The 236,561-nt window shown below is 42.8% G+C and overlaps 7 protein-coding genes across 15 annotated transcripts; 3 read left to right on the top strand and 4 right to left on the bottom strand.

Moving 5' to 3' along the window:
- Nucleotides 1-18,991: 18,991 nt before the first annotated feature.
- On the bottom strand, nt 18,992-57,194 carry atp11a (ATPase phospholipid transporting 11A). Of its 6 annotated transcripts, XM_061032850.1 has the most exons (33): nt 56,735-57,194; nt 38,125-38,247; nt 37,429-37,518; nt 37,151-37,231; nt 36,938-37,045; nt 36,061-36,189; nt 35,761-35,864; nt 35,621-35,668; nt 34,896-34,960; nt 34,425-34,506; nt 33,441-33,591; nt 33,169-33,366; nt 32,968-33,081; nt 31,940-31,996; nt 31,674-31,840; nt 31,520-31,591; nt 31,307-31,380; nt 30,956-31,059; nt 30,524-30,705; nt 29,456-29,707; nt 29,194-29,371; nt 29,011-29,113; nt 28,774-28,919; nt 28,592-28,651; nt 28,368-28,495; nt 27,510-27,645; nt 26,894-26,917; nt 25,626-25,691; nt 25,399-25,502; nt 25,098-25,263; nt 22,460-22,578; nt 21,833-21,909; nt 18,992-20,507 (listed from the first exon to the last, which is right to left on the bottom strand). In XM_061032850.1, exons 1-32 carry the CDS (start codon nt 56,777-56,779, stop codon nt 21,858-21,860), a joined length of 3,528 nt encoding a protein of 1,175 aa, XP_060888833.1. In that variant the 5' UTR covers nt 56,780-57,194; the 3' UTR covers nt 18,992-20,507; nt 21,833-21,857. The 6 variants fall into 6 exon arrangements, with proteins under 6 accessions (XP_060888833.1, XP_060888830.1, XP_060888831.1 ...); XM_061032852.1 differs by lacking the exons at nt 18,992-20,507; nt 21,833-21,909 and adding an exon at nt 23,557-23,641 and having other exon boundaries at nt 22,440-22,578; XM_061032851.1 differs by lacking the exons at nt 18,992-20,507; nt 21,833-21,909 and adding an exon at nt 23,202-23,305 and having other exon boundaries at nt 22,441-22,578.
- Nucleotides 57,195-59,044: 1,850 nt separating this feature from the next.
- On the top strand, nt 59,045-74,559 carry tubgcp3 (tubulin gamma complex component 3). Its single transcript, XM_061032499.1, has 23 exons — nt 59,045-59,237; nt 60,517-60,624; nt 61,895-61,962; nt 62,087-62,164; nt 62,396-62,604; nt 63,088-63,254; nt 63,525-63,637; nt 64,859-64,984; nt 65,058-65,126; nt 65,239-65,371; nt 65,460-65,626; nt 67,308-67,418; nt 67,863-67,971; nt 68,613-68,802; nt 68,895-69,030; nt 69,380-69,448; nt 69,545-69,680; nt 69,789-69,877; nt 70,796-70,927; nt 71,043-71,183; nt 71,267-71,383; nt 71,971-72,065; nt 72,240-74,559. Exons 1-23 carry the CDS (start codon nt 59,162-59,164, stop codon nt 72,304-72,306), a joined length of 2,706 nt encoding a protein of 901 aa, XP_060888482.1. The 5' UTR covers nt 59,045-59,161; the 3' UTR covers nt 72,307-74,559.
- A 20,070-nt stretch (nt 74,560-94,629) lies between these two features.
- Nucleotides 94,630-145,044, bottom strand: LOC132959673 (fibroblast growth factor 14-like). 2 transcript variants are annotated; one of them, XM_061032864.1, is made up of 5 exons: nt 143,631-145,044; nt 110,037-110,147; nt 107,108-107,211; nt 95,404-95,602; nt 94,630-95,143 (listed from the first exon to the last, which is right to left on the bottom strand). In XM_061032864.1, the coding sequence occupies exons 1-5, from the start codon at nt 144,301-144,303 to the stop codon at nt 94,992-94,994; spliced, it is 1,239 nt and encodes a 412-aa protein (XP_060888847.1). In that variant the 5' UTR covers nt 144,304-145,044; the 3' UTR covers nt 94,630-94,991. The 2 variants fall into 2 exon arrangements, with proteins under 2 accessions (XP_060888847.1, XP_060888848.1); XM_061032865.1 differs by lacking the exon at nt 143,631-145,044 and adding an exon at nt 120,678-121,294 and having other exon boundaries at nt 94,631-95,143.
- Nucleotides 145,045-151,993: 6,949 nt separating this feature from the next.
- On the top strand, nt 151,994-159,361 carry rcbtb1 (regulator of chromosome condensation (RCC1) and BTB (POZ) domain containing protein 1). Its single transcript, XM_061032858.1, has 13 exons — nt 151,994-152,037; nt 152,684-152,972; nt 153,465-153,615; nt 153,880-154,046; nt 154,607-154,765; nt 154,864-154,971; nt 155,565-155,707; nt 155,956-156,019; nt 156,609-156,735; nt 156,825-156,951; nt 157,089-157,240; nt 157,349-157,479; nt 157,609-159,361. The coding sequence occupies exons 1-13, from the start codon at nt 152,021-152,023 to the stop codon at nt 157,747-157,749; spliced, it is 1,776 nt and encodes a 591-aa protein (XP_060888841.1). The 5' UTR covers nt 151,994-152,020; the 3' UTR covers nt 157,750-159,361.
- A 519-nt stretch (nt 159,362-159,880) lies between these two features.
- cdadc1 (cytidine and dCMP deaminase domain containing 1) lies at nt 159,881-165,228 on the top strand. 3 transcript variants are annotated; one of them, XM_061032860.1, is made up of 11 exons: nt 159,881-160,076; nt 161,061-161,164; nt 161,250-161,448; nt 161,559-161,838; nt 161,910-162,116; nt 162,195-162,313; nt 162,399-162,448; nt 162,984-163,153; nt 163,265-163,454; nt 163,625-163,673; nt 164,015-165,222. In XM_061032860.1, exons 1-11 carry the CDS (start codon nt 159,977-159,979, stop codon nt 164,110-164,112), a joined length of 1,566 nt encoding a protein of 521 aa, XP_060888843.1. In that variant the 5' UTR covers nt 159,881-159,976; the 3' UTR covers nt 164,113-165,222. The 3 variants fall into 3 exon arrangements, with proteins under 3 accessions (XP_060888843.1, XP_060888846.1, XP_060888844.1); XM_061032863.1 differs by having other exon boundaries at nt 161,271-161,448; nt 164,015-165,218; XM_061032861.1 differs by lacking the exon at nt 163,625-163,673 and having other exon boundaries at nt 164,015-165,228.
- Nucleotides 165,229-165,406: 178 nt separating this feature from the next.
- Nucleotides 165,407-182,715, bottom strand: cab39l (calcium binding protein 39-like). The gene is made up of 9 exons (XM_061032866.1): nt 182,490-182,715; nt 171,144-171,270; nt 170,721-170,885; nt 170,331-170,449; nt 169,995-170,163; nt 169,860-169,919; nt 169,085-169,150; nt 168,709-168,852; nt 165,407-168,268 (listed from the first exon to the last, which is right to left on the bottom strand). The coding sequence occupies exons 2-9, from the start codon at nt 171,243-171,245 to the stop codon at nt 168,089-168,091; spliced, it is 1,005 nt and encodes a 334-aa protein (XP_060888849.1). The 5' UTR covers nt 171,246-171,270; nt 182,490-182,715; the 3' UTR covers nt 165,407-168,088.
- An 894-nt stretch (nt 182,716-183,609) lies between these two features.
- mcf2la (mcf.2 cell line derived transforming sequence-like a) lies at nt 183,610-227,759 on the bottom strand. The gene is made up of 33 exons (XM_061032854.1): nt 227,320-227,759; nt 209,184-209,267; nt 208,241-208,355; nt 205,856-205,946; nt 198,030-198,143; nt 197,817-197,933; nt 197,579-197,728; nt 197,346-197,470; nt 197,158-197,272; nt 196,940-197,059; nt 196,054-196,245; nt 195,778-195,969; nt 195,051-195,204; nt 194,889-194,941; nt 194,680-194,759; nt 194,460-194,526; nt 194,213-194,328; nt 193,580-193,649; nt 193,364-193,456; nt 193,178-193,270; nt 192,960-193,085; nt 192,527-192,748; nt 191,854-191,946; nt 191,685-191,763; nt 191,518-191,590; nt 191,332-191,432; nt 191,041-191,133; nt 190,143-190,217; nt 188,018-188,127; nt 187,767-187,879; nt 187,549-187,652; nt 184,693-186,830; nt 183,610-184,623 (listed from the first exon to the last, which is right to left on the bottom strand). The coding sequence occupies exons 1-32, from the start codon at nt 227,429-227,431 to the stop codon at nt 186,751-186,753; spliced, it is 3,522 nt and encodes a 1,173-aa protein (XP_060888837.1). The 5' UTR covers nt 227,432-227,759; the 3' UTR covers nt 183,610-184,623; nt 184,693-186,750.
- Between the last annotated feature and the right edge of the window lie 8,802 nt (nt 227,760-236,561).

The following is a 236,561-nucleotide window of genomic DNA, read 5'->3' as shown; positions in this document are numbered from 1 at the left end:
ACTGCGAGTCAAACGCTGTAAAACTGCACAAAAAAAGAGCAGATTCTTCCCCTTATAGTCGATGCTCACGCAGGTCGCCATGTCTCGGACACTGAAGCTTCAGTGTTTATCCAGCTCTGCATCGGTCGAGATAACAACATTTTTCTATTTTTCATAAATTAATGACTTCCTAATTTTCAAAAAATCACGAGGTGTCTTTACATCAGGTTTATTTCCTCTGCGATGATTGACACTCTTAAAAAAAGAAAATGACATTCAAAACATCTTTTTTATCCAGGACAGAGTTTGTTTACTCACTAACTTTTTCTACATCCCTGAGTTCCCACCAGTGACAGAACCCCCTCTATCTTCAATTGGGACATGCAGTTTGAGTGTTGGTTTATTGCAGAGCATGTGTGTGTGTGTGTGTGTGTGTGTGTGTGTGTGTGTGTGTGTGTGTTTGGGTAAAACAATATGCTAATCTCCAGCATGGAGTGGAGGGATTTAGTGCATAAAGGAGAGAGAGGGGAGCATGCTTGTTAGTGATAGCCTGGCTCAAGATTCCTACAGACACCCACCTCCTTGATCCACTTCCATAGGCCTGTGCATGTGTGTGTGTGTGTGTGTGTGTGTGTGTGTGTTAACTGTGCGTGTGTGATCTGTCAGAATATATGGTTTCATCTATACATGCTGCTTTTCCTGTTTCTGTGTCATTTGCGGATGTTGCATATTGAATTATCCCCGTGTTGAGTGTGTGTAGGTGTACGTCTGTGTGTGTGCGCGCTGGGCTGTGTGTGTGTGTGTGTGTGTGTGTGTGTGTGTACAGGAGGATGATCTGTGTTGGCAGCTCGTAGTTGTGGACTCAGATTAAACGTGGAGAGGGATTCAGTCTGAGGGTATTTACAGATTCTCATTATAGCCTCAGAGTACGAGCACACACACACACACACACACACACACACACACACACACACACACACACACACACACACACTAATCTTATCACCTATACAGCTTAATCTGTTTACTGTGATTACACCCAATTTGAATGTAACAGTTTTTTATTTTTTATAACCTGGTTTGTCCCTGAAAGTTGATGTTTTTATAAAAGTGCATTCAGAGGGTTAAACAATAACGAGGTTTTTTTTTGCATTGCATGCTGGGATACATGGCCCATGGCACTGTGCAAAAAAAAAAAAGACAAAGAATAAATGAGTCAGTAAATCAAAGACGTCATGTGTGTGTGTGTGTAAACCTGATCTGACCTCAGCTCGTTCAACTTTCTCTAAATATGTCTGCCTTCAATCGCCTCCTTATTTCAATCTGAAGTTTGAACACTTCCTCAAACTTGTGCCGGCTGTTTGGATTCTTATTTGCATATTTTTACAACAACTAACAAGGTCCATGCTTAAACAGAGCTGTCTCTGGCCCTTTGAGTCGGAGTCAGTCGGAGACGTAGAAGCAGCAGGTGAAACCAGCTTTCACACTCCAAACTCGTGTCAGACATCGTCAGGAGGAAACTTTACAACAATGCTTCTTTTGTCTCCACACAAACTTTCTCTTGTTTTCTTTAAAGTCGACGGCTCGGTCGGAGGAGAGGAGGAAGCGAGGGATGTGGAAGGATGAGAAAAGACAGAGGGAGGACGAGCGGGAGCATCCATCCTTTAACCGGCGGGGAGTTATCGCCCGACAACAGAGCCGCTCCAAACGCTTTAAAAAGCACATTTGAAGATGTATTAGTGCATCCTGAACCCACAGAGGCTGCCAACAGGGGGCTGCTCGCTCGGTCTGTGCGTGTGTGTGTGTGTGTGTGTGTGTGTGTTTTTGTGTAGCTCCCTCCAAATTCCCTTAGCGAGCGTTGCTAAGGTGCTTTAGGGATGGGATTAGCTGCAGGCTCATCACACATTCCCTAAGAGAAAAAAAAAAGTACAGAGGAAAATAAAAGGAAGAGATGGAGTTTAGGAAAGATGGAGGGAGGAAAGAGTGATGGAACAGACAGGAAAAAGTTGTCAAGGAAGGAAGGAAGGAAGCGAGATTAGGAGGGAGACAGAGGAAAGGAACTAAGGAAGGACAGGATCAGGAAAGTAAACAAGAAAGGAGGAGAGATAAAAAAGAAGGGAAGGGAAAGAAATGAAGAACGACTGAAAAAAGGAGAATAATTTAAGAAGGAACAAAGCAGGGAAGAGGAAACGAGGATGAAAGGAGTAACAAAAGAGAAAAACTGGAGGGGGAGGGGGGTAGCCAACGAAGGAAGCAAGTAAGGAAATAAAAAAGCAGAAAGGAAGGAAATAAGGAAGAGGAAAGGAGGGACCAAACTGAAATAAAGAGAAGAAGTACAAAAGTACCCAAGGAAGAGAGAAACCGTAAAGAAGCAGCAAAATAACAAAAAAAGTAAAAGAGAGACTAAGAAAAGAAAAGAAAGAACTCAAGGAAGAGAGGAATTAAGACAAAGGAAAGAAGGGAAGGAAAGGAAAGGCTAAGGGGAAAGTTTTCAAGGTCCAGAGAAGAAAGAAGGAGCGATAAAAAAAGTAATAAAAGACAGAAGAGAGGAATAAAAGACGCAAGGAAGGAGGGAAGGAGTGATGACAAAAAGCAGGAGAGTATGGACTTTAGGAAAAGTATTCACGGGCAAGGAAGCATGAAAAAGAAAAGAAAGATAAGAAAGGCCTCATCCACACAAAAAAAAGAGCGAGGAATTGATTTAGTTTGGAGACAAAGGAAAGAGAAAGTAAAGAAAGAGGGTAAAGAAGTTGAGGAAACGGGGGAGAAAAGGGGGGAGGAACGGAGGAGAGAGGAAAGAGTAGGATGAAGAGGAGGAAGAGGAGGGGAGTGAAGGGGTGATCTTGCTGACTGTTGCATCAGCCGTTCACCGAGGGCAGTGTGATGAGAATAAGCTGCATAATGAAGCGTGGAGGAGCCGAGAACCTCGTCTCAAATCCATCACGGCAGCACTCTTTGGCAGGTTCGTCTTCCTGCAGATTAAAGATGAAACTGCTCCTTTTTTTCAACACGCTGCTCGTTTATTTTTAGCACGACGCACTTCCTAGACATCACCTGTCAATCAAAGCGTGTGGGCGGTGCTGTGACATCCTTTTTTTTTTGAGTCGGGAACGAGAGACTTTTTATTTTTTTTTGTTGAGTTAAGATCCTTTAAAGTCAAAACATCCCTAACATCGCTTTCTTCACACCAAACTCCTTTGACAAAAACAGTGATTTTGACTTCACAGAACAGGCGAGTTTCTGGTCCGCCCGTCTCGATCGGATGGTTTCTGTCACTTTTGTGATGATGCTAATCGGCTCTTATCGTACGTAGCACGACACCAAACACAGCGACCAATCAAGGTGGTGGTAGATCAGCGACTCCTGTTATGTGAGGAAGAATTACAGCGTTTGTCAAAGGAGTTCGGTGGCTTTGAAGAGAGCAACGTTCAGAGCTGTTCCTGGTTTTAAAAAAAGCGTTTTACCACAGTGAGGTCACAGAGACGCGTCGCCACAGAAACCATCGTTTTCCTTAAGGTACAGCACGCTTACTGGGCGCTCTCCTCTGCTGCTAAAGTCACAAGTCGCGAGAATAAAAGTTAAAACGTTTTCCAATTTTCAGCTACAGATGCTGGATTGCAGCGATCGTCAATGTGGCTTTTGGCCTCGGGCGCCGTTAGCCTAGTGGTGCACATTTGCTGCACGTCTTCTCTGCAGAGGTTGTGGGTTTGACTCTGACCTCGGCTCGTTCCTGCACGTCCCCGTCCCCCCCCCCCCGCTCTCTCCCATCTCTCTACAACTGTCCTGTCTAATAAAGGCAGCCAATCAAATCAAGAAGGAGGCCCGCAGACCCGCTCCACACGCACTCTCAACACTCTGGATCTCATATCGGTCATCGTTACTCAGCCATTATAAACTTTACAAACCTGAAACCCTCCAAATATTACCTGTTTATTAATAAAAACTGCTAAATCCACCTGCACGGTAACAGAAAATGATATGGTCCTGTGTGTGTGCATGTGAAGCAGAGGGATCAGGCTAATACCTGGGTCATAGGTGTGGTCTGTTAGAGCTCCTGTTTCCCTCCTGTGATACCTGAGCCTCTTCTGTTTGCACACAGTGACGAGAGGCGACAGCTGCCAGATTTACCTCTGCTTATCTGCATCTCTTTTTTCTGTCCACGTTTCACTCTCTCTCTCTCTCTTTTTATCAGATCTCAAAGATGACTACTCTTCAAAAGAATCAACTTTTCTCTTCAGATATTCTGTTTCTGTTGATTCAGGTCTAAACATTTTTAAACCCTTGTCATATTTATTCTGTTATTTCTCTCTCTCTCTCTCTCTCTCTCTCGCTAAGTGTCAGGTTTCCATGATCTCATTATGTGTCTATGAAGAGGGACAGGTAACGCAATCTGGTGTAGCGTGTCATGACTGAGTGTGTGTGTGTGTGTGTGTGTGTGTGTGTGTGTGTGTGTGTGTGTGTGTGTGTGTGTGTTTACCTGAACAACAAACATCTCTATTTCACCCACTTATCTCATCTAGAAACAATCATGTAATCAGGAGTGCACACACACACACACACACACACACACACATCCATATAATAGACGTAAACACACCTTCTCTGCACACTGTACACCTGTTTGAGCCGTTTCTCTTTCTGCATTGATTTCTTCGACTTCCAGGTAAAAACCACGGACTGTAAATATTAACGGACAATCCCAAACTTCCTGCACCTTTTGGTCATTTGGACCCGAAAGGATGTTTTAAAAAAAAAGGACTTTCTTAAATGACCCGAGAGTAGATTTGGTGTAGCACACTTATGAATAAAACTGTACCTCAGCTCTCCGTTGGCCTCGACAAACAGCCAGTGGCTCGTATGATTTAATTTTCCGAGGACTACAGAGGTGTGTGTTTGTGTCTGATGTGTATGATATTAAAAATCAAGTATTGAACGGCCTCACACGCGACGGTCAGAGAAGTGAAAAATAGATCAATCCCAGCGATGGAGGGAGAGAAAAATCCGATGAAAAGAAAGACAGAAAAGAAGGAGAAAGAAGGAGGGAGGGCGATCGACTGCTCCGACCTCTCCTCGCACACAAAGCCCCCCCCCCCCCCTCCCTAAGAGACCACAGCCAGGGCATTTTACTGTATCAATCGCCCTCCCTCCTCTTCTGGCTCCGGCGCCCTCTCAGCCGCTCACCCCTCGTGGTTGGACAGATGATAAGTTGGAGGCGAGGACTAAAAGCCCCCGCAGGGCGAGCGACAAAAGGACTCCTACAGCCGAGGAGAGGAAAGTGCTCTCTCACTTTCTCCCTCTCTGACTCTCCCGCTCGCTCCCCCGCTGCAGGGAGACATTATGGAAGTCATTATTCTGCCCCTCCAAGTCGCCACAGAAGCTTCGGGGGCTTTGACCTGGCTGTGTGTGTGTGAGAGAGTGTGTAAGAGTGTGTGTGTGTGTGAGTGAGTGTACATGAGCTCTGCAGGAAGTCGTCCAGCTCCACAGAGAGCGAGGTGACCAGAATTAAGAGTCATTTTTTCTTCCTACTTTCCACCGAGGAGCACTTTTTACATTTCTCCTGCTCACACTCTGACATGCAAACACAGTGAAGCTCGGCGAACACAAGAAGAAGAAGAAGAAGAAGAAGAAGAAGAAGCATCACGTGTGGGTTTAATCAAATGCCTTTAGTATCTGCACAGATTTCAAACTTCCTCCCGAGTAAATGATTCAAACTCCACCTGATTCAAACATCAAACTCCCTTTGGTTGTTTTTCTGTATCCTGCAACAAGCCGCAGTCTCTGAGGACATCTGAACATTGAAAAGATCCAAAACCAGGAGGTGAAGTTTAAAGACTCCTTAACCAGAACAAGCAGCTACATCCCACGCTATAAGAACGCTATAAAGACAGAGAAGAGATTCATTTGTTTCAGCCTCAGTGTTCATGCAGCACAAGACTCCAAAAATACTCTAAATCAGCCTTTTATAGAATGAAAGGCTGCAAAGGTGACTCATAAACATTGCAGCTCGCTCGCTCCTTGATGACAGCAGTTTAGATTCTTAGCTGTTACAGCGTCTGCAGACATTGTAAGAAATTCAAGGATGCAAAGAGCGAAAGCCCCCCCCCCCCCCTAATGTCGCAGATTGTCTCTAAAAAACATGAGCACGGGGAGACATGTTGTTAGAGAAGTAAAGAAGATAAAAGTCCTCTTCTTAAAGCATGCATGTCTCACCCACTGAGTGACCTCTTTGATAAAAAACACCTGAAATCCCTTCAAATGAAAGTTCAAATATAAACTACATTATTCCATCTTTATTTTAAGAGATGAACCTGTGCACGAGTTCACTGGAAAACTGCCTGTCACACTAATCTTCATCCTCCTCCTCCTCCTCGTCTCTAAGTCTCTGATTGGTCAGCACCTCTTGTTTCTTTCTATCTGAGTCTGAAGAGGACCTTTAGCTTTTAGCCTGAGCCGCTGATGTTCAGAGAGAAGAGGGGAGAGAGGGGGAATCAGGATGGAGGCTGTAATAGGAGACGCTCAGCAGGAGGCCTGTTTACTGTCACTGAAGGAGGAGAGGGGAGAGGCAGAGGAGACGAGGAGAGGGAAGGAGTGAAGATCAGAGAGGGATGAATAGAGAAAGAAAAAGACAGACTGCTCAGCTTCTATACAGATACAGAAAACGTTTTTTAAGCTCTTAGCATCACAGAAACCTTTGATACTGCAGCATCCACTTTACAGTAACAAAAAAGAAAAACCTCATGAAGTCTGTCGATGTCGGATCAGGCGTCGGCAAACACACCTTTTATTCACTCGTCTGCACGATTTTAAAAAAGAACACGACTGTAAAACTAAATGTTAATCAACACTTCCCCCTACACGGGCTGCATTTATCTGATACTGGTGTCAGTAAAGGTTTGTGTCGGCTGCTGTCTCTCTCCTATGCGTCCGCACTGTTCCTGAAACATAACCTGACTTTGGTCCACTTCTGTTCTGGCGATATCGCAAAATTGACGACATCATTACATCCCTACGATTGTGTCTTCCCATGATCGGGAAAACAAGAAATAATCTAGATGAAACAATTCGAGACAAAAAGGAAAATGAACTAAGGCACAAATATATTTAAAGCAGTTTTAACGGATTCAAATCCAAACATTCTGTTTTTTAATTCATCATAAACTTCCACATTAATTGATGCATCCTCTGGAGTTTATTTCACTTCATGCTTATTTCTTTTGGAGGTGACAACGCTTCACTGAGCGGGTGAACCTGCTGCCAGCGAGCGTCTCTCCACTCCTCGCCGTTTAACCGTGTGCTTCATGTAAAGCGGCACCTGGCTCGTTTCAAAAAAGGACAGCAGAGGATTCTTTGACAGATCTCAGATTCACCTAAATCAGCGGCGTTCACCCCCGACTGAAGCCTCGCTGGGAGAACACCTGCTCAGATTTTTACTGTCAAATGTCCATTTTATTGAGACACAAGCAGAGCGCGCCAGGAGCCACGGCGATGCATCAATGTGCTGGTGAGGATAGGAAGGATTTAAATCACTGCTGACTGTAATCATGTTTTCAGGTTTCACTGCAGCTACACCTGTCACCTGCACCTCTGCAACACGATCAATACATCCACCTTAAATCACCAGAGGAACACGGGGATAAGATGGAGACGTTAGAATAAACGGCTCAGTCGCATGGCTTTGATTCAGCGAGACCTGAAATCAGCCTGATAACACTCGGTGAACGAGTACAAACATGCACGTGTTACTTTCCTAACTGACTAAATGTTTGCCCTTAAAGTTTCAAATAATGAAAGATTCTCCTCTCAAGATCCCAACATAAACAAAGCAACACTCGGCACTGATTGGACGATGCACTTAACAATCATTTGTGTCCTGATTCTCACACATTTCATGTTTCTTCTGCACACAGTCACACTCACTTGAGGGAAACAGACGAGCAGAAAAGAGAAAGGAAGGAGGGTCGTGTTTAGCTTCTTATATAAAACATTTAAAACACCCGAACATGCCTCCTGTCTCTGTGAAACTTCATGTTCTTTACTCCTGTCTGCGTCTGATTCAGGTCAACGATCAGAACGGAAAATGAAGAAAAATACGACTAAATAAAAAACTCTTCCTTCAAGAGCTTGTTAACATTTGTATTTGTTAAATGTGGCACTGACCTCCAAACTGAGCAGAAAAGCGTCTCTATAAGATTTCTATAAAGTGAAAAAAGGAGCCGGTCAACACCGATGAACCTCAGGTGAACACTTCACATGGTTAACATTATTCCGCTGCGTTTGAATCGTCCTTGAAGTCTTTGCACGTTTGAGAAAAATAAAGTCAGAACATTTTTTTTTGAAAAGGAGAAGCAACCTTGAAAAGAAGTTGAATTCTTTTTTTCGACAAACATATAGATTCAAAGTCGTGAAAAAAGTTTGTGAACTTTCAAAAACCACTTCAAAATTGGGTATTAAGGACTATCAGGAAAACAAAGTTCCTTTCCCTTTTGCACTTTGAACATCTCGTCGCTCCGGCTGAGAGTGAGGACTGTTTCTTAACGAGGAAGTGCTCGTCAGAAAAACACTTTTAACCTCTACGATTGATTGTTTTCAAATACTACAGCCCTGCTCTGTACTGTACCATATCCAGCTTTACACACACACACACACACACACACACACACACACACACACACTCTCTCCAGCTCCCACCTGGCGAGCTATTTACCTGCCGCTGGGATCGACTCCAACAAGTGTCAATCATCCGTAAAACAATCCCACAACCGATTGACGAGTCAGGAGAGACGCGGATCGAGTTCAGTCTCCTGGGGATCTGTGTGTGACTGTGTGTGTGTGTGTGTGACTGTGTGTGTGTGTGTGTGACTCTGTGTGTGTGTGTGTGTGTGAGTGATTGGTGTGTGTGTTGTGACTAAATGTGTGTGTGCTTGTGTGTAATCTACCAGCTACACAGCTAAGCTCTGACTTCAAGCAGCTCAGGTTGACTCCAAGTCGATAGGCTGATAAAACCTGTGAGTGTGTGTGTGTGTGTGTGTGTGTGTGTGTGTGTGTGTGTGTGTGTGTGTGTGTGACTGTGTGTGTGTGTGTGTGTGTGTGTGTGTAGGGTGTGGGGTTGTATTAATGTCCAGAGTTAAACGCTGTAATTATTGGCCTTCATTGTTCCCATACTACAGCCTGAGCCTATCAATCAAAACCTGTGTGTGTGTGTGTGTGTGTGTGTGTGTGTGTGTGTGTAGCTTTGACAGTGGAAGAGACTTACATAAAGACTCTGAGGTTTCCATTGTTTACTACAGAGAATGTTTTCTTCATGAGATGCGGATGGACACAGGAGTTTATTTAATGTACTTTAGGATCGTAGATAACTCAGTTGTCATTTAATCGTCGACCAGAAGCTGATCTGGTTTTTTAGAGGTTAACATATTTAACTGCTGCGGATGGAGGAGAAGCTCAGTGATAAAGACGAGGATGACACCAATCGGCTCCGAGTGATAACCCGGCCTGTGTCGATACTGTATTCAACTCGACAATCCTTGAAAACTCCCCGAAGGTTAGAAAACTTCACCGAGCACTGCGGCTTCCCAGACTCGTCTTATTGTCGACGGCTCCACCTCGAGCACCGCGGCTCTCCGAGGCACCCAAGGTTGGAGAATAAAAAAATAGAGAAACAAAGCTGGAGAGGCAGAGAGCGAACCGACGCTAACAAAAAGAGAATACAGTTTCCCAAGGCTGCTCAGATTGGATCAATTCAGCGCTGAATGAGGGCTGTGAGGAGAGGTAAACATGTTGGGTGGTGTGTGTGTGTGTGTGTGTGTGTGTGTGTGTGTGTGTGTGTGTGTGTGTGTGGGGGAGTTTGAATGGAGTGAGTGAGCTCTTTGTCTTCAGTAAATGGAAGAACGAGGAGAAATATGAATCCTCGGTCTAAACCAATTGATTACGTACAAGGTTAGCGACTGTAACAGGAACATATTAAAACCGGACAGACAGACACAAACGATATGAAGACCCTCTTTTTCTCCCGCCCCTTGTCCTCGCTCCTGTCTCGTCTTGTGCACTGTAAGTTTGTATTTCTTAAACTTGGATATTGTGAGTAAAGAAATACCACGAGGATTCACATCTCCTGCAGCTTTGGAGGAGTCAAACCAAACAACTTTTTTAAAAATCTATTTGGTGAATTTTATTCTCAGAAATCCGTCGAATAATGTGTTTTTCTAGCCCTTTATTTGTTAGTTTGAAGCTTCTTAAGAGCAGGAAGCTGCAGCCAAACTAAAGTCAACGGCAGTACAGTTCATAAGCTCCGCCTCCTGATGTGAAGCACCGCCTCCTGATGTGAAACAGGTCATAGTATTTATCGTTCTGTCATGATTTATCAACAAGTGGCTCTAAGTCATTTTTTTCTGAGTAGTTCAGTTTCGATTAGTTAGATATCAAAAGGCGCCATGATTGACAGCTCTGTTGACCAATGAGGCTCGTGCAGCGGATTATCAGAGTAGAGGAGGAAACGTAACGATTACAAGTAGAGCCTGATGTTAGCATATCGGCTAATTTAATCACAGATTTGCGCCAATGTTTGTAGATTTATTCACCCAATCAAATAGCATTTAAGTGAAGCATCGTTGTATTAAGCGGGCAGTTAATCTGTCACCAGCAGAGGGCGCCAAATGGATTACATTGTGTTTGATAACTCCAGTTGAGGGATCAACACAATAAATGTTTATGCTCAAAGAGACATGAGAAAAGGTGTGTGTGTGTGTGTGTGTGTGTGTGTGTGTGTGTGTGTGTTTATAGAAAGCGTCTTCAAATCCTCTTTGATTCGACAGAATCTTGAATTCATTTCTGTCGCCTTTTACCTTCTTCTTTCTCTGGCTGACCCGCTCTAATTATCCATGTAATGATACAACCCAGGGGGGAAAGGGGATCTCCCTCTGTCTACACACACACACACACACACACATACACACACACACACACACACACACAGGGCCTCCTCATTCCCACAGTAGAGCAGAGAGCCTCCTGCTGAAAGGAGCGACAGCAGGGCATGAATTTCAGTCGTTAATATGTTCGGACCGCGCCTTGTATTCACAGCATGAAAACGACCTGACCACACCAGGAGACAGAATGTCTGAGCTGCCCAAAAAAGGACTTCCTGTTTGCATAACCGTTTTTATATGAGCAGAGACGTGTGTGACTTTGCAAAGTGCACAGGATGTGGTAACTCACTTAGTTCTGTGATGGACTAATCTGACACAGTGACTGAGAAACAATCTTGTTTCCTTTCACTTCCTCTGTTTTCCTACTGCACCTCCTTTAGTACACTTCCTGGTTTCTCACTCTCTCCTCTCTTGATTGGTTGTTGTTTGCACTCTGTCACTAATTAATTAGATTGACTTCAGCTGCCTACTCCTTATTTAAGACTGCACTCCCTTACACTCATGTTTTCATCCTCACATGGGGCGGCAGGTCAGCAATGGTAAGGTGGAGTTTACTCCTGTTTTAGTTTCTATCTAGTTCATTTTAATTTATCTTAAGTAATTTATTTATCTTTATTTCCTTTCAGAAAGTGATTTGACTTGTTTACTGTGCTAATATTATTTTATTTGTCTTTCAGCATGGATCGTCATTCTCTTACCCTTCTGATTCACCTAATTTGAAGAAATAAACTCAAGTCTTGTTGGAGTCCTGCATCCTGACCCGATTCCCCCCCCCCCCCATGGTGACAGCACCTCAACTTTGAACCCTTCTTAACAGTGAACATAACAGACAGAAAGATTGTGGAGTCTGACTTCTGCGTAGTTGTGTGTATCCCCAGTCGTCCATAAAGGGTTGAAAAGTACAATAATGCTAAACATTCTTTGGTAAAGTTGTAAGTGTAGGAAAGCAGCTTTTTGATTACCTTTGCAGAGTCTTGTTTGTTCGATCTGGACGGAGGCTTTTGTCTTCTAAACAAGTCTGACCCTTGGCTTTGTTCCCGCTCTTCCTGCTCGATCCCCTGTCATTAAAATAAAAACAGTCAAAAGAAGGCCCCAAAGTGAATTCAACAAAAGGTCTAAATGTTTCAGAAACACAAACATTCCTTCATCAGCTGACGTTGATAATCACTGTTTCTTTTTTTTTTTCCTTCAGGCTCAAAGACCAAATAACCGTCAGGCTCCATGTGTATTTTAAACGGTTGTTTTGACTGCACTATAAAGTGTTCAAATGCAAACAGACACTCGGATCACTCAGAGAGGAATTAAAAAATCATTAATAAAAAAATATACAACACGGTGTCATATTTCATGTAGTTCAGAAACTGAAGTTCAGCTTCTCTTTCTGCAGAACACACACATCCATCAGCAGGCCACTGACAGCTCAGACCTTTGAACAGAGAGGAGGGTCACAGCAATTATGTGAGATCGATAGCACACACACACACACACACAGGCTGAGACATCAGAGAGAGTGACAGAGCGCTCATGGATAGAGATAGTGTGTCTAACTCTTTTTATCCCCGGGTTTGTTTTACAGTCACTGCCGTAGCTTCAGTTTGCAGATTAAAGGGTGTTTTCAAAACCTGGGATCTTTCTTTTGTAACATATTTTAGGATCTAAACGGTTCATGTGTGTGACTGAAATGTTGTATAACTGGAGATGACCGTTTGAATGATCACCAAAGTCTCAAAAACACAAATCCTGTGTGTGTGTGGGTCCAGACAACGGGCCACATTTATTGACACGGCTGCTCCTCTCGATAAGAAGAGGCGTACAATCAATCAACCTGACTGGTTGACGAGACGGAGGGAGGAGGACGAAGAGGAGGAGGTTTAGGACGAGGAGACTGCGGTCAAGTGAGCCGTCTTTTGCAATATGATGTGCGTCTATACAAGGATTTACGGTATGGGTGCTTCGAGCGCCCAAAAAGGAGGAATGCGGCCGCGTATGTCGAAAACTTGTAATTGAATATGAAATGAAAATAAAATGAAATTGTAATTACAACAACTGTAATAGCCCTTTACATTTTAAGATTGTTTTACTGTTTAGTTTTTGGATAATTAAAGGTAACGTCTGCTCAAATTGCTTAGAGACACGTTGATATTTTAGTCTTAAAAATCTATGACAGGTGACAATAAACTTTCAATGGATTCTTGTTCCTCGTGTCCCTGACTGATGCCATGAGAATTATCAGGAGATTCTACAGGATAGTTTTTGAGAAAATTAAAGGTAAATGATAAAATATTGAATAGGACCAAAATATCAAAGTTCTCATTGCGATTTATGGAAAATTAAACTTGAATTACCTCAAAAACTTTTCAGTAAAACCATCTTAAAATGAAAAGTGGTATTACAATCATTCTAATTAAATTCTTATTTTATTTTCATTTCATATACAATAACTAGTTTTTGAAATACGCGGCCGCATTCCCACTTTTTGGGCGCTCCAAGCAGGAGGAGGAGGAAGAGGAAGAGGAGGAGGAGGAGGAGGAAGAAGAGGAGGAGGAGGAAGAAGAGGAGGAGGGAGAGGAGGAGGAGGAAGAGGAAGAGGAGGAGGAAGAAGAGGAGGAGGAGGAAGAAGAGGAGGAAAAAGAAGAAGAGGAAGAGGAGGAGGAAGAGGAAGAGGAGGAAGAGGAGGAGGAGGAAGAAGAGGAGGAGGAGGAAGAAGAGGAGGAGGAGGAAGAAGAGGAGGAGGAGGAGGAGGAGGAGGAAGAAGAGGAGGAGGGAGAGGAGGAGGAGGAAGAGGAAGAGGAGGAGGAGGAAGAGGAGGAGGAAGAGGAGGAGGAGGAAGAAGAGGAGGAGGAGGAAGAAGAGGAGGAGGAGGAGGAGGAGGAGGAAGAAGAAGAGGAGGAGGAAGAGGAGGAGGAGGAAGAAGAGGAGGAGGGAGAGGAGGAGGAGGAAGAGGAAGAGGAGGAGGAGGAAGAGGAGGAGGAAGAGGAGGAGGAGGAAGAAGAGGAGGAGGAGGAAGAAGAGGAGGAGGAGGAGGAGGAGGAGGAAGAAGAAGAGGAGGAGGAAGAGGAGGAAGAGGAGGAGGAGGAAGAAGAGGAGGAGGGAGGGGGAGGAAGAAGAGGAGGAGGGAGGGGGAGGAAGAGGAGGAAGAAGAAGAAGAGGAGGAAGAAGAATAAGAAGAGGAGGAAGAAGAATAAGAAGAGGAGGAGATAGTTACAGATGTTAAAAGACTAAAAGCTGCAGTCACAGTTCAGCCTTGTTGCAAAGCTACTTTTTATAAATCACACCAAACCTCAGCTGAACTTCTGAACATTTTAACAAACAAACAGGAAACAGTTGATGTAAACAACTAAACAATTCAGAACTGGAGAAATGTCGAATTACTGAGAAACTCGGCGGCCTCGGCAAACAAACCAAAACAAACAAAGCAAACAAACAAATAAACAGCAAATGTGAAATTAAGCTAAGAAGCATCAAATAGACTAATACATAATATTTACAAACGGACAGATATTACGACATGTTGTTTTTAAGACTCACTTTTGTCCAGTTTTTCTTTATGGAGCTGAAGAATCCGTCACTTTCCCGCTCCATGTTTTTCCACCATCTTGTCGCGTGAGGTCACGTGTGCTAACGAAGGCCACCACCTGTCGTCCGTCCGTCAGTATTGGGGGGGGTGCAGTACTCTCCTTTGACCACAAGGTGGGGTTTTTTTCTGTGAATTTAGATTTTGACAAAAATAAAAACAAGTACATGAATAATTATTATTTGAATGACAATAATAAATTATTATTGTTTCTTTTTTTTTCCGTTTCCATCACTTCCTGTCAGCACCTGCGGTCTGCCTGTGGTCACTTCCTGTCAGCACCTGTGGTCACTTCCTGTCTGCACCTGTGCTCTGCAAACAAACAAAAAGGTTCCTTAAGAGATCTAGAATAAAACCATCAGCGTCTGGTCCACATCATTCAGTCTGCACAGAAAGTAGAGTCTCTGCAGGCCCGTTGATCTGACTGTATGCAGACGATATTGATGTTGACTTTCATGAACGTTATCTGAACATATTTCTTTGTTTTTGTACGAAGATGTGGCACAAGAAGAAAAACATTTTAGATTCTAATGTGCTCCACCTGCACCAAAACATCCACCCTGTCGTCTTACTGCAGGTGAAATACAACCGCTGCATTTTCCTGATTGTGAATATGAACACGCTTTGAGGTGATCTGCAGCCTGAATGCAAAACAGCAGAATCCGGCGTTGGTCCTTGAGTGCTCTGAAAAAAACCTTGAGCTTACTGTATATTGTTCCTGTGTTCTCACGTCGACGCCTACAAGCTCTCAGCTAACCGCACGTCTTCACGGCTCACATCGTCTGCTTTGTGTCTGATTCCATTGTGTGTCAGGTTGTTGACGAGGATGACAAAGACCGAACCGGGGGACAGATGGAATAAAGTTTCTGCACAATTTCCCGTCGTTTAGAGGAGGAGATGATGAGAGTATAACGGAGGAGATGGAGAACGAAAGTTTAATTGTTCCACAGAAAATATGTTTAAAGTGATGAAATAAAGCTGGTGATCTTTATGTGTTCATCAAAAATCCCTTAATATTGTTAAAATTTTAATTTATACATCTTTACGAGAAAGAAAAAGGACAACTGGGGAGCTCACAAGCCCCGCCCCCAATCGATGACAACACAGTTTGATGAGTCACAAACACTTTGTGGAAAATAGCAGCAATTTCACAGCTAATTCATCGATTTCACGTGTGGACGCCTCCACCACCTCCCTCCCTTAAATGACTGACATTATAAGTGTGTGTGTGTGTGTGTGTGTGTGTGTGTGTGTGGAGGGCAGAGATCCTGTATCAACACTCTAAAAGTGAAAGATGATTGTTTATTAGTAGTCATATTAAATCTGATTGGTTCTCTTTAATTATTCACAAAGTCAAAGATGATGAGTTCCTTTTTAAAAAACATCCTCTTTCAAAATAAAAGCGACTGAGGAGGCTTTTGACCCCGACGAGAACTTGTTCATAAACCCCCCAAAAGACCAGTAGGAAGGAGTATAAAGGCCACAACCAGGCGGGGGAAAAAAATCAGAAATTTGGAGTTTAAAGTCATAAGAGAAGTCGTTAATTTAGTTTCTAGTTTTATCTGAAAGAGCAGCCGTCTGTATGAAAATGAGGGACGTGGGGCGTCTTGTGAGGTTAAACTTTATAATGAAAAGTTTTTGGGATATTGGCAAGAAAATATCTGTAGAAAAGATCTCTATTTGTTTCCTTTCACTTCCTCTCTTTTCCTACTGCACCTCCTTTAGTACACTTCCTGGTTTCTCACTCTCTCCTCTCTTGATTGGTTGTTGTTTGCACTCTGTCACTAATTAATTAGATTGAATTCAGCTGCCTACTCCTTATTTAAGACTGCACTCCCTTACACTGATGTTTTCATCCTCACATGGGGCGGCAGGTCAGCAATGGTAAGGTGGAGTTTACTCCTGTTTTAGTTTCTATCTAGTTCATTTTAATTTATCTTAAGTATTTTATTTATCTTTATTTCCTTTCAGAAAGTAATTTGACTTGTTTATTGTGCTAATATTATTTTATTTGTCTTTCAGCATGGATGTTCAATCCCATGTGTGTCTTCTCTTACCCTTATGATTCACCTAATTTGAAGAAATGAACTCAAGTCTTGTTGGATTCCTGCATCCTGACCCGATGCCCCCCCATGGTGACAGTACCTCAACTTTGAACCCTTCTTAACAAAAGTTGTTAATTTAGTTTCTAGTTTTATCTGAAGAGAAGCCGTGTGTATGAAAAAGTGAGGTTAAACTTTATATAATGAAAACTTTCTGGGATATTGACTAGAAAATATCACAAACACAGCCGAGGGGTCGAGTTTAGTGACTGCATTAGCTGAGGCCACGCCCCCTAATTATGTTTAACTTCACGCCTTAATGAACCTAAAACGGTCGAGTTGTGTACAAATACTTTCTTTTCTAATAAAGTGTATAAAACAGCTTTAGTATCAGACTAAACATGTTTATTTCTGCTGTGAAGTTTATTATAGGGCTTCATGGGGATGAACTCACTTTCTGATCCGGCCTCTAGTGGACACTTGAGGAACTGCAGTGTTGGCACTTTTTTGACATGTGAGTCTTTTCATGTAACTCTTTTTATAAGATAGCAGTTCAACATTTATCCTCATGTGATGAACCTTCAAAGTTCATGACACACTAGATGATTTTTCACTTTGCAACTTTACAGGATTAACTTTTAAATCACCTTATTTATTTTTAAAGTTACCTGTCCCTAAACGAACCAAACATCGACTCTGTGCCTTTTATTCTTCCTGATTGGTCACATCCACAAATGTTTCTGAATCTTTCATGAAGTGTACTTGACATGTTGAGTATTTTCAAACACCTGTGGGAGTGAATTCAGGTTTTTTTTAAAAGTGTGTTATCAGTGTTTGACTTTTGTGTTAAAGCTGCTGGTGATAACAGAAGCTGAAATGGGAGCTGAACATTTTCTAAAGACGCTGGTTACACCTTCAATTACATCTCCCACCTCTCTATATTTTTATGATCTGCACCTCAAACATTTAATCTCAGGTAGACACATTTCATATTTCGGGGTTTAAGCTGGTGGAGTTGATGAAACAGGAGGTAAAATGCTAAGACTTTGCTCGTTCTGCTCTCAGCTTTAAAATGATTGAATGAGTCATTGCGATTTAACCGCTGAGGAAAATATCTGAGACGGTGAAAGAGGGGTTTTTCTGCAGCCACAATGAGGGAAAAAAAGCACAGCCACTCTTCGACACGTAATTTGTCTTATATTTTCTCTCCCAGATTTCACCTCTGACAGTCGTGCCCTAGATATTTCTGCCTCGCTGTCACACACACTCGCAGGTCTCAGCGGCTGCCAGCTGTGGAGGAGAGGACGAGCAGATCAGCGCAGATGAGAAGTGAAAAGGATGAAGGGAATCCAATCGATCCTCAGCCTCCATCCTAATCTTGTTGACGTCCTCGGATGGTGCCGACTGCAGCCCTGGAGCAACTAAAAGCAACACATTTAACCTAAAACACACGTTGTTGTTTGTAACCATTTAAAAAGTGTGGTTTTGATTCAGATTAATTAGAGACACTATCTCTGTAATCTTTCATTTCATCAGATTCAGATCTGCAGGAACTCCTGAGATGTTTGATATGTCAACTCAGATCTTTGGAGGCCTCAGAAGCTGTGAAAACATCTGAAGTACTCGACTGCCTCCTTGTGGCTAAAGCAGGAAGTGCAGCTACACACCATGTGCTGAAGTTTAGTTTCACTACAGACACTTTTATACTTTAAAGTAAAGCAAAATATGTAATATGCCCAAATATTTTAAATGGTTAAAACCCAACCATGTCTGCCTTCTTCTAGTACCTTCTTGCATCGGCTGTGGCTCAGTGGGTAGAGTCGACGTCGCTCAACCGGAAGGTCAAGGGTTCGAGGTTCCTGGCTGAACAACCTGTCCGATGTGTCCTTGGGAAAGACACCTAACCCCTGCTGCTCCTGCTGCTTTGCTGGCGGTGTATGAATGAATTAGTGATGTACTTAAAAACGTCTGCTTAGTGAAATGTAGTAAAATCTGATATTTTCAAGGCTTTTTTTGACCCACAATCCTTTGCACATGAGGAGATACACCCCATTAAAATGCATTGCAAAGTGCAATTTTTGATTTGCATTTATTCCTGGCAAAGTCTGCACATTCGGTTTCTGCACCTGTGACTAAAAGAGGAGTCATGGTAAATGATAATCTGCACAAAGGAGGAATGTGATGTTCTTGACAAGAGAGGAATAAAATTATGTTTAAAGAGTCTTTAAAGTATTGTGAAGAAACACATTGAGACAGAATTAAAGACAAAAATGAACCTTTAAGGACTCTGCAGGGAACCTTGTGTCACAGCGAGGAGGTTCCTGATTTGAATCCTCGTCTGACAGGAGCCTCTCACCTCAGCCTTTATTCTCTTTCTGTGTGTGACCTCTCTCTCTCTCTCTGTCTCTCTCTCTGTCTCGAGCCCTGAGCCAGGCGGTAACCACTAACGAGGAAGAAATCAAACACATTACTTCATCTTTACATTTACATTTCTGGCTTTTATTTCCAAGCGAATGTACAGTCGTTTGCCATCGATGACTACAGGAAGGTTGGCAAAAATCCACAAGAGAAGTTTGATATGACTCTGTCAAAAACTGTATATAAAAAGACCCCAAAACTGTACATCAATTAACATAACTACATGTATATATATATCGTTTATTCATATATATATATGCTGCAGCTCGGTGCACACAGACGTTTACATACTGAGGGTTATTTTGAAATATTGAACACTATACAATCATAACACACGGTAACGTTCAGTTTGAAGGCTGTCAGTTCGGATGTCTGCTGAAAGACGAGGACAGTTTATCGACTTTAAATTCAGACGATCTGTCGCGTCAGCCGTGTCCCGTCTGCTTGTTCAGATACTCGTCTAAATAAATAAGACACACATTAAATACTGTCTCCGATAGAAAGTAAAACATAAGTACAAGTCGTGTGGATTCCTGTGATGGAACAGGGGAGACGTTTAGTCTTTATTGGACAGGACGGCTGAAGAGAGACGCTGTGGGTTTGAATCCGACCTTTGCCCTTTGCTGTCAGTCATCTCCCCGTCTCTCTCCTCCTGATGTCTCCTGACTCTCTGCACACGTCCTGTCCAATTAAAACAAAAATGGCCTCCAAACAAAGTCTTCATATTCGGGAGGAAAGTTGCTCCGTTCTGCACGGCGTCACACCGTAAGAGGTCGGGCATTTTTGGTGAAATTCCCCTTTAGCATGCAGCCGGAGAATACGATTCAATCTGTGGATCTATCAGACTCCCACAGTCCAAGATCTCCTCCGCTTCTCTGTTCGTTTAAAAAATAAATACTGAAGTAGAAAGCGAGACGTCAGAGATGTTTAAAAGAAAAAGAAACATGCACAGAATATCTGAAATCCATGGACAGAGCCGAGCGTTTCAAGTTTTTTTCCATTCAAATACAAAATAAATTCGACATCAGGGTGATTTATTTCCAGTGTGCTCAGTCGCGGGGGAAACGGAGGAGAAAAGAAAACAGTAAAAATAACATCTCAGAGACAGACGTCCTCGTGGACACGTATAAAACTTCTGGAATAGAAACAATAAAAAACAAATATTCAGCACACCTCATTAGTTTGTTCGTCGTTTGTGGATATTTTCAGAATTACTCAGTGCTGTTTTTTTCTGTGACAGTTGAACCTGACTCTTTCTCCGCCAAACATCCAGACATCCTTTGAAACGCTGTGATTAATGAAGCAGATCATCTAGCACAAGGCACCTAAAGTTAAAGCAGCTAAAAGGATCTCTAGCAGCAACAAGGCTTTGGTTCATACAAGTCCTATTCAGAGTAGGAAACAGAACGAGCGATGACGTTTCTTTGATGGATGGAGAGGATGATGATGATGGAGGTTAGACGGCTGGAGGCGGCTCTCTCTCTCTCTCTCTCTCTCTCTCTCTCTCTCTCGCTCTCTCACACAGAGGTAGGAAAACTTCCAGAAAGAGAAGAAATGAAGAAGACAAAGCTAGAAAGAAAAGCAGAGAAGAGGAGAAGTGTTGGAACAGAGCGCTCGTCTGTGAAGGCGGGTTTTTTCAAGGTGAAGAATCTCGGGCGGGCTCCTTGAACACAATCACACGAGCTGACAGGCACAATGTGGAGACACTCTGCGCTTCAGATTCTCTCCACCGCGAGGAGCGAAGAAACCAGGAAGTGAGTGAATTTAAGAAGCCGACAAACAGACGGTGTAGTCTGACCTCGGTGAGTAGTTTCAGAGGTGTTCAAGTTTCTTCGGTACCTGATCTGTGTGTGGGGGGGGGGGGGGGGGGGGCTGTCGGGGGGCTTCACATGGTGACATTAAGGCAAACAGGAGGAAGCAGCTACTTTTACTGGACTCTACCACTGAAACAGGAAGTCATAAAAAGCTAAACGAGTCTCTGCAGTAGGAAGAAATAAAACATGAAGGTCTACAGTTAAAGTGCTTTAAAGACTGAAGGACATGAAATATCAGCACACAGAGGAAAACAGATCTAACACTCCACATGGATGAGTAAAGCTCAAAGTGTTGGTTGTGGGGTTTGATGAGCGCTGGAAAATGTCTGATTTGTTTTTTTTTTTTGAAAAGCATCCCCCGCCTGTGAGTGACAAAACAACGACTTTTAGAAGAGCAAGGGGTCGATCACACAGAGACGCATCGCAGACAAAACCATTGAGGTGTTTTTGTAGCGTAAAAGTTCAGAACATTTGAAACTTTTCAGCTCAAGCCTCAGAGTCGCAGCGTTCATCAATGTCACTTTTAGAATCACTCATCTTTTTTAAGTCCCTTCTTAAGACACACTTTTTCCGGCGAGCCTTTCCTATTTTCACTTTTTAGAATTCCTTTAAAAGAATTATATTTTACAGTTCTTTTAAAAAATGGATTTTATATTTTAAAGTGATTTTTATTGTTTATTATTCTATGACCTGTCTGTTTTTATATTTGCTGTCCTTGTAAAGCACTTTGTAACTTTGTGCTCTATAAATAAAGATTATTATTATTTTGGCTGAAGCAGAAAGTCAAATCAAGAAGGATGCGTTCCCCCCGTCTCATCAGGGAGCAAAGTAACAGAGAGAGCTCTTTGTCTGCTCAAATCCATTTTTCCCCACTGATTTTATTTGGTCGCCCGCCTGCACTCGAGTCCTGAAGCTCTCAGGGCGTCTCTGTGTGATACGCCTGCAATTCCCCACTCAACCCGTTTGTATCTTTTAGTTCTTAAAACCCCAAAAATATGTGAAGAAGAATGTTAAAAAAGTCCCACCGCGCCCCACATGTCCAACACTTTGTCTCTCCTGCTCTACCACGCTCGTCCTTACAGTGTCGTGGGATCTGACGCAGACGTTAGGGCGTGTTTCGGGATAAAATGTTTGCACACAGGCAACACCAGTTATTCCTGAAGAGAGGAAAAAAAGACGGAGAGAGAGAGAGAGAGAGAGAGAGATGACGGGGATGAAGAAAAGAACACGATTGGTCATCATCACACTCATCAGCACGATCACAACACGGGACGAGTCGTTTAAATCCTAACACTTCAGGCGGATTTAAAGGGCCAGTGCATGGATCTGCGAGTGCAAGTGTTTGTTGTGACATCATTACACTGAGCCCTTTGGAGGCGGCGAGCGAGGTCCTTCCCATAATGCTTTGCGCCGCGCTTGGCTGCAGACTCGGGAACAGTTTGAAGGTCACTTTCGTTGCACAGAAACATAAATTAAAAACGAGTTCTGGTCCGCTCGGGACCCGTTTTCTGATATCAGAGTTTTAAGAATAAAAAAAATCAAGACGGAATAAATTAAACCAATGTGTCAGGCCCCGCCCCGCTGTAGGCGTGCCCCTGCTTCGAGTTCAGGGTGCCGTCAGCGAATCGGAGGAGGGGGCTGAAGGTGCAGTAGTTTGGCGTTTCCTGCCAGCGCGTGAACATGATTTTCTTGGTTAAGCGTTCAGACCTGCGAGGGTTCCTCTGAGCGGCCGAGCCTCGCCGCTGACCGCCCGCTTTGTTGGGAGCGTGGAGATGAGCCAGGGGGGAGAACTCGGACAGCTGGCCTTTGTAGAGTTTATCAGCGTTCTGCGGGAGAGACGGGGAGGAAGTGAAAATAGAGAAGAACTTAGTTAGTCGTGGAGTTTTGCAGAGAGGACGTCGACGAGACATTTTGATCACAGCTGGTCAGAAATGAAAACGTGAATTTGTGTTCTTCATTTGAACTTTATTTCTGCGTAACCAGACGACGTAATGTCTTAATCATGACAACGTACTGTGCAGCCTTTAATTCACTTCCTGCCAGCTGTGACGACAATGTCCCGTCTCCTCTGTTGGAGACACAAACGATGCAATCCCAAACACTCAAAGAAAATAAAAACAAACACCGTAAAAAAACGTGCAAATGGAATAAAACATGCATGAAAGTTCAATCCCCTTCAGAACGAAGTCTTCTAACGTTGCAGTAATGCGGAAATGAGCCACTAGAGGGCGCCACAGTTTCAAATAAACAGAATGAAGCTATTTTAAAACCCCACCTGGAGGATGTAAGGTCCAAAATGAACCTCAAAACATGAAACTACAACCCAGAGGTTAGTCTCCAAAAAGCCAAACCTGCAAACCACACACCACCGCAAAAATGTTAACACCATCAACCAGCACCCACACACACACACCTGCACACCCGCACACACACACAGGTGATGATTTACCGTGCTGCAGCCCTTTAGGTTTCTGTGACAGCTACGTCATCTAATAAGGAGTCAGAGCTGTGATAGGCCAGCGCTCTCTCAAACTCTCTCTCATCCCTCACTCTCTGTGGACACACGCACACACGTTCAGAGACAAGCACATTAACACAAATACACACACGGTTAAAACAAAACATCGCTCCACACGTGATGATGATGATGAACAGGCAGGGAAATGCACTTTTTGATGAAGACGCACGAGCATGCAATCAAACGGTTCTGTAAAAGTCATGCGAAACAGAGAAATGAAGAAATAAAAAAACAGAGAAAAGAGGGATGTAAAAGTTCAGATACAGGAGGAGAGGCAGGGGGTCACCTCAGGGTTAGAAACTCATTCTGCTGGAAGTCTGAGACAGCATAAAAATGGTGGAGGGCTCGGAGGCCAGACAGCGGCGCTGATTCTGCCACGGAGGAGAGGAAGGGACCAGAGGGAGGAAGAGAGGAGCCGGGAGAGCAGAGGGAGGAAGAGAGGAGCCGGGAGAGCAGAGGGAGGAAGAGAGGAGCCGGGAGAGCAGAGGGAGGAAGAGAGGAGCCGGGACAGCAGAGGGAGGAATTGACAAGGAGAGAAAAGCCACATGATTCAGTTAAGAGTTAAAGTGCTAAAGTCTTAGAAGATCAGGAGACAGGTGTAAAGACTCTCAGACGCCGCAGCTTTAAGGGCAGTGATCAGGACGGGAGAGGTTACAGACGTGAAGAAGAAGAAGCTCAGGTTCATCAAACCTCACTGCACACAAGTGGAAGAACAAACTCGTTAAAAAAAACAGTTTTACACAAATACTCTCTTGTGGATTTTCTGTTCTGCAGCAGCTGATCCAACCAAAAAAAATGCCCGCCTGCTGGAAACACTTTATATTTATTTATAAAAGGACACACGGCCCTGCAGCTTGACCCCAGAGCCTCGGACAGAACATGTGTTTGTGTTTCTGTGTGTCTCTCAGTACTGCAGGATTTTTAGGGGCTCATGATCGCCTTCTTCTCGCCATCAGAGGAATGCATCAAACTGTTTTCTGACCAGATTCAGCTGAAATTTACGAGCTGCTAAAAACACTATTTTCTACACGAGGTATTACTCAGTATTTCTTAGCATTTAATGAACCCAAGAAGAAGTCAAATGTGGTTAGAAAAACATGTTTTGTTAAAATCTGGCTGAATAGCTACGGTCCTAAAATCATATTTTTTATTAAGATATCTCGAACAGTCGGACGATATCACTACTTTTAATACAGTTACTTCAAATGAATATTTTCCTCTTTGACTCGATATCTTTCAGCCTAAATTGTCCCGTTTGTTGTCTTTAGTTTTCTCCGGTTCAGACTTGATCTTTAGGCGCGGCGTGTTTTCAAAAAGGTCGTAAAAGTTTAGTTTTCCTCCGACACTTTCTACCCCGTCGTCTTCTGTTTTTAATGCTGAGCAGAGGAGAAAAATACCTCCTAAAAAAAGGTTACATGTCTAAATAATGAATGAAATATTAAGAGTATTAGTTTCTAGTCATGAACAAAGGAGCACTGCACACAGAGAGGGAGTTCTCCTCCGACTTACATCCAGCAGAGCGGGGACGTAGCCGAGGCCAGCACACACCTGCCGACCCACAGTCACACATTGAACACGCTCATTATTATAGATATTAAACATGTTTAAGACGACTCTGGTTGCAGGAAATGCGACTTAAAAATGTGATAAATCTGCACAAAGTCGAGGCAGTGCTGCTAAATGAATTTGCCCAGCAGAGGGAGCTGTTCTTTCCTTTTCTGCATGACCTGAGCATGAAGGTAATTCTGTTGATAAATCATCTTAAAGGCTTCTTCTTCTTCTTTTATACAGCCACAGCTACGACAGAGCACATGTGTGTGAACCCACCTGGATGCGTTCAGTGGTGGTGGGCCACAGCGCCCTCCAGATGACCTTCTTCACCACGTCTGGCACCAGACTGGCTGTGATGAGGAGGATGATGCTGAGCCAGGCCGGGCCGCTCGACAACATCTGCATGAACACGTAGTACATCCTCTGGTAGTTGAGGAAGGGCCTGAGGAAGAGGAGGGGAAGAATCAGAATATCAGGAAATGAAGTCTTAGGACGCCTCTTTGGTTTGTGTTTTTAAGACTTCCTGTGCGTCCACATCTTTGTTTTAATTAGAAGAAGTGGCTCTCCAAAAACTCACCAGATGATCCCTCCCCACAGCAGAGAGAAGATGACAAAGAAGATGAGCGAGCCCCAGATGACGAAGTGGTTGATCCAGGTCCAGTAATGAGTATCCAGAGCCAACTACAGCAGAGAGGGGAGAGATCAGAGGGCGAGGTTTCCACCTGTCAGACTCCACAGCTCACTTTAACAACTCTCCCAGTGTGTGTGTGTGTGTGTGTGTGTGTGTGTGTGCGCGTGTTTTACCTTGAAGGTAACAGTGAAGACGAGCACGGTGAACACCAGCGTCCCGAACGTCCAGTTTCCAAACATCTGCAGAGGGAAGGTGACGACACACATTTCACATGATCAAAGTGCATTTTCCCTCAAATGAAAGTCACCTGAACGCCTCGTCTGTGTGTGCATGACGTGTTTGTGCAGCTCGTTTAAGCAGCTTTCTAAACGTCTAAAATAAGTGTATGGGTGATATTTAAACATTTTTTATAACAGGTGACGTGGATACGATCCTTCTAAAAGACCTGATTTTGATGAAGGTCATAAAAAAAGAAACTTAAAAGTTCACATATTAAATGAGGAATCAATCAATCCAACAGATGGAGGGAGCTCAGACAGCGAGGAAGAGATCATCAGAGGATACGATGAAGGGGGGAAACTGGTGACATGACGTGTTTAAACATTTTGTGTGACTTTTAGAAATGAACAATTATCTTCGCTGGTCTTGCAAATAAAAAAAAACAACAAAGAGAAAGACGGCTCACACACTTCATGAGACTGCAGGTGTGCTCCAAACGTCTCCCTGGTGAAATACAGTACATGACTGGAACAGCGTGCAGGCCGTCTTTCTCTTTGTTTAAGTGACTTTTTGCACAAATCTGCGCCTCCCCTCTTCAGTTTGGATGTGCGCGCTTTCTCGATTCTTGCCAATCTGAAACCTAGACTATGAAAGAAATGGCCGCCTCTAACAACGCATGTTGTGTCTTCCCGATTCAGGAGGAACATTTCTGGGTCTCTTGGCAGCCCGACAGAAGAGCACAGAGCCGATGTTTGAATGTAAACAGGCTGAGAGTTCATGTCTGTCCACGTTTAGACGATGGAGCAGTCCAGAGAAAACCTATTATTTGCCGCTTTTGAACACTTTAGATTTATTTTGTGTTGATGTAAAAATCATTACCGACCTCTCTGCATCCCATTTAGACCCCTCCTCTGGTATTTCTTTACAAATCATCCTATCAACAGACTGATGGCTCAGAGGAGAATTAGATTAGAAAGAGGCTCAAAGTCTCAGATGTCGTGTAACAGAAGCAGGAGTGCTCGTTTGAAACACACAAAAAGAAAAGGACGTCAAAGTGAGGATGGATCACTACACAGAAGCCTACAGGCGGTGTATCTACGGCAAGCGGTAAGGGGCTCGACATGAGATGAACGGGCGATGTGTTTAGGGACCAAACAGAGAGTTGGAAAGGAGGGAGAAATGACAAAGAGAGAGAGAGAAAGAGAGAGAGAGACAGGCTTACCATCTGTGTGTTGGTTGTCATTAGCTGGGAGGAGGAAAGAGAAGCAAAAAGAAAAAAGCAACACAAAGGTAAGAAGACGAAGAAGAAGAGGAGGAGGCGGAGGAGGCCAGGAGAAGAAGAAGAAGAAGAAGAAAATTATAATAAAACGATAAACAGTCATTCAGTGGCTGGAGAAGAATAAAAAGAAATAATCAGTGCATAATAAAATATCGAGCAAATCAAGTTTCTGGAAATAAAAATAAATCAAACTCAGAGGAAGATGGAGGAAAACCAGACGATGAACGCTTCACAGCTTTTAAAGGAGCGATATGTAACTCTGACACCTAGTGGTTCAAATGGGTACTGCAGTCCAATTTAAAAGCATCATACAGAGCTGTCTCCCCCCCCTCCTCTCTAGAGTCGATGCTCACACAGGTCACCATGTGGTGGACTCTGAAGCTTCAGTGTTTATCCAGCTCTGCGTTCTAACCTGCAAATTATTCATAAAATAAAACACAGAACTGAAAACTTCTCATCAGTTTGTTATCTTTCCTGTGGAAACGTCGATGATGAACACAAAAAAACAAACTCTCCTTGATTGAATTTAAAGGTGCCGTCTTGGAGGTGCGGGTGTTACCTGTCCGTTGCTGGTGAAGGTGGTGTTGTCAAACAGGAAGTAAGCGCCGAAGAACATCACGACGGCGTCATAAACGCCGAGGACGGTCCAGTAAATGAAGTTGCGCCACCGCAGCAGAGAGTTTTTAGCGATATCTCTGCGAACAGGAAGAAAACATCAGACATGAGGGTGTTTATAGATTCACTGATCAACGCTGCGTGAAGCTGCACTTCCAAACATCAGAAATGATTTTATCTTTATTTTGATTCATGTGCATCATAGAGAATAAAACATTTTGCTATCATGCCAGTGTTGCATCAACAGCTGATCTCATGCAAGCCCTGATCAGCTGACGGACAGCTGATGAGCTTCAAAGCCTCCTATTGGCTAATTGCACCCGCCGCCTTCTTTAAGCGGCTCTTGCTGCCGACGCTCTGCACAGCTCCTCCTCCTTTGATGATGTTTCTGACTGCTCATGCTGTTCTCATTGAGGCTCTGTTTGGGTTTTTGCTGCTTCTCTCCCTGCTTTAAGTTTTCCTTGTTTCCACGGTAACGGGCAGGAATGTGTCCTGTTCCTGTCTGATGCTTTCTAGCCGTACCGCCAAATATAAATAATGCAAATAAAGTATTCTTCCTGGACTGGGGTGTGTAATCGAAGGGACACAAGATGAGAAAAGAGGAACGTCAAGACTGCTGACTTCCATCATGTGAAACCTCGAGTTCTCAATTTGGAAATATTTGAGCTCTGAGCAAACTGAACCCAAACAAAGTCAATTAAAGACAGAAGGTTTCTGCACGTCAAACTCTTCTCTTCTTGTATTTCTGAGGGGTCGATTGAAGAATGTGCAATCACACATTCAGAGATCATCATGTGTGTACCTGTAGAGCGACGGGTCCTTCTTCAGGATGTCCATGTTGATGTGCTGCTCGATGAGGCTGTAGAGGAGGATGGGCAGCGACGTGAAGCTGATGTTGTACAGAGTCAAGTACGCCGTGTCGTACAGCGGCTGCAGAGAAACACGGCGAGAGATTTACAAAGTTTATTCAGCATTTCATGGTTCTCTTCTTCGGGTCACTTGGTGTGCCTGGCTGGGCGATCGTACCTGTTGTGAGAAGCCGCAGAAGAACTGGTAGAGGAACTGGGGGAAGATGAAACAGACGTTCTGCAGAAAGAAAAAAGGATATACAAATCAACGCACTACAGGAGCGAGACACAACTTTATTTATTCACTTCACAAACTACCAGACTTCAACTTATTCAACTGTATTTTTGACGACGTGTTACCTTGTAGAAGAAATATTGCACGAGCTCAGAGATGCGGATGTAGTAATAATGTCCGTGGACGAGCAGGATCTTCTTGAGGTGTTTGAACTTTGGGATGGCGTAGTCGCTGTTCCTCACCGCCTGACGCCCCTCCTTACCCATGATCCCTGCAGAGACACAGAAAGGTTGATCCTTCTGAATAACAAGCTGTGTTGAGCAGTCTGATGGTGAATCATGAAAAGGCGTTACAGCACTAACCGATGCCGACGTGCGCCTCGAGGATCATGCTGACATCGTTCGCTCCGTCTCCGATCGCCAGCGTGATCGGGTGCTCCTTGGAAGCCTTGATCAGCTTCACAATCTAGAAAGACAAAAACCATGTTCACGACTTCTCACAGCAGCTAAATGTCGACCGAGCGCCCGAGTTGTCGCTCTTTGTACCTGTGCTTTCTGCAGCGGAGCCATCCGACAGCAGAGCACGGCGCTGCAGTTTCTGCAGATTTCCAGGAAGATCTCTTTGTAGTTCCCTGAGTTCGAGTCCTCCTGGGCCGGCCTCATCACCGCAGAGAGGGTCGCTCCGTCGATGATCAGACCGTAGTCCGTGCAGTCTCCCGATAAACTGGGTAACAAAGTGATCACCGGTCAGATAATCAGCTGAAAGCGTTTTCTAAAAAGTTGGACAGCTTGTTATTCAAACACACACCTGGAGAAGGTGTCCCGGGTCATGCCTCCGTGCTGCCTCAGGACCGTCCTGCTCAGGTCAAACAGGACGTCGTGGAGGCTCTGCTCCTCGGTGCGTTTGGTCGTCAGCTCCAGGATCTGGGTGTTGCGGCGGAACAGCTTGCTGGCGTAGCAGGTCGCGGCCGCCGTCTCCATCTTGTCACCGGTCAGCACCCACACCTTCATGCCCGCTTTGTGCAGAGACTCGATGGTGTCTGCCGCTTTGTCCTGGAGCCTGTCGGGATGGAGAGGATGAAAACAGACGATAAACTTCCAGGTTTTAAAGGTCAAATTATTGAATTTTAAATGGAGTGTGGCTTTGTAAAGAAAAGAACGCTTCTTGTTCCTTTTTTTTTTTTTAGACCCTAAAATATATAAATAACAGGACACTGTGTTGATCATATTCAGGATATGATATGATCCCGGTTTCTGATTACTGCGTCTGATCTGTGCAGACGTCTGTGATGTTAATCTTTACAGGAGCAATTTAGAAATCTGAGAGAAATGAGACTGAGGCTTACTGCAGGCTTAGCACTATTAAAAGCAAACATGGCGTTGCAGATATGGCACATTGACCTTATTTTCAGCAACAGGAAACCGTTGAGAATGTGTCAGGAAACGGGCATCCTGTAGCCAGTTCACCACAGACTTAAATAGGTCAGCCCAACTTCTAAATATATCTAATATGTTCATCATCGAAAGACAAAACTCAAGTTCTTCATGGCTACAGGAGTAAGACGCTCTCTAGTTTTGCTGATATGTCACTCGGTTGAGGCAGCGCATGTGTGGGTAGTTGGCAGCTGTCAGAAACCACATTTTCCTGTTTTCTGAGTTCTCCAGGTCGCAAAAATCCGGTTTATCAAAATCAGGATATGCACAAACACAAAAACAGAAAACCAGATCAAAACGGGGATACTGAAGTCCATTTAAACGCTCAGAATCTGGTTGTCTTTCAGAGTTCTGCAGGGAGCAAAATCAGCTTTCTCCAAATCAGGATAAAGGCTGGTCCCAGTTTCTAAAGTCGGGAAATCAAATATCTGAGATACTCCACCTGTCCTCCACAGCCGTGGCTCCCAGAAGAATCAGGTCTTTCTCGATCAGGTCGTAAGCCTCGGCGAGTCGTCTGTCTCGATCCTGAAGAGCGAGTTTGGCCCCGTTCAGCAGGTCACAGACCTCCTGGTACTGTTCAGGACTGAGAGGACGATAGGCGACACAGAGCGTCCTGAGACCCTCCTGAAGAAGAGAGGGGACAAAGACCGGTTATTTATCTTCAAAAACTGCTCAATAAAAGAAATGTGTCTTTCTGTGGTAACCATGGAAACTGCCGTCATCATGTACGGTAACTGTGGAAACCACTAAAGTTACCCATCCAAACAAATTATGATAGACGGAGATTGTGTTATTTATGAATTACTCTGTTGTATGTATGAAGTGTGTGTGTGTGTGTGTGTTAGTGTGTGTGTGTGTGTGTGTGTGTACTCACCACTGCGTTGTGCTCCACCCGAGCTTTGACCTGCTCCACCTTTCCTGAAATCACCCGAGGGAAGATGGAGGAGTCTGCACCTTTACAGAAGAGATAGAGCTCACCTGCACACACACACACACACACACACACACACACACACACACACACACACACACACACACACACACACACACACACACACACACACACACACACACACACACACACACACACACACACACACACACACACACACACACACACACACACACACACACACACACACACACACACACACACACAGTGTCAGAGAGAGTAGAGGAGAAACCCTGCACATCACAACATTCAGAGACATGAACAGTGTGTTACCGGTGCTCGATCTGACAATGACGCTCATCCTCCGCCTGACCGAGTCGAACGTTAAAACCTCGAGCAGCTCAAACCTGGAAATACAAAAAAAAACTCTTGTCATTAATTTAAAATAAGAAACGTCCAGATGAAGTTTTACTTGATGCACACTGCAGCTGATCGAGAGAACGACTTAATAAAGATTAGAGAAACGTTTTAAAGAGACAAACTCGCCTCTCGATCTCGTCTTCTCGGTTTAAGATCTCCATGTGGCTGTCCTTCAGTCTCAGGAAAGTGAAGCCAAGTCTGCAGCACAAAGAAAATATATGAAAATACAGAGAAGGAACTAAATGACCCCTGGTGTGTGTGTGTGTGTGTGTGTGTGTACCTCTTCATGCCCTCCACCAGCGCCACCTCGTCCGGAGAGGAGGAGATGTAGAAGGAGGTGGACTTCCCCTGATGGATACCTTGTTTGATCCCGTCCACCGTCTCCTCCTCTTTCACCTGCACCGTGTGACACAAACACAACGCCCGGAAAAACAGCTCCTCGTGCTCCTGTGAGGGGGGGGGGGGGGGGGCACAGCGAGTGTTACCTTAGGATCTAAACACACACACACACACACACAGATGCACACAATCTGAGGCTGTGCTCACCCTGGCTCCAGGACCCGGTGACGTGTCGATCATGTCCATACCTGCACCCGTCATCACCTACAAACAAATAAAGTGAATTAAACAAACAGAGGACAACATTAAAACAGAAGAAGAAGAAGAAGATATCCCACAGGGGAAATGTATTTAGCTTGGGAAGCGTTTTTTTGTTTTTGTTTTCTTCTATGCAGACGCTCTGACATAATTTCTGTACTGTCTGCAAAAACTGAATCAAAAGATTTGGACACAAAAACAAAAGAAATCAAGGACAGAGAGAGAGAGAGAGAGAGAGAGAGAGAGAGAAAGAGTGGGGAAAGGAGCGACAGGTTTCAAACCCGGTCTGCCCGCTTGGAGGACTACAGCCGCCGTACATGATGCGCACAATAAACAATTCCCTACCGTGCCCCTATTTGTGGACAGGACAGAGGATAGAGTCAGAAATCAAGGAGAGAGAGAGAGAGAGAGAGATACGACATGACGGAAGGGAGCGACAGGTCAGATTCAAACCCGGGCTGCCCCGAGAACTACAGCCTCCGTACATGAGGCGCACAGGCTAACCACTAGGCTACCTGCGCCCCAAAGTGCTGCAACTCCTAAAAAAATATATTTTACAACAGGACCTGAGTTTGAGCACTTTCATCCCTTATGGACACTTTTAGAAATATTATTTTTAACCGCCCAATACCTGACTGTAACTGTTTTATTTGATTTTAATTACTGACTTATACCTGTAGTCATTTCAAGCTTTTAAATTATTTTAGTGTTTATATTTTATTGCTCTTTTATAGATTTTATTTTCTGTAGTAGCTTCATCTCTTTTCTCGTTGTTTATCTTTTATGTGTGTTTTCTCGGCATCATTGTAAATGACGGTCGCCCTCAATGATCTCTCAGAGAACTTAAATAAAGGTTGATGATGATGATGATGACATGTTCAAGCTTTTATGCATTTTTTAAAAATATAAATTGTCCAGAATTTAGAAACATTAAATGAAGGTTTGTATGGAACATATGTTGATAAATAAAATGTTACCTGTCCGTTACAGATGATGTTAGGTACGTAGACGTGTCCGTCCACACAGCACTCGATGAACTCCATGTTGTTCTCCGTCAGAGTTCCTGTTTTATCTGTAAACACGTACTCCACCTGGAGACAAAGCGTTCTGGATGTAACCACAGGAGGATGTTTGACCCCTCAGGGGCGTGACACTTTATGTTTTGCGTTCTGTGCTACCTGTCCGAGCTCCTCGTTCAGGTCGGACGTGTTGACGACGGCTCGTTCTCCCAGCTCCTCGTCGAACATCTCGTCGTCCCACATGATGAAGTAAGAGCCCAGGAACTTCTGCATCTCCACGGTGACGTACATGGACACGGGGATGATGTAGTTAAAAAGAACCATGAAGGCGAGGAAGTCTGTGAACGCCCTGATCAGCTGGAGGAGAGACAGAGGAGGAGTTTAGGATTTATTTCATTTATTAACAACAGAATGTAATAAAATAGACTCACTATGTGTCTCTCTCTCTCTGACACCGTCCTGTGGTTGTACCACGGCTCGTCTCTGTTGGCGTCGGCCTGCCAGACGTATTTCATGATGGTGTTGATGATGGATTTACCGATGAGAATGCACAGGTACACCACCAGGTAGGCGTTCATTGACCTGCAGGAGGAGACGACGAGAAAGGATTTATACAGATTCTTATTTATCAAAACGGAAAGCAACATACCCTCACTAAACTCTTCCACTGAGCGCCCCCTACAGGTCTGGAGCTCCTCTGTTTTCTGCCTTTGTGTAACTTTGACTTTCTAAATCACGCTCTTTTATTTGCAGCATGTTTCCGTCGCTGCAAAGGAGAATATGTGACCTTAAAAATGTCTCAACCGTTGTCCTGCTTTGTGACCAAAACTCTGCAGAACATCCTTAGATCAAGATAAAAAAACACATTTATTCACACCTTCAGGATGTGTTTTCATTGATACTGTATTTATTGTGCAGAATAAACTAATGCAGCATTCGAATTTAAATCCCCTGCATGAACTCTTGCCAGTCAGTCAGAGACAAAATTAACTTCATAATGGGATCATCCAGGCCAACATAGAGGCCTCAGAAAAGGTGTTCAGTACCTGCCAAGTTCATTTTGGCAAAAGAAGGACAAATACAATTGTAATGAGCCGACCAGGCAGCAGAAGTGTGAATGTAATCCACCTACAGTCAGTCAGTTATTAACAAGCCATCTGGATACAAGACGCACGTCAATGCCAGAACGAAAAGGACGAGATCCAGTTATCACAGCGAGCCAGAGAGACGGTCAGTGAATAAATAAAGAAGCGAAAAGACTGACAGACGGACGAGTTAAAAACATGAATTATTATTTAAGTGTGGGCAGATTCATGCTGCCAGTGGAGACAGTTTATGTGTTTGAAAACGAGAGAGAGAGAGAGAGAGGGAGAGAGAGAGAGAGCGAGAGAGAGAGAGAGAGAGAGTCAGCTTACTTTTCCACAGCTGAACGTTTCTGAGACTTGGACTGGTAGTTGAGAGCCATCTTGGTTTCCATTCCCGTGTAGATGGCCACGGCTGAAAGAAGAAGAAGAAGAAGAAGAAGAAGAAGAAGAAGAAGAAGAGGGAACAATTACAAAAGAATCATTCTCAAAGTGTTTTCGTTTGGGGAAAATACTCCGGTATTTGTACGTTTTATCTAAACTCTTTTAAATATATTTTTGGCCTAAATGAAGAAAAGGAACAAAACGTTTTGGGATTGTTCGGCCGGCAGACGCAAGAGAGAGAGAGAGAGAGAGTGAAATTACCAACCCTGCCTTTAAATGTGGTGTACCTGTAGTGCTCAAAATGGTTACACCTTCTACAGAGGGCAGATCTAGTGTAAGACCTTTGAGTTAAGGTTCGTCAGTCAGGTAGAAACTAACAGATTATTTTGTTGTGTTGACGTGTATTTCTGTTGATCTTACCGTATATGTACTCTGTGTTCTTCAGTGTGGCTCCTCGCAGCAGCAGGTTCTCTGATCCTAACGGCCTGCAAGAACAAAACACATCATTTTCAGACTTCTGCATTGCCATAAGAAATCCCATAACAAGTATTATTTTACCTTTACATTCTTGTTTTAAAGGTCACATATTATTAAAAATCCTCTTCACCATGTTCCTCTAAAACATGTGTCTCTAGTCTAAAAACCCCCAAATGATGAGAAAAGTCCATCCTCTCCGTCTTCTGCCTGCTCCACTTTTCAGAAAATGTGTGCTCAAACAGGCCGTTTGGAGATTTTCCCTTCATGACATCACAAAGGGCAGTAGCCCCTCCCCCAGGTGGGTGACACTCCCACAGCTAGGTGTTTGTTCTGCCCTCTGAGTCTGCCTTCTCACCGTAAACAATAGGACATGGAGCGAGAAAGCACCAAAGAGTACACCCAAAGCCCTTCCAGAGAGGGGGCGTGGTCAGGCACAGCTCATTTACATATTTAAAGGTACAGACACAGAAACAGCCTGTTCTGAGCAGGGCTGAAATAGAGGGGTTTATAGACATGATCAAATACAGGATCAGAGTGGATTTAGAACAAGAAACTTCACACACATGTTTTGAGGAGTTCTGAGACTTATTTACACTGAAGAAGAAGAAGAAGAGGAGAATATGTCACCTTTAAGACTAACACATATCCACCCACAAAAACAAACGTACCTGGCGACGGGCTCGTTGTCCATGTAGATGTTGATTCTTCCCACAAATCTGTGCGGGACAAAATAAAACAGGAAACATGAGAGGAGAAATATTCCACACATGTATTTACTTCAGGTGTTTGAGTGAGCGTCTGTACTGACTTGTAGAGGTCGGGCTGTGGTTGTTCACATTCTATGGTCGCGTGGATCGAGTCCACCTCCTTCTCTGTGTTGTACGCTCTGGTGTCCTGGACTGCATAGTAGGTCTGAGCAGGGAGAAGATTTAAGAAGAACAAGACGTGTTAGGAGGGAGGCAAGGGGAGTAAATAAAGACGATCGAAGAAAGAAAAGATGACGGCAAAAAGAGGAAGGTTAAAGACCTCGATTGATTACGAGCATCAGCTTCATCATCATTATATCAAATGGGATTCTCGTACATTAATAAGTGAGTACTGTTCACACCTTGTGGCTGCTCTCTCCGTCCAGACTGGCCGTAGTGACGAAACAGGTCCCATCTTCCCGAGACGTCGAGAGGAGGATGAGGTCGCACGGAAACGTCTCGTCTTCTTTGACCGACACCACATCTCCGACCTGAGGCAGACAGGTGAGGAAGATGCATCCGGTTGTTATTCACTAACCCCTTTAGACGTAAGGCCCCCTAAAAAAAACTCCCTCTAGAAGCCATGTTTGGAATCGACCTGATGGTTTACTAAAATCTTTATTTCTCTGCCTCTACGTCAGATAGAGCTCAAACCCTCGACTTTAACTGCAAAGCATTACCTTTGCAATAAACAACAACAACAAGGAGACGTTGCACCAAGGTGGAAGCACGCCAGCGGTCTTAAAGAGATACACACGCTAATGTTGCATCAGGTCTTACTGGGTTGAATACACATTTTGCTTTCTTTTGCATCCGTTCCTGTCACTCAAGGTTCAGTGGAACAAACAAAAAACACTCTGGATAAAGTTTGAGAGTTCAGGTTCAAGCTGTGTGCATGAAAAACAGATTCCTACCTGCAGAGTCTGCAGGTATGGCATGTCCCTCTTATCCTGTTAGTTTGACTAATACAGTCGCTGCTAATGCGGTTAGCCTAACAAGCTAACCGTCTGCTGCACCACCTGTAAACCTCTGAACATCGGCTCAACAGTCGCTCACGTTTGTTCTCCCACAGGAAGCTTCATTTATTCAAACAGATCCTCGTTGTCTGCAGTTTAAGCTGCAGTGTGACTCTCTGAATTGTTACATAACAAACATTAATGACAGATTTCTAAAGCTGGACTCTGCACACACACGCACGCACTCTTGGACACTGATTTTTCTGAACACACACTCACTCACCCTGAGCTTGCGGCTTTGTTTGCGGACGACCTTCCCGTGCTGCACCACGTGGACGGGACACTGGTTGACGGAGTTGTCTGCTTTGTGTCTCAACCAGTCCTCGTAACCCTGACGCAGACAAACGGGGACAAGCGGCGACTCAGCGAAAACAAAGAGGGATGTAAAATATGATGTAATATAATCAAGTGATCGCGGAGGCCTTCGGGGGCTCACCTGTTTGATGGCGGTGACTGTGATGACAAAGAAAAGCGGCAGACCGCTGGTGATCGGACTGGTGGGAGTGTCGATGATCAACTAAAGTGAAAACAAACAAACAGAGGATTAAAATGATCGACATGGATAATGTAAAAAAAAAAAAATGCTGAGAACGAGAAGAGAAGACAGGATAGTCTGTTGAATTAGTGTTTATTTGATTTGGTTCTTTATGCTGCAATTCAAATATAAATGAGGAACTTTGTAAACAGGAGAGATGTAGTCTGATGTCTTTTTACCTGGATGAGAAATATGATGAGAAAGTAGAAGTTGGCGATTCTCCTGAACTGCTCGAACATATTCTTGGGGATGAAGTTCCAAAAAGTGTACTGGAAACAAGAGACAGAGGAGCGTTTAAAAAAAAGGGACCAAGCAGGTGAAGGTCACTTTCACTTAGGTGCGAGGTGAGAGACCCTAAAAGCGTCTTTTTTCAGGAGTTTTCAATGAGGAGAGAGCGTTCGCCCGTCTGAAGAATAAGCGCCCAGCGTCTTTTTTACCGACGTTTCACCTTTGTGCGCGGCCGCTCCGAGCGCTAACGTTGAAAATCTTTCAACTTTTCAGTTTTTCTGCTGACGTCACCACAATCTTTTCCAAATGTATGATTTTGTCGCCTACAGATCGTGTCTTGTACCCGCATCTTCCTCGCTCCGTGTCTGATCAGAAAATAAACAATCTAAAATGAATAAAAAGTAAAGCAGTAAAAAGTACCCTGAGCGTGTGTGAACAACCAGATCAGGAGGATTTCAGGGGCAGCCCTTGAAACAGATTTTGACAAACCAATAAAAAGTCTTGTTATCTGAAAATGACGGACTTTATTTCTTAAAAGCTACGAGGAGCAGGAACTCTTCAGGATAGAGTCGTTCCTGTGATGTATTCTTTTCAAACCTTCATAAAGTTTGTGTTTGAATCTTTGCACGTTTTTCGGTGTCTCTGACCTTGGAGGAGACGATTCTGTTGTCGGGATATCTTTGTTGTATGAAGGCCTCCGTTCCTGAAGGAGGCTCTTTGTGTCCGATGTAAATCGTCCTGCTGTCCACCCAGTTCTCCTCACCAACACACTGCGCAGAAAGACAAACACACAGACATGAGGGTGCGCTGGAGGACACACACGTTTGTAATGACGAGATCATTTTCTGTTTTATTGGACTTCAAAGGTTTGAATGACAGTTATAAAAATGAGTTATGATTTAATAAACTCCCACACGGTAATGACACAACGCTGTGCGACACAGACGCAGACCTGCAGACGTTTACACAGAATGAATGAGTAACTTCTGCTCAATGAATGAACGCTTTTGTTACCACGGATACACAGACCTGCATGTGACTCAGACTGGAATGCATCACACACACACACACACACACACACAGACTGATAAGACGTCTGGAGGCTGCGACTTTATTGTCATGACTTTATCACAGAAACATTTTCTTTTTCATTTTCTTTTCTCACAACGTGTCACAAACTCTGAGCGTATCGATGGATTACTGGGAAAACTAAACGCCACGTTTTTTCAGGAAATCTTGAAAGAGGTCGTAACACGAGCCGATTAGGAGCCTTTTCAAATTCAGAACAGGATGGGGGTCTGACTCAGATGCACGTTAAGGCCCAGTTTCCACCAAGCATTTCTTTCCTGTTGTTCCGAATGAGGATCGCCCAAGCTTTTTTTTTTTTTTTCCCCCAATCGCTTCAAGTTGAATCTCTTTCAGCTTTTCAGAAGGACGCTGTTGACGACTTTTTCTTCAACCAGCCAAAGTAGATGGGTCGGGTCTTTGCTTTGTGTCTTACCAGAGCTCACTCTCAGGACAAAGTAGGAGAACAAGCGTGCTTCGTTTGATGCTCAAAGTGAAGATAGCCTAGAGGTTCATATCAGCTGCCGGGAGTTCGACTGTATTCTGACGCCCTATGCTACATGTCATCCCCTCTCTCTCTCTGCTTCACAACATTCCTGTCTCTCCTCAGCCGTCCTATCCAATAAAGGCACAAAGACCCCAAAAAGGAAAATAACTTTCAAGTCCCTGCTGGCCATTTTGAAACACCTGAAGGCACAAAAAGGGCAGGCCTGGACGGGACACACCTTAAATCCTCTCTCTCTCACTTTCTCTCTCTCTCTCTCTCTCTCTCTCTCTCTCTCAGTATTCCTGTCCAGAGGCAGCTGTCACTCAGCCTGCAGATAGTGGTTTAAAACACCACTAAACAGTCTGTGCACACGTCCTCGCAGCCTAACAGGAGGTGACAGTAATCCGTCAGATTGAGTGTCAGGAGGTTGCGCGGCCCTCTTTTCTCTTCACTCTCTCACACAGTAACCTGTTAACTCACTGCTCTAAGATTACACCGTTTAGCATGGACAACTATTTATATCCTCTGACCTCCAGTTATCTACGAGGGAGAGCGAGGAGAGACGAATTCAGGAATCAGAGGTGCTGTGATGATGCTGTGCGGAGACTGAACGTATAAAGCAGCTGATTGATGTGGAGATACTCGCTGTTATCCTCCCCACGCACTGTTACTGTTAATGCTCCTCCCCCTTTCTCCCACCTGTCTGCTCCGTCTGCTTCTCCTCACACATTCTTCACACACTTGTCTGCATGTGGAGACGAGCCCAACACACACACACACACACACAGAAGGTGGACTTCCTGTAAAATCAGATGTAAAGCTGCATACTCCCCGCCTAAATTAATTATGCTACCTGCAGAGATCTCCCAGCAGCAGAGATGAGAGTGTATCAGGTTGCACAAAGCACATGGAGGAGTCATCTTCCAGAGGAACACACAGCTCCAAATATTTATTTCAGAAGCTGAAAGTTGAATCTTGTTTCCTCCGTCCTGTCGAGTTTTTAGTTTAGCTTCTAACCTGTGTCATGATGTCTGCTGCTGTACAGAAAACACATGAGGGGGGTTCACTACGTCATCCAGGTGAAAGTCTCCCCCACTTCAAAACTCATTCTGGCGCCACTCTAGAGGGGAGGGGTCGTGACCTGTAATCAAGTTAATGTGCAGAAACAAATAATCCTGCAAAACCAGAAATGTCCCTCAAACAAACGTTCTTTAAGAATAGTTTATGAGTCAAAGAATTGTGTTGAAGTTTTGCTCACTTGATGAATCTGTGTTTGTCAATGTTCCTCTCTTCTCCTCCATTTTCTCTGTAATGTAGCTTTATCGGTTTTCTCACCTCTTGTTCTCCTCTCTCACCGCAAGCTGAGGGGCCTCTAAGCCCGGGCCATCTCTCACGTATCGATTATGTTTAGCTTTCATCCGGATTCAAGCTTTTTACATGAAAGCCTGTCTGAGTTTAATCAAATCAAACAGCATCATCACAAAATAAAACCCGGGCTTATAAAATAAAGGTGCCCTGTGTTAGCTCGGCTCGTTAGCCTTCTGGATGTAAGCGGAGACTGCGGAGCTATTCTGGACCTTGATAATCACTTTTAGCAGCAGTTCATGTTACAGGATGCTGCAGGTTTCTGGGAGTATTTATAGTTAGAAGGGAAACATTTGTGGTCTGCAGAGAAGGATGGAGAGAGCTCGCAGGCTTTGTTTCTGTCTGAATCAATCAGCACACACACACTCTTTGTTTTTAGCTGTGTTGGTAGAAAGCAGGAGGAGGCTTTCAGGGAACACACACACACACACATGCAAATACATCCCTGCAACATAAAACATGCATGAGAGCAGCCGTTACACTGAATGTTCCCGCTGTAGTCCACAGGATAAATTTAGAGTCTCACTTCTCCTTTTTGGTCTTTTTTTAATCGTGTCATAAGGATCATTAGGATGCATTCATGCAAAGAAGGGAAATTTGAAGCAGTGCCCACTAGAGATACACCGATACATCAGCCTGTTAGATATCAGACCTGTTGACAGACATCTGCAAATAACATGGCACTAGTTGATGTCAGTAGCCGATGTCAATTTGTGTGCCACATTCATTTCTAGTACATCTAACTACTGAGAGAGAGAGAGAGAGAGAGAGAGAGAGAGAGAGAAGGTCCACTGTCCGTAAATCCCTCTTGTAAATGAAGCGGTTGAAGTTCCTTGCTCAGCTTCTCACGGCTTTGTTTTAATATTGTTAATGTAAAGCTGCTTGCTGCTGATGCTGTGCTCTTATAAATAACAGAATATCGAGTGGAACTTTTCAAAACAAGAGGCGTAGTCGTTGTGTCTGTGAGCAGATTAAAGTTGTTTGATGCAAAAACTAAATTAATTTAGAGGGAAAATCACACAAGCCTAATATTAAATTATACCCTAAAAAAAAAAAAAAGTATTGCAATTTATTTATTTATTAGTTTGCAATCTGAACGTGAGGATAAAGGCAGAGGTTCATGTTCGCAGGTGCAAAGAGCAGAGTGTTTTAAAGAAGTGAAACTCAGCAGTGCAGCAGCTTCATGTGACTGTATGTAAAGTTGAATATGAATCTGGTGTCTGTGATAATATTTGACTTTTCTCTGAGGCAGTACTGTCCTACAGGAGATGGAGAACTCATGATCTATATTTATTAAGGATGGGAAGTATGTTTATGATAAGATATCATCATCGTGACTCATGTGACTCAGAGCTTTGAACAGAATTCCCTCACTGCGTCACGTCTTCATGACTCCTCAAGATGCTGAACAGACGTTAAGCGGCCAAAGAAGAAGGTGATGGAGATAAAAGAAGAAGAAGAAGACAGGAGGATAATGTCGGACAGCGGGGGAAAGAAGTAAAGGGATGATAAATGGTGAACGGACTTGAGCTTTTATATTTCTTTTCTAGTCTTCTGACTCCTCAGAGCGCTTTCACACCGCAGGTCACACCTACACATTCACACGCTGATGGTAGAGGCTGCTGTGTTGACACATCGACATGTGACTGCAGGAGCTGAGGTTTAAAATCTTAACAAAAACCTTGTCAGTCAGTCGGTACTTTAAAAACAAAACCCATTATTTCCACAGGACCTGAACGCACCAGCGTCTGTGGAGGAGTGGATTGTAAACAGGAAGAGTTAAACCCACCCATCCTCACACCGAGGACACACACACACTTCCTGAAACGAGCAACCAACCCCCCTCCACCCATCCGTAACTCCACCCGCATCACGAGAGAGACGAGCGTGTGTGTCTGTGTGTGTGTGTGAAGAAATCAGCACATGTCTAATAACCAAAGAAATTCCTTTAAGAATAATGAACAGAGGAGAATCTGTTTTAATCAAAGAAGGACAGAAAACTCTGAAACGAGAATTCAAAAGTAGATCCTGAACATATCCGTGCACAAGGAGAAAATCCATTTTCAGAGCGGCGCCAAAACCATTCAAATCAGTTTTTACAGCAGCGCATGACTCAGACATGACACACTGACTGACACGACTTAGACACACACACCTAAGTTAAGATAACATTTAGAGAACACAGGAAGAGAGGAACCACCACAACACACACACACACACACACACACACAAACTGTTTGTCTGCAGCTTTAAAAGGCCGAGCTGTTGTTCCACTGATGACCAGCCCTAAAGTATTTAATCTCCCTCTGCAACAAGCTGCAAACGGCTCTGAACAGAAGCTACAGAGGACAGCCTGCTTTCAAAGATACCACACACAAACACACACTATTTCACCACTAAATCTCAGTCGTTCATCAGGATGTGCAAACATCTGTCCGCTGCCACTGAGCACGAGAGATAACACAAACCCTGTGTCCTGCTCTAAATCACGGGCGTTAAATACAGACAGAGTGTGTTTGAGTGTCTATTTACGACTGCTCTTGAGATTAGCAGCGCCTCTGTTTAGTCTTTAGTTTGGAGACAGCTTCCACAGAGAGTCACCACTTTCTTCTCACCGCTCCTGATGGACTCAAAAGTTTAAAAACAGCTCGTTTAAAATAGCAGCAAACATGCACTATCTCGCTTTCCCTGCAGGTGCGGATGTCAGCTGTAAGGCCTGCGATGTGGTGGGTGATAAAGAGCAGCAGTTTGTTCATGCACGCTGCAGGAAGATACACAAACACGACAAAGAATGATGTGTAGGATTAAAGAGTTGATGTTTGCGCTCTATCCTGATATATTCTGATGTCAGAGTGACAGACTGTGTGTGTGTGTGTGTGTGTGTGTGTGTGTGCTACCTGAGTCACAGATTAAATACCAGCTGTGCCTCCCATCTGTCACTACAGCGCTCAGCCTCCGGCGGGTTACGAGCCCAGACCAAATAAGATAATGATACAGCCCTCATCATCCCCTTCCAAATGCTTCAACTTTTAAATCTATCGCTCAAATATTCACGCTATTAAAAGAAAGCAGAGTCACACAAAAGTTGCATCATTTTATCTGCAACTACAATTGAATAAGTCCAGACAACGGATTTGGCATGGTGTGATCTGACAGATGAGAAAATATCCTGCAAAGCCTGGAAACTAAGCCTGCAAAGGTTTTCAGCTGAGAGTTATTCCCCCTGTTTTAACTCTGACAGTCGAGATGTTATAGCCACACATCATCGATACTGTAATGCCCATTTCTGAATCTACCCACTGTCCTGTCTCTCAATAAAGGCATCAAATAAAAATCTTTATTCAAAAAGTAGAAATGTTTTATCCATGAATATCTCCTCCTCTCTAAAACAGACAAACTCAGCGATCAAAAAGAAGTCAAATCAGGCTGGACTGACGAAACTTCAGGACCAACGAAACCCTATCATCCACATTTGTGGATCTTGGAACTGTTACAAAATCAAGAGTAAACAGACGATTGAAAACTCCTATTAGTTTAGTCTCTTATTTGCACTGCGTCATAATATCTGTGTTTGTACAGTTTCACTATTTCTGTATTTCTTCACGTTTAATGCTTCAGTTTTAATCCATGAAGCAGAGCAGGGACATAAACCATGATGTAAAGACCTGTATGCATGGCATCTACTTTGTAATTTACATATGAAGCAATGCTCATTACATGTGTCTGTTTTAAATAAAAAGAAACAATAAAAAGACCGATGCAGAGCTGGCTAAACACTGAAGCTTCAGGGTCAAGGGGGGGGGGGGGGGGGGGGGGGGGGGGGGGGGGGAGGGGCAGCTCTATATCTAGATATACATTTTGCTCCTTTAAGGATTCATTGGAGATCTTCCCAAAACATCCAGACCATAGTTCCCTGCTGCATCTACAACACACACACACACACACACACACACACACACACACACACACACACACACACACACACACACCGGCTCTGAATAAAAATAAGAGAGAGGTGTAGAACCGTTGCATCATCTTGTTGCTGCACTCTCCTTCAGGGAAAGTATCTCGCTGCAAACAGCAGGACTTCAAACTATCAGGAGATAATCTGTCACGGAGCTGAAATAGAAGTTCACCTGATTCCATTACCTATGTGGGTCAGCAGCAGACTGCTTTGTTCTGTGGTGTTCAGAACGCGCTGTTACTCGCTTTGTGAAGGGCTTACATAAATGATCTCACTCATTGTGTATGATGATATAAATGAGACTTTCTGTAGCTTGTATCTCTGTTATTTGCCGGTGCGGTGACACAGTTCCTGCATCAGAAAGAATCAGCTTTTGTGTTTTCACAGGGGTCGTTTTTTTATTTAGTGCACCAACTCTGTCCCTTCCTGCTGAATCACAGGTGATAAAACATCCAAACTGGGAGGAGAGACCTCTGTGCTTCTGCCGGCTATACAGAGACATTCATTGGCCTGGTTTTCACCGAGCACGTCTCAGTAGGGAGCTCCAATAATACGCCTGCTTTTCCACACTTCAAGCTTTTTATACAAACACTTCACGTTTCCCCATGGTGTTTATCTGCGTACCAGTTAAATAACCTCTGTAGCTACATAACAGCACCCTGCACATAAAGCTCTCTTAATGGCATTGCTTACTATAAGCTTCTTTATTGGCCTCGCTGGATGTCCATGCAGGGTAATGCAGGAGACAGACTGGCTAATGGACCAACCACCGAGGCTCACTCAGAGCTGGATATAGGAGCGCCATTGTTGTGGATTTCCTGCAGATAGACTCGGTGTAAACTTACACAATGTTCATACTTGATTCATTGTGTCTGCTGTTCAGAGTAAGTGGGGGGGGGGGGGGGGGGGGGGCTGCTGGTGGTCATATGAACTCCTTGACTAGTGCTAATGTTGTATTCAGCTCATGATGGATATAAATGTTTTTAAAGGCCGACTGATCAGCTTCTAAAGGTTTGAGATGAATACACACACTGACAGGAGTAACATCTTAAACTGAAATAAAGTTTAACTTTACTTTGTCGATGCTGCTCCAATAAAAGTCTGAAAAGATATTCAGAAAAGTTTTATCTTAAGCAAATAACTTTATCAAAACCTTTTATTACAAACCTATATTTAACATTCTGTTCTCTCAGTGCTTTCACCGAATGGCTTTTCTTGGTATTTAATTATAATAATAATAATAATAATAATAATAATAAATTGTATTTATAAGCGCCTTTCAAGACACACAAGAACACTGTACAACAATCAACATTAAAAAAAACAACGATGGATAAAATCAGCACACAATAAAAGAAATGAAATGTAGGACAGTGTAATCGCAGTTTAAAATGTTAGAGTGAGGAGGCGATCTTGAACAGATGGGTTTTGAGTCTGGATTTGAAGTCCTGTCCAGAGAGGGGGCGTGGTCAGACACAGCTCATTTACATATTTAAAGGTACAGACACAGAAACAGCCTGTTCTGAGCAGGGCTGAAATAGAGGGGTTTATAGACATGATCAAATACAGGATCAGAGTGGATTTAGAAGAAGAAACTTCACACACATGTTTTGAGGAGCTCTGAGACTTATTTAAACTGAAGAAGAAGAGGAGGATATGTCACCTTTAACTTTTTGAGAAATTGTCATCTATGTTGCAAACCATGCTAATACACAATCTGTGCACAGGAGGTCATAAATAACAGATTTCACTAAAATATTTATAATTTTTTGGTTTTCTATGACATGACTCGAGCACTTTCTATAAGAGCAATGATGTATTTGTGTTACGGCTAACATCTCGTGTTCCTGTGGGGTTTCATGACGTGTCACTTTAATGTTTCTTTGGGGGACATTAGCTGCTGCGGCTGCTCCATCATACACATGTTGTACCTCACTCTGCTCGCACTTCCTGTTGTAAAGTAATGCACGTCTCCCAGGAGCTCAGAGAAAACTCCAAAAACACTTTTAATACTTTTATCTTCTCAATGTTTTTGTTTCTATCACAGCTTTTCCTTCTATATCCTGTTCTCTCATACTCGTTAATGGGAGCTCTTCCCGAATGTTAATCCTGCAGGGACACGGCTGTTAATGGTGTTTATTACTCTGTTTGTGTTGCAGACTTGACACACACGTAAACACACAAACAACAGAGTAAACATGATGCATCTGCACTCAACAATGAAATAAGGAAGGTTTTTTTTTGCTATCAATCACTTTGCATTAAACTTGTGTTGCTCTATTCAGGAATTATTTCTTCATGCATGCAAGCACATGATTACTTCTCTTTATTAAAACACTGTTTGACATTTTTTGCCTGAAAAATGACAAAACAGAATAATAAGTGAACTCTAAAAGGTTTTCAATTATCGTCCTTTCAGTCCTCTGACTGAAGAACCTAAAACTTGTTGGAGCTCCAAACAGATAAAGTGAATTATTTGCAAAAGTAGAACTTGTATAAATGACTTCCCTTTCTTTGATAGTAAGCCACAAACCCTCTCAAAGAGATAAATTAAACCACTTAAAGGAAGAATGTGCGACTTTCTGATCCAGTAGATGTCGCCCTTGAGCACCAGCATGAAACCAAAACCAACTTCTGTTTGGCGGTGATAATTTACCTGACATCATTGACTTTTGCTGAGCTTTTACATTTTAGTATCAGACTGATTTTCTGTCTTTCATTGTCGCCGACTTAGGAGGCGGAACAGCTCTACAAGGAACAGCTGACAAATCCAGGAAGTCTTAAGTTACTGCTAATTTAACATCAGCAGCTTTTGTCGCTCGGTTATGTCATCATTCTCAAAGAAGCATGACAAAGCTCTTTAACACAGTGGCACAGAAACCCCAAGAGCCAAACAATGCAGACACACCAGAGGACAGAGGCTACCATGACAATGCTACTCATGCTGCAGACCACGTTAGCATGCTGTTATCACTTCACCCGGCTCAAACTTGAGTTTCGATGTCAGATGGGGAGTAGAAATGTTTCAATTTTTCCTGATTTTTAAACTTTAAAAAAAACCTGAGTTTAGCATCATTAGGTGAGTTAACCAACCTGAGCAGAAGTGGAATAAAACCAGAAACATCTGTACCTGAATCGCCCTCTTCATTCTTACTGCCCGCTAATAATCCATGCATGCTCTGTCAGACGTGATGTCGTCTTTGGTTATTCTATTTTTTTTGTGTGTTTTATGTCTATTTTGGTCCTTTTACCATCTCCATCTCCTCTCTGCCTGCTGCAGACTGGTCCACCCAACTGGTTTGGCTTTTACTAGTCAAAACTCCAGGGGACTCTAAATCGATCACATGATGATCAACTGATTAAGACCTGCCGTAATCCTAATTCTAGACTCTCTCTCTCTCTCTCTCTCTCGACCCCAGTCTCTTTGTTTCCACTGAAATTAAATCATAAGTGTTTCTGAGCAGCTTCTTAGAAAATAAATCAAAGTCTACCAAGTCATGAAAAGGCTGTTTGTTTTGGTAAATGTCACTCTTCTCTCCTCCAAAACAAACCAATGCACGTCCAAAGAAAGCGCTCAGAAAAGAATGGGCAACGACTACAACACATGCAGAAAATCTTAAATCGGCATTCGCCTATAAATCTAAATGTATAAATATTGAGATTCTTCCATAATCTTCCCTGAAAACATCTCTGCCATCTGCTCGTCAGGTCTGTAATGTTGCATTTGTGTTACCTACAGTACGCTACATCATGATGCACGGGGCTCTAACCAATTCTGTCTTCTTCTGTTTTTCTCTAATGCAATCTGTTTTAAAAGCGCCGGTGGAGCAGTGGTTAGTTTGCACACCCCATGTACGGAGGCTATAGTCCTCCAAGCAGGCGGCCCGGGTTAGAGTCCAACCTGTGGCTCCTTTAACACATCCAGGTAGAACAACACGTCACAAGAGAACCATAAAAATGAGACTCTCATCTCTTTGTTTCTTCTTCTTTTATTTTACTGTAAGTCGGTTAATAATCAGCTGTTAGCCTCCAGTTCAGCTCGGTTTGCTTTACTGCTCTCCGTTCTGTTCTGTACCGGTTCTAGTTTCATGAATCCTGCTGCTCTTCTATGTCACCTCGCAGAGAAATACACTCACACTCAGGGTGTGGGCGAGGGTTCAAGAGAGGACAGAAAATGACTATAGGGTCAGTTTGTTCTTCCATAACAACCATGAGATTTACTGTCTCTGTCTCTCTGCGCTCACGTCTACCACTGACTCCATCAAACTGTCTGAATCTTCCTTTCTTTATTTGGATTTTGTCTCTTCAATAGATATTTTTAACAGCTTGTTAAATCCTGTAAAAATGACACAGTTGATGATACTTTTTTTTGCATCCTCTCTCCAAAAAACTGCCTAGCAACAAGTGTGATTATCAGATCTCCCTGGTTGAATACAAATCTCAGCCTGAGAGAGGGGGGAGAGGGGGGGGGGGGGGGGCTTAATTGCATCATGTGGCCCTCATGAGACCGGTCACTTGACGGGGGCCGAATACCACGGTGCGAAAGGATTCCTGGAATTTCAGTAAGATCCTTGCATTTTTCCTGCAGATCAAGAGGCAAGACGTAAAAGTCGAGCGAATTCTGTCATCATGCAGATTCTTCTTTACAGTCGCAGCAGCGGACATTTCAACATGTTTATATCTGTGACTGAAGGATTTTTTTATTTGCACTACTCGGCTGCAGAAAGCTTTAAAACACACTTACACTCACTTTGCTCCGGGCTTAGGGGAAACAGTTTGCTGGTTTGGTTTTCTTACAGGATCTGTGCATCATATCTTTAAGGGCGCACTGACCCCCAAAGTCCAGTTCATTAGACGAGCGTGAGTGCTAAGGATCGCCTTCAAATATCAAAACACACTCATACATGAGGCTGAATATCTGAACTGATGAAACCCTCAGTTTTGTTTCTGATGTACAACAGCCTGTCGATTCAGAGTCTTATTTATCTAACCCTGGAGGGTCACTATTGTAAAAGAAAAAAGTGCTGCAGGGTTGCAGATTTCGAGGCGGCCTCTTTTGTTTGGGGCAATTACACTCAAATATTAATGCAGTGATTATTTATTAATGCTAAAATGCTGCACGCAGGTTTAAAGGAATTAGCGAGGTCACTTTGGTTCAAGTGTAGAAATAAAATTTAAGTGACCTTAGTTCCCATTATTTATACTGATCCCGCTTGTGTGTCGTCTCAAGCTGCATCTGTAGGTCTTTTAAATTCTGCCAACAAATTCTCAGAGGACTTTCTGAAAAACACTTACAGCACAGAGCGTCTATTCTCAGAGTGCTCGATAATGAACTGCGGACTTTCAGAGCAGAAATGTAGTCGTGTCATCGCCTCATCTGTGAGGCTCAACATGCCTCCTCGGCTCTATCAGAGACATTTCATGCTGCAGAGACGAGTGTGTGTGTGTGTGTGTCTCTGTTCTGGCACTCTGACAGATAGAGGATCACAGTCGTCTCCTACACGGCGGCTGACAGAGTGCATTGATTTAATGTTACACAATGATCAATGTTGTGAGTTGCTCTGGAGTGGACACTCAGTAGTTTCAAATTCGCTCTCAAACATGGACAAGAAATCACAACGTGCACCCCCAGAAGATTTTGTCGCTTGGCAACAACGTCAGGAATTGGATGTTTGACTTCAGCTGCAAAAGTGGATTCAAATATGTCTCATGTTACATGTCGCTGGAAAGCTTTTAAATCTGTCTACGATAGCTACATCTCTCTCTCTCTCTCTCTCTCTCTCTGTGCATTCCCATCATATCACTGTAAGTTACCAACCACATATTTTCCTGGCAGCTACTCGTTCTCGTAGGTTTCTCTGGATCTTGTCTTTATTGTTTTTGTTGCAAATGGATCCGCTGTGATGCAAGAAATTTTTTTGACAATTTAAGGGTTTGTATTCTCCAGCACGCACTTTCCCCTCACCATATATATCTACATCTTTACATATGCACACCTACATTCCTTTCAGCAAACAAACAGAAAAATAAATGAATGAAAGTTACAAAAAAAAAAGCAGCAGTAACGGAGATTTCCTGAGACTTTCACACCGACAGAGAAACAGTATCCTCACGCCTTCTCTGTCAAAATGCAGGAAATAGCATCATTCTTACCACTGCTTTATAGAAGGACCTGATTGATCTTGATCCCACTCTGACTCGGCCCCCACCCCAGAAGTTTGGCTCGCATGACGGCCCCGACTATGACTACAGTGTTTGAACTTTGTGAAATCCCAACTGGCCATTAAAAGCAGTTATTGAACGAAGGAGGAGTATAAATCCTGCCATTAAGAGATGTGGATACAGTACAGTGTCGGTAATACAGTCATCTCATCCATATTCCTCTGAAGCAGGATGAACACACACAAACTGGAAGCAGGCAAAGGCAGCACATACACTTACAGAGCCAGGTAAACCTCGCTCTACAGCGTAGACACTGGACTCCAATAACTTCTAATTACTCCTTGTAAAGCAATCCACCCAACACCTTCTTAAGACATCCAAACAACTGTAACCAACACATATTTTTCTGAGATATTCAAAAGGTAATCCTGTCTCAGCCTAACTTCTTTGAATGTGGTGTGGATGTAACTTCCATCTCTCTCCGTCCCTGTTTTCTGATTCTCTCCACTGTCATATCTCTAAACTAAAAAGGCATAAAAAGCTGGTTGTTACTGGACAGTTCAGGTAGGAAGAGGTTGACCAAAATCAATTTTCAGAACCCACGTTACCTGTGAACGTCAAGTTAGAGGAGAGTGCTACCAGCCGATAATCTAAAACAATCAATGTTGTCCGGTTTGTGTCAAAGACAAACGGAGCAGAGAGGTGAGGGGAGAAGAGGGAGATGTTCGGGCTAAGTGGAAGGTGTGCGGATGATGTCATCAGAGTGCACCGTCAGCATCCAGGAAGAGGCCGAGTTCACTTTTCTTCCTCTCTGACACGAGGACCGCGGGGGAAAAAGACGGTGTACTCAACCCCCCCCACCCCCCCCCCCCCCAGCACTTTCCCCCCCTCGGAGCAAAGTCATTACGATGACCCGAGTTCAAACAATGTCTCCGTGTTGGATAGAAACCTTCATGCACCATTACCCTCAGGCGATCCATCACCTGTCTGCCTGCTCAGTGGGCTGTAAGACACCGTTAATGTACCTGCAACGACCGATACCGGCCTTTAATGGAGCTCGCCGTCTGCAGCAGGTACTGTTCAGGTAATATGAGGAGCAGACTGTTTAATGTCTTCTTTTGTATCAGCAGATAAGAAAATTAGAAAAGGACAACATCAGACTTTACTTCTTAACCCTTTGTGGATGAAACTTTACGAAGTTATTATTTATGAATCAACGTCCAGTTTACAACGACGGACTACAACCACCGACAACTGATCAAGTAGCAGTCAAAGGTTTGGAATGTTACCATGACAACCGATCTGTAACATCCTACTCTTCTCTTGGGGTGCAAAGCGTACCGATGTGATCCTAAAAGTTGGAGCTTAACGTGCCGTGTTTAGTTCTACAATTAATTTACATTTTTGTTGATTTTGTGGAGATTACGTTCAAGGCTTTTCTATTTTTTTTAATTTTTTGCAGGTGCAGAGGGAACCGGACGGCGGTGTGTGTTTTTTTTAACTTGTTGAGCAAAGGATGGCTGCAGAGGGGTTAGCGAGGAAATCAGAAAAGAAGAGCAAGAAGCTCCGCAGCGAGTACAGAAGGGTCAAAGAGCACAACGGCCAAAGAAAGATGTGGAAATGGTTTCAACTTATGGACCATCTGAAGCCACAGACCACAGCATGGGAAGAGAGGGCCTAAACCTTTCACTTGGACCATTAAGAAAATAAAGCAGATTTAATCAAATGTGCTCCATGAAACCCTGAATAATATCATTTCAGAACAGAGGTGCAGTCACAAAAAACACCAAAATCTGATCAAGAGGATTGTGTTTGAGAAGAGCTCGATCGAGGATTTAGTCGATTGTTATATAGAAATATGTTCTGCCTTCATGTAAACAAAAGAGGAGATGGTTAAAAGTGGGAGAGGAAAGCAGAGCGACGTGGCTTAGTGAGAGCCTGTAAACCCTGCAGATAAAGAGGTTAACCTCCTGCTCTCCGTGGACGGGCGGGTGTTAAATGATTAGCAAGAAGCAGAGAGGAAACCTGCCGCCGTCAAAACTACAACTTCACAACAACGTGGGGAAAGACGAGCCCTTTCCTGAGACATTATCTTATCTTTAAAGTTACCGCTCTTTGATGCACAACACACGAGGGGAAGGAAATATCAACGTGACAACAGGAAGAAGGAAAAAAGAGACATTTCAAGGAATTATAAGAAACCTTTTCATTAATTTACTGGACAGGAAGTCCCGCCCCAAGCTTGTTGATTGACAGCTGGTCCCTTAAAGAGGTGTGTCGGAGGAGGGTCAAACTTACTCACTCTCTCTCTTTATGCTGACATATTTATTAGTTAGTACAACTTTTTGGAAGGTCGGCTAGACTGAAACGTTGTCGTTTGCCGCTGCCATGACAGAGCCGCCATGACAGACAAGACATGTTGCCATGGAAACAACAGATGTGACGTCAAAGGTCTGGCTGCATGAAAGCGGCCGTACTGTTGCTGTCTGTGCTGCTGTGATAAAAACTTCATGTAGATTATACTCGGATACATCAGCTCGTCTGTAAACATTTTCTCTACCTCAGGTCGGTTTCCCCCGATCGCCTTGACTACGGTCAACCAGGAGTTCGTTTTCATCGGGGGGGGGGGGGGGGGGGGGGGGGTGGAGTAGCAGAGAGAATCACTCCAAGGATAGAGTCAGAAATCAGAGAGAGAGATTCAAATTGAATTGAATTGTGAGAGAGTGAGGACTGACAAAGGAGCTACCTGCCGGATGCAAACCCGGGTCGCCCGCTTGGAGGACGACAGACTCCATACAAAGGGGCGCACGCACGCACGCACGCACGCACGCACGCACGCACGCACGCACGCACGCACGCACTAACCACTAGGCTACCGGCGCCCCCTTTGTTGGCACTTTTATGACTCCATTCAGAAATGACTCTACACCAAACTGAGCTTTATAAGCAGTTGTCAGATAAAATACAAAACATCTTCCTGTTTCTTGTGATCTCTGGGGGGACCCTGTGGGAGTCCCTGAACCCCATACTGAGCCCCCCTGCTGAGGAGGACTCTTCACCAAGCTGCACAAACGTCAGCCGACATTATCAGCCGCTGTGTTTCTGAATTATTGACGAGCAGACGGAGGCGAGGAGGTCATGTGATCCGCTGCCCTCTGCGTCACCTGCCTGCTCCTCCATTCCACCTGCTCGCTTACATCCTGCGAACGAGACAACAAGACGACCAGCGGCGGACACTTACACTAAACTGTCACTCCCGCTTCATATGCACAGATCGGTTACTGCACATTTAACCGGCCAATCAGCAGGCGGAATAAAGCAGCAGGATGTCAGTGATTGGCTGGGATTTGAAGGTATAGCTGCAAACTGGATTAAGTGGGTGAACAGCAGTAACCCTTTAATCCAGAGGGTGAAGGAAGGAAGAGCCAGACACAGAGAGAGAGGGGGGGGGGGGGGGGGAGAGAGGAAGAGCCTTTCCTGTCCTGGATTCCAGATTCGTCAGCAGCAGAGGAATGCTGCCGGCCCGGCTGCTTTTGAGTTTTTACCCACCTAAACACAAACATCAACAGTTTGCTTCAGCACACACGGCTGCAGACTCAAACTGATTTTGCTGCGTTCATTATTTCATTCGGGAAAGTTCTAGAAGAGATTACAAGAAAACAAAAGTCAGCGTTTAATTAAAGGTTACGTTTGGTGTGCATGATGCGTCGGCCCCCGATGGATTCTACGTTTCACTTCAGGAGTCACACAAACTCCTGAAGTTTTCTTAGTGAGCTGAATGTGTGAACGCAAACAGACAAATCTTTCTCCTGCGAGCCTCGTCTGACAGTCGAAGTTTGATTGGATATTTTGGATTCTCCCTTGATTGACAGGAAAGGCTATTTTCCCCAGGATTCAAACGTGGCGCTTGAGTTTTATACTTTTGTACAGAATCTCAGCAGTGACCAATATTTTCTAAAGCTCTGATCCAAACAGCCAGATAAAAACTCCAAACTGTAATCTTCAGCGTTCAGAAAACGGTCGCTCTGCATCCTGTTTTTTCTTGCAGCAGCAAAACAATCAATTGAAACCCCGAGCCATTTGTCTGAAGCAGTTATCTGGATCAATTAGAAAACATCAGCGTCCCACATCCTACCATCACATGCTCGTCTCTGCACGTTTCTTACTATAAAGGCTCCATTTCAGCCTCCTCACAGCAGGGATTTTATGTTATCTGCCTTTTGGGAGGGCCGTGTGTAAGCCTCAGCTGAGCGTGGAGCCGGGGGGGGGGGGTTTAAACCTCGCTGGCTCTCATGTGAGCGGGGGCTTGCACCGTCTGGATTAGAGTCAAACGCATTACCGCGGAGCCCTAATGCAACCCGTGCCGACTGGACGCTCCTCTGCTGCACATCGATTCATCGAGCAGGGAGAAAACAACTGGATTGCATAATTCATGGGACTGATGGGGCTCCATTTGTAGGCTTCAACGGGGAGAAGGGGGCATTGTAAAGCAGAGTGACTACCGCGCTAGAGAGGAGTTCAGACAAGTTCAAACACGACAGAATAAGATAAAGAAATATCCTCAAACTGTGCAGACATTTTGAAACTAGATATTTATTTTATTGATGACATGGCAAAATGAATTAGATTTATAGCTGCTGTATTTCTGCATATTTGGGCATGTTCTGTCATGCCTGGATATTTGCTCTCTGCTGCAGGATCACGGGGATACTTTCCAGAGAAATACATTAAACAGGTGAATCCAGCTTCACTTGTCAACGTCTGATTTGTTCTATAAAAAACAGAAAGTGCTGCAGTGTTTGATGGTGAAATAATCATCTCCCTGGATCCCTGATCAGTGATGAAGTTTGTTTGAGTCAAACCTCGTTTAAAAATCTGAAAGTTGGTGATCGAGAAATACTGAGCGTCTCTCAAGAACAAGTCTTTGTAACCAAAAGTTCCCGCTTTTTCTCCCCCAGACGACGCCGGCGGTAATAAATGCACCTTTCTGAAAACCCTCAATGTTCCCATGATGGACGAGGATCTCTTAAGGTAACCGTCGATAACATGTGGAAAGAGTTTGGTGTCACTGTAAGGATTATATTCTCTTCAATATGTCCTGTCTCTACAATAAAGGCAGAAAAAAGCCCCCAAAAAAGTGGCGCCGGTAGCCTAGCAGCTATGTCGTGCACCGTGGACAGAGGCTCTAGTCCTCGTCGCAGCAGCCGCGGGTTCAAATCTGACCTCGGCCCTCTGCTGCGCGTCCTCGCTCTCTCTCTTCAGCTGCCAAAAACGGCCCAAAATATCACAAATAAAGGATTATATTCTAACACATGAATAAAAAACATGCCTCTTTGAAGAAGGTTCACAACCCACACAGGTGTACATGTTAGATTATTTACTATAAAGCTAAAATGTGATTATATTTAGACGGGTTTGGTGTCATGTGAGGTGTTGTGAACTCCACCGAATGAAAACTAAAAACTGCTCACAACTGAGCAGTCATGCATGAATATTCAACCTCCTCTCCAGAATGCTGCATTACAATAAAGTCTATTGTGATGCATTCAGGTGTCTCCACCTTCACTTATCAATGTGCCACTCTGATTTGTTTTTAAACTGGAGGTGTGACTCTCTCTCTCTCTCTGGATCTCAGATCAGTGACAACATTGTTGTGAGCCAAATCTCAGCAAGAAATCTGATGATTTAACTCAACCTGGATATCAGGAAATACTGAACTTCCCTCAAGACTAAGGCTGTGTGTCCAAAAGTTCATGCTTATTAAAACATAAAAACAGCACCAAACAACACAAACAATAATAAAGCTGCTTTCTTAAGATGTGTTTGCAGCCCATAAAGGTTTTAAAGATAGATCAAGTTTAAATCTGATTATATTTGCACGGGGTTTGGTGAACTCCGCTGAATTTGACGTGTTTTAAAAGAAAGTGAAAACACATAAATATAATAATATAATATAATATAGAAGTATAACTCATTCATTAAGCAGAAACAGTGTGTGGTGGGGTTCAGCCTCATTCCTCATGAGCTCCCTTCCGCGAGTGAAACTTAATCCGGATGAGTATCTGCTTCTGCGGAATTTGAAACCACTAGAAGGTTTGATAAAAACAAAAAACTCTCTCCTTCTTCTGTTTATCTTCAGACAACGTGAAGAGTTTTGTTTAGCAGATAAGAAGCGAAGGGAGATAGAACACATAGAAGGGGTTTAAAAACTTACATATCTGCTGATGAGGGTCCGAAGAGTGCTGAAATCCATCCCCATCGTGTTCCTCTTTCCTCTCCGGACACTTCTTCTTTTTGTAACGTCGTTTTTCCAAAGAGGTTATTTCACGCTAACTTCTCTTGAATTCTCCCGTGTTGTCCATGACTGTCAGCCCCCTGCTCGTCTTCCTGGATGAAAAACAAAGTCCGACAGAGCCGCTGTGAACAATGCGTAAAGACCTGGACTCACCTCCGCCTCACTTTCAGAAAAAAGAGGAGTGTCTGCGCGTATTTCTCACCGTTCAAACAGGCACGGGCAAGTGTGTGTGTGTGTGTGTGTGTGTGTGTGTGTGTGTGTGTGTGTGTGTGTGTGTGTGTGTGTGTGTGTGTGTGTTCTCCTCCTCCTCCTGACAGAGTGAGGAAGAAACTAGTGTCAGGTCTCTCCTCCTCCTCCTCCTCTCGTTTCCTCTCCTCACAGTGCGCACTAATAATCTTCTTGTGTCGCGCCACGGCAAAAGGAGCTTTTCTCTCATGACGTCACGGGGTGCCAGGTGGTGTTGGTGGTGGTTGTGGCTGTGGGTTTGCCTGCAGGTGAGCGCATGCGCACTCTAGCGATTTTGACGTGTAATTGATTGGACAAAATAGTTAATTAAGTTTTTTATTGAGAGTGCAAGAAAGAACAAAATAAGAGAAAATATTACAGGTCTTAGAGTGTGTGTGTGTGTGGGGGGGGGAGCTCGGACACTACAGATGGTGCTGAAACTAATAAAATAAAATAATAAAAATAAATAAACGAATCAAAACAAATAAAATCTGTCATTTCCACAAATATATCCTTTAATATTTACTAATTATATTTATTTCTATATTTATATTAATATATATTTTTTTTATTTAAATAAACGTCACACCCCTCTGATAAAGTATTCTCTTCAACTAATTATTTTTAAATGTTTAAATAATCAACAGTTTTCTATTTAAAGACTTTCTGAACTGAGGGAGTTTAAGGTTTACATTTTATAAAAAATTAAAAATATTATATTATTATATTATGGTTAGAATATTTGGATGGAAAACAAAATGTGTAGAAAATAATTAAAATCACATAAAATAAATCTATTATAAAAATGTACATAAATATTTCAAATTGCTGCCGACATTTTATGAATGTATTAAATCTCAAAGCCATCGATTTGTGAATATTTATTTGTTTTGGGGGGGTCAGCCGGGTCAGAACTTCAGTTCGTGTGTCTTTGTTTCTGGAGGGAAATGTTTTCCTTCGTTTGTCCGTCCGCTGTTTCCTGGAGACGCATTTCGGCGGGTTATCTTCGAACACACGCGCCAAGTTACCATGGTGACAGCAACCTCATCCGGTTTTAACCTTCGAAAATAAAACAGTTACTTTCTCAAGGCTTCATCTTGTTCCTTTAGAAGTATTTTTATGTCCCAATCCACAAAGCTATACGGATTATTTTTTAATTTAATTAAATTAAATTAAATGTATTTATTATTTTTAGGAGAGCCGACAGCGACTGGTGTGCCCTGCAGCAATACAATAAAACATTAAAATACGTACAAATACATTAATAAACACACTGATTTTTTCAAACCTAATTTAAGTTTATGAAGCTCTCTTTATTGTAGTTAGTGGGTTATACTTCAAACACAGATCTATTGCAAATCCAAAAACTTCTTATGTCTTTAATTAACAGCCTTTAATCTTTACACCTGTCTATTAAACTGTGAATAGACAATTGGTCTACTGATTTTAATTTAACCTATGAGAGGAATTTTTAATAAATATTTAGTCATCCATCAGAAAGTTTGATGAGTGACGATTAATTCCAATAGCATAATAACGATATGGACCATTTTAAATGATCTCTTATCCTCTGAGGGTGTTATTTGTATTTATTTTAGTGATTGTATACCATGCATAGCATTTTGTTCTTACACTATGATTTGTATTCGATGACTTTTGTATTTGCCTTCTCTGAACCCTGAGTCTATAATAAAGTTTTGATCAACTCATTGATTGATAAGTGAGTTCACAGATTTAAAGATTCACAAATTGTCCTTACTAATAAAAAAATAACAATGCTATAAAGAAAGTTAAAGGCTCGGGTTAACAACACAAATAAAGTCTTTGCTGGTTAAAAGACTCCCAACTAAAACATAAACAATTAAATCGAGCATACTATAATTTATTTTTCTTTTTGCATATCAACTTTTAATTAATGTTGTTATTAAAACCGACTGCGATTGTCTGCGCTCTTATTTTGTAGTACACGTAGCGGATGTGACGGTAGTTTCCGTTCCGCTTCTCGCTAGCTTGACTAGACTTGTCAAAATGGCGATGTTCGTAGTGGGCGACTTGAGTTAGTTCATTTTAGTCTGTGGTATTTATTTCGCTGTTATTATCGGCGACGTTAGCCTCGACAGTATGGCGACTTTGGATCAGAAATCACCCAACGTGCTGCTCCAGAGCCTCTGCTGCAGGATCACGGGGAAAAGCGAAGGTACATCAGTTAGCGTTAGCATCCGTCGCCCCGTCTGTGGCAGTGAAGAAACGACAAACCAAACCTCACTTACAAATCCCGCACGTTCAGATTCCGTGTCCACTCATCCGTTATTAATGTTTTAAATACAAAGTAAAGTGATCGTATTGATATTAATCCATCTAATGAACAATACGGCGTACAATTTTCACAGCAGGCATTTTTAGATTTTAAAATAATTAAACTTTTTACACCATGTACACCGGCTGATCTCAGAGCGTCCTAATGATGGGATTTTGTGGGAAACAGTTGAAATGTGAATACAATTCAAGCGGCTTGATCTGATGTACATACGCCGAATTAAAGACAGATAAATGATAAATTTTAACACTGAGTTGTTTGTAAAGATGCTCACATTTAGACATTACAGTGTTTAAAAACAGAAATATGAGTGAGTTTGCTGCTGGGTTTCAGCGGCACGTAGCGGGGCTAGGTCTGCGTAGCTCTCAGCAGCCAATGGGGCTGGATGCTGCTCAACAGCTGTCAGTGTAACGTTATCTTTAATGTAATGAATCAATAAGAGGTGATATGTTGAGCTGTCAGATGTGTTTATTATCCTTTAATCTGGATTAAAACACTGAAGATGTTTAAAGGATGCACTGATGTCTGCTAGCTGCAGGCCCCTGCTGGATGCAGACATCTCAGAAGAAGAAGGCTGCAGCAGAGATGATGGATAATCCAGTAAAAGAATAATATAATCCACTGTTTTTTAGTCACTTTGACATGTTTTCAGCATTAACCCTGTGATGTAAGACTCCTAAACTTTGCAGCTTGGTAATGTTGGCAGTAGAGTTGTTATTTAATCCACACCTAGAGTTTCAGCAACACTAATTAGGTCTCATTATTTACAACCTTTACTGAAGCAAAAGTCCAGTCACACCAGCAGGAGCAGCTAGAGGTGGCATGGGCTGCCCTTGAAATCTGATTGGTCACCCCCCTCAAGGTGCAACCCCAAAATCATGAGCCCCTCTCAGACTGTTTTTTGTGCCGTGACGTACCTTAATTCATGTCGTGTAGACAGAATGACATTCTGAGTTGTAAAAGTGCACACGACCGCCTGCTCAAGACCAAACGTTTCGAGAACTCGTTGAAGATTTAGGTGCCCGACTTGCCGATTTGACTTCGTAGTCTTCATCACACACACTCACTGTTAGAGTCGACGTTTTAGTTGTCATAATGTGCACTTACTACAGATGTGTTGATCGGTGATTTAAAGATCTTCACTCCTTCCTGTCTCCAGCTGAAGTCGCCCACCAGTTCCAGTACGCAGTGCGAGTCATCGGCAGTAACTACGCCCCCACCATCGAGCGAGACGAGTTCCTGGTTTCAGAGAAGATCAAGAAAGAACGTAAGTACCCTTTAGGACAAAAACTAACCCTCCTAATGACAACATGTTCACACTGAATACTGCAGCAGAGGTGAGGAGTTCATCTTAACCATTTCATCTGAGTGTCATGCTCATCGATGTCCAACCCTCGCTGCACACAAACAGCCGCAGCAGTCAAACATTTCACTCCTTAACAAAATGAAGATGATGTTTTTTTTTTAGTTTTTGTGAGTGTGAGCTTCTGATGAGGAGGAGGGGACCCAGTTTGAATGTGTTACCTTGAAGTGTTTTCACAAAGTGTATGAAATCTGTTATCATGCAGCAGCTACTTCTGACATTTAGATTTTCTCTGTTTGCCTGATAAGAAGTGGGTTTATTCTGAGCTGTGTATTCCTCCTCTAGACTTTAGACTTTATTGTCCCCGAGGGGAAATTCTTTTTCACAACACCGTTACTGTCCAAACAGACAAGTCCCACCAAAGAACATTCACACACAGAAAAACAGAGTTAGACAACAGTCAAGAGTTCCCACTCTGGCCTGTTCAGCGAGGCCTTTTGTTCAGGACCGTTATTACAGCGGGGATCAGGCTCCTCCCGAGGCGAGCCTTTCTGCACCTCAGTGCTCTGTACCTCCGTCCTGAGGGGAGTGGGGCGAGGGGAGTGTTCAGTGCGTGTGATGTCCCTGTTATTGAGTTCTGTTAGGTTGGGTGTGAGGAGACCGATTATCCTGGCAGCTGTGGTTGTGATGCGTGTGAGTTTGGCCTTTTTTACAGATAACATGTTGAAGAAGCAGGTGGAGCAGTGCAGTAAGATGGACTGGATCATACTCTGATAGAGCAGCAGGAGGAGACGGGGGGGCAACATAGAGTCCTTTCAGTTTGCGTATGGCTGACAGTCTTTGATGGCTCTTTTTCTGGATGTCTCTGGTGTGCTGTTCAGAACTCAGTTGGTTGTCTAATGTTACTCTGAGATATTTAAAACTGTTAACTATTTCCACAGCTTTGAGTGTTGATGCTATTTTTCATCCACTCTTCTAATAATAAGAGGTTTCTTCACGCTGCAGAACAGAACATGGAGGTTTCTGTCATTCTGTAGTTTAACTCCTTCAGCATGTTGTGTTACTTTAAAAAGCTCTGCAGGGATTAAGACGGCTCTGTGTTCAGGTGCGTCTGTTGTGAAGGGCTCTGTGTTCAGGTGCGTCTGTTGTGAAGGGCTCTGTGTTCAGGTGCGTCTGTTGTGAAGGGCTCTGTGTCTTTCAAACGTCCCAGCTGACTTCTTTTGTTTTGTTGCAGTGTTGAAGCAGAGGAGAGAAGCAGACGCTGCTTTGTTCTCTGAGCTGCACAGAAAACTTCAGACGCAGGTGAGTTCCCCGTCTTCACCTGTAAAGCGTCTGCGTGCGATCATAGAAGAAGAAGAAGGTTAGTCTCTGATCTCTTCCTGAGGTACGACCTGCAGGTCATGTTGATGTTTTTTCTCTCCTTCAGAGTGTCCTCAAACATCGCTGGTCTGTTCTCTACCTGCTGCTCAGCCTCTCTGAAGACCCCCGAAAACCGTCCAGCAGGGTGAGGGAGACACACACACACACACACACACACACACACACACACACACACACACACACACACACACACACACACACACACACACACACACACACACACACACACACACACACACACACACACACACACACACACACACACACACACACACACACCTCTTGTTTAAATCTTTCAGAGTTGTTCTGACTGAAGTTATTTAAAAGTTGACCTTTCACCTCGTCTTTTCCTCAGGTTGGAAACTATGGCGCTCTCTTCGCTCAGGCTCTCCCCAGAGACGCCCACTCCACCCCGTTCTACTGCACCCGGCCTCAGAGCCTCGCTCTGGGCTACGGGGAGAGAACGGCCGCTCTGTCAGCCAGCGTGGGGACCAGCGGCATCTCCAGCCTGGGAGTGTACACGCTGAACGGACCCACGCCGACGCCGCAGTCACTGCTGGCTGGGTGAGACACATTGTTTCTGAAGTTCTCCTCGGGTTTAGTGTTTGGGTGAGCTTGATACTTTGCCTCACCGGTCAGCTGTGGGTTTTCTTTTGGAGGTCATTTATCCGCTGCTCGTCCTGTAAAAACACTCGAGGCTAAATCAAGAGAGCATCAATTAGCACCAGAAAATAAACTTGCCTCTCAGCTTCTCCTAAATCTGTTTTACGAGGCTGTTAAAATCCATTTCCCCTCACGTCCTACTTAATAATGCAGGAGGCCGTCAGATACAAACGACCATGGATCTGTCCTGAGTCACCTTTTAGTCTGAATTAAGGGCAAATCTCAAAAAGGTTTCTCGTCATTAAGTTATATTTATGTCCTGAAAACACACAGCAGTGCTTCTTTAATTATGCAAAGGCGCACTTTTTAAAGAGTACATGACATTAAAAACATAAATCAGAGAATCATTCTGATGTTTATATTTATTTACTTGTTTTTCTTCAGTCAACCTCCTCAGGCTGCAGCAGCGGGCGCTCAGCTTCTGGGATCCCGCCTGGCTTGGACTCTTCCTGTCAGCTGCTCCTCGTCCTCCGCTCTGGCTCTGCCCGCCACTCGACCGCTACTCGGACCTCCAGTCCCCGCCAGCAGAGCGGTCCAACCCCGTAGAGACGGTGAGGGACATGTTAAACTTACAGGCCGGACAGGTTTCTTTGAATCTTATTGGACTTGTGAACATCCTCTATCATACTGGTTTGGTGTTGAATAAACTCCTCCCCTCAGGACGGAGTCACAGCAACAACAGAAGTTGTGCAAGTTCATTTAATTTCAAGTCAAGATAAACGCACACTCAGTGAAAGTCCCCTTTAGAGACTATAAAATCTGTCCTCATGTGTTCCTGATGTTCACTAAATCCTCCGCCCTCTCGTCCTCTGTGAGTGCAGGAGAGGTGAGCGAGGCGGCGCTGGTGCGGGACATCCTCTACGTCTTCCAGGGAATCGATGGAAAGTTCATCAAGATGAGCGCCCAGGAGAACTGCTACAAAATAGACGGCAAGGTGCGAGAACCGGCATGCAGCCCTGTAAAGTTTTTTTTATTGGAGCGATTAGATCAGCAGGAAGCACGCATTACCCCGAGTCACCTGAAAGGACAGATCAGGTCATCGTCACCTCAGATCAGCAGGGCGAGGACAGAGGGAGGGTCAAGTGAGGACGAGACACAAAAGATGAAATTCTAACTCTGTCAGATCGTTTTTTAAGATGCTGAAACAAATTAACAGCCAGCTTATCCAGCTCTGCATGGGTCTGTAAAGCTTTCTGTGTTCTAACCTCTCTCCATTTTTCAAAAGCATCTCCAATATTGATCCTAGTTTGAGCACGTTTCTGCTCGTGGAGCTTATTAGAAACATGCAGAGGCTTTTTAGGTCGGGTACAATCACTTCTATCTGAACCACTTCTCTTGCCCGCTTCCATCGCTGCAACACCTGTTGACCTGATAACTGCTCTCATATCTGGCAAACCGAGGGGCGTCCAAAACGGCCGTGTGGGGGGGTCGTCTTAAAAGCGCCTACCTTCTCTGGTCCAAACAAATCCAGAGCATTCAGGAGCAGAATCTAAAGTTAGAAGGAGGACATACTGGCTGCTGCTTGTTTCCTTAATGTCTGATCATTTAGTAAGCTCACTTTATCATTTCACTCTCTACACATCTCACTGATTGATCCTTTAAACTGTATTTTTATCAAACATAGAGAGGCGAGGGTGACAGTTCCTGAAATTGAACTAGCTGTCCAGTGTCTCCTTTTTAGAGTTAAATATTAGCCTGTCGCTCTAAAGTACTTTCAGAGTTCATAAAATGATCTCTATTGTTGAAGATTCAACAGATCAATATGAAGCTCTTTGGCTCCGATCCACATTGACTGTCTTATCACTGTCCTGTCAGTTCCTCCTTCTCCTCCTCGTCTCTGTTGTTATCAATATGAAATAACTTGGAGCTAAACTTAGACTGTGGCCGGTCTGCTGTCAGAGGAGGAGACACTGAGGCCAAAGATAAACATCGTCAGGGAGATATTTCGGACCTCTCTTCTCTTTGAATTCAAGGTTTAGTTGCACAGATGAAAACTGATCGATCATTAAACATCTGGAAACAGAACTCTGCATGAGATCACTCCACACACATCATGTCTGTGTCAGACTGTCATCATGTATTCATGCACAACAAAAACAAAAAGAGGACATAATGTGATACCTCATATGTTGTAATACCTGCTGTTTCCCACCAGGTGGTGCTGTGTAAGTCCCTCAGAGACACCTGCAGCAGATTGGCCGAGCTCGGCTGGCTCCACAACAACGTCAGGAAGTACACCGACACCCGGAGCCTGGACCGGGCCTTCGGGCTGGTCGGACAGGTGAGTCTGCGTTGACATATATCGTGTTCAGATGATTTAATTTGATATCTAATCCAGCTCAATCTGTCCTCAGAGCTTCTGTGCAGCGCTCCACCAGGAGCTGAAGGAGTACTACAGGCTGCTGTCAGTCCTCCACTCACAGGTATATCAAAGTCATTTATGATAAATATGCACACATAACTGAAAATGTTTCCCTCTTTTGTCAGATAAGCGCCTGAACTGTGTGTGTGTGTGTGTGTGTGTGTGTGTGTTAGTTGCAGGTGGAGGATGAGCAGGGTGTGACCGTGTTCACAGAGAGCACGCTGACTCTCAGGAGGCTCCTGGTCTGGATGTACGACCCCAAAGTTCGACTCAAAACGCTGGCTGCCCTCGTCGACTTTTGCCAAGGTGTGTTCTGTGCACTGATTAAATGTTAGCATGTTAGTTTCTTTTCTAACTTTTACAGTGTTGGTGACTCTTACTGTCCGCCGGTCAGGTCGTAAAGGAGGCGAGCTGGCCTCGGCCGTCCACTCTTACGGGAAAACAGGCGACCCACAGATGAGAGCGCTGGTTCAGCACATCCTCAGCCTGGTGTCACACCCCATCCTCAACTTCCTGTACAGGTGGATCTATGACGGAGAGCTGGAGGACACCTACCACGAGGTACACACACGAGGCCAGGGCTGCCCCCAGAATCAGCCTCTAAACCAAGAGATGTTTTCTGCTTCACAGAGCTCCAGCAGAGATTTACTGATCACTACTGGAGCTCTGTTCTGTTTAACTGCTCCAATGTTTGACCCCAATCAGAGAGGACAGCACTGAGAGGAGGAGGGGGAGAGAGAGGGGGAGAGAGAGGGGGAGAGACAGGACAGCTCCTTAAATGAGGACTGATGAGAGGAGTGTAATGGGAAGCTCACTGATGGATGTTTCTCCTTCACTTCTTCCTCCCCTCTTTCTCTCTACAGAATTTATTTATGTGTCTAGGATTCACTTCTTTTCTTGTCGCTGTGATTCGGTCTTAAGTGCAGAGTTTAAGAACACAGGGACAAAGTTACTGGGCCTTTCAGGAGGGAGTTGACCCGGGGGGAATCACATCTGAATCCAGCACTGTTACTAATGGAACCGCCGCTTTTTGATGTATTAAAGGGCGCTCCACTGAGTCTTTACATTTAAACACAACGAGCCTCAGGCCGCCGTGTTCATCTAGAATTTGATCTGCGCAGAAAAGCACTGGCTGTGCGCTTACATGAAAAGCTAGTCTCCATGACAACAGTCTGTCGACAACGGCTGCTGTATGACCGACACGGCTTTGTTACTTTTTTACTACATGTTTTATATTTTAGATTGTTTATTTCCCGATGAGACACGGAGCGAGGAGGATGTGGGTACAAGACACGATCCGTAAGCGGCGGTTATACATTTGGAAAAGAGCGTCGGTGATGTCAACGGCGCCTTTCTGAAAACTTGAAAGATTTTCAACTTTAGAGCTCGGAACAGAAAAGTCAGAGGCTCTGATAAAGAGACGCTGGGCTTTTTCTGCAGGCGGTCGCTTCCTGCTTTGAACGCTCTCTACTCATTGGAAAAAACGCTCAGAAAAAACCGCTGAACGAAGGTGGACACGGGGTCTTACTGTAGCTAATAGATTGTGTAACAGTGCTTGTTTGAGGCTGACGTTTAGAGAGCGAGCATGTCAGAAGCCTTCAGCGTGCCATTAGAGAGCGAGTGGAAGCTGCTGTAGTATCCTCTGAAGTTTATCGACAGTCTGAGTGAAAGTGGCCGAGGATAAGAGCCTCTTTCATTGACTGAGATCTATTTCTGTCTGACGCTCATCAGAAGTTTCATTGGCGTCAATTCCAGCTTGAGGACTTCCTGGAGACGCTCGGTGTAATCAATTCTGCAGTAAATAAATGTGTAAGTAATTAAAACGCATCATATCGAACCCGATGTGGATGGCGGCGCATTAAGAGCAGGACGGATACGGGAGTTTTTAAACCAATACAGACGGTTCTCTGACTTATTGTGGTCGATATAGCGCCCTCTGCTGGACAAACGTTGCAATGACTCCATTTTGAAATCACTTTTGGGTTCGTTTCTACCGAGCAATGCGGTTCAGTTCAGTACGTATCACATTTATTGCCGTTTCCACTGTCAGATGTTTGGAATGGTGCCAAAATAACGGATCCATACCGTCCTAGTTTTGAGCAGCCCTTCTGTTGGGGTGCCAAGCGTCCTGATCCGACCCTAAAGGGCGGCATAGACACACTGCAGTCCGTTGATTGGTCGAAATAATCATTAGTTTCTCGTGCGATGTTTTAATCATGTTTGTAACTTTTTGTTTTTGTAGTTTTTTGTAGCATCGGATCCCAACGTGAAGACGGATCGTCTGTGGCACGACAAGTACTCCCTCAGGAAGTCCATGATCCCCTCCTTCATCACCATGGACCAGGCACGCAAGGTAAAAAAAAAACAAACCCACAGCTCAGATTTTTCAACGACGCGTCTAAAACATGAACAACTAGGATGCCTCCAGAGACGGACGAGAACCACCAGATTCCATTTACAATTTGAATCCTTCTGCTGCACAGATCACTGCAGCTGCTGCGTTTCCGCTGACTCAACAGTTCCATTTTTAAAATTTTATTTTATGCCACTCTTCAAAAATTAATGTTTTTGTCAACGGGGTTTGGCGGCTCAGAAGAAAGTGACGTAATGTCTGTCTCCAGTTTTTAAAAAAGCATCTTACTCTTCAATAAAAAAATGCTTTTATTGGGGACATATTTGATCTGATTTAATCTTAAGACGTCGTCATATGTGAGTTAATGTTTAAGGAAACAAGGACTCTGTTTCTCTGAAGCTGTTTTTACCATACCGACTCCTTTGTTCTCTCTTCTCCCTCTAGGTGCTGCTGATCGGTAAATCCATCAACTTCCTGCATCAGGTGTGTCACGACAGAACGCCTCCGGGCAAAATCACACCAGCATCTAAGTCTGCAGACACTCCCAAAGACGGTAAGAGCCTGAACAACCACATATCTTTGTAGTATATGCGTCTTTTAAAATTCACTGATCAGCACATAATGAGTGATGTCATCGTCTCTCAGATTTGATTACAAGGCTCTGTGTAACCTTCACTTCCTCATTTTGATATTTCACTCCTCCGGCGGCGGGCCAGACAAGTGAACGAGGGAGTAACCGTTACAGCAGAACGCGTGGAGTTTTCAAACGTTTGCGGCAGAAGAATCCATATTTGAATGTAAAGATGAAGGAAGAAGAAGAAGAACTTGCTGAGGATGTAAAAGAGATCTCTGTGGCTTTACTCTGACTCTGTATTGTAACGACATCATCAGCCAATAAGACGCCTCGTTTGGTGTCCTCCTCTTATTGATGTTGTTGTATTGACGTCGGCTTCTTGACTGGCAGTGATCGATGCTCTTACCGCTCACCGGCCTTGGCCTCTGTTTTAAAAACAAAGAGGTATACTTAGACCATTGATCCATCCTGCCGGACTCCACCTGGAACAGTTTGATCTTCAGCTTTTACTGGATCAGCTGAAGGGCGTCACGCTCGTCTCCACGTGCTCAAATAAGACGAACGGCAATCTTAGTTTTTAAGGTTTTCCTTTAAATGACTCCCCTCTCTTTGGTCCACAGCTGCAGAGCTGCTTTCTGACCTGGAGGGGGCGTTTCAGGAGAAGATCGACGCCGCTTATTTTGACACCAGCAAATACCTGCTGGACGTCCTGAACCGGAACTACCTGCTGCTGGAGCACCTGCAGGCCATGAGGAGATACCTGCTGCTGGGACAGGGAGACTTCATCCGACATCTCATGGACCTGCTCAAGTTAGCAACACTTCAAATACGTCTCAAAATCAAACTCTTTGTGTGAAGCATGGTTAAACACACCTGATCCTCTCATTGTTTTTTTGTCTCAGACCAGAGCTGGTACGCCCTGCCACCACTTTGTACCAACACAACCTGACCGGTATCTTAGAGACGGCGGTCAGAGCCACAAACGCTCAGTTTGACAACGCAGAGATCCTCAAGAGGCTGGATGTGCGCCTCCTAGAGGTAATGCCTAATGTGTGTGAACGTGGAGGATGGAAGCCGTAAAGAGAGCGGGGAATACATTTTACAGATCAACGTTTAAAATCTGACATTTGTTTTCTCTTGTGTTTATTAACCGACAACAGGTTGGAAAATCTGATCAAGGAACACATTTATGTAGAATACAAATAACTGTTTAGAGATTAAGTTGAACTTTTTATTTGGACGTTTCAGGGCTCACTTTTCACTTGCTAGATTAATAAAAACTCTCTCTCTCTCTTCACTGACCTCTCCGGGCTTCTGTAGTTTGAGGACGCTGTGTTTCAGGTGTTCTTACCTTTTTAACATGTTGTGTTTTTTTAATCCTCTCCAGGTGTCTCCAGGTGATACAGGCTGGGATGTGTTCAGTCTGGACTACCACGTGGAAGGACCCATCGCTACGGTAACGCACACGGTTACACTTTGAAAACAACACATTGTCTCTGCAGAACAGCTGCATGTTCAAACACGTGTGTGTGTGTGTGTGTGTGTGTTTCAGGTGTTTACAAGAGAGTGTATGGGACACTACCTGAGGGTGTTTAACTTTCTGTGGAGGGCCAAGAGGATGGAGTACACGCTGACGGACATCTGGAAAGGACAGATGTGTAACGCCAAGCTGCTCAAAACGATGCCGGGTAAATAAAACAACACAAACATCTTTCTGTAGATTTGATTGAATCTATATTTTTTTGATTGAGGATCTAACCTGCAGCCTGCTTGTTGTGTTTTCTTCCCTCCTCCAGAATTGTCCGGCGTGCTGCATCAGTGTCACATCCTGGCGTCTGAGATGGTCCACTTCATCCACCAGATGCAGTACTACATCACCTTCGAGGTCAGACCATCAGCAGCGCTGTTACCATCACAGGCTGTAAAAACAAAACAAAACAACAACGTAGTAATCACAGCGGGAGGCGAGCTGCTGCGTCTGATCAAAGCGACACTGTGAGACTCACAGGAAGGTCAACTCAGTTTAAAGAAAACTAAAGGCAGAAGAAGTTCATTTGAGACACTCAAACCTCTCTGAAAAGATGAAGTAGCCGTTCTTTTAAAGGCCGATCTAATATTTTAAACCCGAGCTCTATCTTTACATATTTTGGGATCTTTAAGTCGATTGCTCCAGCGAGCAGCCATGAAAAAAAAACTTGATTTCATTTGATTATTTTCGGGCAAAAAAGACAAATATAAGTCGGTAAAAGTTCTTATTTATTTGCCACTGACCGGTGAGGATTGTTATTCTAAGAGTCTGATAACATGCAGAAAAAAATGGAGTCTGGTGCGTCAGCTGTTTCTGATTTAAAAAAAGTGATATCACTCTTTGACTTTTTATTTTAGGATATATTTTTTGGCCATTTTTGTCTTTACTGCATAGGACAGCTGAAGAGAGACAGGAAATGTTGGGAGGAGAGAGAGTGGGGGACGACATGCAGCAAAGGGCCGAGCTCGGATTCAAACCCACGGCCGCTGCGATTAGGACTATAGCCGCTGCAAATGGGGCACCCAACATAACCGCTAGGCCATCCGGCACCCCTAAACAACTTCTTTTAAAGCATGTAGCGATCCCATAACCATTCCCATTAAGCACTCATCACCACGCCAAAGGACAAATTACTCTTGGCTCACTCAGAAATCTGATCAAATATTCATAATAAATCAAAAACAAGAAGTGGCACCATCTCATTAAATACTGACTGTATCATATCTGAATTTAACCTCAGGATAATCTCACTCATATTTCATCTTTTTGTTCTAGGTGCTGGAGTGCTCCTGGGACGAGCTGTGGAACAAAGTGCAGCAGGCTCAGGACCTCGACCACATCATCGCCGCCCACGAGGTCTTCCTCGACACCATCATCTCCAGATGTCTGCTGGACAACAACAGCAGGGTAACACACACACACACACACACACACACACACACACACACACACACACACACACTCCTTTCTGCATCTTAATCTCCATAAAGTAACTCTCTCCTGTCTCCACCTGTCGGTCCAGTCCCTCCTGAACCAGCTGAGGGCCATCTTTGACCAGATCATCGAGTTTCAGAGCGCTCAGGACTCCCTCTACCGCTCGGCTCTGGAGGAGCTCGCCCTCCGACTGCAGTTCGAGGAGACGAAGAGGCGACGAGAGGAGGAGGTAAGACGGGCAGGAGACGGTCAGGCTTTCTTTATTGTGATAGAACTTCTAGGTGTGATACTGTCCTGTCTTGTTTGTTTCAGGGAGAGTGGGGAGTGACGGCCGAACAAGAGGCGGAGGAGAAGAAGAGGGTTCAGGAGTTCCAGGAAACGATACCAAAGATGCGCTCCCAGCTCCGCATCCTCACCCACTTCTACCAGGTGACTTACCCGAGACCCCTCACAGCTGGACACTTTAATGATCACCTCAATTACTGAAATAGCACCTTTAATGTTTGCACTGCCTGTTATTTAATGTCTGTTTTTGATAACTCTGCACAATCTGCTTTTTAAACATTTCTGTACATATATAAACAACACAACTTCAGAAGGTCAACACTTTTTTATTTTTTATATTCAGGTCTAATTACAGATTTTTTCCTCAACTGTTTAAAGGTTCTTGTTTAAATCTCACATATATTTTTATCCCTGCACGGGTTATGTACATTTCTTGTTTTAGTCTATTTTTAATTGCACAGTTTAAGTTTGATTCATCGAGGGGGATTCTTTAAATCTTTATTTCAGGTTAATATATATGTATGGGAGGGGGGGGGGGCGTCAATTTTGTGGTTTAATTCTTAACAAATGTTTCATGTCATGTACGTCTTTGTAACCTGCTACTGGATGCTTTGAATTTCCCTCGGGATCAATAAAGTATCTATCTATCTATCTATCTATCCATCCATCCTGGAGCGAGACATCACTTTTTAATCCTCTCCGCCTCACGCGTTGTCCTCTCTTTCTCTCAGAGCATCGTCCAGCAGTTCCTCTTGTTGCTGATGACCAGCCAAGATGAGAGTCTGCGTTTCCTCAGCTTCAGACTCGACTTCAACGAACATTACAGGTTAGTCCTCCCAAACTCAGAAAATGTATCCTTCCATTTTTGTATTTCATCATTTGGTGGGATTTAAGTTCTACATCACTGATAATGGAACGGCTTTTGAGTTAGGTTTATCTTTACAATGTACCTTTTTTTTTCTGTTTAAAAATAAATATTCTACTTTTGTTTGATCCGCAGGGCCAGAGAGCCGAGGCTGCGAGCTTCGCTTGGCGCCACCCGCGGGCGACGGCCGTCAAACATCTGACATGACGACCTCACGGCGTTGACAGACGAGGCTCCCAGACATTGGAGCGCAGGGTTTATGACATCACAGTGGGCAGTTGTGACATCACAGAGACAGGCCCCCCCGACCGGCAGACTTAAAGCTCTGCGTGTCGTGATGATGTCATGACCTGGAGGAGCGAATCCAGCGCTGCTCTGAAAAGTTGGGAGGCGGCAGAAGCAGCGGTCGCCAAGTGATGACATCACAGCTGACAGCTCCGCTGAGCGGGAATTAAGTCAAGTAAATACAAAGTTTCAGCGCTAACGCTACAATCTAAACGGACTGCTCGACGTTGTGGAAAGTGTGGAGCAGATGGCGAGGAGAGAAACAAAAGCTGCTGTCAGAGCGAGTCCCACAGGGCCACCGTACATGGCATGCCTTACTCTTAAACAAAAAAACAAGAACATGCTCAGCGTTGTTGCCAAATCTCGTTCCAACCGCAGACTGTCTATAAGACGAGGACGTAGCCATCGGGGTCGTCTTTAAAGCCCCGCCCTGACTCCTCCCCCTCGCCCTAGTCTCCGAGACTCTAAACGTGACCTTTATTGATTAAATGAATATTCATGCTGTGTTGAAGACGACATGAAACTACAGATTGAGAACACCAAAATGTTTACTGAGGGAATAAAATCAACCTTCTGTTGAAACCACAGGAGTCGCCCCCTGCTGGCCAAGAGAAACTGCACAGCTTTAAGACTCTCCCTGATTGGCTGCGTCTCTTTCTCATACACAGTCTGCGGTTCATAAACATCCAATGTATGTAAATAGAGTTTATGCAAAAAGCAACATCATCAACGTGTGTGGCTTTGTGTCGTATCACCCGGGTTCAACCGGTAAGAGGCTGATCTTTTTTTTTTTAATGTTTGTATCTGTAGCATTTAATGAAAGGTTAAATGTGACACTTTGAGGCGGTGACGCTGCGCACACTGACGGGAGTCTGAGTATTTAATACGTACACGTCAGCATGTGTCGGTCTAACCCCTAGTTGCTGTAACGTTGATGACGGTGAATGTGCTGAAAGGGGAATTCTGGTGTTTTAAGTCTCTGAAATTTCAAATCTCCCACGACTCCAAAATCAATCACCAGAAAAAACACCCAGAATTCCCTTTGAACATTTAAATGTGTGCGCACGTTTTGTTTTTCCATTCTGCTCGGTTTTCTGTCCGTTATGAGAGACGGATCGTTGTCACGGAAACGATCCTCTCAACAACCACAACAACCTCACTGCATAAACAACAGGAACTCTCAACGTGTTCTCAGACGTGTCTTTATGAAATGTAAATACTCCCCCCACACATGTTCAAAGAATGTAAAAGCTAACATATATTAACTCTGCAGGTTATTTTTCTCTCAGATGGACGGACGAGTGTTTGTTTGTAGTGTTACAAAGTTCGACATAGAAACGCTAACAGTGTCCAGTTTTTTAAACTCTGTCAGATTTTTTGTTTCAACATAAAAAGTACTTCTTTTTCTTTTTTGTTCTGTGAGACGATCAAATGTTTACTGAGGAGTTAAAGCAAGGGAGCGATGTGTAACCAGTGGTGTCGCCCCCTGCTGGTCATTAGAAGAAACGCAGTTTAGGACACTAAACCCTCTGATTTTATACTTCAGAACTCACTTAAAAACGTACAATCAGAGCCCTGGGAAAAAACTTCAAATCAAAACTAGATAATCGTCTTACAAGCCGTGGTGAATAGATACACATTTGCTGGATTTTCTTTGAGGTATCATCACATGTCTCACCTTGTCGGCGCTGTAATCCTGGACCGGGGAGTTCAGGTTTCTAGAGGCAGAAAGAAGCATTTTTAAAGATTAGTGGTGACGGCAGCATAAAAACACAGGTTATAAATAAACACCTGGTTCGACGTCACACCTTCACTGTGGTCTACGAGGCTCCCAAACATCAGGATTACAAACCCGATGACATTTACATTTTCTCTGAGTTACCGGTTGATTTGCGTGGACCCACGTTGCTGCAGGTTCATCGAGTTCAGGAGCAGATGTGACGCTCTGGTTTTTACTTTCTGTGTTTTGGTTTGTTTGTCCATGAAACAAATCGGTGCTGGATTTCATCACTCTCGACCTGCTTCCTGTCATGTGTTAGAGTGAAGTGAAAACATGCTCAGCCCTCCTCCACTGCCCGTCTGTCCTCTCCATTGTACAGCACATAATGTATAGAATACAGGGAAACCAACCATCCTGCTTCTTCTTTCATAATAAAAGGTTTTTTATTTACCAGTGTTTGACTTCTTGTGTGCTACCTTCAGAGATTCTGTTATTTGATCTTTTTAACGGGGCTGTGGTGCAGTGGTTAGCGCTGTCCCCTCACAGCGAGGAGGTTCCTGGTTTGAATCCCCGTCTGACAGGAGCCTCTCTGTGTGCATCTTCTCCCCGTGCATGTGTGGGTTCCATGAGGGGGTATAAGGGGGCCGGTGTATTGTTCAGGGGCACCTCAGCAGTGCTCAGGAAGTGAACTAGCACCTCTCCAGCTACCAGACCAATTTCCAGACTTGGTCCACTCCGGGACTTGAGCCGGTTCCCGACCCACGTCCCCACAGACTGAGCTACTGCGGCCCCAGACCGGGTGTCAGAAAACAATAAAGGATCACCTGCAGGACGTTTTACTGTCAAGTTTTCACATCATTACAAAGTTTTGTGTGGGTTAAATAAAAATAATAAAAGAGGATATTTCTCTTTGTAACAGAGTATATCTTCCTACATTTCTCTACAGGTGATTTGAATAAACGGAGTGGAGAGGATTGTATATTCGTTCAGGTGAAAGTTAAAGTGAAATGTTCCCCTGATTGCAGTTCAAGAGTTTGACCACCAGAGGGAGTAAAAGACCTTTCTGTCCGTCTCCTGCAGTCTGATTTGTCTGGCTTTAGACTCCTGTGTGAAGAACCTGCTCCAAAAGAAAATGTTTGCTGAAGTAAATCTCAGTGTCTTTTGTGTTTATGTCACATCTCTGTGGAGCCTTCAGACGTTGTTGAAGTGATACGGAGAGAGGACATGTCTTTTGTTCCTGCAGAGGATGATCAGGCTGTCTTCATTTCTGTCTCAAAAGCCTCTCGTCTAACCGTCCACTCTGGGTTTGATTTACTGCTTTGTGTGTGTGTGTGTGTGTGTGTGTGTGTGTGAGAGTGAATACCTGTTTGTTTGTGTAGCCGTCTCTCCTCGCCTTTATACTTTAACAGCCTCTCCTCTTTGTGGATAACACTCGGAGAAGATTGTCAATTTAGAAAGCCGGAGTCCCGAGAGTCCTGACTGCTGAGCTGGAACAGACAGAAAACCCGAGATGTTCTTTTTCTTTTCTGTCTTACCTGCTGTGTCTGCATGTGATTCATGTGAATGTTTAAGTGTACACGACACAGGTTTTTGTCATTGAAGTGACTCCTCATGACTCGTGTTTTTCCAGTATTCCCAACATCCCTCATGTCATTGCTCCTCTGCAGAAATAGCTTTGCTCTGCTGACCTTTATGTGAGCAACACTCCCCGACAAACTGAGAGGGGTCGACACGATCCGACTTTCTGACTTGTTGTATCCTGCAGACAAAAGAGCAGAGAAATGAAGGTTTACCTCAACCTGCTGTAGGCCTACGCTGACCTTTAACCCTGCTGTTAACGTCATTCACCTTAATATCCAAACAGCAGCTTCACAACAAACATAAAAGCAGAATCAAAGATTTAAAATGAAAATGAAATCACAGAGTTTACATTTTTGGATGGACTCTACAGGTCCGACCTTAATGATGATGATGAACAGCTGTTGATGTTGTGCTCTTCTTCTGGTCACTTCCTGTCAGCACCTGTGTGTCCAATCAGACTTAAAGCTGTTTGATTGCACTTCCTGACGTTGGCTCCTCCTCTCTTCTGTTGTTCTTACTCTCTGATGTTCTTCTCTTTGAATAAAAACGTTTGCTAAATGAAAAGTAGAATTAAACATCTTTGACCAACTCACAAAATATCTCACTCACCTGCTGAAATCTCTCTCTTCTTTAATTAGATCATTAAAAAATAAAAATGGAGAATGGATGTGTTTCGTAAACATCATTTGTTGTAGTTCTGACAAAGTGTATTTCAAAGTCTTTCTGGACGCTCTGTTCTCTCTGTGAGCGGTGAACCTTCACTGATCCCTGAGGATCCGATCCAGCTGCCCCACCACGGACACATCTGCACTCCGACTCGCCTCGGGCCTCGTGGTCACACAGCACGGCGAGGGCGAGGACTTCCTGATACCACAGAGGTCGAAAGGTCAAGGATCTCGTCTGGATGTTTTGGGGCTTTCAACACAGGTAGCATTAAACAAAAATATTCAAACCTAAAAAAAAAGAGTTTATTTAACTTACTTACAGGAATGTCTTTTAGTCCGCTGACAGGAAGCTGAATAAACGCCGCGCTGCAAACACGTGAAGAAGAGTCGTCGTCTTTTTCTGTCCCCTCACTGTCCCCCATTATATCCTCTGTGAATGTCATTTAAAAACAAGCTGCTTCGTTTCTTTTTACTGACTCCGGCTCTGATCTCCTTTAGTGCGACCTCCAGACGGTGAGACAGAGCGTGTGTGAGTGTGAGTGTGTGAGTGTGTGTGTGTGTGTGTGTGTGTGTGTGTGTGTGTGTGTGTGTGTGTGTGTGTGTGTGTGTGTGTGTGTGTGTGTGTGTGTGTTGTCAAGTCAGGAACAGACAGCTGACATTTAATGGCATTTCTGGGAGCAGGTGTATCTGAGAGAATCTTATCAAAATGATGTATTTTAGTTTCTTCTTTTCATCGCTGTGTGTCTCCTGATTGCCAGCTGGACCCGGAGTCTGCTGTCTTTATCTTTCTTTAAGTCGTAGCTCATAAATCAGGCAAAGAAAAAACACTTATTTCTGCACTAAAATGTTGCATTGTGTCAGCACCTCCACCCTCCTTTTGTTCTCAGTTTGCTTCAACCAGAGTCTTGAGGGTAAAGACGTGCGGCATTAATTGGACATTTGCATTTGTTGGATGTTAATGAGGCTAATTAGGGCAGGAGATCAGTTGTATGTAAGTCTGGTAGCCCGGGTACCAAACAAGACGAGAAAAGCACTCACAGCTGGGAAACGACTCATTCAACCCCAAATTTTCACCTTTTGTGACACAAGAGGTAACCGTGCTCAGAGCGGTTAGTCCTGCAGCAATGTGAGTGCAGACCAACGTAAAAACATCTGAGTTGATGTGAGCAGCAGCCTCATTAACTTACTGTTTTGACTCAGTCTTAAAACTGTGTATTCACCATGTTAGCTCATATTTAACACCAGAACCAGCAGGATACTTCTGACATTTTGCAGCAACATAAAAATAATAATGTTTTGAGATGTCCTTCTCATCACTCAGCTCTGTTTGACTCCAGAGAGAGTGCAGAATAAATGCTGACCACACCAGAAACCTCCATCACCAGCTCATATCTTGTGTTTACTCCGCTCTCTTTACTTCTACCTTCATAAATGTGGACAGGTGAGTTCACTTCAGCTCGTCTGGATTTCCTGATGTTGCAGCAGGCGTTCTTACTTTAAATCCTCCTCTCTCCCCTTCTCCTCTGCTTTACCCGACTCCTCCGCAGATCCGCATCTTGACAGCTTGGCTCTGTAGTTTTCTCTTTTTTGAATTTCAAGAAGGTCTCCACACTGGAAGCATCCACTGCTGCTCGTCTCAGATGTCTAAACTTAGTCTGTGTCACCTGGTGTGTTTCCTGATACATTAAACAAATTAAATGTTTTAATTAAGACACCAGTATGTAAAGAATTTAAAGGTTTACAGTTAAAAAAGTCAGCGTGTTCGAGGTATTCTGCAGTGAACCGTGCAGACAGGAGGGAGTGTTCAACAGGAGAAACAGAAAACATGCTCACAGTTCCGGCTGAGCTGCCGTCCCTCTGATCAAATGATTTTCTTGTTGTGCACGGTGCTGCAGCTCCTCAGCGTCCGCAGGACAACAGAGCTGCCCGTCAACAAGCTGCACAGAGACACGAGGCTGCAGCCTCAGCTGGAAGTTGTCTCTCGTTATGCTTCATGTGAGAGGATTTTCATCTATAAGACTGCCAGAAAAGAAAAAAACACAAAGAAGGATTTTTTCAGATTCTAATCAGGAATAAAAGTCATGCCCTTTTATGTATTTTGATGAATTTCTGGGGTCTGAAACATCTTCAGCAGCTTGTAATCGTTGGTTATTCCTCTAAAATCCCCCTCTACAGGCGTGTAAAAACCCAACCCTGCCTTTAGTTGCGGCACTGTGTGACATTTTGGCTGCCATTGCCCCTGAAGCTGCCCTTTTCCTGCCTGTGCTTTATCAACCTGCTGCATGTGCTCGCACGAGGATGACGCAGTTTCACTGTTTAAATATTCCAGAGTAAAGTGCAGGAAGACAAATCATCTTCTGAACTCTCCAGGTGTAACACCTTCAAAAAGGTCAGGAAGACGGCCTGGGGGGCGGGGGCTTGAAAATGTAAATTCTGTCTCTAAAGTCAGTCAGTCTTCATGCACATACAGCCACAATTTATCCACGGCACGTCTTTTAGATTAAACACTAAAAGAGCAGTAACAGTAACAAGCAACATTTGAGAAAAACCTCCATAAGTTTGTCTCTTGGAAATTAACAAACTAAGCAGCAGATAACATCTGGAAAATCTTATGTTTGCATAAGATTCCCCTCACATGTCCAGGGACAACAGACGGAAATAAACTAGTTAGCTAAATCTGGTACAAAGCATCCTTTCTCCTCTGAGACTGATGTATGTTTTACATCTTCCCTGATTCAAATAAACTCATAAAATAATACAAACCCCCAATTGCTGCAGCAGGAGCAGCTTGGGGTTAAGTGTCTTGCCCAACGACACATCGGATATGTAGCTGCAGGAGCTGGGGATCGAACTCTATCCACTGTCCTGTCTCGCCAATAAAGGCGTAAAAAGCCACAAAATGAATCTTGACTTTTAAATTAGTCCAGAGAGTGATGCATTAGAAATAGATATGCACGCTCCCCAGAGGATCAACACCTCCCCGATACATTCCCAGGGTTAGAGTTTTCACTTCCTGCCTCAAACTAAAAGAAAAGATCAGAGTTTTACATTCATGCCAGTGTAATAAAGTGATTGTACCAGCAGCTGTTTGACCTCGCCACCTGCAGATCTCAGTTATTGAATTTGTCACATTAGCATTGCAAGCTGCGGCCGCTGAAAAGATGTTTTATTCTGCTGAGGCGGTCAAATGGATTGATGGACACATTAAAGGATGAGCAAAGAATAGTTCATTGGCGCTCTTGTATTCATACCCATGCACTGGAGTTCTGCCGTCAGTCATGAGGCCTGATGGGAGAAGCTGTCGGCAGGCTGGAAATGCCACCGTCTCCTCTTATTGACAGACAGCGAAAACAGAGAGAGAGAGACAGGAGGGCGTCAGGAGGCAGCGGGGAGCGGATGTTTGTTTCTGTTTGTTAGACTTGTTAATATCTGAGGGAAAGACTTTGAATTCTTATAATATAAACAACAACACTGTATGTTCTCCCATTTAGACGACTAAGAGGGAAGAACGTGTGAGTCCCATCGATGATGTCTAACCCTAACTTTCAGTCACCCTAACGACGGGCACCTAAAGGATAAAGAGTCCAATAATAACCTGTTCAAATCAGACTAATAATGCCGAGGTCGAGAGTTTCAGAAACTGTGTGGCCTTTCAGAGACCTCACTGTTTCACAGCAGCCAGAATGATGTCTTTAAAGTAATGAGGTCGGGGCGCTGGTGGAGCAGTGGTTAGTGCGAGCGCCCTGTGTATGGAGGCGGGCGGCACAGGTTAGAATCCAACCCTTGTCATTCCTCTTTCTCTCACTCTCTCTCTCTCTCCATGATTTCCGGCTCTATCCAATGTCCTATCTCTCAAAAAACTAAAATGAACGAGGTAGTTAATTAAGGTATGACTCTTGCTTATTTTTAATTAAAACTAAAAACATGTTCCTACCATCTCACTGCATCTGATGTGGTTTAGACTTCTCGTGCTCTTGACACCACTTTATCTGAGAGGTTAGAAACATGTCATCCAGAGCAGCTTAGTTTATCCAAGTTTAGACTATCTCCCCCCCCCCCCCCCCCCCCCCCCCCACAATCTGGAGTGATTGTCTGTCACACCTGCTGGTCCACACCTGAACAAATACAGACTCTGAAAGCTGAAATGGCTGAGTGTCGGCAGCAGAAACCACGGGTGAAATTGCTTGAAGGCCAGACGTCTCACACTATGATCAGCAGACAAAACAGTCTGACTCATCATCAGACTAAAAAGCTTTCCATTGTGCGGCTAAACTAACGGCTCAAAAGGAGGACCAAACAGCTTTTATACTGAAAAGATAACAGTACCTTTTTTTGATGTGCATCTGTAAGCAAAGAATGCATCGATTTTTTTCCTTTTTGAACATCTTGACCTCCCCTGCATGCGAACACACACTCACTCACTCACACACACACACCAATCAAATGTTCTGCTCCACCGCCGGTTGCCAAGGTCACCAAACCTGCACACCTTTCGGCTGCCTAAAAGCAGAAGAAAAACACTATTATTATTTTTTTTTTGTGCAGCATTGAGCATTGATCTCGCTGTCTTGCCCGACTCTTTCCCTCACCCTGCTCCAGTCCATTTTCTCCCCTCTGTACCCGCGAAACAGTGGACAGAAATGAAGCAGACCATTCCCACAAATCTCCAAAACAAGTTCTCTCTCTCTCTCTCTCTCTGTCACACTGTGGAGCAGTGACTTCAAAGCCACTCTCTAAAAAACGCTCGATACATCTCCTGCTCTGGCATAGTGGGTCTGTTTTGTGAATGAACCAACACGCCGAGTTACCTGTTAGTCCTAGGAATACTCCTTCTTTTGAGCCCGCTGTGGTTTATTTCTGCTGAGGCAGCTTAATAATAAAACACGAGAACGTCCCAAACTAACAGGATATGTGTCGTGTGTGTGTGTGTGTGTGTGTGTGTGTGTGTGTCACATGAGAGCCAGCCAGGGAAATCATATTCATATGAAATTAAATATTTATGAATCCTGATATTGAAGGCTTCTTTCCTCTAACTTCAATATTAAAGCTGCCGAGGTGCCCTTCAGATCTGGTAATAATGCACTCACTGTTCTCCCCCCTCTGTCTGTCTGATAATGTCATTTACACACAGATATTAACCACAAAGTCGACACACACTCGTTCAGTTTAGTAGATAAAACATGTCCCGACTTTCTCCTTTCGTTAGAATAAACTCAACGGGCTTTTTAAAAAAAAAAGTTGAGCTGTACGAGTTAATTTGATCTGATTCAATAAACCTTTAAAAATCTGTGGATTCTGCTGACACTGCATTAAAAAGTAATTATAACACTAGCTGTTATTTACTGAGGTCCTAGTGGGTGGTGATGTTGTTCTGAGGTGTTTAAATAGTGTGCCCCCTCTCAGATAGGTCCACAGGGTCTCTGAGTATAATACAGTAAGGAGGGGAAACAACACTACAAACAACAACCTCAACTTAAAGATAGTTAGAAACGTGTTCCTTCAAAATAAAATACAAGCTGCTAAATCGTCACTTCTGGGCTTCCTTACATATAAAAAATGCTCCTGACTCCATTTTTAAATAACCCCCCCCCCTCTCAGCTGTGAAAACAGGGGGAATAATAAACACTGAAACACTGAAAACAACAACCTCAACTTAAAGATTTAGTTAAATCAAATCACAGAAACTAAACAGTTAATTTGTAAAGATGTCATTTGTTGCTGCTTTGGATGCATTTACATTTTGCAAAGAAGTGGCAATGAGTGATTTAAGCACCTCGACCTTTCAGGGTATTTAGTGAAAGAAGGTCGTAAAGCTAAAACACCTTGATGAAGGTTGACTTCTTGACTGATAGATATATTTATACATCCCTAAATGATCACATAAATCCAGCTGTTCCTGAAGTACAACATCAGCAGAGACATTGTGAAACTGAGAGCCGGTTAACGTCAGACTGTGAACGCACAGTAATGACATTTCTTCTCCGTCCACCGCACATCGAGCTCATTCAGGTCTCCGAAAAGAGGACGATGATGTCGTTAAGGGAAAATAACTGAAGAGAATCTGTGTCATTGAGAGGAATACAATGGGCCCATTATCCTGTGATAGCCACTTTAACTACAGCAGCTTTTGTTCAGACACTGAAGTTAATTTTATTAAGAGTGATCTTTTATTGATTCTTGAAGGAACAATTTGTTCTCGGCGTTTAACCCATCACAGGCGGTCCAGCTTGAACTGTGACATAACCAGCATTTAATTCACCTCACGATCAACCTCTCCTTTCACACGGTGAGAGATTCATAGCCTTCACTCAGGTGAGCGTCGCAGAGGCCTGGAGGGCAAATTAAGGAAAGTAGCGGCCACCATTGACCCCTCTGTGAGGCTGCAGAGTTAAAAGAGGAATGTGCAACTTTTTGATCCAGTAGATGTCGCCCTCGAGCACCGGCATGAAACCAAAACAAACTGCTGTCTGGCCACGCCTCCTCCAAACTGAAGCCTCCGCTCTCCTCCAGAGACACACCTCCAACCCCCTCTCCCCCTCGCGTTCACATGAAGGAGTTATGAATTAGAACGCACCATAATTAAACACCATTTAGCGCTATGGCGACGGACAAAATGATCCGTGCCTCGAGCTGCAATTGTTGTGTTAGCATGCTAATGTTAGCGAAACAGAAAGCATATAAAGCTGTGTTGGCTTTCACCTGAGGACGTGGAGTGGGTCTGCTTTCTGTTGGACAGGAAGGTGACAAACATCAGCGGTAAGCTTGTGCTAGCATGCATTAGCTTGCAGTGTGGGTACCAGGTGGCCACCTCCAGTCTTGAAACGTGAAGCTAATGCGGAAGTCCAAAATCCTGCAGTTTCTCGAGTGTCGGCTTGAGGCTGGCTGCAGGAACACCTGAAGTCACATGACACATGTTTTAAAGAGGTCATATTCTGCCCCTTTTAGGGTTTGTATATTTAATCTATGTTCCTACTTTTGTACGTTCACAATAGATAAAGTCTGAAAAAAGTGTCTGTTTTCATGTACTGCTCCTCCTTGCTCCCTCTACGCTCTGAGTCCGTCAGCTGCACTCTGTTGAGCCCACACTGTTAGACCCCACGTGGGCCAAGTCTGCTCTGATTGGTCTGCCGATCCGCTCTGTCGTTATTGGTCAGTTGCTCAGCACGCGTCTCAGAAATTTCAACATGAGCTGCAGGGCCACAACGAGCCAATGGGCTTAGATCAGTGATCTCACACTGACAATGACGCCGCACTGACACATTTTTATCGAGGGGGGCTAGAACCGAGCGTTACATGCAGCTAATGCTACAGCTAACAGGAGGACGTAGGAGAAGCTGCGTTTCCGCGGACTTTGAATTTTTGCACATAGATGTGCCTAAACATGCACAGGACACTTTGAAAACACACTAAAGAGAATATAAAACCAGAAAAAGAAGAATATGGGACCTTTAAATAAACATGTTTACAGCCTGGTTCAAAAAAGGTCTGATTAGTTATTGTCATCACACTGTACAGGGGTGGATGTTTTGAAAACGTTATCCAAAGTTAGGCTTGTCGCTGACTTGATTGACAGGTGGGCGCGATGTAGCGTTGACAGAAAAGTCGTTAGGCTGACAGAAAGTTAGGATGAGACAGCATATCAAGCATGGCGTCTGCTGCCGATGAGCCTCCAGAGCCCCCCTGCAGGAACAGACATGTGGCTTCAAACATTAATATTTACAGACTGTGGATTTTAGGGGCTTCAGGATGTTTTATGTTCAATAAACTTGTTTTCAGATCTGTCTGTTGCTGCGTCTGTGCAGTGGTCAAGCTGAACACAGAGCTGATCCACGGAGACGATAAGTGATGCAGACGTTTGAAGTGGATGTGATTACTGTGAAAAACCGCCCCGTGACTCATGTCTGCTATCAGTGTGTGTGTATGTGTGTGTATGTGTGTGTATGTGTGTGTATGTGTGCCAGTAAGAGCATGGTGTGCAATGAAAGCAAAATCGTCTAAACGTGCAGAATATAAGGTCTTAATGAGTATTTTATCACCTTTTCTCGGATAGTTTACGGGAAAATATTGTGTCATGATGTATAAAATGTGAATGCATGACATTTCAGATTTAATTTAGATTGAATTAAAGTGGCCTCCTTGCTGTTGGCGTGGAATAGCAGGGCAGGATTTATAGTGACTATCTCTGCCTGTTCTCCCCATCTCTCCCTGTATTTCTCAGTCCGCTGCTCCTCATTTGCATGACAGTCGAGAACAATATTGCCAAAGCAGCGAGACAAAGGCTGCCCCCGTCTTTAATTTTGTTCTCTTTTCTCTCTTTCAGGGACTCTCGCATAATAAAATGTTTCATAAGTGTGTCAGAAACCCACTTCTCAAAGCCCTGCTCAGAGAGAAAAGAGCTAAATTTACTCAACATTGCTGTGAAGAATATTCTCTCCATGAAATGTGCGGGGCTAAAAAAAAAAAAAACCGAGGGACACTTTTTGACCTCCATGTCCGGAGACTTTTCACATTTAAGATATCATGTGCTAGAGCGCTTTACGAGCTATATTAAAGTTAAGTGGTGACCTCTTGTGAAGTTATCACAGAAGAAAAAGGGACGTAAGGTGGAACAGATTCAATACAATAAGGTGTGTTTAAGCGATCACTCAGGGGCAATGGATGGAGCAAATAAAAACACAAGAACGTCCCAGGTGTGACGAGAACTCACGCCCCGTTTATTAGAATATTTGAGTTTGTTAGGATGAGCACATCAATCGATTTAAAGCTCCTGTGCAGAGATTTTAGGTTGTTAAAAAACAGACTGATGCCTCTTTTAAAAAAACGACAAAAACAAACGATGTCACTGCTAGAGAGTTTCTTTCGAGAAGTCATTAATGCCCGTAACCACGACAACAGGGTCAGAGTGTGTGAGTGTTAAAACTGTTTTTCTTGTTACAACTAACCCCATTCATTAGCATTAACACGCTGCCGACAAAGCAGAGGGAGCAACATGGGGTTAAGTGTCTCGCCCGAGGTCACATGGGACATGTGGCTGCAGGAGCTGGGGATTGAACCCTCGACCTTCCGGTTGAGAGAAGCCGACGACTCTACCAGCTGATCCGGGGCCGCTTTGTCCTTAAGAGGAGATTTTATAAACGCTGCTGTACAGGAGCGCTGCCAACAAAGTTTCCTTGCATTCTTTTATACAAAGACGATAAAGAGTCTTTCTAAGAGGAGAAAAAAAAAACATCTTTTAAAATGTTTTGTTTGTTGAACGGCAACAATTTCTGATCATTTCTGACGACTTCAAGGACGTCCAGAAATCTAAACGCTGATTGTCTTTGCAGCAGAGTCAAGTCGAAATGTTTCATCTAGAAAAGATTGTCAGCTGTATTCACTAAAGATTTCTGTTCATAGAGTCAAATAAACTGCGTCAGATTACCGTCGATGAGAGCGGGAGGTCAATATGAAGGATTCTCGTGGTACAAACATAAACCAAGAACACTTCTCATACCCTGAAGAATCTGGAGAGGTTAAATAAAATGTAATTGTTAAATTAGATTTAAATATAAATATGATTCATGGAGAAAACTATCAGATATATTTATCGCAGCAAATGTAGAAATCCTCTTTTCTTAATCTGGAGGAGATCAAGTTGTATTTTTTTTAAAATCCAGCATCAACACACACACACACACACACACACACACACACACACACACACACACACACACACACTGGACGCTCCATCCCTCTCCCCTCAGCTATGATGCTTTCTCGGTTGCCATAGCAGCCAACAAGTGTCTCTGGTGCCGGGCAGAAATGGGCTCTGATTGGTTAATCAGTATTCAGACGGTGTGTTTGCCTGACTGGATGCTGCTCAGCCCTACTGTGTGTGTGTGTGTGTGTGTGTGTGTGTGTGTGTGTGTGTGTGTGTGTGTGTGCGTGTGTGTGTCCATCAAATGTCACTTATCACCTGAGAGATAAATTATTCCTCTCCCTCTCCGCTGCTGCCTTCACGTGTCTCTGCTCTCCATCAACCTTTTCTTCCTCCTCCTGTTGTTGTGAACAAAAAGAGGAGAGAAGAAGAAGTGATTGATGAACTGAAGGTGATAAATAAAGGAGTAGAAGAAGAACCAAGGAGAGGAAAATAGATGAAAAAGAAGAAGAAGGAGTTGTATTTTGTCAGAGGAGGTTAAAGCTGCGGCAGATTTTAAATTCTTGTGAAGCAAATTCCATTAAAAAAAAAAAATCATAAATAAATTATGTTAATAATTTTTTATACATCACGTTTTTCGGTTGAGATATCGGTCAGTTGTGACACATGTATTTAAATGTTTTTAACATGAACATTAAAAAAAGAGAACAACATGTTTTGCACATTCTTTAGTTTCATATTTGGTGACAGTTTGGAGCTGCACAGTTTTCCGGCAACAGCAGCTGCAAGGGGCGTAAACGCTTGAAGTGGCCGTGACTACTATGAAAACCATCTATGACGCGTATGATGTGTGTGTGTGTGTGTGTGTGTGCATTAGAAGCGTGTGCGTATATGCATGCTAGTGTGTTAATGTACTGTATGTGTGTGAGAGTGCTGGAGCGCCTGTTGTGTTTGATGATAATGAGGCAGACAGAAACAGGCTCTCAAGTGAGCTCTCATTGCCACCTCAAACACATCGCTTCAGCATGGGCATACTATCTGTGTGTGTGTGTGTGTGTGTGTGTGTGTGTGTGTGTGTGTGTGTTGGTGTGTGTCTGTGTGTAGTGTGTAGCAGATAAGGGACCCAAAAATCCCAACTCGACGCTGTTTTAATGAAATTAATCAAAAAAGACGGGGAAATCGAAACATTTTGTGCTCTCTGATAACAAAATGTCATTTTGTTTTGCGGCTATAATTGGCTGCTTTTTAATAAGAGATTACCGCGCAGACATTCTGCTTTGTCCATAATAGAGTTTTTAGTTTTTAGCTGCAGGAGAATGTGATCTCATTGGTTTAGTCAAGCCCACAGGCTGAACACAAGAAGTGGACACGTATATTCAAAAAACCAATGCTGAAGTGTTTTCTAAATAAATCTGCTTTATGTCTCATGGCCAGCAGGGGGCGACACCAATTGTTGCAAAGTGAAGTTTAAAGATCTTTGAGAAAGTGCTGCTACTTCTCAGTTTGTTTTTCCCTCAGTGAACATGTTCCTCATGAGTTTATGTTCCCAATCTCCAGATTCAAATCTTCTTCAATACAGCCTGACTTCACTTTCATGGTCGTGTTTCACTTTCATGGTCATGTTTCACTTTCATGTTTCACTTTCATGGTCGTGTTTCACTTTCATGGTCGTGCTTCACTTTCATGGTCGTGTTTCACTTTCATGGTCGTGCTTCACTTTCATGGTCGTGCTTCACTTTCATGGTCATGCAACACTTTCATGGTCATGCAACACTTTCATGGTCATGCTTCACTTTCATGGTCATGTGTGAGGTGCGTGTGAACGACCAGATCAGGAGAATTTCAGGGTCAGTCTTCCTGAAATTCTCTTTTTTTTCTAGTGTTTATGCAGGAAACTAGACAGACTGTAGCCCAGTGGCACAAGAAAGACACATTATGCTCAAGAAAAGGGATGCAGGAAATGAAATCATCACTCACTTAATAAAAGTAAATGTAGTTGGCATTATGAAGATCTTCAGGTGGAATGAGATATGAAGGATGCAGCTCTCCAGATATAATTGAAGTTTGAATTCTTTATAACCTCTTTCTTGCTAATTAAACATCATGCTGCCCTTCAAAGTACACCTCATTTACATTACATTAACATATGCAGATTTTAATTACCGCCACCTAATTACAGTTCTTGCTGGTTCATCCGTCACTTAAAGGAGGCCAGGAGATGTGTGGTTGTGTGTGTGATGTTTCCTCCTGCCTGTCAACCTGCAGAGCTGTCTCTCTGTACATATCTGTGTGTGATAATGGAACTGTTTAATGGTGCTTCCATCACACTCTCTGCTCTCTCTGCAAACTGAGCCGTGGTGTTTTTCTGTGCGTGTCTCCGAGGCTGGATTACCAACAGAGCAAAGCGAGCGGATTTACTGTGGTCACAAGAGGTTCACCGGGTGGTAATTTGTTTTGGTGACATTTTATAAACAGTTAAAATGAACCAAAAGTTTTGCTGCACACATACCGTATATCTGCCTCCATAGCAATAGCAGTAATCATTATCATCATTATAATGAAACAGCTAGTGTTGTCACGCTGCATGGTGGTGCAGTGGTTGGCGCTGTCTCCGCACAGCGAGGAGGTTCCTGGTTTGAATCCCCGTCTGTCAGGAGTCTCTCTGTGTGCATGTTCTCCCCGTGCATGTGTGGGTTCTCTCCTGCTTCCTCCCACAGTCCAAACACATGCTCGTTAGGTTAACTGCTGACTCTAAATTGCTCGTAGGTGTGAATGTGAGTGTGGCTGGTTGTCTGTCTCGATATGTCAGCCCTGTGATTGGCTGGTGAACAGTCAAAGGTGTAACCCCGCCTCTCCCTCAATGATAGCTGGGACTGATTTTTGCAGCTCTAAACATAACTCTACTTATTAACTGAAAACAGCTGTTACTCTGTCACCTACTATTTGGTTGGATGTCTGCGCTGAAGAGTCTGCTGTCCTTTCTCTAAGCAGTGTCAGTCCCTTCCTGCCCTTCTCTGGCTGATAATACAGGCTGCCCTGCGCTCAACACAAAGGATGAAAAGGAGTTATTGAAGGATCCGTCAGGTGACACATACGAGTCATGAATGATATCTGTAAATATAAAAATGAAAAAGGAATCATTCTGGACACAGTTCCTTTCTATAAATCCTTTATTCAATATTGTTTTATTTTTCTGTGTGTATACAATGGATCGGACACAAACTGTACAGTGCAGACAAACTCTGTTTGCATAATATGTATGTAAAGTGTAACTGTACATTGACTGACAGACAGAGAGATATCCTTTAAGGTTAGCGGCAGTGACATTCTGCTTTTGGCTCGTAGTTTGCTTGCACAGTTTGCAGTGGGAGGATATCGCAGGTATGACTCCATCATGTTGCTTGTATGATAATTTATCACCAAACGTTCCTGCAACTACCCAAAGTCTGTGTCGTAGTTTCCATTCAGTGTGTTCCTGGTCTGTCAATCTTTGCATGTTTTATGAGAAACTTGTGACTTGTTGGTGGATTAAAAAGTTTTAAAAAAGCAGCAGGTCATGATTTATTCTAAAGAAATGTTTGAATCAATTCACATAAGAGTACAAATAATCTTCTTTAACCAATGCAGGGACAACATGAAGGATATCATGAAGTCATTATGACTTTATATTTATATATCCTGCTTTAGTTGATGCATCATCATCATCATAATAATTATGTAGTATAATTTGTAAACTATTTGCACTGTGTTACCAAATGGTCTTTTTCATTTAAGTCAACAGAAATTATTAAAAAATAAAATGGGGTTAGATTTAAGTGTAGCTATAGTATTGTTGTAATACAGCTTCTGGCCACCAGTGGCAGCACTGAGCACATCCCCGCAGCACTTCAGTCATTTCACAACAAAATACTTTTTGTTTCCAAGTTTGAACATTTTTTTTGTTGAATGTTTTTGTCTTTTTTAAAAGCTACTTTTGCAAGTTTGCTGTTTTGATATTTTCATGTCCACTGAACTCTTTTCTGGTCCTTAATACCTCCATCTGTTTCTAAATCCACCAGCATATACAATGACATCCTGCTTTGTATTTGTCACTGATAAAAGAAGCTGAATTCATCCAATTATCTGTTTCTATTTTCTAATTAGTTTTCCTGCTTTCAGTCTGGAAAGACAATGACCCTCTGAAGAGAATAGTCTTCAGGATATGACGTCATTTTGAATAAGTCAATGAAGGATTTTCTCAAATGTAAAAAAAATGTAAGCTTGACGGGTGCAAACCATCTGCAGAAACGAGCCATAAGCAAAATGTCACGGGTGCTATGCTGTAAATGTTCTGTTTTGATAACACATTACCTACATTACCACATGCATTAGCCCCAGTCATCTTTCCTCTTTTATTCCATGCAACAAGTGGGAAACAGTCCAAACAGAGAGGAGGAAGAGGAGGGAGAAAAGCAGAGATGGGAATAGAAGTTCTCTGGCTGCATGATTACAAAACGAGCAAAGTGCTAAAGCTAGCATAGTTACAGTGAACAGAAGATTGGGGATCAAAGGATAATTGAAAAGTAAAATAGGATGAGAAGTTTCTGCTGCTGTGTGGGATGAGTGTTCGGAGAAAGAAAGAAACAGCTTGGAGGAGAGTGCGTTTACTGATTCAGATGTAATAAGGCAGTCTTTTGTAAGAGGAATAAAGTGGAACGGAAAGAAGAAGCTGCAAAGAAAAACCTGAGGGAGACGAGCTACAGTATGAGAACAGTGCTAAACCATTACATGTCCCTGTGTCTCTAAAGTGCACCAGGTCACAGCAGCTTTTCTGTCCTGTATCCTTTGTGTCCATTTTGTGCCTTCTGATGTCTGAATCCAGAGCTACGGTCTGAAGTAAGATGGCTACATGTGTGCCTGCCATGACAACACCAGCGGCCCTCGTATGTGGAAATCAAAAAGTGACCCAGGCTGTGGTGATTGCTCGTTTCTAATTAAATCAGACGCTCTCTTCCTGAGAAGAACCCGCTGTTAGAGATCTCATAATTGTAGCCTTGGTACCTGGCTAAACACCAGTGGAGAGAGATCTCTCCGGAGACGCTGACAGTAATTGCGTTTTCGTCGTTTGAACTGTGATTGCCAGCCTGGAAACACTATCCTAGCAGTGTTTTTTTTGGTCAGTATCCAGGAAACCAGGCCATTTTCTCTGGCCTCAGCTGTTATTAAATCTTGAGAATGTGCCACAGATCTTCATTTTTAACAAGACGCTACGGCTAACATAACAAGCAGAGCCTCCATGACAACAGAAACATGTGGTTCCTTTTACTTTGCCTTTTTTTTTTTCCTCTACCAGCAGTGCAGGACAAATAAGCAGCTTGATAATCGGAGAATAAGAGTCGCTGTCCCGGAGTCTTGTAACTGATTGGATCAGCTAATGGTTGCTCAGGCAGGCACAAACATTGTCCTCTATACTGTAATTAAAGTGGAGTCTGAGGAAGGTTCACGCTGTTAAGACAACACGGGATACATTTCAAAACAAATAAAAGTTTACAGACCTGATTGTCAGGCTTTATTTTTTTTTTTTTACTGTTTTACTTGTAACCCTCTATCATGACACAACAAGCAGTCAATAAATGTTACATCCACATTTCTCTGACGTGAAACAAGCACAACAAAAAGACATTTCCTCACGGCTCTTCAGGACAAGGATGAAGTCAAGTGGATTATTTGGAAATGTTGTTTCTCCCCTGCTGGAGCTCAGGGTGGCTGCATTTTTAGTGTAAACCTGCAGCCACCCTGCATGAATGAGAGGCACTCATATAACAATTATCGACAGTATCACCCAGATAAAGTTACACTTTTATGATGAACCAACAGCAGCAATACATTTCACTTGTACTTGAGGATTTTCAGCATGGATATCACATCTTAGTGAAATCTTTCTAAGGGTAGGGATGACGGTATTTCTGGTATTTTTCAAACCTGGGCCCCTTTTTAAAAATATATGCACGTGTTTCAAAACTACAGAAGCTTCAAAAAAACAACTAATCTTCAGTCATATTTTTAAGAAACGCTGCTATGACTGAAACATGCCAGCTTGCGTAGCATGCTCCTAGCTGTTAGGACAGACTGTAAGAGTCTGACTACATTACTGAACAGATCACTTGGAGGGAAAAAATATTTTGACCAGCAACTTTCATCCAATCAGTCTCTTCTAAGCCACCAGGCTCCATGAACAAAAAAACAGCAATTTACTGTAGCCTTGCACACGATTAGTCTTTCTTCAATTGTGTTTGCTACAAAAATACTGAGATGTGTTTGATGCAACATTTTAAACAACAAAGTCACACAACAAGAAAAAACTAATAAGACAAGAGATGATGAAAGTCCTGTTTTGGTTGATGGAGTCTGGTGGTTTTGAAAACACAGATATAACTGGTGTTTCTGGAATTTAAAAAAAGGATCTTCGTCTCTCTCTGGAGGTTTTCTGTCAGTAATGTTTTCACCTTGTTTTGCTCTTAGTGGATGCCCTGACTTAAAACATAGCAGCCTGTTTTACTGCTGCTGGCTGAAGAAATCTACTGGAGCAACCCCTTAACTTCTTGTACAAAATAGCTGAACACATTTCTCACATTTCAATCCCCTTAAGTAAGACCAAGGTTTAAAAAATACCCAGAAAAAAACACCTAAAGTGATGTGATTTCTCTTTTGAACACACATTTCATCATGAATCACTAGTTTTAGAGTTCTTTCAGAACAATCCTAAAGGAAGGACACGTTGGAGTTAATATGCGAGCTGGTCGGTGTCATCTGTTTGAAAACAGCTAATGAGATCAGAGAGGGAGACAAACATGTGGTGTATGTGAGGAACAAATGTGAGAAATGCCAATTAGACACTCTGTCAGCTGTCTCGTATTTTCACAGTCTCTTCAGCGGTGGAGAGCATCCTTTGTACAACACAGCGGGACGACATGAAGCACGTCAGATTGGCTCTTCACTGTGTGCAGCAGCGCTTCACAGACACACACCTGTTGCTGAGGCGCGGATTCAGCCGCTTCCAGCTCGATTAATGTCGGAACAGTGAGGATTAATCACGCAGACTTGTGTTTCTCTAGGAGGGGGATTCGCTTTGAAGAGGAGGTCATTCTGACACTGATTCTGCGGTCTAATTAAAATGCAAACTGGTGATTTTGCCCAGAAAAAATTACAATTCAAACTAAAAAGGGACGCACAGTTTCTGTTCCTGACTTGAATAAACTCATTAACGTGTCACAGTTTTAAATATCTCCTCTGTGATATGGGAATACGAGTGGAACTTTTTGAGGATGTTAGCCGCCGCCTCATTGTCTTGCTGTCCAAAAAAAAAAAAGTAAACAGAAAGCCTAAATGTTGAACAGATCGGTGCCATGTTGTCTGTCACAGTGAGAGGGCAAAGCACGGGAATCTATTTGGTTTCATTTCAGTTTCGAGACATTTTTTGATTTTCCATGTCTCACAGAAAAAGACAAAAAAAAAAAAAGTATGGTTCCGGTTGATTTGATGACAGCTTTTTGCGACACTGAAATCGATGTGTGCTATTTGTTTTTTGGTGGTCTGTAATACTTTTTTTTTTTTTATTTCATAGGCCTCTGTGCTGATGTAAAGCCACTTTGTGTCGTCGTTTTTTTTCTGGACTTTATTTCTTCATTACATAAATAATTCATGTGGTCAGAGTTCAGAGGCGATCCACTCGCCCAGCTCTGAAATCTTTCTCTACACATAGTGGCTTTTACATATTTTACCCTGTTGACTATTACCCTCATGCATACCTTTAACTACAAGTGCTTTGAACAGCAACAGAAACAAACAGTACTGCTGCTCTCTTGAGGCGTGACCCTCCGTCTGTTACATTATCTGCTACTCCATGTAAACACTGACTGCTACCACGCTGCTTACACAACAGCGTGCCGCCTGATGCTACACACGGGGAGTTTGTGGAAATCCGTCCGGGTTTAGCTACGCACTAAATCGAGCGACACGACGCCCAAACTCGCCCGTTAATCGTGTCCCTTTTTTTGAGCTACTCGTTAAGAAATCAAAATATTTGCAAAAGGGGTGAAAAATATTCTGAATACAGAAAGTGAAGTCTGTTCTGTGTCTGTACAACAACATCACTAGTGTTCTGTATGCAAAGTAAAGGGACAAGCATGCTTTGAGCTAAGTGCTGTCCAGTGTGATTTCTCTCTTTTTAAAAGCTAAGTAGTACGTGATTCAAATTAGGGACATGTTTGCTCTGTACAGAATATCCTGCAACAAATGCAAAAGTGTGAATCCGATAGTCGTAAACATGGGCGACGATTCGTTTCTTAATTGCTCTTCACCGGAGCAATCCCCAAACTCTTTGTACCAATTTGTCATTTAGACCCAATAATATGTAAAATAGTGTAATAAAGAAATAAAAAAGGATAATTACTCTTTCATTGATTGATGAGTAAGCAACCTCTGAAGTGTCAGGGTTTTCTGTTTCGCTGATGTTTTTAATCTGTTTCTTATCTGCTCAAAAATTAAAGCCAAGTGGTCGATTTTTCGGCGGGAGTGGAAAAGGAGCGTGCGCTTGAGTGTGTGTGTGTGTCGACTCGGTAGCCACCAGCGAGTAAGCACACCTGCTAACAGGAAACATCGGGAAAGGAAAAAAACGGGGGGCCCTCATTCTTACAGATTGTCACAGAAAAAAACGGGCGAAGACGACATTTTGTTCCATTTTCTGTTTCTTTCGTTTCTATTTTGAAGAAGTCCACACGCCATAGTCCCGTGTCAGAATATCTGGCTAGCATTGGCCTGAGTCTTCGTCCTCCTCTTCCCCCGCCTCAAGCCGCACAATCTGTCCCTCCGGCCCTACCCCCCAGTGATGCTGGATCCATCCAATAGGGAGAGACGAGAGGCGGGACTTGCCCCACTGCTGACCAGTCAGAACTTCTTTTGTTACCTTTTGTTGCAGTTTATGATTGTGCAGCAGTGGGGGGCCGAAAGAGGGGGCGGGGTTATGTTTCCTCCTTGTCAGGTTTGCTGACTGGTTTCCCGCCGTTCATGACCACTGGTTCGCTGGTTGTGCTTTTGGAAGGCGGGCCCACAGCAGCGATTTTAGGCACCGCCTCCCCTACGTCGTGCAACGAAGGCTCTCGATACATCGCGACTGTAAATGTGGTGGGATGACCGGGTGGGGGGGGGGGGGGGGGGGGGGTGGGGGGGGGGGGGGGGTGAGAGATAAAGGGTCACATTGGGGAGGAAGAGGGGGGGCAATGATGGAGGAAGATGGGATGTGAGGGGAGGCGTCAAGGACAAGTGAATGAAGGAAACAAATGAAGAGAGAAAAAGTTGTGTCTTCACTTTTGAAACATTTTAAACACAAACGACATCTGAAGTAGAAATAAAATGTGTTGAAAGGTGCGTTACCTTCTATAGGTTTAGGCAGAAAGTGTGCAGCTGGTTTGGTCTTTTTCACCCTGTTCCCCTTCATGGCCTGTCCCTCCTTGTTGAGGCCCAGAAACCAGGCCCGGCCCGACTCCTTCTGTCTGTAGAGCATAGAGCTGTAGATCACGTAGTAGTTCTCGAACACCGACTCCTTAAACTTACATTCTGCTGTAAACAGTTCCTGCAGACACACAAGGAGAGTTCAGGCATGTTAGGTACACTGAGTTTTCACAGACTGACTCATGTGTTTCATTAACTCGTGTCACTCTGACGTTCTCTACATCGAGCAACAAACCAAAAACTCTTTTCCTGTGGTTTCACCGGCGCCTCCAGTGGAGCATATTTCAGCTCAGAGTCAAGGTGTTGTTCTTACCGGGTGAGAAATCGTCCTCCCGAGTGAGTCACAGCGAGGAGGGAAAGGCAGCTGGACATAAAACATTTTTTTTTGGCTTTGGGAATCTAGGCAGTCTGAGAAGTTAATAAAATTCTTCAACTGTATCAGAAAGCCGCAATATCTCAGCAAGCTTAGGTCGAGGACGATGGGTAAGAGAAGTTTTATAAACAATATGTCAGCTTCCCTTCATAAAGGCTGCGGAGACTGAAAAAAGAACATGGGATCCTTTTAGTCAAACACTTAATAATTTGTGAAATACGTTGTTAAATGAGACGGGGAGGCGGAGTGCTGATAGCTTAACGGGTTGTGTTGTTACTCCTCATCACAGTGGCTGCGTTACATCCCCTTCTCTTTCCTGTGTCTCTTCAGCTGTCCAATCCAATTAAGAAAAAAATATATGTTCAAACTGTGATAGTGGATTTTTCACAATATGTCTCCTTTAATAACATTCATGCATCTCCATTCTTCCATTTCATCTTAAATCAACCCCGCCTCACATCCCCATGTTTGAGAACCACTGCTTTATTTTGTTTTTAACATAGTAATCAATCCATAGTTAATATAAAACATATTGATTAACTCAGCTTTAATTATCTCTACTTAACTGAAGCTTGTTTTAATCTTATCTTCTTTAGTTTAACAAGAACGTTCCTGTGTTTTTTTTTATCTGACAATCATTTATCTTGAAATGACGGACACATTCTCTCATTGCGATGATTGCTGGGGGAAATTAAAAAGCGGAGTTAATAATAAACCACTCCTCAGACAGTGGAGGAGGCTCCTGCCAACCCAAACAATCACCCCCGAGGTCCCCAGATCCCAGATTGGGAAGTGTTTGTCTAGACTGCCTCTTATTGGCTGATGGAGGCCTCTTGCCGGAGCCACAGACACATTGTCATTCAGCTCAGGTCTGTCGGTCCGAGTCTCATAGCAACATGAGGAAGAGAGGCGACACTGTAGCCGTGGCAACCAACCAGCGCTGAGAGGGAGGGGTCAGTGTCAGTGGGTGGGTGGGCTGTAAGAGTGTGTGTGTGTGTGTGTGTGTGTGTGTGTGTGTGTGTGTGTGGAGCGGAGAGAGAGGAATACACATCCAAACACTTGAATGGTTAATTTTACATATAATGTGCCATATCTCATGCTCTGCCACATCCACTCCTGCTGACACAGGACGGCGCTTCTCAGAGGCAGAGCGGGGCGCGCACAAGCTGCACAGGCATCAGACACCGGCACACACACACACCAACACACACACACACACACACACACACACACACACTTGTGGCTCTGGGGGTGAATGGAGGGAGGTGCAGGACGACCTTATGGGATGTGAAATGTGACTAAACGAACAAGACAGGTTTTAATGAATGGATGCTCTGTTTATTGGCGCCGACAGAAACCCGACAAATTAAATGTTCTCCTTTGATAAGCATGGTTTCGATTAGAGGGGAAATGTTACAAATTGCGGGATAGACAGACAAAAGATTTTTGGAAACGCTCCTTCTATTTCCACCAGACAGGAACCGAATGATTCCACAGAATCTACCTCTTACATCTTTCACTTTCAGAAAAACAATAATTAATCTCCCATAAAACAGGAACTACTTTTCTACCACTGTCTTGATTGACGCATATTTTGTGTTATCTAAAAAGGACTTTGTTAGATCTTAATCTGCTTTTTAAAATACTAGAAACACGCACATCTTCACGGATCAAGGAAGCCTAAAAGTTCCTCTTTCTCTGAGGTAAAATGTAGTTTTTCCTCAATGGAGTCTGGTAGTAATAAATCGAGCAGTAACTTGTGTCTGGTAAAAAAAAAAAGAAGCAATCTTACAACACCTATAAGGTCTATATTTGTCGGATTTCTCTCCTCTTTAATATCAGACACTTTAAATAACGTTGTCATCCTGTAAGGAGAAAACAGCAGCACTCTAAGTGGGCGTACTTTGATTGGATTTTGGATAACATTGCAGCCATTGCAGCCTAGGTCATGGCTGCAGGCTGAAGCAGTCAAGAGGAGCAAATAGAAAACAAAGCTTGGTCAGTTTTAGTCACTTTGGGTGGAAGATCTTTTAAAACCAGAGCTAAGGTTTTAAAATAGTGGAATCCTCCTTTAGCAGTGAGGCTGCTCTCAAAAGAGCTTCATATTTTTCATTTCAGGATTAATTTAAGTTAATAATATATTTAGTCTTGACCCGGACCTCTGCTTCATTATTCATTTGTTCGGGAGGATGATCCTCAGAGCGGTGCCAGACACTTATTAATGTTGGCCAGTGAGGTCATACATCATTTAAAGCTGCTTTTAAAATAAAAGATGTTTGATGTCGAGGCGTCTCTCAGCCTCGCCTGGAGATTTATTCTGGACTGGATTTAGAGAGGAAAAAGTGCACTGTAAAAAATGAAAACCTCAGCCCTTTTCTTTCAGGTGAGTCACTTTAACAACACCGCCCGCCTGAATGTGTTTCTGTCGTCATTTCTAAATAGCTGCTTTCACAAGCTGCCCACAGAAGGGAGACGGGGAGAAAGGATGAATGAAAGAAACGGAGGATGGGGTGGTTTGAAAATTGGGACATGAAGGAGAAGAGGGAGAATAAATCACCCAGCGAGGAGGACGACGCCTCCTGATTGGAAAAACAGCGGGGGATTCTCTCCCTCTCCCTTCTCTTATCTTGGATTTCTCTCTCTTTTGTTTCTCCTCACTGTCGTTTCTCTGCAGAGATTTATTGGAAGCGCAAAGGCTGCAAACATGCATGCACATTGTTATCTTTTGAATTACACGCTCATCACATGTGTGCATTCTCCCCTGCATGAATAGCAGCTGTCTTCAGATAGAGCGGCGCCCATTTACATGTTGCTCTGGTACACTAAATTGATACAGGCAGCACTTTGTCCCTTTTCCATTAAAGTCAACTCAAAAACAGAGTCTCAACTCATAGCTGCCCAGTGCAACCACAGCTTCACTGTCAGCTTCCCAGTACAATGATAAAATGTTCCTGTTTAGTGAGCATAGAAGCACGCCCTGTTGAATGGAGATGGATGAATCACATCTCAGTACGCTTTGAGGGGAAGTCACAGAGTTCACGCGACGCTGACCGGGGCAGCTGCTGAATGACTGCGAGGCCACAAGTTCAAGTTTCAAGATCTGACTCTGCAGCCTCGTGGGCTAACAGACTGATCGACTGCCTGAAGCGAGACTCACAGGAAAACATTCCTCAAAGATCGGCTGTTTGTGTCTCGCTCTACAAGTTTAAATATTTCATTGACTCTTTGAAATGCTTCATGTAAACACACATTGATCTGACGGGATCAAAGTCAGAAGAAAACATGGACCATGGTCACATCCACCCAGATCTCCACCGTCAGAGGATTAGCGATGGCAACACACACTGATGCAACTTCTTTTTAGGATATTGTCTTTTTTTTTTTCCAAGATCTGGAGTGCTGAAAAATAAAAGTCAACCCATGCAGCTCTCCACTGTGAACACTGCAGAGTCAGGAGGTCTGCACTATGGCTGTCAGCGTTACTGCGTTTAAGGTCAAACAGTAATGCATTCATCTTTTTTTTAATCGCGTTGATCACATGTTTTGTCCATTAGGTGAACCTTAGCTCAGACACGGCACCGGGGAGTCGAGTTGGGCTGCAGCCTGGAGACCTCTCGTCTCATGTGTACTCTCCATGCAGCTTATAGTACAAGCTTTTATTTTGATAATCAATCATCAGCGCAAAGCTCCAGGGGCCGTGGCTTCAGGGCTCCAGGCTGCAGCCATACACACTGACAGCTCCCTGTAGTCACAGTGATGGAAAAGAAAGACCCCTCAGCGCCTCGTTTAACTTTAACAAACTCTCAGCTCAGTTGACGAGTACAAAGTAATATCCACCTCATGACATCAATATGGAACAGCATCGTCCACATTTGTTTCCTCCTCATTTTAAACAGTTCCACTTCCTCTATGTAGCGCAAGTTAATGTGACTAAGCTCAAGAAAGCTGTTTTTCATCCTATTGTGTATGCATGTGTGTGTGTTTCTGTTTGTGTGCCCTGCTCACTGAGTGGGTGTGTTTGTTTCCAACACCAGTTATTATCACGGCACTAATTACCCAGGGGAATTGTGGGTAAACAAATCATTCTAAAGAAAAGAAGCCCACGGAGAAGAAGAAAGAGGAGGGGTGTCGGCACATGAAAAAAAAAAAAAAAAGTGAAGAGGCTGCTTTGAGAGGCGACTTGAAAAGATGTCCTCCAGCCCAGAATCAAAGCACCAATCTGACTCCAATCACGGCGGCACTCCCGGGTGTCAGGAACACCAGCGTTATCCTCAACAGCTCCAGACCGGCACACCTGATCCAATTACGCCGTTATGAAATTGTGTGGGACATAATTGGATCAGGTGTGTTCGAACAGGAGCGACGCTTCACAGCACAGGTGCTTCTTCAGGACAGTCAGGGAAAGAAAGAAAGTGGATTGTTTCAGGAGAAAACTTCTGCAAATTACCAAAACCTCCGTTTACTGCAAACACAGTGGTTTCAGCTCGATGTATTAAAGGGCTGAGTATTTAATGCATTACTAATGTTGGTTTATACACCGCCTGAGACTAAGGCTTTGTTCAAACTGCAGACAAATCAGTTTCCAAAATCTTTAAGAGACTTTCAGCAGTGATCCACTTCTGCAGCAACGGCGCTTGTGCCTGTAAGTGAGGGGCGTGGCTTATGAGGGAGCACAGAGGGGAGGGGGTGCAGACGGAGCACTGAGGGGATGCTAGTTTTAAAAGAAATGTACTCACCCTGCCTTTAACTATCTGCATGTTCCAACACAGAAATGATAGCCCAACCTAAGAGCCATCAGGTCGTCAAGTCACAACACAGAAATGTTCCTTCACACCAGATAAACCCCTTCCCGAAGTTACTAACACTTTAGTATATTCAAAATAGAAGAACCTTCTCACATCCATTTTCAAAAAAGAGGAGAACACTGTATCCATCAAGACTTAAAGCTAAACTCCTGCACCCTGTCTAATGTGCAAACAAACATTTATTGGCAACGTTTCGACACCAGACCTTCATCAGACAAACAGTCTGTGCCTGTTGAAGGTCTAGTCCTGAAACGTTGCCAGTTAAATGTTTGTTTGCACGTCAGACATTGAGCAGGAGTTTACCTTCAACTCCGTTATAATCACAGGCTTTGAACATGTAGAGACAATGTGGACGCTTTAACAGAATGTGTTTTCAGGACTGATGAAGGTAATACAACCTGATACAAAAGAGGGCCTTCAAGTCAACTTCTCAAGTAGAAGATTGCATTTTTCTGATCGTTCCCATGGCTACCGCCTGACAACACCAGCCGCCACCGTCGGACTTTGTCGTCCCCACAAGAACCGCCGTCCTCATTCATGCACGGACTGCTCCGACCTCCAGCTCAGCGTCAAGTAGTGTGGACAACAGGAACGAGAGGAATCCTTCCTGCATCTGCATCTCGAGATAAAACCTGTTATGAATTGGCGCTTTACAAATAATGATTAATCGATTGGTTGATGATGTCGCATAAGTGCAGAGAAACATGCAGAATGCTGCTGCACAAATCGACCTACTAGTATCAGCATTGATTCTGCTTAGCTGCTCTGATGCTTGAGTTTCTAAATAGAGACAAATCTGCAGAAATTTCACCTGAATTAATCAAATCAAATGTAAATCTGCACATAATACATTTCATTTGGTTATTCCTTGTCGAGACATTTAAGATTTTGGTCTAAAATAGTCGACTTGTATTGACGGGGGTGCAGGAGCTTTGCGGTACAGAGGCTCCGCTGCTCACCAGAAACGACTTTGGTCTCTTGTCAACAGAAACTGTGAGTGTGTGTTTCTCTGCGTGTGACTCACATGGCCAACATTTATTCTCTCTGCCACTCGTCTTCCTTCTCATCTCTGTGGATGCAGACATCACAGGACTCGCTCCGTCTGAGTGCTGAACCGACTGCGTTATGAATGAAAGTACACGCCTACGTACGCAGATAAGTGCTGCACACTTACACACGGGCACTCACATGTTAGTCACACAAACACTATGTTTGTCAAAAACATGTTGTCAGAAAATATGAAGCAAAGGAAGAGGGAGGGAAACATGTGAGTTGTGATGCAGAACCAACGATGGAAAAAGACAGCTGAAAGGTCGAGTCTCTTCATCTCGATCTTTTAAACCAATGACATTGTAGACGAAGGCTTGATGCTCAGACCGGCACGTTTTCTTCAGAGTCTTAAAAAAGTATTTTGATTGTTTACAGAGAAATTGTCATGAAGTTTTCTGGAGGTTTTGGAAGCTACATGCGTCCATACTGGGGATGCCAAACGATAGAAATGTTTCCACGTTTGAGATTCTATTTGTTTGCATTTTAAAGTTTATTTTGAATTCATGTACTGCTGAGAGTACTCTACTTTCTGTTTGAACTAAAACCTGCTTTTATTTTGAAATGATAATATGAGACTTATTTAACTTGTGCTTTACAGTTAGACCTAAGTAAGAGCCAGGACCGCTGTAGAAAAAAATCAAACACCTGGAGATTTTTTTTAAAACAATGCTTAAATAAAAAAAAGGATAAATTCTTACAGTATTAGTTCATTTGACCTTTTTATTTTAATATTTTAAATTCAGTCTGACTCACAGGATGTCCACCTATTTCTACTGTAATTATCCTCCCCGTCTGCTGTCTGAGTTTTTGTGTTTGAAACAAAAATAACCTCCAAACTAAACACTGAAAATGGAAACTTTTGCTTAATATCTGGACCTTGCCATGATGCAGGGCAGGCATTAATCTTTCTTTTATATTTAAAGTGGCTACTAGTCCTCTTTATAGCTCTGGAAACGTTTCACAGTACGACCTAGTCTCTGTTTGCTCTGCACATATTTTCACAGGGATTTAAACGGCCTTTAGTTTTTGTGGTACCTGCTTTCTGAATCATGTGTACACTTCTGATTTCAAACAGGGATTTTGTCCAGTTTTGATTCAGAAGACCCCAGGGTGTTTGTCCCCTCGTCTTTATGACCTGAGGACCAAAAAGAAAAGGGGGAAAAGAAAAGAGAGGAGCGTTGATAAAAGGATGACAAATTTGGATGGAGGACAGACAGACAGACACGGTGCTGTTCAGACTCCCGGGGCCCCTCCAGCAGACAGACTGGGGCTCTAACAGTCTGAGTCACAGGAGCTGGCATGAAGGAATACATTTCCATTTCTAATCTTGGCTGCTGGACAGTCAGCACTTCTTAAAAACAAACAGATTTCAGGGGAACGCTGCTGAAAACGAGCCCCAGTCATTTTATATTATTTAACATTTCAACTTTCTATCTTTCAAATGTTTCTCTCGTTTGTCCCTTTAGGAGATTTACATATTTGTAAAGCCAGATGTTTAATGTTTCCCGCTCTTAAGAAGTAGAAGGAGAAGTTAGTAATAACCGAGGAGGAGTAGCAGAACTAGTGGTATGCCACAGGAAGCGTGCAACATTTTGACAGAAAAAGTCAATTTCCTGTCTCACCTCCCAGCTGACATCTTCACACCCACACCCACCCAAACACCCTGATACGCTCCCACACACACACACACACACACACACACACACACACACACACAGAACATGTCAACACTCATCACTCTGCTCTCATTCACATACACAGTCCCAAACTCATCAGCACTTTTTCCCACTTTCCCCAGCATGCTCCATAATTATCACGTAGCAGCTCATTGCACACGGTGCCATCTGTTAGCTACACGCGCACACACCCAAAAACCCACACACGCACGCGCCACACGTACAAGCCACTACCACACACCGCCAGATGCTCAGGATCTGGGATTAATAAGAGAGTTCTTCCATGTATAACTAAGTTTGCAGCATATCATTAACAATTTGCAATAAGAGGATAAAGAGTGTCAGTGAGAGCAGAGCAGCGTGAATTTAAGAACAAGCCGACGCTCAACAGAGGGAAATAAAATGTAGATAAAAGCGGGATAAAGATTCAGATTGTGAGGAGCACGCAGCCTTCTCCAGGGGTTTACTTTAATCACAGTGTTGGTCCGTCTGTGGGCTGGACTCTCATTGTGTAGAAATAAAAAGTGGGGACATAATATGCAGATTAAAAAGTTAAATCGCAAAACATATCGCGATATATCGTATCGTAATTCTCTGAATATTGCAAAATATTCAAAGATACAATGTGTAGATTCTGCCGCCAGGGGGCTCCCGATTAATAGGACAATAACAAAAGATGACGTCGAGGCCAGTGCGGGAAGAACGGGCAAAACCGACGAGAAATGATGTTTTTAATCACAGCGATAACGGCAGCTTTCAGCAGCAGCCCAGGCTTACTAACATCCAGTGTTTCCACGGCAACGAAAAACATTCTGTCTGTCATGGCGGCTCATCGAAGCTGCTGCCTCAACAAGACACGTCCCGCTAAATCAAAAATGTTTATCCATAAAAACAAAACAAAAAGGAATGTAGAATTATTTTGACGTGCCTAAACATATAACTTAAAAAACAAAGCCGGGGCTGTCTCCGAAATGTTCCAGCAAACGCTCCTGACATTTTTTACGAGTACGTTAGAGGATTAGAATCTGCTTCGTATCGACTCCCTGACACCTCCATAATAACTAACCTGTCATGATGAAATACAATCCAAACTGTGTCCGATAAACAAGCGGCGCAGTCTGCATGAATGTAAGGTAACTGCTCCGGTTCAGCCCGGGGATAAAACAAAGCTGTGATAACACCATCGTAATGTTTAATGAGCATCTCTTCAGGCACAGTGGCGCCATCCTTTTTTGACACTCTACAACAAACTACATCGCCCCCTACACCTGTCGGAAAAAATCTCTGGAAGCCAATTAAATGCGAGGCGTCGTGATACATCGAGCACGCTGTTTGTAATTTATACATTCGCTATCTTGTAGCTGCCTGCAAATCAGTGACAGAGCTGGAGCACGATCAAACAGACTCCCTTTCTCTCAATGCAGCTTTAGAGGGGATTTCTAGTTCCACAGTGTGTGTGTGTGTGTGTGTGTGTGTGTGTGTGTGTGTGTGTGTGTGTGTAGGGGGGGACTCCCCCTCTTCAATTATTTACAGGAAGCCCTCATGCATCTGTGACTCTCAGAGACAGGCTGAGAAAGCCCAGCAGAGCAGCACAGATCTCCGTTCTGTCTCCTCCCGATTACTCCTCTCCCTTCCTCTCATCCCTCTGTCTACACTGTTTTAGCTTCTTCTTCTTCTCCTTTTATTCTCGTCTTTCTGAAACATTTTTCCTCCTTTCTATTCCTTTTCTCTAAGTCTACAATCCTTTCATTCTTTTGCCTCATTAGTTATTGTCCTCCTCTCTCTCCATCCCCTCTCGTCTTCTGTCTTCAACCTTTCACTTCTTTTGTCTCCATCGTTTTGAAACCGTTCTCCACACGTCTACAATCCTTTCATTTTTTTTAGCTCTGTCTACAATTTTGGTCCTCCTCCAACTCCGGCTTTTCCTCCTCGTTTCATCTTCTCCAACAACCAAAAGTTTCCCATTTTCTCCACCTTTTCTGTCTATAACCTTTTCCTCCATCCTTTTTCTACGCATTCATTGTCCTTCTTTTTGGTACTGACTTTTCCTCCTCGTCCTTTTTCCCCTTTTCTCTCCTGTTTTCTACCTTTTCATTCTTTCGTCGCCATCTTGTTTCTGTTTTAAATTTTAATCCACCTCCCTCTCTGCCTTCTTTCCTCTTCCATCCGAACATCTCCGTCCCCTGTCTCCTCCTCCTTCTCCTGTTTTTTTTTTCAATTTTGCACACAACTGTCATCTTCCCGTATCTCCACCTCTCCCCCGTCTACAACAACATGTTCTTCTTCTCTTTATTTTCTTGTGGCTTCATTTTTTGACTTCTACTCCTCTATCAAAAAGCCCTCTCCTCTTCTCATCTCCGTCTTTTCTTCCTGTGTCAACCCTCATGTCTCCAACATTTCTTCTTCTACATGTCTGCTGTCTTATTTGTCCTTTTTCTTTCACCCACACGTCCTTTTTGCTCACGTTGACCTCCTCTATCTTCAACCTTTTCTGGGTTTAGTCTCCATCTCGTTTCTCCTCTTTTTATTTGTCTCTCCTTTCTGTCTACCTTTAATCCCTCCCCATGTTTTTTCCTCCTCTTTGACTACATTATCCTTTTTCTTTTCCGTCTTTTTCCCCCTGTCGACTGCCCTTTTTATTTCTTCCTCTCCCTCTCAATGTCCTTTTCTTATTCCTCTCTCACCTCCTTTTCTTTCCCCTCCCACCTAATCTTTTCTACTCTAACTTTTTCCCCTGATTTGTCCTGGCCTCACCTTTATCCTTCTCAACCCTCCGTTTCATCTCCTCCCCTCCATTACTGTTCCCTCGTCCCCTCTCTCTACCACTCTTCTCCTCCCATAACCTCCTTTGCCCCTCCTTTTCTGTCTCTCCTGTCATCCCCAGCATTAAAAGAAACCAAGGAGAGTAGAGAGGGATGATGCCAGGGAGAGGAGACGTCAGAGAAAGAGTGTGAACCGTCTCTGAAGAGTCAGCATTGAAATAATTCATATTCCTCACAAGCAGATCTACAAGCAGCCGACCGCTTCTCCTCCATCTCGCTTCCACTCCACTTGCTCTTCACCGTCTCCTTCTTCCCTCTTTTCAATCATGTCTTCTCTTTTGTTCTCTATGTCTGATTGAAGTCAATGATTTGACAAAGGAGGACTGAATAATTCTGCTTTTTTTATTGCAGTTATAGTTTTCAAAGAAAAATCATTTTAAAGGGGAATTAATCAGACTGTCTAGGCAGCAGTAGACAGGCCATTACCTTGCTTTTAAGTTAAATTACTGTTTTTGTCATTGTAGTCTGCTGGCGATGACAAGGGCAATGTAATCTCTGTCTCTGGTTAAAGAAACTCTTTTTAAAAAGGTGAAACCTGTTAGGATCCTTTCTCTAATGTTGTCAGAAACTAAGAAAAACGAATCTGAGCCTGTCAGCGGCAGAAACAATAACACTCCCTTTTTAGCTAACTCACTTTGATTGGCCACTTTTGCACAGCGGGATTACTTCTCCAGCCTGCAGGCCGAAGCAATCCTAAAACTTTCTGTACCTATCGATGATTTGGAACACAGAATATGCAAAGAAAGCGCCCGTGTTGCTTTTCATTGGTTTCCCAATCTGAATCCTTGCAGGGGAAAAAAAAAAAAAGCAATGAAACTTCTACTCAACTTTGCATACTGTTTCTGTCTGCGTGTGTGTGTGTGTGTTTTTGTGTGTGTGTGTTTATTGGTGTTTGCTCACCGATGAGTAGAGGTGACCCTCCCCGTTCATGGCGATGTAGAGGCCGGTCTTGACTGATTGGATGGCCACGACTCTCAGACCCACAGGAATTAAGTTAAACAGAGCTGAGGACGAAAAACAAACAAACTCAGTTGACCTGTACAAAAAAAAACCCCAAACAGTCCAAGTAAGAGCTGAGATGTCTGTTTATAAGTTGTTTTCATATAAAAGGCCTTCAGAGAGCTTCATGCAGGATGTTTTAAATTGAGACGTTTGCAGAACAATGAGCTTTAAAGATTAGTTTTAATCACACTTTACATTTCAGAATTGCACTTTTTACTTTTTATAAAAATGTTCCCAGGTGAGGTTTCCAAGTATGTATGTTGTTGAGTAAGAAAAGCGAATGTCAGTGCCTTGTGGAGCCCCCTCCATCCTCGCTTTTAAGGGAGCGACAGCAAGGAAATAGGAAAGGGGCAAGGAGGTAAAAAACAACACACGTGTCGCGCTGAGTCGCTCAAATAGAAAACATCTGAATCAAGATGATTTTGTTGCTCACACTTGCTCTCGTCTCTTTCTCTTAGGACAGGCTGAATGAATGAATTATTCAAATCTTTTGATTCATGAACTTAAGTACATGTAATTTTCTGACTTAGCAATGACCTGTAGTGAAGACTACCGACTGAGGACTTCTTATTCCAAGTGTTGACTACACATAACATCCTCGTCCTCGCTAATCAAGGCTGCATAGAAATCGCTGTTAATTCTCTTTAAAAACAAACATTCACAGTATTATGAGAGGAAATAAAAGTATTGAATGTGCGAAAGTACACCTGCAAGTAATCATCCTCAATAAACAGCACACTTTTAAAGCAGCGCCACACTCACGCACAGCTTTAATTAACACAAAGATATGCAGGCGTCTGATTAGAGGTGGTAACAACCCTGTGTTTAAATGCTGCAGAAATGTCACTGATGTCTCCCCTCTGCTGCACACAACACTCAGCCAGAAAAAACTAATGGAAATATCTGCAACACGCCTGAGCTGCCGTTCATTCTTTCCGATTTGGCTGTGGAATAAAATTAAAAAATGGATGTAAGGACATTTGCCAGAGACTGATTTATCTTCACACTGGCCAAAAGGAGAAAGAGAAAACCATAGTAAACAAGAGGGACATTGCTACAACACGAGGACGGCTCAGCCAATATGCTGAGGACACTTTGAACCAGTGAGATGTCGGCTGTAGTGATTAGCATTTGATTTTCTCTCAGAATACAGCAGAGGCTACATTAATCAATAAACCATCCATCTGCAGCTCGTCCCTGAGGGCAGCCTCGGGTGCAGAGGTCCAATAAACTGGCCCTCAAAAAATAAAATCCTCTCAATAGCCACTTGTAGCTCTTTCAGTCCGACATACACTGCCTGCACAAACGTCCAAGATGGAGCCACTATGAAAAGACAACTCGATCTTTCTGATAGCACACCAGCTCAACTGATACCAATACAGGGTTTCTTATCGATCATACAGGTGCTTAAATGATTGATGATATGTTCATTGAATCCTCATAACTGGAGGAACTCAAGTTTTGTGCAAAATGACAGATACAAATAGTTATTAGATTGTTCTAGTAGATTGTTCCAGCAGAAAGTCACAAACCGGTTGAATTATTTGTAACTTCGTCTTTCTGGGCAATTCAAATACCTCCTCTTAAAGTTCTTATCTCCCCGCTAACAGGCTTATATTACTATTTTAATTATCTGGAAACATTACATACAAGATCCCTAAAACTCCCTAAAAGATTAAACAACTGTAACATCGCTCTTCAAACTCACCAGACTCCAGTTACAAAATCAAAAATGTAACCTTGCAGAGCCGGGTAATTGCTGAAATACTGTAGCCTTGATCAGTTAGTTTCTTTTCACTGAAATGTGGCTTTGGTGCTTTTTAAGGATTAGCTCAGATGCCACACAATATTTGTTCAACACAAACAAAGTTACAGATCTAGTCAGCGGAAAAAAACAAGCAACTTCAGAGTTTTGGTATGCAGAATGACGCTTTTCTATCAGAGGAGTCTGGTAGCTTTAAAAAGACTTCTTCTCTTTTCTACCTTTATTTTAGAGATAGAACAGCGGAAAAAGTCAGAAACTGGTGGAAGCGAAAGAGAGAGTAGGGAGCGAAATGCAGGAAGGAAGTCACAGGCTCAGGCTGCCCGCTCAAGTGGACTTCAGACTCCGTACATGTGTCAGCCTAACCTCTAGGTCACCAGCACCCCTGGTTAAAAAAAAAAACTTTACCGAAAAGATTTATCTCAGATCCTTTCTGAAATGTTGTGAGAAACCTTCAACAATGCCAGTCTATTAGTTGGGACGTGTTTCCTGGGCGCCAGTCGAAGAAATTTACCTGAGCAGTTAAAAAACTTGGTGTAAAAATATTTCCTTCAACCTGCCCTCCAAGCCTTTGTAGCAGAGAGAGTGCTTGTAGGAGGGGGGGGGGTGTCAGTGTAGAGAGTTGACTCATTGATCGTTTATCTGACATAGTTTGTGGAGGTCGTAATCTATCACCTCTGCTCTGAAAATATCAGCAGCCTCTCTGTGCTGTGTATTGATAAATTCATGGAGCTGTCCGTGGTGCTGAAGCAGCCAGTCACATTTGTAATTCTGGGCTCGGGCTTTTTGACAGTTTTTGATGAATAGTAATGATGGTGATTGCCTCATAGAGTATCTGCAGGGCTCTGTGCACTCACCTTTGACACCTGACGTCACCAGTACCTATGTCCTCTTATAATATACTAAATGGTTTGGGGCACTTGGGGTTAAAGGTAAGACATCCTTGTAGAATTATCCGACATGACAAGCTAAAAACAATCTTCTTTTACATAAAAACAGACTCATGTTTTCGTTTTTTGTTTCCTATTAATATATCATATATGGTATGGATTTGTTTGTCCTTACATGAGTTGGTGCTGTCGTCTTTGGTCCCGTCCAGACTTCCATCCTGGCCCATCTGGAGATAGAAGCCCTGCCTGCAGAACAACCTGGTTACTATGCCCTTCAGCTGTGGTTCTGCAAACACAAACACAATGAGAGTTAAAATAAAGTGATCCATAAAAGCAGCACAGGGTACACACTGTAAAGCATTTTCTCCAGCTCATGCAGAATGCTTTTTTTTATGATTTATCTACAAATTCATGCCCAGAAATGATTAAGTCTTAAGCACATCTGGGACGCAGTTTGTCGTTAAAGTACAATGTGGCCACTTGCTGCATCCTGAGGGATTTCCTGTGCAGGGACTAGTCAGGCACGTCCAATCCATTACAGGATTCTTGGACTAATCCTTCCCTCATGGTCATTGTTCCACTTGAATTACAGAGATAAACAAATTCTGAAACTTTGACGGTGTAGAGCAGCGTAATACGTTTTTTTTATCCACCATATGCTGTTAACTTCATATCTATTAACCAATACGCTGGTTCTTTGCTTGATTCCTTTCACTGAAACATAGATTCATCTCTTGTTGTGTCACCAAACGTAAAACAGTTTCTTTAATGATGTGAAACAGATTTTAATATATTTTGAGTTTACTCTAAAGACGGATTACAGATTAGAAAAAGCGTGACAGTCTGCAGAGATTTCACTTCAGAGGTTCTGGATGTTTTTAACTTAAAGCCCCTGTAAGGAGTTTTTGTGTGGTTTTAAAACAAACTTAAATGAACACTGATGTCTCTATAAGCTACAAAAGTGACGCATACCAGTAGCATAAAGTTGAATTATTTCCATACAGTTCAGGGGGGGAGGTTTCAGACAAAGGGACTAACAGTAAACTGAAGAATCAGACTTTTTAAAGATTCTGGAGATGTGACATTTTACAGGTGGAGATTTGTTTGTAAGTAAAAGAGTTTGTAAACATGTCACAGGACAAAATCAGCAGAGATAAGAGGGACTACTTTCTCCACCGGGGGCGAAAGAATCCACACAATCAAAAAGTTCCTCACAGGAGCTTTAATATTTAAACCATTTAATGCCCTCAGCACCGTCTGCAGCGCTGCAGATTCTTGGATTAAGTTATTAATTTAAGGAAGCAGCCTTGTGAGTATGATTGCACAGACATATTAGTGTTGTATCAGTGCACAATCCACTTAAAAAAAAAAAAGATTTACATCCAATCCATCTTACAAAATGTCTTCATATTGTCCGACAAATTAGTGTTTTGTGAATTTGTAATAACAAGAGAGAGTAAGGAAAGGAAGTGACAGAGACTGGCTGAGTCACTGGATAAAGATGGAGAGTGAGCGAGTGAGAGGTGGTAAGACAGTTCTGGTTCTTCAGCAGGTAGAGACAGGTGTTTTTCCATCACTGCTGTAGATTGCACACCTTTTCCACACAGTCACGTTGGTTGGTGGCACTGATTATCTAACCAGGCTCTGTCCTCACACACATTTCCATGCAGCCACACCCGTTCTCGCTCTATAAAATCAAGCGACTTAGCCTTCGGCAGCGGCTCAGCAAAAAGCAGGGTGGGAATCCCCTTTGAACATGTGTGTGTGAGAGAGTGGATGAGTGAAGGTATACCCTAATGCACAGAGACGGGAAAAAAAGCAAAGACTGACCCAGTTTTTTTTAAAGTGTGTGTGTGAGATAAAAAAAGAGAGAGAGAGAGAGAGAGAGAGAGAGAGAGGAGGGGTGTTTTCCATCGTTGTGAAGGATCCATCTTGTGCAGCAGGGGAGAAAGGAGCAGAGAGGAGCAGTGAAGCTTTGCATCCTGCAGCGCCCAATTTGACAAAGTTCCCCTCAGACTGCTCGTCATGTTGTGCCGTCGATAACAAAATCTCTCTCGGATTAAAACATTGTTAAATCTGCTGGAAAAATCTGTTGTATCATTCGTTCATTCACATGAAATGAAAACACTAAATGGGATAAGAACGCTTGTTTAACTGTTTTTGTCCATTTTTGATCCGAGCACCAAATCGGATATCGGAAACAAAAAGGTGGAATCCCTAATGACAACCTGAAAGTGAAAATAAGAGACTTTTTAAGCTGCTGGACGTCTTGTTTCAGGCTGCAACTAATCTTTCTTTGTAGATCATTTTCTCAGCTGGTTGATCTGCAAATAAGACGGATAATCTGTGTTTCCCAAAGCCCAAAATGACGTCCTAGTTTACCGTCATGGAGGAAACAAGAAAATACAACTGACAAGTTAGAATGGAAGAATTTGTACTCGATGATTCGAGCCTCAGTCGACTGCACGTCTCACGGTCAAGCAAGAGGATAACACCATTAGAGCTACATGGGGGTGTAGATTTGTCTGTTTTCTCCAAATAATTAATTGCTCACAGCCACATATATTTATATTCTTTACTTGTGGCAAGCTACTTTTTACTGTGCATCAACATTATCTACTGTTAATACAGTAAACACATTGTTCCTTTTCTCCTACTTGCATGCCTGTATGTCTGTGAACTTGTATGAGTAACTGTGATTTCTCATATTCTGTGACATAGAAATGCCAGCACAATAATTTATGTTTGGATTTCTTTAAGTTCCGCACAAACATCCCTCCTGTCGTCTTGTCCTTTTCAATCCAAACACAGAACTGTACGGTCTGTATTTTCATGCATTTCCTCAAATATCATTCCGAGTGACAGCTGTGATATTTCTGCTGCTCTCGGATTCAAAATAACAGTTCACCTGCCCGGCATCCGTCCGTCAGAACAGAGCAGAAACCAGCACACAAGCTGCGAATTGCAGGCTCACTGAAATCAACCACAGCTCAATCTTTCTGTCCTTTTTCATGTGATGCACAAACAGAGGAAGGTGCCGAGAACATCACTTATTCACTCCGATTTGTAAAAACACAAAATGTTTTTGTGTTTCTTAAATGTTCCTGAGTAAGACCCTCTCTTCACTCCTCCGTCTTTCTGTTGGTTTTAGACTCGTCTCATATTACAGCAGGCGCTCTCTGTGGCGGCATGCAATATCAGAGTACCTTTCCTCGCCGGTGTCGTGACTCAGCAGATGGGGAATTTTCTGATGATTTATTTTCTCATCAAAGCTGCCAGAAGCCAATACTTTGTGGCTGTGATTGTCTCTAACATGTCTCTCCATAGATACTTATACATACTTTATATTTCTTTAGACGTGTTGATGAATAAAACAGAGCGTTAAATGTGTTTTTAAATATTTACTGTGCCTATATTCGACCCGTAGGTATCAAAAGGATTGTGGCTTAATACCTCGGCTGTAAAGCTTTCTGACGTATCACTGCAGGTGCTTTTCAGTCGCTGCACCTGGCATTGTGACTCAGCTGATGGGAATTTTCCAGGCGGTATAATTTAGAAAAACATTTATATCCCTCAAAGTGTTGAAAGTAACTCAAGAGTTATCTCTTCTTCTTCATCATTGGTGAGCGTGAATAAAAAGTCTTGGACTGTTTGGTTGGTCAAAAGAAGCAAAAGGAAAACTTCATTTTAAGCTCTAGGAAATGGTGATGAGCAGCTCTTAAGTCATTTTTGCCTTTTAAAAGATGAAACAGTTAATATTGGAGATTATCTGCAGATTAGAGGATAAGGAAAATAACTGAAATTTTCAGCTCTATAAAAGTGTCATTGTTGGTGTTTGTGTAAATCCCTGCTGTGACAGATGAATAGACGCTGCTCGGGGGACCATCCTGCTGCATCCACTCGGCCTCACCTCGTCATCAATTTAAGCTCCTATTCATCCTCCTCTCGTCCACTTATCCCTCAATTCATAGTCCGACCTGACGCTTCCCACTGCGACGTTCCCGCATTCGTCAAGTGGATGTGCATTCCCACTCTTCCCAGCACCGCCAACGTCCCGTCTGTTACTAGGGAAATTCCCATTCTCGCGGTTGCCACAGCAACAGCCTCGTGATTCCAGACTGTTCCAGTGAAAGGGTATTCCCCCATCCTCACAGAACCACACACACACACACAAATACACACACACACACACACACACTAAGCTGTATTTCCACCATAATGTGATCTGATTCAATCAGTCAGCCTGTCACACCGCTGAGCTGATTTGACAGGTCGTATTGTCTGCTAATTCGCCTCAGTCTGAGTCTAAATACGGTGTTTAACACGGGATAAAATATCAACATGGGTGTCTCACACAAGCTAAAGTCCCTCTCTCTCTGCCTCTCCTTTTTTTTTCCTTGAACACACACAAATACACACACACACCAAACGGCAGCAACAGAATACAACCCATTTCATCCTCATTAACATCACAGTGATTAGTGATTAGAGACACACTCACAGAGCAGAGAAGGAGAGGCTTTCTAGTTCAAATATAAACTCTGTTACATTCAGCTACAGTAAACATCCTTCATGTCTAAAATGTTCTTTTAATTATCTCATTTAACAGGAATTCATCCGAACTGAGAGATTAAATTCAGATCATTTAAAGTCTGCACCTTCTTGTCTTTATTACGTCGACATGGATACATTCCTGCAAACACTGATGACAACTATTGATTTTCTATGCTGGCTTATTAGAATGCATCGACAGAAAGGCGAGGGATCACCCTGTATAGATAGCCAGTCCATCAAAGTTTCAACATATAGACAAACAGAGTCTAAAAGCTCGACTCTCACTGAAAAGCAATCATCGCCGGCTCTCGGTCTAATGTGAAAAATATTGGCTTTGGATTTCTGAGCAGAGAGGAAACCCCCTTTTCATATCGCTGAATTTCTATCCAGTCATTTTCGAGCCCAGAGGGCAGCTGCTGGAAGTAAGTCCTGTGTTATTCCCTGCCATCACATAATTGGTAGTTTAAATATAATTTCACTCTGTATTTTAGTAATATCTAACTAGCCGGTCAAAGTTGCCTAAAAAATGAGCGGTCGGTTCCTATCGAGGTAAGGAGCACAGATCCTTAAATCCTTACTTTGGCACACCTATAATCTTATCCTCCTGCTCACTACACACAGTTACAGACCATGTCTTAAGGTGAGACACAACAAATCAACAAATCGGCCTTGTGGATCAGCTCGCTCTTTGGCCACAGCACTTTTCCCAGAAGTCAATCTCGTGTTCCTCGTTAGCGCCACTTAAAGGTACTTAAAAAGCCTCCCACCACCTTTTCACAAACAAAAGCCTTCCTGGAACTGACACCACATCATCGAGGTTTACGAGCCCCAAGGCGCTTGGAGAAAAGGTTTGCTGGTAAAAGCGGGTTCTGATTTTTTCTGCACAGTTTTTCCTGGCTGATGTTACAAATGCGGCTGCAACAGTTAGTTATCCAAGGTAGTCGAATACACAGCCTCCTTTTGCCATCTATTAAAATCTAAGCAATGCACGCTTTTGGAGCCGTTTAAAGGTGTGTCTCTTAAGAGTCGTTAACTCAATTGGACGGACTTATTACGGTGTTGTGATAATCACGGACAAAGGATACTTTCCTATCTCAGGATGACACGAGGAGCAGCGGGGGGCCCGGTGGTCTGAGCATGCAGGACCGCCTTGCTCTGCTCATGAAGTCAGCATTTAGGTTTTGCTCTGTCCCTCTATTTGCCTGCATTACTTTAGTTAACTCACCACCATGTAGGATGAACAAACACTCGACGGTGCGCAAAACACAACCAAGATTGGCGGTTGGCCGATGCTTTTTTTTTTATAACCTTTGTCCCCGCATCCATGCATCAATCGTCTACATCTGCATCGTGAATCTCTGATTATTGTCATGTCTATAAGGCTGCAAAAGAGCAGGAACGGACCAAACCAACAGGCTGGGAACTTAAATATTTAAACAATTACCCAAAGGGGTGATTTCAGAAATCTCTACAGGCTTTGGAAATACTGCTTCATTGAAAAAAAATCTACATATTTATCATTTGGAAAAACCATCACAGAGTCCTCTTCCCTGAAACAGCACTGCTCTTTTTTTTCCTCTTCTGCAAGAACAGTACAGTCTGTATTTTCTAGCATTAAGTAAAAATCATTCCGACTGACAGCTGTGATATTTCTGCTCCTCTCTTATTCAAAATAACAGTTTCACCTGCCCAGCATCCGTCCGTCAGAGCAGAACCAGCACACATGCAGACTCACTGAAATCAACCACAGCTCAAGCTATCCGTCCTTTTCTGTGTGACGCACAAACAGAGGAAGGTGCAGAGAACATCACTGATTCACTCTGATCTTTTCAGTAGAACCTGTCAGGTCATTTGAATTTTGTCTGATTTGTAAAACATTACATGGATAGCTTTGTTTCCTAAGTGTTGCTGATTTGACCTCTACGTATCCCGTCTTCCTGTTGGCTTTACACGCTGTCTGATAGGTGCTTTTCAGTGGCAGCGTTTAAGATCAAAACATGTTTCTTAGCTGGTGTTGTGACTCAGCCAATGGGAATTTTCTCTGATTTATTTTCTTATCACAGCCTTCAAAGGTCTATATTTTGTGGCTGAGATTTTCTTTGGCAGAGAAATGCTGTCATGTCACAATCAGACGGAGGGTTTATTCAGATATCTTTAAACATGGGGACTAATTTGACATATTTTGGCGTCTAAATGACCAACACGTACAGAAAGGTTTTGGAATTTCTCCAGCCGGTAGGTTCGAGACGGGCTGTCAGGAAAATGTGCACCTAAAGGTATTTTTTGTTGTCACTAACAGGCTTAGATTGTCATTCAAACTGCCTGCCAATAGAGCTCAACAGCGTGGATCCTGAAGTAAAAAAATCCTGTTCATTTTCTTCACAGCAGATTTGATTATCAGCCATGATGTCAGAACCATCCGAGGTAGACTGACCACGAGCTGACTGAATGCGAAACGATGTAGAAGACACAAGTTTGTAGGATGTCAACATCAATTTTGAGAAAAACAAGTTTTAGTCTGGATGTCGGTGAAAAGAACTACAATATCCACAATCCTAGAGTGTCACAGCCACGTCTCTGATTGGTGGAGCGCGCTGTAACAATGGAAATGTTTACCTCCCCTGATAACTTCAGCTGTCGGCTCCAATTGCTGAAGTTAATGAAAGTTTAGCACACTATACAGAAACAATATGCAAAACTACATACGCACTAAACTATCATTTGTTGGGTCTCATTGGAATCGCAATGGATTGTGGGATGCGTAGTTCATTCACTCAGAAAAAATGATGTACACAATTTTGAAGCGTTGCCTTTTTTCCCAATCAAGGTCAAGTTCGCCCTTAAAAGTTATTTTGCAGCCACTGCAGCCTGTTTCACTGCAGGTGACTGAAGCCACCTACAGGATCTAATCGTCTAATTCCCATGAATGGCTGTTAAGTGAAGTCCTCCTGCATCACTGCAATTAACTCTCAGAGCAGCCTCCATCAAATCAGAAGCAGACTGAGATCACATTTTTAATAAGAACCGATATGCCCTCGATGTCAGTCTCAGTCTAGCATGCAAATGTGAGCGGTATTGAACCACATCTTTGATGGAGTTATGATGAATTCAGATCAGCCTGAGTCTCTCCTTCACAAAACCTCTGGAAGACTGTAGGGCATGTTGGCAAATCTTTCACACACACACTGACACACAACGAGCACAGAGTAGGTCGTTGCCAAGCTTTCACCAACAGTTCTCACAGCTGGGAACACAGGGGAAGAAGTGGCAGAAGGAAGGAGGTGTAGGGAGGAGGTGTAGGGAGGAGGGGAGGAAAGTTAAGCTGGAAGAAGGGATGAAAGGGTATGTGGGGGGGGCTTGGGTGGAGAGAAGTAAACAAAGGATGGTGGCGGGAGGAGGTGACAAAAGGAAAGGAGAGGAGAGATGATACGATGAAGTGAGGTATGCACAGACGATTATGACTGAGTTGAGGAGGAGGAGGAGGAGGAGGAGGAGGAGGAGGAGGAGGAGGTGACAGGTAAGGGAGAAAGGTGGAACAAAATGTAAAGGAACCACAGATTTTCTATATGGAGTGGAAGATGCAAGTAAGGTAGCAAAGGGAGGAAATGAGATTCATTTGTGTTGTCTATTCTCCCCCCCAAAAAGGAAAGAAGGGATTTAGAATGAAAGAGGGATGAAGGGATCTAAAGAAAGAAGGAAGGAGTAGTTGGAGAGGACGACAAGTAGAGGAGATCATAATGGGAATGGTGAGGAATAAAGAGAAGGAAAAGAGGCCGTTGTCGTCTGTTCCTTTTAAATAAAGAAAAGGGGGATGGCAGAATGAAAAGATGTAAGGTTGAAATGGAGGATTAGGATGAAGAGGAGGAAAGGTGATAGAATGATTAGCTGAGGAGGAGGAGGAGGAGGAGTGGTTAGGTAATAGAGGAAGGTGACAAAAAATGAGAAAGGGAAAGAAAGGAAGGATGAAAACATCTAGATAATGGGAGGAGAGAAGGAAGGGCGTTAAAATAAATGACATGAGGAGGAAGATAAAAAGCAGGTAAGAGGAAGTTAAGAAAGAAAGATGACAAAGGAGGAAAAGCTTAGAGGAGGAGGAGGAGCAGAAGGTGGAGGAACTGAAGCTATGAAAGAGGAGAGGAGGTGGCAGTAAGAGAGGGAACACATCAAAATGAAGCTTTAAAAACAAAGAAGAAATAGAAGATATGCTAAGGAAAATAATGGAGAAGAAAAGAGGATGCAAAAAAGACAAAGCGGTGAGAAGAGAGATGAAGAAAGATGGAGGGAGGCGAGAAGAAGAGAAAAGGAGAAAAGGTGGGAGGTGTGGAGAAAGCATGAAGGAAAAGAAGGTGACAAAGAAGGAGAGATGAGGAGAGAAGAAACTAATGAGGCCATCAAAGGAGAGGAGGAACACAAGGAGAGGAGATGAAAGGAGGCTTTTGTTGTCAAATAGGAAAGGAGGCAACAAGGCTAGAAGGAGGGGAGGAGGAGATCTAAGATAGGGAAAGGAGATTAGGGTGAGGAGGAGGAGGGTGGAAGAAGAAAGAGATGGGAAGGTGGCAAAGAAGGAGAGGAGGAGGAGAAGAGGTTAAAGCAGTTTAAGAGGGAGGCAGGAGATAAATGGAGAGAAACTGAAGGTGATACTTTAGGGAACAGGATGCAACAGAGAAAAGGTGAGAAAGGAAATAAGGAAAGGTGGAGAGGAAAGGGGAGGAAGCTGTAGGAAAGAGGTGAAATGGAGAAGGCGAGGGAGCAGGGTGACAAAAAACAGGCGGACTAATGAGGATTGGAGGAAATAAGGAAAGGAGATAAGAGGCTTGTCTTGACAAAAAAGGAAAGAAGGGAAGGTTGTTAGGAGGGATACAGACGGCCTAAGGCAGGAAGGGGGGATTGGATGACAGACAGATGGAAGATGAAGCATCTTAAAGCGTGCAGAAATATGAAGGGTGAGGGTGATGTGCGAGGGAAGGCAAGGGAGGAGAAGGAGGAAGGAAACAAGGAAGGACCAGGAGTAAATGAAGCTGGAGGACGGGAGGAACATGAAGGGAGAATGGTGACTGTAAGAGAATAGAAAGTGTACGAGCTGCTGAAGGTGGATCAAAATGTAAAGCAAGGAAAAAGGAGAAAATGGAGGACAACCAAGGGACCAAGCCAGTAGGAAAGGTGAGGGGGTAAAAGGAAGAGTGTAGGAGCAAACAGAGGATATAGGAGACGACGTGCTAAAAAGGAAAGAGAAGGAAAGATGGAGAGAAGAGAGGTGGATGTTTGCCTTTTTCATCCTGAAGGACTGAAGGCTGAAAGGCAACGAGGGAGGAGAGGAGGAAAATAAAGCTTGAAAATGGGAGAAAAATGAGAGGAGAGGAGGTGACAAAGGGAAGGAAAGGAAAGAATGGGGAGGAAGGAGAAGGGATTGAGGGCTGGAAACGGGCCCTCGGATCCCCCCCGGCACTCACCAGACCAAACTGGTGAAAACCAATCCCCATCAACATGACTCCTCACGTTCTCCTCCTCCGTCACGCCCTCCTCTCTCCTTTTCATTTCCTGCCTTCCTCTCTCCTTCATCCCTCTCTCTCTCTCCACACACACACCATCACCTGCTGGTTTCTCGCACAATCAATTGATTACAGCGTCACTTATCGCCTCTGCTATTGAACGCTTACTTACCACGGCACACAATCACAACACTCATTCATCTGCATTCACTTCCAAATGTACAAAAAAAAAAAAAAGAGCGAATTTAGATTCATCAAATGTTTTAAAAAAAAAAAAATCCTTGGGGTCAAATTAAAGGGGAGGTGTTACTTTTGTTCCTGGCTTCCTGAGGTTGCTGGTGCTTTTTAAATCATGAGGTGGAAATGAGCGAGCGAGGCAGAGATGCATAGAGAGACAGAGAGAGAGAGAGAGAGGCTAGACAGACTAATCTGTGGCTTCAATAATAAATGTAGTTGGAAACTACTGAACCATAGGGCACTACAAGACATGACAGTGAGTGTGTGTGTGTGTGTGTGTGTGTGTGTGTGTGTCACCCCAGAGGAGAGAGAGAGAGGGGAAAAAAGAGGGAGAGAGACAGTGTGTTTATGCATGATTGGGGTGTGTGTGCATGTTTGTGTGCATGTTTATGTGCATGTTTGTGCGTGGTATGAGTGTGGAAGCGCGCGAATATGCATGCATTTCAATACATTTTCGTCTGTCTGTGTACCCCCCCCCCCCCCCCCCCCCCCCCCCCCCCCCCCCCCCCCCCCACCCCCCCGTTCCCCCTGCACACCTTGCCTCCGTAGCCTCCTCTTCTTCAAGCCAAATATCCGGACTTTGGAGAAGATGTCGACCAGGTTCCCGTTGCACAACCCCTGCTTTTTGCCCGGGCTCTTCCTCCGCCGGTGGGTCGTCGGTCGGTGGGCGTGTTGCTCCCTCGCCTGCCGCTTCTGCCGGATCAACCCGCTGGCGATAGCCGCTGCCATGTCTCCGCCGAACTAGCCGACACACGGTCTCCGTCCGTGTCTCCGGTGTCTTCGGTTGTGTCCACCGGAGGGGACGGAGCGCACGCAAAACCAGACGCAAAGCCTCTCCGGTCTTCTACCGGCTATAACCGCCCCATGCTTCAGCCTCAACGACGCAAAGTCCGAAATAAATACTTAACGTGACACCATGTTCCCCAGGCCATTGATTTGAAACGGTTTACCTGTCCGTCACGTCTCACCGGTCTGTCTGTCAGTCAAACAACAGCTGCTGTCACTGAACGGCTCCCCCAAACGGTTTAACCGGACCCGGTTTGTCACTTTGAGTCCCCATGGTGAACGGACGTGTCTGGAAAAAGGAGACTGGAGCTCCGCAGAGCTGCTGTCTGTGTCCTCTCTCTTTTCAAAACGACCGTTTATATTCCACAGGCAGGAGATGCGCTCCAGCTGTGTGAAACCAGCGGTAGTTACCACGGGCAACACCGGAAACGGGGCGGTTTGCCTTTCAAAGTCAAAGCACTATATGTTCTTTAAGTAAGTTAGCATCCTATTTTTCAATCACTCCCTTTCGAAAGGAACACATCAGAGATTTACTTCAATCTCATTCACAGCGTATTTTTTTTTTATACTTCCTTTATCATGCAACCTGTTGCTGCCATCAAGTGGTCAACACCTCTAGACAACTCTCAACTATTTAAAAAAAATAATAATTACATCTTTCCCCCCAAACAAAAACACCATTTAAAAATGACACTGAAGCCTGTCATTAAAAAAATGTGTTAAATATTTCTGCTTTTAAATATCGCACTACTGACTTATATTGGCTTCTACAGAGTAACATTTCTTTAATAGGAGGCCTTGTGTTTTATTTAATGTTTGCACCACTTTTAACTTTATATTTTTATTTATAACTATAATATACTTTTCATTTATTGTGTCAAACTGTTGCATAATCCACAAGATTAATCTTCTTCATGTTCAACTCGACAGGGGAGATGACATGAGACGTAAGAAATAGCCTCAGAAATAGTTTTTTAAATCGTACATGATCAGTAACGTGTCGTTGTTAATGTGAAAGCAATGACCGGAAGTGCCTGTGGTGGTCGTTGTGTTTGGTTGACGTTGACAAGCGCGAGCGCTCTCTGGAAACCAACCGGCGATGGAGCCACGCGCCGACCGAGCAGCCTCTCAAAAACAACCTGTAAGGTAAAAGGTGTGTTTCGGGTGTGGAGGACGACGTCATGGTTTGGTGGTCGGATGGAACCGGAACCGGAGCGACTGGGACTCTGAAGCCATTTTCATCACGTTTGTCTTTCCTGAAAATTTCGTTTTTTGGTGATTAAATATATTTATTCTATAATTTATATTAAATATTCTGCGTTTAAAGGTTAATTTAATTTATTTACGGGCTTAAAGATACGTTTAAAAAAAGGTTCTGCTGCCCTTTAAAAATGTTTCAAACTGCTCCCACGTGAAATAATCATTTATCTGCAGCTATTCTCGTATGTTGTGCAAAAACAATGGTCTTGTATTTTTCATATCTTGGGGTCTCATTTTGTATTTTATTCAGTAGATTGCTTCAGTTGGAGAAGAACTGTACCTGATCAAAGTTCATCCATTTAAAGTTTTGATTTGGACCCTGATAAACTCAGATTGTTATTCTAAATGTCTGACAACTTTACAGAAAAGATCCCAACAAAGATAAACCTTTCGATGAGGTTATACTCAAACAGCTGTTATGCATCTCTCTTCAAAGCCACCAAACTCCACTGACAAAATCTTTAATTTCCCCTTTGGCAGAACACAGCAGCTGCTGGTTTAGTGCTGACATGATTGGTTAGATTATCTTGTGTTATCTTGTTTTTTATTGGATCCAAGTTAACCATTTCAAATACTAGTGGGAGACAAAACATTTCAACCAACTTCACTGAAGGATGCCGCTGGGAGATCAAGCATCTCCAAAGTCTGGAAAGTAAAACTGTCCTCTATGTCAAAAAGCTCGATCTCTGTCGGGATCCTTTCTGTAATGCTGTCAGATTATTAGAACAACCTGAGCCACTTTTAGAGGATGCACTTTGATCAGGTGCAATTCCCCCCAAAGGACGATGTTGCAGCCTGTGTTGTAGTTCCAGGTCTGCAGTGATCTACTGGTTCTGTTTCAAAAACGTTTGCATGTGTTAGTCATTAGTAAAAGTCTCAAAGTATACATGGACCCAGGTTTCAAAATACAGTCATTTCCATTTAAATCTGAGTAATTTAAGGCTTACAAAAAACAAATAAAGTAAGTGGAAAGGAGAAAATGTGTATTTTAAATTGTTTAGCAGACTTTTGAAATGTTCTAAGGGACCGTACTTCTTTAACACCTTTTGAAGTGTTTAATATACTAATTATGGTTCAGAGTGGCAGGCGGGTAAGACAGTGAAGGCTGCTCCACTTATAACCTCATCTCACACAACTCTTACTGTCTGCACTCAGCTTATGAAAGACCGCCTGCCTGTCTGACTGACTGCCTGTCTGTCTGAATGGTTTAAAAATGCAGGAGGTGGGCTCGATTGACGGGTGGATAAACTGGAGGCTTCTCTGCCTCACATGTTGCGTTTGAATGTACACGTGTGTGCACCTTTTGTAAACTGTAAGATTATACTGTAGGTCTGGATACACTCAGATTTCCTCCATGATGTAACAGTATGTGCGGAGGTGTCAGGTGTGGCCACTGTGCTGAGAAGACGTACACAGTTTTAAAAGTTGTAAAAAAAAAAAAAAAAAAGTGCTGCTCTGATTCAAGTTTTGCCTAAATTTCCAGAGCCAGCATAAATTTGTCTTTCCAGCACGGCATGTAGGTCAGCCATCTCTCCAGAAGAAAGAGCCGGGCAGGGACCCAGCTGGACACAAAGGGAACTAAAATGAAATGTCCATTTCTTCTGGGGAAAGTGATATAAAAGAAGAAAAAAAAAAAACGTCATTACAGCGACACAGTTCATCCCCTCTGGATTTTCTGACCTTAATGTTACAAGTCTCAGGAACAATGTGTGCTTCTTATTTGTGGAGGGTTTGTTTTTTTTTTAAATATGAATATTATGAGTTCCCTGGTTGTGTCCAAAAGTCCTACTTCTAAAATATTTAGCATTCAGGAAAATATTCAGTTTGTCCCATTTCACCTGTGTCAAAAGCAAGATTACAAAATATATTCAGTCACATGTTTATGTAAGCTTGCATACTTTTTTTGGCTTATCTACTAAGAGCACAGAGAGAGGTTTTAGCAAGAGGAGAAAAGTTTCAGGATCAGTGTAGTGAAGAATAAGTGGCCAAACTGTTGTTATACATCCTGCAAAGTAAAGGCAGCTGCATTTAGTACTGAAGAAGAAGAAACAAACATACAGATTGCAGGGAAGGACATTACTTTTGTTGCCTTTATCAGCAATGATTTCTTCATTTGTTTTGTAGATAAATATATCAAAATCATTTGAATTAATTAGATTTACATCCCTTTTTTTTTATCCCTGTAGGTCAGTCCGTTTCCATTAATGTCAGTCGCAATCAGGGGTCAGCTGATTATCGGGTTGTCAGGTATGTCTCCCCCTCTGATTCTGTTTGAACCGTCAACTCTTAATATTAATGTTTGACTCCTGAGTGACGTCACACATGGGGTTTCAATAGACCCAAAGAACGAGACAATTAGTCCAAGAAGCAGAAGTTGATGTAAAGAACCAAAGCCGTGTCGATCTGCAGACCTACCATGGAGTACTGAGAGGGCGTAGCATTTACAACTTTGTTTTTCCACACTCTTAATTAACACAAGCTTTACAACTTCCACTTTCCATCTGTTCACATTTCTTTATCTCAAACATGTTGTACAAGTTACAGCGGAGTCAGAGAATACTTTAAACACGTTGCACACAACCAGGCAGAAACCATATTAATGATTAACGCCTGTTGTTAAGCACAATCAGATATCCTTATTACATTTTCTGATAAGATGTCAACTGTTGTTAACGGTTGCAAATGGCCCGAGCTAATCTGGATTCTTTAAAATGAGTTTGTTTATTGCACTTCATGTAGTAGTTATCTTAATTAACCCAATGCTATTACACGTCACATTTTGTTTTCATCGAAGACGCCAAAGAAAAAATAATTTAAGTCCAAAATTTGAATTATGTTGTGCAGTTCTTTTGGCAAAAAATATTTTAACTTGTTGTATCAGTAGTCAGCATTTGCTGTGTGTTTATTACTTTATTTTTTTGCACAACATAAGAGTGTTGCTTATAAACAACAAGGTCAATGCATTTATATTTTTTCCCCTGTATAGTTTGGAAAAAGATGATGTGGACGGGCAGAAGGTGACTCATATGTAATGAAAAAATAATCAGATGTAGCTTTGAGACCTCGTGACATCAGCAGCAGGTCAGATCCCTGGAGTTAAAGTTTCAGCACCACGGACAGCGCACATGCTGTCTCTTAGCCAGTCAGTCTAAAAGAGAGCATGTGCGCTGTCCGTGGTGCTGAAACTTTAACACTCACGGGGAGATGGAGGGAGATAAAGAATGGGAGGGAGGGAGATAAACCCGCACAGTTTCCTCAAAGATATCACAGAAATATGGTGCATTTCTGCCCTCGCGTCCACTAGGTGGCGCCAGAGTGTGTCTATCATCCCTGCAAAGGGAGCTCCCTCCTAGACAACAGCAGTAACAGTGGGAGTAGATCAATAACACAGTGTTAGGTCACTGTGCGTGCTGCATAATGATCTGTTAAAATGGGGAACCCTGCAGAGACAAGACGTAAAGCCTGCTTGTTAAAACGCTTTAAAACCAAATGATTGGAGTGAAGAATAGATAATCAGGGTGTTTGAGAACATTTTGTTTTCATCATTTCTGCTCTGATATATTTTGTGTTGCTTGTTGACATCATGGCCTAAATTAAGACACACATATAGTAGTCAAATTCAGCACAAGAACTCTACTGCAGGAGCCCACGCTTTCACTTTTTGTGTTTGATATTGCTGACACTCGAGTCTTTAAATGTGAAAAACTCGCCCTTACTTGTCTCTCTCCCAGATGGTAAAAAAAGAAGAGAACAAAAAAAAAAGATGTGTGTGTGTGAGAGGAGGCAAACGTGTAAGCTTTTTTATCCAGGTCAGCTCCAAGTGAAGGAGTGATGAATAAATCAAAGCTACATTTACATTAAAATTCATCTCTTCTCTCCTCTTTTTATAACACTGGAGGAAGACGACGCACGCCTCTTAAACTTCAAAAGGGAAATTCTCTGCGCTCCATCCCTCCTAACATTCACTTCTTTCTCTATCCAGCCAAGCAAAAGATACAAAGAGAAACCCTCGGACCATCCGAATTTTCTGCTTCATGATTTGAATGAGAACATAAAAACACACTCATGCACGGATCAACACAAGAATGCACCCAAAACAAGAAAACAAAAATATGAAATTACGCCTAAGAATACCAAAGAAACTGCTTGTTCTGCACATCCACGTCTCTCCACCCACTCCTGTTCTCTTCATTTATATTTGAATCTTCTCTGTGTGCACAATGTTCTTCTTTCAGTCCAGAGGCAGCAGCTCCCTCTACAGGCAACAAAACGTTACTGCACTCTTTTCTCATCCACAGCTCTACTGCTTTCCTTTGTTTTTATGCACTGCTTACTTACTCACTTTACTCCTCATTCAGTAGTTTCTGCAGTCTCTTATTAGTCTTTAAAATTCTCCCATAAAGTATAAAAGAATCAAAAATGTAAAGCTGTTCACGCCTGCAAAACATTTGTCCAAATTTGGCATCAAATAGAACAAATATACAGAAGACGCTTTAAATACGGATCCCGAGAACAACTGCAGTAACTGTGGGAATAAGTTGGATCAGTTGTACATCTTTGTCTGAGTGAGCAGACTTCTAAAGTGGAGTTTGAGTGCAGAGAACAAAATGTTCACACTTTGGGTTCCCTGACCCAAATGATCAGCGCCAACTGTAAAAATCTTGATGTCATATTTGATGAGGAGCTCAGTCTCGACCTGCATGTCAACCAAGTTGTTCAGTCTTGCTCTATGCAGCTCAGGAGACTCTCCAAGGTTAGTTCAGAGACAGTAATACATGCTAATAGATCAGATATATCAAAGTCCTCTTACATGCCCGGTCTTAACCTGAGGTCCTCAGAAATCAAGGTTGAGGACTAAAGGTGACCGGGCCTTCTCCATCAGAGCCCCCACCCTCTGGAACAACCTCCCTGAGGAGACTGGCAAGCTCTTTGCTGCTTTAAATCTCCTTTACAAACAAATTTTGCAGTTTCCAAAGATTGCAAAACTATGGATTTGAATAAAAGTAGAAATGTAATAAGGCTACAAAAAGTTTGCAAAGTAAAGGCTGTGGATACAAAGTAGATTTAATAGTCTGCAACTTTGCAAACTTTATTAAACTTATTACATTTATGCTTGTATTTAAATCCAAAGTTTTGCAAACTCTGTAAACTGCATTAGGAGTTTGAACACAAACTTTATGAGTCTGCTCACTCAGACAAAGATTTACAACTTGAGTTGAAATGTAGTTTATAAAAAGAAAAAGTAATCAAATTACAAACAGTTTGCAAAGTTACAGGTGAGGATACAAACTTCATTAAATAGACTGCAAAAATAAGTTTGCACAGAACGCTGTTAGCAAATAAAGTTTTTAGATTTATTAAGTATTAAATATGGAAACGCGCTGACAAAATGAGTAAAGCAGAAGCCTTTTGATATGCACGTTGAGGTAAACTTTGTCCTGTAAACTGTGTAGTGTCCTTTAGGTGAGACGTTAGGTCAAAAAGGAGAAAGTTATAAAAGTGAGGTTTCAAACAAACAACATGCAAAAAGAACTGAGGTGCTCCTTGATCATGTTTGATATTTGTTTTCACACCCTCAAGGTGCATCTTCGATTTAAAGTGTTGTTTTTTTAAACTGAAAGCATCACTTTTAACCCTAACCCATCAATAAGTGTGAACTGTGAGTAAACCCAACAAACCTGCTAAAACCAAAGCACCGGGCTGCGGAAAAATGAGACAGTCTACGACATTTGTGAAGCGTTTGTTCCCACACAGCGAGAAAGTCGTGCTGCCCACGCTAAGAAGGAGAAAATAAAGGAGTTATTGTACAGTACCAGCACCAACACTGCTCGACTACCTTTAGAGAACATGTTGGGTGTGGGAGGATGAAGATGGTGATGAGTACTGTTTGTTTTCTGAGTGTTTAACAAGGAGCGCAGAGAAATACAGCAACAATAGAGAGGCTGTTAGAAAAGAGCAAGATGGGGGACGGCGTTTTCTGAGAATGATCTCTGCTGTTGATAAACTTTTGAGCTCTTTCAAACTTTGAATAAAGATATTTAAGGCCAGAGGGTGCTTTGATTATATCCTGTTTTAATAAGAATACCTGCACAGAACGCCAGATGATAAAGAAACGATTCACCTAGAACATACAAAGTTACAAAAACTACAAACTAGAGACATGGGTAGACCAAGCGGTAACATCCGGTGTTGACAAAAGAAGAAAATGCGGAAGTGCAAAATCCTGCAGTTCATCAGGTGTCCACTAGAGGCTGGCTGCAGAATCACCAGAAGTCACATACACACCCATTCAGCCTGTTTTTGCATCAGATCAGCTGTTCTGGGTCCAAAAGAACATTTACTCTTTTACAAAAATGTCTATCTCTGCAGGGATCCTTTCTGTTATGTTGTTATCAGACACTAAGAATAACAATCAGAGCCTGTCGGTGACAAAAACAACTTTAAGTCAACGCACTTTGATCAGCAATTCATCACATCATTCAACCAACCGCCAACCTTTTTCTACTAATTTAGACCCTAGCATGTGTTTATTTAAACAGGACCAATGTTGGTAACACTTTATAATAACTATCATCTATAAAGGGTAAATAAGAGTAAATAGATAGTTAATTAACCATTAGTTATTTACTGTTAACAAACAATGAAATGATACTTAATAATGTTTGCTTTATTAAATATTTACAAATATCTGGTCCATGTATCTCTGTAATGTTTATAGATGTTTATAAACCATCTCTTAAAGGTTTATAAATCATTTGGTCATCATTAACAAACACTTTATAAATTGTATGAAATGTTATAATATGTGCATCAATAAACTGTTAACATAAATTAAAGCATTACAAATCATTAGCAAACATTATTAACTATCATTTCATTATTTGTTAAGAGTAAATAACTATTAACTAATGGTTAATTAACTATCTATTTACCCTTATTTACCCTTTATAGATGATGGTTATTATAAAGTGTTACCCCAATGTTTTAAAGATACAATATTTAACTTTAAATGTGAACCTAAACACAAGAGAGATCAATGTTTTCTGTTTCCATACAGCTCCTCTGTTGCCTAAAGAAGCTTCTGCAAACATGACTCATGATGAACTACTCCCTAAAACTGAAGACGTGCGTGCCAAGACTGTTATACAACAATCTGTATTCCTTTTAAACGTCCTTTGACAGCGCAGCTTAGCGTCGTTTTCTGGGATAACCTGTCAATCAAACAGCTTCTTTGCAGGTGTTGCTCACGATCACAGGTAGAGAAAAGCAACAGGTAAACATAAAATTCATGCGCTAGGTTTTTAGAAAAGAGGAGTAAACATGTGGAGAGCTTTAAGAGGAGATGCAGGAGAAAATGGAGAGATAGGAGGAGGAGAAGAGGCAGAAAGGGAGGAACAGATGTGGGTGGGTGTTCCCCAGACAGGAGTGTGAGGATAGCCACTCTGAAGCGAGCAGGATGAGTCATAATTTACACTCAGACACCCGCCCACACACACACACACACACACACACGCTAACACTGAGTCACAGACACGGGGGAAGTCCACTGTTACCTAGGTAACGAGCGATTAGTGACGCAGGTGGATCTCCGAGCGGAGGGGAGGAAACACCTGCTGAATGCTGAGAGGACGACACACAGACAGACAGACAGACAGACAGACAGACACACACACACACACACACACACACACACACACACACACACGCACACACACACACGAACACACACACAAACTGTTGCTGACCATCTTCTCCTTCCCTTGTTCCCTTTCCTCTAACCTCCTTTCCTTGTCTCTTCACATCTTGTCCATTCTCTTTTTTTCATCTCCTCATGACCTCTTCTTTCCTCTAACCTCCTTTCCTTGTCTCCTATCCTCACTGTCACCTCCTATCCTTGTATTATTTCCTTGTATCCTTTCCTCTTGTTTTTTGTCTCCTATGATCTACTTCCTCCTTTCCTTTATCCTCTCCATTTACTATTATTTAGTCTCCTGTCCTCTCGGCTCCTCTCTCCTTTAATTGTTTGTCTCCTCTCCTGTTTGTTTTCTAATCTCCTTTCTATGTCTCCTCACTCCTCCTTTCCTTGTCCCATGATCTCTTCTCTTATCTCCCCCTTCGTTGTCTCCTATGGACTCTTCTCATCTTGTCTCCTCACCTTTCATAATCCTTCCTAGTGTACTTATACATCTCCTTTCCTTGTCTCCTATGGTCAGCTTTCCTCCTCCCATCCTGTCTTATCTCCTTTCCTCGTCTTCTCGCCTTCCCTTTCATCTTCTTCCCTACTCGTCTCCTCTCTTTGTACCATCACTAACTCAGCGGGGAGGAGGAGAGAGGGAATGGAGGGACTAAATTATTCATTCACACCCCCTCCCTCTCTCTTTTCTTCATGTCTGTCTGCTGTCTCTGGCATCTTGAATCCCCCTCCTCTCTTTCTCTCCTCCTCATACCTTCGTCTTTCTCATCCCAGATTTCCACAGCATGCACCATGATCTCTATCTCTACGGGGTATCGGGAAATTCCCAAGGATACAGTATATGTATCACAAGAGGAGGCAGAGTTAAACATGTGAAATGTGGTTTTGTTTCTCTTACAGAATCTAAACATCAGAAAGTAAGAAAAATAGCTTCAACATGCGAAACTTTCCAAATCAGGAACAAGTGAGTCTGACAGCGAAGCCAGTCGAGCAACTTTATAAATTAAACTTCTTTGTGCAAATTTAAAGCTTTAAAAAATTGATCAAACTCACCAAACAGTCACTATCCAGGGAACTTGAGGTTTAATTTAGTAACCTAGCAACAATCCGGGCAGAGGAGCGCTCTGACACTGAGGTCATGATCGCTGGCCGTGCAGCCCTCGTGGACACAGGCCCTTAAAGGTCTCTCAGTTGATTTAGACTTACTTACACTAATGGAGAGATGTCAGAGTGGGGGGCTCGTGCTCCTCTAAACACCTCACATATTTACTATTGATCCTCTTTTGAAAGCTTCCTGTTTTGAAGCCTTTGGGGACATTTGAAGGAGAGTTTCCTGAAAGTGTCGTTCTAATAATTCTGCTGCTGTTGCTGCTTTGAAGTGTGAAGTCATAACAGTGAAAGTCAATCTGTGTTAGTCATCCCCTCCGTGACCGTCTGCTGGATGTTTCTAAAAAAATAAAAAACTGTCTACTCTTGGCACATTTCTTAGGAAAGTATTCTTATAGATTTTTTGGTTTTCCTCCATTTTGGGATCTTCCCACTGAGGTCAGAGCGGCTGCTTAAGCATGAGGGTTTTTTAATCAGTCGCAATTTTCAACGCTAAATGATGACAGATGAAAATGGGAGACGTCTGCGTCAGACTGCTTACATAATCGCTCCAGATCTTTCCCCCCCCCCAAAAAAAGTCTGAACCACAGACAAAGACGAGAGGAGAGGAGAGGAGAGGGAAGAAGACGGGGAGAGAGGGGAGGAACTGCAGGGATGGGATGGGGGAGAGTTAACAGAGACAGAGGAGACAAACGCTGCAAGCAGGAGTTTGATGAAAGGAGTTTCTGAAAGTCTGAGGAGGTGGAGGAGAGTTTGAAAATATGTTTATATAATGTGCAAATGTGGAGAATGTAAAAAGTGGGACAGACTGAGCTATAATAAGACGTTTTCAGCGACATTTATCTTAGTTTATATTATATTTCACATGCAGCTACAACAGTAAAGCAAACATCTTGAGGCTAAAATGAATCTAATACATTAGACACAGAGAGAAAGGACAAAGGTATCATTATTTTTGAAGCAGTGTGTCAAAAGCGCATTATCTAAATCTCTCTTTACATGGATTACACCGTGCAGTCAGTCAAGTAGTCTGAAGCCTCTTTATCCCTCTCTATAATCCAAACATGTCCTCTCCACTTAACCTGCTCTTCATGGCTGCAGTTTATACCTGACTGCAATGAGGCTGCAGCTTTCTATGGAATATGATCATTTCTGGGAGAACGGGTGGTACCGCTTTATTTTCTGGACTGTCAGTGAAACAGCTTATTTCTACCTACCTCGTAAATCTGTTTTAAGTAGGGCCGCAAACTATGGAACTATGGTGGTGAAAAGTGTTAAAGGAGGCAGTCAGGGGAGATACATCGGTCACACACTGAACTTTCATCCAAGAGACCAGGGTTCGACTTCTGTGAAATAAAAGTCAAGGTTGCGCACGTATGCATGCTGCACAGCTGCGTTTATATGTATGCAAAACGATGCACTTAGACTGTAAATGTTAATGGATGAAGCCTGAGTGACGTCACCCATCAGTTACTGCAGGGAGCTTTGGAGGCTCATCAGCAGCAGCCGCCGCCGCCAAGTTGGAAATCCTGTCTCAGTCTAACTTTCAGTCGACATAACGACAGGCTGAGAGCTGGAGCTGAGGCGGGTTTTAAGCCTCCTTAGAACTGTTACAAAGCGCCCGCCTGTCAATTAGGTCGACCAGGCGCCTAACTCATATCGTTCATAAAATCTAAACTGATGCGTTATTAAAAAAAATCACCCTGGGAAGTGTGTGCAATAACTAATCAGACCAATATCGTTGTTTGAACCAGCCTCAAGTGGACACTCGAGGAACTGCAGTTTTTTGCACTTCCTAATTTTTCAACACCGGAAGTTGCTGCTTGATTTCTACCAGTATTTAAGCACTGTACATGAATGCAGCCCTTCTGTCTTTCTGTATAACAGCCCTGTGTTTAAACGCATTGAATGCAATCAAATATGGTGGATGTTTAAAACGGCCGTCCTCATAAGTTTGATTTTTAAAATCTAAAATAACTCTTTGAACACCTTGGTGCCGGTCCTTTCAAGTTGGTAAGTTACACTCATGAGCTTCCCCTGGAAAACCCCCGCGACCGGGCCATCGTCAGAGAAATCTAATACGTCTGTCAATACTCGTTTGTGCACTCTGTCTCTGTTATGTGCAGTGATATGGATCTGAAAGCTCTCACAGTGAGAGGAGAATTAAATGGTTTCACATTAGCTCCGCTAAACCACAACTCCCAGAGGTATTTTCCAGTGTAACAGGCCTTTCATGAAGCATCACAGTGGTTTAATTCTCCCGTCTCTGAGTGTGTGTACACCACTGTAACCTGCTGATCTCGCTGTAATTAGTCCGTCGTGTCTTGAGGGGGTTATTGTTTGATTGCATTCACAACACACTGAACACCGCTATCACAGATTAAAAACATAATTAACACAACGTTTGCATGAAATAACACGACAGAATTGAAACTGTCTGCTCCATATTTCCAAAAAGAAGAAGTTTAAAGTCAACTTTTTACAAATGTAAGATCCTGTTTGCACGGCCGACTGAATAAGACACTCAATTATTTCTGAATAACGGGAAGAGAGTGGGCGGGTTAATTATACGACAAGTGATAAAACTTTGTTAGGCTTTTAAATCTCAACAAAGACAATTTTCTTTTTATTGCAACCCACATTCATTCACATGCTGAGCAAGAACTAAACCCTTTTGTCTGAGCGGAACAATTGGTTATTATTTTAGGCTGTTTTGGTTTGAAGACGCGTTAGAAAAGTTAGTAAGTAAGATGGCGGATCGTTGGAAAAAGGATGTTTGCACTGCTATGATTGAACAAAGGAAGTCAAAGAGGCTGGAAAGAAAACACTCAGCAATTTAAATAAAAGCTTTAGTAACTCAAAAAGGAAGCAGTTCTGTTCCAAGCTGTGTAAAAATACAGATTAAGAGTGACACTTCAAGGTACATGCGCCATTTGAGGAGGGGTACACCCACCCTAATCTTCAAAAAATACTTATTCTCAAACTTTTAGGATCGTCTCCATTATTTAGAGAAATTTAGAAAGCAGGAAGTCTCTCTCCTTCACAGTCAGTGTGATCGCTGTGACCCCCCTCTTTGCCCCGGTCACCTCCATTCAGCTCAGCAGAGTTCAGATACAACTTAAGAAACCCACTCCTCATCACATTCTTCTATCTCTCACCATCACCACCAGGGCCTATAGACTCCATCACTGACAGCTGTATAATACAGTCCTGCAGACAGAGGCGACAGAGTGACGCCTGACTTATCAGCTGCTCTGAGAGTCAGTTCATGTTGTTAAGTGTGTTTCTCTTTATCACCAGCTGTGTCAGAATTATGGCGTTTTGTTGGGCTCAGGAATATCATTAAAGTTGGTGTTGGTGTTGGTGATGATGTACGGTGGCTGGGAAGTGCAAAACAAAATTACGAGATGTGAAACACTGAATTTGGTAAATTCCTTTTCCGTCAAGATTCTGTCGTTTGTAAATTTGTCTCAGCGCTTGTAAGGTGTTTCACATATTTTACACAGTTTTGTCCTTTGTAAAAGTGTTTTTGGTTTTTTAATTTTGTTTTAAATTTTTTTTAAATGTTTTTCAAAATGTAAATTTGTGTCAAACTTTGTAAAAGTGTTTTTGGTTTTTTAACTTTGTTTTAAATATAAAAATGTTTTTCAAAATGTAAATTTGTGTCAAACTTTGTAAAAGTGTTTTGCACTTCCCAGCCATCGTAATGTTGCCATAAAGTGTAACATCATGTGTTTCCTTGTTATTTTTTTATAACATTGTCAGTCATATTAAATTCCAAACAAATGTTACTCAACTGGAAAAAAAACATTCAATGCTCTGAAAACTATTTTTGTTTGTTTTACACTTTAGGTAGTTTCAGCATTTCAAGCAACCTCCAAACATAAATGATTCTATTTCCTGTCAGTCATGTTTCCTGCAAACTCTAACATTAACTTCAGACAACTTTTGAAAACTTTCAAAGACAGAATTGGTGTGTTTAAGTAATAAAAAACCCTAAAACAAGTTGAATTAAGTGAATAAGTAATCCCATCTTACCTGCTTCAGTTTTGCCCAAAGCAGCCTTTATTCTCCTCTCTGCTACGTTCAGTATGAACTCAAAGTCCATAACTAACTAACACACACCTGCTGACATCAGAACATTCGACTCCTGTATGAAAACAAACCTTTTAAATTCACAGGGTCACAGACTTACACACAGACACACGCAGTGAGTGGGACCGATATGGCGATTATGTCATGCTGGGCTGTCATCAAGCTAAAGGTTAGCGCAGATGAGCTAAGACTGAAAGTGGGCTCAAGTGTGTTTGTGATGGAGAGGCAGAACCGAAGGAAACAGAGATAAAGAGTGAGAGCTCGTCCATGATGTCACCTCTGTTTATTTTTACACGTTCAAAAGATAGATTCACTTTTTTACAGGACAGACTGAAGGTCAAAAATAAAACTACTGACGGGCTGGCGGAGGAATATTTGATTTGAACTTTTAATTTTACAAGAGTGTAACCGAGACCGAGACAAGACAGAGACATTTAGGGGTCGAGACCAAGACCAAGACCAAGACCAAGACAAGACCGAGACATTTAGGGATCGAGCGCAAGTCAAAACCAAGACCAAGACCAAGACAAGACCGAGACATTTAGGGATCTAGACTGAGTCAAGACCAAGACCAAGACCAAGGCAGGGGGAGACTGAGACCAAGACCAAGACCAAGGCAGGGGAAACCGAGACCAAGACCGAGACATTTAGGGATTGAGACCGAGTCAAGACCAAGACCAAGGCAGGGGGAGACTGAGACATTTAGGGATCGAGACCGAGTCAAGACCAAGACCAAAACCAAGGCAGGGGGAGACTAAGACCAAGACCGAGACATTTAGGGATCTAGACCGAGTCAAAACCAAGACCAAGACCAAAACCAAGGCAGGGGGAGACTGAGACCAAGACCGAGACATTTAGGGATCTAGACCGAGTCAAAACCAAGACCAAGACCAAGGCAGGGGGAGACCGAGACCAAGACCGAGACATTTAGGGATTGAGACCGAGTCAAGACCTAGACCGAGACCAAGACAGGGGGAGACTGAGACCAAGACCAAGACCAAGGCAGGGGGAGACCGAGAACAAGACCAAGGCAGGGGGAGACCAAGACATACCGGAGACCTGAGTGCTCCGAGACCGGAACAAGACCGAGACATTTAGGCATCAAGACCGAGTCAAGACCAAGACCAAGACCAAGGCAGTGGGAGACTGAGACAAGACCATGACCAGGACCATGACCAGGACCATGACCAAGTCCATAAAAAGGGGCCCGTTAAGCCCAGAGAAAGGAGCCTTCTGCTGTGTGTGACTCTCAGACCTCCAACAGTTTCACAGTTTTGAAGAGTCAGAGAGGGCGAGAGTTGTTGTCGAGGGATTCTCTGCTTCTTATCATTCAGTCTGTGAAAACACTTCTCAGCCGAGCCTTTGATGCCCGGCTGCTTTTCAAGAGCACTTGGAAAAATAACACTCAGCACTCACTCACTCTTGACAGAAACCTGGAGCGAGAGCTGTCCAAACACACACACACACACACACACACACACACACACACACCTCCTTCCTCACCTTTCCTCTGTTGCTCATTACTTCATTTAGAAAATTACTGTTTTCACTCAGAGTCGCACTAATCAGCAGCACCCGCCTTTTTATTTCTTCTTAGTCTGACACGATTCAATCTGCGCCTGTTTACTGAAAAGTGTTTTGCAAGGTGGATTCTGGGTGATGGTTCTGCACAGAGATGTTGGAAAAGTTTTTTTATGAGTAATCCCAGTAATCCCAGTAATTCCAGTATCTTTAACACAATTTTAAAAAACGTTATCGCACACAAATTTAGGAAAAGGAAAAATGCACATGAGATCGTTTTTCTACGTGCCAAGTTCAGTTAGGTTTGTTCTGATTATATAAACGACCTGAGTAACTGCAGTGTGTGTGATTAGCTGACAGCTCGGGAGTGTGTTATACATGTGTGTGTGTGTGTGTGTGTGTGTGTGTGTGTGTGTGTGTGTGTGTGTGACGTACATGAAAGTTCAGTAAAAGCAGACAAAGTCATAAAGTCTTTCTGCAGAGTCAGTGTTTGGACAATGAGGCCATGAGCTAATGAATGCAAACACACACATGCATGTACACGCACACACACACACACACACACACACACACACACACACACACACACACACAGGGAGCATATAAGTACTGCACCAGCACCCTCCATGTGACCTTAGAGGACAGACATCACGTTGAAGTGTGTCACTTTTTTGTCAACTCATCACCTTTGCACATTGTAACAGCACGCACACAGAAACACACACACACACACAGAAACACACACACACACACACACACACACACACACACACACACACACAGTTCATTTTTTGCAAGCTTGAAAAAAACATGATTTATTTTCATTTTGAAGGTTGATTTCTGCTTAATTAGTTTCTTGGCAGGTTGGAGACTAAAATAGAATCTAAATATATTTCGTTTAATAAATAATTTGCAGTGTGTGTGTGTGTGTGTGTGTGTGTGTGTGTGTGTGTGTGTGTGTGTGTGTGTGTGCGTGTTTTTCTTGCAGAGACAGATCAGAGTTGGCACCAACCCCACTGCTATACTCCAGTGCTTGAATAAAATATAAAGTACCTTAATGGCAGCCCTCCAGAGAAGGTGAGCAGTGTGTGTGTGTGTGTGTGTGTGTGTGTGTGTACCTATGTGTGCTATAAATGGTGAAAGTCTCTATCTGGGTCACCCCACGCGGGACAGAAGACATCGAGTAACATTGCTCCTTATTCCTTTTAAGAATGAATGATACTGATGCCGAGTCCCATTAACAACCCTGGAACTCCATTCACACACTTTCAGATATTTGTAAGAGAAAAACGCTTCTGAGTGAAGGGACCTCTGCACATTATAGCACAAGAAGAGTACCAACTGTACCCGTCTGTAACCATCCTTAAAGTCTGAGTCTTTTGATTTAACTGCATCAATTCCAATATTTAACTGATCTCACTGACTTTTACTGATTCATAAAACCTACATTTAAAATAAATAACTGTGTTTAAGCTAATTCAATAGGTGTATAAATAAAAAGGCCATGAAGAGAAGAGACGCACTGGTCCACTTTCTTTTCAGTTTCATGCATGTTCTATGTTTGCTTTCTGGTAATTTCATGAAGTCAGACAGAGAGATATTTACTTTTTCTTATTAACCAACCAAACACCTGTGAATGATCTCCTGACAAAACCTGTGTGAGTTAAACACGGTGACATTTGCTTTACTTTTGGTCTGAACTAGAGTTGTAGTCAAGACCACACAAACCTAGACCAAGACATATCCGAGACCAGAGTGCTCCGAGACCGAGACAAGACCAAGACATTTAGGGATCGAGACCGAGACAAGACCAAGACATTTAGGGATCGAGACCGAGACAAGACCAAGACATTTAGGGATCGAGACCGAGACAAGACCAAGACATTTAGGGATCGAGACCGAGACAAGACCAAGACATTTAGGGATCGAGACCGAGACAAGACCAAGACATTTAGGGATCGAGACCGAGACAAGACCAAGACATTTAGGGATCGAGACCGAGACAAGACCAAGACATTTAGGGATCGAGACCGAGACAAGACCAAGACATTTAGGGATCGAGACCGAGTCAAGACCAAGACATTTAGGGATCGAGACCGAGTCAAGACCAAGACATTTAGGGATCGAGACCGAGTCAAGACCAAGACATTTAGGGATCGAGACCGAGTCAAGACCAAGACATTTAGGTATCGAGACCGAGTCAAGACCAAGACATTTAGGGATCGAGACCGAGTCAAGACCAAGACATTTAGGGATCGAGACCGAGTCAAGACCAAGACATTTAGGGATCGAGACCGAGTCAAGACCAAGACATTTAGGGATCGAGTCAAGACCAAGACATTTAGGGATCGAGTCAAGACCAAGACATTTAGAGACCGAGTCAAGACCAAGACATTTAGAGACCGAGTCAAGACCAAGACATTTAGGGATCGAGACCGAGTCAAGACCAAGACATTTAGGTATCGAGTCAAGACCAAGACATTTAGGGATCGAGTCAAGACCAAGACATTTAGAGACCGAGTCAAGACCAAGACATTTAGAGACCGAGTCAAGACCAAGACATTTAGGGATCGAGACCGAGTCAAGACCAAGACATTTAGGGATCGAGACCGAGTCAAGACCAAGACATTTAGGGGTCGAGACCGAGTCAAGACCAAGACATTTAGGGATCGAGACCGAGTCAAGACCAAGACATTTAGGGATCGAGACCGAGTCAAGACCAAGACATTTAGGGATCGAGACCGAGTCAAGACCAAGACATTTAGGGGTCGAGACCGAGTCAAGACCAAGACATTTAGGGATCGAGACCGAGTCAAGACCAAGACATTTAGGGATCGAGACCGAGTCAAGACCAAGCCAAGGTGTTTTGTTTTCCAAACTTTGCAAATCAAATCAAAATGTATTTAATTGTATGTAAAGTAAAATTAAACTGTTTTTCTACCAACAAATCAGAAACTGAACTTTCCGAGTCTCCCTCAGACATTCTGATTCATGTTTAAATCCATTCACACTAAACAAAGCTGTATTTGGCCCGGTGGACCTGCCTCATAAATTGTGCAATTTCAGAGAAAAAAAAAAAAAACGCCAACAAACTCTGAGTCAGCAACACTCTGCCTCCTCGGCGTCTGCAGCAGGTCCATATATCACCACAAACTGCTGTGTGTATCACACATAAGCTCACATATAAGCACTTAAAACGCCACTGAAGAGAGTTCATACGTCTCCTTTAATTAGAAGAGAAAGTGACAGCTAAACCGGGCAAGCTGCTAGAAATCTACACGCCGGGCTGCAGGATGACGGGAAGTGAGTCTCTTCTCTTAAAGATAATGTAAAGCAGATCTTATTTAAATGACTTCTGTGTGTAAGATGTTACTACTTTAGCCAATAAATGTAACATGAACTATGTAGTCTTCAAGGCGATGGAACCGGAAGGGCTGAAATGCTAATTCATTTCCGGGTTTTATGACTCAATTACAAAAAGACCTGAAAGTTAACGAGCTCCTCTCATTGGATGCTTTCAAGAGGATGTGAAATGACTCATCAGACATATTGACTGTGGCTGTTCTGCCTGATATATTTATGATTTAGGCCCGAGCATTTTTTCTGAGTGTCTTTTTGAATTCTTTCCAATGAGTAGAGAGCTTTAAGGTTAAATTAACAAAAATACATTTCATCAACTTTGTTATCAACTTAACTCAAGGTTCACCTTCTAGTTCCCTTCAGCACACCTTGTGCCTTTGTTTGATATGTCAAAGAGAAATTTAAAAAAAAAAAGCTTTGGTATTTAGAGTAGGGAACTGTTTGATGCTCCAGGACGTTGAGATGTTTGTATCTTGGTTTCTTCAGTCAAGAATGATCGTCTTGTCGCCTTGAAAAGACTGAAAGTGATAGGGATATAACAAAAAACATTTCATCTTTAAGTCCGTTCACGGCACAACCAAAGAGGGAGTTTTAATCCTGCAGGGTGAAAGTGAGTTCAGTGTTGTTTCTATCCCTGCATGTATATCACAGGAGTGCACACGTCCTCTCCAGCAGCCTGCTAGCTTCAGGCCAATTCATCAAATAAGCCAGGAGGAGCACAATAAAAATGAATTAAAGCATAAACACTGAGCCCAGAGGACATTTAAAAACACAAACACTGTTTCTGTGTGTTGGCAGGCGCTGAAAAGAATCTCTGAACATTTAGAAGCGCGTACAACTGTTGAGCTCTGTGGAGCAAATTAGTCCTTTCACCTGTGCCAGCACATCAATATTGATTGTGTTTTCTTTGTTTTCACCTTTAATCTGCGAGATTAGAGGTTTATCTGTGGAGCTAGAGACGCCCCGCTGCAGTGTTTTCCCACGGATTACTTTGCAACCACAGATGGCAGACGCACGCCTTCTTTTATTGAAATGCTTGTGGACTAATTAGAAAAAAGATTTCTCAAGAAAAGCCGAGAGTTTATAGCTTTAACTTTCATATACGCCTCTAATCTCCAAGTGTGTGTGTCGCTTTTACACGTCAGCGTCACCAAACGGAGGGACAGTGCTTTGTAATCAAACAGCTGAAAAAAATGACTCTTCAGCAGTCGGACACAAAGAGAAGACGCAGCATTAATGTCTCTGACCTCATCGCTCCGTCACAATATTCCCTGCTGACTGTTTTCTGTCTGCACTTTCTCAAATATTTACTTTTTGGAGAAAGATTACGATGTTAATGAACAGAGAAGTGTCGGCATATTGAGACTACTGCAGGACAGGAATTCACTTTTCTAACACCACGTTCCCTTTATCTAAGTTCTTCAAATTCTTGCCCAAATAGGTTTTAAGGCTCAGAAGAAAAAGGAAATATTGCTCCAACCCTGAAACTATTTTTTCTTGGGCTTTATGTGCCTTTAATGGCGAGATAGGACAGTGGATAGAGTCGGAAATCAGGGAGAGAGAGAGTTGGGAATGACATGCGGGAAAGGAGCCACAGGCTGACACTATTTTTTTTAATTCGCTTCATAAATATTTGCCAAATTTCACAGACACCACGTCGATGTTTTTCTACGATGTGAGGCTGCATGTTTGGAGAAACCCTGTAAAATCAAGACTAGCTCACAAATGGATGACTTTGGAGAAGTGGTGTACTGTTCCTTTAATCAAGGCCTGATGAAGTACCCCTGATCACCGAGGACTTAGGGTGATAGCCTGGATATTCAAAACAAATTATTGTGACTCTCAGCCTGTAGAGAGGAATGCTCGCTGGTTCGACCCCTGACCTGCGACCATTTGGTGCATGTTAACCCCTAATCTTTCTTTGCAAAGAGTTTCCTGTGTCTCTGCATGCTGCCCGATGAAAGGGTTAAAAAGAGAAACACTGTTGTTGTGAAAATAGCACACATCACTATGCATACTAAACTTTTAAAACAAAGAACAGCAAGGTCTGTACGACTGTCTCTGTGACATCCAACATCAAAGCAATACTTTTTTTGCAATCTGCAAAAAGGAATTAACATTTGCTTCTGTCAGTAGGTAAAAAATATGTATCAGCATGTTCTCTATCCGTCCATTATCTACGTGTGTTTCTGGAGAGCTGGAGCTGATTTCTGTTTTCACTGTAACAGAGACATGTTGGATGAGTCGTCGCTCAATCACAGGGTCAATATTTAGATTCAGCTACTAACTGAACAAGCATGTCTGTGGAAGCTGAAGATACAGGGAGAACATACAAACTCCACATAGAACCAGTGAGACAACAACCAACAACGATGCACTCCCAATGAGAATCAAAACAGCGGCAGAAAAGATCAGGTGGTTCCCCTCAGGTGTGGAGATATGTTCTCGCTCTTATAGTAGTATATGTTCATAAAAAACACAAAGTCTGACTCTGAAAAAGTTGCCTCACTTGTGGCCTGCAGCTGTCCTCCACACAATGTGGCCGGCTCTCTGCTGGTGCAGTGTCAATATGCCAATAGTGTCAACAATGTGCACTTCCTGTTGCAATGCAAATATCAATCTGTGCCCTCACTCAGTCAGAGTGAGGAGAACATAGTGATAACTATTGAGTGGGGTCAAAGCTTTTATGAACCCTTTGGAAACGGTGTTAATATAGCTGTTACTAAGTGTTTAAGTGTGGTCTTTTCAAACTCTGACAAACCCTCAGTTGAGTTATCTTTAGGCATAAGGCGTCATATTTTCATGCTCCAAAGTCTGGACCCTTCAGTGTACAGATGCATTGTAAACTTGCCATCAATGTGCACTTCATGACGCAAATTAAATCTCAACCTCTGCCGCGGCCTCACACAAAGAACAGAAGACAAACAAATCAAACTTATGGGTTCAGAAAAAGCTGATAAAATCAAACTGTTTCTGCGAGAACTAAAAGACCTGTTGTTGAGCTAAGATGTAAATAAATGTGTTTTTTTGCAAGTAAGACATTGTGAAAGAGTTTGCTTGCAATAGTGTCATCACTGAAAACAGCTCAGAAAATGAAGCAGACAGGTGTCCCAACTCGTTGTTTGAAGCTCTATGTGCACAAATCCAACTTTTCTGACGTGTTGCTTGTGATGATCTGACTGTAAAAAGTTGCATTCAAAAATGTATAACGTGTAAAATCAGCCCTGCATCAAATTGAGTCTGCAGCCAAAAGAAAAACACAGTTTCTGTTCCTCCAGTTGAAGTCTAAATAAGACCATGTGCTGTTTAATCATGCAGGTTACTGGAGCCTGAACGGGTCTACATGCTGCATTAGATTTGATTTTCTGCAGCATCTCTGCCACGCACAGGACGCAGGCACTCTTTTTCTCACGCACTTCCACTGTAGTCAGTTTCTGTGCTAATAAGTTATCTCCTCCTCCCCCGATCATACCCCCCCCCCCTCCTCCTCCTCCTCCTCCCTGTATTGCACTCACTTGCTGCACAACTGCGATTGCAGAGAAACACCAGCAAGCAGTCGAACAGTGCAGTCTCGAGAGGGAATCCACGCACACACACGCAATAAAGTCTATTTGTATCACACCCACACGCGCACAGAGACACACACGCGCGCACACAAAAAACTCACCAGTTGGGTTCTTGTTTTTCTTGAGGCTCCTGCCACAAAGACACTGCAGCATATGCGATCCTTTGCTGAAAATGTTGTTCCAAATAAACCGCATGGATTTGGCCGAGACAGGGGAGGAAGAGGAGGAGGTGGAGGAGGAAGAGGAGGTGGGGGACGAGAGGCGCTCCGGATGCGGCAGCCTAAAATTCACCCATTGCAAGGGGGCTAATCCGCCCCCCTGTTTGCATGCCAGCAGAGCCGGCCAGGTGTTGGACTCAGTTCGGCGGTGCTTCGGCCCCCCAATCTGCACCATAGACAAGAATAAGAGCAGGTAGCCCGGCTCGTCGCCCGGTTTCTCGCCCGGTTCCCCGACGAGCCCAGAGAGCAGCAACCGCAAGTATTCCGCGTCGGTGTCGTCCTCGTGCGGCAGGAAAAGAGCAACCGCTGCAGCGCTTTTCTCCGCGGTCTCCGCCTCCGGCTGCCCCAGCGGCCGGTGCTCCTCAGCGGCGGAGGAAGGGTCGCTGCTGCTGCTGCCGCCCGGCCACCGCGGCGTGAAAAGCCCCCTCTTCAAACTGCGTCGTCTGCCGCGCGGCGCGGAGAGAGGAGCGGCAGCGGCGGACAGGCATGCGGCGGCGCTAGCGTGAAGTCGGCGGTACGCGGCAGCTGTCGGCTTCTGCACAAAAAACCATTGCATATTAGTGAGGATGGCAGGGGTCGGTGCGTCCGTCCGTCCGGGAGGGGGGGAGGAGGAGGAGGGGAGGGGGCGCAGATATACCGGGAGTCCGTCAGAAAGTCGGTGGCATCCCTGTTTCCTTACAACAGACAAGTGCTGCAGCAGGGGGGCTCCTTTCCAAACACACACACACACACACACACACACACACACACACACACACACTCACTCACACACACACACACACACACACACACACACACACACTCACACACACACACACACACACTGCACACACAGGCTGGGTGCAGGATCCTACAGGAGCAGCAGAAGCGCCGGCTCTCTGTTCTGTGCTGTGAGGTGGTCTGTGGTCAGTGGGAGCGCGTGGAGCGGGCAGGTGAATCACTGCAGGGAATCTGAGCTCGCGCCCACTCTGTGTGTTTCTCTTTTAAAAAGTCTTTATTAATATTTAACCCGCGTGTCGGCCTCCACTTCTCAATAATCCATAAGCTCCAATGCGCCAAGATACCGCTGTCTGTCTGATCCTCCTCCTCCTCTTCCTCACCTTGCTGATGAAGAGGAGAAACTGGACTTCAACACTCTGCTGTCTCAAATAGTCCGGAACTACAGAGAAGAAGAAGAAGAAGAAGAAGAACAAGAAGAAGAAGAAGAGGACTGGCTCGTGCTCCTCTCGCGCTCCTCTCGTGCTTCAGCAGCTTCTTCAGCAGCGCTCGAGACGACCGACGGCCGGTGGGGCGCGAGGAGGTGCACTGACTATCTATACCCAACAAGCGACTAAGTCAGAGCAATTCAACCAAACCGCTTTTCCGGGTTGCCCCTCCAAAATAAGAGCATTTGACTTTTTTTTTTATCAAGCACAAATTCATGTTATAATTCTATTCTTACAGTTTGTATTTATTTAGACTAGTGCACCCCCCCCCCCCACCCCCCCCCCACACACACACACACACACACACACACACACACACACACAATCTATTTAATGTGTTTAATAAGCATTATTATAGGTCTTTCTACAAATTGGAAATGGTTAAAGAAATCAATTGGAATAAAATTAGCCCCATTCTTATTTGTGAAAAAAAATCAGAATTTAAAAACAACAACCCTCCCTACCCCTCTTTCTTTTTAATTTATGTCTTCCCTTTCATGTTGATTTCTTAAACTCTTCTTATATACATTTTTTTTTAAAAAGCCCTCGGCTTTTATTCTGAAGGAACCCCTTTATTCCGTTTTTCTCGTGCAGCGTGACGCAGCTTGACAGACAACTGGCTTCTTGCAGTTACGTAGACACGTGGTTCCCACACCGTCAATATCTGGACTGACTGGAACCGTAACCGGCAACATTTAGTGAAGGGGGTGGCGTCACTGACATATAGAAGAAATCACCACAACAACAACAACAACATACCTCATACTGAACTGCTGCTTTACTTTGTGTCAGAAGCGCCAAACCCTGTGCAGAAATGTGGACACTGAACGCTCACACCTGTTGCATGACTGCCTTGTTATACTGGTGTGAAACCAGTCCGGCTTGTCAGATACGGGTTTTTTTTTAACTCGTTTAAAAACAGTAAAAAAAACGAATAATGTTTATGTTTAGGGAGGAAAATAAATGCTTCTTGTTCTCTACATTCAGTGTAAGGAAACAGAAATGCAGACTGTCTCTCTCTCGTGGCAGATCAAACCGGAGCTGTAAAAATGCTGCAGTGTTTTCGGGAGCTGTCCGCGGTGCTGAATCCACAAGTGGCAGCTCAAACTCACGCTTCATCATCACACACACACACACACACACACACACACACACACACACACACACACACACACACACTCACACACACACACACACACACACTCACACACACACACACACACACACACACACACACACACACACACACTGAGCGCGGGAAACCCTCATTAACACACAACCTCATCGCTGTGCTGACATGCGTGCGGTGTGTGACATCACAGGCCCGTGACACAAACTGAACCCACATGGAAAAGCAGCAAACAGAGGTAAAATCAGATCACGTTTCTTTGTTTAACCAGAAGAAGTCTTGAGGGATGTCAGTGAATGAGACTGATGATTAAATAGAGGCTGCACACACACACAGCATCAAGTCCCTCTGAGTGCTTTTGGCTTCTTGAAAGGCTTTTTTAAAACACAACATCCATCCTCCAGAGACAGCTTTATGGCTCATTTGTCTGTGAAGCAGCCACTTTATAAACCCCAAACTGCAGAGAGGAGAAGGGAAAGACTCGATGTTTGCAAAGTAAGAACAACCCTTTCTCTGAGCTCACATGGAAAATAAAGGTTTAGACCCGGAAAATGAAGAAGCTAATTCAATACAACAAAGCCATGGAGTCTTAAAAGAGAGCAGGACTTTGTGTTTAGAGGAGAAACTGAGGGAAGCTGTGAAGTATTTCTTCCTCAAACACGTTTAAAACTCTTTTAAAGAAGATGATCTGATGTTAACCACATTTCTTGGTTTTCTTTTGTTTATAATTTGCACATTTTAGTCTTGTTGATGTCGTGTTTTTAGCAGCATAAACGTTATTTGTCCGTGTTTTTATGTAAGGTCTTGACTGTGATGCAAAGGATTACTAAAGTAAAGAGTCTATCCATGCACACAGATGCACAACCACCGCCTGACATAATACTTGATGTGAATTGTGCGATATACAAATGGTAAGGTGGTCGAAAGAGGCGAGAGAACATCATGAGGATGAAGTTAAAACTGAGGAGCAGATAGAGTCACACTTGTCAGGAAACATGATGGATCACTAAGTTGTGTTTTGAACGAGTGACAGAGGGATGAAGAGAAATCAAATTAATTTCCTAGAAATTGTAAATCTGTAACATCCGGCGTGCCACATAAACCAGAAAAATTCTCTAACAGAAGCTTTTTTTTTAAATATATTTTGCCTGATACTAAACAGCCAACTACAGCTGTGTTCATTTCAGTGTCAGATATTTCCATTTCTTTTTAAATTGTCTGAATGAAATCATCCCGCAGCACAAACTACCGATTACAGACACACACTGAAATCACTCTCAGCAGCCAATGAGTCCTGGATAATGATCCTCGCTAACAGCCACTTCTCCTGCTCCTCGTGTGTGATGTGACATTTATATCATCACACACACACACACACACACACACAGAGAGAGAGAGAGTCATTACTGCAGGGCGACGGGCGCTAGTTTGCTCACGACTCGTATTGTTTGCAGGAGCTCAAGGTTGAAGCATTCAAACGTTGTCATCAGCGGGGAGAATATCGTGTGTGTGCACAATGAGCGCAGCTGTGTGCGGTTTTTTTTGTCACAAAGCAAAAACCGTAGCAGAAAAACGAGGGAGGAAGAGTAGTAGGAAAGAAGGAAACATGAAAGTAGTGATGTGCAGGAAAGCAGATAAAAACAGTGTGGGAGGAAGAAGAGTGCAGGATAAACACAGAGAGCAGGAAGCTTGAAATCCATGAAACAGAAACGAGAAGAGAATATAATTACAAAAACCTGCAGAGATTATTCAAATCAGAAACTAACTTTTCACTCTGTTATTTTTCCATTCGCTCCAGCAACACTTGTATTAACGAATTAGAACTTCGCGTTTTGGATTGTGGCCTTCATCAGGGTCAGGGGTCAACTTTCCATTTGTTTACATTTTTCAGGGAGGTAGCGAGCACAGGTGAGGAAAAGGATCGACACAGCTAAGAAATGCAACATTTTGCAATCAGTACATGCACACTCCTTATCCATCTTGTGTTATAAAAAACGTTATCTTAATTCTGCAAAAGCATGTTTACCTTTGGCAGAGTTAAAGGATGAACACTTGGCATTTTAATCTGCGTTGTAAATAAAATAAAAAAAACGAATATTGAATAGAAAAAGTTGTGTTGGCCTCACATCCTTCATCGAGTGCACCAGAGTTTTGATTTGAAACATTTCCCTTACCTGAATTGAATCCCTGTCCTCATGGTAAGAGAAAGAAGAGGAAACACTCTCTGTAGTTTTCCTTTCAGTTCCTCATCTGCAGGTTCAGCGCTGAAGATAAAGAAACAAAGAGACACTGTTAGTTTTATCTAATTATTAGGGAACATTTTCTACATCAGTGTAACTTATTGTTCAGGATGCTTTAAGCTTTACCTGCGAGGCCAAATTCAGGGCAAGAAATATGAAAATATCTGCCCTTGGTGTCCACTTGTGTTTAAACAAGATATACAAAGATATTACAAAATACCTTTATTACTCTGGCAGCTCTGCAGACTGAACGCCTGAAGAGTGGGTTAGCACTGAGCCTGCTGGTGTATTGATCTGTTAGCTGCAGCTCTGACAGAGAAGCTCAACATGGCCTGCATCCAGGAAATATCCTATGACCACCCTTTAAACCACAGAGTAGATTGAACCTGGATAATCCTGATTAGCCGGGCTTTTAATTTAATCTGATCCTCTGCGGTATAAAACCTGGTTTCCAGCAGACAGACAGGATCATTTTGGTTAAGAATCATTCAAATCCTTCCACTCATGCCATTAAAATCAGCTTGTTTACAACATAATCTGAACTAAAAATCAGATACTGATGCTCACAAAAAGTTGATTAGATTGAGAAATTAATAATTTTTGCTGAAGATGAATATTTGCAAACATTCCTTACATGCTTATGTTAAATCAAAACACTGAACTGACCCCATGTGAAACTCTAACGCTTGTTTTTCTGGCACTGTCTTTGAAAAGCTTCCCAAAAAGATGCAGCAAATGCAAGCTCATAAAGTCAGTTATATGGGGCAGTACTCCACCTGCTGGCTGTCAGGGGAAACTGCGGGTGGATGCATCAGAGGAGTTTTCATAATTATTTTGTCTTTGTCTTTAATGTTTTGCTTTTGTTCTTCTGCTACAATTTTTTCCTCACTTTAAGATAAAAGAAGGAGCAAAAACCAAAACTCACAAAGTCATTTTTCCTCCTTACAGCCCGACATATACTCAAAATCTTTCATAAGAAAAAGAAATAGAAAGGAGACAGACAGGAGATTTCAGTCAATTTATGAATAAATATTATTCATAAATTGAATTATGAGGTAGTAAAGTTACTAAAACATTTTTTTTCTTAACACATTTTACATTAAATTAATGCATGTGCTGGTTAAGCGTTGGAGAAAACTCGCGTGCACGCCTTCAGGGAGAGCGCATTCAGGTGCAGGTGTATGGCTCCATCTTGTGGTGGTTTTGTGAATTGTCCCTGTTTTAGGTTGTTCAACAGGTGATTAGGATTTTCACTGATTGCCACACACTAGAAAAGTTTCTCTCCTGCTACATTTGTCTGAGGGAGATCTTGTAGATGTAAGTGTGACCTATTTATTTCCCTTTTTCTTTTCAGATATAGAACATTTAAAATACATTTTTTAACCGTTTTTGACAATGAAAAAGAGAATAATCTTGTATTTCTTAATTTTTTTTAAAAACAGAAATCAAATCTTTACTTTTTTTCCATGTTCAAATCCGTTTCAGAATCATTTACCAAAAGATACACGGACCACACAGGTGCAAGCAGGACAATTAAGGTAGCCTAATAAATGCAGAAATTAAAGAAAAGGGTCCGCACACTGTTCAGCTCCTAGTGGACAGTTTAATTTAAACACGGCAACATTTCCATCTACAAGATCCAATTAGTGTGTGGCAATCAGTGAAAATTGTTAACACCTGTTGAACAACCCAGAACAGGGACAATTCACAAAATCACCACAAGAGGGAGACATATAACCCAGGTACCATAAAGACAACCACCTGGCTCCCTCTTGTGGTGGTTTTAAGTATTGTCTCTGCACCTGTATGTATTTGACGTGCTCACACTACTTTTCTCTGACTAATTATATGTCATAGTCCTTTAAGCTTCCTGTCATTACATTAAACATATTTAACATGGTTGTACATATTACTGCTACCCTCGCACTGTGTAAAAGTAAAAAACGAAGACACTAACAACACTCACCGCTCCGTTAATTGTGCTAAACGTCGACTTTTGGCTCAAAAAATAAAAAGACTTCTGCTAAACTAACGTAAAACGTAAAAGTATCTTCTAAAACAATCTTACTGCTAGTGTTATAGTTGTTATGGTAACAACGCTCGTAACAAAACGGGAAAGTGCGTTGAAGCTGCATTCTCTTCGACGACCAGCAGAGGGCGACTCTTCGTTCTTCTTCTTCGTTTGAGTTTTATTGGTGCATTACCGCCACCTGCTGAACTGGAGTGTGGATCAGAATTCTGGCTTAGATAAACAATAATTATATAAACAAAGGATCATTTATAATAATAATAATAAATAAATAAAACACTTAATTCTGTCTATCAACCCTGTTCTTTTCAGGAACTTTATTAATTGTTTATATGTTAAAGCTGCATTCTCTGCGACAACCGGCAGGGGGCGACTCCTCCATTGCAAAGTGGGTTTTGTGTTCTTATAGGCTTTTTTTTTTTGGAACCCACTTTTTTTTTTTTGTTTTACAGTCCAAAATTACGAAATGAAACCTGAATTTACTGTTGAATTAAGCATTTTATTTATTTATTTGTTAGGGACAGTGCATATTAATGAACAGCTGTGACAATTACAGCTGTAAAAATGCCAGATTATAGCAGAAGTGGTTGTTTCCATCTGTTGTCCCTGTAGGCTAATTATGTTTGCAGTATTTATATATCAGCAATCTTAAAAACACGAGTGTAGGCCTATTCTGCATCAGACGAAACCAGCTCTTAACAACAGATAAAGTCTAAAGTCTTCACACACCTATAATTGAAAAACGGTGTGGCTTCCACTAATTCCCTCTCCACATTCACCTGTGTCTCCACTTTCTACCTACCTGTAATTACCAACTATCCCCATGTGCGCAGGTGACGTTTGCAGCAGAAAACGTCACAACACAACCAACCACACAAACCACAACACACATGAAATTGGCGACAATAATACAAATACAAAGGCACAAGTGACACAAGACAATAATAGAGGTTAGAATAGAATAGAATGACTTTATTGATCCCAAACTGGGAAATTGTGGCGTTACAGCAGGAGGTTATCCAACACACAATATGAGTAAAAAACACAATGTTAGCAAATCTAAACACCATATAATATTAACTACAAAGTAAATAAGAACTAAAAGATATCAAAAATAAGAATGTGAATATATACAACCAGGATTTAACTTAGCATTACTAGTCTTAAATATGAAGATTAAATATGAAAGCTTAAATGTAAATGTGCAAAAACAGAGTTGTAAATGGACAGTATTGACATAAGTTAAAGTGCATGAGTGTAGACATATTATAAGCAGAAACTATACAAGGTTAAAGGTTAAAGGTGGTCACAGACTTGGTTTTATTTTATCCACAGTTTAATTAACTAATAAAGGGACAGAATACTGGAAATAATCCCTGATAAATCTAAAGGTAAAGTCAAATTTTTCAAATGCTACAGCCTTTATACTGTATTTTAAACTGCTGTTGCACCTTTTGGCCGCAGGAGGGCAACAGAACCCACATTGCGTCTTCTACGATACTGTGAGGCGAAGAAGAAGAATTCGCTACACTTGACAACACCGGGCAGGCGATTCCACTCGGGTAACTTTGCACCTTTTTTTGTTTAAATACTGTAGAAATCGGTAACATAAGGTGATGTGTTAATATACTGTCACTGTTTGTTTGTCTTTTCTCAGTTGGCTTGTTGTCATGGAGCGATGCTTTAGGTATGAAGATTACAGGATCTTAACTAAGCTACTAGCTTCTCCATATTTATCCTTTGCTTTAGTTAGCTCACTGTTATTGCCTATTTAACCTTTCAAAATAAAATGACACAAGAAGCTTTTGAGTGAGATCACACAGTATTAGGTCGCTGACAGTTTTGTAATTGTAATTTCTTCCAGCTTTGACGGAGGAGACGCTACGCCGAACTCCACTCTAAAAACAGGCAATTTAAGAGCATCTCTTGCGTTACTTTGTAGCTGCAGTTGTGTCCAATACTTTAAAAATGTGCAGTCAAGAAGTGTAAACAGATGTTGGCACGTATGCCGAATTAAAGGGCGGATTTGATTAAGCAAAATAGAAAGTCACAGCTGTCAAAAAAGTCATGTTAAACGCGCCTATGAGCAAGAATACATTTAAGTGGAAAATCCTGTATTGGATTCGGCTTACCTGAGGGACAGCCAGAGACAACAAGCATAAAGCCTCGCTGTTAATAGATCACACATGCTTCTGCTTTGACAGCATGCCTCATTTAATTTAGAGCTTGAGGGAGGTTTTAAGATGTTGCAGGAACAATAAAGAACCACTAAGTTTTATTTTTGCATGTCCACCCTGTTCTTCAGTTCATCTATGTTTCTGTTCTTTCTGAAGTGTCAGCAGGGATGATTCAGCTCCTCGCTCCCCACCTCCTACAGCATCTCCTCCTCACGTCCTCCCATCTCCTCGTCACCCCCCTCCCGTTCCTCCCTCCTCGCCCCGGTCAGCTCTGACTCCTCCTTCTCCCAGACACAGACGGTCGAGTGTTGCGGGAGCCATGGTGGACGTCAGCAAGTGGCCCCTGTTTTCTCTGCTGAACCACGAGGAACTGTCCACAATTCGACAGGCGTGCGTGTTTGGAATCTATGCCAATGAAGCCATCTACATCACGCATGCAAATGAGGTGAGTCGTGTTGAAGAGACCCCCGTGAGTGTGTCCGACAACTTTGACTCATAAGATTGATTATCATTTCTTAGGTGATCATATTAGTTCACCAAATTGCAGTTGTTGCAAACTGTGTGCTGATCAGAGGTTGCTGTGTTTAATAAGGCGAATACAATATTTCTCTGAAGGCTTTATAGGTCAGGAGCTAAAAAATAATGAGTTATTTTGGTGTTTTAGGCCAAAGGTAAAGAACCAGCTGCAACATCTTCCACTGAAAGCTCTTGTTTTTGCCACTGGTGGACTGTGGAATCTAAAATAATCATTTAAAATGATAAAAGTCACACAATAACACACGCAGACTTCCAGGAAAACCCTTTACTTAGTTTGTATTTTATTGTATTTTCTTCTCAGATTTCTCTGAACCTGTTTTCTGTACTGTTCTGTTTCTTGTCCTGAGCCATCTCTGTGTTTGTCTTAATCATTGTCCCTGTGTGTGTTGTTGTTTCGTAGGTATTCGTGGTTGGCTTTAACAGCAGCAGCTGCCTCGGTACGGGAGACAGCCTGAGCACCGTTGTGCCGAAGAAACTGGACTTCCTGCGCGGGAAGAAGGTGGTCAGCCTGAGCTACGGCAGCGGCCCACACGTCCTGTTAGCTACAGATGGTAACATAAATACTGAATATACATCTGATAATCTGGGTGATTTACACACATATACACACACACACAAAGTGCTGCCAGCTCCATCATTACACCTCCACCCTCTTACATCTCTGATGGCAGATCAGGGGCAGGACGCCCTATTCCAAAACGAGGTGTAACTATCCTACAGCATCTCTCTCTCTGCTGGGTGAAAGTCTGGGTTCACAATCATCTGAGTCGTCTGACACTGACCCGTAGTCTCCTCTTTGTGCGGATGTGTTGCAGATGGACAGCTGTTCGTGTGGGGTCATAACGGCTACAGCCAACTGGGGAACGGCACCACCAACCAGGGACTCTCCCCGGTGCTCGTCACCTCCAACCTGCAGAACAAGAAAGTCAAAGAGGTGTCGTGTGGCTCCCATCACTCCATGGCCCTCACTCACGATGGAGAGGTAGGGGTTAACTGCTTCATCATCGTTACTCTGGGATTTTGTGTGCTGTCATGTGATTTTTGTGAGACTTGATTTAATGCACATTTAATTTAATTACATTTAAGTAGAACAGAATAACAAAAGCTTTTGAAGCAGGAGCGGCATGTTTGCACACACTTCATGATGAACGCCTCAGTGATGTCACCTCCCACTCCGTCACATTCAGGTTAAGCAGCTTAGTCTCAAACCATGTGCGTTAAAGCTAATTAGTGTGTGTTTTTTGTGTGTGCACAGCTGTGTGTGTATAGCAGGGAAGGTGGCTGCCATGTTCCCTAATAGCTTGGCTTTTTCCAGGCGGTCAGATCGTCCTCTCCACTTGATTTAATATAGAAGTCTTTCTAATTCAAATCTTAACGCTGGTCGCACCGTCTGGTCTAGTTTTTGTACACTTGAACAGATTGAAATGCAAAACAAACAAACTTGTAAAACATCAAGTAATAATTATAAAACTGAAGACTGTTGGCTTTAACTCGACTTGTGCTGCAACTCGGGTTCTGACCCGCCCCTCCCCGCCCCTCCAGGTCTTCGCGTGGGGTTATAATAACTGTGGCCAGGTGGGCTCAGGAAACACAGCCAACCAGCCGTACCCCCGCAGAGTGACCGGCTCGCTGCAGGGAAAGACCACAGTCAGCATCACGTGTGGACAGACGTCCTCCATGGCTCTAATCGATAACGGAGAGGTGACCACACATGAGGTCCAAACGTTGACAGTTATACTATCTTTACTTCCTGCACTGACCAGGAGGATTTACTGTTGTGGTTTTTTTTATCTGTGCAGGTGTACGGCTGGGGGTACAACGGTAACGGACAGCTGGGTATTGGTAACAATGGAAACCAGCTGCAGCCGTGTCGCCTCACTACACTCCAAGGGCTTTGTATTTCACAGGTGAGAAAATGACCTGATGAGGCTGAATCATAAAGAAAACATCTGAATGTCAGAGCTAAGGAGTTGCCGGCTGAATCATTCAGTTTATTTGTGTTATTGTGTGACTGTACTCTGTGTTTGTTCTCCACATAAATGCATGTAATAACTAGTCGGTGTAGTCCGCTGTAGAGCAGCCACTCCCGTGGTTTGGAAGGTAAAATATAAGCTGTTAATATAAAGGCTGTTTCTGTTCTTCAAACGGCCTCTTCATCCTTCACAGCACGATCTAGTTCAGTAAGATATTTTCTGTAATGTTGCCGAAACCTTAGAACAACAATCTGAGCCTGTCGGCGGCAAAAAAAAGATTATTTAGCTGAGTCATCAGATGCCTACTTTTTCCTCCAAAAAAATTAGGTCGCGGTCGAAGCAATCTACTGCAGAAATTTCTAAACTTTTAGTTCCTGTTGATCATTCAGAACCCAACATGTGCAAAAATAAGACTCAAGATTAAAAAGCCAGACACTGATGATATAGTTTGAGCTCAATGTGATTGCGTCCATTTAAAGGTCCCAATGTGGGATTCACTCGTGACTCAAGTCTTTCCTGTCTTCCAGATCGTATGCGGTTACGGTCACTGCCTGGCTCAAACAGACGAGGGTCTGCTGTACGCCTGGGGAGCAAACACCTACGGTCAACTGGGAACCGGCAACAAGAGCAACCAGCTCAGCCCCGTGCAAATCATGGCCGACAAAGAGAGGTAGGAGAGCGTGCTCGGACATGGCTTTCAGATCAGTATTGTGTTCTAGTGTCAGAGCAGATGTAAACATCCTTTTTCCTGTCCTCATTTCCTCCTCCTGTACCTCAACATCTGTGTGCAAGACACCAAATCCTGCAACAGCAAAACACTCAACGTACAGGCTTATGATTGATGTGATTATTTCCATACTTCACAAAATCTGAAAACTGAAAACACGCCCATTCCTTAATTCATCTCTCCTCTAACAGGATTGTAGAGGTCGCAGCATGCCACTCGACTCACACCTCAGCAGCCAAGACCCAAAGTGGGCAGGTATTTATGTCATTCATTTACAATAACTCTGTGTGCTTCTTCAGAGTTTTAATGGATTTTAATTAAACGATCAGTTTGCTGTGTTTCACAAGTCAACCAGTGTAAATAATTCTCAGAGCTCCTCAAAACATGTGTGTGAAGTTTCTTGTTCTAAATCCACTCTGATCCTGTATTTGATCATGTCTATAAACCCCTCTATTTCAGCCCTGCTCAGAACAGGCAGTTTCTGTGTCTGTACCTTTAAATATGTTAATGAGCTGTGTCTGACCACGCCCCCTCTCTGGAAGGGCTTGGGTGTACTCGGTGCTTTCTCTCTCCATGTCCTATTGTTTACGGTGAGAAGGCAGACTCAGAGGGCAGAACAAACACCTAGTTGTGGGAGTGTCACCCACCTGGGGGAGGGGCTACTGCCCTTTGTGATGTCATGAAGGGAAAATCTCCAAACGGCCTGTTTGAGAACACATTTTCTGAAAAGTGGAGCAGGCAGAAGACGGAGAGGATGGACTTTTCTCATCATTGGGGGGTTTGTAGACAGACCTGTTATGAACATGTCTGAGTTTGGATTGTAGTAACATTAATCGTCCTCTAGGTGTACATGTGGGGTCAGTGTCGGGGTCAATCCATCGTCGCGCCACACCTCACTCACTTCACCAGCACGGACGACGTCTTCGCCTGCTTTGCCACGCCCTCCGTCATGTGGAGGCTCACGTCGATGGGTCTGTGCGCACCCATGAAATGTATTTTGATTTTAAAATCAAACATGAAGAATCTAAAGTAACGAGTTTGTGTTGCGTTTTGTTTTCAGAGCACGACGACTTCCTGACTGTCACCGAGGCGCTGAGGAAAGAGTTCGACAGTCCGGAAACAGCGGACCTTAAATTCAGCATCGACGGCAAATGCATTCACGTTCATAAGGCCGTGCTGAAGATCAGGTACATGTCATCACGTGCACAGGAGACACTGGTGTATATCAAAAGTTATCATGCTAAGTGATTGATAGATTTGAGTTTTTCTTACCCAGACACCACACGATATTTACGATCTTTATTCTTTTCTTGATTTGAAATAGGTGTGAGCACTTCCGCTCCATGTTTCGCTCTCAGTGGACGGAGGATCAGCAGGACGTGATCGAGATCGGACAGTTCTCGTACCCCGTCTACAGATCCTTCCTGCAGTTTCTCTACACGGACACAGTCGACCTTCCGCCCGAGGACGCCATCGGTTAGCGCGCACACACACACAGTGTCGGATCGTGTTCCCTCGTTAGTTTAATGAGTTAAGACCTTTATGGAGATGTGCTTATGCTAAATGGCTTTGTTTTGGCTGCAGGCCTGTTGGACTTGGCCACCTCGTACTGTGAAAACCGACTGAAACGTCTGTGTCAGCAGATCATCAAGAGAGGCATCACTGTGGAGAACGCCTTCACGCTGCTGTCTGCTGCCATACGATACGACGCAGAGGTACAATAACACACACTACATCTCTTTGTTCCTGCGGGATCTTGGCAGCACCATGGGGCTGACAGAACGTATTTGTATTATTATTATTATTCTTACTGCCTCTTATTGTTTTTTGTTTGATTTCTCTAGGACCTGGAAGTGTTCTGTTTCAGGTTCTGTGTGAACCACCTGACTCAGGTGACTCAGACCGGAGCCTTCTGGCAGGTGGACGGAGGGATGCTGAAGGAGTTCATCAGCCGAGCGAGCCGCTGCGGGGCCTTTAAGAACTGAGCGGTACACGCACATTTTTATGATTTTTATAAACTGCACTGAAGTGGACGTGTTTGCACTCCTCCACACGTAGCCGTTCTCATCACATTCCTCAGAGAGCATCCCCCCTTTTATTAAAAAAAATAAATTATTTACACATTTCCTGAGGCACATGTCAGAAAATCTGCAGCATCACTCACAAGATGCTGCAGGATGTGAAGCTCTGTTATCTGCAGAACAAAAGCACTTTGGTGAATTCCTGTGGAGTCACTGGACAGATCCCTGACGCCTCTCCAGACGTCCTTTACATGCTGTCTGCATACTTGAATTTTATGTTTTCCCGGCCAGCAGTTACATGTTCCAGCAGGTCTTAACGTCTGGGGAAAGTAAACACAGGAGGAGAAATACAGCAAAGTGTTTTAATGAACTATCCGTGTCTTAGTTATACAAATGAAAGACATAAGCTTAAGTAGTCACTTACAATGCTCAGACTTATACTACCACTTTATGCTTCCTGTCATTCTTAGTGTGTGATCTTTGTTTTCAGGCAAAAGTAGCTCTTACATGTTGTGAGCTGCACATTTCTACAGTCAAAGAAACATTGTGGGATGTATTTAGTGTTTTTATACTCTGCTCTGGGAATATTCATTCTGCCTGATTTAAATCTTGTGTTCTATGGCACTTTAAGAAACTAAGTCTTCTCTCTGCTCAGTGAAACAACAATATGTCAGAATATTTTCAATGCTGTGGGAGAAAACTGATGTGTTAAGTTAAGAGTAAACATTTGATACCGCTGCTTTCTCTTCTTCCATGCAGGTGTAAACATTATGATATATATCTAAGGTGGGCGATGTAGCGATATATTACAGACTCTTTATAATCCAGGAATGACCTAATATCCCTGATAACATGGGGAGCTCTAACAAACTCATTTAAGATTTCTGGTTTAGCCTGTTTTTCATTGTAAACGCTAAAAAAAACTGCAGCTTCATCCAGTTCTTACATCAGAAATGAGCTTAAGCAATATAATAACTTCAACAGATAAGTGTGATGTTTTGTTTTCGGTTTGACTGCTGAGGTTCATGATGACCAAAAGCTGCCTGGAAGTTTCAGTTCCACTTCTTAAAGAGAGAGAAAGAGATTATTTACCAGCTCCACTGGCAGCACTGAGATCAGTTTCTGTTTCTAATGTTAGGTTTCGTTTTCCTTCGTGTTGCATTCGGATGCTTGAAATAACCAGTTTCATTTAGGTCAGAAAACAAACTGTTAATTCAATTATTTTGGGGTTCTGTGGCAGAATAAGGAGCAGGTTTACTGTTTGTCTTTATGTTTCATGTGCAATGCAAACTGGGGAAAACAATGTTGTTTTGCTTCCTGTATGAGGATGAAAATATATATTTCTATTGTGCTTTGTTAGCCCTTTTATTATAAAGGAAACTTATTTAACTGCAGGTAATTTGTTATAAACTCAGCTTATAGCCTAAAAGTTAACTATGAGGTAAACAGCACTACAATTACAATTTTTTTTGCTGTTAAACAAACTGTTAAATATTATTTCAAATTTGTTTTTGTACTAGTTATGGGCTGACATTTTTTTTTTCTGTGAATAAATAAAAAAACTTTTTAAAAATTATTCTTTTTTCTTAATTTAATTTTGTGTTTTTATTTAATGAATACTTTTAATTAAACTATAAATACGGCAGCTGTAGTTTCCTGCCATCCACCGTTGCTCCGCCTTATTCTGTGACGTCACGTTATTACGGAAGTAATCCGGAAATTCGTTAAGTTTCCGACCGTCAGCCGTGTTAGTCACAAAAGTAAGTACTTTTCACCTATGCTGATGAAGTTTAAACAGTGAATGTAGAGCATAAAGACTATTTGTGGTAAAATGGAGTACCCTTAACGCTTTAATTTAAAAATTATTTAAGTGTAGTTGTAACTGTTTTATTAGTTTTATATTTGTTTTGACGACTGCTAATCGCTAAAAATTCCGCAACTATGTAAAAACAATTTTTCAGGATGTACTTTTAGAGCATTATCCAATATATATTGTTTTTATTTATTAAAGTGTTTTGAGTAAAAAAAAAATGTTGTCAGTTGTGCTTTTATTTCGAAAATCATAGACCGGATTAAGTATTTTAAACCGTCTCGCTCGTCTCTCACCGGGTTAATGTTAATTCTGGCTGAGCTCTTGTCCTCACAGTGTTGTTCCGGTCTTATTGGACCCTTGGAGGAGAAGGTGTCCTGAATGGAGGGAACCGAGGGACGATACCGAGCCGAACCGGGCCGAACAAGGCCAGGTCGGGATATGTGTGACAGCAGTACACAGACTGACAGCAGAGCACAAGGTGAGCCAGCTGGAGGAAGTGTTAACGTTGTTCTGGTGAAGCTGCGTAGGTTTCTGTTCTGTCAAAACCATAAAACAGCTGATTTATTAATATAACAGCTGATTTATAATTTATTAATAAAACAGCTGATTTATTAATATAACAGCTGCGTGTTTCTAATGTCTGCATCTATTATCATGATTACAGAGGGCAATGCACATTATCAAACATCCTGCAGGAAGTAACCCCCCTTTTTACAGTATATCAATACAAGCTGTATTCATTCAATAACAACCATCAAGGAAAAACTTTAATAATAATAATATATTGTTTTTTTATAGCGCTTTTCTAGGAATCCAAAGACGCTTTGACAAAATATAAAACCATAAAAACAAAACAAAAAACGATGAGGACAGTACAATGAAGAAGTAATGTAGTAATGAAAGCCCTGTCCCCCCAGGACCGAAGGTTTGTCTTACAGGGGGGGGGGCAGGAGGTTTGCATCTGCAGACCTGAGAGTGCGGGTGGGAGTGTGTCGGTGGAGGAGGTGAGACAGGTAGGGGGGGGAGCCAGGTTGTGAAGGGCTTTGAAGGTGATCATGAGGAGCTTGAAATAATTGAAGAACATGTAAGATTTAAAAAAACAAAACCTCCATGTCACTCACAAGCATCCCGCTCCCAGAGTTCCTTCAGTGGTGTTGACAGATTGCTTTATGTGTGAGTAACTCAATTTCAATCAATGTGATGATTCATGCACATAGACATAGTAATTATGACGTTTCTCGTTAGACTATCAAGTTTTACAAGAAAGGGAAAATGTTGCCACACAGGAAGATTTTCCACCTCAGCTAAACTTATTTCTGTGAAGCTGAAGAAGCTCTTCTGTGTCGTCGGCAAAGTCAAGTTTGATTTCTTTCCCCTGATTTGAACTGCTGCGTTTACGGCCCTCGTGTGTAAGAGTCAAGTAAAAGTATTTCTAAAAGAAGAAGTTTTGTCTCTATCACAGGTCATGGCCCGAGGCTATCAAAGGTAAACCTGTTCACCTTGTTGAGCTTGTGGATGGAGCTTTATCCACAGGAGGAAGCTGAAGAAGAAGAAGACCAGAGTCAGGTTGTTGTACAAACTCAGAGTGAAGTAGTTCATGTTTTAAACATTTCTACACATAAGACTTGAAGTGAAGCGTTTTCTCTTGTAGTTAGAATCTGGTGTGTGTCAGATCCGCAGGCTGGGTCTGGCGGTGGTGCGGGACGGTAAAGTTGTTGGACTCCATTGTTCAGGACCGGAGCTCCACGCGGGACAGTCTGCCATCATCCAACATGGCCCCCGCCTCGCTGACTGTCAGTTATACTTCTCCAGGAGACCCTGCGCTACCTGCCTAAAGATGATCGTCAACAGTGAGCTGACTTTAAACATCTGTAGTTTTTATCCGGATGAGGTTTATTGTCTCATCACAGAATAGAAAGAGGGACATGAAATAAAGGTTTTTGTGTTTGTGCGTCTGTAGCTGGAGTCAGTCAGATCTCCTTCTGGCCAGGAGACCCTGAAATCAGCATGCTGAGGTCAAACTCCCACAATCCACCTGGCGGCATCTCAGAGGAGGCCGCGCTGGACGCCGTGGCGTCAGAGAAGCTGAAGTCTAACAGCCGTCCTCACGTCTGCGTGCTGCTGCAGCCGCTGGCTCCCGGCCTGGCTCAGTTCATCGACGAGACGTCCAGAGAGTGTGACTTCATGGAGAGAGTGAGGGACGATGAACCCGGGGAGGACACACACCAGCTCTACAACAGGTACTTTTAGACTCTTCAAAAGTACCAGAATCATTAAAAAGTAGTTTGATTTTTTTCTGTCTGTTTTCCAGAGAGCGGCTGAGACACCTGAAGGATTTCTCCCGTCTCTTCCTGGTGGAGACGTCTCAGCAGCACAGAGAGATCTTAACCCACATGGGCCTTGAAAACTTCTGCGTGGAGCCGTACTTCTCCAACCTGAGAAACAACATGAGGGAGCTGGTGGAGGTCCTGTCTGCGGTGGCTGCAGGGGTGCCAACGCAACACTACGGCTTCTACAGGTTACAATCACACACATCTCACTTCTTCTGAAGGGAATCTCCCTCTCCTTGAATGTGAATGTGTTTTCTGTGTGACAGGGAGCAGCATCCAACATCGGATCTGTCACAGTCTGCACCTCCTCTTCTCCAGGAGGGACTGTCCCAGGAAGAGGCCCGACACTGTGTCGTCCAAGCCAGACTTCTGTCTTACAGAACAGGTCGGACTTCTTCAACTGATTCATGTATTCATGAGACATTATTTTATGATTCATACAAGCAACATTGTGTTTGTTTTTATTCCAGAGGACCATAAAGTGGGAGTGGGCGCTGTCATCTGGGCCAAACGACAGACGGTGAGCTCATCTTTCTATCCCCTTCATTTGATAAAAGCTGTTTTTTCTAAGGTGCGACAGTCTACAGCAGGGGTGGGCAACTGGCCACATGCGGCCCCCATCAACCCTCAATGTGGCCCTCAGGTCAATTTTTACATATCAATGAATTGGAAACATGAAGAAAATGTGACAAAATCTGCCATGAAAACCAGAAATACATCCATAATAATATTTGATCACTGGCATATGTTGAGTTAAATTTGAGACATCATTTATTATTTTTTATAATTGATTCATAATTGATCGTTTTTGTAAACTACAATTTGGCCCTTTGGCAGGGAGAATTAATTGAATGTGGCCCTTGCTGCCCATCCCTGGTCTACAGGGTAATGGTAATATATAACTCTGACACCTAGTGGTTAAAAACGGGTACTGCAGTCTAAATTCAAAACATTAGAGAGAGCTGTCTCCCCCTGCTCCTCCCCCCTCTCTAGAGTCCATGTTATGGTTAAAGTGAGCTGATGATTTCATCGATCTGTCCTCTATTCTGTTTCAGGCCGGCAGTGATGGAACGGGACGACTCTACCTCGTTGGTTGCGGGTACAACGCGTACCCAGCAGGCTCTCAGTACGCCGAGTACCCGCAGATGGACAACAAGCAGGAGGACCGGCAGAGACGCAAATACAGATACATCATCCACGCCGAGCAGAACGCCCTCACATTCAGGTCAGCACATTCAGACGTGAAAAACACCGTCGCAAATTCACAACACACCCCCCCCCCCCCCCCCCCCCCCCCCCCCTTCCCACTTTTAAATGTTCCTCCGGACGCTTCCAGGACTCGAGAGATCAAAGCAGACGAGCACACCTTGCTGTTTGTGACTAAATGTCCGTGTGACGAGTGTGTCCCGCTGATCAGAGGAGCCGGCGTCACACACATCTACACCACCGACCAGGACAGAGACAAAGACAAGGGAGACATCTCCTACCTGAGGTTCAGCAGCCTGAAGGACGTCAGCAAGTTCATCGTGAGTCCAGTGAAGGAGCTGCATAAAGTTCTTTCTTTATAAGCACATTTAAAGCTCTTAAAATTAGAAGATTCTTTAACACTTTAATCATCTCATCAGTTTTCTTTATTTCGGTGCATTTAAGGAACGTGCACACAGTTTAAGAATCTGACATCTTTCTGTCTCCACAGTGGCAGAGGAGCCAGTCACTCTACTCCTCGTCTTCTGCTCGCCTCGTCAGTACGTTCCTTCTGATTTCACCTTTTGTCTTTTGTGATCTTTTATTCATTTCTTTTTTTCGCTGCTTTGAAATTGAGAAACCTTATTGAACTATCTGGTGCAGTAATGTAACCACACATCCTTTTTATAGAACGTTTGTATTCATTATTTTGCATATTGTTTAAAAGAACTGGATGTGATGGAGTCAGTAGAGTTAAAAGAAAAGCTTCTTTGTCTTCAGACATTTCTCACTGTAGACTAATTTTGTCTCTGGAACTGAACAGCTATGTCAACATCATCCCCTAAATAAATAATCAGGGGGAACAAATAAGTTAATGTCTTGTGTTTTCTTTTTGTTGCAGACGGTCACATCGGAAAGCACAGCAGAGAGGCCGAGCCGGAGAGCTGCAGCAGCAAGAAGCTTTGCACCAACAGACTCAAAGACTCGCAGACGAACTGAAAATCAGATACACCAAAAAAAAAAATCAAAATCACATTTTTAAATCCTGTTACAACCGATTCTAAAAGAATCAAAAGATTTCCTCCTTAAAGATCAAATCCATGCCGTTCCAAATCATGTCACTTATTTAATGTTTTGTGCAGAAGTGGGATTGTTTTTTTTTTTTTGGACAACTGACGCTCCTGCATCTCTAGGATTTATACCTCTGTGGGCGTCGACAGATCCACAGCAGGGATTCTGGAGTTTCTCTGTTGGAGATCAAAGAAGAGAGAATCCTGATTTAAACGCTTTTATCCCACGCTCTCTCTCTCTTTTAAAGTCCTGAAGAAGTTGTTGTCAGTGAGGTGGGAGGGAGGGAAACCCGCTGACCTCGAAGGAAAAACCAGATAACGGATGAATGAAGAGGTAATAAACTCATGTTGATTTTGCACAATCAGAAATGCAGGAAAAAAACTAATAGATTAAGATAGGAAGACCACGAGAGAAAAATATATTTAAGAGTAATATGAAGTGTGTGGTTTTTTTTTTTTAAATGTAAATATTGAATAGTTTAAGTTGTGTGAAGACGTTAATCTATACTTCATGTATGAACCGATCCCTGAGCTCCTCCATCGCTCCAATGTGTGTGATAAATCTGATAAGTCTGATTCTCTTTGCCACATTTCTGAGACATTATTCCCGTTGAAACTCTTTTTTTCTTTTATTCCGTCACCACGTGAACGCAGGGAGTTTGTCACCTTTTCTCTAAGTTTGTAACTCCAGGTTAAAAAAACGAGGTGCAGACGCTGAGCACACTGCAGCCTCTCTCTGCACTTCATGTGAGAATATCTTTCTTATTATTCAATTATATTTTAATGTTCTTTTAAATCTAGACGTGGACCATTAAAAAAAACAAACTCTTTTGCATCCCAGACTTCTGAAAAAGATGAAATCTCTTGAGTATAGATCATGTTTTAGCCCCCTCAGCATATTTGATGATTTGCACTGCAGCTAATTGATTCTCTTATTCACTTGAGTACACACAGCAGCTTAAAGAAAGCAGGAACTCGCGTCACATTTTTTATCCTCTGTGTTTAGGTTTAATGTTTGAAACCAGCTGTAACTTTCTGCACAATTTAAGGAGGTACGAATGTTTCTGTAACTGCATCAAACCTCTCAGAGACATCAGAAAACAGAATGTGCTGTAATGTTCATTTAAAGGCGGAGGGGCCGAGATATGAAATAAAAGATGTAAAAAAGAAGAGGTCTCAGTGATTGTTCTACATGCAACAAATGACCACACTCACACAAGGCGTGCGTTCCCATCCGTTTATTTGTGGTGAATGTGGTACACTGATAGCATCACTGTGGAGAGGATGTGGTGGCTGCTGCTTTCAGAGGGGAAACTGACACCATGATGTTGAAGAGTTAAAGTCCAGCCGCAGCAAAGACGTGTTGGCTGAATCAGAAACAAAGACGTTTGGCCGCTCGGTCTCCCCCCCCCCCCCCCCCCCCCCACGTTACTTATGTCCTAATACTGTCACAGTTTTTACCCAAACAAGAAATTATTCACGTTTTTTCTTTAACGCTCTGTGAAAAGAAAAAGCCGAATGGAAACCCAGAGAGGATTGTTTAATTAAACCAGAATCAAATATTGATTGGGAGATAAATTCTACATTTTTATAGACTTAAGTGCAACATTTTTAGAAAATGGAAGCTTCTTTTAATTTGAAGTCAAATATAAAACCGACACCACTATCAGAATGGTGCTTTGACATGATTGATTCTGCACATTTTATCGTACTCTACAAAAGGGAAGTCAGGTACTTTCAAAATCCCTCGTTCAGTTTTTTTACATCATTTGAAGACGAATTGGTACAAGAAGTGTGCACAAACGTTACAGAGAGAGGCCACAGCTGTTCCATCATGCTCTTCAACCACACCAGACTCCATTCACAAAATCAGCAATTTAACTGGCTCAAGTTGTTCATCATTCGTCGCCTCCTTCAGGTCGTTTTGGGTGTTGATTTGTATTCCACCAGTAAGGGTTTGGATCTGAATTAAACATTTAAAACACAAAAGTGGGACAACGATACAAACGTCCAAACCAAACGAGGCCGCAGTCCAACAGCAACTCAAATGTTCTGCTCTGTAAAATGAATGTTTCTGTCAATGGAGTCTGGATTTGAGAAGAGAAACGTAACAGCTGCTTCTGGTTTTTATAATTAACTTCCTCGTTAACAGAGAGGAGCCTGTCCAGGACTTTCAGTGGACAGAATCTGAATCAGGTGCTTTTTACCTGGAAGGTCACATTGCAGAGCCCAGGGTTAAAATACCAGACTTCCCTTTGAACTACATGTGGATTTTTTTCATTCACAGTTACATTTCACCATCCAGCCCGACTGCAGTCATTGTTTCTTCATGAGTTCGTAGCCGACACAGCTCGTATTCTCCGCTACTTCTGCGACAAATCTCAACGTGAAACTGTGACTCGTGCCCGTACACAACGGCAAAAAAAAAAAAAAAAGTGTAAAAATGTTTCTTCGACAGCGTAACTCAAATATAGCGAGTTAAGAGGTTCACTGCTTAATCAACAACAAATATGTTCTATCCTTCAGAGCATATTTTCATTAAGGTCATAATTAAGCTCCCCCTAGAAAAGAGACTGCGAATACAAAAAAAGAAGAGAACCAAAGAAAAAGGCACCTCTGAAACGTCTCACTGTTTCCTGTCTAACACCGACACATCAGAGTAAAACACCAGTTACAGAACAGAGAGAAACACAAACAGCCGTCTTCACACGCGTCTCCTCGTCTCACTCACAAATGGCACTCACTTCAGGGTGAACAAAGAAGAAACTGTACATGACAAGAGATGAATCTAGATGTTTAAAAAAAAAAAAAAACATCGAGCAAAAACAGTGATCAGCTTAACAAAAAAAAAATCCTTCTTTTTGTATCATACAGAAAGTGCTAACGGCCACCAGCCAGGGGAACCAGGTGAAGCTGACTGTACCAATAGCAGCTCAACGACACCGCAAAGAAGAAGAAGAACCCTTCATTTAAACAACCAATTCTGTAAAAAACACGTTGAATCTCAGCGTTACTAAAGCTCAATCCAAACTGCACAAACAGAGTTATTCTAAAGCTGGAAGTACGTCTTATACCCAGATTTAACCGTTTCAGATTCTTGTATGTTGACATCTAATTCAACCGACTGCTGATTCAGAGAAGAGGAGTTTTTGAAGTCAGCTGTAGGACAAACTCTGACTTCTTTTCATGGTCGAATGTGAGAGAAAATATCGGCATTGTGGGAGTCTGACACCAAATGAATCGGTCCGGATTTTCCCACTCGGGGGCCTCTTAGAAAGATGGCACTTCTTCTGCGTACCTACAGAAGAAGTGATGATGTCTGTTTATATCTGAAATCTCTGTATCCCGAGAGAGAGAAAACGTGGCTGATTTTGAGCTTTGAGTAACGACTGAGAGCGTGTTTTAGTTTGACCTTCAATGTTTTACGTCATTTTGACCGATGAAGTACACAAGGAGCACGTTTTAAAAAACAAAGAGTTGATGTTCTTCATACTTTTTTTTCCGATTTGCAGCGACTTCATGGAAGCAGGAATGATCTCCTGCAGCCTGTGAGTGACAGATCACAGATATGGTCAGGTCTGTTTTGTCAGACAGCCTTTAAACCATTTCATCTGAAGCTTTTTTTTTTGTTTTTTGTTAAACGCTGGTTCTCTGAACTGAGCGAATCAGCTGCCTCCAACAGCAGGGATGTGGCACGACATGCTACAGATTAAAAAAAAAAGATCCATGAGAAATCATTACAAAAGAAACGATCAGTGATTGAGAACTACGTCTGCACAAATGAACAAAGAAGAGAAAAAAGACAAATAACGTCTTGAAGATTTTAAATATTGTTAAGGTGTTTTTTTTCTACCGTACGTCTTCCTATCGATAAAAAGTCAGGGAGGGAGAGGGGGGGGGCTTCTCTAGGACGCCGGTTTCTTCAGATCCCTGATCTGTTTGATTAGGTAGGTCTTCTCGTCGTTGAACTGCTCGTCGTCCGTGCGATCCTTCTGGAAGCCGCTCAGGAAGTCGATTAGTTTGGTCTGGTTCTTGAGCAGGATGTCGACGATGGGCTGCGTCTTGTTGGGGTTCGCTACAAAAACCTGAGAACGGGGAAGGCGGGAGAGCAGATGTTTCTAATCATGACAGATACTAAACGAGAGGAGTGACCTACTGAGTCAAAGTTTATGTTGTACAAATATACAACCTCATAGATGCCCAATCAGTAAACACAGGACATAAACTACAATCTAGTGCTGAACAGCAACAGTGACATCTAGTGGTGAAACTGTATAACTGAAAATGACCTAACTGTGTGCGAGCAAACTCAAGTGATGTAGCAGCTTTTCCATCCCTAGAGCATTGCTGAATTCTTCGTTGACGTTTGTTTCTCTAATCCACCAAAATGTTCTGATAAAAATTGTCCACCTTCATATCCTCTCAGCCAGATGTGCCAAACCTTTTTACATCTGTTGGTACTGACTTCTTGATCCAACATTGTTTTTTATTTCTTCGCCGTACGTTTGGGTGTAGTGTGTTTTACCTTGAAGACGTGGAAGGCCTCAAATTGGATGTTTGGACTCTTGTCTCTGAGCAGATTCATCATCAGCTTCAGATTCTCCGGTTTGCTGATGTAGCGCGTCATCACCGTGAAGTTGTGTCGGTCCAACAACAGCTCGCCCAGAAGCTGCAGGAGAGATAACAAAAAATTTAAAAAAAGTTCAAACTGTGTGAGGGTGTGACAGCGCCCTCTGCTGGCCTGGAGACTAACTTTTGACACGTCTGAATCCGGTTCAAAGAAAAGCCCAGCATGGACTTAAATTTCTTATCCCCCCTGCACACATCTGCGTCCCACTAAAAAAAACAGCTTTGGGTCCCGACCCGCCTGTTGAGAATCATGGACTGTAGAGGATTCCAACCTTGAGTGACTGCCTCTTGGTGACGTAGTTCTCGGAGTGCAGAAGCTTCTCGTAGTCCGCAAACACCTGCAAGCACATAAAGAAAGAGCAGTCTGAGGAGGGACGTCAAAGCATGTCAATCATTTTTAAATGAATCCAAATGAAGCTGCTGTGAATGTAAACGGACAAGCCTCTCTAGTCCAATCAAAATTCAGTATTTCTGCTCCTGAATTACATCGACTCTATTGAGCTGACGGGCGTCTTCACAGCGACGACCTGACATCTGTCAACATTTAACCTCGGGGTGAAAAGGCAGGTTTGTGTGAGATGTTTCTTAAGCCTGGGACCTGTGGGTGGGGGGCCCTGCCGGTGAAAGAGACCCCCCCCCTCTGGATTCTGACCGCACAGACCGGATCTTTGTATGTAGACATGTTGTGACACTAACACGTCTTGATTTACTTTCCTGGAACTTGATTTGTTATCTGCCCTGTTTTCCTGCTTATTGAATCGTCTCTTTATGAGCTGTGTGTGAACGCAGCGTGTTCGATGACACACACCTTTTTTTAAGGGGGGGGGGGGGAGGAAGAGGGATTTGTGACTGGGCCATTGAGCTCTGCAGTGAGCGACACCTGATCTGGTTGTGTATCTTTGTGTGTTTGCTCTCTGGGGTTTCCTCCTGGTCAGCCCTGTTTACGTTCGGGACTCTAAACGGCTCTGATTGGCTGATGCTGCGTGATGTGTGAGGTCATCCATCATGTGTTGTCAGACTTTGTTGGGAAACGGAAGAATCACTCACAGCGTCGTAGTTCTGTTCGAGGTACTCGGCCACCAGCACTTTGTGTCTCGTCAGGAGATCCTGTGAATAAAAAACGAAGAACATTAGTGAACCACAACTTGGCAGCCGTGACCAAAACTCAAAACTCCCAGGTACCTTGAAGGTGGCGAAGGCGTCAGACGCGATGTCGAAGGTGGACATCTCCACGTAGCTGAAGAAACTGTTGAAGTGATCCGAGTGGAGGACGATCTTGGCGAGCGGCTCGTGGCGGATGCACTCCCTCAGCATGATCCCACAATTCAACGCTACCTGAGGGGTCTCGTACCTTCACACGAGAGAGAAATCAATCATCAGTGTGTGTGTGTGTGTGTGTGTGTGTGTGTGTGTGTGTGTGTGTGTGTGTGTGTGTGTGTGTGTGTGTGTGTGTGTGTGTGTGTGTGTGTGTGTGTGTGTGTGTGTGTGTGTGTGTGTGTGTGTGTGTGTGTGTCTCACCCTTTGAGCAGGATAAAGAGGACTTCTTGGTGGGAACAGAAATATTCAACAGTTGGACTCCTCGTGCCGATCTGCCTCCTCAGGATGTTGTTAAAGATCTGACACACGTCCTTCTTCCCCTGAACACACACACACACACACACACAATATTAAACAAGGTATTTTTTTTACATAAAAATACACTCATTTTTCCTTCCTTTCATGTCCTTTCTTGCAGTATCCTCAAATACTTCACATCCCTAAAATGTGTGATGTATGACTTAATTTCTCTAAAGAGTTGTGCGTTCAAAATGTCAGTAAAATGAACCCTCTAATCAAACTGTTTCAGATCCAGAAACCTACACCCTGTGACCCTGTGACCCTGTGACCCTGTGACCCTGGACTCCTCACCTCGAAGTCTATGACCTGCAGGTTTTCTACCAGTGAAATGAGCAGGCCGCTGTTGTAGAGCTCCTGAGCCAGCTGAGCCACCGTCTCAGTGTGAGGCTCCTTGTCGTTGCTGCCGTACAGGATCTCCTTCATGGACACCAAACACTTGGACACCTCCTCAGACGCCTGCAGGACACACGGGGGGGGGGGGGGGGGGAGAAGTCGAGGAACAATCAGGTAAATAAATAATATGCATCTAAAACCAAACAAACTGTATCCTGAACTGTGAGAGAGCGTGATGTGTCCTGACAGAGAAGTGTCAGGAGATGACCGAGGCCAGGCTTGTTCCTTGATCCCATTTCACAGAGTCCTGTCACCCCTGGGCCCCAGGACACACAGGTATGCACACAAACACACACAGAGGGACACAGTGTCCTGCTCTACCTTGTCTGTCTTCTTGTCCTGTTTGACCAGGATGGCCAGGTTCTCCTTCAGAGTCCTGACGATGTCCGCCGGATTCTTGTGGGATTTACCAAACAGCGGCATGATGGACACACACTCGCCTTGGGACCTGTAAACAACAACAACAACACACACAAACAAACACACAAATTAGCAGTTATGGTGGCACCATTTCAATAAGATCAGTAGTTTATAAACCCTGCATACTTGTTGTGTACCATGTGCTGCTTTTATTTCAAGAACGACATTAAGGTCGGGGAACATTTGTCATTTCTTGCTCTGGTATTTTTAAGGCTTCGATAAAGAACTGAAGGTTATTTAAGCGGCAGTGACGCCAACACTGCGTGAAACGTGATGGGTCAAAGGTCAGACAAACTCACCATCTTCAGCCTGTCATCGTTTCCTTTATTGTAATTAAGATTTACTGATAACTCATAATATCCTCAGTCGCTGTCCTGTTTTATACAAGACGTCTAAATGCAAGATAAATCAAGACTCAGACCACAATGTTTTTCAACTCAACATGCATTAAACACACACACACACACACACACACACACGTCTGATAGTGATCCTGCCGTGTGACATCACCTGGCAGCGCTGCTCCAAGAACACTCTCTGTGGAAAGTTCGGGGTCAAAACAGGGATTTAAAGCATGACTGATTTTCTGCCTCTGACTCAAAACAAAAACTGACTTTTTAAGTGACTCAGACTCCAGTAACAGCCTCACCTGTCTCTTATACAACAGACATCATGCAGGTACTTAACCGTTTGTTGTATAACTAATCAATGTGTGCAGGATATGTGGTCAGAGGAGAGGGAGTGTTTGTCTATCGGGTTTTAAATGCTGTTTCACACGTTTTGACATCCAGAAAATAACACTGTGGTGCTTATGAAATGTTCACTTTATGACCTCTAACATCCTGCTCGTTTCAGAAGGAGATTCTTACTTCTCAAACCAGACTTTAAGCACGGATTGAACAGAAGACGCGGTCATGTTAGAGCCATACGTTTCACAACCTGCAGGAGCCTCAAACACCGTCTTCATCACATCAGTGCAGACCGTATAAAATAAATCCAATATGTATTTGCAGGACACGCGTGATGAGGAGGATTTGTTCCAGTCCAGGACCCGGAGTGTGGTGGAGACTTTAAAAGGATCCAGGAGGAAGTGGAGGCATTCACAATCCAGGCCAGGTCATGAACGGGGAAGAGAACTTGTGACTGCTAATCCTCATCTGGGAATGTTAATGGGCATTACACTCCAACCTTCATTCCTCTCCTCCACCCGACTCGGCGATCATTACTCCGTTCAAACACTCCACCTTCGCCTACTTCTTCCAGCCTGCACAAAGAGATAAATACTGCACACACACGCTGAGTAGCTCCATAAAAGCTTGAATATTAGGGTTATAGACTTCTTATCATCACAGAGGAGACAGCAGAACAGTGATTCTGCAGAGGGATGTCTGCTTATTACACTCTGAGGTGAAAATGTAAGAAGGAGATTACTTTTCTTTCATTTTATGCAGATGAACCCGCCGCTAATCGTCCTCTTTCTCTGCCCTTCTGCATGTTTTTTTGCACAGAATGATTCCGATATGACACTTTGCATTAAATCAAACTACCAAGCTTAGGGCCTGTACTTCCTTGATTTCTCTATTGTTACAAACAGGACATCACACTGGCTGGGTTTAGAGGTCGTTTCCTGCAGAAGCGACCATGACACAGCTCCACGACAAATCTCTGTAAGCATGACGACAGACGCATGAAAAGGTGCAATCATCCAGTTTTACAGTCAGGGCTACTTCTCCATCTCTCGAACATCTGAACAACTCTTTGATTGCCTCTAAATCTGTATAAACCAGCCAACAGAATCCCTGTCAATCAACGCCACCGATCACACAGATTAGCAGAGATTAAGGGGAAACAACAGTCACTTAATATGTTCCCTTGAACTTGCAGATTTAGTGCCCTTCAAGCAACAAACAACAAAACAACAGAGAATTAAGATCTGTGGCAATAAAAGAGCTCAATGTGAGGAGTGGAGCGCTGCATATTTCCCACGATGGTACTCAGACAAAGTAGTAAAGTCAAAGCTGTACAGCAGATTTATTACAGCCATTTTCCTCCATTATAAAAATCAAACAATGTGACATAAAACCAAACGTGCTGACCGGATATGATCAACTGGAGACTTCTTGAAGGGTTCACAGAGGACAACAGATGTAGTATTTCATATTCTGTGGGACTTAAGCTGCATTATAATCAAACTTTTCATTTCATTTTGACTTCTAACAGAGTTTTAAAATGCCCTCAAAACAAACAAACAGCTCGAATAAGAATCAGGAGGTTTTCACCTGACTGAGACAAAATCTCAGCTCGTTCTGCTGAAACACTGAGAGCCTTTTAGTTCAGTCAATAACAGCTGATTAAACGGTTTTAATATTCCAAAGCCATGACGTGAAAAGATTATTTAATCATCTTCAGAACGAGTTTTGAATGACTTAATGTGATGTTTTTCATGACTCAGAGACGAAGTGCATCAAAACGTAGGAAAAGTGGGAAAGGAGCCACAGGCTGGACTTGAACCCGGGCTGTCCACTTGGAGGACAATAGCCTCCGTCCATGGGGAGCGTTCTGCTTTGTAATCCATCTCATTCTAAACTGATGTGTCCGATAAAGTCTCATATCCGTCCTCTGTGGTCGGGCTGGAGCTGAATACTTCTGTTTATTAAAGATTACTTAATAGTTCCTTTTTTAATCACCTCAGAATTCCTCCTGAGGTGTTGGAAACCGTTAAGCTCCTGGTGACTGAGAAGCCTTCTTTTTCAACTTGTAGTCTACTTAAGACTGAGTAAATGTTATGTAATGGAATTAATGCGGCGCCCGGTGGGATCGAACACACACACAGAGAGCTGCTCCGTTTAAGAGAGAGCAAGAGAGAGAGAGAGAGAGAGCCGAGTGAAATAAAGAACGATACGCAGGATGAAGATAAAGGACGCTCTGACGCTTCATTCATTCTTTGATTATCATCACTAATCTTACCATGAAGTTAATGTGTGTTAAATCAGCTGTTTGGACTTCTACTCCTGCTGCCGTCGTCTCAATACCTTTTGATCAACGCTTACAGACGGTGACACTCCTAGTTTGATCTTTACAGAACCCGGTCGGTGACATAACCGCAGCACATACATGTCATGTATGTGTGTGTATGCATGTCAGAGTGATGACATATTTCAGCTGTAAGCAGATTATCTGTAAGCGTGACCTTTACTGTGACAGGTCGGCTTAATGTAACAGCAGACATCTCAAAGAGCATACAGAAACACGCATCGCCATAACGCCACTGAGGTGGCGGCTGCGGCTCAGTGGTAGAGCTGGTCGTCTCTCAACTGAAAGGTCGGGGGTTCGATCCCCAGCTCCTGCAGCTACATGTCCGATGTGTCCTCGGGCGTGACACTTGACTCAAAGATGCTCCCTCTGCTTGGTCGGTGTATGAATGGATGAGTTAATACCATCAGGGTGTGAACGTGTCGGTGTCAAAGATCTTTGAGTAGTTAGAAGACTAAACAAGCTCTACTGAACACTTAGTTAGGATTTCAGAAATATTTCAGGTCGACCAATCCTGAACTCCACATTCCTCTGACTGCTTTTTTTAAACCAACAGGCGGACGTTTACTCTCCGACATTCTTCCTTTGTTTATATAATGAATCAGTCTGTATTCAGAAGGTTAATCACTAACTTAACATCTTATCATGACTTGATTTTGATTTGTTGTTCCTGTTCATGTCTGAGGAGCCAACACAGTGACTTCATCAAATAGCACAGATGCCTTTTGCAGCCTCACATCACCGTAAAAGTTGAGGGTTTCTTTGATGACTAAAATCATTTCAGTGTAGCACGATAGCGATCCGTCACACCTACGTGTCAAGGGACTGAATACAACTCGGGCATTTTCATGGCTCGCACTGAGAACAGGTTTCACATCAGCCTGTGGAGAGACTGGGGGGGGAAACTGGTTTCACAGAGCGCACACTTCAAACTCGACACAGAGCTTAAAAATGCTCTCTGAACGGAAGTGATCAATTCTGCTGCAGACAACTTTATTCCTCGGGGTATTCAGGGTAACGATAACGTTTGTTTCTAAAAGAACGCTCGCTAATCCTTTTCATTAAGTCCTGAAGGGTTTAAAGAATGTGAAGAAGGAGTCAGGAGAGAGAGAGAGAGGTGTCTGCCTCTAATTAAACATTACTTCTTCTGACTGACTGGAATGCAGAGGCAGCCATTCATGATGCACTGTAACAAATGCGGCTGGAATTTAAAGTCTTCTAGGAGATCAGGGCGGAGATTTAACCCTCATAAACTCACTCAGACACCCGGCAGAGGTGACTGTTTGTGATTAATTCGATCTGGTATTTCTAGAAGAGCACGTCTGAGAGAAATAGATATAACAAAAACATCTCGACTGGGTTTCTTTATTACTGGAAAGCAGTGTTGGGTTCGGGATAGGCTAGAAGTTAGAACTTTTTCAGCACTTAGATTATAATCCACCGACTTTTTCAGAGCCTTAGGGTTACCACGGTAACAGAATTTAAACTTTGATATGATTCTAGTAAAAATGGAATGAAACAGGATCCTGTTTTGATACAACAGCAACAAAAACAGACGTCAAATTCTCACAATATTGGGTGTTGTCGCCAATTTGATGTGTGTCATAGAGTGTGTGTGGTGAGTCAGGTAAACATTGCTTCTGCAGCGCTGTTATATCACCTGTGCACCTGGGCATAGGCGATAATCACAGCCACAGGCATCGAGAGAAGAGTCGCAGGTGAATTACCAGAGGGGAATCAGGGGAAGCCACACAGTGTTTTCAACTCTCTAAAACAACTCTAAGACAACTCAGGCACAATATTATTCTAAATGAAAGAATGCACAACTTTGGGATCAGTTAAAAGGTGAATAAACCTGTGATCTTATTCACTCGCTTGTTCCTGCAGGTGACAGAACATGAAGGTCCTTTAGCAGCAGCCTCTCGCACACTCACAGATCTAATCTGGTAAATATGCTTTGAGATAAGAGTGCCCATGTTAGTGCTGGATCATAAAGGGTTAATATCTTGAACCAGTGACAGACAGGCCCGTCCTGTCAGGATATGAGACTCTACTGTATCTGATTCTGGTCTGTCTGTACGTAAAGGTACAGAGGCCGCCAGAGAAGCAGGATGTTTAGTGTTTTCACTCCAAAATAAAACACCAGAGCAGCTCAGCAACATATTTAACCCTGATAGACGAACTTATTCAAACTCTTCAGTTTATCATGAATGAATAATGAAACATTAAATTATCCAGATTAGGGGCGATGCTTTAAACTGCTGTCGGTATTTTTTTTCAGTTAAAGGATTGGCAGATTGATTTATTGATCATTTTTGACCAATAAAATAGACGTATAAAATATCCACAAAGTTACAATTAACGACATGAGACACGAGAAGGGGACATGAATCGTCCTCTTGAATTATGATAAAGACAAACTGACTTGAAAGTATTTGTTTTATCAATTTTAAATTATGATAAAATCAACAAATCCATCAACAAGTATCACTTTTTAAGATTGAATAACACTAGTAATTGTTCAAAATCAGGATAAAGAGTAGAGATGGGACAGATCTGATTTAATATCGGTATCGGGTCAGATCGTTATTTACATATCGGATATCGGACTGACGGTGCTCCATGTCACCGTTTAAGAAAAACTTGGGCAACTTAAACATACTCAGCTCGATGAAGTGCCCCCAAATATTTATTTTGAAAATGTTAAATTCCAGTTGTTGCTGCTTCTTGTTTCTATGTGAAGCCAGCAGCAAGTTCAAATTAATTTCTTTGGGATAATTTTTCTGCATTTTAATGAAGTACTATTTTATTTAGTATAATTGCAACACTGGTAATCTGTTATAGAAACACTGGCTACAGCTACTCTGCAAAACACTAAGGAACCAGTTTGTAATACTCAATCAATTTATGTATTGATGTATCTGTTTATTATTCATGTATTTGATTCTTTATGGTCAAAAGGTGTGACTTTATTATCTAAGAAAACTTGGGTAAGTGTCAGTCATTTTAAAAATGTGATTTTGAGTTAATACAGATGATAATACAGCCCAAACAATAAATACTCAAACCAACAAAATAATCGTTGGGATTCAGATTTAAAAATACTTTTTCACTTTTTTTTTAAAATAATAATTCTTTATTTATCTATCATACTATGCACTGGCAGAGCTAGTATTTTGTACTGTTATCTATGAGTAACAGCTACTTATGCACATGGACCATCCATACCACTTTTTTATCCTGGCTATGGCTCGTGTTTTTTGTATGGGTGGGATATGTATGTATATATGTGTTGTGTTGTGTGTTTGTATATATGTGTTGTGTTGTGTGTTTGTATATATGTGTTGTGTGTTTGTATATATGTGTTGTGTATATGTATATATGTGTTGTGTGTATGTATATATGTGTTGTGTATATGTATATATGTGTTGTATGTATGTATATATGTGTTGTGTTGTGTGTATGTATATATGTGTTGTGTTGTGTGTATGTATATATGTGTTGTGTATATGTATATATGTGTTGTGTTGTGTATATGTATATATGTGTTGTGTATATGTATATATGTGTTGTGTTGTGTATATGTATATATGTGTTGTGTATATGTATATATGTGTTGTGTATATGTATATATGTGTTGTGTTGTGTATATGTATATATGTGTTGTGTATATGTATATATGTGTTGTGTGTATGTATATATGTGTTGTGTTGTGTATATGTATATATGTGTTGTGTATATGTATATATGTGTTGTGTGTTTGTATATATGTGTTGTGTGTATGTATATATGTGTTGTGTTGTGTGTATGTATATATGTGTTGTGTGTATGTATATATGTGTTGTGTATATGTATATATGTGTTGTGTTGTGTGTATGTATATATGTGTTGTGTGTATGTATATATGTGTTGTGTTGTGTGTATGTATATATGTGTTGTGTATATGTATATATGTGTTGTGTGTATGTATATATGTGTTGTGTTGTGTGTATGTATATATGTGTTGTGTGTATGTATATATGTGTTGTGTGTATGTATATATGTGTTGTGTGTATGTATATATGTGTTGTGTATATGTATATATGTGTTGTGTTGTGTGTATGTATATATGTGTTGTGTTGTGTGTATGTATATATGTGTTGTGTATATGTATATATGTGTTGTGTATATGTATATATGTGTTGTGTTGTGTGTATGTATATATGTGTTGTGTTGTGTGTATGTATATATGTGTTGTGTATATGTATATATGTGTTGTGTGTATGTATATATGTGTTGTGTTGTGTGTATGTATATATGTGTTGTGTATATGTATATATGTGTTGTGTTGTGTGTATGTATATATGTGTTGTGTTGTGTGTATGTATATATGTGTTGTGTATATGTTGTGTGTTTGTATGTATGTGTTGTGTTGTGTGTATGTATATATGTGTTGTGTGTATGTATATGTTGTGTTTGTATGTATATGTTGTGTGTTTGTATATATGTGTTGTGTGTATGTATATATGTGTTGTGTGTATGTATATATGTGTTGTGTATATGTATATATGTGTTGTGTTGTGTGTATGTATATATGTGTTGTGTTGTGTGTATGTATATATGTGTTGTGTGTATGTATATATGTGTTGTGTATATGTTGTGTGTTTGTATGTATGTGTTGTGTTGTGTGTATGTATATATGTGTTGTGTATATGTATATATGTGTTGTGTGTATGTATATATGTGTTGTGTGTATGTATATATGTGTTGTGTATATGTATGTATGTGTTGTGTGTATATATATATGTGTTGTGTATATGTATATATGTGTTGTGTATATGTATATATGTGTTGTGTTGTGTGTATGTATATATGTGTTGTGTGTATGTATATATGTGTTGTGTTGTGTGTATGTATATATGTGTTGTGTATATGTTGTGTGTTTGTATGTATGTGTTGTGTTGTGTGTATGTATATATGTGTTGTGTATATGTATATATGTGTTGTGTGTATGTATATATGTGTTGTGTGTATGTATATATGTGTTGTGTATATGTATGTATGTGTTGTGTGTATATATATATGTGTTGTGTATATGTATATATGTGTTGTGTATATGTATATATGTGTTGTGTTGTGTGTATGTATATATGTGTTGTGTATATGTATATATGTGTTGTGTATATGTATATATGTGTTGTGTGTATGTATATATGTGTTGTGTTGTGTGTATGTATATATGTGTTGTGTATATGTATATATGTGTTGTGTGTATGTATATATGTGTTGTGTGTATGTATATATGTGTTGTGTGTATGTATATATGTGTTGTGTGTATGTATATATGTGTTGTGTATATGTATATATGTGTTGTGTGTATGTATGTATATATGTGTTGTGTTGTGTGTATGTATATATGTGTTGTGTATATGTTGTGTGTTTGTATGTATGTGTTGTGTTGTGTGTATGTATATATGTGTTGTGTATATGTATATATGTGTTGTGTGTATGTATATATGTGTTGTGTGTATGTATATATGTGTTGTGTATATGTATATATGTGTTGTGTGTATATATATATGTGTTGTGTATATGTATATATGTGTTGTGTATATGTATGTATGTGTTGTGTGTATATATATATGTGTTGTGTATATGTATATATGTGTTGTGTGTATATATATGTGTTGTGTATATGTATATATGTGTTGTGTATATGTATATATGTGTTGTGTATATGTATATATGTGTTGTGTGTATATATATATGTGTTGTGTATATGTATATATGTGTTGTGTATATGTATATATGTGTTGTGTATGTATATATGTGTTGTGTATATGTATATATGTGTTGTGTGTATATATATATGTGTTGTGTATATGTATATATGTGTTGTGTATATGTATATATGTGTTGTGTATATGTATGTATGTGTTGTGTGTATATATATATGTGTTGTGTATATGTATATATGTGTTGTGTATATGTATATATGTGTTGTGTTGTGTGTATGTATATATGTGTTGTGTGTATGTATATATGTGTTGTGTTGTGTGTATGTATATATGTGTTGTGTGTATGTATATATGTGTTGTGTGTATGTATATATGTGTTGTGTTGTGTGTATGTATATATGTGTTGTGTATATGTATATATGTGTTGTGTGTATGTATATATGTGTTGTGTGTATGTATATATGTGTTGTGTGTATGTATATATGTGTTGTGTGTATGTATATATGTGTTGTGTATATGTATATATGTGTTGTGTTGTGTGTATGTATATATGTGTTGTGTTGTGTGTATGTATATATGTGTTGTGTATATGTATATATGTGTTGTGTTGTGTGTATGTATATATGTGTTGTGTTGTGTGTATGTATATATGTGTTGTGTATATGTATATATGTGTTGTGTTGTGTGTATGTATATATGTGTTGTGTTGTGTGTATGTATATATGTGTTGTGTTGTGTGTATGTATATATGTGTTGTGTTGTGTGTATGTATATATGTGTTGTGTATATGTATATATGTGTTGTGTTGTGTGTATGTATATATGTGTTGTGTTGTGTGTATGTATATATGTGTTGTGTATATGTATATATGTGTTGTGTTGTGTGTATGTATATATGTGTTGTGTTGTGTGTATGTATATATGTGTTGTGTTGTGTGTATGTATATATGTGTTGTGTGTATGTATATGTTGTGTTGTGTTTGTATATATGTGTTGTGTGTATGTATATATGTGTTGTGTGTATGTATATATGTGTTGTGTGTATGTATATGTTGTGTGTTTGTATATATGTGTTGTGTGTATGTATATATGTGTTGTGTATATGTATATGTGTTGTGTTGTGTGTATGTATATATGTGTTGTGTTGTGTGTATGTATATGTTGTGTGTTTGTATGTATATATGTGTTGTGTGTATGTATATATGTGTTGTGTTGTGTTGTGTGTATGTATATATGTGTTGTGTTGTGTTGTGTGTATGTATATGTTGTGTGTTTGTATGTATATATGTGTTGTGTGTATGTATATATGTGTTGTGTTGTGTGTATGTATATATGTGTTGTGTTGTGTGTATGTATATATGTGTTGTGTATATGTTGTGTTGTGTGTATGTATATATGTGTTGTGTGTATGTATATATATATGTGTTGTGTATATGTATATATGTGTTGTGTGTATGTATATATGTGTTGTGTGTATGTATATGTTGTGTTGTGTGTTTGTATGTATGTGTTGTGTTGTGTGTATGTATATATGTGTTGTGTTGTGTGTATGTATATATGTGTTGTGTTGTGTGTATGTATATATGTGTTGTGTGTATGTATATATGTGTTGTGTTGTGTGTATGTATATATGTGTTGTGTGTATGTATATATGTGTTGTGTTGTGTGTATGTATATATGTGTTGTGTGTATGTATATGTTGTGTGTTTGTATGTATGTGTTGTGTTGTGTATATGTATATATGTGTTGTGTGTTTGTATGTATGTGTTGTGTTGTGTGTATGTATATATGTGTTGTGTGTATGTATATATGTGTTGTGTGTTTGTATATGTCGTGTTGTGTGTATGTATATATGTGTTGTGTGTATGTATATGTGTTGTGTGTATGTATATGTTGTGTTGTGTGTATGTATATATGTGTTGTGTGTATGTATATGTTGTGTTGTGTTGTGTGTATGTATATGTTGTGTTGTGTGTATGTATATATGTGTTGTGTTGTGTTGTGTGTATGTATGCTGGCTGCTGGAACACCTAAATTTCCCTGCTGGAATGAATCTTATCTTATCTTATCTTATTTTGAAATACGTGCCCGGAAGCTGGGCTTTTCCTAACCGGTGAGCTTGACGCTTATCGTCTAAAGTAACATAGCAAACAGGAAAAATAACTAAAACAAAAACCACAAGCTGTATTAATATTGCTAAACTGTAAAGATAACATGGTATTTTTAGATGAATAAGAACTCATGACGTAGACGATATTAAAATAGCAGGTAAGGCCTCATAAACAGTCCCAGACAATGTGATTTAAAAAGGCTACACCCCTTCTCTCGCCTGCAGGATAAACTCCCTTTTTGTTTGACAGATTTTAATCACAGCAGCCTGAAACAACTCATTTCTACATATGAGCCCCGAGTTAAGTTAGAAACACTGTCAAGGGCAGTGTTTATTCCCCGTTAGGATAACTACTAGCTCATGCTGTCCGACAGTGTGTGATAGAAACCTTCAGTGAGGAGATGTTCAGGGGTCTTTAAAGGTCTTCAACGCTCCCGTCCCGGTTCACAGTGCAGCCGAGCCTCCCGAATCAGCTTCTGTTGTCACGCCAGGGTTGTTACTAAGCAGGAAAGTTGGTTAAAAATGTCTGTGATACCAATTAAAAGCAGAGGAATCTGTGAAGAAGGCAGAGCTGAAATCCATCTGGTCGCTTTCCAGTTTTGATGTCAAGTTGGCAAGAAAACGCTGTGTAAGCACTTCCGGTGTGACGTTCCACTTTTTTTTGTTCGTAAAAAAAAAAGTCTAATTCAAACTCACTTTTGAACTACAAAATGAAACGCCACTCTGACTCATTATGTCAAACAATAATACTGCCTATTCCGACATTATTAAAATGTCATACACTAAAAAATGTTTTACGAAGCAAACCGCGTCACTTCCGCTAGCCGTCCGTCTCCTTCTTGGTAGCTTTACACATCTGTATCTTTCCAGCAACGTCTGGGTCTCGTTCACCTTTTGTCATAACTCCTCACTTCACCCTCCTTTCCTCGTGTGTTACTATATTATGTACCGTTAAAAACCAACACAATTACATGAAATGTATCTTATTTGAATCTTAAATATGTTACATTATACACTTCTACTTATCTATAACAGTAGGAGGAAATAGGTAAGGATAAAAGAGATTGAAGGTTGAATAGTGAACGATTTGGAACGAGCAACACGTCAAATTATGACGGTCCAAATTGGGCAAAGCTTATTGGACTTCGGAAACCACGTGGTTATTGTTACACTTCCGCGTATATATGAATAATCCAAAAATATTGACGCTTTACCGATATATCTTTAATCTTTAATTATTATATTATTAATTTATATTATATTAAATATTCTATATAATATATTATATAATATATTAATATTTTATATTATTAATATTTTATAGTATATTATATATATTAATTTAATTATTATTATTAATTATCTTTAATTTTTCATCCAAATTATGAAACAAATAAACTATAGATGGTTTTAGAATTTAAAAAATAAGCTACTTAATGATGAAGTTATAATCAAAAAGTAAATGCAATAAAATAATTTTATTTCCCACAAAAAAAGACTAAAACGTATAGAGGAAACTGTCTCAGACTTTATTAAAGCTGCATTTTATTTTACATACAATTCAGAATTACATATGTACAAATATACACTGATATGTCTCATTATAATATATTTATATCAACACCATACTCAGTAGATACAATAGGAAAATAAAGACAGTGGTTGCTGCAATGTGCTGCATAAAAAGAAACTAAAAAATATAGTAACCCTTCTCATTTCTCCGGCCTTTCAAGTCGAAAATACAAATAATTCAACATTATGTGATCATGACAAAACACTGACAAGTTTAGTGCCCGTGTCAGCTTTTACAAGAGGGCAAAAAAAAAAAAACTCTCACACATTACAACAGTGCCTGGTAAAAAATACTTATCTCATTCAGGGGCGATAACGTGAGAGTTTTAAATGATATCTTTGAAGAACATGCGGATGTACAGAGAGACAAGAAGACTCACAAAAACCCCATAAACCTCTTCACAATATACATGCGCTGGAGGAAAACAATGTGAGGTATAAGATCTGTACAAGGATAACACACATTTCTCATTCTTACAGATTTTACGACACATAATACCAGCCACAGTTTGACACCAAGAGGCCCGTTAAGTAGTTTCTTATTTTTTCTACAACGCTCTCCTTCCACAGGGACACCCACATTCGATTAAAATCCTGGTTTTACATCAGCAAAGAGGCCGAAACCACAGCTCAACTTAGTTTGTAAATCCAGCGGACGAATACAATCTGAACCAAGGAATGCACAGGTGGGGCTGAGTTCATAACAGAGTCAAACATTCAACATTTAAGACGGAAAAAGGAGGAGATTGTTTTACAGCGGCCTTCTGGATTCAGTAGAAATTTTGTGGTATAAAAAACATGTTTACTGTGGAAAAAACATGTAATAAAAAGGTGTCATTCAGTGATCAGAACAGCACAAGTTTTGTGTATAAAGAAGAGCGTCACAGCAGCTGGTTGTGTTATCAAACTATATAAACATCCTCATTTTTACAACACAGCTATCGAGCTTCCTCACCAACCCTTCGATGTGTAACTCACACCAATAAGTCAGACTTTTGTCTTTTCTTTTTTTTTGTCACCTTCCACCGTGAAGATTACTCAGCTACATTGAGGTGTCAAGTAAGCAAATATTGCTCTCAGGCTGGTGGTGCACTGCAAACATGTCCTGGAGGTCTGACAGGGCCCGGTTAGCTCAGAGAGAGAGAGAGAGGTGGAGATACTGTCACATGCCTGAGCGGGGCTGGGAGCGCAGGGAGGGGACAAAGACGGCCTTTGTTGCTGCAGTGCAGAGCAAAGATAGGTGAGGGGAGAGGCCGTCGCATAAAACTTGATCACGATGAAGAGGTTTGGATGTGCATTTGTCTTCATCAATAAACTTGACCTTTTTAGAAAATAAATCCAGCATGCACATTCATGAGAATGAACTTTTAGCTTCAGTGTAACTTCTAAGAGATAAGAGCCTGACTCATGTGGATACAGAGGGCATCGATTAACACATTTAAAATGAAGTGGAATATCTTCCCAGTTGGACTGTGCAGCAATATGACAATGCAAAAGGTGCTGCAGAATTAAACACCACACTGCACGAGCTGCAGAAAGTGCTGCCATGATTGTATAAAATCGAGCGAGGATGCACTGATGATGATGCCTATATTCCTGTGATGGGCTACAACATAAATATCACTCAGGCTCTAATCCTCCACCTTTGTTTGTTTTTTTATTGTGTAAGCACAGCAGCAGTTCTTACCTACTTTAAGGCTCTAAAATTTGTGTATTTGCTGCTTTTTTTCTCTGTCTGATGTGAAAATAAACTAAGTGTGTTTTACTTTAATACAGTTGGAAAAGATATGCAGTTAGAGGCCGACAGATGAGGGATTTGTTGTTTACATTTTTCCTATGTTTGTATTGTTTGGTCATCAGTCCTTGCTCTGTTAAAAGCTTTATTTTATCTGCACCTAAAGTACATTTTCCTTCTGATTTATGGTGGCTGGTTGAGCTGTATCGTAAAACAAAAATATTGGTCGGGCTCTTCAGGGACATAATCTTGTTGTTACTTCGGCAGCACACACACACACACACACACACACACACACACACACACACACACACACACACACACACACACACACACACACACACACACACACACACACACACACACACACACAAAGACATTTCAGGTGACACACGCAGGCATGCAGTCACACCTGCCTGCCCACACGACTTCTAGGGCTTCCTGAGAGGTGACTCCAGAGCAAATCAGAGACGAGTTGCTAAATCACTAAGCGAAACAAAAGGAGGTTTAGAAGTTGTTCCAAGCTGCCGTTCTCGTGGAGTGCGTGTTCAGTTAACACCAGTACACCAAGCTGAAGGGAGGGGCTAATTAACTATCATGAATGGGACGAACACTGACGCATTAAATCCACTGACACCACTCTTAAGTATTTTTCTTTTTGCAGCCAGCTGCCACTTTTCACAGTGTGAAGAGCCAATAAGAGGATGTTTCACACATCAACCTGCTGCTTTGCCGAGATGTTGTCCACTTGTAAGGTTCAGGAAGGTTGAGGTTTGAACAGTTTTTTAAGCTGCTGACAGCTCGCGTTTTTTTAATGCAGATACTCTTTCAATCTGTCTGATTTGATGCTACATGATCCGAGGGGTTATTGAAGCTTCTCTGTGGCGTTTACAGACGTAAGTGAGGAGGGCCTGACAGGAGGAAACACGGCGGGTGACTTAAACGTGCTCGTTGAGGAACTAGTATTCATTGGTATTTAAAGAATATGAATTTTCTGTCACTGGAATGAACAGCAAAAATACCTAACATACATTTACAGAGTGTTATTTTTAAACCTGTTGTTTTACATATGTTGGGATCTAAAATTAAGATCCCAAAATATGTGAAGTACAGGAAATGTTTTGAACGAGAAGAGAGAGTAACGCTGCAGATTCAGTCTAAACTAAAACACTGGGAACATTCAGATACGAGGGCAGCTTTGGTTTTTCTGCTTGACTCTGACAAACTGTAAGGTGGATGTGATGATCCCCGTCCTCCTCCTCCTGTCAGGGTCAGCTCTCTGGGTTTGTAAATCCACGGGGGGAAAATGTTTGTTTTTTCAGTCGAGGGAGGGATGGAGGCGTCAGGGTTTGATGTCGGAGTAGCTGGTGTAAGTCTCACTGCAGCTGGAAGAAGTGCTGATGTTACCGGAGACGCTGCCATCTGCAGGACAAACACACAAACAACAACCGTCACACTCTGTTGCACTTTCCTGCAAAAGGAAAAGACTTGCCCAAATGTAACCCTCCCTAAAATCAAACACCTCTTATTGGATTCATCCCAGAAATGTACGAAATCTTCAGCACAAACTTGAGATCTTTATTCGGCCCTTTATCTCTGAATGTGTCTGTTTGAAGTTTCACAGGAAAATATAATCCACACAAGTTTATAAATGTACACACCCTTTCTGCTTTGATTTAATTCCAGCTTGATTTGATGACCCTTTGGGAAAAGTTTCTTCAAGTAAGATTTCTAAAAAATGGCCAAAAAATGAGACTAATAATTCATTAAGTTTCTGCCTACCAAAATGTCATAATTCAACGACAACGGGAGAGGAGTGGGCTTAAACTATTTCATGTCTGACACTCATTAAAGATCAGACATATCACCTCTGCTCAATGTCTTTTTGGGGCTTGTTGGGACGCTTTAAAGTCCAGAAAAACACTTAAAATAACGATGATAATCTTTAGAACATCAACAGGGTCCTTGCAGTTATCAACATCAGTTTCTGTACCAAATTTGAAACCCAAACTTTGAGCGCCTTCCAGTTTTACTCCGAGGATGAGAGGATCTGTACGTTTTGAAAATTCAGTCGAAATATTCCTCAAGCTCTGAACTTGTTGTCAGTGACTCCAGGGGGAAGAGGAAGATGTGCAGATACCTGAGCTGCTGAGCGACTGCGACGACTTGGACTCTGAGATGAGGCTGAGGAGGTTTGCTGCTGCCACCCAGCCCTCCTTACTGGTGCGGAGGTTCTTCACAAACCTGCACAGAAATGAAAACACTGTGATTTGCTAAATGTATACTTCTACTTGTTTTTTGCAAATTAGAAAATGTTAAGAACATTTTTTTTTCTGCATAAGCTTTGAAGATGTTTACCACTGTCCCTCCTCTCCTTCTCTGATTAGCTGCACCATGTCTCCACTCTTGACGGACAGCTCCTGAGGTCCCGCCTTCTCACAGTCCGCCACCACCGTGTACTTCCCCGGAGCCTGAACAGTCGAAGATCACCGAGGAGGAGGAGGAGGAGGAGGAGGAGGAGGAGGAGGAGGAGGAGGTGAGTAAGTAAGAGGTTTAAAGAGTCAGGAACATTTAACATAAAGTGAAATGAAGCGGCGAGAGAGACTCACCAGTTTCTTCCCCACGTCGTCCTCGGGCTCGGACGTGATGGGGTCCTCACTGCTCGAGTACCCATCGTTCTCCTCTGAGGCGTCCACAGAGAGAGACGCCTTGTTCCAGCCTGCATGAGGACAAGAGAGCAAAATGAAACAATAAGAAGCAGAAAAAAACGGAAAATGCGTTACTCCCTCTCCATGTGGCATTAAAGCGCTTCCTTTTAAAGAACGAAGAAAATCAGAAAAATGTCAAATTGATCGACTAAACTAGTTAAAAATGTTTGACTCTGCTGCTCAGAGTGAGACAGGATGTTTATTATCAGTATCAAAAGGACGGAAACACAGAGTCGTAACATGTTTGTGAATGTTTGGAAGCTGAATGCCACTTGAAAAGGGAGTCGCAGTAACACACAGAAACCTCAAGGGGGCGCACAAACACACACGATTTGTTCCTGACAAAACAATGTTTGAAGTGAATCGAACGACCGTTTAGAAGAAGTGGACGTGGCGTCTGCGTTTGAAAGGTGAAGCAAATGAAGAAGTGCCTTTAACGTGCATTCTTTCTAATGGCCAGCAGGGGGCAATATTGCTTTATTTTCTGTTTTTAATCACCAAAAGTTGCAGGAAAAAAGGTTGGCAATGTTTTTGTTCAGTTTATGCAGAGTGCAGGAGTTTCCCTGCAATTTTGATGGATTCACTCCTCCTCAACGTGCCTGTCTTATGAATTAGTTGTGGGGGTTTTAAAAAAATATACAAATCTTTGACAACCTTTGACTGTCTGGAGGCAGGCTGGACTTTTTTAACCTCAGTAAAAGACAGACTTTGGAGCTTTCTGTTCTCATTGAAATTCTTGTTTCTGCTCAGTAAATTGGATTATTTTCTCTGCAGCTTGTCGTCCAAATATGTTCAATTCTCTCTCCACCAAGACCAGGGTGGAAATGGTCAATATGCAAAATTTGGGGCTTTAAATAGTGGCCTCCAAACCAAAGCACGGTGTTGCAGTAGCTACCATCCACTTCCTGTATACAGTCCATGATTTACACACAAAAGTGGAACCAGACTCCTCCAAAAATCCCAGAGAAAATCAACGCAGACAGCACACAGATCCCCGAAAAACAACCATCCAAGAGTTGTGAATCATCTCGATGTACTCGAGGCCGATACGACGGCCAGTCAGGAAAACAAGTTTCTCTACTCGCTCTTATTATTCCCAACGCCACACAATCAGAATCACCCAACGTAGAAGAAAAGGGAATGACTGATTTGAGCTCATGCCCTCTAAACTTTACCTCGAGGATAAATCACTCATGAGCACCACAAACCACAGCAAACATCTATCAGTGGCTCGTCGTCAGAGCGGCTGTGTACCTCGCCGCTTGCTCTGTAACAGACTAGAGGTACTCATCCATTTCACTTTGCTCAGGCTGACATGAGGAGCCGACTCTGCATGGAGACAAACAGCCGGGCCGATCAGTCAGACGGGTGTTAGCCGGGTTAGCTTATCGCTCGTTTAAAGGACGTTTTCAGAGAACATGTGAGATGATTTTGTCCTTTATGTGGATCAGAAGATAAAAAAGTTCATATTCAGACAACATCAAAAGTGTTCCCCATGAAGGCACACAGGTTGTGCTTCAGACAAATAACACATCTGTTTCCAGGCTTTATGCTAAGCTAATCACTGCAAGAAATCAGGGGAGCCTTTTCCTCCAAAACGATGAACAATTACTTTAAAAGATTCACAAAACACAAACAATGATGATGATGATGATGACCTGGGAACAAATGATTGTAAGCACATGTGTTAATGGGGGGAAAACTCCACAGATCATCTGCATGTTTCAGGAAATCAAAGAAGACTTTAGAAGACATTTCATTGGTCTAAATGTTTACAGGTCGGATGCAGATTTTTGTGAATCTGCACAGAGGACAAAGGGAATGAAAACTAGGTAATAATAGTAATTTAATAGTCATGGTTTAAAGACTTCCAGGACCTGCAGATTGTCTGTGTGAGCAGGGTGATGATGAAGAACAAGTCGTCTCTGGGTTAATGTTTACTGCTTCTATGTGAGTCACAGATGTAAAACACTGGAGTGCCGATGGATGACGATAAGATGCTCCGTGTGACGGGACAGCGATCTACCTTTGAACCCAAACGGGGTGGGGTCACTCTTGACCAAGTGGCGTTTGGAGGCGTGCTCGGGGCTCAGGGTGGAGCCTGGCCCGGCACAGAGGAGAGGAACGCAAAGAGAAGGAAGAAGAAGAAGAAGAAGAAGAAGAAGAAAGGTAAGGAGCAGGAAATCATCACGCTGAGAATAATGTCACATCCTGATTTCATCATCAGCAGGACAAGTTGCAATGTTAAGCTTTTACCACCAGGGGGCAGTGTATGAGCAACATTAAAGCACAATCATCATGGGGGGGCGCAGGTCAGGGGTTTGATCCCCCAGCTCCTGCAGCCACATGTCCGATGTGTCCTTGGGCAAGACATTTAACCCCATGTTGCTCCCGCTGCTTTGTCGGCGGTGTATGAATGTGTATGAATGGATGAGTTAATACTGATGGACTCTTTATACAGCAGCCGCTGCCATCAGTTTGTGAATGTGTAGGTGTGACCTGCAGTGTAAAAGTGACAGCCAATCATCCTCAAAATAAGCCCAGATAAAGTCGCCGTTTCTAGACTTTGGTACTGACAGTCATTAACTGTAAGTTGTCGTTATTTTGCATTTCAGTATGAACTCTGTTTCTGATGTTTTCCAGCACTTCCAGAAAACAGATTTTCCGTCCCCATGAAGCAGAGGAGGAGGCTGCAGCTGCTGCATCCTGGGACATGTAGGCACTGCCTGCACAGCTTGCAGAGCAGCGGAGCCCTACTTCCTCCATCAGGTCCATTATGCAACGAGGAGAGTCTTCATTTTATGATTTCACTCCACATAAAGAATGACGGGACAATCTCATAAATCGCTTACAAAGTGTGAAATATGTCTAGAGTTAGTTGGATAGAATGTGTTGATAAAGCATGGTGTGACCCCCTTGTTTACCTTTGGGACTCTTGAGATTGCTGAAGCCCTGCAAAGTAAAACGCTTTTTAGCCACTGAGGACCTGTCAGTGGTCGGGCTGGTCACCGGTTCATCTGGAAAACGATGGTTTTGAAATGGAAGGTAGGAGGAGAAATAGAAAAGAGAGAGAGGGAAGAGGGCGCACATGTAGCCCGATGAAGAAAAGAGAAGGAGGAGACGTGGAGGTGAAGGTGATGAAGGGAAGAAGAGCCATGAGGACGGAGAAACATTTGATGTTTGCAGACGGTCGCTCGATTGGATCAAACTTTTACCTCTGTGTTTGGGCGATGAGTTGACGTCTGATATTGTGCTCGGCTCCACCTTCTTCTCCTCCTGCTTCTTCTGGTTTTTCTGACCGTTGCTACGAAAGGGACTGAAGAGAAGAAGAAGAAGAAGAAGAAGAAGAAGAAGGTTATTAGAGTTTAAATAAGGATAAACTGATGAAGTGAAACACCAACCTGAGGGAGATGGACGTGTTGTTGCTGGTGGGACTTGGAGAGACAGAGTCTGAGATCTTCTGCTGGCTGGCATCTGAAACACAAACAGTTCAGTTATGATGCGTGTAAAAGACAGAGAAGAAGAAGAAGTGCAAACAGGCGTGTGTGTGTGTGTGTGTCCGTGTTACCTCTGCAGGCTTTGAGCTGCTGCGTCAGAACTTTCCGGATCTCGTTCACCCACGTTGTTTTAATCTCCGGCGTCGGAGCCTAAGGGGAGACAGAAATGGAAAATGTAGGTGGATTCTTCTTCTTCTTCTTCTGTGGTTAGAAAAGAGTAGTCAGGGGCGTTGACGTTACCTGCACTATAAAAACTTCATCCCTGGAGTTGCACCAAATCTCAAACTTCTTGTTGTCCCCTTTCGCGTTCTCTGTAAAACCCACCGCGCTCATCTGTGAAAAGAATGAAGAGTACGTGTCGGCACTTATTACACCAAAAAAAAAAAAGTCTTCAAACAGGAATTTATATTTATATTATTTAGTATTTAAGAGAAATGTTACATGTTTTTCTGCACTCAGTGGACCACAACAAAACAGGCTGCAACTAAAACACTTTTTTTCATTTTTCCACTGACAGTCTCAGATTGATTATCACGGCTTTAGAGAGAGGATTCATTTCTTATGAGGTAAAGATGCTTGTTCTTTATCCGGTAACAAAATCTGTGTCTGACAAAATCAGTCATTCTACCTCGCAGGAAACGGGAGTCGCTGAATCAGCGCTGCATCTTTAGGTGAGTTTATTTTTGCATTTCATGTTGTTTTAAAGGCTGCACTGACTGTATTCTGCTGAGTAAAGTTACTGTTTTTGTCAGTGGAGTCTGGTGGCTTTGAGGGGAGCGGTCTAACATCCTGTTAACCCTGTAATGAAAAGGTCTATCTCTGATCGGAGCCGAATCCTCAGCTCGTTTTTCAATTCAGAAAATGAGGTATCTGTAAATCTTTACGACCCAAACATACACATTAAACATCTTACACTGAGCGAGTGTTTGAAGCTGTACGACGGAGCTTTCTCGTATCCCTCCCCGTTCTCCTCCCTCCTCTTACAGAAGAGCAGGGCCTTCTGGTGCAGGAACAGGTGCCGCTGCATGGGCTTAAACCGAGCCAGGTCCTTCACCTTGGCGTGCCCTTTCTTATGCTCCGTCCACACGCTGAAGGAGCCCTGCATCAGCAGGCGGCCGAGCTCTGACAGGTTACCCTGGAAACGAGACGAGACAGAGATTTACAGTCGAGGCTGCAAAACAACTGAAGATGCTGCAAAAGATTCTCCCAGAAAAATGGATTCAAATGCAACAATCTGCTTTCTTTTTCTAAACTGATTCAAAAACATGTCCTGCAAGAGTCAACCAGTTCAAAAACAACTTTTTGGTTTCTCTAAAAATCCTTTAAAACAGCCTAGTGTCTCTGACCTCGTATCCTGTGATGGCGATGAGGTGCATGGAGTCATTAACAGCTTTCAGGATCCCGAGGATGGACGAGAGAGCTTCCTGCAGGTGGTCGCTGCCGTCACAGCCCTTACTGTACTTCAACATCTCCTGCAGGAACACGAGGAGAAGCGGAGGAAACGGTGAGTTTTAAATAAAACACACCGAGACGTACAGAATAAATATTTCATCACACGTCCTACCTTGAGCAGGAGCTGGTACTTGGTGATTCTCTGGACGGGTTTGAGGAGGTAGGAGTCCAAACCAAGTTTATGTTCCAGCTTCTTCTGGCACTCCTGGTTATGAAAAAAACCAACTGACTTCATTTTTATACTTCTTTAAAAACACATGAAAGCAAGAAGGAGCTGATAAAAGGTTAAAGGTGAGACCTGGAAGAAGGCACAGTCGGAGCATTGTCTCCACAGGCTCTCAGAGCGAGGTTTGTTCTGACAGTACGCCTCGTAGATCTGCAGGTCCTTCATCTGCAGGAGCAACAGATCAGTCATTAACAAGCCGCTCCTTCGACTTCTCGAGAAGTGAGAGATTTGTTTATTGGCTCTTTCTCGGTAAACAGTCGAGACCTGAGTAGGACGTTAAGTGCTCACCCTCTCTAAAAAGCAGCGGCCCACCAGTTCTGGGCAGTCGGTGTACGCTTCCAGCTCCTTCAGAAACGTCCTGCAGACAACAACAAACATGAAGTTAAATATGCTCTTATACCCTGAGAATGTAGAGACGATTCCAGCAGCACTGTACGCTCAGAAACGTGTCCTGTTTTCTGGAGCTGTAGTGTTTAAAGATATTGTAGCAACAGCCTCCATTTCCCATCATGCTTAGCTTGCAAAAAAATCACTTTGTGTTAGTATTTGTAAGGTGTCTTTTCAAGTCTTTCCTCAAAGAAATGTCCTTTTTTTTTATGCTAGCACCCGTTTGAAATGATCTGCAGTTCTTTAATGCTCGAAATTTCTACTTCCTATTTGTTTAAAAAAAGTATCTTGTTGAGTGAAATGTTCTTCTTCTGTCAGCAGGTAATTCTGCCTATTCGAAGTGATGATTTGAAGTGATGATCATCATGATTCCTTTAAAGCTGAAGATGCAAAAACATTTTGAAAACATGGACGCTGTCTGCAGACGCCACAAAACAAACGACCAAACGAAGGAGTGTGGATGACTGACGAGGTGAAGTGTGCGTGTGTGTGCGTGTGTGTGTGTGTGTGTGTGTGTGTGTGACAGAAGATCACCTCTTGTGAAACTGGTGGATTTCAGACATGTTTCCAAACAGGACGTCCTTCTTGCTGAGCAGCGTGTTCGGGATGAGGGGCGCCATGGCCGGGTTGTCCATCTCTGCTGCGTAGCCCTGGAGTTTCAGATTTATATTTACATGACAGAGATTCACAAAGATGTACATTTCTGAGTCGATTAATGATGGGAACAGTGCGACCCTGGTGCGTCCATACAGCTGAGGTTGATATAAATAAACTCAGTCACCTCCAGCACACACAGCAGCTCCTCCACGTACGCCCTCTCCGTCTCCAGCAGCTCATTCATCACGTGGCTGGAACACAGAAGAAGAAGCTTTAACACAGAAACTCTCAAACAGGAGATCCCAGTTTTTAAGACTTTTTTAAAACTTTAAAAAGAAACCGATGACACGCTCACTGCCCTGTTTACTGCTCTCCTGTGTGTGACTTTAAGGTGGACTTCTTACCGACGAAGCACAGCCAGATTCTCTTCTTCTTCTGAGAGGGACGCATGTCTGGTGCCGCCGTTTAGCACGGGAGACTCCGCCTGGAAACAAACGATCACCTTTTTTTTTTACATCTGCTGAGCTTTAACCAAACATCTCTGAACCTCTCAGTGATTTTTAAAACACTAGGAAGACGTGCTGATCATAACAATGGGAAGTCGTGTATTTACCTTTTTGCAGATGACATTATCCGCAGAGTATCTTCTCTCTTTTCTCTGTTGATCTGAGACACACAATGTCATATGTTTAGACTTTTATACAATCGACGAGTTTAGAATGAGTCCTCTGAAGGCGGAAAATGCCGCTGGGTTTTTATTAAATCAGTGTCTTACTGGGAGAGGAGAGAGGAGACTTGACTTCAGGTCTGGGGGCCACTGGCTGGACTGGTCTGGTCTGTTTGGCGGCGAGTTTCTTCAGACTGATGCGTCTCTTCTCGAACATCTCCTGGACGGATGTTTGCTTCTGGAAAACTCTCTCCACCTGGTCCTGGTGGAACAAAAACAGACAAAAACAGTTCAATTATTTGGGCTAGAGTGCTTATTTTTGCCACTAAAAGGTTCACATTATTATTCTCAGTTTCTGACAACATTACTGAAATTATCTGGACAGAAAATGATCTTTTTGATAAAGAATTAAACGCTGTTTTAACCGGAAACAGACGTTTCAATTCTCCCTTCAAAGCAACCAAACTCCATTCACAAAAACAGCAATTTAAGCTTGCAGAAATGAGGAGTGTGTGTACTAACACTTCCACAGTGTGTGAGTTTGATTGCATTATTAATGTGTGACTTGTAGGAAGTGACAGCTGAGCAACCTCTGTGTTCTGCACTCTAAAAAGACTGTTTTTTAAACTGAGTCTGGTTGCTGTGAAGACGATGATGCTGCAGCTGTTTTCGGTTCTTTTTCTGCAAAGATTCGTTCTGTGAGTGTCTCTATACATGTTCTCCTGTCAGTGGAGAAACAGAACACTTAAATTAGATTCAAAATGACAGCGATAAGGTAGCTCCAAAACTGTCATGAAGTCATGTTATGAATTTGTTAAATCCACTTCCTACTGACCCTGAGCTGAGGAGTGAGCACCGGCTCGTACTGGCAGCAGATGGCGCTGCAGTCAGCGAGCGTGTGCGGTGCAGCCGTGTCCAGGTATCGCTCCAGCTCCTGCAGAGCTGCTTCGGCTCCGTCCTGAGACTGACAGCGGTCAACCGGCTGGCTCGCCAACAGGAAGATCCCCTCCTCACACCACCGAGACGCCTGCGAGGATAAACATGGATTCAGTGTTGTTTTTAAAATCTGGTGTCTCGCTCTCTCTCTCTCTCTCACTGAGCGTCCTCGTACCTTCTCCAGAGCTTGGTGGAGCTCCATGGCTCTGAGCAGGAGGTTCTTCTTGCTCCTCAGAGTGGAGCCGATCTCCTCACACACTCCTCTCAGCTCGCTGCACTTCGGCCTGATGGAGTCCTCGGCGTAGTGGGAGTTTTCTATCAGGAGGTCGCCCTCACTGGCCAGCGACAGGGCGCAGTCGAGTATGTCCTGTTCCAACACAGTGAAGGTGTTTGTTCTTAAAATCAGGATAAAAAGAGAATACTGTCTTATCAGATAGTCAGACCTGACGATAAATCAATCCTCCTCTCCTTCTCCTCCAGCAGTCCAGATTTAAACCAGATCCTTTTCCGTCTTAGAGTAGAATATCTAAATATTGCACGACTATCTTGACGGATGTGTGACTAAAACGTCCTACAAACATCGACTTTGTTTATCTGTGATGCTTCATCTGCAAGACATTCTCACTCAGACTCTTTTCTTGGTAGATGTGTTAAAGTTTAGACACAGGTATAGAGGCTAAATGTTGCACAGACACAAAGAAAAACTATCTGATGTTAAGTTTTAGAAACACAGATTTATAGATTTCATAAAGATGCAAAAAATCTGGAAACATGAACCTTTTTTTGTTTTCTTTTTCTGTGCAGACCCACACCGCTGAAATCACTAAAAATAAATGTTTATCATTTTGCAAACTGTGCAGAATGTGTTCCAGTGTGCTCCCTGTACCTCTCTGTCTCCTCCACGTTCACTGATTGTGAGTGGGGGGAAGCAAAGGGCATCACATTGATTATGTCATTAACCATGCGGCTTCAAGGATGCTGTAAAGGTGAAAGTGTTGAGTATGTGTTTTCTGCACCGTGTGTGCGTCATTGTGTGTTTTGTGTGTGTGTGTGTGTCTTACACAGGCTTTGCTCTCATGGCCGCTGAGCTCTCGGAGGACGTGCTCGGCGTGCGCGGGGTTAACGCTGACCTCTGAGAAGCCGGACAAACGCTCTGATGTTGCGTCAAGCTGGCCTCGCACCTACAAACACACACACACACACATGATCAATACTGCTTCATAAGCATACATTAGATCTGTTTAAACTACATTTCCCACAAGTCGGCGGCTCAACTCACTTCACGGAAGTGCTGCTCAAAATGTCGGAGCTGTAAACACTGCTCCAGCTTGGTGCGGTGGCGCTCCCAGAAGTCGTCAAACGCCGTCTCTGTTTCGTCCAGCTGGCCCAGGAGTCTGAGGAGGAAAAGGAGAATTATTATCTCTGTTATCGCCTCATAAGGCATCATGCATGTAAACCTTCCTCTACCTCTGTACAGTCGCTAAGTTTTCCAGTTCATCGTAGGTCATGCTGTACTCAGGTTCTGTCTGCAGAGGCTCATTAATGCACTCCAGCAGGCGTCCCCCTTGAGACAGCGCCACCTGCAGGTCCTCCTGGAAAGTGAGCAAAACTATTTTCAGTGTCTACACTCTGCATTAGATTGAACATGTGATACACCTGTGTTACTACTTTGCAGAAAATATAGAGGTGAAATATGTGACCTTCATAGTGTCCTTCTTCAGCGTGTGTGCGTGCAGCAGGTTGGTGGTGGCCTCGGCGTCGTTCGGTAATTCTGTCTCTGCGAGCTCCGTGCCGAACGCCTGCAGGGTCTGAGCCGTCGTCTTCACCATGAGGGCGAACGCTTCGATTGCCTGCAGAGGAGACATTCAGACACGATTAAATACGCAACGCTCAGAAACATGTACATTTATATAAAACGTTTTGCATGTGTGTACATACAGTGCGATGTGAGATCCAGCTCTCATGGCAGTACTCCTGCGTGCCTCCAAACTCTGGGGTCAATTGTCCCGGGTCGATATAAGCATGGAGCTCAGTCACTGAACTCAGCATCACCACCTGATAAAATCATCAACTGAGTGTTGAGACACCTGACACTGATGGAAATAAATACATTAAAGAAAAGGATAAAAATGAGGAACAATCAGACGTCACCTTCATCTTGAACTCATCCTTGTTGAACTTGAACAAGAAGTCTGACAGAGTCCGCTGGAACAAAGTATTGGGACGCAACACCAGAACCAAGTGTAAGTTCCCTGGAAATGAACCCTGAAAAACACAGAGAAAAGAAACAAGGTCACAGACGATCTAATGCAGGTACTCTTCCTCATTAAAGGATCAAAATGTATCGTCGAACAAGCACAAAACAAACTTATCTTACCATCAGAATCAGAATCAGAATCAGAATCTGGGTTTATTGCAAAGTACATTTACACATACAAGGAATTGACTTGGTGTATTGGTGCTAAACAATTAACAAGGAAATAAAGCTGAACTAGCAACAACTTAAATAATACAGAATAAGAAGCTATTACAATATATAAAATAGAATTTAAAAATGTAAAATATAAAAAAAATAAAAATTAAATAAAATTAAATAAAATTAAAAATTAAAATTAAAATAAAATAAAGTTAAATTAAATCAAATTAAATTAAATTAAATGTAAAAAATAAAATAAAAAATAAATAAAAAATAAAAAAACAGAATGTACAAAATGTGCAATGTAGGAGCTGTGAGAAAAAATCTTAGTGTGTCTAACTACTCAGAGTGAGTGCTGAACTCATGACCTTCGTGTTGCTAAAACTTAAAAACAAAACTTTTGTTGACACTTTGAATCTTTAGTCATATGGACAATACTTAACCAATACCCTCATACATCATAAAGTCATTATTTCACCCTTTAAATTCAGCTAAAGTGATGTTTTCTTTTACCATAGACTGTACATTAAGGCTGTTTTACTTTTTGCTCTTTGCTGTGGCTCTGTCCCATGCTGCAGCACAAGTTTGTATTATTTCCTCTGTCAAAACAACAAGTGGCATGTTGAATGGTGAATCCTTCTGGAGAGCTATAAAGCTTTCAGACGTGTATCAGCTGCTGCAATCCTGAACCGACCGTGAAGAGAGGTTTTCTGGGATTTAATATCCACTAAACGGACACATTTCTTCACAGTCACTCCCTTGTCGCTGCTACTTCTTTACAGCTGTGACTACAAGGTAAATAAGCAACATGACTGTTGGGACTCTCCACCTCCAAACACACACACACACACACGCATGTTAACCCGTGGAATTGCCTTTTACACAGACACCAGCCCAGGTGGCCACTCAGCTGAAAGGATATATTGGTTACAGCTTCCTCTAAAACCCTGGGTGGATTGCTCCACCCTGTTAGGCATCATACATCAATGCAGGCCGACATGTACACACACACACACACACACACACACACACACACACACACACACACACACACACACACACACACACACACACACACACACACACACACACACACACACACACACACACACACACACACAGGAGCAGGGGTATGCTCAGAGATGTGTGACAAGCCCATGAAATCTTTAGTGTTGCCGTACATAAAGTCCGAAGAGTCTGATAGAAAACGTAAAAAATATTCAAGATACGTGGCTCAGTGGTAGAGTCGGTCGTTACTCAAATGGAGGGTCGGGGTGCGATCCCCAGCTCCTGCAGCAACATGTACGACGTGTCCTTGGGCAAGACACTTAACCCCAAGTTGCTCCCGCTGCTTCATATGAATGTGTATGAATGGATGAGTTACTTCTGATGGACTCTGATTGAACTAAACAAGCTCAAGTCCATTTACCATTTACCATTTACCACATCACTGTGCTAACTGGTGTCCTCAATCTCTACAAAATGGCCTCTGGCTGCATCCATCATTGTTATAAAAAAAAAAAAGAAAAGCTGAAATGCATCAGAAACATCCCATAAAAAGAGAAACAACATGGATGCTTTTTAAAAAATCATAAACATTCTCTACATGGCAGTAATTTAATCTGCACTCACACAGAGCTGCACACACACATACATCAGTCATGAAATGCCTGCACTGGGTCGCCATGGAAACCATTCTCCTTGGAAAAAAAAAACTGCATGGAGAGAGAGAGAGAGAGAGAGAGAGAGAGAGAGAGAGAGAGAGAGCGTGCATAACGTCATGCAAGAGAGAGTGATGATACAGACACAGAGTGTGTGAGACAAACTAAAGAGACTAAAGAGGTTTTTTTTTTTCTAAAAGTGTCGATGCTTCTGCAGCTTCACTCGTCTCTTCCTGACATTTATTTTTGGCTCTCACACACACACACACACACACACACACACACTCACATATGCATACCCTCCACCTGCTGTGATGTTGATGAAAGAGAGCCAGGTCGGGAAAAATTCAGCGCTCGTTCAGCTCGTTTCCAATTTCTAACAAAACCGACGGCGGCTTTAAGAAGACTCCTCCAGAAAAACACAGCTGACATAATAAACTGGAGAAACTGGAGAATAATTAGAAATGCAATAAATCTGTGATTACAACCCATTAAATTCAATAAACCCTGAGAGGTCCTGGTTTAATTTGTACCTTCACATTAACATGACAATACACAATCTGCTCCCTGCATCCCCCGACAGATGACATGCTAATGCGCATACACATCCCTGGACACACATGAAAGAGAAGCACACACACACACACACTTCTAAAAAAAGCAGACATAAATAAATGATAAGGATTAGGATGTGATTTTCTGTTGACCAGGGTGATTTATATTCTCTCTCTCCACTCGTGTCCTTTAATGACGTCCATGTGGTTCCCCTGGGACCGCCCTCAAAACGCTCAAACCGCCTCTGGATACAACCCTCCTGTTTCGCTTCTGGACATGAAATGTGTCCCAGTTCTCACAAAGACGCACACAAGAGGAGTGTGTCTGCCTTTTTAAGCTGTTAGTTTGCAGAGCTTTGACCCTGCAGCCTTGTCCTTTAATGCCTGAACGGCTGCATGTTTATCATAAATCACTAACCCGGGCTGCAACAGATACAAAGCATGAGGATTCACCCCCTTCACCCTCCTGAAAGTCTGCTATTCTGACAGGAGAGCGAGGTGGGATTGTAGAGGGAATGTGGAAGGTTACAGGGGAGCCTGCAGGTTTAAGGTTTAAGAAAAAGTAGCGATCATTTCCCTGAGAAAAACGGGAACTTTACACTGAGCTGGTCGGATTTGCAGGAGCGACAAAAAGGTAGCATGGAGAGGAATGAAACAAAGGACACTGCTCATCTCAGTCTGTTTCATAACCAGCTGAAAACACCTCACAGGAGCTTTACAAGGAGCTTTTTAACAGTTCTGTTTTGAAGACATCTAAAACATAAAGTTGCAGAGAAAGGAATGAGATTCATTTCAGTTTCTCAGGAATTATGTTCCCTCTTCTTCTGTGTTTGTTTCTGTGTGTCGGCCTGAATTTAGATTCTGATGAACTTTGAATGTTTGATTATCAAATCATGATAAGATTTACACCTCACAGCTTTTTACAGAGCAATGTTAATTAGTCTTTGGGGCTAAATCACTTATCAGGATGCTGATGATAGAAATACAAAAAGAGTGGTGATTCTGGAGTCTCTTGGGGCCCCTCCAACCAGTCTTCATCACCATCATGTCTGCCACCGTCCAGACGCTTACTCCTCTCCAGACTGAGAGTTCCTCTTCATCTTTCATAAACAAACTTAGAAAAATAATGCATGCAACGCTTAGCAGATGGGGCCCCCTTAGGGAGGTTTCCTACTGTTGTTGCCTAATGTGCACAAATTTGAGGTTGGAAGTCTGTGAGTCCTCAGGGGCCCCCATACTGGTCTGTGGATACAGGGTGTCTACTGCAGGATACAGAAACCTAACCCCCTCGAAAGATTCTGTATTTGGTAAAAAAAAAAAAAAAAAGTCATTAAAGTTGTTTTTTTTACGGTGAGCTGCATTTCTTACCGTAAAAAACAACAACATTGAGAACAAATCGAGCATGCCGCGTAGCATGAAAGAAACACAAGAATATCTCATTATCCCCTTCTTGTTGCATATTTCACAACAAGACTCAACAAGAGGTCAAATGTCCGCCTCATTTTCATTTTTCACAGCGTGCGTGTGATTAAAGTCCGCTCCATCTGTGTCCGTACATGTGCTCTTCTTTAATCTCTGCCTCGACATGACAATACTGCCCGCTCCTCTTTTTCTTACAGCGTGGAATCAGCAAATGGCAGCGGGGCGACCTTGAGCGGCCTTGACGAGCCGCGCGTCTCACGGGAAGACGAACGACCTTCAGTAAACCTGCGCGGGATTGGACAACGGCGGCGATGCCCGAGAAGACGGGTCGACCATGAAACATAAAGCCGAGGGGGGCCGAGGAGGAGGAGGAGGAGGAGGAGGGACGCCGCTCTCACCACCTGCTCCTGCCTCCAGGTGAAGTTGAAGTGCACCACATGGACACATTTCTGGCTCCTCCTCCTCCTCCTCCTCCTCCTCCTCCTCCTCCTCCTCCTACAGGATTTAACGGTGATACACCGAGAGTTTAAAAAAGCTCTTTAGTCACCTGAACGTTCTGATTCCTGCAGCTGCAAAGTGTTTTTGATCACAGTAAACAAGATGTCGCTGTAATCTGCTTATTCTGGGATCAGAATGACTGCATTGTCAGTGTAAGCTCTGCTCACAACTGAAGAAGGAGTGGCGCTCTATTAAGTGCAAACACAACGTCAACTCACGCTTTAGAGGAGCAATCTTTGCCTTTGTTAGATAAGGATGGCTGAAGTGAGACAGGAAGTGTTGGCAGGAGAGAGAAGGGGACGACATGCAGCAAAGGGTCGAGGCTGCTTATGGTTCAAAGAATGCACTGTTTTCTTCTCGTGAATAGCCATATGCAATAAGACGTTATGCATAATAAGCTTCATCACCCACTCAGCGTTCATGTCTGTAATAATGACCCGCTCTCTGCTCATTATCCCTCACTTGCTTTCTCTCTTTGATTTCACATTTCCTCGTTGTTAAGAGCATTTTGGACTGTTTCTTCTTCTGCTGCTTCCTTTTCACCTCACAAAAAAGCCCTCGATCCTCCCAGATCCTCTCATGATCAACAGATTTTAAATAGAAATTAAATGACTGTACAGCAAACAGACATTTCAACAAAGAACTACAGGATAGAAATAAATCTGCAGCGTTGTTTTTACGTTGACCTTTCATCGTGATGGACTCGAAGACAAAAGAAAAAAAGTATCCCTGGAAACAAAGAAATACAAAGCAGAGCAGAAAGGAGAGGTAATGGACATAGAAGCAGACGGAGGAGAGGTGAAAGGAGGGTGGGACACCCTGCTGATTTCCTCCCACCTCCCTCTCTTTGTAACAGGGTTTCTCCTGAGTACGAGAGGGTGTGAGACTCATTATACCCGACTGTAGCTGAAGCATTGTTCTGTTTTTTTGTCCGTCCTGAGTTTAATTTTTGTCGGGGTAAGCAAAGGCAAAGAGCAGATATATCCATCTAAGGCAAAAAAAAAGAAACACTGCAGGACAATATCAGCTGATGGAAAAGACAGGTGTGTAGGAGAGGAAAGGTCTGAGTTGTTGATTGGCTGATTGGTTGCAGACTTGTAGCCACTTCATATTTAAGATGCCCTGCTCTCCTGATGGAAGTCTGTTAGAGAATGTACGAGAGCAAAGATTTCCTCCTCCCAAAAGACAGATTAACACTGAAGGTGAGCATTAAATCAACACGCTCTTTTAGGGACATTTTTTAACATCAGTAGTTTGATAGAAAAATGCAGAAATGTTCTCTTGATTTGATTTGTTTCCTGAATGTTTGCACGCCGCAGTTCGTCTGCACAGGTTTAAAGAGACTCTGAGGAATTCAAAGCTTCATAACAAGTTATTGTCAGAGTGGGGATACTTTCTGTGAGATGACAAAGAAAGTCCATCAGGTTTTGATGATAATCAGCGGGCAATTAGCATGCATTAGCATACGTATGCTAATGAGACTCTTTACAGCAGCTGTGCAGGCGTTCGGTGAAGTCTTATCATCACGTCTGCAGAGCTGCGAAAAAGACAATGGTCAGTAAGTTCCTAATAATGGAGACCTCCGAGGGAATTAACCCCGCTGATGTGGCGACTCAATAAAAGACAAAAACACAAGACCACACATGTGGAAAAGCTTTTATGAGATCGAACCGAAGCTTCTCTTAAGATTTAACAAACACCTTGACGTCACATCAGGTTCCAGACTGCTATCCAGATTTATCATGACCACCGCTGCTGTAAAATATCACTACTCGAGTAACTGTAAAGAACAAAGCCAGGGCATTACCGTACAACAGAGGAGACACAGTTTTGATGGAAATACTTTTGGAAATCAGAGGGTGCAAACTTTTACCTTTCAGTTGTGTCTCTTTTTCACTTTTGGGATATTGGATGGAAAATACTTCCTTTCCCTTGGAATGATCTAAACTGAAATATTTATCAAAGGGAGCAGTCAAGACTCTAACCCCACACTTTTTCCAGATATAGCCGTCTTCTATTTTGATATTACGAGAGCAGCGATCAGTAACTTTGATCCTCGAGTCTGTGTGATGTAAGACCTCTCCTCCTCTGCCTCTCTGCTGATTCTTTTTCATACTTTTCTCGTCTCATCATTCCCTCCATTCCCCCGGCTCCCTTCTCTTTCTGCCATCGGTCTCCTGCTTCCTCTTCAACATCTTAAACCTCTCAGAGAGGCGAGAAGTAGGCTACTGGGCTAATGGCACACGGATACAGAAAGACAATTACACAATGAAACTCGCGCTCGTTTGGATTTCCTCTCTGCAACATGACGGCCGAGAGACTCCGACGCCCACACCGCCGTGAGACGATATTTTTAACTCCCCTCCTGCCTCGATTCAACCAAACACAGTCACCTCATTTCAGCCCGTCCCACACACAGCTGATGACTAACTAAACCAGAACACATGACGTAATGTACAGCTTCTGCAAGCCTGCAAACACACACCAAACACCAAAACAAGTATTACTTTAAGTGGTGACACTCCAAATTATACACACACACACACAGCTGACAGCAGCAACTACACCCACAGATCCATGTTAAACACATGTAGAGTCATCCACACACCAAAACAGATATTTAGTTGACGTAGGAGGCGCTTCATCAGCTCACAACACAAATGCTTCAGACCTCCGCCACAGACCAGGCTGCAACTGCTGCAGCGCAAACCTTTTGTTTCAAAAAACACCAAAGCAAAAAACATCCACTAAAAGTTGTTGTGACACAGAAAGGATCCCTACAGAGATGGACCTTTTTGTTACAGAGGAGGAAGATGATTTGTTGAACCAGAAACAGATGTTACATCACTCAAAGCCTCCACACTCCATTCGACTAAAACTGTCATTTGAACTTGCAGAAGACGTGAGTTGCTGGTCGTAATCTGAGAGTGTTTTGCTGCACGTTTGCAACAAATGATTTCAAGGCAAATCAGCATAACTGATACAAGATTACAGAAAGGATCCCTACAACTCACCGTTAGATTCTTCAACCAAAAAGCTGCCAGACGTCATCGACAAAATCAGCTTTCTTACCTCGCAGAACACTGGAGAGCCTGGTCCTTTACTGCTGATGTTTTTTTATGTTAAGACAAAAGTCTAAGCATCCAAAGGAGCCGATTTAAAAAAAGTAGAGTGACAATTACACAAACAAACGATTTGATTTTGGATGAAGAAGAACATCGACTCCAGTGTGCTGCAAACTAAAAATGACTGTTTTCATTCATGGAGTGTGGCGGCTGCATCTGAGTCTGTTCATTAAAAACAGGAACTTTAACTGGACAAAGATGCTGCAAGTATCCCAAAGAAAGTAACTAACCTCACACTTCCAAGAGTGACAAAATGCACACACACACACACACACACACACACACACACAGAGGGACTTACAGCGATGCGGAGCAGGGTAGCCCTGACGGCAGCCCATCGGTCCAGTCGTCTGTCGATGACCAGGATGAAACCCTCTCCTGAGGCTGCAACGCTGCAGGGAGAAGCATGCACTGTTAGCACGTTAATGCACCTTACATAATCACAGAGGAACATTTACAGACGTCTCGTTTAATGACAGATGGGGAAACGTCTTCCAGAGTGCATCGCTCCGTGACCCAGTAGTTGTTATCACACCGTTTTGCCACATGTCAATTTGGCTTGGCCCACTTTTTTTTTGGAGGTTTGGAGGGAGTAACTGACAACAAACATCCAGACCAAGACTTCTTCCTCCACCCGCTGACCGTTTATATTTGGACTTACACCTCCTTACAAATCCACGACTCAAGGAAGATCATTTATCTGTATTCACGCCGACAGGCCCAGGTTCAAATCCGACCTGTGGCTCCTTTCCCGCATGTCATTCCCTACTCTCTCTCTCTTTCTGCCTGATTTCGTCGGGAATCGCTGACTTCCTTTAACGTCAAGCAGACATGTCGCCCAAGCGTAAATCTTTTTGTGATCTGTTTATAGAGAGGAATAAATTGTCGTCAAATGAAAGCTGGTGGGAGGATTGTGTTCGGTCTGCTTTTGCTCGCCATTCAAATTGTTTTTCCGGCATAAACCAAGACCTGCTGATACGTGATAGTTAGGGTTACACGTCACTGACCTGGTGGAGCTCCGTCAGCTGGCTCTAAGTCATAATCACATAATAATAATAATTAAATAATCATAGACATTAAAGAACTTAAGATGTCTTAATTGGTCTCCACAGCAGGAGACAAACAATATAAAGAAATATCATTAAGGAGGTTAAAAGAAATGTTTGAAAATACACAAGTGTGTGTGTGTGTGTGTGTGTGTGCCATCATTTGTCATCACTGATGATTAGAGAGAGACCCTTGTGATTACCATGGAAACCTTGGCTCTGCTTTTATGTTGGTGTGTGTGTGAAAATCTTTCCATTCATTCCACAGGCAGGACCATATGTAGCAGCCTCATTAAGCTAATGTTGTGTGTGTGTGTGTGTGTGTCAGCATTACGTGTGTGTGTGTGTGGATGCAGTATTTGCAGCAAGTGTCCTGCAGAACATACTGACACCTAAAGACACACAGAAAACGGGTGAATACACTCACAGACGCTTTGTGCCAGCATGCACACACTGCTTGAAACTGCACATTTTGATCAAAACACATCAATATTTAAGAAATGAACGCTACCCAGTGAACGCTGCGACAGGAAATCCTCACTCCATCCTTTACCGGACAAAATATTCACACCACACAAATGAAGCCGGCTGATTTTTTTTAAGCAAAATCTTTGCTCTTCCAGGACAAAAAAGCAACAATAATCCTTTAAAATACTGCTGCTATCGTCCAGGAATAATCCGTTCCTCCTCAAATGTTCCTCTTTCTGTTGTTGTCAGTGTCCATTTCTTGCATCACAATCATGTTTGCGGCTCGCAGACGGAAAGAGGTGACCGATCTCATCCTTAAAGAGCATCTCCCTCCTCCTCCTCTCCTCCTCTCCTCCTCTCCTGCTGCACCACCTGCTTCCCTGCCCTCGGCCAATCACAGCCAAGCCCTGCATCTTGCTGTTTCCGGGCAGCCAATCAGAGCTTAGAGTGCAACCCGATTGGCAGCCGGGTGCATATAGCTGGTGGGGGAGAAAGGGAGGGGACTCAAGGAAGGAGGGGGATATGAAAGGTGATGAGCCATAGAAAAAAAAAAAAGAGGCGGCCATGACACACACATACAAGAAGATATTAAGAAATAAGAGGCGCATCTTCATCCTTTCTCCTCCCCTTAATTATGTTTTTGTTGGAGGATGGGAGGAGAGAGGGAGGAGGAATAAGGAGAGGAGGAGGAGAGAGGCGGGAAGAAAGAGGTGTGTGATATGATTTAATTTCAATTTTACAGTAAAATATCCTATTTTTTTTATTTAACCTCAAGCAATATCTAAAATGTTCTTGCAAGGTTAAGTTGAAAAAAATGCAAAATCTATTAATTTTTAGATAAAATAATCTGATTAAAAGACAAGAAATAAAAAAAACAACATTTTAGTTCATCTTTACAAATTTGAATCATTTATTTTTCATTATTTATAGCTTTAAAAAAATGTTCTTTATGTTGTTCCCCTTGTGGCACGGTTTTGGTACTGCACTGACATCTGGTGGCTGTATGTGGTATTGCACTTTCACAAAATTGGCCAGATCTCCTTCACACTTTGTTTGTTTGTTGTCAAACCAAATGGAGCTGCACAAAAGAGGGGCATCTTTGTGTATGTGTGTGTGCATATGTGTGTGTGTGTGTGTGTGTGTGCATATGTGTGTGTGTGTGCAATGCTAACCTGGGGACACGAGTGAGGTAGCTAAAGACGTTCTGCATCTCCTCCTCCTCCAGCTCGCTGAAAGCTGGGAACTCTGGGAAGACCATGACGGGGCTGCCGTTCATCCCGCGGCCGCCTGGAGACGAGAGAGAGAGACGGACGGTACATTTCAAGTTGAGGCATGTTGGTCTTTTGTTTCTTCACTTGTTTGATGTGAAAGTTTGGAGGGAAAACGACTTTGGAGCGACAGATGCACGACGAAGAAATCTTTTAAACTTTCCAAAAACTGAGAAGTGTTTGACCTCTTCTTGTAGCTTTAATCGGGAATTGCGCACAAAGTCAAAAAAAGTCTTTAAACACCTTTCAAATTAAAATGCACACACACACACACACATACACACACACACAGTTACAAGGAATCACACACACACACACACACACACACACACACACAGTTACAAGGAATCACACACACACACACACACACGCCCCCGCGGCCTTGGCTTTCATCAGTGGTTCAGGTTGCAGAGCATGGTGGTGAATTATTTACATAAAGGGCAGGCGCTGTCGTCATGGTGACACAACACAGCACCCCAAGGGCTTCTAAAATAAAACAGTTAGGTGACTTTTTTTTTCTTTTTCTGAGATTTAATAGACCGAGAACATTATTGCAATATGCACCAGCATCCTTTAGGTCTTGGGTTACTTCTTCATCCTGAACTCTCTAACTTTATTCTGAGTCTAACACAATAAATCAACGGCATCACATCGTCCCGTCTTCTGATTTAAAAAGATTAGTTTGACTTTAGGCTCTCTTGTAAGCTCGGACAGGAGGACACACAGAGAGTTATTTTTGGACTTGCTGACTCTAACCTCTTGTTTATGGACTGACCCACATGACGTGTGTGTGTGTGTGTGTGTGTGTGTGTGTGTAACGGTCAGGAGAGATAGAAATCAGACCCACCTGGCAGGATGGCAAACTGTTTCTGCAGCTCGGAGCCGATTTCTGCTGCAAACAGAGGAGGATCCTCCCTGTGCACGATGTCATCTGAGGAAACACACAGAGAGAGAGAGAGAAGGACATTTTTATTCCATATTCATGTCTCAAACAAACATCCCTTTCTCTGATGATCACCCTGTGAAGAGTCGGAGGTTCTCAGCTCTTCTTCTCAGCGCTGACTGTAGCGAGTGGTGGAAGCTGTGAATAGAAATGTTAATATGCCGTTTATTCTGCTGGGTAACCGTTGAATCAGAAGACAGAAACAAAGAAGAGAAGAATCCGGCTGTGTGAGGCGCTGAGGATGATTTTAATTTCTGATATGGAGCCAAGGATCCACTGTGACCCACTTTGGACTTTAAAACCCAACAGCTGACATTTTAATTACAGATTAATGAAACCCTAGCAGGCTAATATAACGTAGCATTAAAGAATAATCCGGGCAGATTTCAATCATGGCTCCAGTTTGACTTTTTTTGGGGTCTAAATACAAAAAGTTCTGCAGTTGCTCTGGTTCAGGGGTGGGCAACTGGCGGCCCGGGGGCCACATGCGGCCCCCATCAACCTTAAATGTGGCCCTCAGGTTAATTTTTTACACATCAATTAATTGGAAACATGAAGAAAACATGATGAAATCTGCCATGAAATCATGAAAACCAGAAATATGTCCATAATAATATCTGATCTCTGGTATATGTCGAGTTAAATTTGAGACATAATCGACTGTAATCGTTTAATTTGGCCCTCTGGCAGTGAGAATTAAATGAATGTGGCCCTTGCTGTGACCAAAGTTGCCCATCCCTGCTCTGGTTGATTGCTTCAGCTGTAGCACATTATTTCAAATGTGCAGAATCATCCACTAAGATTTCTTCTTCTTGTCTTTGACAGACTCTGATTATTATTCTGAGTGTCTGACAACATTACAGAGAAAGTAGCTTCACATAACTTCATTTTACATCACTGAACACTGCAGTTGTTGGTCGTTTTACTGCGGCCATGTTTTTTAAAGTTTCTTTATGTATTTTTCTCTGAATTATAACCGCACAAGAAATGGTCATGAGAAGCCTTCAGGGACTGGAAAATGGATTTGTGTGTTTTTTCCAGAAAGACAAGAAAATGACAGAGAGAGAGAGAGAGATTAAAACGACAAAGCCAGACAATAACACACACTAACTAACTGAAAGCGGCTGCAGTAGACGCGCAACTCCCAGTGCTGCACGGTGAAATGACTGATTTTGTCTAAGGGGTTTGGTGGCGTCGAAAAGAGAGCGATGTAACAGCTGTTTGTTGTTTATAAATGAACCCTAGTCTTTGTCATAAAGGTCTATCTTTGCAGGAATCCTTCGCAGACATGTTGACTTCAATAATCTGAAACCCGTTTAGCTGAAACAATTTACTTGAAACCTTCTTAGTTCTCATGAGACAACACAAACACATGTAAAAAAAAAAAAAAAAAGGTTTTAAAAGAAGACTGTAAAAAGAGGAGAAGGTGTTACAGGGATGGTAAACAGCATTTGGATTTTCCTCGTCTCTCTGGTCAAGCTGGATTACAATAATCTCACCGGAGACATGTAGAGAAATATGGAGAGAAACGCCCCCCCCCCCCCCCCCCCCCCTCCTCCTCCTCGTTTTGTTGCCATGTGCGACCCCTGCATGCCAAACACAAGGATGCATATGTAAACACTGAGATTTCACACTACTTCAGCGTGTGTAAAGGAGCATCACTGTGTCCCTGTGTGTGTGTGTGTGTGTGTGTGTGTGTGTGTGCATATATAGACAAAGGCTGGCACGGAGGCCGGTGTGAGGGGAGTGTGGCGAGGTTTTTCCGAGCAGTATGGACGAGCTGGAACTGACGAAGACGAATTCATTAGCGTCGAAGTGCAAAGCAAGCAAACTGTTCGTACTTCAGAGAAGAGCCAGGCGCCAAAAAACCCCCCCCGCAGGAGCAGCTCGACTGGCTGGCCTTCAAGCTGCACGATCGGGAGCAGACTGAAGCTCGACGCCCGCTTTAAAATCATCAAGAATAAAGTGATCAATTAAAGGTTTAAGGGTGACGAAACAAGAGGTCATCAGGGGGTTATGAGAAGACTATTTTACTTCCTCTACCACAAGAATATGTTATATAGTCTATTTCTTTGTATGCAAAAGGCAGACATGTTTCTTTACTTGCAAGGCGGCACATTAAAGCTTGCTTAATGATTTGTATCGTTGGTCATACAGAGCTGACACTGCTCAGCTCCATACGATGTAGAAACCGGACAGATTAAGAGCTTAGATCCTCAGTGAAGCTTCACAGCATGCATTAAGCATACCATTGGCTAGACGGTGACTCACAGCACATGCTGCAGGTCTCATGCTGCAGTCCTCCTCAGAGCAGTAACAGGCAGCTGTTTACAGGATGTTAAGGGTCCCATCATTAGGAAACACTCACTGCATGTAGCTGTGGTCAGACTTCAGGAATCTTCACAAACACAAACAGGGTAGTAAAGACAGTCAGGCTGCAGATATGACAGGATTACATTAAGATGAGTCGGGAGGCGTGCAGCCAAAAGAAGAAGTCTTTGAGAGAAAGATTAAAGGGAGAAATTGAAGTTTTGTTATTCTAAGTGTCTTACAACATTACAGAAAGGATCCCTGCAGAGTTGACCTTTTTGTCACAGAGGAAGATGGTTTTTTTTTTGAGACCAGAAACATCTGTTACATCGCTCCATTAACTAAGACAGTCGTTGCTGTTGCTGGTTTTTCCGTCACATACAGATACACAGATCCGTCAGATACACAAAAACACAAAACGAGTCAGAGAGGTAGACAACCACTTCCTGTGATCCAGGACTAAAAAATGACTGTGCGGCCGTGAATTAGAAATCGGGCTCCTGCAGCAACATGTCCGATGTGTGCAAGAAACTTAACCCAAGCTCAAGTTCATTTACCATTTACCCCAAATATGTCTAAAAAAAAAAAAAAAAATAGGGTCCAGGTTTAAAACTATGGGAATCACCTTTACATACATTAGAAAAAAAGGATCATTGTGAGGTTGTGAGAAAGGAATGAGCAAAGAGTCTAAAAGACGGGCACTAATGCAGCTCCACTTTAATAAACTTAAACTGACCACACAGCTTCCAGTCGAGTCGAGCAGCCTGTAATTTCACCAAAAACAGCAACTGCACTGTAATCAGCTTCTACTGCCGCAGAGACGGGAGGGGAGCGTGTGCGTGTGCGTGTGCGTGTGCGTGTGCGTGTGTGTGTGTGTGTGTGTGTGTGTGTGTGTGTGTTTCAGCCAGCTGTCCGTTCAGTGTGTCAGGCAGTCATCCCAAACCCTGGATCACTGCCAGACATGTGCTGCCCTCTCTGACTCTACTGTATCTGTGTGTGTGTGTGTGTGTGTGTGTGTGTGTGTGTGTGTGTGTGTGTGTGTGTGTGTGTGTGTGTGTGTGTGCGTTTGACCTCTAGACTTGAACCTGATAGTCATCACCTGGAGGAAAGCCAAATGATCAGCCTCAGTTTCAGCCTGTAATCTCCGTCAACTAAACCATTACAACTGAAAGCTTCATGAATGGGAGACGTAAAAGAGAGGAATTCAATCTTAAATTCCGACACATTTTCAGGTCAAACACCACAAGAAAAGAACAATGTGTGGTACTCAGCTGTGGGTTTTAAACACAGGTCAGTGACGTCGATTTGGTGGCATGGGAGCGATAGCAAAGACGGCCAAAATAGATTTTTGTGTTTTTTGGAAAATGACAGAGAAGTCACTTTTTCCACACTGTGTTATTATCGTTCAGGTGTAAAAAAACATTTTGGTATATGCACACATTAGGGAGGGTTCAGGGTCCCTCAGGTCCCTTTACTGTTTTCTAAAAGTCTAAGTGACGCGTTTCAGTCAAAATCAAGACTAAAATGAAGTTCATTTTCTATTTTACCCCGAAAAAGTCAAAAGCAACTCAAATATTTGAAATCATATTCTGTATGTTACTCAAAAGACAAAAGAGATGAGATGACATCACGGCTTTAAAACAGCTGCTGAGGGGCGCTGGTGGTCTATTGGTTAGTGTAACCCAGACCATGATAAGACCAAGACCAAGGCAGGACGAGACCAGGACCGTAAATATCACAGAGAAATCATCATCCAGCGTGCAGGACGCCGTTACAGCGGGAAGGTTGTGGACGTAACCAGGGGATAAAAATCCAATACAATACAAATGAATTGAAGTTATTTGTTCTTTTTTCTTTCTGGAAAAATAGCCTCTCAGTGGTGGTCTTGATTTTAAAGCCGGAGTCCTCCCAGTCTGAGACCGAGACCAGATCGAGTAAGGACGCTTTAGATTCCGAGACGAGACGGAGACCTTCAAAAAGTGGCCTTGAGACCGAGACCGATTTTGAGTACTACAACAACCCTTGTGCGAGCTACATGTACGCCCATAGTCCTCCAAGCGGGCGGCCCGGGTTCAAATCCGACCTGTGGCTCCTTCCCTGCACGTCGTTCCCCATGCTCTCTCTCTCTCTCTCTCCCTGAACTCTAACTCTATCTCTAAGGAAAAACCCAAAAACAAACAACTCTTTGAAAAGAAAGCACGTCAGGTCAGTTTGCAGGTTAATAATAATTTAGCATAATTAAAAAAAATACTTCACAGTTTTAATTTGAAATGTAAACAATTGGAAACATTAAAATGCACCCAGCATGCAGGAACATATCAGACATTCAGGCGTCAAACTGCTTTTCACTAAAACTCTTAAACTCCTCGCTTTGTCCTCAGACGAGTGAAAGAAATCAAACTACAGCGGCTCGGCTAGTGAACCCCTTTACCCACACACACACACACACACACACACACACACACACACACACACACACACACACACACACACACACACACACACACACACACTGGAAGTGGGGCAATGCAAGCCAAACACAAATAGTGATTATGGGGGGCCTTTAAAGAATGTCCCTCCGCCTTCTTGTACCCTCCCCCCCCCCCCCCCCCCCCCCCCCCCCCCCCAAAACCTCGACACCCCTTCAGTATTTCATTCATCCTTTTTTTTTTTCCAGGAGCTTAGCTGGGGGGCAAACGGATACACAACCCGACAATTTCACATTTAAAAACTTAATATGACACCAAGAAGCTTGACTTGCATTTGTGTTCCGAAGCAACAGATTGAAATCACTTCACAGAGACGTTTTTTTATTCTTTTTGTCAGCTTGTGTCAAAATGAAATCCTCAAAATGTGCTTGTTAAATTATGATTAACACGAGAAATAAAAGCAAAACTAAATACCACTTCCAACTTTCCCACTCTCAAGTGCCCCCGTCTGAATGCCTGTGTGTGTGTGTGTGTGAGAGAGAGAGGATTTAGAGAGGTGAAAAGATAGTGAAGAGGAGGGGGGGGGTGAGGCAGTCGGAAAAAAGGAGCGCAGAGGTGCTCTTGTCTCAGTTAGATGAAATGGAGGAGCGGGTTTCTTTACACATGCCTACATATTTAATGTGTTGGCCTGCTGCTAGCTGATACTGTGTGTGTGTGTTCACTGATGTGGAGGGTCAACAGAAACACTTTTTTTTACTCGACTAAAACATATTTATTCATGTGAGAAAGGAGCAGCGTGTGAATGTTCTGTCCTCATTAAAAACTACAAATTAAACCTCATGTTTCCTCCTTTCCTCTCCAGTGACTGATGCTCGATTTCTAACAAGGAGATAACAGTGAGAGGATTCAGATGTCTGTAACTCATCAGTCTCATGATGTGAAGAATCAGGAGCCTGGAACCCCCTGACCCCTTTGGTTCGGAGTCCGACCTCAAGACGAAGAAGGACCAATTAACTCTCATAAAGGTACAGTTCATTACACACACTCCAACATTGTCTGTCACACACACACACACCTCCTCCTCCTTTTGTTCAGTCGTGTTCCTGCAGGTTTTTTTCCACCGCTAAACACACACTGTCGGCTCAAAGATGGCTGCCAGCTGTTCTCCGCTGGTTAATATCTGTCAGAGCCACGGGGAAGTTGCTGCAGAACTCAAACTCAAACACACACACACACACACACACACACACACACACACACACACACACACACGACCCTGAACCGAGGGACTGTGCAAACAAAAACATGATTGGACGCAGAGGTGAACAAACACAGAAACAGACAAAGCAGCAGTGCAGGAAATGGAAACTCTCATCAGGGTTCAGGGATAGAAACATCATTTTTTATGGTTTGTTTGTTGGTTTGCTGCAGATTGCATTAACCAGCAGGGCTCTTTAGGGGTGTAAACTCATCTGTCACAAGCTCAAGGTGCGTCCAGATTGTTATTCTAAGTGTCTGATAACCTCACTGTACAGAGAGGAGCTCTAGAGAGACAGCACATCTTTCTTCTCAAAGCCACCGCACTCCTTTGATAAAAAACAGAAATATATTCCTCCCTGTAGAACACACGAGCTGCTTCATTCGCTTTAAATGTTTGTCTGTCGCTGCTTCCTTTAAGGACTATCAGCGTCCCAGATATTGGTACTGCCTGATCAGACACCAGCGAGTGATGTCACAGAGACAGACACCGACACGTCCAGCTCTCCATGTGCTGCAGTGGTATGTCACACATGAAGAGGAGCGACGAAGAATGTAGACTTGAAGACTCTGTGTGTGTGTGTGTGTGTGTGTGTGTGTGTGTGTGTGTGTGTTGGTATCAGATGCCAGCAGAGATGTGGTCAGTGCTGTTGTGTGTATTTACATGCAAAGATTTGCCAGGTGCTCTGCAGCTGTGTGTGTGTGTGTGAGGGAATCTGAGCTCTATTATCAGGCATTACAGGGTTTACCAAAGCCCCATCTGTCACACACACACACACACACACACACACACACACACACACAGGACTGGGACTGGCATACACACACATCATGCCGAACAACAACTGGGTCACAGGGCCAACAGTGGGCTGGAATGTGTGTGTGTGTGTGTGTGTGTGTGTGTGTGTGTGTGTGTGTGTGTGTGTGTTGTGTCCACACCCAAACCTGGAGCTTAAATTGTTGTGGCTCAGAGACTCAGCAGCAGACAGACAGACATTAATATTACTGATTGAACGAGGGTTCAATCCTCATTGTTTGTGTTTTTCCGCTGTCGTCAGACGACAGTCAGGGATCCTGTAGATCTTACTCTCGCTCGTTATACTTATTCAACAGATTTCATCTACAATCACTGAATCTGATGTTAAAGTGCGTGAAGCAGCATGCGCGCTCAATGCGATGGGAAGAAATCTAAACGATGACTTCAGACCTGAGTCTCATCTCTGGCACCGAGCGCTCGTCTACTGAATACACGGTGGCATCATCATCATCATCATCATCATCATCATCATCTCAGCGAAACAACACACTACTGTCCCCCTGTCTGCACTGCCGTCACCACACACACACACACACACACACACACACACACACACACACACACACACACATTGGGTTTCCAATCCAACAGTCGGGCAAAATGTTTTTTTAAATCCGCTATAAAAGAAACAATCTTTTGAATTATGGTTATCTGGAATGAGAGTGGGGCTTTTTAAGTGAGCAGATGGATAACCCTCCCCCAATGAAATGAACTTGTATTGGACAAGTCGTACATGCTCATGTCCTTTTTTTTCTGTGTGTGCAAACAACATCGTCAGCTAATGTTTTAATCTGAGGCAGAAAAATTCAATTCAAATTCTCACTAAACATCTACATCTAAATTTATCACACTCAATATGCTTCCATGGAAGACCAGACTGCTGTTGTCTGAGTGGTTTGCTAGGCAGACCTGTGCTGTAGTCTCATGAAAATATATGGAAATTTACTCCGACTGTGGTTGATGCATCTGCGGTTCGGCTCGCCGAACTACAAAGCGTGTCGTCGTAATCTTGTGGCTTTGCATCCTGGTGCTCCTCCCTTCCTCAGCGTCAAAAAAAACACAGACGTTAAAAGCTCAGCTGAGAGTCACACAGCCTGTTTTTAGCCGCCTCTGGCCGGGACTACCTCTCATTACACTTCACAGAACAAAGGAGAACATGAAGAAGAAAAGCGGAGAATGACAGGGAGGAGGGAGGAAAGGGAAAATGACAGAGAGAGAGAGAGAGAGAAGTGAAGAATCCAGGAGGACTGTGTTTTTACTTGCCCTAAAAGAAACCTGCAGCTGAAGGAACAACCTGTCACTACTCCCTGCCCTGATCCTCCAGCAACGCTCAGTCCTTTATACCCTGAAATATGTAAAGTATAGGGACACACCAGGATGAATCATGAATTGATTTGTACTTTACGGCATCACCAAGTCAATTTCGATGTTCAGGGGGGGTACTGGCCAGAAGATTTCTCCAGGCCCCCAAGCAAAGAAATCTGATCTTAATCCATGGACATGGTTCGGTATCTGAGTTATGAAGAAGTGGGTCAAAATCAAAAGGTCAACAGAAAGTGATCTCCGTTAAAGCTGAGAGGAAAGGCAGGTTAAAAACAAGACGGCTGCTTAAATCAGATAGATTATTGAGGTACATCTGACAAAAGGATGTCAGGATTTATCACGCCGGGTAGAGCGTGTAGGAGGACGAGTTGCAACTTATTTCTCACAGCCTGTTCATGGGTTATATGTGGCACCTTTATTCCACCTTCTTCTTCTGTATTTAAGTCATGCAAAAGCAAAACAGAGGGGCGAGGGGGTATTAACAGAAACTATTTGACATTTGTAAAAAAAAAAAAGGGGAAATCCAAAACAGCAGGACAATGATTTGACTTTTTAGGTAGCAGTTATGTGTGTGAACCGGACGTTTGCATTCAACTGAAAAAGGAGAAGAAGAGTTAAAAGAGGAAAGGTAAGAGAAAGGAAGAGGAAGAAGAAGCAGTGCGCGGAAAAAAAAACACAAAGCCCCAGGAGATTCAAACTCTCCGAGAGAAGGACGAGATCAAGCACTTCATGACGGACAGAAAAGAATTCTAAATATTGTTTAGGAATGATGCAATCAGTGGATCACTTTTTGAAAACTGTCAAGCGCTCAAAAGTCGTGCAAAACTGTGGGCAATGTTTACTGAGTTTTTGTTATCATCTGTGCAAGGACAGAAAGTTAAAGAGGAGTAAGGGGCGCCGGTGGCCAAGCGGTTAGCGGCCCGGTTCCAAATACGACCTGTGGATCCTTTCCCCTCTCTCTCTCTCTCTCTCTCTCTCCAGTTTCTGACTCTGGTCACCCAATATCTCTAAGATCATGTTTTGCACTCTTCCACAGAGATCTCCTCTGGGTCGTTTCTTATTCAATTATTCAAGTGCATGTGTGTGCAGGAAGTTATAAATCTTTGCAGCTGCATGTTTAAGTATTACAAATGTGCAGCTTCTGTTCTGTAAAAGTTTGATTTGTTGTGTTTTGCTGTAGCTATCATCAAAGATTCCTCGTCTCCACTTCATCTTATCCAGCTGAATTGACGTATTGATCGCGCTCTCTTGTTTTGCGTTCATACAGGTCCTGTGAATGACTCCTGACGACAGAAACTTATCGACTGAAAGCTGCAGTTACACATCAACAGCTGCCGAGCAAACAGGTGATTTTAAAGCTTCACAAACCAGAGTGCATTGTGGGAGCTTAGCCGAGACTTTCTTCAGCTTCTAATCTTGATTTGGGCGGAAAGAACGGAAAGCGGAGAAAGCGTTCATGCTCGTGTTTTTATTTGGGGGACAGTGGAGAGAGTTAGAAGAGAGGGAGGAAGGGAGAGAGAGACATGCGGGAAAGGAGCCACAGGTTGGATTCGAACCAAGCCTCCGTACGAGGGGTGCACGCACTAACCACTAGGCTACCAGCGCCCCACATTATCGCTATTCTGCACACACAAAAAAACACCTGAAAGATCCTGCAGAGGGCAAAGAAAACACGGCCGACTCTACATGTTTCTGTTTGCTGTAACTGCACATCAGAGCAGCAGGACAGAAGAGATCGAGCCCACCAATGAACACACACACACACACACTGACGCACACACACACACACACACACACACACACACACACGGCTGGGAGTGGGACTGAGGGGGGAGGAGATGTTGATGTTCAAACTCTCAAAAGGGTTTTGTCCCAACTGACGAGAGAGGAAGCACACGGTTAATGGGAGCATGGTGATTAACATGCAGTCAGTGTACTGTACGGAGCACGCACTAACCCGACGTCAGCGTCACACACTCAGGACACACACTCAGGACACACACTCAGGACCTCAGGACAAAAACTCTCATCTTTAGATCGGGTTATGTAAGCGTCTGATGGACGATGACGCCTCCGGCAGGAAAAAGCATCTCGGGGCCATGAGAAGAAATCAATGTGGAGTCGCGTTCGCTCATTCAGGCTGCTCAGTCACGTTAACTGCTTTTACATCCGTTTATAAAAGGCTTGTCAGAGATTTATTGCACACTGATAATGGCTTTATTATGTTTGTGCATGCACGTGTATGTGTGTTATTCTAAGAGTTTGCTTTACTGTATAACACCTCATCAAATACATATATTTAGAAGCACAGCAGAGGCCTGGGTGGAACACAAAAAATGATTTAAAATCCCCTTTAAGTGTCTTCAGACTGATCGTATAACCTTATTTATAGAGCAGTTGTTGTCAGACTTCAAGTATGATTCCAGGACGTGTTTCAGTAATCTCTAATTGGTGCTGGTTGCGTCTTGGTCTCGCCTGGCGCTGCCGGACCGATTCACTAAGAGTGGACCAGATGTTTCTGCCAGAGCAAATAAAACAGGACAGCTTGCACATCTGTTTGGTTCCCAGGCTTCTCGGGGTCTTCAATCTCACATGTTGCACTCCTTCATTCGAACTCAGTTTCTTGCGTTCAGATGGTTCAGAGTTGTATGCTACATGTATGACTCAAAAAGTCTGAGAACTACAAAACCCAAACAACCACCTCTGCATCACTGGTGTGCAGTTACTCTATCTATCAATCTATCAGCCTTTATCCATACTGGAGAGATGAGTGAGGGGGCAACCATCATTCATAATGACATGGAGTCAAATTACAGACGACAAAGTAAGAGAAATAAAAGGGTAAGAGCTTAAATACAAGTTCAGCGTCTCTTGAGAGGACCCCCCTACATACACACCTTACATATGCATCACCAGTAATCAACATCAGTCAAACACTTGCAGAATGAAGATCAACTCTATTAACAAATAAGTCCGACACGTTTGGGCTTGTGGTCTGACATAAAGTTGATCTTCATCCTACAAAGTGCAGCTGGAGTCATTTTAACCTCTTCCAGCGTTTCTTGCATCTCGTTAGTTAGTTGGTGAAGTTGCGTCAGAACATCCCGCTCTGCTTCTTCAAACTTCTCTGAATCCAATGGAATATTTCGGTGTGATTGAAAAAGTTTTCCAGTCTCACTGTGAACGTTATTAAGACGACACTGTGGCGATTATTGAACGGAGAAAGTCAGAGTCTAAGCAGAGCTGAGACAGAATGATGTAAAGAAACAAGTATTTTACTGCAGCCCAGCTTTACAGCAGGAAACTCCAATTCCAAAGAAAATGACATCAAAACGCCGTACAAAGAACATGGATGTGACTTTCTGTTTGACATTTCTCAAACTTTGCTTTTCATCGTTCACATCATCTTGCCCCCACCTCGGACAAACAGGGAATTCTTCACCCTACACCTTCATCTTGAAATAAATTGTGATTATTGCATTTTGAAAAGGAAGCAAGAAAAATGAATATTTGTAGAAGAAGAAGCTGTGCAAGCTCTAAACACCTGGTCAACCTGGGAAGTTTACTTTGCACAAACACAAACTCAGGATAGCACCTGCACATTTCCCATCATCCTCTATCTCTTGTTATGCACTCACAATAAACAAAGTCTCACACACACACACACACACACACACACACACACACACACACACACTGTCAGAGTAACACTCCTCTCCTGTCTCTTGTTTCAGACACACACACACGGCGTACCTGTCATCATCTTCAGCTGCAGCCACAGCCGGGTGATATCGTGGCAGAGTAGAGACACTCGGTTCAGAGACATCGTGCTGCCGGTACATGTATGCTCCCCTCACGCACATCTACACACACACACACTTTTAAAATCACCCTCACAGGCAGACACACACTCTGTCAGAGCACGTCGCGGTGGAAGAAGTTCACTCTCACTCATCCTGCACGGCCGAGGAGCTCAGCCGCTGACTGAGCTGTCACTGCACGGAGCAGCTCACACACACACACACACACACAGAAACACACACACACACACACACCTCCCCCAGCCTGCTTCCTATGTGTGCCAGCCAGAGAGGCGGGGTTACACAGACTCCGCCCCCAGCTTCACATTTCACTGTTTTCACTGACAGAGAAGATGGAAAGCTCTCAAACCTGCAAAAAAATACACAAAACTTTCAGCTTCTCATCAAGACTAATGTAGTTTTAACAGACTGTAACTGCTCTTAGGATCTTATTATTGATCATTTCTGATGGTTTAAAGCCATCCCACTGCAGGTAATGTAACTGTAAGATAATATCATCAGATACCAGCAAGTGTTAAGAGGCTGAAGACTCTAAAAAACAACTGATTGGCTTTGACGGGGTGTGCAAAATCTGTAAAGGCATGCAGCGGACTCTGATTCCCCTGCAGCTCTCAACATGTAAAAATGACAAAACATCCTCAAAGCAAAGCGTCCAGTAAACTGTTTCAGTGACGCATCAATGTAACGACACCCAAAAAGTGTAGCATGAAAAAAAGAAAAGCCGAAATAAAAGTTCAAATCATGCAAAGTTAAGTCAACAGAAACTCATGTTGGTGCCAGAGCGAGCACAGGCCTCTCTCTCTCTTTCTTTTTGCCGCAGCTTTTCCCACACCCTCTTACACACACACACACACACACACACAAAGAGGACAGCAGGGGGACCCAGTGTGCCACACACACAGACACAGCGACAAGTTGGACTGTTCAACGTGTGGAGAAAAAAAAAAGACCCTCAGGAGGTCGATTCATAATTCCCTGCTCTCGTTTTGGTCTTTAAAAACATGTCGCCCTTTTCACTCTGAATACAGTAACTCCTCACATCCCAGACTGAGTTATCAGAGGATCTATGAGGCCATCGATGCTTATCTGAAAGAAGTAATATACCCTGAACATGTGTTAACTGAGAGGTATGTAAACGCAGAGTCAGCAGACACAGGTTAGTCCAGGTCAGGATGTCTCATTATTCTCAGGTCATGTTGCACAGTTTGTTTTCTAATGTGTGTCTTAAAGCTGCTAGAAATCCAAATGAAGAGATGGCAGCTGTATGGCACCTTTATGTCCGCTCTTGTCAAACATTTATTCAACTAAATATGGACTCAAACATCAAAACAACAGGCGGTGCTGGACGTCGAATTCACACAAAGCACTGAGATTAAGGAGGAGTAGATTAAAACCATGAATGAGTGAGATTAGGAATCGAATGTGGCTAAATTAAATGTCTAGTCTGAACAAAGATTATCACTCAGTAAAGATCTGAATATAACTGTGTGTGTGTGAAGTAAACGTCAGATTAAGATGATAGAGGACGCTCAACAGAGGGTTTTACTTTATAAAGGATGATTTAAAGTCTCTGCTGATTCATCCTCCATCGTCTCTGACAGCTCCAAACATCTGGAACAAACTTTTAAATACGTGAGCTCCACATTTATCTTGTTTCCTCTTTATGATGTCAGCGCTGATGTGACACTTACACTAACCTTAAAATCACCTTCGGGTTAAAAATACTTGATGACATGTGAGGTGCATCTGTGTGTGTTTACATGGGATGCAGAGCAGACTTCAGTGTGTGTGTGTGTGTGTGTGTGTCAGGATGTAAAGGAGACCTGTTTGTGTGTGTATACGGGGGATGTGGTGCAGACTGCAGCCAGGATAACTCCCGGCTGGATTATTTATTTGAACCCCCCCTTGCTTCTCCTCGTCTTTGTCGGCAGAGACGAAACACTATCGACTCCTTCCGCTCCGAGATCAAACGCTATTGGTCGGCCGGAATGTAAACAGGAAGAGAGCGATTGAGAAGTGACTCGGAGGCTGAAACAGGCAGTGAGGAAGGTGTGAAGAAGTCTCATAAACTCGTACATTTATCTGTTATTCTTTTTTCTACACGACATTAAGTCATTAGCTTTTTCTGTATTTATACTCAGGACAATAAGAAGTTAAAATAAAACAATTATGATCATCATTCTGGGCGTACGCAGCACCGTTTAAACTCCTGCTTCAAACATGTGATGAAGGTTTATTTTCTCACACAAGACTCATCCCTCGTCCAGGTTTCGATCGACTGAGTGCCAAGACACTTATTGACAGTCGATTATCCTGAAACTCAAATGTTGTAGTAAAACAAATTCAACACAGCCAGGATGCTCGAGTTACATCACACACACACACACACGCACGCACACACACACACACACAGCTGATAAATGTGTGTCTAAGGCGCAGACTGTAATGAAGGATCACATCCGGCTCAACCCTCCAATAGAGTCGACTGATAGATCATTCATGTCTGAGAGAAACAAATTGATCTTTGCAAATTTGAAAACCGATTTAAAAAGACGAGGGGGGGGGGGGGGGGGGACTTGAAGGTGCAGCGTGCCATCCCACTGTAGGGTCATCTTTGTATCTTTGTACACATCAGACGTTAGGGGGGGATGCTGTTTCAGAGACCCTTTTTATGATGTTTAAAGCCTGACGCTCTGTGCACAATAGAGCAGATATTCAGCTGACAAAGATCTGAATGGACTTTGGATTTGAATCACACATAACCAGCTGCTCATATAAACTCAGTCACCCTCCTCAAACTGATAAACTGCAGGCCGCTTTTCAACCTGACCTGTATTTAGGTAGATTCAACTCTTGATTCTTCCTCTGTGGCAACTTATTGCACTCTGGATTCTCAAGAAAAACTCCTAATGTGCAGACCATTGCAAAATGAGAAGAAAAAAAGGCCCCAAAGTGACTTCTGGGGAAGTGAAGAGTTAAAGGGATGAAGACAAACGACTCATGTGGCGGGGAGACTCGAAACCAACAACTCAGCTCGGGAATTTTTTAACCACCGAAGGTCATAAGATCTTCAACAAATAATGAGAGTGATATTAAAGGACAATAAACTGTTAAAATGATGGGAAATACATCATGAGAATCATAAGAACGAAAGAGGAAGTTTTGCCAATCTGTCATGATGGGTGATTTTTAAAGGGAAACACCAGAGGAAGTTCACCACTGCATGACCACTGCAAAAAAACAATTAATGACTGCAAGCACACATGACTGAACGGAGCTGAATATGTAACTACGGTGAGTCCAGTAGAGTTTAAAATGGGTACTGAAGTCCAGATTCTAAACATCATAGAGAGCTGTCCCCCCTGCCCCCTCCTCCTATAGAGTCGATGCTCACACAGGTCACCATGTGGTGGACTCTGAAGCTTCAGTGTTTATCCAGCTCTGCATGGGTCTGTAAACCTTTCTGTGTTCTAACCTCTCTCCATTTTTCAAAAGCATCTCCAATATTGATCCTAGTTTGAGCACGTTTCTGCTCGTGGAGCTTATTAGAAACATGCAGAGGCTTTTTAGGTCGGGTACAATCACTTCTATCTGAACCACTTCTCTTGCCCGCTTCCATCACTGCAACACCTGTTGACCTGATAACTGCTCTCATATCTGACAAACAGAGGGGCGTCCAAAACGGCCGTGTGGGGGGTGTGTCTTAAAAGCGCCTACCTTCTCTGGTCCAAACAAATCCAGAGCATTCAGGAGCAGAATCTAAAGTTAGAAGGAGGACATACTGGCTGCTGCATTGTTGTCAGAGAAGCCAGCACTTCAACATGTTTCCTTAATGATCAGATAGTAAGCTCAGTAGATATTGCACATATTGCTCCTTTAACTTTAATGTAACTCTGCACGTTTACAGCATTGATAATCTATTAAAAATAAGGAGGAAAGTTCGTCCCAGCAGCAGAATCGCTGCTCCTGCCTTCATGACACAGCCTTTCTAGAATAGCACTGTCTAAAAATAAACACGTCATCGCTAAATAAAGACCAAAGCCTGCAGGAAACGGACCAGAATAGACCTGAACCGTCTCCGAGAGGCACCGAGATCTGACAAATCACCGAGCACCGCACACACCCTGCACGGAGGATTCAGACACATGTGAGTGTGCATGATCAACGCAAATAGTCTTTTAAATAATGCCGACACACACACACACACACACACACACACACACACACACACACACACACACACCTCCTTCTGCTGTCACACAAACACACATGCTGCTGGATAATTACACCACTTTTGATTGAACCACCCTGAGTAAACAAGGATGTAAGAGTTAATCATGCGAGTGTCATACTGCATGTTCTCAGGAGATATTACCACAGGAGGAAATTACGTTTATGATTACCAGTTAGACATCGAATGTTCAGCTCTAACCAAAAATGTCATGCATCAAACATCACCTTAGTTTGGTTTCCTTTCACAGCAGCTAAACAAACAACTTGAAAAGTAGTCCAAACTGAACCTGGTGTTGAAACTAGTCGAATTCAAACTAAAAAATTTGGAAGCACAAAAGGATATAAGTTTCATTTAAGCTGCTCTGACCCTCACTGTCCAAAGTATTGTGCAGAAAATGATGTTTTTACTTCCTGTTTACATTAATATCTTGTGTCTTGTACACTGCTGATAATCCATGCTTATGGGGGTGTTTACCAGGATCAAAAAGTTGACATTGTTTAAGTGTCAGGGAGAAAGTGTGCCGGCTCGTCTTCTCGTCTTTGCAGTTGTTTTTTAAAACTATGATGTGACTTTGAGCTCCCTGCAGATAGACTGAAGTGAGACATCAGATGTGTGAACATCTTGAATTAAACTAGAAGGAGGAGAAATGTCGTCTCCAATAAAACTTGATTATCAGCCCTTATAAGAAGCAGAAAGGCTGGATTCATGCTGGAGAACGTGATGTAGCTGAGTTTATCTACACTCTTGTTACCCCGCTGACTCGTCTGCATGCACATGAACTCCAAGTTCTCTCTACTTGAGTCTCAATTTGTCGACAGTTTCCTCTTTGTTGTTCCGTCTTGTCTCACTGAATGCTTTCTTTATGACATCAGAGAGGCTGTGTTAAAAGAAGCAAACAGGGATTGATGCTCTCTCTGTCTACTTTAAGGGTTGTTGCTGCAAATGACGCAAGTGGTTACATTAGAATTTTATAAGTTATAATAAATGATTCTTTTAAAACACATGATGCTAATGCCCACACTGATATACCACTTCTTGTTTCTTACTCTCAAGTTTACACCAAACTGTAAAAAAGGGCGTTCAAGAATGCTGCATCGTCTTCGTTTTATCAGCTGCTTGACGAGTTCTGAGGGATTCTGAAATGATTTGGATGCAAATACATCTAGATAGAGATCATTTGCAGGTTGAGGTATTGGGAAAAAAATAGATTTTTGAGTCAAATAATACCCCCCCCCCCCCCCCCTGGTTAGATAAAGGTTCAAACTAAAATATACATCAAAAAACCATCGCAACACCAAGAGCTAAATCCAGAAAACGGATGTAAACAACACACAATATGGAACGAACTACATCACTTGATAGAATCTGCAGATATGTAACACAAGAACAATGTGATAGGGAACTGTCAAACCCCATAAAGACAGACATTTGAAGTCAAACCTTCACTATCAGGACTCTCAGAGAGAATGATGGAATTATGATTTCAAAGGAACAGGAAGCTGGAAGGATACAAATGTCAAAACTAAGAGAAGAAGCTGCAGGTTGTGCACATGAAGATACTAGTTTAGACTGGATTGCAACTTTAAAAACTGCAAAATGTGTACATGAAGGTAGTTCAAATTGAATATGTAGCCGTGCATAAGAAGAAGAAGAAGCTGTACGCTACAGTTTGCACATTTCAGTCGACTCGTTTTTAAACACACATCAGGTTGATTTTAAGTCCAAACAATGCCCAAACTGTTGTTTTCCTCTGCCTTAATTAACACTCATGATTTTCAGCCGTGCACCGACAAAAGTAAGTTTGAAGATGCACCACACGACACACACACACACTCCCGTTAAGACTCACTCTGCAGCTGCTGGCAGCACTTGCTGTATCTGTAGTAACTCTCCATCTCCTCCAGCGAGATGCACATGAAACTCCCTCCCTCATAATCCTGCGTTCCTCTGCGGTCCTTCATCCCGTCCCTCAGTCTGTCTGATCTCCTCTTCCTCCCTCAGCGTCTCCTTTATCTCCACACGCAGAGAAGAAAGAAACATATCCTCCGCCTCATCCTGATCTCCTCATTCCTGTTTCCTCCCTGTTTGTCTCTCTCACACACACACACACACACACACACACCTGTCAAAGTTTCCTGAGTAATCACACCTCTTCTCTTTCTCCAGCCCCTCCCTGCTTCTGTGGAAGTCTGTGTTCCTATACCTGACTGAGCAGAGGATTCAAACATCCTCCCACAGTTTGTTTTCACCTTGACCGAGTAACGATCCGTATGTAGGGCTGCAGACCTCGTCACATCGTATATGCACATAAATAACCTGCAAAAAAATGTCTGCATGAAGCGTAAACATGTCAAACAGGCAGCAAACTCTATGGCAGAAAAGTATGCGGTCTCAAAAGATGCAGTACCTCAAACGGCCACTAGAGGCATGCTCCAAAGGGAGTCAATCCCCATAGAATCCCATATTAAAAAGGGTTGACGTCATGGGGGACATATCCACTTCTCATCATCAGGCTATGACGTGAACTTGGATGTGAAAAGAAGTCTTAAAACCTGCAAGTTTGAAATCCTTTCAAATAAAACTCAGATTTACAGCGAGATAGATGTGCATGTGATTTGGAAACACGCTGCAGGTCAGAAATCCTTCTAAGACATAAAGAGACGGAGGGAGTAAAGTTACCGTCCAATGTCTACAAACTAAGATTAACCCTCTGATTTATGAGGGAGAGAGAGAGAGAAGGAGAGAGAGAAGGAGAGAGAGGAGAGGGGGAGAGGAGAGGGAGAGAGAGAGAGAGAAGGAGAGAGAGGAGAGGGGGAGAGGGAGAGAGAGAGAGAGAGAGAGAGAGAGAGAAGGAGAGAGAGAAGGAGAGAGAGGAGAGGGGGAGAGGAGAGGGAGGGAGAGAGAGAGAAGGAGAGAGAGGAGAGGGGGAGAGGGAGAGAGAGAGAGAGAGAGAGAGAGAGAGAAGGAGAGAGAGGAGAGGGGGAGAGAGAAGGAGAGGGAGAGGGAGAGAGAGAAGGAGAGGGAGAGGGAGAGAGAGAGACAGAGAGGGAGAGAGAAGGAGAGAGAGAGAGAGTGAGAGAGAAGGAGAGGGGGAGAGGGAGAGAGAGAGAGCGAGAGTGAGAGAGAGAGAGAGAGTGAGTGAGAGAGAGAGAGGGAGAGAGAGAGAGACAGAGAGAGGGAGGGAGAGAGACAGAGAGAGAGAGAGGGAGCGAGAGAGAGAGAGAGAGAGAGAGGGAGAGAGAGAGGGAGAGAGACAGAGAGAGAGAGAGGGAGAGAGAGAGAGAGAGTGAGAGAGAGAGTGAGAGAGAGAGACAGAGATTGAGAGAGAGAGAGAGACAGAGAGAGAGAGGGAGAGAGACAGAGAGAGAGAGAGGGAGCGAGAGAGAAAGAGTGAGAGAGAGAGTGAGAGAGAGAGAGACAGAGATTGAGAGAGAGAGAGAGAGAGAAGGAGAGGGACAGAGAGAGAGAGGGAGAGAGACAGAGAGAGAGAGAGGGAGCGAGAGAGAGAGAGTGAGAGAGAGAGAGAGTGACAGAGATAGAGAGAGAGTGAGAGAGAGAGAGAGTGACAGAGAGAGAGAGAGGGAGCGAGAGAGAGAGAGTGAGAGAGAGAGAGAGTGACAGAGATAGAGAGAGAGTGAGAGAGAGAGAGAGTGACAGAGATAGAGAGAGAGAGAGAGAGAGTGATCTTCATGAGGACAAATATTGATCAGGTTGATCCACATGACTGTAACGTTTGTGTTTAACCATCGAGTTGAAGTGACCCCCGTCTGAAAGTGAAAACAGCCTCAACGTGTCCAACAGACCGAGACGCAGAGTCTCATGAACGCAGCACTCACCTTGTGTGTAAGTCTGCGTGCGTTTGTGATTCCGTTTCCTGTCTGCCGGCTGACGACGACGACGACAGCAGAGCGGTGCAGACATGATGAGAACAAACACCTGTCACCTGTCACCTGACTCTCTCTCTAACCGTCTCTCTGCTGTCTGCTTCTCTGTCTCTACGTTTCCCTACAGAAACCCAGGCGTTCACACTGCTGCTGTTAGGAGACACGAGGTGAAGTTATCAATTAGCCGCACACGATGACGACTTCAGGTAATCAGTTACTCAACACTGAACAGGGCTGCGTTCAAGAAACAGAATCAAGGTAAACACAGCTGCCCCTGCTGGTGCAGTTGTTATTATTAAAGCCACAACAAGAAAACACACAACAAACATGTTCCTGCAGCAAACTGAACCCTTCTTTGTTAAGGCTTCAAATAACACAAATGTTTCTATTTGGGGATCCCGACACCTGAAGATTCACAAGCTGACACTAACCTCTCCTCCAGGCCGCTGCGCAGCTCCTGCTGTGCGTGTGTCGGGTTAACGCGCTGATAGAAAGCGACAGGTTGTAAATAAGTCGACTCAGCACTTCTTGGCCCTCTTGAATGAACTCCAAAAGAGACATCTTTAAAAATCAAACTCACACTCACTGTCTGTGAGCTCGTTCAGGCCGCCCTGTCTTCCTGTCTGTTCGTGTGAATGTGTGATTGTTTATCTCGCTTCATGTCCGCGCCGTGTTTATCACAGGAAGAGAGGGGTGGAGGTCGATGACATAAACCCCCCCCCCCCCCCCCACAGCTCATTAGACTCACTCTGGATAATCTGTGTTTGCTGGTTTATGTCACAATTTAGGAGAAGATTTGTTCACCAGGGTACAAAAGTCACCTTTAAGATCACTGAATGACCTTTGTTTTGGTTTGACCCTGACTAACCGACCCCCCCCCCGCCCCTCCAACCCCGCCCCCCCTCTGTGTCAGAAAACAAAGACTGAGTCCACAAACTCAAATCTGTTCAATCAGCAGAGTCACGACCTCAGGGGTCAAGAAACGACTGTCAGAATGAAAGTGTCCGAGTTTTTAAAATCTGTTACCGTGACAACCAACTTTGATTAGGAACACAGCACGACAAGTAACGAGGGCCCGCCTCTCTTAAGGCTGTCAGCAAATCTCGGCGTATTTTGCTCTCCGTGTGTCATCAATGGAGGCGAACAAGACGGGACCTGCCGCTGATTTGAAAAGATTTTCAGACACACCAGGAGCTTAAAGGTTCTGATCTAAACCCCAGAAGCTCAGACAATAGGACTTGTGAGCATCCCATCATTGGGTTAAGAATGATTTGGGGGTATTTCTATTAAACTGGTGCCGTCTGTGAAGGTCTCCACCTCCCTGAGACGATCACATTATTTCATTTCATTCATCAGCACATAATCACACGGGCATTCCCAGATTCACAAACTTCAAAGGGCAGCAAACGAGAGCGGTCATGGGCTCTTCATTACGAGGCTTTCTCAAAGATTTGATTTATTTATCAATCAAGAGGACGAGGCGGAGTCCATGAGATCAAAACCTGCGGACGCGTACTCTGGACTAAACTAACGACACAAATGACCGATCCTCCATCTGCTCTGCTGGTAACTATTATAAATACACAAGTCACACATCTGAATATGATCACAGTCCATGTGCTCTTTTTTATATCTCCACTGTAGCAGCTGACCGTTACCATAGAGCTACAGGGATGAAGGGACTCTATAACGACTACCTGCACAACATGATATCTACAATATGCTACATAAAATAACAACACGAGCTACCTTGTTGTTTAAAGTGAAGCAGAGACACGAGCCGGGGACTTTAGAGTCCTGCAGGTTGTTTTTTTTTTTTAATTTAAGGTTTGGCAGCTTTAACAGGATCAAAAGTGCTGAGTGCCACATAGTCGTCAAAGCGAGCGGCCCAGGTTCGAGTCCCACCTGTGGCTCCTTCCCCATTGGTTAAAAAGTGATGTGTTGATAAATCTACTCTACTCCAAGTTTGAAATGAATGTACGAAGTTCACTGTCATTCTCAAAACGTCGACTTCACTCTCAAATTTAAGATAAAAAAAAAAAGACTTTTGTTCCTAACGCCAAGCTGTTATCTCCTCTGTAGACTCATGACAAAGTGAAGAACGGATTGTAAAGACGTTTTCTAGATTTTTAGTGAAATAAAAACAGTTAATATCGAAGTCTGGTTTTAATACAGAGCCTGATATAAGAGACATGTGAGTGAGGCACTCCTTTCACATGATATATATATACTGTACAACAACTTTTGCTGCTTTGCTAAAGTGCTCATGATGGATAGGCCGGATCTTTGTAACATAACAATAAGTAAGGTCTTTTACCTGCTTTCTGTAACATAACAATGAGTAAGGTCTTTTACCTGCTTTATGTAACATAACAATGAGTAAGGTCTTTTACCTGCTTTATGTAACATAACAATGAGTAAGGTATTTTACCTGCTTCTTGTAAAGTGTCTCGAGATAACACTTGTTATGAGTTGACGCTATACAAATAAAAATTGATTGATTGATTGATGTTAAATGTTGAGAGGCTGCAGGGATTCTTACCACTGACAGTCGACAGCACCTCCACGCTCTGCTCCACGCCTTCATGTACCGACAGCTTCTCGCCCATCCTCAGCTCTGCACGCTCTCCTCTTCACATGAACTCCTGAAAGAGCAACAAAAACAATCTGAATATTTCACTCAAACGACGAACCCAGAGAGCAGCTCTACAGTCAAACTGATCCTGAGCTGTGGATTCAGGAACAGAAAGACACTGGTGCACAGTCCGTTTCATTTGGTCAGCAGTGAGCAGGAGAGGAGGAGGAAGGAAGACACACACACACACACACACACACACACACTTTAACACACATTACAGTACTAAAGGCACTTTGGAAATTGCGTAAGACATAACAACATCCATGCCTCTGTGTACCAAACACACACGACTGTACTCAGCGGTGTTAACAACGTTACAGAAGCTAATTTCATCTTTTCATTATATCGGGTTTGCAGCGATTTTGTGCTCTCAACTTATTGAAAGAGACACACTCGACTGTAGCATCAGAGTCTAACATCCTAAAAATGTTTGTTTCACTCTTTTGTTAAAGTCGATTTAAAGCAGCCGAGTTGATATTATTAGCTCTGCAATCGAGGCAAAGGTTGGTGTCAGGTTTGAGTATTTGAAGCATGTGTGTTTTGTGATCTGTCCTTAAAAACAAACACACTCCTGCACACACACACACACACACACACACACCTGATGACTGCTGGCAGAACAATCAAAGCAAATTTGCCCAATTCCTCTTCCAATTAGCAGTGAGGCCGACAGTGGCTCCTTTCATCACTCTGACAATAGAGCAGCATGCCTCCAGTCATATGAACAGGGATCTTGTGACGTGGTGATATGCCAGGCTAAATAAAGACTCCGGACGAGTTCCACATGCAGCACAATGTGACACTTCTAACGGCGAAGGTTTAGGACGACGGCCTCGGGGATGTCCAGGAGCTCGTAAAGATGAAGCAGCAGTTTGCTTTTTCTTTCACTCTCAGTGTGAAGTTATCATCTCTACATCCATTTCACATGCAGCTTTGGATTGCATCTGCTTAACAAACTAAAAATCTGCATGCAAATATGTGAATATGCTGGATTTTTGGCTGGATCAGAGGTCGATTTCACTCGACATGCTGATGATCCAGAGATCTCACTTCCAAACTGTATTTGTTGCATTAGATTTAAAAAAAAAGAGAAGTATTTAAGGAAACTTTCAGCCTAAATGAATCAATGCATTTCATTTATTTTACCTTGATTTAACCAGTTGAGAGGCAAGATCTGTTTTTCATGGGAGTCCTGGCCCCGACAGCAGCTTCAAAGTTTCACACAGTGAGCAAAAGACGGACGACAAACTGAAACCAGAAGCAGAGAAACATGTGCATACAGTGGTCAAATGATCATTTATCCTGGTTTTTAAATCTTCCAAACCAACTAAATGCTCTCGTTTCATTTTGTAAAATCCTCTTCACCATGTTCCTCTAGTCTGTCTACAAAACCCCCCCAATGATGATCCTTCACTAAAGACATGACATGAATCCATCAGATCGAAGGCTGCAGCTGCTGAGAACTTTAAACATCAGCAGAGAACATGAAGAAGAAGTTCATGCAGTATGGTCTTATTATAAGTAATGACTTTGTGTAAAATGGACCATGCACCTGTAGTGCTTCATGATTCTGATAGTATTTTATTCACATTTACAGTTACAGGCCTCACTAAAGGAGCAAAGTGGACCATTATCTTCAGACTCTGTGCAGCACACTAGATTCCACTTCAGGTTTAGGAACTATGTTAAACTGCATGTCATAAAAAGATTGAAACTGACAGATGGTTTTAATTTCACATCAATTAAAGCTGAATTTAGTTAATACCACAAAGATGAGCCCAGAGTCCCAGCAGACAGGCCTTACAACACCTCATAAGAAAACCTGGCAGATTTAGGTTTTAATTAGAGTTTCAAATAGTAATGTAAATTTTTTTCATTGTCAAAGTTCTTTAGAAAAATGTTAGAAACACCAGGGAGACATCACTTCTTCACTGAGAGAGCTAAGATGATTTCTGCTTTTTCACCCTTTAAAACTTCTTATAAAATCTGTTAAAATGAAAACTACACAAACCAAACAGAGATGTTTTAACATCGACACATTAAGCTGCACTTACCTCATCAGAGCCACTCGACTCTCCCTCCCACAATGCAACTCTCCCTGGGGTTGGGTGTACTTTTTTGAGCTTATTCAACCACTTTTTTTTAATGCCGAATCAACAGTTAAACTTTATTATTTAAAAAAAAACAACAGTCTGTTAGAGAGATTTCTTTGAACATTCAACTAAACATCGAATTTGTTAAATGCATCATGGGGTTTGGCGTGTCGACGTCTTACCGACGGACCTGCACTGCCGCCTTGCGTCCGAGCTGGGAATTACAACAATACACGACGATTGATGGCTAGATTAATGTGCTGGAAATCTTTGAATGTGAGTTTTGTGTGCATCAATGTGAATCAAACTAACCTGCACGTATTCCCCTCAAACCAAACAGCTCCACCTATAAACCAGTTTAAAGAGCCTCAGTGACTCCTCTTCCCCCTGCTTGCTTTCAGCAGATGTCAGGGTGATGTAAAGTCTGCTTGGCCTTCAGGTATGCTCAGTGTTTATAATCATACTCATGTGTGTATCCATGTATGGTTGCATAATGTTCTCAAGCATCTGCTGCAATATTTAACATCAGTCTTATCTTGTAACATTTCTGTACTGTGTTATTGTTTTTGTCCTCTTTAAATGTCAATCAGAAGATACTGGTTTAAGACTAAAGTATGTGGAGGCACAACTCATTTTAAAAACATCAATCAGGTGTTTACATGGAAGTTTAATTAGTTCCAAGCAAACAGTTGCATTTATTTCTAAATATGATAATTAGCTGCTTCTCGTTGGATTTGAAAAAAGTAATACATTTGAAGGACTTGTGAAAATCATTTCCCATTTTTTTAGGGCATTACAGACTAAAGTAAATTAATAATGGCAAATGATTGACAGGTTATGTTTTCTGAGGTACAGTAGCTGGAAGCAGAGTAAGAAAAGACGCAACAGAAGAGAAACAGTGACACAGAGTGGTAGAAAAAAAGTGCATATAATGACCCACCCATAAATGTTAAGGTGAGATAACATAAGATAACAAACCTTTTTACAGTTTTACAGCAGCACAGAGCAAGGATAACCCAATTAAATAACCCACAGTGTAGAAATAAATAATTAAAGAGCCGAAACAGAGCTGCAGCTTTTATTAATGTAGTCTGAACATTCAGTTTTATATAAAAACAGACTGATTGATTAAATTTATTTCAGACATATCAAATAAAATCAAACATATCAAAAATACAAAACAAAATGAAAAGCACGAAAATACAACAAAAAAAAAAACAATGTTCAAATTATTTCACAAAAAAAAAAAGAAAATGACACTGCCTGTATGTATGGAAAAGAAAAACGTCTAGAAAGACCTTTGTGCACCTGAAACCGGTAACATATCTTTAAACAGCACATATTTCATTAAGTATGGATAAACACACTGTAGGTAGCTTTACTGCAAACTTCAGTATGTTAAATGAACTACTGTCAGTAGAGACTGATGGACAGTTGCAGTCTGCTGAAGGCTCCAGTGTGTGGAGCTGTGTCATCCTTCAGCTTCTTAAAAAAAGCTCAGTCTGCTATTAATCACCCCCCATACAGCTCCAGGCACCATGCATGCCTGATATCCACTCCTTGCTCACTGACAGCCATGTTGAACATCCCCTCTATTAGCTGCGTCAAATGTCCGAAAAAACCGACGACAAGACCGGAAGTGTGACATTTGTCTTCCTTCAGAGTAAACTAAAACATGAATTTTGATTAAGATAGACTTAAGAACTTCAGGGCATTTAAAAGTATTATTAATAGTTTAAAAGTATTCATTTGTAGGTTTATTATTTTCCCAAGCCAAGATGTTTTGATTCACTGACACATCGATTCAGTGAGGAAATTTATATAAAAGATTTCTGGATACAACTTAAAGCCTAGACTTGTTCAGTCACACACATTTCCCCTGCAAACTTTCTGTTGAGTAATTGTTAAGAAGGGTGCAAGTTGAGGTACTGTCACCATGGGGGGGGTATCGGGTCAGGATGCAGGAATCCAACAAGACTTGAGTTCATTTCTTCAAATTAGGTAAATCAGAAGGGTAACAGAATGAACATCCATGCTGAAAGACAAATAAAATAATATTAATACAGTAAACAAGTCAAATTACTTTCTGAAGGAAATACAGATAAATAAAGTGCTTATGATAAATTAAAATGAACTAGATAGAAACTAAAACAGGAGTAAAATCCACCTTACCATTGCTGACCTGCCGCCCCATGTGAGGATGAAAACATGAGTGTAAGAGAGTGCAGTCTTAAATAAGGAGTAGGCAGCTGAATTCAATCTAATTAATTAGTGACAGAGTGCAAACAACAACCAATCAAGAGAGGAGAGAGTGAGAAACCAGGAAGTGTACTAAAGGAGGTGCAGTAGGAAAAGAGAGGAAGTGAAAGGAAACAAGATTGTTTCTCATTATTATTATTATTATTATTATTATTATTATTATTATTATTATCTCCCTGTTCTCTTCTTCTTTTCCTCCATTTTTTTATGATGGCCA

Source organism: Labrus mixtus, chromosome 24 (genome assembly GCF_963584025.1).
Source record: "Labrus mixtus chromosome 24, fLabMix1.1, whole genome shotgun sequence".
NCBI lineage: Eukaryota > Metazoa > Chordata > Actinopteri > Labriformes > Labridae > Labrus > Labrus mixtus.
This window is presented reverse-complemented; position numbering and strand designations above follow the sequence as displayed.

Excerpts from the sequence above, each read along its gene's own strand:
- atp11a (XM_061032847.1), bottom strand. The coding sequence starts at position 56,779 with ATGGGGATGGATTTCAGCACTCTTCGGACCCTCATCAGCAGATAT. Across the intron at positions 35,865-36,060 it reads ACGGAGAGAGCAGCCACAAG|ACCTACTATGCAGTCCAGGA; the intron begins GTGTGAACAGTA and ends CTCCCTGCTCAG. Across the intron at positions 28,920-29,010 it reads CGAGGCGCACGTCGGCATCG|GGATCATGGGTAAGGAGGGG; the intron begins GTTAGTGCTGTA and ends GTGTCTCTGCAG.
- tubgcp3 (XM_061032499.1), top strand. The coding sequence starts at position 59,162 with ATGGCGACTTTGGATCAGAAATCACCCAACGTGCTGCTCCAGAGCCTC. Across the intron at positions 64,985-65,057 it reads CCTTCGGGCTGGTCGGACAG|AGCTTCTGTGCAGCGCTCCA; the intron begins GTGAGTCTGCGT and ends ATCTGTCCTCAG. Across the intron at positions 71,184-71,266 it reads AGAGGCGACGAGAGGAGGAG|GGAGAGTGGGGAGTGACGGC; the intron begins GTAAGACGGGCA and ends TGTTTGTTTCAG.
- LOC132959673 (XM_061032864.1), bottom strand. The coding sequence starts at position 144,303 with ATGCAATGGTTTTTTGTGCAGAAGCCGACAGCTGCCGCGTACCGCCGA. Across the intron at positions 107,212-110,036 it reads AGACGACAGCACCAACTCAT|CTCTGTTTAACTTAATTCCT; the intron begins GTAAGGACAAAC and ends TTTCGTCCTCAG. Across the intron at positions 95,603-107,107 it reads AGGGTCACCTCTACTCATCG|GAACTGTTTACAGCAGAATG; the intron begins GTGAGCAAACAC and ends GTGTGTCTGCAG.
- rcbtb1 (XM_061032858.1), top strand. Across the intron at positions 155,708-155,955 it reads ATCATGGCCGACAAAGAGAG|GATTGTAGAGGTCGCAGCAT; the intron begins GTAGGAGAGCGT and ends CTCCTCTAACAG. Across the intron at positions 157,241-157,348 it reads TCCGCCCGAGGACGCCATCG|GCCTGTTGGACTTGGCCACC; the intron begins GTTAGCGCGCAC and ends TTTTGGCTGCAG.
- cdadc1 (XM_061032860.1), top strand. The coding sequence starts at position 159,977 with ATGGAGGGAACCGAGGGACGATACCGAGCCGAACCGGGCCGAACAAGG. Across the intron at positions 162,117-162,194 it reads CAACACTACGGCTTCTACAG|GGAGCAGCATCCAACATCGG; the intron begins GTTACAATCACA and ends TCTGTGTGACAG. Across the intron at positions 163,455-163,624 it reads AGGACGTCAGCAAGTTCATC|TGGCAGAGGAGCCAGTCACT; the intron begins GTGAGTCCAGTG and ends CTGTCTCCACAG.
- cab39l (XM_061032866.1), bottom strand. The coding sequence starts at position 171,245 with ATGCCGCTGTTTGGTAAATCCCACAAGAATCCGGCGGACATCGTCAGG. Across the intron at positions 170,450-170,720 it reads TGCAGGTCATAGACTTCGAG|GGGAAGAAGGACGTGTGTCA; the intron begins GTGAGGAGTCCA and ends GTGTGTGTTCAG. Across the intron at positions 169,151-169,859 it reads TCGAACAGAACTACGACGCT|GTGTTTGCGGACTACGAGAA; the intron begins GTGAGTGATTCT and ends ATGTGCTTGCAG.
- mcf2la (XM_061032854.1), bottom strand. The coding sequence starts at position 227,431 with ATGAAGGACCGCAGAGGAACGCAGGATTATGAGGGAGGGAGTTTCATG. Across the intron at positions 194,760-194,888 it reads ATAATGTCATCTGCAAAAAG|GCGGAGTCTCCCGTGCTAAA; the intron begins GTAAATACACGA and ends GTTTGTTTCCAG. Across the intron at positions 193,650-194,212 it reads ATCCACCAGTTTCACAAGAG|GACGTTTCTGAAGGAGCTGG; the intron begins GTGATCTTCTGT and ends TGTTGTCTGCAG.